General features: G+C 44.6%; 8 protein-coding genes across 12 annotated transcripts; 5 read left to right on the top strand and 3 right to left on the bottom strand.

Annotated features, from left to right (window-relative positions):
- Positions 1-12,840: 12,840 nt before the first annotated feature.
- MRPS33 (mitochondrial ribosomal protein S33) lies at positions 12,841-17,526 on the top strand. 2 transcript variants are annotated; one of them, XM_032204278.1, is made up of 3 exons: positions 12,841-13,167; positions 14,601-14,856; positions 16,597-17,526. In XM_032204278.1, the coding sequence occupies exons 2-3, from the start codon at positions 14,642-14,644 to the stop codon at positions 16,700-16,702; spliced, it is 321 nt and encodes a 106-aa protein (XP_032060169.1). In that variant the 5' UTR covers positions 12,841-13,167; positions 14,601-14,641; the 3' UTR covers positions 16,703-17,526. The 2 variants fall into 2 exon arrangements, with proteins under 2 accessions (XP_032060169.1, XP_032060176.1); XM_032204285.1 differs by lacking the exon at positions 12,841-13,167 and adding an exon at positions 13,187-13,349.
- Positions 17,527-30,638: 13,112 nt separating this feature from the next.
- BRAF (B-Raf proto-oncogene, serine/threonine kinase) lies at positions 30,639-105,638 on the top strand. Of its 2 annotated transcripts, XM_032193268.1 has the most exons (20): positions 30,639-30,791; positions 44,463-44,564; positions 53,989-54,252; positions 69,346-69,449; positions 70,187-70,289; positions 71,528-71,676; positions 72,779-72,898; positions 81,124-81,283; positions 82,965-83,001; positions 84,410-84,529; positions 87,228-87,364; positions 88,126-88,243; positions 89,250-89,334; positions 91,608-91,784; positions 93,303-93,349; positions 93,934-94,052; positions 94,796-94,927; positions 97,705-97,839; positions 98,687-98,840; positions 104,770-105,638. In XM_032193268.1, the coding sequence occupies exons 1-20, from the start codon at positions 30,639-30,641 to the stop codon at positions 104,790-104,792; spliced, it is 2,439 nt and encodes an 812-aa protein (XP_032049159.1). In that variant the 3' UTR covers positions 104,793-105,638. The 2 variants fall into 2 exon arrangements, with proteins under 2 accessions (XP_032049159.1, XP_032049151.1); XM_032193260.1 differs by lacking the exon at positions 84,410-84,529.
- A 7,683-nt stretch (positions 105,639-113,321) lies between these two features.
- Positions 113,322-114,113, bottom strand: NDUFB2 (NADH:ubiquinone oxidoreductase subunit B2). Its single transcript, XM_032201209.1, has 4 exons — positions 114,011-114,113; positions 113,785-113,929; positions 113,565-113,656; positions 113,322-113,410 (listed from the first exon to the last, which is right to left on the bottom strand). The coding sequence occupies exons 1-3, from the start codon at positions 114,097-114,099 to the stop codon at positions 113,582-113,584; spliced, it is 309 nt and encodes a 102-aa protein (XP_032057100.1). The 5' UTR covers positions 114,100-114,113; the 3' UTR covers positions 113,322-113,410; positions 113,565-113,581.
- A 677-nt stretch (positions 114,114-114,790) lies between these two features.
- Positions 114,791-124,506, top strand: LOC116486768 (trichohyalin-like). Its single transcript, XM_032183264.1, has 9 exons — positions 114,791-114,873; positions 115,058-115,235; positions 116,163-116,391; positions 116,953-117,521; positions 118,404-118,548; positions 119,192-119,436; positions 120,472-120,635; positions 121,360-121,609; positions 122,411-124,506. Exons 1-9 carry the CDS (start codon positions 114,791-114,793, stop codon positions 122,633-122,635), a joined length of 2,088 nt encoding a protein of 695 aa, XP_032039155.1. The 3' UTR covers positions 122,636-124,506.
- Positions 124,507-125,307: 801 nt separating this feature from the next.
- On the bottom strand, positions 125,308-135,321 carry ADCK2 (aarF domain containing kinase 2). The gene is made up of 8 exons (XM_032201196.1): positions 134,398-135,321; positions 133,462-133,608; positions 131,708-131,836; positions 131,327-131,422; positions 129,277-129,528; positions 128,083-128,211; positions 127,729-127,782; positions 125,308-126,474 (listed from the first exon to the last, which is right to left on the bottom strand). The coding sequence occupies exons 1-8, from the start codon at positions 135,319-135,321 to the stop codon at positions 126,331-126,333; spliced, it is 1,875 nt and encodes a 624-aa protein (XP_032057087.1). The 3' UTR covers positions 125,308-126,330.
- A 1,863-nt stretch (positions 135,322-137,184) lies between these two features.
- Positions 137,185-189,069, top strand: DENND2A (DENN domain containing 2A). 2 transcript variants are annotated; one of them, XM_032189319.1, is made up of 20 exons: positions 137,185-137,282; positions 155,378-155,476; positions 157,176-158,381; positions 159,270-159,397; positions 162,731-162,852; positions 165,777-165,974; positions 167,436-167,529; positions 168,806-168,856; positions 171,828-172,015; positions 172,714-172,823; positions 173,041-173,110; positions 173,668-173,745; positions 174,235-174,375; positions 177,790-177,938; positions 184,267-184,444; positions 185,103-185,144; positions 186,151-186,268; positions 186,880-187,119; positions 187,929-188,015; positions 188,356-189,069. In XM_032189319.1, exons 2-20 carry the CDS (start codon positions 155,406-155,408, stop codon positions 188,385-188,387), a joined length of 3,303 nt encoding a protein of 1,100 aa, XP_032045210.1. In that variant the 5' UTR covers positions 137,185-137,282; positions 155,378-155,405; the 3' UTR covers positions 188,388-189,069. The 2 variants fall into 2 exon arrangements, with proteins under 2 accessions (XP_032045210.1, XP_032045220.1); XM_032189329.1 differs by lacking the exon at positions 137,185-137,282 and adding an exon at positions 140,201-140,263.
- A 2,933-nt stretch (positions 189,070-192,002) lies between these two features.
- Positions 192,003-214,323, bottom strand: LOC116500621 (pseudouridine-metabolizing bifunctional protein C1861.05-like). Its single transcript, XM_032205763.1, has 18 exons — positions 214,228-214,323; positions 213,488-213,602; positions 212,092-212,266; positions 211,420-211,531; positions 210,306-210,412; positions 209,348-209,474; positions 208,940-209,060; positions 208,571-208,656; positions 207,400-207,524; positions 206,053-206,112; positions 202,089-202,155; positions 200,902-200,996; positions 199,148-199,276; positions 197,330-197,444; positions 196,414-196,551; positions 195,548-195,714; positions 194,986-195,074; positions 192,003-192,441 (listed from the first exon to the last, which is right to left on the bottom strand). The coding sequence occupies exons 1-18, from the start codon at positions 214,319-214,321 to the stop codon at positions 192,246-192,248; spliced, it is 2,118 nt and encodes a 705-aa protein (XP_032061654.1). The 5' UTR covers positions 214,322-214,323; the 3' UTR covers positions 192,003-192,245.
- A 6,513-nt stretch (positions 214,324-220,836) lies between these two features.
- Positions 220,837-241,874, top strand: MKRN1 (makorin ring finger protein 1). Of its 2 annotated transcripts, XM_032185162.1 has the most exons (9): positions 220,844-221,065; positions 226,216-226,344; positions 230,580-230,824; positions 236,801-236,824; positions 236,933-237,135; positions 237,621-237,835; positions 238,509-238,619; positions 239,081-239,195; positions 239,657-241,874. In XM_032185162.1, exons 1-9 carry the CDS (start codon positions 220,878-220,880, stop codon positions 239,867-239,869), a joined length of 1,443 nt encoding a protein of 480 aa, XP_032041053.1. In that variant the 5' UTR covers positions 220,844-220,877; the 3' UTR covers positions 239,870-241,874. The 2 variants fall into 2 exon arrangements, with proteins under 2 accessions (XP_032041061.1, XP_032041053.1); XM_032185170.1 differs by lacking the exons at positions 238,509-238,619; positions 239,081-239,195; positions 239,657-241,874 and having other exon boundaries at positions 220,837-221,065; positions 236,801-236,837; positions 236,946-237,135; positions 237,621-237,839.
- The last annotated feature ends 982 nt before the right edge of the window (positions 241,875-242,856 follow it).

The raw sequence follows: 242,856 nt of genomic DNA, 5'->3' as shown, positions 1-242,856 counted from the left end.
CCCATGCACCACAGGCTCCACAGCCACACAGCAAGCACCGCGGTCACTCCCGCTGCACCACAAGGTCCACAGCCCCATGCCTCCCCGGGAATGGGTGCTGCAAAAACCTACACCTGTGCAGGATCCTACTGACTTTTGGCCCCTGCAGCCCAAACTGTGCCATCCGAAAGATGAAATCTAGCCCTGACAGGAGTCCCTGGGCTGGTGGTTCCTCTTGGGCAGTGCTGGAGTTGTGCTGGCTCTTAGCCCTAGCCACACAAATCGTGTTCGCCACAGAAGGGAGGACAGAATGGGGACAGAGAAGCTCTTTGTGTACTGGAACCCAGTACTCAAGGTCCCAAGTAATTTGGGATTTCTGACTATGTAAGGGCACCTCTCCCACTAAACCATTTTTCTTTTTAAGTGTACCATAACGTCCAAGCCCCTAGCACGATCAAGAGGCTCACAAGGGGCAGTCATCCATCCCAACCACAGACACTGTGATCAGACACATCTGCTGAAACAGCCCAATTGCAAAATTTCAGTGTTAGGTTATGAATATTAACTGTAGCTGGAAAGCTCCAGATAATTGTTTTATGGAAACAGGGCACCACTGCACATTTTTAGCAGTAGCCTCCCTTTGCTGTTCATAACAAAGGTAAATTTTTAAGGATCCAAGGCTTTAAAAAAAAAAAAATGCATACAACAGCTGACACAGGTAGATTAACTTCTGTAACAGGATTTTTCAAGCAACTACATACCAGTGCATAAAAAATAAATAAATATTGTAATGGGCTTGGAGCAGCCATAGTTGTCTTCTGTTCAGGGATAAAATTTAAAGCTTCGTGGTCAAAAAGCTCCAGGATCCTATAAGAAGAAGATGGCAAACAGGTTTCTTGCATTGTGCCCATACAGAGACAAGAGTGCACCTGGAATTCTTTGTTAATTTTTAGCATCAAGTCCCAAGCTGGGGAACAAGAACAGGGCACAAGCCTACGTTTGCCAAACATATTTCTGGTTGATAGAATTGTTGAATTTTAAACTTAAGAACCCATCAGCCAATAAAAAGCAGGAACCAGGTGCTGAAAGGGTTGAATGGTTCTCTTACTCTGTCATGAGGCAGGCTTTAAAGTAAGTGTGGGTTTGCTGCGTTTATTCTCTGTTTGGACTACAGAACTGGAGGATGGGGGTAAGGGCAAATGGAGGACCCAGCCTCTAAATCTGTTTTTTTCATGATGTTGGCCTAAGATACATTAGGGGGAAGGTAAATCATGTAAGTTTATAAAGCCAAAATTTGCTTTCCAGTTAAATATAAGGATTTACCATCCAAAGAACCAAAATTTAATTGGACCCAGTTCGATTCAGATGCCAGGTGTTTCTGTCCCACTCCAAGGAACGAAGAGAGTTTGGGACAGGGGTATTGTTGCAGGGGGAGAAACCAGACTTGTTCCTTCTTCTTGTTCTTACACACGGGGTTGAGAGCCAAAAATTGCCATGTGGTTCCAGGTTTTATCTTTTTCTCTGAAAAGGCATTTCAGTGGCAGTCTCCATGCATTTTTTTTATTTTTTTTTTTTGCTCTTATTTGTAGCTACATCAGATGGCAATCTATATCCTCATGCAAGTCACCTTAAATATATAAATGTAGGAGAAAGTGTTGGGTTTCAGATGAGCTCCACATTAACTCTTAGAAGTAAGCATTTTTCTCTCTGTTCATCATTATCTCATTCTCTCCGAGAGGGGCAGAGCGCTGCGTGCTGCAGGCATTACCAACCTTTCCTCTGTCTCTTCTCGGGATTATTACAGACAGCCCCTTCTCAGCACAAACAGATCATTATTAAATTCTCTGCCTCCCACCCCACCCCCGCCTCGCCACGGGGGGAAAAAAAACAATCCTTGTCGATCTTCAGATGAGCGTAAGCTGGGGGAAAGGCATTTTAAGAAGAAGTCCACATGCACTTGGGCGTGCTATGCCAAAACCTCACCCTGCAGTGAATGAAGGATGTCTTGGCAACAGGAGTTAATTCATCGGTGCTACGCGACTCGGGGTGTGAATATGCAGTTTTAGTAAATGGTTAACATGGAAGCTCTCTGCAGGTTGCGATTTCAGTGGTACGGAGGGGAAGGTAACGCACATGGGTGCGCAGATAAAATGTCTGGAGGCACGGGACAGAGAAGCGGAGCCTGGAGAGGCTGCTCAGAGCAAATTCCTTGTGACGAGCCCTGTGCGCTGCCTCCTAGACCTCGCCGCTGACGGCATCTTACAGCTAAGGCCAGCCTCTTGCCCACTGCCCCCCAGATTGCTACAGCTCTGCTTAGCATCCTCCAGCTGCCCTCGCCCACCTCCCTCCAAGAGACAAAAGCCCAGACACAAAAGCCAGGGGTGCCCGCACCAAGGGGCACGCGGGCAGGGTGCCGGCTGGAAGGGGGAGGGCAGCCAGTGGAGAACCAATTGCAATTTGCTTTTCTTCTTCGTGTTTTGTTGTTTGGTTTTTTTTTTCATCAAGATGACCTCCACCATATTTTTCTTCTCCCTCCTCTTTTATTTTTTTTTTTTCTTTTAAAGAAAAAGAGTTCAGTGCCATCTAGTGGGGGAGGGGACGGAGCAAGCCGACGCGCTTCCCATTTCTCGGGCTCTGTGCCGCTAAGTCCATTTATTCAACAGGGAGAGATGATCGTCAGTATTTCCCTTCTCTCTTTGTGCTGTGCATTTCCCAAGAGGTGATGTTTAATTTCCATGGGCTCCATCCTTCATTCTTTGTAATGAACCTCTTACTGAAGGCAAAGGAACTCACACCAGCGTTGTGTTACTTAGAGCAGCGCTGACCCTGGAGGCACTTCGCCTCTCTAATTACAGGATCTCAAATACAAGACAGTAATCAAACCAAACACAGATATAACAAATTATAGCTACTAATGTTTTTTATCATACACACGCACCTTGGATACCAGTGTGGGTGAATCCCCATTATGCCAGCTGTTCTAGTAACACAGACGTGAAAGATGCTGCCTCTGCCCTACAAACAGCTTAGGGTTGTTCCCCCAAACAGTTGACCCATCAGTCCAGCTAATTTGGGGGTGTTTCAGAACCAAGTAGAGGCAATAGAAAGGAAGTTAGGGACCTCAAAACTTCATATAAAAGTTGTCACCTAAAACTCAGGCATCTAAAACAGTTGTTGATGCTCCTTCTACTTTTAGTAGAGCAAGGCATTTTCCAAAGAAAATACCAGCCAGCCACATAAGCCCAAGCTGGCCATACACACACACACACGTACACCCAAATTAAGCAGACAGCTATGTACACGCTAGTGTACAGACCTCACGTTGAATGCAAAATGATTAATGTCCTCATGGGTTTTCTGTATTCTCATTGTAATGTTTGAGGGTGGGTTTTTTTTGTTGGGTTTTGTTGTTTTTTTTTTCAACAAACATCAATGAACTTATCTTCCCAGCTCCCTGCTGAGGAACTGAGATAAAAGCCAATATTTTCAAACATGTCAGTGCATTTTGGGTGCTCAATTAAAGAAGCATAGAACCAAAACTTTCAAAGTACTTGGTATTTTCCTTCTTCAGTGAACAGCTCCCAGTCACCTTGACTCTGCACGCAGTGGTCAGTATCTACAAATCAGTTCATGGCTAACTGAAAGAGGATACCCAGAAAATAGGGACCATATGGACAATTATTTGGCTCACCCAGCTTCCTACCAGCAACCCTAGCAAAGGAAAAAATAAAACCCGATTTTGTTGATCTGTGACCATGATTTTTCCTATCTGTGTTTCTCTGCAAGGATAACTACACAGCTTCCAAACCCTTCACCAAACAGCCACCATCTCAGGGCTGCAGAGTTGTAGTTCATCACTCTCTACCATGAATGGTAAACATATAAAAAGCAGGATCTGGCCAGGCATCTTACTTCATGAACACAAGACACAAATGAACGGCAATTCATGGGAAATCTTTATTCTGATGTTTTCCTAGGGTCACTTAGTGACCTGAAGTTGTGAAGAAGAGAAGCATGCATGAGCTGAGAGCTCTAATCAGGGGGTCAGGAGCTGAATGGGCTGTAGCAAAGAAAGAACGGATTTCGTTTGGATGGAAGCAAAATGAACTGCTGAGCAGAAAGCAGGAAGACATGCAGGTGAGTCGTTCTGTACCTTGTTCTTCAATAAAACCGAGGAAATGGCCAACACTAAATTGTTTCACATGGAGACAGGTAAAAGACAGTACCCAGGTAAAAAGAACCACAGTATAATGTTATTTTTCCAACGACAAAACCAAAACAAATCAAAACACACACATACAAATAAAAATAAAAAATAATTAAAAAAAAAAAAAAAGGAACACTGGGAGGTTTCTACCAAAATTGCTTCCTCTTGTGAAAACTTACTCTTTATTATTTAGCTGTCAACTGTCAAAGCCACATAACTGTGAATTACCTGGGGCTACCCTGTAGACACAGCTAACCGTGTATGATAACCACTGCTTCTCATCTGAACATCCCAGGAATATTTTTAAACTCAGGCAAGACAAGGATCAACTTTTTAAAGTGAGTAATAATTAAACTTTCCCCAAAACTGCCCAAGGCAGACACTACTACTCGGAAAATGTTAGCCCAAACAGTTGAAGTTTAGCAAAGCTGTAAGTTACTGAAAATAGGGCCTGGCAGTCAGTCTGCTGAAGACATTATCCCTGTACCACCTACACACCAATGGAATGATCATGGTCATTGTGGTAAAATGCAGAATAATTTGGAGCCTTTAAGGGTAAGCCCACATATTTTGTCTTTTTCAGCCAGGTGGTAGTACCTAAATGGGCACCGCGCTCACAGGTGACCACTAAAGCGACTCAAGGAACAGCCTTGTCAACTCTGTTGAGTTCTCAACTCTGTTGAGTTCTTCCACTGTCAGAGGGGCATCAAGACAAGTCTGAAGAAAAAGTGAAGGCCTAAATTGCATGTGTATAAATTTCTGTTGAAACAGTGAGTTCTGCAGGGCTACGGGACAACTCAGCCAAAGCACACAGGCAACCTTTGGCCCTTAGGGCTCTCTGAAATTCATCTCCATACAACAGAAAAAATGTCTTAGATCTTGCCTTCACGAGAAGAGATTCAGCTTCACTCTGGTGTGCTCTGTGATCATAGCACACTACTATAGCACTGTTATGCCTCCTACTTAATGTCTTGCCAACTTTGTAGTCAACATCTTCATGTTCTACAGGTGCTTCTCCTCTGAATTGGAGTAAGTTTCACATGAACTCTCTTTCCCCAAATGCCTTGCTAGCAGGACTACCGTTTCATACAAGCCACACTGTGATTCCCCAAGTTTGCCTCACAGACGCATTGCAAGCCTGGCCTCCTATCCTAAATCCTGCTGCAGGAAAAAGGCATCGTCCACTGCAGTGATGGAGGGGACGTTGCAGGAGTCGAAGAGCATGGTTACTTGCTGCCTAAAGCCAGCTACCAAAGGAAGAGGGCTCTCCGACACCACCATCATTGGGCTCAGCTGAAAACAGGCGATACTATTTTGCATTACAATTCATGAATCTTGTGATTTTTATTGAAACAGAATGAATTCAGGGGGGCAGAGATGAGATATTAGGACCAAAGAATACTGACTCAGAGCAAAAACTCAGACTTCTTTGCTTCTAATAATAAGCTTATTTTGCAAGAAGTGACTTGTATTCTTAAAGCTACATCTAACACATTGATCTCCAATACCTTAAAGCCTGAATAACTCTGATTTTACAGCAGTGCATCAACATTTACTTCATACACCCAGTCTTACGTGAAGGTGCACCTGCAGTACTGTTAGTTTGCTTGAGGTGGCAAGTCACGCTGCACAACATTCCCTATGTTTCTACCAGATTTCACAACTCTTGGTGCCTTCCCAGAGAGCTTTCTGGACATGGGTTATATCAGTAGAGTTTTGTGAACTAATCCACCAGAAGACTGAGATCTGGTCTAACACGGTCTTTGGTAATGAATACCACATCTGTGACTTGCTCCCAGCTGCCAGTTCAATTTGTTGCTACTTTTAGTCACAAAAGAAGAACAAGGATTAGTTAAAATCAGAATTTATAGATCTTAAAAAATCATCACAGTCCAGACTGGAAAGAAAAACAGTAATCAAAACCAAAAATACCACCTAGATAGGAAAAATCCTATTCCTTAAAAGCACTCCTCCATTTTGGAATGTGACTTAGAAGACCTCAATCTTCATGTATTTCATGTGGCTTTGAAAGTCCTAGCTGAGTCGATTCATTTAAATCAAAGAGAAGAATGTACATAACATGTGAATGTATATGCAATATATATACATTGTGTGCCTAAATAAAAACAGCTGACATCTATGATGATAAGCACTCAATTTAGACACAAGTATGATGTTCTTTTAAACAGCTTTGCATTTAGCTCTCCTCATTTATTGTTATTCAAACAATATTTGCATGAAAATAAAGTACTTGGTTCTTCAGACTTCATCTGCTTCTGCAGTTTATTTTCCCACCTAAACCTTTAGCACTGTAATATCACAATTAGTTGTTGAGGAATTGATTAGATCACAAAATGAGGATTATAGCTCCAGGTGGGAAACATGCAGCAGGAAAAGATGAATTCCTAAGCAAGAAGACCTAGTTTCCATGCAAGTACCATTGGTTTGTTAGTCTTTACAAAGAATAAAGGAAAGAAGAGGGAAGAAAATCTATATATTTCAGCAGAATTGCTACCAGTTCTCATTTTCTAAGAGATGGCAGCAGCTCCTTAATGACTATTCTTATTCTGTCAACACTGAATTGAAATCACAAGAGTAGTTAGTTTCACATGCCATTGCTATTTTTCATCAAATATTGCAATCCAATAGATTATGCCACTACATCTGATATACAAAATGAAGCATTTATAGAAACCTACAGCTTGATGCCTCTCTTCTAAAGCATCTTTCAGAAGCTGGACATCTTAAAGTGCTTTACAGCAACAATGTACTTCTTAAAGTGCAGTGAATGGATGTAAACTGTAGGTACAAATTGTTTCAGGGAAATGCCTGTTTGGAGTGTCCGGCCAGGATAGTGAAGTCGATTTCCTCCAGACATACCTGGCTTAGGGCCAGGGTGATCTTTGCAGTCCTGTATTCAAGAGGATGAATGGTTGGAGACCCCACACAGCAGCTGACCATCTGCCAGCAACTGGCATCCCAGCAGCAGCTACAATCGTGAAGAACCCATGGAAAGCTCCGATCTGCAGGCATCTGGTTGGCATTTTCAGAAATCCTGTGCACAGCAGAACTGACCTATTACTAGGGCAGACTGGGACCGCTGCAGCCAGGCAGGATACACTTGAATTTGAGGCTAATTAGTAAGATGGAAGATCTCTCCAAAGCAGCTCGCGCACTTCCAGGAAGCTCCATGTAATGATGGCACAGCAGGACAGCATCTCTAAGACCAAGGCAAAAAACTTTTCCTTGCTTTGAATACTGTGCTGAAGGGCAATTCATAGAGCAGGACTGAGCCTCAACCACTTAGGGCTAGCAAAATGACAATAAAAGATCTTAACACCTCCAGAGAGTAGTTTGTGCAGACTACCTAACACAGAAGGGGAAAATGCGGAGTTTAAAATACTTCAGACAATTATTTCGGGGTGCTCAGTCATGTGCAACATAGTCATTATGGCTCACAATCTGAGGTTGTTCCAGTGAGAACTGCTGTGCCGTGACAGCAGTTTATTTATTCACCTGTGCTGTAAAGGCAGCTAGAAAATACCCACCAGACAAGAAACAGTGGAGAGTACTAGGCCCTACCGACTGTACTCTGACTGCCCAACAGGTATGTTAAAGAGGCTGGCCTGCAAAAAGCTAATTCTCTTGTTTCCAGAGAAGCAGACTGAGGAACTGCATTTCCCAAGGACAAAAAGGAAATAAAGAAACCTTGGGTTTCACAGCCATAAAATCTGAAGACGGAGTTCTTTGCAGGAAAAAGGGGAACACATAATGTCCACACAAAATAAAGGGCAGCTTCATGTCTGGAGTGAAGGAACTCCAAAATAAAACCAAAGGTCTTTAAAGGAAGTGTCTGTTTCCATGGCTTTGCTTCTAAAGGACTGTAGAAGAAGGAAAGGCTGCTCGATGGCATTTAGGACTACAAAGAGTGCTACTGAGATGACTGCACACCTGTGGGTCCAACCAGATCTTGACAAAATCTGCTGACTTGCAGGTAGAGGCAGTCAGACAGTGGGTATCTAGAGTGCTCCCAAAGGGTTAGTGATGGGAACATCAGCTGGGATACCCTAATACAGGAAGAGACCTAAACAAAGAGAAATCTCCACTAGAATGCACCATAGAGGTCAACGGGGATATAAAATACAAAGTCTGTCAAAACTCAAGGGAATCCCCAGCCCACAAACCCAAGAGGTCTAGACCCAAGACAGCATCTTGACAAGAGCAGGTCATCTCAGCATGTAGAAACAGAAATATGAACTCAAGCAGACCCAAGCAATCTCTCTGGATTTTCTGTTTAAGAGATGGATGCCTTCCTGAGAATTTTATTGCTGGAACATTTTTATTTGGTCTTCTTTTTTACACTTGGTCAAACAGAGTTAAGAGATGGACAGCTGGTTTTCTCTTGTTTGAAAACCTTGATGGATGTCCTTTCAGATGAGTTCTGCAAGGGGTGGTAAGAGAGAAACTACAAGAGCTTTTATCAGCAGTGAGCCAGATGTCTGCATTATTTCTTCTCTTTTCAGCTGACTCCATCATTTTATTTTTTTCCTTCTTTTCCTCCCCCCTTGAATACTTTGTTCCAGCCAAGAAGATGTGCCTTTGTTACTGTTGCCTTTAATATTTTTCTTGCATATGATGCCTGTTGTTAGTAAAGTAACTATAATACTTTACTTGTGTAGTATGTTTTCCACTAGGGGAAGGTGAAGCATTTTCTAAGAATCAATTATTCTTCACAAGCCATTTCTGAAGCAGACATTATTATCCCCAGTTTACAGAGGAATAAAATGGCAGATAGGTTAATTAACTTGCTTAAGGTCATCCAGTGAGTTAGTAATGGAGTTACGACTAAAGCAAGATTGAGCAATTCTCATTCCCAGTCCCTTGATACAACTGCAAAGAAAAACTTCTCTTCAGTCTTAAACACTCCATTTAAATCTATCACCGAGCATTTATTCTGACGTACTGTTGAACTACAAATTAGTCAGTCTAAATGACAAATATGTAGACGTGTGGCGATCTGCAGCATCCACCCCTCGCTTGCCTGTTCAGCTTCCTGCACCCCCTGCTATGCTGAGAGCTCATCTTCCATTAAAATGGACGTGCTGCGGCTCCTCTGGAGAACTGTTAATGCCACTTCAGGCATCAGTCCGAAGGCGTCGCAAAAGGCAGAGAAGAAGAACACTTGCTGTCTTTCCCCAGGAGGAAAGAAGACTGCTACAACAGCCCGGCTGCCTTAAGAAGCAACGAGCTCGAGATGCAAACTGGCTTTGAAAAATATTTTCTGTTTTTCTTTTACACTGCGTCTCCTTCCCAAGTGTTTCCAGTGTTAGATAGATGGAGTGGCAGCATTTAAGAGCTGCATCTTTGCAGATTTTGCTCTGAAGCACTAGTTTGATGAGTTCTTTTAAAGTCAAAATACCCTTCAAATGCCCACCCAAAGTCTGTCAGCCTCTTCATACAACACATTCTCTCCAGAGGGATTTGCACTGTTAGACATCTCTGTGGCTCAGCGTGAATCGCTGTGCAACAAAATACAATTGAAGTTCACAAATTAATCATGAACACATAAAAAATGAATAAACACATATGTAGTCGATGCAGTTTTACCAAATGCTCAAAGGGTCCTTCTGCTTGACTCAGATGAAGACTGCTTTGCTCCCTCATATCAATATTTATTACAAGATAATGTCAGAGATTGTTTTACAGCATGAGATGTTAGTTTCAAGTATAAGATTTTCGAAAGAAGTTCATTACTGTGCCATATAGGAACCACTCAAATGTCTCATTTCCAAGATCAAATGAAGCAAGTTCAGACTCTCCTTGAAAGTGTCAATAAACAAGTGCCAATGGGCAAACTGCTATCCGTGTCTTTTCTTCCTTCCGGATATACCTTTGCTTTCTCAGGACAAACTCACACTGGCTCATGTTGCATTTTGTCAAAATCCTACCTTAAGGCTCCTTAATGTTCAATTACAATTAAAATATATACCCAGGAGGAATTAACCGGATAAGTAGTTCCAGATAATTATTGATCAACTAAAATAATTCCAGACCAAACTATTCTCAGCTGTTTGTGAAGAGGTCTCCTCTGTGCTTATCATGAAGCCTCTTCCTTTTTTTAACAGCTCTGCTGTGCTCCATGCATCTCTTCCCTCCCTTGATTTCTTTCCTTCACAACAGTCCCCATGCACACAGTGCCCATTTTGTCTCTGAGTCCCACGTCAACTCACTCTCTTTTAACTCCTTTCTAGGGTTTCAACTTTTTTGCTCACCTCTCTGCCACTGATTTGCTTCTAAATAATCACTGACAAGTCCAAACACTGCTCTATTTACAATAAAATCCTCAGGAGGCTCTAACAATACGTCTATAAGGTTCAGTTTATCACAAAGCCTTTCCCGTTGGCAGCCACTGCTGCTTCCTTCCATTCCCTGTTACTACCATCCCTTAGCGTGTCAAGTCTAATTTGGACTGTGAAAACCTCAGAGTGACTATGTTCATTTTATGTGTCCAAAAGGCTCCAGACACGTTTCCAGCGCTACATGGGTAGCCTTACCCTGTTGTGATAAGCCAGGTGGCTCTGCGCAGCAGCCTATACAACACCAGCATCAGGAAATGGGTGTCTGGCTCTCGAGCACCCTATTTCCATGACCACCCCATTGGTCTGCTCTAGCATGATGCTGGATCAACTGCACAGGGATGAAGGAGTGCAACACAAATGTCTCAGATCAGGCACCCAAGAACATTTTTGGCTATGTAGGTTGCAAACCAGACCATGTAAATTTGCAGACGTGTTGAGTTGTGACTTTGCTGACTACTGTGAGCTTGATATGCCTTCCCAAGTGTACGTATTCTGCCCTCCTGGCTGATATGCTAATCCTGGCTGGGTGCTCTGCATGCAGTTCTCCTCATAACCCTGGTATTAACACTGATGTCATAAAGAACATACATCCCTGTGAGTGCACATTTGTATATAAACATCAGATTTAATGATATTTGCATGTTTTTGCATTGTTGACAAGAGGAACTACCGATTTTATAAGAAAAAAGGCAGAATAAATGAACTAATGCAGACCTGTACATATAGATGTGCTTCTATGGCACCAAAAAAGCCATGCTGGAGCACCTCACATACACAGTGGTGCAACAACACTGGATCTCTATGGAGATAATCTTCGTAACTCCTTCCTAGCAATCCAGGGCTGTGATGGGCAGCTAGGAATAGAAAGCCAGTTTGCTTACTGCCCTATTGTGGACAGCCTTAATTCCCACATTAAATGTATCCATTAAATCTCTCTGAATTGAAGCTCAGCAGAGGAACTTTAGACAATCATACACCAGGGTGATAATGGTGCAGGAAAACAGAAAGGGAATAAGAACCATGTTATTGGATCTGTGTTTATGCAAATCAATACTTTGAAGGAAACAGGAAGATGTTTTTTCAATTGTCTATATGCCTGATCCCTGAGTTTGGGTAGAATGCAAGAGGAACTGGATATTTTCATTGACAAGGAGAAACAAGATCAAACTAGACATTACTGAGAAAGGATAATTCACTAAATTGTAATATTAAAATATTTTGCCACAATTCTTTTAAGAAAAATAAAGCAATTTGAAGATGTGAGGAGGTAACATTTCACATGAAACCACCATCATTGTTTTAGAGCTGCAGAGACAGTAACTTGTCCCAATCCACCCTACAAAAGAGGGGTGGAGTGGGGTGGGGGTGACTACAGAGAATCAGACTTCTTATTCTGCTTACATACAAAATGTGCTCACTTTGGACCTGTCTGAGAAAAACCCCAAATAGGCAGCAGCGCTGTCTCATTCGAGTTTCTAGAGTTATTTTCTATGACAGAAGTTATTGCAGTGTATACAGAATAAATATTTTGGGATTCATAACATTTAAACGGTTTAATCATGGGACAAGAAAATGGTACTTGCTTAGGAGCCAATAATCATGATGTGATCGTAGAAAAGGGATAGTGTTTACCAATAAAATGTTCTCAAGCACATCTACAGATGCTTTAGAAAGACTATCTCCACCAAGGTGCTTGAAGGGATGAGAAAAACGGCTCAGAAATGCAGATAGAAATTTAAATGAGAATTCTTGTGATTTTAGTAACCGGTGAGGATGGTAAACATGTACTGGAATAAGCACTTGTCCCTGGGGGTGTTCAAGGGAAGGCTGGACGTGGTGCTTGGGGACACGTTTGGGGGTGACACTGGTGGCAGGGACGGCTGGACGAGGCGCTCCCGGAGGTTTTCATGTCCCTCACCCTGCCGCCACACAGCGCAGCCGCCATGGCAGCCGCCACCCCTCACGCAGGCGCCGCGCCGAGGCAGGCGCCGCGCATGCGCCGTGCGGAGCGCCCTGCCGGTCAGCTCGGGGCCGGGGGCCCTGAGGGGTGGCGGGGGAGGGGGGGGGCTGCGGGGATTTGGGGTGGGAGGGGGAGAGGGGCGCGGATATGGGGTGTGCTGAGCCACGGGGAGACCGCATGGGGCGGGTGGGGGGCTGGGGAGGGCGAACGGAGCGGGGGGGGGAACACACGAGGTTGTGGGGAGGGAGATTGGTGAGCGGGTGATGGGGGTAGGGGTGTGCAGGGGGGCTGCAGGTGGCGAGCACTGAGCCTCATGGACGGGGACAAATGGGATCGGCTGCGGGTCCTGAGGGGGAAACGGGTCCCACAAAGCAGGGTCTGTGTCGTTTAGGAGCTACGGGTAGTTGCAGCTTCAGGCTGCAGCCCTTGGAGGAGATAAATCAGTTGTGGTGCTTGGGTTGGGCGTGGTGTACCCTCAGGGTGCTGCTGTGTGAGGGGGTTTGGGGACAGTTCGTTGCCTTATCTGCCGGTAGGAGTTAGGGCTGGCAGCGCTGAAATGGGCAACTCAGCAAGCCCCAGGGATCATTACTTTATGTAATAGACGCTGAGGCTGGAGTGCCAGCCTGCCATCACCTGAGAGCTGCCACCTTCTCTCCCAGCAGGCGTGTTGCCTTCGCATGCAGCCTCTGACGCTTTGCCTTCCCTCTTGTTGCCCTTCCCATTGCTCTCCTTGACTCAGAACACCTGTGTTATTCTCATGCTTGATTCTCCTCTTGCTTCTTCTGCGGTGCTGTGCTAACAGGAGTAAATCAAAGCAGACAGCTGTACATCAGTCCTCTAGAGGGTAGGAGCGAGGTTACGAATGCTTCAGATCCGTGTTATTAAACAACAGATCCCTGTTAGCCTACTAAAAGGGACTAGGCCCCGGCCTGCTGATGGCTCTTGTCTCTGCTCCGCGCTCTTTCATTTTTTATGCTCATCTTCTGGAATCAGCTGTGCAATACTTCTTAAAACAAGAATTTTAAACTTTAAAGGAAGCGTAGTGCAGATGAATGAACGCTGCTTAATTTCTCCAGAGACTTAAGTCATCATTTATTCACAGACACAGTACAGACAACGTACAGCTTCAAATGCAGGATCATGGGAGTCTTATTCCCGTCCATTACATCCATAAGATGGATGTTTCTGAAACTCCATGCAAGTATCTCTTGCAGAAGGAGATTACGCTTGTGCCTTACGTCACCTCTCACAGGGGAGCTACCTAGCTGAGAAAATCCTTCTTCACAGCCCTTTAAGTGACTGGATGTTGTCTCTCGTGGCCTAGTAACAGTGGCTGTTGTGCCCTCAGAGCATTTCTGTTGCAGAGGGTTCTTTAGGTGGGAGACAGCTGAACAAGAACGGGAGGCTGCTGGTGTGGGGCCTCCTTGGAAAATCTGGTGTGGGGAAGTGATCCTTTTCCTTTATAAAGAGAACGGAGAAAAAGCTGGTGGAGGTAATTTAGAGCAGGGAATTGAGATGAGACAGATGTGTGTAATTCATATAGGGAAACGTGACTTATTTCTCCGTACAGTTAATAGGCCATTTTGGTTAGTTGGTTCTAACAAAGCTCATGCAGTGCTTTAAAGAGGGTGAGAAATATTTAAGAGCAAAATTTCCAGGTTGCTTCCTCAGTATATTTTTCTGGTGTCTTATCTTGTGCTTGTGTAGAAGTCAGAGGTATCATGGTGGGGCAGCATTTTGGCAGAGGTCTCTCTGTAATTGTTCCTGTGACTGGAGTTTAAAGGGAGACTTAAGCAAGCCAAGTGAAAATTGCTAATAAACTAGCCATGGTAAAACGTGTTTCAGTGTAGGTATTTCTGCAGTCTGTACTGATTTCTGTAGTGTTCTAGTTAGGCTGCTAATTGTACCTGAATTAGTGTAGGCATATACTTTATATGCAGGATTGCGTGTTAAATATTAGATCAGTTTCATGGAAGGAATGAAATTACTTCAAATGTGATCAGTGTATGATGAGTTGTTTTGATTGCCTTAATTAAGGGATAGCTTGCAGTACTCAGTCATCTTAGAGATGTGGGTCTTTCGTTTCCTTTTGCAGGAAGGTCCACCTGCCTATGTGTGCCCCCTCGTTCTCAGGAAATGTCCAGCGTTTCCAATTACGCCCTTCGAATGGCCCGTCTGAGTGCTCAGATCTTTGGAGAAGTTGTCAAGCCAACTGACACAAAATCTATGAAAGTAGTGAAGTTATTCAGTGAGCAGCCTTTAGCCAAAAAGAAGGAGGTCTACAGCTGGTATCCTCCTCACAACACCTACTATGCCCTCATGAAGAAACTCCGCTACTTTGGTCTCTACAGGTAATCTCTCTGCTCATGGGATAGGAGCAGGACTGGAGATGGGAAAGGGGTGGCTGTGAGCTTTGTTACACTTTTTTTGTTATGGAAAAGAGAAGGAGAAAAAGGTTCAGTTTAGAAAATGGTGCGTATGGAAGTAGGTGCTTGATTGTTGCACTGAAGACAAGAAGAGTAAAATAAATGTCTGCTGTCTAAGTAACTTTACCTGTCTGATCACAGCTTTCTGTGAGAAATAGTTCAGATGTAGTTCTCAGCAACTGGTTATTTAGAAATAGTTCTTACTCTGACCTTGTGCGAAAGGGAAGGCAGCTTTTTCACAGAGATAGGTCTGTAGTTCAGAGTACAGCAAACCAGCGTGCTGCAAAAAGGTGACATTGTCTTAACGCTGTCTCAGTGCAATTTGTGTGTCACACTGTGTTAATGACTCATTTAAAACGTGAAATTCAGAAGAGAAGTGTGTTAGGCCAGAGGGGCTTTTTATCCTTAAAAATAAATTAAAGAAAATTAAATTCAAATATGGCTTAAGTAGCCTTACTAATTTCAGCTTCAACCAGTGTGTAATTTCTAAATGAAAAAAAATGCACTTCTGAAGAACATGAGCAGGTGTCGGATGCAGTCCTTTGGCTTCAGTCAAGTAGCGCTGTAGAAATCCCATAAAAGCAAAGTTGCTAACCCCGTGAAGTCAAGACAGATTAATTTCTATTGCTAGCATTGCAATTCTGGTCATCAAGGACTGCATCCACGATACTCTTGGTTTAGGTGGAAACGTGAAGTCTTTCCAAAATAGCTGTGTTTTGACACAGAAAGCTTCAGTGACGTGATAATGTTCTTTTGCCTTCTCTTCTTGATCTTAAGGTTCCTTCTCTAGCTGCTGTATGTACAGAGAGCTTGTAGAGAATTAGGTTTGCTGCTTCAAAATATGTAATGAAGGGATGTAGGCTAAAAGGGCCTGATAATAACTTGCAAGCCTTTTGTGTGTTGTGTTTTTTTTTTGCTTGTTTTTGTGTTATTTGTTTTGTTTTATTAAATTTGCATTTAATTTTTGTGGTACATTTTGTGGTGCATTTGTGGTACAGCAACCTTAAGCCACTTGGGATGCAGTTGTGGCTTTTGAAAATACCTTTGCACTGAAAAATAGGGGGATAGATAAAATAGAATTTATTAGAGCGTAATTGAGGATTAATTATCTGTCAGCCCCTTCCTCCTCTTCCCTGTTTTATTCCTGTGTTAAGACTCTACAGTAGCTTTCCTCATAACTCATCGCCGAAGCCACCTGAGAGCAGTGTCATGTACTAATTAGTGCTCAGCATGCCCCTCTCTCCTTAGAAGCTAATGACCTGAGCTTTCTGTGCAGCATAGGAAAGCAATGTGCTATCACTAGACTGCTGAGTTAGGTGCCAAGGGAGAAATTCTTATTCTCCATGATTTTTTTGTTTGTTTTCCATTGTGTTTAGTTGAGCAATATCAATAAATACGATGCAAGAATTACACACACGCACACAGACTTCTTGCTGAAAAGGGCAACCTTGTTAGTTCTGAAAGTACCAGAGCAAATCACATGAATTCATCCAAAAATTATTGCTAGCAGTAGCACTCAATATATTGCAGTGAGTTTCAGCATGGGCTTTGCTGTTTAAGGAAGTTGATTTCTTTTGTTACCGTACAGTGCTCAGGGCCTTTCCCATCTAGATATTCCCAGCAATAGAGCAAACTTCTTTCTCGTTTTTTTTCTCCCCTGTTTAGGGATGAGCATCAAGACTTTAAAGAGGAGATGAGGCGGTTGAAAAAGCTCCGTGGGAAGGAAAAACCAAAGAAGGGAGAAGGAAAGAGAGCTCTCAAGAAGAAATAGTGCCACTTCGATAATACAATGGACTACTCTGGAAGTGCCGGGGAACAGCTGTAATGCTTTCTGTTCCCAGGATGAAGAGGGCTTGGCATGCGAGCTGTGTTTGGGGCACAAGAAACACATTGTGAAATACTGGAATCTACCTTGAAGTGCACTTTGGTCTTTGTGGTTTTATTTCTTAATTTCTGTAGTTGAAATATTCTGTATATGTTAGCACATGAGTTTGTCATGAGAGTCCTCTCCAACCAAGCAGTAACAACAGTAGTTTAAAACAAAAAAAGGCACTCAGTTCTTGCATACATCTGCAGCCCTGTTCCAGCTTTTCTGGATCTGGAAAATCGTTTATTTTCTTTTATTGTCCATTTTACTTTCTTGCATTAATATCGATGCAGTTTTGCATGTGGCCACAAAAAATATTTCCTATAACACTGCTGCGTGTTACCTTGCCTATAATGATGAGTTTTGCTCCAGGTAAATTCTGTTGATAATTTTTTTCTGAAATTGCTGTTAAATCTATGGTTTTGTGGTTTACACTGAATAATTATTGATATTCCATTGCCTGACCACTGCACTCTCATGAATACCCTGGATATTTAGGTACTGCTACAGAAGAGGCTGAGAAACGAGAGTTCAAACCACTTTCAAGACCCCCTGCTAATTAAAATACAATATTTAAGCATACTGTAATAAGAGGATTTTGAATGTAGTTTGCCTGGAGGACTGGGGTGAAGTACTTCATAAAGTACAAAACAATTTTATGGATATGCAGTAAGTGTTTTTTTATAGCTAGGCTCCTTTGTCACTAATATTAATGCTTACATAAATTACCATTTTTAGCTGTCAGTGCCTGTCAGGGAACAGAAAGTACAGAAGGTAAGCGAGCTGCTCTGCCTGGCCGTGTGTGCATCTTGCCTGGGTGTGCCTTGAAACTGTGTCTTTAATTTCCAGGCCACATAAACCTCGAGAAACAGCCCTGAGGTATTAAAGGAGAGCGATTCAAAGCGTTGAGTGATTGGAGCAGAAAGTGTTTGCACAATTAGCTTGGGGTGTGCTTGATTTTGCATACAGAGGCATTCTAAAGTAGGTAGCAACTGACCTGGGGACATTTTTAAAGCAAGCTTGTTGAAATTTAAGTGTATTTTAGAGGGATCTGCCTGATCATTGAAACCGGTGAAGCTACATAAATTTGTACCAGCTCAACACTTTTACTTCACCAAGGTTATTAATGCAAGTAGTGCCAGTTGTGCTGGAGGTGGTTTTGGTGAGCTGTGTAGCACTTGTTTAGTACCCGTACTGAAGTGCTAACTGGTTTTCTAAGCTCTTGAAGGCTGTGTTGGGGGTGAAGTGCTTGGCTTCTTACCACAATCAACAAAACACTACAGAAATGAGTAAGATACAATATATATGTAGCGTGGTGGCAAATTTCGGTCTTACTCTAAATTAGTAATTTACTCCTTTTGCTCAACTCCGATGTGCCTGTGGCATTGTGATGTTGTACATGTGATGCCTTGTGATTTAGCTGGCCCTGAAGTCTGCAGAACCTGCGACGGGCCCTTGGAGAAGCGGCCTGGTTGCTGGCAATTCCTGTTCAGGACAGAGAGCACATCATGGAGGGAGGTGTTAGCTGGGAGAGGGAATCGCCTGAGGAGAAAGTATGGCTGCTTCATGATGCTTTGTTTCTTGCTGTGGATGTGTGTGGGTGAAGCTGCTCTGTTGGTTTGTTTGGTTAGAGGGACTAGTTCTCAGGCTCCACAGCTGAATTATTGCGGCAGCCGTGGACTGCTGGTACCCGTGGTGAAGTGTTCATGTGCAGCACTTAGAGCTTTAATAATATCAGTGTGCAAGAGGAAGAGTGAATGCAATAAAAAATGCTTTGTAGTCTTGCTACAGTGAGTATATACAACCTAAAACTCTGGGGGTGCAGGGAGACTGTTCATGTGTCTATGCATAATGGTTTACAGAGTACTGACACAGCCCGATAGGCGAGCCACGCTTACGAATCCACATTTAGCCTGCTTAAGGGCTGAGCATCTACAGGGAGAGCAGTGAATGCTGCAGGCTTTCTGTCTTCATGTGCCACCTTGCTAGATGCAGGTGTGGGCTCAGCAGTGTAACGTTAATTAAGCACGGGGATCAGATCTCTTCCTTGTCCACTCACGCCACCTGGCTCTTTATGGACTGGGAGAAGGTCCAGTCATACACGTGAAAGTGAAAGGCTTCTGTGGCTGGTCATCTAGATTATAGATTATAGGTCCCTTTTGCAACCCCACAGAGCAAACATGCTCTTAGAATCAAAGCATCACACTGGGAACATTTTGGGAAGCCACTGACAGCAGCGTATCCAAGAAGGGAGAGAAACTCACAGTAGCAGCTGTGAAACAAATGCGGACAATGACTTACTGGCTTTCACAATGACTTTGCAGTGTTAACAAGAGCGAAGTGGGTGGAATGAAGTCATTTTAAAGAAATCACAACTTAAAAAAAAAAAAAGTATGAGTACAAAAATATCTCCCCTGCCTAATTGTTCATGTTTTTTCTTCTGTGGTATTAATTCCCTAGATCTACGTTTTCAAAAATGGTTGTTTCCCTTCCTCTGAGACCTTGCCTTAAAATAATGATGTTTCAGCATTTTTTGGAGTTCATCACAATATTAAGCTAATCCATTGCTTGCTGGGAGCGTAACTGTTCTGTTCCAGAAAATACAGCTTTCTCCACTCCAGGAGGGACAGAAACAGGCACTTTGCTGCCTAGCTTCTAACAGATGCTCTATCATTTAGTGATTGATGGTGCCCTGAAGAAGAGTTAATTTTGTGAGTATCAGGACCTTCACAAATAGGAATTCAGTCTTCAAACATCATGCCAAGTCGTAACACAGTGTGTGTATTTAGAAAGAGAAGTAGAGTTTCAACTGTATTTGGAGGAGTAAGGAAGAAAATGCAGCTTTTTACAGCTACCAGTATAGTGACGTATCCATTTTACGCACAAATAATAAAGCTCAATTTTATTTTTTCCTTTCCCTTTACAATGATTCTTTTCACCATTCAAACTCTGCTGTGTTTTGCTAGAAAATTCACTTTTTTTCCTGCGGTTATGAGCTGGCTGGCATATGTTTAGGTGGATGTTTTAATTCTTGATCGGAATAAATCCAGTTAAGTGATCTCTGAGGGAGTAACCGAGAGCCAGCCCCCTAACCTCTTCTGCATCCTGAACAGGTTAATTAAGTGCCGCTGCTGCCCTCTATTAAAGGTGAGCAAACGCAGACAGAGGAAATGTAATGCGAAGTCAGCTGCAGTGTGAGTGCAGCCTGTGTTGCGTGCTGTATGCCGCAGACCAGCCTAGGTGCCCTGCCTGCATTTGGATTGTGACAGGAATAGCAGCCCTGAGTTTAAGCAGGTATTGGCATTAGAAAACAAGGTCCCAAACTCTTCTAACAAGTACTCCACTTTGTGTCATGCAAGGAAACGCTGAAGGAATTACTGACCACAACAGTTGGTTTTGTACTTCCTTACTTTATAGTGCTAATATGTCTGTATTTAATTATATTCTGGTATGATATAGCCGTAGCTGCAGAGAACTACCCTGATAATCACAAGTTAGTTTGTGAACAGGCTGACCCACTTGCCACGTATCCTATAGGGAGTGCAGCCATTGCTAGACTTTATTACTGGAAGTCTTGCAGACAGACAGAAGCCAACTTGCATAAGGCCGTGTTTTGTAATGGTGGAAGGAAGAAAAGCAGAGTAATTTGCTGCTTAATTTTCTAGTGTGCTACAATACAGATATATGTGCTCTGCTCAGGGAAGTATTTACCTAGAAAAAGTTTCTCCTAATGCAAAGTTTATTCTACTTACTAAACCAATGCACTGAGTTCTCAGCAGTGTGTGAAACGCACCTGTTACTGAGTCGTGCAATGGTTTTAGACAAATATTTTATCTTCTCTGTATTTCCTTGAGTAAAATTAGAATAACAATCACTTAGTCAACGTGTCATGAGAGTAAGCTACTTTTAGGATGGTGGTTTACCCCAGGAGAACCTCGTGTGAAGAGCAGCTGAGTTTGGCTGTAGGAGGACTCGTACCTCTGTGCATTTCAGAGCTTTATTTCAGAGAGCTGCTTTCCTGCGACAGTTGATGACATTAACACTAGAAATAAGCTGTGGCAAGTTACTGTGTTCACACAGTAAAAATATGTATGTAATAAGAAATCTGTTTTTATTATTAAATTGTATTTTTAATTTTTTTTTTAAAGCATGTGTGTACATAATCGTCTACCACTTCGAGTTCAAAGGCCATTTTAGCATGAGTTTTAAAACAAAATGAAAAAACAACAATCATCAGTCTATATGTTTTAGAAAAGCTTCATGAATCTTAAAGCCTGCTTTGATGGGGAAAGGCTGTCTTATAGTGTTTTTTTTTTTCTCTCTTTTAAAACACTAAGGATAATATGCAAGGAAAACAAACAACGGGGATGCCAGATTAGTTCCTTTAAACTCAGTTCTCCTGCATAGCTGTTCGATAGTGACTCTTGTGCAGTCCCTTGGGAGTAGATCCTGGAAACAAAGCCCTTCAAGGATGCTTTCTGTCCTCTCGACACTGAGACATGTGAGTGCAGGATCTCTTCTATCTAACCTCTTCCAGAGGCAGCTTCATTATTCTGAACTGTCCAACCAACAATTGGAAAAAAACAAGTGTAATAATGTGTCTTGAGTACATAGAAGAAGGAATAGACAGGAAAACATCTGAAAGAATTTGCTTGTGAAGGCTCAGTAAGAGCAAAGCACAGCTACAGTGTGCTTAAATGAGGGCCATAACCACCGTACTGGTTGAGAAATTATTTAGGGTTGTCTAAGGCAATAGATAGGAAATAACAGGATCATGATCATTACACTGAAGTATCTTTGTAAGTACCACATTACATTGTTCTGGGTGGAATACTGGGGAAAACTCCACAAGGTAAAATATTTAGAAACATTGCAAATGCTCCCAGGAGGTGGGTTGTGGCTCTCTTAGTCAGAGCTAGCCTGAGTGAAGAGTTATAAAACAGCACAGGGACCACTTCTCTCTGGGAAGAGGAGGCAGCAGACTGGATGACCTCATATCATAGCTAGGTCTACAAAAACAAATCTCACCAAGGGCTAAGAAAGGGTTTTTTATATCCATTATGTTTTCTGCCTACACTTGAAAGTACTTTACTTCATCCCAGTGCTCCTAAAGCAGTTTGTAAATATTTCATAGAGTTCAGGGGGGTCTCTTCCCCTTCAGTTGTTTCTGCAGGGATGATGTTTGCCTTATAGGCTTTTTCAGCAAATAGCTGTTCTATTTGTATTGGGGGCAAAAAAAAAAAAGGCCACCTGAGCTTCAGAAAGTCTAAAAAAACATGGTACTGCCACATGCAATGGTGTGTCACTGCAAATACATCATTATAAATGTAACTCATTACTAAATTTTAATTACAGTTTTGCCTGGATGAAAGTAAATGAGGTTACTTGGGCCCAAACTCAGCGGTGGATGTCTGAAATTTTATTCCAGACTCCAGACCAAAAGATGTGGTCGAACGTTAGAAGTTGTGTGAACATTCAGCATCTCTCACTGCATCAGAGACGCTTGGTTCTGAATAACTGCTAGGTAAATCCCATTACAGTCATAGTCCCCTTTGCCTTTGACTGCTAGTGGTCTCTTCAGAACAGGACTGATGAAACGACGTCTCTTTAAAGCGCCTGTCATGCCTACTGGTGCAGTAGCTGCTTCCCAGTGATGCTCAGCATTGATCAGAAGCACATCAGGCTGCCTGGGTACCAAGTGCTGGATTCCACAGAGAGGAGAACCACAGGTGGCTTAAAGAAAATCTTATCTGCTCCAAGTCTGGGCGAGTACAGTTCAAGTCCTGTACTGATATCTGGGTGATGCTGTCTAATTTGCAACCAGCAACCATTATAGATAATGTCTAACATTTCTAATTTTTGTAACCACGTGGGAAGGCAGCCATGTGTGACAAGCAGCATCAACCTGCTGCTCAGAATATTTTGGGGGGAGCAGTAAACAACGACCGATCCAGGCAGCGTGAGGGCATGCATTCAGTATGGGACTGGGTGGCTTACATACACAGATACATATTTCTGAGATGTCAGAGTTTATGCTGGCTTTCTGTTTCAGGGAGATAAGGCTGCTGTTTCAGCAGATGTTACTCAGCACTGCCTTTAGTTTGTAGGCACAGGAGCATCTGTATGAAGACTCGAACCTGAAGCAGCATTCGGCTGGCTTGTCAGAACTGGTACGTTTGTACTGAAGAGCAGGCAGCGACTGAGGTGGTGCTGACTCTTTTTTTATGGTGCCTCTTTATTTTTCTGCTTCTGCACTTAGTCATTCTGCTTATACGCTGTGATGTTTGCCAAAATACTGCTTCGTTTGCCTGACACCAACACAGCCAACAACGTCTCTGTATTCACAAACTCAAATTGTTTGATAGTATCACTGAGTTTATTAATAAACATTAATGCCCTCTGAGGACGGAGAGTAGGGTATTGATTAGGCATGCAAACCACTTAAAAATAAAAAGAAGCTCTAAGCTGGAGTCTTGCAGAATTCCCCCAGAGGGGGGTAACATAAATTGTGTTCATACAGCAAAACAAATGTGTCTTCTGGAGACAGAAGTCGTATCATATTAAAAAGTAATAACCGAGTCCATCGGCCTTTAGCATAACCGCAGGCTTTAAGCAATCCATAGCATCAAAAACTTAGAGGGGTCACTGAATGCTGCACCAGAAATTTTGCCTTTGGTCAAGTGCGTACTGACAGGAGCTATCAGAATACAGCACTGTGGTTCAGGCTGTCCTAATTCCCACATGCTTGGCAGGCAGCTTGTCCTCTTTAGGAGGGCCTAAATGTCTGTGAGGCTTGTAGTGTTTTGGTGGTAGTGAGAATTAGAAGACAAGGATGGATTGTGAACTGTGATATCGATTCTGCCATAAAAGAAACTTATGTTTAAATATCTAAATAAGCTGTATACATGTATACTGCAATATAAGCATTCGTTTATTTGTCCTGTCACTGATGAACAATAATTAGAACTCCAGCAATGTGGGGTATTGCCCTGAAAAAACATGAAACCGTGAGGCCAGGACAGGGAACAGCAATGGTAGAACATTGTTAATTTTCACTGGCTGTGCCTTTCTAGTAAAGGGCTTGCCATGTTTCGAGGAAATCTCATCTTGCGGTAGCATGTTCTGGCACAAAGCGTGTCCTGTACCCCTGGGTTTCTGCGGGGATGAGAGAGGGATTCTGCAGCACAAGAAACAATCTATGTATGTTACATGTTTCTCCCCCCCCCACTGCACTTAATGTTCAGCCTCTGAAATTTAGGGCTTGTCACAGAAAGTGAGCATTTCCCTGGAAGTCTCCCTTTGAGGGTGCCTGTACTGCTTTTTAAAATCTGTAGCTCAAAATTGGGCAGGCAAGGACAGAGAACATGGAAAAAAAGTTCAGCAACGCACTATTAAAAAAAAAAAAAAAAAGAGACAAAAAATAACAAACTTCATGTTAGCATTGTTTTTTCTAGTAAAACACTATATTTGCTCTGTGACAGACGGAAGAGTCTGCTTGATTTGGTAAGTTTTTATGTAATAGCTTGTTACTCCAGAAAAGTCTGATGATAAAATGAGATGTGGAGAGAGGGTCAGTGAGCCATCAAGAAGAGATGGTGAAGTGGAAGAGAAATGCCACTTCACCTCCCACAGAAATAGTAAGGGCAGTATCTGAGCTGTTGCTTTAACAATCACAGTGGCCACAGAAAAATCTCCCCTTTCAAACTGAGCTAGCAAAGCTCATTATAAAAGCCACGTTCCCACTGTCTTCTACGGCACTCTCACAGAAATTCCCATTGATTGATGGAGGACTGTGAGAATGTGTTGAGCAAAACTGTGGTTTCTATGTTTGATTCAAATAATTGATTCGGCCTTTTCAGACTCTCAGGGTTCCCTTACTCCAGACCAATACCAACCCTAATGGACATTTTTCTGCTCAGCGAAGAGGCTAGACACCACCAGAATAAACTATGTGAGCAGGTGGGTGTGCTAACTAAGCTGAAAAGGGATGTAGAGTTACCAACTTGCCTGTAAAATGCTGGAGAAACAAATTATAGCAGGTATTCGGGCTGGGGATGCTCAGCTAGCTTGGGCTTTGTGAAGGAAAATCCAAAGACTGGGCCATGATTGAACAGCCATTTTCTGAACAGCAAAATAACTTGCTTGGTATGGATCCTTTTCTTTCTTCTCTTTCTTGGAACTCACTCAATCACATTAGCTTCTTTTGTGCCTAAATGGGATGGTTTTAAGTTATGAAATGTGATTGTTCACACTGGAATAATAATGCTAGGCATCTAAAACTATTTAGTACTTAAAGCTGATCAGCTTATCACTGTCCAACACAAAGGACTCACAAATTAGATATCTGAATGAGCTGAATACATTAAAGTAATGATGAGGTATTCCAAGTTGATGGGAGGGTCTTGACTAATTCTCTCGAACATAAGATTTGGTCCTGCGTTCAGTAACGTATGTCAGACAGGAAAATCAGTGCTCCCTATTCCTTTGTTTCCCTCTTTTCATCTGCTTCTCGTTTCCTAGGAGAGTAGCATCTTCTCTCCAGTGTCTATTTCAACTACATTCTCTCTCCCTCTAATCATTTGTCCCATCCTTCCCTCTCCATTTTCACTGTCTGCTACTTCTGTTCTCCTAATAGCGACTTCAGGGCTCATGTTCTCTCTTGAGCCACACCTGCCAGCATCAATGCTGCTGTTGAGCAAAATGTGCAGTTTTCTCAGCTTCTCGTGCACGCATGCAAGTGAGGGCAGGAAGCCAGCAGAGAGAGAAGCAGAGCACTGAGATACAGCACACATGTTTCTGGACCCTGAAGTCAGTACAAAGATAAGGAAACGGGATACTTGTCCTTGTGATGCTGAACACCATGCAGGGTATGAGAAGAACCTATGTGCAAAGTCACTCCCTTGTCCCAGTTCCCACACCTGTCCCGTTCCCTGGACCCTCCCATACATCGGCTCCAAAGGAAGATGTTTTCCTTTTTACCTCCTGAAGGTCTAGGCTATGATTTAAGGAACCAGAAAAGCAACAGTTCTATAAATAATGACTCTAAAATAAGTTATGCTAGAGTCAAATGAAAACTATGTAAAAATGTCCAATATCATTGCAAGAAAAGAAAATCTGAAATATTTTTATCTGTTTGTTATAAGCATTGTGTTTAATGGTAGAACGATTCATATTTTCTTCTTCCCCCCTCCTTTTTTTCTCCTAGTTTCCAGTCATCCTCACCACTTCTGCTCTTTTATTTAGTTCAGAGGCAAAGAACTATGAAGTCTCCATGAACCAAAAAAAAAAAAAAAAATACAGATGAGATTGTTCAGCTGCCAAACTTAAATCACCACCTGAATATAGCCTGATTTCTCACTGAAAGTATGAATGTCTGAGGTTCAGCAGTGTCACACAGAGGTAAACCTGGAATTTTCTAAGAAGCTACCAAAAGAAGAAAAAAAAAAACATGATCTGTACAGGGATAGTAACAAAAAAAAAAACAGCCTTGTTTTCTCTATTGTCTATCCTTGGAGCAATCAGACAGTGATTTCTAGAAATATCAAAAGATGTACGGTATATCTTAAAATGTAACAGTGGGACAATATGTCTACATAGGTGCTAAAGGGAAGTGGGAAAAAAAAAAAAAAGGGTTCTTTCCCTTCTTTCCCCAAAACATGTTTTCAACATGCTGTTCCTGGAGAGCAAAGTAACTTTCTAATGTATGTATTATTCTCACTAGTAATCAGAAAACAATTGAACTGTGGACAACAGCATAATTTTTGACCTGCTTAATATTTTCTGGCCCAGATTACAAGAAGGATGACTGTTGCCGTTAGCGTCTGTGTTCCATCAACATCTGTATTTCTGTCGCTAAGACTGAGACTTAATCTGATCTATAAACAGTACTCTCACCTGAAATGCATGAAATTGTGCACTTTCACTTCATACTGCGGCATTTCAAAGTGGTATATTTTAATATGCTCTAGAATATCTGCTATTATTTTCTCATGGTGCAGAATTTAACAGCATTTTCAAACATGTGGGAGAAGCGCAAATGCTACCATGTGTGGGAAAAACACTTTTTTTTTTTTGGGGGGGGAGGAGTAAAAAGGATAAGTGTTTTTTGAAAATCAGTACAAATTTTAAGGGCACTGTTGACATCCAGAGTTTATGTAGAATTTTCACACCACTTTAAGAAATCAATTTCTATTATCATAACATGCAAATTATCTGATTTCTTTTTTGGTTAAGAAACTGGAAGTTTTTGTTACACCAGTAAATTATGAATGCTTTTTTTTTTTTTTTTCCTTTCTTTTGTTTTGTTTTTGAGATAATGTTCTCTATGGAAAGCAAACAAAAAATGAGACCAATCCTAGGTTTCATCTAATAGTCCTTTTGGATACTCTCTTTTCGGAGCATCTCATTAAGACTAATGCTTTTTTGAGGGAAAGGATAAAGATGTATTCAAACGCTCTCAATGAGATGGTTGCTGTCAGATAACCATCTGATTTTTTACTGACTCACTGAAACATTGTTCTCTTGAGGTTCAGGTGTTGATTAGATCAGAAAAATGTTCTGGTGGGCAAGCCAGCTGAAATGTCTGTGTCTTTTAACAAGCAAACTTTTTCTCTCATCTGAATCAAATAATTCTGAAGATGATTAAATGTCAATGCATAACTACGAGATTGATGGGAGGTGGCAGGTTTTGCATTTGCAAGTATAAATTACTTGCTGCAATACCAGACAAACAGGCTGTGCTGCATTGCAGGAATCAACTAGACAGTGCCCCGAGTTGCCCGCGCATTTGATAGAAGAAAACAATCTTTCAGATCTATATTAAGTTTGATTTTGACCTGCGCAGATAATAAAAACTAGTCTATGTAAAAGACTTTGATGGTATCAATTCTCACCAGATAGGATTGCTTACCGCCAGGAAAGTCACAGTTCAAAATTAATTTATCTTTCATCATGATGGAATAAGCATAGACACCAAAGGTTCTACCACGTAGAAGTGTAAGAAATCCCATTTACCATCAGATGTGCGTTCTCCCAAACAAAGGAGAGTATAGCATAAGCGACAGATTTCTGCCTCCTTCCTACACACCCAAATTTTAAAACAGTATTCTGTTCTTTATTAAAAATTTAAAACATGAAAAATGTTCTGCTTACCTCGTGTATCTTGATGGTAACTTGTTGCTGTGTTCCTAGTTTTGATCGCCAGTTGTCATTAGGGTTCAGAATTGCAGCTCTTCATGTGGAACATCGAATGTAACAACAGAATTTAGCAAATGTGGTTTATGTGAATACAAATCCGGAAAAAAAAAAAAAAAAAAGAAAGAAAACAACAACAACAAAACAGAAGCTCAGGAATGAAGGGATGCAATATTATTAAAAGCACTAGGAAAGACATTGTAAGTTACAGATTGATAATAGCCTACTAACTCTACTGTTAGCTATGTCCTGGAGATAAATTGCTTGAGGAATAAAACAAGGGCTATGTGTATGTTCTGTACATTGTGACTAAATTACCCCTTGGTGTAAATTTCTTTGAAATGACGGTACTTAATCTGCTGGCTGACACATATTACTCTGTTAGCTTTGCCATTAACATCAATGAGATGTGTACTGGGAGAGCCACTTCACATTACCTTTACCTTCTTTCCCTGAGAAGTTCAGGGAAATTTGTCCCAGGGAGATTTGACCTCAGCACACGTGTTATTTTTCAGAGTCTGTGCACACTTTCCACTACCATTACGAATTCTCATCTCATAGCAGGATTTGCTGATAATTATCCTCTTCAGCAAAGTGGCTATTAGAGAGAAATCTCTCAACTTGGCGAGCTGATAATATTGTACATTTGATTCTTACATTTGTGCAACCGTTTTGGTGACTGCACTGCAGGTCACCTGTCATAAAAAAATCCTAGACTTCTATATAAGGAGGGTGTAACGTGTCAGATAAAATCCCTTTAGATGTTAATGAGATTATTTTGGTTATTTCTCATTTGTGTTCCCGTGTTTAATACTGTGTAGCTTTGTGTAGAAAAGACCCACTGCTAAATTCATGTCCAAAGTTTCTTCTCTCATATTATGGGATCTCATATTGTAGACTCCACGGTATTTTTGCTGAGTTCATACTGTAAATAAATGTTGCATTTATTTACCAGTTTGCACCACTACTGTTACCGAACTGAATTCTAAATGCTTTGACACGCTGGTGGCCCCTGAGTGAAAGGTGAAATATAAATCCCAAGTCTGTCATCAGGATTATTACCCTAAGCAGTTGTATGGTTCAGTGTTCACAACCGAAGCAAAACAAAGATAAGAATGTTTGCACTTGCATGTTTCAAGTTAGTGTTTTAATTGACTACCGTAAAATAGATCAAGTTGTGATGTAACAGCCTTTACGTGCTCTGAGATCGTTGTTCTGATGTGCTAGCTCTTCTTTGCAACCTATTAAAATATAGTTACCAATTTCATGTTTCTCATAAAAGCGTTTTCGTCAAGAAAGCAACTTAAAACACCTGAGTGAGCGAATGCACCGTGTGTGTGTTAGCAGCATTGCAGTGGGTGTGGCATGCAGTGACTGGACACGGGTCAGGTTTTTTTGCTTTAAACAGCCGTGCGCTGCCCCTGGGGGGGATCAGGGCCGTGCTGGCCATGTCTGCAAGAACACAGCAGGGCAGCTGCTCCCCCAGCACGAGCAGGCATTGGGGAGCAGCGGTGGCTTCCAGCTCCTGAGCCTGTAGGGGCATTTCGTGTGCCAGCCCCGCTCCTCTGCCATTCCCAGCAGAGGATGGAGGCACCTTGCAGCTCCCACCCTGCGAGCTGACGTTTTTCTCCAGAAAACCTGGCGATCTGTGAAGGAACTACACGTCCTCTCGTGTGTGCAGGGTGGACGCACATTTGGGAAGTGGGGTCTGCTTCAAGCCCCCAGATTAGGCAGAGCTGGCTGGATGACGGGAGAGATGTGTGGAAGCGTTTGCACTGTGTGCTTCGTCACATGGTGAATTTTTGGGTTGGGGTGTGTGGTGCCAGGAGGTGGACTGGATGTTCCCTGTGGGTCCCTCCCAGCTCGGGCTGTTCTGTGACTCTCTGAGACTGCCTGGGGGAGCTGAGGGGCCTGAAGGCGCTGGATGTCACCACGGCACCAGGCTGCGGCAGGGCAAGGCCTAAGCGTCAGTGGGAAAACGCAAGATGCTGTTAGCAACTATTTTAACGGGAGTGGGTGAAGCTCCTTCAGAGGGCATCGCCACATTGATCCCTGTCGGCAGCACCTGAGCCTTCAACCCAGCAGCGGGGCCCTGCACCCCGCCCGCCTCAGCCCCCGCCCCCGCCGCCATTGTTGGGGGGGGGGGCGGCCGCCAGGGGGCGCTGCGGCGCGCGGAGGCGGGAGGGGGGGGGCTGAGGGGGCGTGGCTTAGCGTGGGGGGGCGAGTGGGCGTGGCCTCGGCCGGCGGCCGCGCGGGTTCCCAGGGCGACGGGTGGTCGCGCCGTGACGTCAGGGTGTTTCCCGGTGACGCCGGGGCGGGCGCAGGCGCCGGGGCGGGCGCGCGCGCGCGCTCGGCGGCGGCGGCGGCAGCAGCGGCGGCAGCGACAGCTGCGGCGGCGACTGCGGGTGACGTCACGGGCCCGGGCGCGCCGCCGGGAGCTGCCCGGGATCCCCGCGCTGCGCTGCGCTGCGCTCCCCTCCCCCTCCCCTTTTCCCCCCTCCCCTCCCGTCCCGTCCCGTCCCGTCCCGTCCCGCTACGGGTCGCGGCTGGGCCCGTCCCGGCGGCGCGGCCGCGGCTCCCCCCGCCCGCCCCGCCCCCGCCCCCGCCCCCTCCCCCTCCCCCGCCCCCCCCGGCGCGGGCAGCCAAGATGGCGGCGCTGAGCGGCGGCGGCGGCGGCGGGGCCGAGGGGGCCTCGCTCTTCAACGGCGACGCCGGCCCCGAGCCCCCCGCGGCCGCGGCCGCTGCCCTCGCCGCCTGCTACGGCGCGGGGGGAGGCGGGGACCCGGCCATCCCCGAGGAGGTGAGGACGGAAAGGGGGGAAATGAACGGGGAACGGGGAACGGGGAACGGGGGGGGGCGGCACGCAGCGCCTCGCCTCGCCTCGCCTCGCCTCGCATCGCCCTCACGGTGCTGGGGCGGCTGTGCCCGGAGGTGCGCTGCCCTGCTCGCTCTGCCGTAAAAATCCCCCAAATCGTGCAGATCCCCGTGGGATGGTTTCGCTAACCGGCTTGTGTTGTGGCCCCGTGATACCAGCGCGGCTGAGGGGGTCGAGAGACGGCGGTGAGAGGGAGGGGAGAGCAGAAAGAGAGCCGTGGCAGGAGACGGGGGTTATTCGGAGCAGCCCTCGTGCCAAAGGAGGTGGCACTTCCAAAATGTTTCGGCTCGCGTGGGTTGGCAGGTTTGACTCCCAACGCTCAATTACATGCTGCAGGGTTTTGTCCTCCTGTTCTTCTTTTTTCCCTTGAATATCTTGCGGCCCTGCATGAGAGAGGAAGAGCAGCAGCCCGGTACCTGGCACGCCTGCTGGCCGAGAGGCTGCCCCGTCCCAGCCATGGGTCCGTGTGCAGGTGGTTAAGGAGCGTGTGGCCTTGCTGTGTTATGTACAAGTTGGGAATAACGAAACACGCGGGTCTAAGGCAGAGCCGGCACTAAAATTTCTGCTTCTTGAAGCAGTTTTGTTCTCCAGTTAACTCGCTCTTCCTTAAGTCGTAGGTAATTAACTTTTGTTTACAGCTGAAGCGCACGTATTACGTCAGCTAAAAGTAGTTTTAATAAAACTCAAGACCAAAAAATCGCTGATAAGGTTAAAATAGAAACCATCCTTAATACAAAAACAAGCCAGCATAAACTCTAATGCAAATTTGAGGTAACTTAAGTCAGAAAAATACTGAGGTGCTCATAACTGACTCATGGCTCTAATAGAAGTGCCGGTCTTAGTGTTTTGTTTTGTTTCTTCAAGAGAACGTAAGCCTAGGCTTTAGAAGTAACCTTGCTGTGGGAGTGCATCAGGGAGCGTAACTTGGCTTATTTGGAGGGGATGCCTGGAAAGGTTTTAGTTCCACGGCCGTTCAGGAAATGCCCTCCTGGCCTCTGGGAGGAAAGCCTTGTGTTCTGCACTGAGCGTCTCGTTTTAAGAGGCGGGTAACCAAGAAGAGTCTTTGACGGCTCTTGAAGTAAGCGGACACAAACTCGTCAGCTGAAGTCCTCTGGTAAAGGGGGTGTTATGTATCAAGATCATAATCAAGTGTTGGTTGAAACTGCAGCAGCATTATTTACCGACTCAAGGCTCGGGGCTTTGCAAAACAAGTTTACGCCGTATCGTTCAAATCATGGCCAACTTTTAGTCGAACAATGAATGTAGTGCTTCAGAAGTTGCCTTTTCCATCCTGAGAGCTGGTACTAAAAATCCTCAAATAACAAAGTCCTTACATAAGAGAATAATAATTGCTGAAGCAATTTTTTTCTATGTTACAGTTGAAGATTAGGAAGAACGCTTGCATGTGTGCTTATAAGAACAGAACACTTAGGAGATAAATCCTTTTGCCACCAAGAAGTACCTGAAAAGTGTAGGGGCAAGTGAATCCAGGAGGAAATTTTTTCTTCCCCTCATCATCCTGCTTCTGGTATTAGGAGGCCTGCGATGAGTGCTGGCATCCAGAGGCTTGGAGGCTGGCCTTTGGCAACCCCACGATGAGTTGTGAGGACTAGAGACTGTCTGGATAGGAGGTTTTCAGTGTGTTGTGGGGTTGCTGATGTAGTAAAGTGCATGAAACAGCTGGGAGGAGAGGCTCTGATCTTGTTGCTAGAGATTATTTACACCAATATTAAATAATTCAAATGGGATTTTCTGTACTCGGAGCTTTGTGCCCTCGAGTGCTCTTTGGAAGGCAAAAATGACTGGAAGCTGTGAACTGAGGCCCTGAGCTGATCTCTTCCTAGGTGGCAATGCTGGAGTTGATCCTGCATAAATACTAGTTATATATTTAGAAACTTTAATCTTGCAAAACATTTTCAAGAAGAAGAAAAAAAAATAGAATGAAAAGATGCCTCTGAACTTAAATAACTGGTGGGATCTCATAAAGTAGCATTGGTATGATAAGAAAAGTCGGCGTTATTTTTGTTGCAGTAGCACTTGGGGAACCTATCAGGCAGGGAATTAGAATAACTTTTAATATGTTTCACTGAAGAGTTGACAATTAAATGTGCTGCTTCTTTGGAAAGTTGGAAAGAGAAGCATTTTTTACTTCGTTGCTTTTGAAATTCAACATGAAACATATTCCCAAAATTGCAATTAAGTTTCATTGCACTTGTGTTCAGTGACTGAGCTAAGTTTGCAGTCAGGATTGCCATCCCATTTAACTGTGAGGACGAGTTACACTTTGGCTGGAGATGAAGCATCTCACGGCCAGTGTTCTGCAGGAGCGTATCTCAAAAGATAGCACAAGAGTTGTGTTTTGCACAGCAGCAGAAAGGCCTTTGCTGAGTACTTGGTCGGACTTTGGGCTGCGGCTTCAAGCAGTATGTGGTCCAGCTGGGGAGGGTCTAGAGAAAAGGAAGGAGAGGCTAGATCAGACCTTTGAGGAAAGACTGAAAAAATTAAGGTCATTTAAAAAAAGAAATGGAAATTGTCGAAGATGCCAAGAAGAGCACAAATAACTTGTTCTCTGGGTTGATGGTCATGACTGCTGGGAGTAGTGATTTTAAATGGTAGCAGGAGATTGTTTCAGGTTACTAGCAGGCCTTTTCCTTTATGACTAGGGATCATGAAGCAGGAAAGTAGACCTAAATTATCTGAAAAATGCCTATTAACAGATTGTGTCACCTCCACAGACGAGTGTATGTCAGGAATGATGGGGGAGAGTTGAGCTGGGTGTAGAAAAGACAGTGATTTTGATAACCTCTTGTCTTTCTCTCCTTAGGCTTAAAGGACTTGAGTTTAGTGGGGGTGTTTTTTTTTTTTAAAAAAAAAAAAAAAAATCTGCTTATGCTGTTTTACCCAAAAGGCAATGGGATTAACAGCTGTGTTCTGTAGTAGCTCTTCTGATTACACAAAACTTGCTTAATAGACCGCTAGGGTCTGAAAAGTTCGGCTGTCTCAGGGGATTTGCCTTCAGCCTGTGTGGATACCCACAGCCTGGATACAAGGCGCTTGGTGCCGAGTTCTGTTGTGAATTGATGTTGGTACTTCAGCTGCTAGTGCTATTTCTACTTGTACTTTGTTGTAGTTGTTAAAGATGTCTTATTTTTAAAGCTGTTCTAATAATATCTTTCTTGACACTTGTTTTAGCTGGGAAAGGCAATTCTTTTGTTGCATGCAGTTAAAAGTACCGTAGAGGAGATGTGGTTTTTGGTTTTTGTTTTTTTCCTTTTTTAATGGAGATATCTCTTAATAACAAAAAATCCTTAAAGCTCCAGTATTCTACTTAGCTTTATTTTGTAACAAATCCATAGTTTAGTTTTATTAATTGCTGTACCTGTAGGAAACGTGAAATCCACCCTAAAATCCTTCATGCACAAAAGAGGAAATAGGATCTTATTTGTACTTGGGAAAGAAATAAAAGGAGGCTTCAAATTAGCATGAAGCTGATAACCATCTTCCTGCCGAGCCTGGTGCAGAAGCTGCAGGTTTCACAGTTTTTTGGAGACGCTTCTCTGCCGAGCGCGTTGCCTGCAGTACGTTTCAGTTTGAGCAACCCCCTTTTGAAGGGCAGTGCAGCAGGAATGCCCCGTCATAACCGTAGTGGCAGATGATTAATGCTGCTCCCGTCGCTGCAATCGCGCTGAAGCTGATCAAAGGGTGCCCCGCCACCCGGAGGGGCCACTTCTGCCATTTCGGGTACCTGCGCCCGGGTACGCAGCCAGATCCACGCCAGCTGAGTGCCGCTGAGATCCTCTCCCAGGTTGATTCAGCTCGCTGAAGAAAATTGTGTCACTTTTGGTAGGTTTTCTGCAAGGGTAGCAGACTGAATCTCCTCAGCAAGGCGGCTGGCGAGCTCCAAAGCTCGTGTGCAGTAGGTGGCAAGAAGAATGTGGTTAGGGAGAGCAGTGCTAGCGTTTGACACGCACATACACACCCTTCGTTTTTTTAAGGTCACCACTGTCCTGTTAGAGTACACTGGTGTTCGTTTTTCTGGTGTATGTTTGACTGAGAGCTCTTGTGTGGCTGAAGCTTTCTTTGCTGGACTTGTCAGGCTCAGATCCTGACACGTTAGGTCTTTGTGGTCTTGAGTTTCCTGTGCTAGGCTGTAGCAATCGTGCTTGGTTTCTCTGGACAGCTTCTGAGTGCACCTTTCATGTCCTGAGCATGTCAGTGTTTCACCGGCATGCCAGGGACGCCAAGGCCCTCTCTGGGCTGCTGGTACAGCAGGCGTTTCACCACGTGAGACTGCGGGGTACAATATCCAGTTTTCTGAGGTGTGAGATGGCTTTCACCATGTTCAGCTGTTCACACGTGTGTGTGTGTGCACGGCTCTGTCCTCAGGGCTGGTACAGCACACTGCAGCGTACAACACATGTCTTGCTCTGCCGCAGTTTCCCTCTACCAGTTGCTCTGGAGCTTTTGGGGCGTGCGATGCAATCCTCTTAATCTGTTCTCCTGCACAACGCTTCTTTCTAAAATGATGAAATACGTATTTATGCAACTGATTTCCTCTCTGTGACCAGTTCTAAAGTTATACAAGGCTGCTTGAAGCAGAATTACGGGCCTTTTTCCTGTTCAAACACTTGCAGCAAGGAGCTGAACTTGTTACTCCACTTTTTTAACTTTATTTTGGAAGGAGCAGCAACAGTGCCTTTCCTTATTCTGTTTGATGACAGTTTATGCTTGTGGCCCCTTGCAGAAAGAGGTGGAGGGGCTGAAGGTGTAGTTTTTAACCATCCCCGTTGTCTGTTCAGGCGGGAGCTCTCAGGGAGCAGTGCTGTGGCTATCATCCCACATGGAGAATTCAGACCCATATAAACAGTAAGGATCCCAAACCAGAGCCCATGCTCTTTCCAAAATGGGGTTTGTTGTGTAGTGCTTGGTACCAAGTGAGCTCTCCACCCTATCAGCACCACAGTCAGGAGGTGATAGGGGTGTCTGTGTGCATTCGTCCCTCTGAGCTTCTGACCAAGTGAAATATTTTTGTGATTCTCCCAGTATACCTGCACAAAATGTAGTATGAAAGGGAGATGAAATCTCTGCTTGCAGGGTACCAGTTTCCTTTCCAAATCTCATGTCTGGGAGGCAATCGAGTTTGTTAGTGAACAAAATGTACTTACTGATTAAAACTGTGCTGCATTATGAGGTTGCTAGGATTTTTTTTCCCCTGCAAGAAGGGGAATACCGGCGGTAATATCTCACTGCTGTGCAGTGAGGCCTCTTAAGCAGTACGGTTATTAGTAAAGATGTTGTTAAATGTACTGCTAAGTGGTAAATACATCTCAAATGCAGTCACACTGTGTTTAGTCAACGTTTTCTGACCCTTTGGAGCTTGGATTTGGTAACCCCTAACTTTTATTGTTCCTCTCAGATGAAGGGAATACATCTTCAATGTAGATGTGTCTGAAGTGTGGGTAGCACACCTAGTTTCCTCCCTCTCTATTGCAAGTTACTTATTAATAATGCCTCAGAAGCACTAAAATCAACTTGAAATAAAACATTATCATGACTTTAAGGAGTTGGTAGCAGCTAGGCCTTTGGAAAATCTGGGTGGTTGTATATTAACACCGCAGCCTTTGAAATGGTTTTGCAAATTTATTCATTAAATCTTAATAAGTCAAACGTTCTCTCTACTTTTAAGTAATGCAGATTTAAATGTACGTCTTAAGCATCATCTGAGGTAGCTTTCAGAAAGGACTTCTTTCAATCTTTTCATATTTTTTCTAGAACGCTGTTTGTTAGTGAGAATAAATTCTTGTGACTTTTCTGAAGCTTGTGCTGGTAGTTGAAAATTTTCCCAGTCTCCAGACTCAGTCATCACAGCTTATGGGCCTTGCAGCAGCCTTTCTGTGACAAATTGTTCTCCAGTTTGATCGGTTCAGGTCTGACTGAACCAACCCACAAGGTCTATCAGCGTTTTTTCCATTTGTCTCTGGAATAGATGGTTCTTTTCACCATCCTGCCGTGATGTGTGCCGTGTCTTGTTTTGATTAATTTATTTTTTAAAAAGACCCTCCTAGCTCTTTGTACAATGAGTGGCAAGGAGCCAGTTCTGCCTTTTAAATTATTTCGTTTTCCACGGTGCTGTTAGAGGTAGTAGGCAGGCTGGTCTGCTGAGCTGAACAGAAATGCCATCTAGGAAAATGTGGTTTCTATGGCAGTTTCTATTTGTGACTGTTTGCCGAGATTGTGGGCAAATTACTTGTACCTGGCTTATTATGATTTTTTTTTATTTTTTTTTGCTTTATAAAACACACTTGCCCTTTTGAGGGTTTGAAGATCTGTTTGTGATAAAAAATGAGATGCCTTAGTCGCTTTGTTGGATGACAGCTCCACTTAAACTAATAGGGTAGATTTGTGTTTGATGCTTATTATCGAAATACGTTCGGATTCTATAAGAATATATTTGTATTTCTAACCAGTTAGGAGAAAACACATGCACCATGTAGCAAAAGACTAGTGGTTGGATATTGTAAAGTGCACAGAAAATTATTTTCTGGATGGATGAGATGAACTTGTAAATAGGCGCTGTTTGTCTTCTCTGGGTAGTCTAATTAGTTGGGTGCTCTGGCAAGGAGCGATCAGGAAGGTTGTGCAGTTCAGGGGAGACTGTTTTGTCACTTTAATTAATGTGACCCAGCCTGTGTCAGAGCTCTGCTCGACTCGCATTTGCTTCTTACATGCAATTATTGTAATTAGCTGGTTGGCTGCTTGCTTTCCATCGCTGATATGACTTGTCCTCAGTGTAACGTGCATGGAGAAACAGCCCGATGTGTACACAGCACTGGCTCCTTCTTAAGCTCACCACTGGATGGGATTAACACTCGCTGACAGTCAACGGTAGTTACCTCTCAGGAGCAAAACTGTGTCCCTAGGTTAGGAAATCAGGATAAGGCTTTCCTCCTACCTCCCGTTTTTTTAACCTTTGATAATCTAGGGAGGATTTTTTTTTAATTGGTAAGTGTAAATGCAATGAATTGTACCAAAACGTGATCTGTGTGTGATGCTCTTGGCTACCGAACCACTTCCAGAGTGAATAAACGGGGCTAACAGTAATGCAAGACAGAAGCCTTGAGGAATGTGGAAGAGGAGATCTCGCTGGATCGCAGAAAGCCGTGCAACTGGTGCTTAGTGACTTCAGGACGGGTACAGACACCTCTTGTTTTTCACACTCTTGTGCTCTGCTGCGGTAGAAAGCTTTTGTTAACTTTCCTTTTCGTGCTGCTTGGAGGCGAATTCTACTTAGCAGCAAGCAGCAAAGATGGCAGGTGTTGGAAAAGTGGGGGCCTGCGAGCGAAGTGAAGCTGCACAGGAAGGCTGCTGCTTCCTGGGGGCCCAAAGCGCCGACCTGTGGGCTGCAGAGAGGAAAGGTGGCTTTTTGCACCAGCTCCGGTGGTCACCGGGTCCTTGCCAAGCTCTTCTAGCACACTAGGCTGGCAGAAAACTAACCTCAACAGAGAGAAGAAATATTTTGAGTAGGGAAGGGGCGTGAGCAGTGCCCCTGTGCTTAGAGAGAAACTTCTTGGTTATCTTTCAAGACTCTGTCGAACTTTATCCTTTACAATTTGTCACTGTATCTCAAAAATATTTTTAAATGCTCCCAATAAATAAGGAACACTTGAAATCCAGTTTTGTTTTGTTTAAGAGGAGGCAACCTGAACGGCAAAGGCTGGCAGGTTGGAAAGCTGTTTATTCTGCTTTAAAAAGGGAGCTCAGCGATGAGCAATCCAATTTGCCTTGAGAATTAAACGAAGGAAAAGACAGATCGCTATCAGCTGCAACTGATGGATTGCAAGTAAATGAGAGATGCAAGGCTGTTAAGTACAAACAAAGTGGTTGTAGCACTAAGATGGTTGTGGGGTAAAAGTCTCCTGGTAAAAAAGCAAGTCTTTATCGAATATGCCTGTCTATTGCAGAAGAGTTACCCTGCAGTTCTCATTCGGACAGAATTTCTGCTGATAATTCTTCAGAGATGATAATCCACATACTTGAGCATGAATGTGGTCAGATGTTTCCCAGTTTTGTGGGGTAGGGAGGGAATTGTTGGCTGTTTGGTTTTAGTCTTTTTTTTGCTCAACATAAAAAGTTTCACAACAAACACAGCTGAAAACCTGCATTATTACAGGTTACAGGGGGATAAGAATAAGCCTTCTCCTTCCTAAAAATGTTACCTGTTAAATGAAAAGAAAGTTTTAATCTTGAAACCTTCTTAATATTTTACTAATTGCCATTCTTGCCGCAGGTGCCAGCTGACCCTATTTACTGTATTAGCTTACCCAGGTGTAATCAGACAGGGTGGTACAGAAAAATGCTGCAACTCTTCCTGAGACCTTCACTTCTTGAACATGCTGTCGTACATCTTCACCAAGGCCATTCTTCACCAGTGTGGAAAGATATGTTCAGAGACCTTAGACTTTTGTGGAAGAAGAGACTTCTTTCCCGCAGTTACAGCAATGCCTGTAGATAGTAATGTCTGTGACTTGTGTACTGCACCATGAGGGTGAATTTTAACAGACTCGTTCTGAACTGTCTAGCTAGCCAAAAAGGAAGACACAGTGTCAGAGTTGGTATCTCAGACAGGAGCTGCAATAAAATGATTTGCCACCACGAATAAAAAGTTGGGGAAGATAAAGTAGCAAGGGCAGTCTCAATGTTGGCATTTATGTCACTTCTGTAAACTCTTAGGTGAAACTCACTGCAAGCTGGTTTTCAATTCAGTAGTTTTTCAGCTCTTAGTATTTTTCATAATACCTATTCTATTCTTAAAAAAAAAAAAAAAAAAACTTACGCTGCTGAAAATATAATAAGCATAATGAGTTAACAGAGTAGGAGAAATGCAAAAATGAGCACGGTGGATGTGCAAATGGAGAGAAGCTTCTGTTGAGAGATGGAGCAAAGCTGAAGCCTGAAGAAAAGGAGGAAGGAAAAGACTGTCCTTCCCACTCCATGTACCTGTCATATTCCAGTGTACGACACCGTAAAATGGGGAGAAAGCTTTGTAAGAGGCAGGAAGAGTGCTAACACCACTCTGGGTTGATGAGGGGAGAAAGTATCTCAGGTAAGATATCAAAATGTGAGAAAGCTTTAACGGTGATTTTTGGCAAAGACATGGGGAAGATGCAAGTTTTGCATCTTGATGTGCAAGCCCTGAGGTGGGGTGCTGAGTTACTAACCCCAACCATGTGTCCTCTCACCTCTTACGCTCTGACACTTTGCTTTCAGGTTTGTGGAGGTGTTAGTTCAGCTAAGAATGAGCTCATACATGACAGCTTTCTAAAGTCATGGACCAAACCATCAAATTCATTCTCGAAGAAGCAAGCCTGAAGGGGCTGGTGAGAGTAGTGTTGGATATGTATCAATGATTTCATCTTCATTGTGAAAGAGTTTTCAAATCGATTCTTCAGTGACTTCACCTCGTTTGTTCAATTGAAGTATTCTCCATCATCACTACGTGTGATAATCCAAATGCAGGACACACAATGTCTGTGCAAAGAATGACTTCCTTTTCTTTATGGAACAGATTCAGACGTTCAGGTGTCTCCTACAAAGTGTGAATCACAGAGCTCACAGCTGGCATGTGCTGCAAGGCTTGGGTACTGGTGCCAGGTGCAAGAAGCATAAAAGACAGCGTGCTTTGTGCTGTCTCAGGCAGTGCATTTCTTGACAAGCAGCATGGGATGCAAAAACAACTTCATGGCTTATAGCCTCGCATGCTGCAGAGCCAGTCTTCACTGAATACAATGGATTTGGCCTCCTACTCCATCTGACTTGCCTCTGGCTTGAAATAGGTCATCATCTTTTCATTACGTTGCAAGGGAGTGCTTATTTGCAAAATTAATGCATGGTTATCCACAATGGGCAGATAGGAGTTGATATATTCCAGAATATCTGGAATATCTCCGGTCTTCTGTCTGTCTGTATCCATTTTAGCCTGTGTCAGCTTCTTTCCGTCAGCAGCACTAAAAGGAGAATCAAATCTAATCTCTTGTGATAAAGAATAACCTTAACCTAATGCTACCAGATAAGGCGGAAAAATTTATTTGAGGCTTTTTAGGAAAAAAATAAGGTTATCCCAGATATAAAGGAGTCATTACTTTTTTTTTTTTTTTTTTTTGGTGGAACTACAATGAAACGCTGCCTCAAATGACCATGCTGCTTCCCGTGGAAAGTGGCTGGACTTGCTTGTGGGCAATGCTGCAATCGTTGCAGATGGACTTGAGAACGCATCAATATTTCTAGCAACTGGCTCTTAGGCTGGCACTGGTTTTTGCACTTCTGTGAGATATTTGGCAGTAACTTTATCGCATAAATCCCTTTATCCACATGTTATTTATGCTTTCACTAGAATGAGAAGAAAACTGGAGAAGCCTGCTGGTCACTAAGGAAGACCAGCACTATTTTTTTTGTTGTTATGAGCGTGTTTATGAGCACTCCACTGCCATGAAATTCCACACCTGTATGATGGGGATGTGGTGTTGAGAGACTGTCCTGGCCCAAAGTCTTTAAAGCTGGCCTGGTGCACAGGATGCACACGTGGGTGAGGTGAGTTACCAGAACGTGCAGGTTTGAGAGGAGAAAAGGCAGGCTGGGACTGCTGGCGGTGCACGTGCAGCACGTACAGCGTCGTTCTTGTGAGGAGGAAGCCACGGGCGCTGTGGTGTGCAGAAGCAGGCCTTTTCAGGTCACACGAGGTAACTTGCACAGAGCACCACTTCTGAACTCCAATTAGGAAAAGGCTTACATCCCTTCAATTAAATTGCAGTAGTCGTAGATCCTGCATAATAGGATGCTATATGCTTTCATAGGGGTTGAGTATCAAGGGGAATCAGCTACCTAGATAAGGGATGCTCAGGACCACAAGCGACCCTATTTAACTCTTTTCGCTGATAGGAAACAGCAGAAGGTAGCTTCATGGAAGTAGTAAGAGCTGCTACTTAAAGAGGAACTGTGAGGCTTGGACGCTTGCCATGTCGTGTTCTGGTGCATACTAGATTAAGGAGAGAGTATGCTAGTCAATACTGGATTTGTGAGAGTTTTTTTCAGCTTGTCAGAAGACTTTTGATGAATATGGCACACGAAATAGGTTTTCCATTTCTGTGAGCAACAAGTAATGACTCAGTGCTGTGGTTGACGTTGATAAATTTCCTTCTGCCTTCAGTGTACTTTTAGCTGTGTGAGTAGCCTTTCTAAGGTAATAGAAATCTATGCAAAGTTTCCCTGCAAGATGCTCTTACTTTAGTGCTCAGGTGTACAGAAAGTAATTCAGGGCATCATTTCCAGCCGCTCTGGGCCATGCTGTCTTCCACTAGATTTAACTGTGGCTTCTTCAGGTAGAGAAATGTTTGCCGTAATCCAGCAGCTGGCAGTAAGTCTCAAATTTGTTTTTTTTTTTTTCATTAGTCATTGAGTTTTTGCTCTTGTCATGGTATTAACATAACCAGAAGATTTCTGTCCTCTGAACTGTTCAAGGCTGTTTTTAGATTTTGTTGCTGCCACCTTCTAATTAACGTGCTTCTGCTGTGTGTGTTGCTGCTTTACTTCTTTAAAAGAAAGCAAGGTTGCTGTCATGGACACAAAATGGGAAATAATCTCTGAGCAATGAAGTTGCTTATTATCAATCTTCAAAAAAGTATTCAAAAAACCTCATCCAACAGGTTACTTTGTCGGGGAAGCACCTTCCCTCCCCACGGTTGGCAGGCATTTGAGTGTAGTAAGTTTTTGGTGCTGGTTAAAGTATAGTAAGTGGTGAGGATGACTTCTGTAGGTAGAATTGCCAGAATGAATAATAAAAGTTGCATTAAATAGTAATGAAACTTGTTTTCTGAAAGTAATCTTGAGGCATGCTTCCTTGGTTTGCCATGAATTTCCTGTGTATGCAGCCAGGTTAATGGCACGTATGGTAATGGTAATTTGTACAGCAACTAAACATCTAAAACTCTTCTATTGAACAGGTTAATTGACATAGGGTATTGGTTCAAGCTTGTTCCCTTCACCAAGGATGTGGCTACCTCTTGCCAACTTGGGAAAAACGTTAGCAAAATGCAGAGATCTTCCTGTTTGCTGGTTAGCATTCCTAACTCCACATGATAAAGTGATTGTAAGTTGAGAAGCAAGTTGACTTCCCCAGTTGCCTTAAGTGAGTTTGCATCCAGAATGTTTGAACGTCTTGCTCTTCATTTGGTGTCCCCTCACCCTTGATGGTTCAGGTTACTTGTCCCTCAGCAAACTGCTTTTGCTTGAATGTAGCTGGGTGATGAAACCTTTGTTCTGTTTGTTCTGAAACTGGAGCTAGATAGGAATCAATCCTTAGTTTCTTTAGGGAATGGCTTACCTTTAATCTTAATGTTTACTGGCGGATAACCAATGTCTTAAGTGAGTGTAAGTAAGGTGATGCACAACATGGGAACTATATTTTGGAGTTTGTTTCTTCGTGAATATCTCAAGACTGGTAAGACTTGTTTTGATCCAGGTTGGGTTGGATCCTGTTCTTGGTATATACTATGGAATACTCTGGTGGTTGCATCTGCTTTTTAAAGAGAGAAGTTGTGATAACTTCCAGGTCCAGGCCCAGGCCCAGTCTTGAGGTTGTATATGTTATAATAATCCATGAAGTAGAGAAGAGTTAAACTGAAAGATGTAACAGAAGTCCTTATAAACCCTTTGGAAGAAGCAGTGTGGTGTTGTTTTGTTTGTTTGTTTTTTCCTATTCTGGGTCTGGTAACCCTGATTATTTTTTTTCAGGTAAATTATCTGAACAACAGTACCTGTGAAGAAGAGATTCTCCTCTTTCTTCCCTCTCCGCCCTATACATTTCTGATTTTTGTTGGGTCTAAGTAGGTTCTTAAATCAGTGTAGCGTTATTGTTTGAAATGATTTGAGTTAGTGGTTCGGTGCCTTCTTAGGTGATAGCACTAGGATTCGTAATGCCATTTCCCTACAGTAATCTCAAAGTCGTGAAATGGGCTCTTTCAGGATGTTGTGACGAATAACTACCAACCTGAGTTGTTTCACAGTACAGTGCCATAAATCTTCTCTGTGCACTAGAGGTAAATGTTTCTTTCAGATCACATCCAAGGCCTGTAAGAAAACTTGTAAGGCACGGGAACGTGGAATTCACGGTATAGGAAGTACTTAAGATCGAGACGTTGTATTACCATGCAAATAGAACTGAGTCTGGATTACGTGAATGTGTTGACGCAGATTACTTATGGCTTGATACAACTCCACTAAACTTGGTAGGGCTGTTGCAAGAAAAATGCTAAATATGGTTTTGATAAACATAAGAACCAAAACATTCCAAAAAGTTGCTTATACAGTCATTCCTGAATTTTGAAACCAAATTTACTTTTTCTCTGTTTACGAGGGAAGTAAAATGTGTCTTACTGACCATGAATGAGCAGGATAGCTTTGTGCACTTACTGATACTAAAATATTTTTATTATGGACTTTTGTTATTAAATATCTAGAAAATGTAATTTGTTTTGGTTTAGGGCTGATTCTATAGGCTCCCTAGGATTTAATTAAGTTAAAATATTTCATTTTCTATTTTAGGTGTGGAATATCAAACAGATGATTAAATTAACACAAGAACATATAGAAGCATTGCTAGACAAGTTTGGAGGAGAGCATAACCCACCATCAATATATTTAGAGGTAAGTTTGTGGACAAATGTGGCTAGGTCACTGGTATGTTATCTATCTTATATGAAGCATCTTGTGTTAAAAGTAAGAATACCTGTAGTAAGAGTATATCTCCCTTGTGGACTAGAAACCTAACTTTTTCTATTTGGAGACGGAAGGGGGCTGTGTGGAATTCCTCATACGCATCAGTAAGGGAGGATCAGTGGCATTTTTTAACAGTTAATGCTGGTGCAATTGAAATGTAAGGTGTCCTTTTTGGTGCAGGGGGAAAAATTGTGTATGTAGTTTTAAAAAAATAATAGTAATAATAATAATGAAAATAAAAAATATAACAAAGAATGCATTTTTAAGAGAATATATGCACATGGAACATAAGACTAACTTTGCCTTTAAAGCAGTTGAATCCCCCTTCTTTTATCCTTTGAAATACAGTCATGTGGAATACAAAAACTGTTATTAGTAGAAGGGATCTTTCTTACAGAAATGCAAAGAATTGTAGGGTGGAGTAATATTTTAAAGCTGCGTTTAATTTGTAAGCTAATTAAAAATTAAATCTTTTTATTCTTTCATTACTCCTGATTCATGAAGTTGCGTAGATGCAGGACCATTAAGAAACTATAAAAGGACCACATGCATCAGTTGCATCTATTAGGAATTGAATAGGTATCGCTTGCTCCAAACCCTGCCCTTTTCTTGGGTCTTTCAAGTACTGAAATAACTGGAGGTCAACCAGTTTTCTTTTGTAGTCATTTTAATTGTGCTTGCTGCCTAATGGCACTGGGTAATTAAAAATAAAGATCTCATTATTTCAGGTATTTCTAGCTTTTATCTTACCATGTCAGAGCAGGGCGGTAACCTGATTGTACGAGTGTTGACATAATGTCCTTAACTGTTAAGGTCAAATGAGGCCCTCTGTAGTTCCTTTCTTGCTAATATGAAATGTAAGGATTGAATCAGTGTTAATCACTATTTTAACCACTCAGTGGCATATAAACACGCCAGTGTTTATATAAACTTGAACCGGTTCGTTCCAGATCTCTGTATTTAATATTGCTGAATCTATGTTGGTTTTATTAAATGATGAATCAAATTGCAATAATAATAAGCCTAACGCTTGCTAAGTCTGGATTTCAGGTCGTGAACTGTTTGGTTTGGTACAGCCATTTGTCACTTGCTTGTATGTAGATTAAAAGTGAGGTTCCTACGTTGGAAGCTTTTAAATTATTCCATAGTTCATCGATAGGAAAGAGGCCATTTACAGGAGCAAATGTTTACCTAGAAATTATTGCAATAGTGTAAAAACTATGGTAAGTCTGGGATGCCTAGTGACTACAAAATATCAAGCTTAAAGTAGGTTTGTGAGTTTGCTGGTTCCACGTGCAGCTGAGACGTAACAGTAACTTGGACTCATCTGTGTGCTATGCAAGCCCTGCTGGACAGGGCAGGGTGTTCTTCTGCCACACCAAGTTGTCCTGGGTCATGAAGAGAGTCTTATGACAAGTAATGCTGGTACTCTTTCAGATAAATTATCCCATAAGGGAGTGGGTCCTGTGAAAAAGAGCCCACCATCATTGAAATGAAGATCCTGAGGTTTTTTTCCCAGCTCTTTGCTAAGTGGTTCCTCTGCTTCCTTGGCTCAGGTACTTGCAGTACCAGTAGTGGCTAAGCCACTTGGAGTCCTTAACCCAATAGGAAAATATTCTGGTTTTGCTGGATTCGTTTGCCATCCAGCTAGTAGACTGACTGTGGTTATGATGGAGTCCCATGAGTCCCAGAGCTGTGGTTAGTGTTTGGGAAGGGGAAGAGGTTGCAGCTGTGAGTCAAGAACCTAGAAAATGGGGTGAGAGAGAGGGAAACTTCCTCTTTGCGTGGTCATCAACCTGGATTAGATCACACTTGGATGGATTAATGGAACTGAATAGGATTATATGCTGCAAGCCAGTCACTTGTTTAGTTTTTAGATTTCCTTCAGTAGAACTGAAGTGTGAGGGAAAGAGAAGAAAGAAATTTATTACAACATACCTGATACGGTGAGAAGCCAGATTACTGGCAGCCCTTGATGATTCATTTCAATGCAGCAACAGTTATCTGGTGCGACCTTTCTGCACCTTTCTGGCTGTTTTTTTGGCTTGGTCCAGAACAAAAGCTGCTTTCCATTGTCCAAATTTACTTTGCAGGCATCTATCTGGATGTAGCTCGTCACTGCTGGAGCTAATGTTTTAACTTGCTGTATTCCTCTGCTTATCAGAAAAAGTGCTAGGACAGCCCTGGCCGCAACATGAAAGGACAAAGCTACATGCAACAAGCTGTGGATGTAGCGTGATAAAGTGGGGAAGGACATGTTTGCTTCTAGAAAATGCAGAACTAAGAAAATGCAGTAGTTTTGATATGCATAAAAAGAACAGGAAATTATGCAGAGTACGTGTGGGTAGCTTTAGCAGTTCAGTAGATAACTCATCCTTCTGACATCCGTTAGAAATAGCAAGCTACCTGTGTTCGGAGCCACTCTTGGGCCTCTTGCTCACTTTCCATACCTGGGCATTGTCACGTCTTCTGCATGTGATTTCTGCCTTTTCCCAGGGCTTCAATGTAGGCCTTGACACCATGGTCTCCAGTATATGCTTGAATGGGAAGGCTATGCAATTTCAAGCTCTGTCCAGCCTCCTCTGACTTCTCATATTTTAATTGCTTTGCTGAAGTCTCATTTCTGGATGTAAAATGTGATATTGCCCTGTTTTTGCCAGAGTCTTTGTGGGTAAATTTGTTAGCCTGTTCCGGTGATGGTGTCAGCCTTCGCTTTCCTTCCTTCCACTGCTCTGATATGTCTTGCCTCTTCCATAAAAACTGAGCAACACTTAAGGACTTCTGTGGACTCTGCCTGTTGATCACCTCTTGAGGGCTATCAGCAAGCATGTTGTCTGCTTTCCTTTGCAAAAGATGGAATTATCCAAAGCTAATTGCTAGGTAAGTACCTGCAGATGAACGCTTCTGCTTTCACTCCTGTTGCAAACATCTAGTTTATTGCTGTATTGCTTTCTACAAAACCGTGGCTTTTTGATATCTCCTGAAAGCTTGACGGCTATCCATCGTCTGGTCTGAAGAGTTCAGTACCATAGCATTCGTTCAGTTCTTTTGTACTCTCATATGGCTTTATATCTTGCTTCTTGTGCCTCTTACCAAGTGCTGAAGTTCACAGGAAGGACTTGGAGCACCTGGTATACTGGCTGGTATTCTGTGTTACAGCTGCCTCTATGGATTTGTCAAGTAAAGTTGTGGTTGGGCCTGGCAACAAAATAGCATTTCAATTAAAAGCAATAAAAGAGATGGGAAGCATCCATAGGAAAGCTGAAGAAATAGACAAAAAAATAAAATAAATCTGGAAATCGGCCATTCAGAGGATTTAGGAGAATTATTTTTGCATTGAATATAAAACCTACAGCTCATTTAAAAATAAAAATGAATTTATGCCTTAGTTACAGTTGCTTAAGAAGATATGAGCTAACAAGCTTTTGCTTCTGTGCTCATCTCAAAGAGCGAAGACAAATTTTGTGTGGCAGTTTTTTTTTAATTCTGAGGGTGGGGTTCAACACGTCTTACACGAGAAGAATTTTAAAACTGACAGCTATTGTTGCAGCCATCACTTCAGGATTCATCAATTGACTGTGAAAGAAGAGCAGGTGACTTGAAATATTGCAGGTAATTGACGTATGCTATGTTGAGTTCAGCGTGTATTTGTGCTTGCAAGAGGGGGTACTCAGATTCAGGGGCACCTCCCTGCCTTGATCCATCACTCCTCAGCAATGGCCTTAAAGAATTGACTCTTAGGCAAGTGGTGTAGGGCCTTCAAGCCTGTATGTGTTACCACTTCCAGCTGCCTGGAGTGGAAAAAGTAGTGTGAAACTCTAGGATATCACGTAACCTGTCTCCCTCCTGTCAGGACAGGAAAGGAAGGCTGAGGAAGGAGAGTGAAGCTGCAGAGATGCTCCTGAGCATGCGTGTGAGATGCAGGGGTAGGAAACGAAGTGAACAGAAGAAAGAAAAGAACACTCGTCATTAACCATACAATTTTCTTCTAATTGCTGTAATTAGTAATAGCTTTGGGACTCTTATCAAGGCTCTCTAAAATGATTACAAGAAAAACCTCTGTTGGTTCTGGATGGAAGAAATAATCAATGTAGTAAGCATTGGCTGTGTTCAGATCTAAGTGTGGCTTCTGTATTGTAGCTAAAATCCTTTCTTAGGTCATCCCAGAACTTCTTCCTACCTCTGTGTGTGAGCATGCATCTCGGATCTAAGAGACCCCTGGAAACCACTGTTAAATATTTGAAATAACTGTTTGACTCAGTCGATGTAGAAATAGTATTAATAGCACTTCTCTTTTATTCTGGAGAAGAGGCTGCAGGGGCTCCTTGGTAGGTTTTACTACATTTTTGGAAGCACTCTGTATCACAGCAGCTGAAAACATCAATGATTTTTGTCTTCCCACATAATTTCTCACTGTGTTATATCTGTACTTGAAGTGCTGTTTCCCAAAATACACAGTTTGTGATTCACTGTGGAAAAACCCTTTTTCTGAAGATTTGTTAGAGCATTGTAAATAGTGGAAAACTTTACTGCAAGAAAAGTCAAGTACTATGATACTGGGAAATCCTGTTCGCAAAAACTTAAAATAAAAACTGTTAGAACAATACGCAAGGATTTATTTTATAATGGCCATCAAAATGAAACCTTTTTGTCTCTACCAACAAAGTACTGATGACAAGGATAACACAAGTTAGGGGCAGAAGGATAAAGGTCTGTGTATTTCTGTGCAACACTGGCAATAAATGCTGTCTGTGAACTCAAAATGGGTTGTACAGGTGAAAACTGGCCAAAAGCGGTCAGCTTAAATTTATAAAGGAGAGATCATACTTAAGTAACCTAATCAGATTTGTTAGCCATTATAGACTCTTAATGACCGTTCAAGAAGCCTTATTTAAAATTCCAGAACGTGTTGTGTCCTTCTTGCCTAGCAGTCACGTGTACAATATAATCTGATGAATTCAGCTGAGAATTTCACTTCGCACTATTAGCCCTTTAGTTCTGTTACTTAGCCCAGAGTTCTTCGCGTAGTGTGAGGCTGCCTCTTGCACCTGCTCTTTCCTTCATTTAACAGTACAAGAGCAAGCTGCCTGCTTTTAAATTTAGGCTCCATGCAAAATAAAGCAGTACAAATGCATGGCTGGAATGACAGTATCAAATCAAGTTTCAAAACTCAGTCAGCTTTTTGGTGTGCAGGAATCTTCCTTTTTCATAGTCTCACTGTTGGATGCTAATTAAAATGAGAATGATGTGGGTAGAGATGTTTGTCCCTAACTGCTGTGATTTTCTACTTTACACCTAATAGTCCAGGAAAACAGAATTTTATTCAGAGGCCTTGCTCTTGCCATTTTTTGAGACTTCAGCTATTGAATTTCTGGAGAGTGTTTCGTTCCTTATTCCTGCATAACGAGAATCCATGCAGGAAGTCTAATTAATTAAAGAAGATTACCTCTTTGCTGACCTACAGCATGTTTTTGCAACAGCAGGCGCATACGGACTGAAATGGATCAGAATGATGAATCTCAGCTTGGTTCAGACTGTTTGTGGTATTTCAAGAAATACTGATGCTGGGTACAGTCACTGGGAAACCTGGCGGTCCCTGGAGAGATTCAGGTTAACTTTCACCAGGCTCCTAACTGGTGTGGATCAAATGCGTTGGACCAAAACAGGGGTGTCTAAAGTTAGACTGAGTACAGATTTAGGAGCCTTACTAAATGAAGAAATCCTGGTTTACGTTACTGTCTATCTTCAGCTCCCATTTAACTTAGTGGGATTTGCATTTGATCAACAGTCTAAAAGGTCAGACATCTTTTAAATAGCAACACAATCTGGGTTTCAGAGATGTGGAAGCTGTAATTTGGGCTTTTAAGAGCCTTGCAAAATATGGGTGGTACCTAAAATTTGATTGAGGAAGGGAGAGAGAATGATAAAAACCATTTGGTCCACTTGAGTTTAGGCTGGGTTCCCACCAGATGCAGTGGGGGACAGGGAGAAGGGGAAACCATAATTCGGTATTATCCCAGGTTAATTCTGAAAAAAAAAAAAACATTCCACTTGTTATTTCTACTTCAGATGTTCTTAACAGAATGTATAGTCTGGTTATGGCCCAAGAAAGCAAATTTCAAATATAATATGAGTGATACGTAATAGAAAAACATGCGTGCCTTTGAGGAAATCCCTTGCTGGCAAGATGATGCTGACAGGACTGAGGTGGGACAGCTGTGTGCCTATTGCGGTTCTGTTGATTTTGGAGGTCACCACTAATTTTGTCAATGGGCTGCAATGCTTAAGGAGTAACTTCTTTTACTCTGCTGCCTGTGAGTGAGCAGCAACGTAGTATAGCCTGTCTGTACGTTGCATATAAGCACGCCAACTTGTAATGCTTTAAATGGACTTGGCAGCTTACCAGGCCTTTGTACGTTTTACTCGCAGTTAAAGCTTCAGGAGTGGTCTCATATGTATGAGTGCACGATATGCGTATGTACTGATATGCAATATGGTTAATTTTAACTTTTCCTTCTAGTTTAGATAGCCATAGAGTTATTTGCAGATTAGAAAGATGTGCCAGTTTGAATCTAGCATTCAGCTCCTTGAATAAATTTTTCCTTAACTTTGGGGAATGCTGCAAATTCACCCAAAATTGGGAGCCTTCTAGTGATAGGGCGGACAAACAAAGTTGTTGTGGATAATATATGTTATTAAAGACACTTTGGTTTTGGCAATTGATAGACCCCCTGGAGGAGTGGACCACGGAAGCCCAGTGGTAGCAACAAGCACAGCAGGAAAGCTAAGTGCAGAGTTTTGTGCCTGGAACGGGATGGCTGGAGAGCAACTTCACTTTAAAATCCTTCATTTCATGAATTACTACAATGTTCAGCATATATATATATATATTTTTTTTTGTGGTAGATATGATATGCTTTTTTTTCTAAGTTTATATTTCAAATGCTAATGATGATAGAAATCAACCTTAGGGTTGACCAATAGGTCCTTGTCTGATTTTTGTAGCTGTTGATGTCTGCCAGCTAATGTGGCCATGGTCTATGGCATAGCCTTCTCCTAGATGGGAATACCTTACCAAAGGCCACTTCTGCTGTCGTAACACTCCTTAAATTTAACTCTATGAGATAATTCTCGGCTTTGACTTGGTGCTGTCGTCTGTGTAAGGTCCGTGGGTGTTAGTCATCAGCTGAGACTGATGTACTTAATCTTTGTGAAAATGAGATTTCATTGGAGCTGTTCTGTTTCTGCTGCACCTACTATTGCAGCTTCTATATAGAAATATTTTTTTAAGAGGAAAAACATATCTAAAGTCTAATGGTAAATTTTTACTTCCATAGTGTTCTGTAATGGGATCTTCTGCTCTGACATTGAGAGTTTTTGCCTCCATAAAAAAAAAATAGGTCTTTTCATGCAGAGTTTAATAGTATAGAATCTAAAGCCTGCAAGAGCTCCCAGTTTTTCGTGCTCAATGTTTATGCTTGTAAGATAAATCATTTGACTTTTGAGTTTGCATTAGTGACAGATTAAGCTGCCAGTGTAAACATTGTAGGATTGAGTATTTTGAAAGATGTGTAGTTTTGTGCAGGAACTAAGCCCACAAGTATCCGGAAGCAATGTAACGTTGCATATGTTAGTGCAAATAATATTTTGCAATGTTCATGAGAAAAGGAAGTAAGTATTTAGAAAAGTATTGGTGAAATGGTAACAGTTTATGATTCTTAATTTTTGTTTACTGAAAATAATTCTTGACACATGGAACTTTTACTGGAATTTACATGAAAAGTTGTTCCTGGAAGTAAGAGTGAGATGCTTATGGTACTGTACAGCCAAAAATGCCATTATTTATAATTGTGTAACTTTCAATTTACTTTTGACAGCAGAGTGAAAATGTTCTGGCCTAAAGTCATCAAGTTTGTGGTCTAATCATGAAACACTAGATACTTTCAGTTCTCAAAAGAAATAGCAAGCAGTTGTCAGTTTCTTGCAGCTTATGGCCATTTATTAAAAGATGGAACCTGTATGATTTAAATGGAATTGTAAAATGTAGTGTGTGTTTGCATCACTTGCATCTATGAGCAAGGTTATTTTTTCTCTTAAAATCAATATTTTTTTCCAAATATGCACCCTGCAGCTTTTTGGTTAGTTCAGTTCTATAAATTTAAAGTGAAGCAAGTTATGCACAGAGAACTAGAGAAATACAAGTAAGGATGGATCTTTCCCTGAAGTAAATATCTTCTTTCACGTTGAAAACATATGCAGCCTGGCACAGTTCTCAGTCTTGCTGGAGAGCTAAGAAGAAAATTCTCTTCATTACTGTTTAGATGTTAAGTTTGAAAGATCTTATTCTCTGCAAAGGTCTAACACAGCTTTGTTTAACGCCAAAATGTTTATGTAGCATGAAGCACAAGTTTCTTAACTGGTTCAAGCTTTTTGATTCAGAATTTTGAAGGCACCTACTAACTTGTATGCTGAAGAAGTAACACTGGTATTTGGATATAGATTGCGATGTTCTTGTTACAAATAAAGTTGATGGAAACAGATTTTAAAATATATACAGTTGCATATTTGTGTTCTATAACTTACCAGTAATGTTTATTGGCTATATTTATTTTAAAACTTCATGGACAAATTCAGTGTTGCTGACTTTTTTTTTTTTTTTAAAGGAATTTGGCCAGTGTGTAATTAGGATTTGTATAACCTTTACTTGGCAGAAAATCAAATTAATCCCATACAGTTTAAATAAATACAGATATATTTCAAATGATTGCTTCTATGTGTTTTTTGGGTGACTTTGTAACAGGGCAAAGTTGGTTGTGTTCTAACTGTAACAAATGTTTTTACCATCTGGAATGAAAGGTTAGTACCAGAGGTGAAGAATGGTGAACAGTGAGCTGAGTACGTGGTCAGATTCAGGAAGCCAGAAGCAGGTTTCTGCTTTCTCTTAATTATTGCAGTAGACGTATTTTTCTGTTATTCCAAGAGAGTGCTGCATTTAGCTGTAGCACAATAATTTGGAAAGGCACCTGACAACACTCGTTGAAGATTGCTGTCCTTTAACGTAGTTCTGAATTATAGCAGATAGTGGAGGTGCTTTGAAAATAGGAGCTATGATTTCTTTTATCCACTTACCCATTTTATCGATTTAAAAATCAGTTATTTCAGAAAGTTTAACGTGAGTTTAAAGCCACTACTTCTTTTTCCTATTAAAAACTTTGACCAGATCATTTTGTACATTTTTTGGGGAAATTTGAACTAGTTCAGAATGCTCTTTGTTTCATGTTCATTCTGAATTTAGACTTCTGTTTTTGTCTGAGGCTACTACATCATTAAAATAGCTGTTCTTCCTTCACAGGCCTATGAAGAGTACACCAGCAAACTAGATGCCCTACAGCAGAGAGAACAGCAGTTATTGGAATCCATGGGGAATGGAACTGATTTCTCTGTCTCCAGTTCAGCTTCAACAGACACAGTTGCATCATCTTCCTCCTCTAGCCTCTCAGTAGCAACTTCATCCCTTTCAGTTTATCAAAACCCTACTGATATGTCACGGAATAACCCTAAGTCTCCACAGAAGCCTATCGTTAGAGTCTTCCTGCCCAACAAGCAAAGGACTGTGGTAAGTCAATTTCTTTGTACATACTTAGAACCTCAGTAGTTCCTGTATTTTTGTTTGTCTTCGTTCAAAAGTTAATTTAGGAGCTGAAAAACTAACTCATGTGGAAGTCAAAGAGGTGGCAAATCTGTTTGCAGTCTGCAGAACTCCGTCACAGCATTAACACCAATATGCATTCTGCATTACTGCTATAGAAGACAACACTTTCAGGAGTTCCTTAAGAATAGAAATAACTCAAATATTTTCCTAAAATCAGCTCTTTTGGTTACATAGTGTACTGCTTTACAACAGGTAAGAGGGGGCAGACAAATCTATTTCTTGTACTATGTAAAATTATTGATTAGTTTAACAGGGCAAGATTAGGGAAAATAAATGTTTTCCGTCTTGTTGAAGTTACTAGCAGCAGTGAATGCTCTACAGCAAGCACCAAGCTAAGCACAGCTAAGTAGAGCTGTGCAGAATTGCTTGTTTTTCTGTTGTTTACCTCCCCGCTCTCTGTGGTGAGTGCTTTGTGTTGGGACCCTGATGCTATCAGGTGCTGTATATAGAATTGACATGGGGAGGGACATTGCTTCTGTTAACAGGAGCCTGCAAGTATTTCTGTCGTAGCATTGACTGCAAACTGCTCAAAACCTCTTGTTTATCAGTTTTGACAATGTTACTGTGATTCCTGGGATCATGGAAGAAGAGTTAACTTTTTGCAGGCTATCTAGCTGTCCTTTAGAGGCATGTGTTGTGTTGTTTTTTTGTTACAAGCTGTCTACTGAAGAGCCTCAATATGTGCTTTTGAATAATACACTGACCAGTAAACTGATACATGACTGTATCTTGTCAGCAGTTGCTAGTATTTTTTTGGTTTGTTTTTTTTTTTTTTTTTTGGAAGTCTTCTCACTTAAAGGGGAGCCATGTTCCCAGTGGAAGTGGGAATTGAATGGATTGCACAGCCAGTGTCTGTGTGAAACTAGTGCTTTTTGTAGCAGTCAGTCAGGTATTGACTCTGACTGAACTGTGACAACCTATGGGATTTCTCTTACTAGCAAAGAGGAGAAAACACAAACTGAGTAGTACTGGACATGAGAAGCATGTCTTCTCCCTTCTCCTGCCACTTTACTTCCCTCCATCCCACGAAATGTAATTTAATGTAAATTACAACCTCTTTGTAGCACTGTGCAGATGCATAGTGTTAAGCAAGGTGATTTTGTTGCCTGCCTGTGAGGTATGGCTTGGCAGCTAGTGCTGCCTATATTTGAAATTTGGAGAGAGGGGTAATGGATTTCAGTCATCCTGCTCTTTTCAGGTGTTTTGTCCCCATCTGTATAGCTGTTGTAGCCTCAGCTCCTGTGATCAAGCTGCCACAAGTTTTCTCCTTCTTTCCTGCAGTAGGTCACAGTATATCACTGCCTGCATTGTTCTGTGTGTTTCTTGTTACTCCATCTTATCTCTTCCTCTTCTCTAAGCCATATAGCATGTTTCCACTCTTACTTTTTCTCCTCACCGCAATATGCTTCTGCTGCTCCTTTCCCTCCCCTTTTAACTTCCTCTTCAATCCTTTTATTAGAGATGTTTTTAAGGCTTTTAGCAAGCCTGACCTCTGTTTTGCATTTAAAGGAATCATTTTGTATAAAGAAGAGCTTATGATTATGATTATGCAATACACTACAGCAAACGTGAAGGCAAGCATAATTGTTTTGATGTTTATAAACATGTGCTTCACCAGGTTTAAGTTAGGCTACAGGTAGGATCACCAGAGAAAATATGTTTGACTTTACTTGGTTGTGCAACCAGGGCACCTAAAAGAAAAATTATTTCTGCATATGTAAATCTGATTACAGTTTAGGAAGAAGAGGTGACTGCATTTCTGTGTGAACGTGATACAGGAGGTAATTTGGGGCCAGTACAGAGCTATCTTGCCTCTGAGATAAGGTTGTGTGTGTGTTGCTGCCCCAGTCTAATCGAAGTAAAACGGGCTGCCTAAAGAACTTGAGGTTTAAGTAACAGTGGTGGATTAGCTTGGTATGCTCTAAGACACATGAAGCTGTGCTTCCCTAGACTATAATGTCTTCTCATTTTTATCTCTAAGCTTTGAGTTTTCGGTGGATGCTGTGATTCTGCAGTATTAGTCATGCTCATTAGGAGCTTGCAGACTTAATCACTCTGTCACAGACAAGCTGGTGTTCTTGACCTCGATCACTTGTCCAGCCTCTTGACTAAGAGGAAACTTTCTAGCTTGAGGATGTGCTGTCATTTGAAGGAGTTTGGACCAGAACTTAGTAATGGTCTGTGCTTGACAGCAGGGGAAAAGGAGTTCTTCTGACACTGAACCCAGATGCTTTTCCTGGTTATGGGATGCAAATGAGGTTCAAGTTGGGTGTATACTCAGGGAGAGGCTCTTGCTCTTATCTCCTGCTCTCTCCTGGAGTTTAATTACCATTTGCCTTCCCAGGGTAGGCCTGCAGCTTGGTTTCAGCTTGCTAAATGTGAGACGCTAAGCGCAGAACTTCAGGAAAATCTGTGGTCTTGTGCTGTGGTAGGATTAAAGAAAAGGAAAAAAAGGCTGTACTGACAAAAGAGGAAGAGGCACGTAAGTGGTGGAGGGAAAGTGCAAGTCCTCCTTAGGCTCAGATCTGGTGTAAGTGTGTCTGCAGGTGTGCGTGCACAAACAGATGTGTGCAGAAGCAGGGAGGGATGACCAGACAGAATTCTGCAGGTCCTTGTAGGGCACTGCTAGCAGATGGTGGCTAGACCTGAGGCGCGTAACCAGGCTTTGTCTGCTCAGAGCAGCCTCAGCAAGTCCTCCTTGAGTGGTGGAACAGATTTTAGACTGCGTTGTTTCCTGCCGGGTGTTTGCAGTGGAGAGGCTTAATCCTGCCTCATATGCTGTATAGCCAGGGGGAGGACAGCTCCCGTTCTGCTTGGAGCAACCCGTTTTTGCTTGAAACTGTTATTCTAAATACACAATTGGAAATACATGCTCAGGTCTGATCAGCAAATACTGCAAATTAATGATTCAGCTTTGTTTCAGGTAGAGAAATGACTATCATTCAGTTTTACACACTGCTTGGATCTAGTTAAGTTACTAAGTTAAGCTTTTATTAAATAGACATAGTCAACTGTCTCTTTCAGAGCTGGGAATTGGTGCTTATAGGAACTCTGAGTGTTGGGGGTTATTGGCCTTGGAGTTGAAGTTCATGTATCAAATTTGAAATGGTGCTTACGTCACTGAGAAAGTTAGGAATATCTTGTACGACAACTCTTAGTAAATACTGGAAACGGAGCAACTACGCTGATCCTACACTTAGTCTGCTGGAAACTCAGGAAATTTCCTAAGCAAACCCACTTCAGAAGGAATTGCAGTTTGCAGTGCAGTTTGTACTGCAGGTAGCTGGGTGATAGGCTACCAGCCTAAAAACCATCCGGCCATTCTCTGTGAGTGCTGGGATTCCTTGCTGTAGTACTTCCTTCATTCTCCGAATGGTTGAAGAAGCATCGCACACATTTTAATCTTCCAAACTAACACAACCTTAACTAGGACCTCTGGCTTTAAGAACAGACCTCTCATGTCTTTCTCGTGCCTATTAACAGAGGCATTTGCTCGGGGTTTTCAGATGTACAGAACAGCTTCAGGTGTGCTGGATTGAAGTAGGAAGGTGATTCCTTGTGAAAATATATGGTACCTACTGTTAGTGTGCCTCCACCCCAATCCCAATTCCATACATTCAGGCTCTGCCACCAATTACGTACCTAATTGTAGGACTGGGGACCCGCTTCAGGAGTTGAGAGCTTTTGTCAGATACAAGACGGGCTTGTTGTTTTTTTTTCAGCAGGGAGTACAACGATGCTGCTTAAACTGACTTTATAAAACCTGCCTGGTTGGTAATGGAGAGCCAACTTTGTTATTCGTCTTTGATCATGTTCTGAAACAGTCCCAACTACTGCAGCAGCCTTCTGCTGTTCCTTTGGAGCTGCTAGACGTGCAGGAAATAGTGGGGTGAGCTGCTTACGTTCCTGCCCAGCAACTGCCTCGATACTTAAAATGTTTCTGTGTTTTTTGTTTATTAGTAGTACTGTTTATGTGGAAGATCAAGTAAATATATCTGTTTCACTTGGCTCCAGCTAGGAGTATAATGAGAGGTGGTGTGGTTTTAACCCTGGCAGGCAGCTGAGCACCATGCAGCTGCTCGCTCTCCCCAGGTGGGATGGGGAGAGAACTGGGAAGGTAAAAGTGCAAGAACTCATGGGCTGAAATAAGGACAGTTTATTAGATAAAGCAAAAGGCATGTGCACAAGCAAAGCAAACCAAGGAGTTCAGTCGCTGCCTCCCATCGGCAGGCAGGAGTTCAGCCACTGCCAGGGAAGCAGGGCTCAGCACGCGGGATGATTTCTTGGGAAGACAAATGCCATCGCCCCAAACGTCCCCCCTTCCTCCTCCTTTACCCCAGCTTTGTTGCTGAGCATGACACCACACGGTGTGGGACTTCCCTCTGGCCAGCTGGGGCCAACTGTCCTGGCTGTGTCCCCTCCCAGCTCCTGGTGCACCCCCAGCCCCTCGCTGCTGGGGCAGCACGAGGAGCTGGCGAGTCCTTGGCCCTGTGTGAGCACTGCTCTACAACTGCTGAAACATAGGTATGTTATCAACACTATCTCCATCAAAATCCAAAATGCAGCATCTTATGAGCCTCTATGAGGAAAACTAACTCTATTTCAGCCAAAACTTTAACAAGAGAAAAACGATGGCATACAGAGAAACAAGACCATGTTGACCAGTGTAAGTATGTTGTGTATCTGATGTAAAGTTTCTTGGTGTCAGGATAAATCATGGCGTTTGACAGAAAGGTTTTGGTAATGTGAGAAAGCCTTGAAGGTGCTTCATTGAAAGCCTAGCCAGTAAGTGGTGGAGCCTACTGCTGCTGATTAATTAGCAGATCAAGTTAGCATCTTGATTCAGCTGGAAACACGGCAGAATTAGGACTTCTTTGAAAGTAAAAACAAGTAGCTGGGTTGGTTAGTTGGAGGGGAATCAATGCATACGTGAGTGTCAGAAATAAGATTGTTTTCCTGTGTAGTCATCTTGGGAGGAGATGAAGTTTTCTTCTCTGAACAACCTCCCAGAAAAGTCAACAGATTGCTCTTCTCTGGGGAAAAGGAATGTCCATCCCCTATAATGCAGAGAGATAAATGTCTGAATTCAAGTCCTGCAAAGAAATACGCATACTTCCTCTGTTCTCAGTGGCGTGGCTCAACTTGCGTGTTAAATGTTTTCTGGAGAAGTGTTCTGCATGGGTGTGACCAGGATAGGTCTCTGTGGGTTTCTTGCTTGTTTTCTAGGCCAGAGAGAAGGATTTTGAAATAATACAAGTGCAAGATGGTACGAGCATTACCTGACATCGTCAGTTATTTTGTAGAACAAATCTCATGCTCTACCCAGACTATGGATGGGAGAATTTAGGGAAAATGAGTTCATTTGGGTCAGGAACCTAAAATGGATATTAGGTGCATAGTAACAAACCCCCAAGGGAGAGAGCTGTTGTGGGGGAGGAGGTAAGAATGCTGACCTTGACCTCAGGGGCTTTTTTTTTTTGTTGTTGTTTGGTGTTTTTTGAGCACCTGGGAAATGTAATCTTTTGCATGTCTTTGGGACTGCCAATTTTAAGCTGATAAGCCTGGGATAAGGATGAAATCCCAGTTCCCAGTTGCTAGGGCTGTTGCATGTTTTGCCGCCTTCTGTAAAATCTGACAATATAAAGCTAAAATTACTTAGGAATTTCACTTAATGGATTGCTTGGTTACTGTAGACTTTTAAGGTATTAGTAAGACTCTGGATAGGTTTTCTGTGGCCCATCAGTTCTGGCTTGCAGCAACGTGTTCTGAGACCTTGAATGGACTAAACACCTTCTGGATGCATCTGGAGTGCTTGGCAGCCCTGAAGGGATGACCCAAGTGTGCTTCTGTGAAGGGCCATAGAGGACCTAATGCAATATTCAGGACAGTAGCAAGTCTGGAAGAAGGATCTGTGGTTCTCAAGTTTGGCTTAGCTTGTGTGTCAGGCTTATGGCATGTAGTCAGTACTGCGGCTGTGCAGACGTGAGCTTGGCGGGTATGTTATGTCACTGGCTGGGGCAGAAAGTATGCTGTAAAGGGCTCTGGAGGAAGAAAATCCAGCTTGGGCTAGGACCTAGCTGTGTGCTTAGTTCTGCATTGTCCTACAAGGAAGGATGGACACGTGGACAACTCTTGTTTTCTCTGGCCTACACATTGCTCTTTGTTCCTTCCTGGTGGCTCCTTCAGTCCAACAGAACGCGTCACTACAGAGTGTCTTCTGGAACATGTAGGAACCATGGGGCAGGCCCGAGCTCTGTCCAGCACAGTTTCCTCTTTTGGTGGTCACAGGTGGATGCCTATGGAAGAATGCAAGCACAGAGCAGGCACGTTTAATATTCTTCCAGCATCCTTTTGAATTTGAACTATTTGTCACTCAGGGATTTTGAGTTTGTGTTTTCTACTTGCTAACCTTCAGTCCAGTGTCCATTTGCTGTGGGTACTAGAAGTTTGTCTTATGCCCACAGAATTCCTTACCATGATCGTATGCTGTGTGAACAGCCATCTTTAGGCTTGGTCTTTGAACATGCTGAACGCTAGCTCTCTAGCTTTTGTAATTCATACTGGAGGAGAGAAAAGCTTTTGAGAAGAGCTGGTTAATACCAGGCCTTGGTACAACAACAAAGGGCTAAAACTAGTCCTAACTGCAGTTAGGAACAATATTAGGAGGTATCTGGCAGTGTAGTGAAGTCCAGTAGGGAAGAAGGGAACGTGGTTGGAGGGACTTTGAATGCAAGTACATTATGAAAAAATTTGTGTGTTTAATCAAACGCTTGTTTGCTTATATGTTCAGTTAAAGGATGGAACTTGCTCGTATCTTAGCACTCCTGGCAGATCCTGATTGCCCAAGAGATCTCTTCCAGCTAAGTACTTCTGGTTTGCTAAGACAGTCTGAAGGTAAAGGAGCAGTCCTGAATGCTGGTATGCTAGACAACACCAAGTCAGAAAAATTGGTATTTGGGTGTGAGAAATGAAAGGCATCAGGTGGTGATGGTTCTTGCCCTTAACCTGTACATGGCCTGTTGCTGCCTGCTGCACCCTACTAGCTCCCAGAGGAGATGTCTGCTTCGTGCCCTCCAGCCTTCTTGGTGGAGTAGTCTGAAGTGTGGTGAGCAGCTCCGAGTTTAGAGCTAGCCTTTTCTTCAGTGCCTGCTCTTTTTCCATGAGCGTGAGCAAGGAGTGGGTTTGGTTGTTCTGAATTTCAGTTCTGCCTCTAGTGGTCTGAGTAGGGATAGTGAAACTATGCAAAGAAGAGTAGCAGGGGCTGCTCCTGCTGCCAGAAGGAAGCCTCCCTCAGCTGCCTGCCCATTCGGGATGGAATCAAGTCAGTGTGTGGTGGTTTATTTATTATTATTTTTTTTTAAACTGTGAGGTCTAAAAACGTGCCATGGCAGTTTCTAAACCTTATTACTTCAGTCCAAAGAAATTTCCTTTTCTGCTATGTTCAACTACAGAAGAATTTTTTGTTGTTGTTTAACAGTAATTAGAGATGGTGTAAAAACTCAGCATAAATTTGGGCCAGTACAGTTGATTCCACTTTATTATGTGCTGGCGTGCTGTATATAAGGCTCACAAGTATATATGTATTTAAAAGTTGATGGAAGTTCTTAAAATGCAAATGTGAGATTGAGTATTTTTAAAAGGGGAAATTTGTATTTTTAAGACTTTCAAGGTCCTGTTTAGCTTCTGTATGCTGTGCATGGGGACAATTCAGGTTTCTTACTCCTGTCACGCCTTTGTTAATTAGTACATCTTCCTTTTAATTAGAAAAGCAATCATGTGGTCTTCTCTGCAGTCATGAAGACTGGAAGAATCAGATATTTTTACCCTACCTAAATTCTTAGCATAAATTAATTCATCATGCATGCACAACTGGATTCCTTCAAATGTTAGTTTGTAAATCTGCTGTTCAGTGTGTTTCTTTTTGACTTAAGATTTTCATCTTACTTTCTGCAGTTCATGGTACGAGCTTGTGCCTCGAGCTTATAGAGTTGTAAGCACTGGATTTCTAGAGGCATTCAAGCTGTCCTACCAGTTTCACCTGTCAAGTTTAGGGAGAATTCAGAGAGGGGATGTTCAGGCAGCTGAATAACTAGTTTCTTCCTTTTAATTACACACCTGGTTTCATGTGATTAGGTTCTTCTAATCTAAAACAATTACAAATTCCCATGCCATATCAAATGCTCCAAAAATGGGGTTTATGTAGCCTGTGCCAATGAGTGCTTTCTGAATGTATCTGTATGCTTTGGGATTTTATGCATTATATGAAGAAACTGGGAGAATGGATCACTGACTTTCAAGTAAACTTTACTGTGTTGTTTTTTGTCTCTTTAATTGTTGTGTCGTCAGGGAGTACTATTGTCCTACCTATCCCATTGCTGAAAGGCAAAATCAAATGAGAGACTAAATTGCCAATTTTCATTGGGAAGAAATTTAACTATGGAAGACTTCTCCTTTAGAATGTTAATAAGCAAACAATTTCACTGCAGAAAAGGAGTTGTACAATGAAATGGACTTCACAGCCAGCATGAGTAAGTCCTTCATATCTAAGAAAGCCTGGAGAATGCACCTTCAGAGGTGTGCAAGGAACCAAGGTGCAATACCAGATGTCACTTGGTCTAGCTGGGATGGAGTTCATTTTCTTGATAGCAGCCTATATGGTGCTGTGCTTGATGCTGGTGGCCAAAACAACATTGGGAACACGTGGATGCTTCAGCTGTTGCTGAGCAGTGCTTGCACAGTGCTCAAGCCACCTTCCCTGTTTCCTGCTCTGCCCCCATAGCAAGTAGGCTGGGGGTGGGCAAGGGCCTGGAAGAGGCCACGGCTGGGACAGCTGACTCAAATTGACTGAGGAGATGCTCCAAGCCATATAATATGCTCTGTAAGGGAACTGAGAGGAGTTTGTCCCAAGTGGCTGTTGCTCAGGGACTGACTGGGTATTGATCTGCTTGTGGTGGGTGATTGCTTCTGTATCACCTGGGGAAAAAGTTTGTTTTTTTTTCCTTCACTTTATTTAAACCATCTTTATCTTGACGGTCATGGCCTTGACGAAGACCATGAGTTTTCTTGCTTTTACCCTTCTAGTTCTGTTCCCCAGTTCTGTCTGGGATGGGTGAGCAAGCGGCTGTGTTGCTTGGCTGCCTGCTGGGGTTAACCCACCAAATAAAATAAACTGTTGGATAAATTCAAAGTAGTATGTGTTAGGAGGCGAGTAATTTAATCCTCTTCAATTTTATTGACAAGCAGCCTTAGATCGCAAAGACAAGCGATATGGAAAGCTTGCCATTATAAAATCGATGGCCTGTCATCTGAAGTGCCTTACGCAACATTGATCGCTGCTTTTTAAGGGTGTTCCTCAAGCACGGGTCGCTCAGCGAGTGCAGTGACTGTTGAATGAAAGGCCAGTTATGGAATTAAGATTTCGTACTTTAAGAGATGGGAAGTCTGTCTGCACAAAGTAAATCAATGATACAGAAAACGCTGTTTGGAGTGTGTATCTCAGCTTATAATGCGGTAGACAGGGACTTAGTGAAACGGAATGAAGATCACAAATCTGAAAATAATCACAAATATTTCAGTTCTGTGTCTGGTAAATCGTGCTTCGACACATGGCCTCTTGTGTCATCTAAGCAAACTAATCAACCAAAGCTTTAATATTTCTAGGGAAAGCGTATACTACCTGGATTTGAATGTACTTGTTTTTAGGATCATTTACAATCCTTTTAGAAAAGGGTGTGAATCGTAAGCCTTTCATGGTACAATTTCTTGCCATTATCTTTAAAGTATTTAGAGTGTGATTGTCTGAGACAGGGTATTACTCCCAAGCTCAGGACTTGACCTGTTACACTTAATTAAACTATTTTGTAACTTAAAAAGAGATGCATTAGAAGTTTGGGGTTTGAGCTGATTTTTCATCACTTCAACAGAAACCTCAAGTTTTTTGAGTTTGATGCTCATAGTGCAGCTATGGATATTTTCCTAGATGAGCAGTTCTCTTCTCTGAAGTCTAACCCCTCTTTTCCAAACTTTTTTTTATTAGTGGGTCACTGTCAGCCTTCACAACGTCTGGCATTGGCATCCAGCCCTAGCTTTTAAGACAGTGATCCAGCAGTCTGCTATGAATCTGCCACGATCTTATAGCAAGTGTTCCTCTGAACGCGGTTTGGGATCTATTTTTCAAAAGCTTGAACAATTGATTGTTGAAGGCTGCTGTTGTGTAAACATGCTAGGTTTGCTCCAGTGTGGTTTAGGGACGGTGTATTCCTGTTCAAATGTTTCGGTGATATGTATCAGTCCCCTGTGTTCTACAAACGAGTACTTTTTAATGGCATTAGCGATGCGGGTGCTGGTAACAGATGTCTCCAAGTTAAATGGGATGCATTTGATGGAACGGTAACAGCTTTGTAAAACGGGTAAGTTCTGTTCAATTTGCCTTGGAAACAATGTTCTGTGCAATGCAGTTGTCTCCCATTTGTCTTATCTACTTAATGCGTTTAAGAATATAAACTCTTTTTCTACAGAAGTTGGTCAGAGCACCATGCCCTGAAATCCAGAACAGCTGCCTGAAAACTGTATTTTTCATTTCATAGATGTTGTCATGTTCAGTGTCATCATATGTAAGATAGGAAAATAAATGAGGATCTCAAGCTTGGATTTTTATTTATTTGACACAAAAATAGTTTGGTTTATTTCTCCCCTAACACAGTTGAATTCTGTGAGCACATGGTTGGCATTTTTAGTCATATAGATGGGCACCAGGGAAAATAAAGCGTGATCCTTCAAGGTGAAGTAAGTAAACAAGCACTTTGAAGTGATATTTCAAAGCCAAGCATGAAGTATTCTAGCTGTTGTGCCCAGTGCTCCGATTGTTGAGAATTCTTCTGAAGCTCTAACATATATTAATACACAACACTTGACAAGAGTGAACTGAACTACAGTGCTAGGCTGAGGAAGAAAAATGAATTGGCTAACTAGTTATGAGAATTGTAATGCTAGATATTCAGAGCTGTCCAGCTTCCCCACTTCAGAGAACACATTTACATTGATTTCAAAGTGCTCGTCAGCCTCATCGGTCTCTTTATTGCTGTAAAACATTGGAAACTGCACTAGTGTAAGGAAGCATATTTAACTTACTGCGATGTTGCCATGAGTTTGTGCTCTGATGTTAGAAAAGTGATGTAAGAGTTATTTAAGGATGCAGGCCTGACTTACTGAATCGGGAATGACCCGATTTACAGAAATAAATTAGGCATTGCTTAAATGCTTGTGGCTGCAGTATTAAACATGTATCAGCTCTGGGGCCCCCAGCACAAGAAGGACATGGAAGAACAAGTCCAGAGGAGAGCCACAAAGATGATCAGGGGGCTGGAGCACCTCTCCTACAAAGACAGGCTGAGGAGCTGGGGTTGTTCAGCCTGGAGAAGAGAAGGCTCCAGGGGGACCTTATAGCAGCCTTCCAGTACCTAAAGGGGGCTACAGGAAAACTGGGGAGGGACTCCCTTGTCAGGGAGTGTAGCAGTGGGATGGGGGAAATGTTCTGGAAGTGCTCAAGGCCAGGCTGGATGGGGCTTTGGGCAGCCTGGTCTGGTGGGAGGTGTCCCTGCTCATGGCAGGGGGTGGAATAGGATGGGCTTTAAGGTCCTTCCCAACCCAAACTGTTCTATGATTCTATAAATAATTTTCTGTCCATAAAAATAGTTTACATGAGTAAAAGAAGCAAGGAAATGGTGCTGAAGTTCTCTTTAGACTGTTTAGGTGGTAAGACTGGCTTGAGAATTTTTGGAGGCACCGGAATAATTTTCATTCGTTTCCTTGGGATTTCACGTTTGCAAAGTCGAATGTGTATTTTGGTGTCTTCCTGAATCACTACTCGCCTGATGCAAGATGCACAAGTAGGTTACTCTGCTATATTATTAAGCTTTCTACTTAATACATCATGCAGTCTACACAGGCAGCTGCTGTGCCATTTCTTAGCTTTGTAGAGCCCATGCTCTTCGTTTTTTTTAAAGTTGTTTGCTGGATCAACTATTCAAATTTTTCTAAAAAAAAAAATAATAATAATAATAATAAAGCGAGATTTTTCTTCCCCTTTGCCACAATTTGGGTGTGAGAAGAGGATGGGGGAGAAAGAGAGGTTTAGATGTGATTTCTTTGCAGGGAGAGATTTCTCCTTTCCAGCAAGCTCTGGTATGGACTGGAGGAGGGAGCTGAAGGGCTCCATGCACAGATGGTGATGGACCGCGCTGTACCAATCTGGGAACGTGATTAATCAATACCAGAGGAATTTATTCTAGTTCTTCAGCCTTCTGTTTCTTTGCTCGTGAGTTCTGTTAGAGAATGTTCTAAATGTTATGCTGATTCAGGATCCTGATGGGTTTTAGAGGCATCAAAACACTTCACTGTTTGTTAGCTGGAGCTTGTTGCAAATGGCAGTGAAGAGAACAAATGTTCTGGCCGTGTTTCTGACTGCAAGTTGCATAAATACGGTTCAGAAGTTAATGAAAGGAACTTGGGGCAGTAACACTGAGGAACAGTGAAAGGTGGGTGAGAGAGACACTTAAGGCACGTTTTTTTGATAATCCTATGGCGCTTATTTGGCTGTAGGCAACCTTCGTTCTGATAGCTCCGACATTTTGAGAGCTTGCCTTTCTGACTTCAGTGATCTCTTAAAAGTAGGTCTGTAACTTCATAGATCTTGTTTTCAACTGAATATTAAAAAAAAAAAAAATCACATGAAGTGGCATTGGTGTAGTTTATTGATAGCAGTGGAACCTTTAGTTTCCCAGTGCAGTCCTTTGCTTCCTAAAGTGCTGAGGCATGCTGTCGTCCTTGGTGTAAGATCAGTGCCAGAGGAAGAAAATGTCTTCCAAAGAGCAGGAGACTCCTTCCTATTTTGCTCTTCATCTTCCATTTCTCTTTCATGACCGGCCACTTCCCTGCGTATATTCAGTCCCCCTTTTCCCCTAGTTGGTCTGTCACCCTCCCAGTATTTCATCTTCCACCACTTACGGGTGTTGGTGGTGAAGTGTGTGTTGTTGCTGAGAAGTTAGACCTGGAGTTTCTGTGGGGCTTCTACCCCGATCCAGCACGTCATGTACTTACAGGGAAAACAGCCGTGAGCTGCAGAACGCTCATTTATTTGTTTTTTAGAGATGCTTCACGGCTGGACCTGTCATGTGGGAGGCTGGAGTACACATCTGAAATCCCTAGAGATTTCAGTGAAAAATATTTATTTTGTATTTGTAAATATGTACGTTGGAGGCAGGGAGAAATATGTTACAAACAATTTCAGCATGAACGGTTAGGTTGGTAGAGACGTCAAACCCAGTGCTCTGTTGCTTAAAATGGAAAATTTGTTGACAATATTGACAGTAATAGGTGCTCCCAGGCTCCCTGTTACACCAGGGCTTGCTAACAGCTACGGGTGTTTTATGCTGGAGGAGTGACCTACTTCCACAGGTGACTGAAAGCCACAGCGTTGACTTTGAGGAGGGGAAGAAGTTACTTTGGTTACTTCGCAATACATCTTTTTATTAATCCCTCACATAAAGCACAGCCAGTTTGGGTTGAATAAGATCTTAAAGCGGTATGTTAAAGGATGTTTTTTCCAAGGAAATAATAGAAGTTCTCTTTTAAAAGTTTACGTGTTGATCAGCTGGGAAGCCCAAATGCCCTGTAAGGAATGTTTTCGTATTAATGGGAGGAAGCTTGTGAAGCAAAACATTCCTTTAATGTGCCTGTTCTGAGAAAGCATATGCCTGAATTCTAGAAATGCAATATATATAGCATAACCTCAAATGGTATTCACAAAGCTACTCGAAATAGGCTGCTACTTTTCACTGTCAACCTTAAGTAGGACGTAGGGCACCTAAATACCCATGGAAATTTAAGTGCGAGGAGCAAAAACTAGGCTCTGATCCAAAGCCAGCTGAAGCTGATTAAGAACCTTCTTTTGGCTACTGAGGGCTCTGGCTTAGGCTTCTCATAAGCTATAATTGAGTCTCAGGTGTTCAGACAGGCTTTTTTGGTTAGTCAGGTCTGTGGGTTTTCCTTTGATTCAGGTTTGTTGTGCTTAGGATGAGGTGCTCTGCATGAGTATAGGAAACATCCTAGTGCATATACCAATTGAGGTGTTACATATCTTTGGTATGTAGCTCTAGAAATAGTGGGTAATACTCAACTATATCACCAAGTTATGTATTGTTCTGTTTTTTTTCTGGTTTGATTCAATATTGCTAAATCACAGGCATGCTTAGAGATGATGTACCTATTCCTATAAGAGAGAACTGCAGCTAGAAATAGAATAGAGGCAAGAAAAATATCTTTACTTTGCACCGTTTACAGTTCTTTGTTTGGGTAGCTTTAGTGTGCACCTCCAGCCAGGCCTGCCAGATATTTTGAACTAATGAAACGGAAGAGAGGAATGCATTTTTTAAATAGGAAACGTCTGTAGACTTGCAAATATAGCTTAGTCAGAAATGGTCTACCTGACCCAGGTGATTGCTTGATCTTGTTTTCATACTTATCTTCTATTTAAAAAATAAAATGTAAACATCTTATCATGATTTTTTTTTTGAGGGCGGTTCAAGCTGTTAGTTTTTCTGCTTTAATTTCAGTTGGCATGTTGCCCTACTTAATCTTACAGCCTGGCCTGAATTTTTTTATAGATATACATAGTTATTAGCTATCTGTGTGCTATGTCTCTACTTTCTTCAAGGTGAGGAGAGTTGGAAGGTCACCTCACAGAGTTGTGTCAAGATTTCTGTCAAAATATTACTAGAAATTAGAGCTCGTTCTCATTTCTAGCTGGGCTAGATCTCTTATATACTACTCACTAATTTAATTTTTTTACAGAACAAAAAAGAATTGAGAAATTCTTACTGAGCATCCTGTAAAGAGTCACAGAAGTAGGTTTTAGCACCTAAGGGTCAAAATGTTTACATCAGTTTGAGATGAATTTGAACTTTGTTTTAATCCCTTTCTTTTATATTTGCCATCTAGGTTCCAGCAAGATGCGGGGTGACGGTCCGAGACAGCCTAAAGAAAGCTCTGATGATGCGAGGTCTCATTCCAGAATGCTGTGCTGTTTACAGAATACAAGATGGGTATGGTTTGCATGGTGGTTTTTACTCCTAGGATTTCTTCTTGGGGTTACCCGGCATGGCCAATTTTATCCAACATTATAGAAGTTTTTTTCAGAGTTTAGAGTTATCTGATACTTCATGCTAAGACAACTTGTGCCTTGTGGACATGTCTGAAAAGAATGGCAAACTCCTGTATTACGCCTGTTCTTTTAGTGATTAAATCATTTTCCAGAGTAGTATGTCCTTAAAAGCTGTCAAAACTGTTCAAATTTGTGCTAACTGAACAAGTATCAAATAGGTTTCTTTAACTTTTTGATTTTATTTTACCCGATTATATGCAATATTAATTGCATGTAGAGTTCCTGCGAAAAAATTTACATTGAGTTTCTGACCCCAAAAAGTTGTTAAATTATCATACTGCACAAAATTAGCTTTCTCTTTGGAACTTTTGTGGAACAGGTAGTTTCACATACACTTTATTTGATCAGAAAAGTGTATTTGTCTCCCCGGAATCAAGGAGTCAGCCACTATTGAAGGTGGTTGGGAAAGAAGTGCAATTCTTTCATGTCCTTTGTCCAGGGAAGAAGTGCTGTCCTTGGTGTGTGCTGAGCTTAGTGTCTTGCCTTTGAAGTTTCCTGTAGCAAGAGGCTGGGTAGCAAGCCTCCACAGTGCAGAGATCTACCTGATCTCACATCTTCAGCAGGAGACGTGCAAGGGCTTGTGTGCTGGTGCTAATGAGAGGCTTATTTGCACTTCAGAGAGAAGAAGCCAATTGGCTGGGACACTGACATTTCCTGGCTCACTGGAGAGGAGTTGCACGTGGAAGTCTTGGAGAATGTGCCACTCACGACACACAATTTTGTATGTACCACTTTTTATGAAATGCTGAGTTAGGGTTAAGTCGGCATCGTGCTTTCAAATTCAAATTAATGACTTTGAATAATATTTTGTATCTGTGGGATGTGGTGGGGGTTGCAAAAGCCTTTTTTAATCACAATAGCTTAGATTAATTATGTGTAATTGTAGTTTAAATAAATGATGTTAAAGGATACTTGATCCCCCTTTAAAACTTTCACATTTGGATGGAATATACCCTCTGAAATCTATAAATGTTGTGGTTTTAAATCAGCACTGCATTGCAGAGCTGTAATAATAATCTACTATTTTTGTATTGCTGTATCTATAAAATGTATTCTGGGCCTCCCTGCTGGCTCTGCAGCAGCAATTAACTAATGAACTAACTATTCCCAGAGCGGCGCTGACATCATCAGTGATGCTAGTGCACAAATATGTTTTGACCTGATAAGGCACAAAGTACATGGAAGCTGCTAAACAGAATCCATCTACCCTGTTCCAGCTCCACGCAAAATCCTGGAAATAATGTTTGTCATACTGAGAAGAAACACCTTTTATTTAAATAAATCAATGAATAAGCAAAACTCTATTTGCAAGCTTTTAATGCTTTTACTCAAACAAGTTACTTTGGCTGTGGCTAGTTAGATGAAAGTATAATAGGATTAACATTTTTGTGTATCCTTCTAAAATGCTGATTATTACATGTAGTAATGCAACTAGAATATGTGTTCTTATGCCAAGTATTGCTAAGTTTGAAAATGAAACTAAACATTTATACCCTATAATATGGGGATACTGTATGTTCACCCTCTTCGGATTTTAAATTATTTTCAATAAGGAGCCATAGATACATGCCAGTTGTGTATTTCCAGTCCTGTGGGTGTTGGATAGAAATGTCATTTGGTTCCTGGAAAGATGAGATGAGATAATCTTTCAGCAGTTTTTGTTGTCACAGGTTGCATCCAAACTATGTTCTGAATATTTGTCTCTAGCATAATGTACTGTTTTGCTTCAGATTCGCTGCTGGTTTTTTGCTGCTAATGAAGTAAATAAGTAGTTGAAAGATAATTGTAATGCATGAAGGCTATTTCAAAAGATGACATTTTTTAATGAATCTGTTCAATATCTAAAACTGTAGCTCCAGCATCAAAAAATGTCTTAAGTGTATTTGTGGGAGGCGAAAGCAAATAGCCTATCTTAGGCTTACAAGAGGACTTTAACTATGATTATTTTTTACAATTTAGGTACGAAAAACATTCTTCACGTTAGCATTCTGCGACTTCTGTCGAAAGCTGCTTTTCCAGGGATTCCGATGTCAGACATGTGGCTATAAATTTCACCAGCGCTGTAGTACAGAAGTGCCACTGATGTGTGTTAACTATGATCAACTTGAGTAAGTAATCACAGTTTGTTTTAAAGTTGAGCCTTTTATTAAGCTTACAGCTGTCAGTGATTTTCTTATGTTAAATCTTCAGTTCAGGTAGTCAGAGAAGGTGCCTGAAAAAAATATAGGAGCTCAGCTGTTCTTCTGAGACTGCTTAATTCATATTCTGTCTGTGCGGGTTCAGACAACCAGTTCATATTTTTTTATTTTTTGCTGGACTATGAAATGCTTTCTTTGAAGCATGAATAGGGTGGCTGAGCACTTGACTGCATGAGACAGACTCCTCATTGTTCACAGATGTAATTCTTAATCAAAACTGGTTCTTCATTATGTGATGGCTAGGGCCTTGTTTAAATGTTTAGATGTAGATCTCTCTTCAACCTGAAAAAATGTTAAGAGACACTAGTTTAATATGGTCAAACTGCAGTTGGTTTTGAAAACAAATCTACCAACGAATAAGAAACATAAAAACATGCCTCAAATATTCATGTGTTCTTGAATTTAACTGTTGATTTGTGTAAGCCTCTGTAGGTTAAGAATCTGTAGTGAATTTAATCAAACACACTACGGAGCAGTTTCAGCAGAGGCTATTAAGTCTCTTAAGTAGGCTTTTATATAGGGAATCACTTAAAATGCTAGTTTTTCCCTCAAGAATAAATTTAACTCTTGCTTACGTTGGTATTTGTAGCAGTTGCCTTGGGCACCTTTAGAGGATGTGCTCAAGGCTTATGGATAACGTACTTTTATCCATTTGTTATTTGATTTTTGGCCTTACATCAGTACAAATGTTCAAATAAGTTCCTGTACTCAATGCATAGGTATCAGTTGCGTATTCTTGAGGAACCAGATGCTTAAAATTTCAAGTAAAAGTTTAAAGGGTTATTTTCTGCAAAGGTATGTTTAAGGCATGATCTTTTGATCCCTTCTCGAGTAAATAATACTTCTAACAAATCTTACAGTTCAATGTGTTAATATAGGCTTTATTTTAAAACTTATAATTTAGTCAGTGCTGGGTTTGTGTGTGTTTGTGTTTTTTTTCTTAATCTGAGTGTTGTGAAGCTTCTGGGTTTTGCACGAGTTAGGTTGTTCTTGTTTTGTTCTTGCCTCACAGTTTGCTGTTTGTCTCCAAGTTCTTTGAACATCACCCCATACCGCAGGAGGAGGCCTCCTTAGGAGAGACCACCCCAGCATCTGGATCGTACCCTTCAGTGCCCCCCTCAGATTCTGTTGGGTATGACCTTATTCCTGCTGTTTAATAACATAATATTTCAGTACTGTATGCTTAGAAACACTCAAAGTACTGCTTTGCAACCCTCTCTACATTTTTGTAATCTGGCTTGTCATGCAGATATATCTACATGTGCTTAACTTCAAAGAAGTGAATGTTTCCATTCTCATGAATGGCATACATCAATAATCGATCTAAGTTAAGCATGTGCGTAAGTGTCTCCAGAAATGGGGCTTTACCTGTTAAACTGATTTCTTCTTTATGGTAGTTCAGACCTGGTCTAAACTGGAAAGATTTTATACTTAAAGTCAAAGCAAACCACAGTTATCTCATCACAAATTCTTTTAGTTTGTGTTATGAAGATACAATGTATTTGCGTTGAAGTGACATACTTCTGTTTCAGAGTAAGCCACACAGAATAAGTTTATTCACACTATAAGATTGGTGTGAATAGATGGCAATTCCAGGTTCATAATACTGCTTGAGGAGCTTTTTCATTTACACACAGCTTTAGTGTCCTCCGGATGAGCTCTCTTCCTCCTATTTAGATGTTGGGATATACCAAGAACAGCTGTTGCCAATCCAGCTTTTGTAAAATTAGACTTAAAAACTGAGCATGGCCTTCATCCCCTGTATTTCCAACAAAGATTCTGGATCTTTCTCTGCGAAGAGGTAATGGATCATGTTTAGTTTATGTTCCTACTACGAGATCAGACAACCAACACTAGATAGCAGAATAAATCTCCAGGAAAGAATACCTCAAGGATGTGCATCAAAACCAAGTATCCTGATGCAAATTTGTTAAAAGACCAATGATAAAAGCCTTCAGGAAAATGCTCCTAGGACATGTGCATACTGTGTGGAGATGAACTAAATTGGGCAGAGGCTATCTCAGAATCCTGAGTGTTGTGCCCAGACTAAAGAGCACAGCAGGAAGCTACACTGGCACCTCTGGACTTCGATTGGAAGAAAAATTCCATGAACAACCAAGACTATTTATGAAAGATCAAATATGTTTCCTCCCAGGAAACAGATTGACAGTGCTGCAGGGAGAACCTCGTTTGGTAAGTACAAAGACAATATTCTTACTGGTTTTAATTTGTGCAGTTTGAGCCAAGTTTTGGAAGTGCCTCTCCCAGGTAAGGGAAATTGCCTTTATGTGCTGTAGATGTTAGAGCAGCAGATTGTGGACAAGCCTGCTGCTGTGGTCTTGTAAGCTAAGCAGGCTCTGGTGTCATCATGATAGAGCTGAAATTAAAACCAAGCCAGAATTACTAGTCTGTAAGGAAGCTTGTTCATAACAAATGTGTTAAACACCTGTGAAGGCCAAAAGGCACTATATCCCTGATCCTAATACATTTTATATATTAAATTTTCCTACTTCTCAGTTGCCTCTGCCTTCACAATCATGACTTGTTACCAGTTCATGAGGACACAACAGGATGAATTACATTAATTGATACACACAGTAGTGCTTTAGGCAATCTTAGTTTTGTGAAATGAATACTGAAAGGAAAAACTGTGAGACAAAAGCTACTTGATGCCTTAAGGTTTGTAATGTTATTTTTATACACGTGAAGTTAAATATACTTGCCAGCTGGGGTTAAAGAGCGTTTTCTAAATGTTGCATCCATAAATAGTTGTGGTTGCAGGAGCTGTAAGAGGTTTCTAGCTTTCTACCTTTTTGCTTTTTTACCTTGCTGTATGCTTTATTTGCTAAATAAGTGAACAAAAAGGCATGCAGCATGCCTTCAGAGGTCTGTTTATTTTGAAAATGTTTTATGATTATGAGCTGGCGTTAATAAGTAGTATGCATGTTACAAAGTTATGCAGTTTTTCCCGAACGTCTGTGCTGGTACTGTTTCCTTTCCAGAAGCAGCTCAGACACTCTTGTATGAGCATACAGCACTGTCTATATATTTCTGCAGTTATTCTTTTGCTTTTCTTTAATAATACTTCTCTGCTTTTTTGAGACATAATTGTGAAAATACTAATTTATCTGATTATTTGTTCTTTAAGAGTTGAAAAAAAATGCCGGCCTTCTCTATGAAGTCATGTATTTTGTTAAAGGGTATTGCTACAATATGGGGCAGCAGCCCAACTGGAATCAAAAAGGCTGACATTTCAGGTTATTTTGACTGAGAAGAGAGTAAAGGAATAAAGTTATTTAGAGTTGGGCAGTGGGGGGTGAAAATATGAAAAACTAGTGCTTTATTAATGCTGTTATTAGTTTAATAACTACTGCTTTAATTTCTCTGTTCTCCTAGCATCTTGCATGGCACAGCCCACACAGGAAGGAATATTACTAATTCTTTGGTAAACCTGAGGAAAGAGGAGGCAAACATCCTTCTTCATCTTTAGCCTTGTGAAGGGATGCCGGCTGCAGGCAAAGTGTCCAAAGAAAGGAAGAGTTCGTGTTGCAAGACAAGCTCAAGAGCAAAGGCGTGTATGACATGCTGAGAAATGGGCAAGGGATCAAATGAAGTTGCAAAGAGAAAGGGATGTAAAGGAAGAGAACATTGGACATGGTGCAAAAGCTGATAAACGTGCTGGAAAATTTTGTTGCACTTTGCTCACCTGTAACATCCTAAAGCAATCCAGTCTGGTAGCCTTTCATTCTGTCAACTGTAAGCAGCAGGCACTTCGTCCAGGTGTTCCACCCCAAGTGAAGCACACGTGGTCTTGGTTTGCACATTTCTGAACCCCTTACTAAAATGTGTCCAGCTTTCACATTAGCTCTCAGTCCCAGTTCTCTCAGTTTGCACCATCATGTTGTGCAAAAGTAGTCAGTTGTAGTCTGGACTTCACTGGAAAGAATTATTTAAGTGTAGGTCTCCCTACTAGTAGCCATTTGTAATAAAATTGAAGTACACAAACTGTATGTAATATACTGTATTTGTTGCACTACTATAAAATTTCTTCTGCATCTGTGCTGGTAAAACATAAGTACCACACTTCTCTGAATGCAGGTCACCGGATCTTACAGATACATGAAAGATTGAGAGATCACATGAGAGATTAGCTGTTCAGAATATTACAAAGTTTTATTTTTCTGCTTCCATCTATTCTCTCAGATATTGGGCAAAACTCAGCAAACTCATGAGGTAGTATCATGCCAGCGTGAGCACCCTCTGGAATGGGGAGGGTGGTGGAATAGGGTCAGACTTGAGTAGCACGGAGGCAGATTGGACTTGATAAAAGCTGGAAGCCTCTGCTTTGCTTGAGGTAGGATACTGCTAGCAAGCAATTAGCAACATCTTGGCTTATTAAAAAACAACGTTTCATGCTTGATCATTTGAGGAAGGAAGAGGGACTGTCTGGTGCACCATTCTTGGAAGCTTGCCAGCCCATGCCTTAGAGCAGGCTCTAACCTATGATTAAACACCTCTGCTTTTCCTTTCTGTCTTCCAAATGTTCACTGATCATTCTGCCTCAGCTGAAGACATTTAAATGTCTAGGAAAGGTTCTAAATAGCTGATGAAACAAAGACGCATTCTTAGAAGGATGCATTTAGTGCTACAACACCATTTTAAATCTACTTGTTTTATTGCATAAAACAACGCTGAACTTTTTTCCTAAAATTTCTGGCACCAGACCTTTTCCAAGCCATTGCATACAGATGTTAGCAGACTTCTTATGATATCCACTTTGGTATGCCATCTTGATGAGCAGAAAAGGCTTGGTATCAGCATCCTAAGACAATTAATTCCTTTTTATTTTGTACAAAAAGTGGGGAAAACATATTGCCCCAAAACTTTATTTGCAAAAACATGGCAGTAAACTGAGACCTGATTTGGAGGAGTAATGACAGCTACAGGGGTCCTCTCGATAGCCCCTTGCATACAAAGCTGTCAAAAGTTTTACAAAAACATTGCAAAGCTCTCATCCGTGCCAAAAAGACAAGTATGAATGCGTACTGTTATGATAATCCTATTTTACACCTACAAACTGATGTGCAGGAAAACATTTACCATGGTATAAAAAAAATGCACTAATCCATATGAAGTTGTGAGCGCTGAAGATCCATCCTGTGGTGCTTTTCGGCTGACTAGTTTCTAGTGCAGATCTCAGATCCTTCACAGTTCTTAGAAACTGAAACTGGAAGTGCACTGTGCTTCTCAGTAACAGTAGTAAAAAACAAAGCCAATTGTACTGTGGTGTAAATGCAGAGGTGAAAAAAAAAAAAAAGCTGTGGTAGTCTGATATGGCTTGTGATAGATTCTGATGAGTATGCAGTCTACTAGGTGAACAGGGTGCTGAGCTAACTGAGATACACTTTTAAGTGGCATATACACTATAACTTCTAACTGTATGAATGTGAACTTTCTGTTTAGGTCTTTGCCTAACTGCAGCAAGACAAAAATTCAAAGAAAAATCTTGCAGCCAAGCAAACCTCTTGAGAAAAATCTTTCCTGAGTAGACCAGCTCTTAACTCACCAATATGACTTTTCATATATTTGAAGGAAATTGATCATTTATATCATTTATATTATTTTTCTCATATTTGTAAAGCACACTATAGCCTGTATCACTATGAGTTATAAGATGGGTTATAACGCACAATGTCACTATCATAAGATATAGTGAGGATACTATACGTGATTACTATAAAATTGTAATATATGAAGTAGTGTGTGGGCATTTTTGAGTTACTATTCATTTTCCGGTGGACCTAGTTTTGTAGAATAGTAGGTCTGTGGACACACTGGCATTTGCTATGGTTGACGAAGTGTAAAACAACTATACCTATCCATGGTTCATTTTGTTAACTTAGTTATTGCCTAAGTTAGGTAATTTAGGCTTGCTTCTGTCTCCTGACAAAACCTCCTTCTCTTTTCATAAAAACGGAGGGAACAATGTGCTTATCCCAAATCCACAGTCTAAGCAAATAGCATGTTCTGTTATACCACCAAGAAAGGTTATAATTTATTTTAAAAAAATGTAGATTTGACAACTCTATCAGCTTGTTGCCTGGGAAGCTGAGAATCTTTTGGTAAAGGGATGCCCACACTTAGGAGGCTGGAAGAAAGTGTGGTACAACCTCTAGTATGTCAGAACACTGGCTTTATCATTTCTAGAAGCTCTCTTCTAGCATGGAGGTTGTCTGCCAACCGCTTACAAAGTCCACAGGAGCAACAGATACTGAGAGCCTTGAATTTAAACTTCTTCTCTAAGCTGCAGCCTGCCTACATGTATGCCACAGTAAACAGTTCTTGGCAGCCGCTGTGCTCTGGTCCTTTTTTTTTTTTTTTTTTTTTTCTCTTCTTTGTTTTGGCAATTTCTTTGCTGGCACTTACTCCTCCAGCATAGCCTGCAGATCTAGTTTGGGAACTTGCCCAGAACAGACAGCGTCGCCCTCTTCCAAATGATGAGAGCTGGTCCTTCTTGCTCCACTGTCCCTTCTGTCTTCCTGGAGCAAATGAAACTTCATAATACTCTGTGAATGGGCCGCTGGTATCTAAGGATTGCTCCATGCTTTCTGATGATGTGGCTTCTGTAGAGCAGATGCAGATTGAGATGCAGGCTTTGCTGCACACAAGCAGAGTCTGCTGGTAATCTCTCCTGAGCTTGTGATCCCAGTAGGCCACCCTGGCTAGTAAACCCCTTGTTTCTTTCTCTCTGCTTTTCAAGCAAAGTTCACATTTACCAAAAATAGCCCACCTTTTGGTGAGTGTCCCGAGAATACCAACAACCAAAATCCTGAGTGTAAAGATAGAAAACATGAATAACTGCTTGTGAGATCTCTATCTCTAGACTCTTTGGTGTCTAAAACCCAGAGATCCTCCCAATAAGATTAGCAAAAAAAGAGTTCTTTGTCAAGCTGTAGGTCTTTTTTTTTTTCATAAAGATCTGAACTGTCCCCACAATTCCATGAGCAGAAAGATCTATTCATGTTGTTTTTAAAACATGATATGGCATAGCACAGGATCTGTGCTAGCTACATGAAAGGCGTGATGACCCATGACCAGGAATACAGAAGTATTTGCAGATTCCCTTAGTAGATGACTCAAAAGAGGATATAATCAAAACAATATTTCTGCAGTTGGGTTTTCTCTCCCTCAGCTTACTCACAATCACAGAAACTAATTGCTTCTGTTAAGCTGTGTGGCAGAGCTTAAATGCTGTCTCCTGGTCATCCCTAACGCAATGAACTGCTGTTTGTTGTTATGCATTTCCCTTGATTTCATTATTTTGAGGAACCCACAGGAAGTTTGAGCAGGAGTTAGCTGTCCCAACAATGGCAGTACTAGCCTGATATTTTTTTTTTTTTTTTTTTACTTTTCTGAAGTCTTTCTATGCACCATCAGACTCACTTGCCTTGACATTAAAATGCAGTATCTTGGAATGTCAGCCACATCCTGTGCATGCATCTGCAGTGTCCCCTCTCCTGATGTGGGTTCTAGCTGCATAATTTTCTTACAAAATACTCAAGAGTTCCAAACTTCCTCATCTGCAATAGAAATGATTTTACTTAGCTGTGCTTCTGAGCTTCTTCAGAAATGCTGGGCTGTTGAAGACACTTTGTTGCTTCCCATTGTCTTCCCAATATTCATATTCTGTCATATGACAATAGGTAATCACATTTTTTTTAATGATTAAAAAAAAAAAAAACACTACATATTCTTCTTCCTCACCTCTATTTCCTGTTCCCCAGACATAATTTAGGTATTTTATTGTAAGACTTACTACGCCATTATTGGAATTCATTGGCAAGTGCCGTGTGTGCCCATTCTTGATCGTGAGACTTGGCCAGGAAGGAAAAGACAGCAGATACTTAGGGTACTGGTAGGACAGTGCTGGGATGCATGCCAAGCTGTGTTAAGAACTGTAACAGCAGGTAGGGCAACAGTCTCCTTTAAAGCAGACCTATTTCCAAATAAACATCAGAGATGCTATTGAACGCTAACATTTACCCAAAAGGTCTTTGGAGAGACCAAGGAGTATTTACTTTCGGGAGACAGCACCAGGACCTCTTGCTGCTGTGGGCTGTTGTATGGTTTATTTCTGAAGCTTCTCCCAGTGGGCATTGCCTTTGTGGGCATGGTAACTCATGAGTAATTTAATAGCTGGAGGACTGTCATCTTCTGCTAGGAGCTGTGTTTTCTGTAGGTTCTAAAACCTTGTTGTCAGCTAGCAAGTGTATTTTAAACATAAAATTTTCTTACACTTTTAAACATTTTTAAATATAAGCTTGTTGTTGTTTGTTTTGTTTTGTTTTGTTTTGTTTTTTTAACTCAGAATGCAACAAGTATTTCTCATTGAACTTCTTATATCCATTAAATTGAATCATTATACCTAACAGCGACTGACCTTGACTTAAGTGAGAGAGAAATGCCTGTTCATTGTACTTTACCAAAATAGCAGGATAACCAAATGAGTGACATCCTGCCTTCTAACAAACAAAAACCCAAGTGTGTAATGCTTTGTTTTTTAAAAATTTGATTCATGACACTGTAAATTAAAGATTTTTATCTACGTTGACTGGCAGCAATTGTATTTCTTCAGAAAACTTGTCTGTATATTCTGAACGCTTACCTTTAAAGTCGGATCTGTTGCATTGTGTTACTGTAGCAGAGTAAATAATGTTTGAAATGTTGCACTATTCAAAGGTATTTCCTAAAAGGTGGGGTAAAAAGCTGATATATTTATTTTTAATATCAATAATTCGTATTACTTTGGCCATAGTATTACTCATGGTGGGTGACCACTATTTAATTTTCAGTCTTTCTTCATTGCACAATAATCCTTTCCATACAACTTTTTGTGACATTTTTGACCATTATGTTGATGTGAGGTGTTAAGCACTTTTTAGTTCTTAATAGGTGGCCATTAAAAAGAGCATATTGCATTAACTCTGAAGTGCAGAAACTGCACAACACGTCAATATCTTCAGTGCATGTTGAACTACCTGAACTGTTTCAGATCAGAATTTATTATTACTAGTTAAATATGGCATGTTAGGGTTTGTTTTGTGTATGTGATTTTTTTTTTTAACTCAGAAAACTTCATGGCCACGTAATTAGGTAGTTTCTGCAGCAGAGAGTTGTTGCAATTGATCCTAGGGGAGTAGAGATCATTCATTATAAATTGTTTTTATGCAGGCCTTTAGACCAGCTGTTTTTTATGTATGTATTATTATAGTTGAAAAGGATTTACCACACCCACTATGCAGTATTTGAAGCCATTTGTAGACCTAAATCCTCTTTTTCCTTGACTTTGTTTCTCAGACCATCAATTCTCCCTAGTCCTTCTCCTTCAAAATCCATTCCAATCCCACAGCCCTTCCGACCAGCAGATGAAGACCATCGGAATCAGTTTGGGCAACGCGACCGATCCTCTTCAGCTCCCAATGTTCACATCAATACAATCGAGCCAGTCAATATCGATGTAAGTATTAATAACATTTCAATCAGAAACAGATTTGATGTTTCCCTTATGAATATCAGGGTGTTAAATTTATCATCTGTGTATACGAGGACTATAGCTCTAGTCTAATCCTTGATCATCTGTCAGAATCTTCATAATTCCCAGGAAAGAAGTGGTTGCTATTGTGAGCTGTATAAATACAGATAACCCATTCTTGACAAGCAGAAGCTGCCTTTTGACAGTTCAAAGAAGTATTTTACCACAAACCACTACTCTTTTTTTTTTTATTATTAGTCGTAAGGCTTATACTGCTAGCTGTACCATGCCATTAAGCGTATAAAAGTCAGCAACCACTCTTGCAAACTATTATATGAAATAAGCATATTTATTTATGTGCAGGATAGGTTTTGGTTGGTTGGTTGGTTTTTCTTTGTTTTTTTTTTGTGTGTGTGTGTTTTTGTTTTGTTTTTTTTTTAGCGTTTGCAATTGAAGTGATGTTCTTGGCATTGAATGAAATCAAATTATTGCAGTTATCTGAGTTCAGATTTACTGAGTGTTGCTTAGGATTTCATGAGCCCAGTATATAGCCCTATATTCTGGGCTCCTGTGTTCTAAGTATTCTCTTGGAGTGTTCAGAAACTGCTACACTTAACTTGTTTTTAATTTTTTTTGAAAATGTTGGATGCTGAATTGTAATAATAATAATAGTTGATATTAAGAGTAAGACTAACTAGGATCTTTCAAAATGTTGGTCACAACATCCTCTTTCTAATTTTGCTAATGTATACAGCTCGTATTTTACCTTTGAGTCCAGTCTTTAGAAATTCATTATTTGCCAGGTGATCAGTCTTGAGTCTGCATGGGCGTCAAGGCACAAAATCTGTTTTGCATGTGAGCTGAGCAGAAGATGGAATGTTAACTGAGTTTTAAGAAAGTGGCTTAAAATTGCTACATGATACATGGCAGTGGTGCAGCTGAGAGGCAGGACCAGTATCTTCAGCAGCAGTGCAAATGTATAAAAGAATAAACTAATTGTGTAACCATTAAAAAATGGTTTGATGGTGCAAATGAACTTATGGAGGGAAGCTACTAAAATTTTCTTGTGTTAAGAACATCATTAGTGTAGGTTCCATATGGTTTGGATATGCCATAAGAGGTACTCTCAGTTAACAGTGGATTACAAGTGAAGGAAATCTTTCACAGTCAAGTCATTTCTGAAAAGAGCAGAGTGCATCTGGGTATGCAAACCAGGTGCCTCGTTATGGGACAAGAACTAAGCAGAACTCATTTGACTGACTTACCTCAGTACAGGAAATTGATGTCCCAGCTTCTGATAAGACAGTTCAGACAATTTTGTCGCAAACACTGTAACCAGAATGCTTGGTTCAATATTTCTTTGTGCATTTTGGATAACTGCATGTTTAAATCAATATTTTCATGTCAGCATCTATTTTCGGGGCTGAGCATTTCAGTTTACTACTGGGAGATGCTTTTTTAAAGTAAATCATTTTTAAAAGTTTAATGGTTGTTATAAATAGTTCTTCAGAGTCACTGCTGTTAGTAAGCCAGGATAGGAAACAAAATCTACTTCATGGCCAGCATATAAAGTCAAGGATTCTCAGTTTGATCACTCTCAATTGATTCTGGAATATAAATGTGATAATACTTAAATACAATTATTATTATTTTTTTTAATTTATAGGACTTGATTAGAGACCAGGGTGTACGAGGAGAGGGAGGTAAGTAGTGTTTAAACTAGCTAGAGTGCTATATTACACAGTTGCTGTCCTTTCCCTTTGTTCTACTTCCTTCTATAAAACACAGGCACAAATGAGAATATGGCTAGAATAAAAAATGAATTTGCATTTGCTTGTCCATGACCTTAGTATTTGTCTGACAAAGGTTCGAGTCATTTGCCAGTCATTCTGGGAGTGGGGGAGACGGAAGGAGAAAAAGTTTTGAAGTCTTACCAAGTTTTTTAGTTTTAAAATTATCTTGCACTCTCATTTTCACAGACACACACAGACACACACGCACACATACCCACACACTAATTCACTCACATGGTTGCACACAGATATGCTACAACTTCCAAACCCTCTCTCAAAGATTTTTATACCTGTTGTTAACCTTTCCACCCATGGAAACAACAGTCTTTGAAGACCATCAGCACGGTAGATGGACTTTCCATACAAACTGCTGCATCCTAAAGCAGCATGAAGTGCTCCAGTTCTTCTCCCCCTCTACCCCTGCTGAAGATGCTGCTTTGCTGTACTGCATGCCTGTGCTAATCTCAGAACCAAGTTGTTAGGACCTTAAGTTAAAGCCAGGTCTCTGTTTCCTTTAGTAACACCCAGCCACAATTGACAATTAGGCCAGAAAACAGATTTATTTTTCTTGAAATGTTACACATGGGCCTGTTAAGTCACTTTTCTCACTGGCTGTCAAGGTCCTGAAAGGGCTTCTTACATGCCATATTTATTCCTATGAATATAATCGTAATATAGAAATCATAAAGAAATAATAAGTAGGGTAGGCATATGACAGTTTTTTCTAACTCTGGATTATTAACACAGCCAGCTACTATTAACTGTAACTTGTTCCAGCCATAAGAAAATTCTGAATTATCTCAGTGCACTCTATCCCGATCCCCAAGGTTTTGTACCGTGGACTATCACTAATTTTGTTTCTCCCGTCCAAACATGTTTGTTTGTAGGATGGTACCTGCCTCCTGCTTTGGATTTGAGGGAGCTGTTTTTTCTTATGCCAGCAATAGAACACTTTTTTTAAAGAAATTTCCTTTAGTCTGCAAGCATACTGATTTAAAGTTTCCAGTTTTGGCTATTTTTGTATGTCTCGATAGGTGTGGCTTTCCACAGTTTTGCCCATTTTGTCCGGCATTTAAATGTTGTGCTATCATGTTGGTTTTAACTTTTGATCATAAACTGTCTGCTTGGCATCTGAAAACAATTGGCTATTCCCATTCCTGAAACAGTGTTTTTAGCAATTGACCTTTTTGTCCTTCAAAGTACAGAAGCGATCTATGAATAGGAGTCAAAGCATCCTAGTTATTTCCCATGACTTCTTTCATTTCTTCTATGTGTCTGTCTTTCTGTCTCTGCCTGCCCGTCTCTTTCTCTCTAACAGCCCCTTTGAACCAGCTGATGCGCTGTCTTCGGAAATACCAATCCCGGACTCCCAGTCCCCTCCTTCATTCTGTCCCCAGTGAAATAGTGTTTGATTTTGAGCCTGGCCCAGTGTTCAGAGGTAGTTGGGCTCTTCTTTCTTGTTTTCACCCAAACAAAATAAGTAAAACCACAGATGCTGTTTGTGCCTCACCCTCACACCGTGTGTATGTAAGTGTGTGAGTTTATCAAAACACCTCTGTTTTTTGCTTGGCCTGGCTGGAATGCTTTGAATGTGCTTTCCACACATACCCACTTTCACCTTTACACGCTTGGAAATGACTATAAATAAAGCCTGACTTAAATCTTCTAAAGCAAGGAATTTCATAGTTGAGGTTTTTATATGGACCTTGACATAGTTTTTTGAAACAGAGTTCTTTGGACTGCATTAAAGTGATTTCAAAGATAACATGATGTCCTTAACTTAGAATTTCCTTGACTGTTCAGTTTAAGTCAGTTCAGTGCTTTATCAGTTTCTATGTTTAATAATCTTTATTTTGAAACATAATCTAGGAAATCAAATGTGAATTACAAACATTTCCATTGATATCTTGTCAGGTCTCAAGGTTTGCAAGCATGGCAAGTTGCCATGGCAACTTTCAACAAATACTGCATTTTGAGAATGTTTTATTGATACCGCTTTGGGGCCCTGGATCGTTTAGGCTATGTAATTTTTATTTGGTAAATTTCCAGTGAAACAGTGTTTGTTTGTGCCCTGAACTGCATAAAGTAATAGTCTTCCATTCTCACATCATTGACTCTGGGGTAATTCAGGCCTAAAGCTGTCAATGGATCTGTTGTATTGCACAAAATCCCCCCAAAAACATGGGATTTCATATGCTGGAGAAACCAAGTACTAAGTAATAGCATGAAATATAAATATTTTGTCTATATGTATAAATGTAGATATGGGTAGTTAAGTGCATGTAGTGTGGTTTTCAAATGCTACCATCTTGGCTGTTTCAAAGACTTTTGTTGCAGAATATATCAGGAGGAGTTCACCATATGAACTGACTTGTAAAATGGTTCCAGAAATCTTTGTAAGAAGACAGATGTAAGAAGACAAGCAAACTGACTGCAGAATGGAATATGTTAAATATAGCTTCAGAGCCCAAGCTAATAGCTTAAGTCCAACGTTATCTGAAGTATTTCACAGTACTTCCAGTAACTTAGAAAATAAGCCCTCTGGAATTATTACGAACAGATTAACTATCATGTTGCACCATGTGCTGAAACTATTTCCACAGAAGGGTGGATATTGTGTTAGCGTTTCTATATCTTGGTATTAAAATTTAAGTAGGAGACTTCAGTTACTTCTAAAGAAAACAGAATGTGTTTTCTTTAACGTCTTAAAGTACAGCTTTGATTTTAAAGAGAAAATCTCTAAGCCAGTAAAATTTTGGAAAATAGCTCATGTTCTGGAAGCATCATAAATTTAATTTGGCATATGTTTGATTTCAGACAAGTAATGTACTAAAGTTTAACAGTATAGGAACCATAAAGTAAATATGAACAAAAATGCATCCTTTAGGTCACTGTTTTCCAACTGCTTGTAAGTGTAGTTAGGATGCCCAATTATGCATTATTGTTGCTTTACCACATGGGACAGAGTTCATGGACGCTGTATCCCATTTTTGATGTGTTGGTATGCCATTATCGTGCTCTTCCACTTTTAAATGTATGGATTTGAGCTCAGTGAGGAAAAGGAGTGATGGATACAGATAGTGAGATAAATTAGCACACACAGTGGCTGAACTCAAGCACCAGTTACGAAAGTTACAAAGTGGATTTTGAATTCAAGTTGGCATTAGGAGACTTTCTTGGTAAGAAAGGGGCTTCTGAAGGAACATGAGGAGGAGTATTGTCCTCCACCACTGATGTAAGAGAAAGCCCTGGAACGGTGGAGGTCTGGTACAATGACGGGCATTGTTTAGCAGAGCAGCATGAACTTAATTAACAGTTGACCCTATTTTATGTCCTTTGCATCGGGAGGGTCAGCATAACCTTGTTACTAATAACTATGGTGTATTTTAAAAAGCAGCGTCTAGTTAAAGTGTTCTATTTGTAAAGAGCCACTGGGGCTCTGAAAGACAGCTCTGTTAGTGACATTTTCCTACATAGCTTTGTTTAGACAGCATATGTGCTGGAGATGTACAGTTCCAGTTTGTACTTAATAGAATATGTTTCAAATAGCTAAGTAAAGTATTTGTTCCTTTGAAATCCTTTCTACAGTCTTATATTTACTTTTAAATAAGAGCTCCCTACTAAAGAGATAGCTTTAAAACAGCCAAATGGTTTTGAGGTGGCACTTGGAGACTCAGCTAGAAACCATTTCAATTTTTTGCATTTAGTCAATTTTGATTCCAAAGTACAGCATCTCAGTTGTTTATTGGGTCCCAAAAAGCTTAGCTACAAGAAATCTGAGAGGCAGCTACTGCTAACTAAAATGCTACTACTTCTCTTGTCAAAGAAACTGGTGGAATTCAAAGCAAACATACATATTTTTTCTAGTTAAAGAGACTTTGTCCCTCTAATTCAGGACCAAGAGACTGAGGACTATCAGGGATACAGGGATGTTTGACTTGTCTCTTCCTGTTACCTAAGACTTGAGCACTAATCTAGTATTAGTACAATATTTCCAAAGAACGTGTTTGTTCCCTCTTAACATTTACATTGATGTTTGGAGATACTGCATCTTAAAAAACATCCTCGCACCTAGTATCTACATTCTTGTAAGTTGGCTTCTTAGAGATAAAAATGATTCTGTTTCTGAAATTTAGGTTCAACTGCAGGTTTGTCTGCAACACCTCCTGCCTCTTTGCCTGGGTCACTCACTAATGTGAAAGCGTTACAGAAATCACCAGGACCCCAACGAGAAAGGAAATCATCCTCATCCTCAGAAGACAGAAATAGAATGGTAAGAGAAAAATCAGCTATTTTCACTCATAGTATGGTATATTCGTAGTATAGGAGTATTACATATCCATGTTCTTCTCACTTTTCTTTCATCATAGTCATCTGAATTATTTTGAAGGTATTATAATTATTGAGGACTTTAAGCCAATAGATAATGGAATATTGAAATCATGGGACTGATATATAAATCATCTGAATCATCGACTGTATTCACTTTTCCTCCATTGCACCCAGAAGTCTTGGCGTGCTTTATGTTATGAAGCCAGTTTCCATTCAAAGAACAGCTTAATTTTCCCCATCATGTTTCATGAACAGTGAAAGTTCTCTAATGAATCTCAAATATAACAGTACATAACAATTTATTTAATTTACAATTTAACCATGCGACTGAATAAGAATTGAAAACTAAATGAGACTTTCCTTTTAGTAAAAATAAAAATCTCAATTTTTACTGATTTTAACATTGCCCAAAATCTGTGGCAAGTATTTCATGTCAAGAAATTATTTAGTATACTCGTATGCTGAGAGTATATGCCTAGCTTGAAAACTCAAATGCAGCATTTGAGAAAAAAATATTTTAGGATTTTAATTATATGAAATTCTGATATCAAATCAGAAATTTATTAATTTATATAATATCTTTTCATTTATAATGTATATAATTTATTAGTTTATATAATTTATTTATTAAAGTAAAGGACCTATTTTCACAGGCATTAATGCACTTACTTTCTTTCTTATTATTTGTGCATTTATGTAAAGAAAACCCTTGGTCGACGGGATTCAAGTGATGATTGGGAGATACCAGATGGACAGATCACAGTTGGACAAAGGATAGGATCTGGATCATTTGGAACAGTCTACAAAGGAAAGTGGCATGGTATGTGGCCATCACAGCAAACAGTTATTCTTAAGCAAATGACATTGCCTGCTGGGGGCCTCCCAGCTGGAAAGCAGCTTTACAGGAAAAGGTCTGGGGGTCCTGCTGGACACCAAGTTAAACATAAGCCACCAATTTGGCCTTGTCACAAAGAAGGCTAATGGTATCCTGGGCTGCTTTAGGTGAAGCATTGCTAGGAGGTTGAGGGAGGTGATCCTTCCCCTCTACCTCATCACTGGTGAGACTACACCTGGAGTGCTGGGTCAGAGTCTGAACTCTCCAGTACAAGAGAGACATGAAGATACTGGAGAGACCCCAGCAAAGCACCATGAAGTTGATTAGACAACTGGAGCATCTCTGCTATAAGGAAGGGCTGAGAGAGCTGGGGCGATGCAGCCTGGAGAAGAGAAGGCTCAGAGGGAGATCTTGTCTCTCTATATAGAAATACTTGAAGGGAGAGTAGAAAGAGGATGGAGCATGGTAATGGCCACAAAGTAAAACACAGGAGACCCTGTCTGATAATCAGGAATCACTTCTTTACAGTGAAGGTGACCAAGCACTGAAGCAGGTTGCCCAGAGAGGTTGTGGAGTCTTCCTCCTTGGAGATGCTCAAAAGCTGTCTGGACATGGCCTTGGGTGAAAGGTTCCAGGTGGCCCTGCTTAAGCAACAGGGTTCAACAACATTGCCTCCAGAGGTCCCTTCCAACCTCAACTATTCTGTAACCTGTGAATACTTTTTGAATTTCAAAAGTCCTGTGTTAAGTAATATTAGAACTTCAAACAGTTTAGAAACTTGACTCTTGTGTGTTCTTCTCAATGAAATGTAGTTACTAGAAAGACTGAAATATCCATGTCTTTTTACAGAATATTTGCTATTAATATTTTAGTGGTTTATTTCACTAAAGCTAGAAAACAGATAATCTCAATATTTCCGATTTTCTGTACATTATTTTCTTAATTGTGGAATCTATGTCAATGGTACTTATTTAAAATATTTGTTTTAAAGGTGATGTGGCAGTGAAAATGTTGAATGTTACAGCACCCACACCTCAACAGTTACAGGCTTTCAAAAATGAAGTAGGAGTGCTCAGGTAAGAATATTTTTAATGGCGTAAAATCATTTGTGTAAATTTATGCTTCTGTAATCATTGAGTTTCATATTTCTATTAGACTGCATTGGTCATATTCCTTCATGATGATAATTGGGATAGAAAGTATAACTTCCCATTTAAAACATTTATTTTGTATCCACTGCTAATTTGTCCTTCTCTCATATATCCATACCTTCTGTCTGGGTACAGATATACTGAATAACATATGTAGACTGATGTTGAGTATATCTATATCCAAACACTCAAAACAGACTGTTTTTTGCTGTTGTAGCACCCATAGGACAGTCAAGCTTATAGGTGAACTTGTGGGACCTTTGCTCTCATCCACATTCTGAGATTGAAGGAGAGTGTACCTAATTGCTGTTTTCCAGCTACACTACTGACCAAGTTTTCAATTGTTCAGTAGTTTCTATCCAGTAGCATTGACTCCTCAAAAAAAAAAAAAGGTTTTTGTTTTTTGTTTTTTTTTTCGTAGTCATTTCTTGATTTTCTTTTCTCCTGTCTGCTGCTTGTATATTCTCAAATAAAGTATTTGTCTTGGGTTCAGTTCTCACTAGAGAATCTATCAACGTGACATCATACAGTATTTCTGGTGGAATACCACTAGCATCCAATTACAATCTTAACCATAATTCTGTTTTATGAAACAAAATAGACGCTTCTTGGCTCTGGAAAATTGATGTGTTGAGCTGGGTGCCTGTGCTGGAGGATGGTCCCCCATAAAGTGCATGGTGAAACTCCTAAGTCCATAGCTGTGGAAGTAGAGGCCTTGTGGCATATCTGTTCAGAACATAGTGGAACCCAAAGCATAGCATCAAAAATCTTGTAGTTCATACCTAGTCCGGATTTCTCCTGGCAGTCCTGTGGCTGAAGTCTAGCCCTTCTCTGTTGATCCTTTTGGCACGTACAGTAAGCGGTCAATTGTCCTATCCTTTGACCCAGACAGGCCAGATATACCCATCATCATGCCTTTCCCATTATGCTTCATCAGTACTTCCTTGAGATAGGATTTGCAAGAAATTGATGATTTTTGTTTACTCAGCAGTTTACTTGCAGTATCACTTGACAGATCCTCACACCTGAAAAGGGCACAGTTTTATAGTCTAGAACTGTCCTAGCCTGCACTGCTGAGAGGACAAACAGGGTCACGGTCAAGGCTCTCATGGTAGTTTTTTAATATAAAAAAATATAAAGAGCTGCAACAAACAGCACAGCATACAGATTTAAGAAGTTACCACAGGTTTTAAGCTTGGTCTGTTAGGTTTCTTCAAGCAGTGAGAAGGCTGCCTTCAATACTGAGCTGTGTAGAAGGAAGATTGCTTTTTCCTCAGCCTCTGGGAAACCTAGGAAAGACTCCAGAATGCTTAGGTGCCTCATCTTTGTGATCTCTAGTTGGTACGTTTGGTGGAATCTAGTTCTTCTTTGTGTCCATTTGATGACACTAAGAATGTGATTGACTTCCTGGGGAATTAGGAGAATCTTTCAGATTTTACAATGTATCAGTAGACTCTTCGAGGCCTCGATTCTACTGGGATATCTGCTGAGATAACCTTGGGATTATGCTTTGAGAAGTTTTTATGTCTAGAGTTTCTTCTTCTTTGAAAGAGGTTTGATTTAGTGTGACCAAATCTCTGTGGTGAACCCCAGTCTATCCCAGTACTGTTTGGAAACAAGTTCATAGAGAGTATCGTAACTTTACAGAGGTACAGTTTTCATACCTGTTCCCATCATTTTTCATGTGCTAGCTCCAGAGAGTAAATGATTTTTATCAAAGTACTAAAAAAAATGAAGCCTTGTCAAGGAAGCATGTTGATAGTTTCTGAAGGAAAAGGTTGCATTTCCTGGAAGTCACCAAGACTGGAATTTCATTTGGGATGTCCTTCTACTTGATGGGCAGCAACATGTATAGCTGGACTAGGGTTACACAAGACCAGGCCTGCCTTCAAACAATCAATGTCCCTCGTAGACTTAGTGATAACATCTTCTGAGCATTCCTGTGCTGTTTTGTTTTTTCGCAAAATCAAGAGAAAGCAATGCTTGCTCCAGAATACCTGTTCCATGTTAATACAACAATAAAGGTTATAGGCTGTAATAATTAATTAGTTGAATCTAGAAATGGATTATCGTAGGGGAAGCTGAGATTGACCCAAGACCTTCTGTTTGGAAAGATGCATTTGGTTCTGCCTGTTTATTTATTTATTTATTTTCCCTCGTCAATTTTCTCCTGATATACTTTTTTTTTCCCCCAACAGGAAAACACGGCATGTGAATATCCTTCTTTTTATGGGTTATTCAACAAAGCCTCAGTTGGCTATTGTTACCCAATGGTGTGAGGGGTCAAGTTTATATCACCATCTACACATCATTGAGACCAAATTTGAAATGATTAAACTAATTGATATTGCACGACAGACTGCACAAGGCATGGAGTAAGTCTCTTATTATCTCTTTGCAAATGAGCGTTGTGACAGTGTTTGTGTATCTCTTTCACACTGTGACTGACATTGGCAAACTAGATTAGCTGTCTGTCAGTTTGCCAAGTCCAGAGTCCTGCCTTAATTAAAGTATTTGAAGAGTTTGTTATTTTGATCAGTAAAATAGACTTCAGGGTCTTTTTCTGGAACATAGGGAAGTACACGTAATCAAGGAATATGGTCTCTGAAAGCAGAACGCAAGTTTAACCACACTGTAATTATCTTTAATCTTGTGAGAAAAGATTTCTGTTCAAGGCTTTATGGTCTTCACAGTGCAGATAGACTTAGGGTAAGAGTTTAAAAAGAAACACCCTGCAAATGAAAGTACAGAACTGTGTAAGATAACCCAGAATGCAGACAGCCCTGTTAGTGAAAAGAATGCAGTTTCTTTTATATTTCTCGTAAGTGTTGTAGCTCTCTAAATAAAGTAATAGATTTCAGTATTTGAAGAAAACATAACTATTTTGTTCTAAGGACTATGTGTTAAGTAATCCTTACTCCCGTTGACAGCAATGGAGGGAACTGGAATTTACAAAACTAGCCCAATATTGTATGTCAAAATCAGAACACTGATGTAAGATAGAAAAATCACCCTTCAGCTGGAAAACCACTACGATGATTGCAGTTAATCGTGCACTTTTTCCACTGAGTATTCGATTATATTTTCAGTCAAGAGGTGGGGAGATGTTTGCAGCAACTGGCCTCAGCCTTCTGTTTGCCTGCTGATATCCCCAGGCTCCCTCTGTAGGTAGTGGAGATACAGAAACTGTTCTTTGAGCATGATTCAAGGCAGGAACATAAAATGGGGCTTTTCCACAGATTTGTGCCACTCTAAGTGATTAAACAAAGAGCCGTCTTGCCCAATAGATTAAACAAACAGCTTTGTTGCCTAATTTAGGCTATATCTATGCTGTGGGGCAAGTACTCTCCTCTGACCTCCCTGCAGTCTATTTATCCATTCTGCAATCTGGGGATCTCTTTTCCAGTACCACACTAAAAAACAGTCAGCTTGTGACATGGGATACACATAGAGACTTGGAAACACTTTTAGGTCCCACGATTTGGAAACACCTAGCCTAAAGCTGTGACTTACCCACAAAGTGTCCTGATAGTCACCGTCAAGGCTGGGAGGCAGAGCCTTCAGCACTGAATGGTATGTCAAAAACTACTGACATTCTTTAGTTCTGATTCTGAATATTGACTTAGGCAACTGAAAAGCAGAAGTTGACATGTAATTGCTCTTTTATTCTTCAGTAACAACAGGTTGGAGGTGGAAATCTAAGCTTTATTTTGTTTTTCTTTTCTCCTGTGACTGTTGCAAGATCTTTCATGGATTGCTGATGTTTTAGTGCTTTAACAAAAGTGTGCAGTTTGGATATCTACAGAGTTTGTGTTTTGGTAATACAATGAACTTTGAGCTGTTCATTAGTGGAATAACATCTAACCCATCTAATCTATGATGTTCCTTTTCAGTTATTTGCATGCCAAGTCAATCATCCACAGAGACCTCAAGAGTAATAGTATCCTTTCCTAGAGATGTGATTCTGGAATATGACAGCATTCTTTTTTCTTTTTTCTTTTTTCTTTTTTTTATTATTACTAGTTTTGTTTTGTTTTTCCTGCCAGAAATGACCTTATTGAAGTGAAAACCTCTTCATGGGTGATTATTTGTTGAATTGAAATTTGGTTGAGAAGGCGTTATATAATCAGTAGAAAAGTAATGAATACTTACTATGTCTATTGCTGTGATTCCAATAACATAGTGCATTTTGTTGCAGTTTAACAAAGAATTTCACATCATTGTAATGAAAGATTTTTCCATTTCACTCAGGGAGTGTATTCAGCTTCTAGTGGTTGAGGACTTGGCATCTCAAGAAAGTCACCTGGGCTGTAGGCTGTTCAGCACTGGCCTGGTCATTAAATATGTAACCCTACAGTACCATAATTCATCATGCTGGCTGCTAAGAACCTGTATTATATACATTTCTTTAACGGTAGTGAATGGTTAAAACTGTTATGTTTAAAGTTGCAAGTTTTTAGCTGTTTATTGTTCTTGGAGGACAGAACCAGTACTGTTTGTTTTCCCTTAACATTTCCCACTTAGATATTTTTCTTCATGAAGACCTCACAGTAAAAATAGGTGACTTTGGTCTAGCTACAGTGAAATCACGATGGAGTGGATCTCATCAATTTGAACAGTTGTCTGGATCTATTCTATGGATGGTAAGTAAAGGGGAAGTGGTGTGTCTGTTTTAACTGATTTAAGGGTATCTGACCAAGCTTTCTCAGACTATCCTTCCAGTGCATGGACACGTGCAAACTATCTGAAGCTGGAAAGACCAAGCAGTACTTAGAAGTTCTAAGTGAATTTCAGTTTTTCTTTAAGCACATTTTCCAATAGTCACAAGAAACAAACAAACCTCAGTGTCTTCTTCCCCTGTACTGAGGGTTAAACTAACAGGAAAAAAAATTGCCTAAGGAACAAGAATGTGATCAATTCAGGGTTGAGTTTTAAGGATTCACACATGGTTACTCTGAAGATGTCGTGCAAACTGCTTAAATCTTCTAAGAAGTATAGTTATGACCTCTGTTGCAACTCATCTTTCTTCTTTTCCACTTGAAGAAACTGAAGGTTCTGTTAGTTGACATTATTTTCAGTGCTGTTATAATTCTAGTTTCAAAATATCTTCTTAGCCTGAACAGGGTCACTTTGTTTTGTCATAGATCAATAAAGGGATAACCAAGCTAAATAGAACCAATGAGAGATTGGTTATTGATACAGATTTTGAGATTTGTGTTATTATCCCCTCTATATTAGAACTCAGTAACACCTGAAGCCAGGAGTGGGCCTTGCACCTGTTATACTCTGGACGAGTCCATATTTTGTTTCTGGTATGCAAGGTGCAGCCTGGCATGGTGAAGTATTTCCTTTTGTTCCTTCCTAATTGTTTCCTTTTGTGGTACAGGCACCAGAAGTTATAAGGATGCAAGACAAAAACCCGTACAGTTTTCAGTCGGATGTGTATGCGTTTGGGATTGTTCTTTATGAATTGATGACTGGACAGTTACCATACTCAAACATCAACAACAGGGACCAGGTAAAAAGAGCATGGGCTTCAGAAGGGGTTGACTTCAGTCAGCTGTGGCCTGAAGAAGAGCGATGTAGTCCTGTGAAGTGCCTATTCTGTTGTTTTGTGCGTTCCATTTGTGTTTCTGATGTTCTGAGATGACGTTTCTACATTTAGATCTGCCTCAGCCACATAACACCAATTTACTCACTTCTCTCAAGGTTTTTTTCTTCTTCTTCTTTTGTTCCTTTTTTTACTTGAAGTACAGATTTTCAGATTCTGAGCTCGTTGCCAGGATACTTATTAAGGAGAGAGCAGGTTACTTAATAGTAATCTAGTTTAGAATAGTTCTGCAAAGCAGAAACGATTCTCTGTATGTTCAGTTACTCCTCTTTCTTTTCCACCTCCTGAACCGCCTTGAATAACAGCTCAGGAACAGGACTGACAAAATGGAATGGCAATCATCTCAGTGAGTGTTCCATATTCATTCCAGTCTTGAGAAATGCATGCACCATCTAATGGAGTTTCAGGATATCAGCATTTCTCAAATTCTGCTTGATGGAGCATATGACTTTCCAGAGTGTTTGAATCCTGTAAGATTACTTAATTGTGAACAAATATTCCATAAGTCTAATGATACCCCACGCCTGTAATATGTCTCCACAGGATAGGGATGTTCGGGAAGGCTTGTCTGATTTATCATTTCTCTGTCAAATCTGGAAATAGGATCTATGCATCAAGACCTTTGGTGTAAACTATTCCTTATCTGGCTGGTGATATATTTATGTTGTATCTGTGTCCGCATCCCTTGGTTTTTTTCACTGTCAGTACTTGAGAATTGCAACCATAGCAACGTTCATCTGTGAATGCCATTTTATAAGGCTGCTTCCATATTTGTTGGAACACTTCATTCCAATTCATCAGATTTGGAGTGACTCCTCTTTTTGTATTTTTTTTCTGTTCTTTAAACAAAGGGAAGTGTCTAGATTCCTGACCAGATGGTTTTAGCCTTCTAAAAGTAGTATTCAGACATTGTTTTCTTTTCACCTTTTAAGTTTTGAATCAGGAACCCTGTGAAATGGGTGCTCACATTTGAGTGCCGAAACAAATTTTAAATTGCAAGTTAACCCAGCATAAAAAATGTGATCTGAACTCTTGGTTTTTTTTTCATCCTCCATTTGAAAGAGATGGAAATATTGCCCACTCTGTATTGATGCTTCTACATCAGATAATATGTCACAACTGACATTTTTAGTGAGCAAAGCATCATTCTTGTTACACCTCTAAGAGTTTTTCTGACTTTAACAGATTTTTATAGACAGACTAGGACTCTTCTTATAGTGATAATCTTTTTCTAACATCTAATCAATATATTAATCCCTGTGTTATATACAAACAGTGTATCAGAAACAAAAATACTGATGATTTTTGAATAATTTTAAATTAAGTAGTGTAATTATTTAGGAAAGAATAACTGCTAGAAGGTGATAACTCTCTTTGCTGCAGAGGTTATGGATGGTGTAGACAAGCCTTTACTATGAAATGCTGTTCTGGCACTTGGAAATTTCTGAAGAAACCATTTGGGTGATCTGCTGTACCGTGTAATGCAAATGCAGATGCATGCTGAAAGTTGAAAAAGGACTGTGGTAGTGTTAGTGCAAATAGCATAGGTAGTTTGCTTGAGTTGTGTGTTTTGTTTTGTTTTGTTTTGTTTTTTGTTTTTGATTTTCTGGCAAGTTGTGGCTTTATTTTTTTTGCCAGTGTTAAGATATTGAAATAGTTATACTACATAAAATATAAGGCATGATACACCTGCTGGGTCTGTCTGACTGTTCAGAAAAGATAGTGATTATCTGCTGCAGCATGAATGGATCTTTGATTAGCTAGTTTGAAAGGGCTTTTTAGTGGCAGCACAACTGCAGTACTCAAACTGCATTACATTTGACCTTGGCTTGATGTGATGCTGTTTGATGTTTTTTTTAATATATCCAGGAGCACATGAACCAGATTCATACCAGGAGCACATGAACCAGATTCATACTCTGCTTTCCTGCTTTCTATTAATTTACTTTGTTTTATACTTAAGTTTTATCCTTAGGTGAAATGTAAACCTTCCATGCAAAACAAATTACTGTAAAAATTCAAAGCCTGTCTGCCTCTAGGTGAATATCAAAATAGGCCTGTAATACTCAGTTTCTACAGACGAAAGGCAGTTTCATTTTTGTATGTGGTTTTCTTGGGGGTAGGGAGGTGTGGAGGTGGAAGGATGGTCACATGTCAATAATAAGTTTTAGTGGTAAAAAAGCAAACGAAAGAATTTATTCTCAAAAAGTAAGGTTTCTTTTAATATCTGAAGTCCGCGTGTTTCCTAAAATGCCTTTTAGTGTGAACTTTCTGTTGACTTTCGTATTATGAAACAGAATATTTATTCTTAGGAACCGTATTCCTACCACAGTTGCTTATTCTTGTTTTTGTAACAGTTTTTGACACCAAAGAACTCTTCCTTAGATGTTCATTGCTATAAATGGTAACCATTTACTAGCATTCATGTTTCTCCTAAATCTCTCTTAGTAGAGAAGGAGGAAGAAAAGTCTAATTTCTTGTCTTTACTGAACAAGCAAGCAAACATTACTCTTAACAAACCTGGCGATTTCACTTTCAGATGCTGTTCTTTGGGAGCAGAAAATTTGCTGCTGGAGCTAAAATAGTTTATAGCAAAATGTCCATCTTTGTTGTTGTTGTTGTTTTACTGTTTATTTTATGAACTCATCTTCTTCCTCTTCATCTGTTTTTTTCCTAAAATAAAGATAATTTTTATGGTGGGACGAGGATATCTATCGCCAGACCTCAGCAAAGTACGGAGCAACTGTCCAAAAGCTATGAAGAGATTAATGGCAGAATGCTTAAAAAAGAAAAGAGACGAGAGACCCCTTTTTCCACAGGTGAGGAGTGTTTTTTCTTTAGTTCTCAGTAGACATGACAATTTAAAAACAAAAAAACAAAGATCACTTATGAATTCACTGGCTAGTTTAAGATTTTTTTGGTTAGTCCTACAGCAGGACTTCATAAGAGTTCTGGATTAGATCATTAGAAATGTTAATTTTCAATTCAAAAAGCAGATATTAAAATAGCTTGTATAGTCAGAAAATCATTTATTTGTTGGAGAAAGTTTCCTGGGCAATAGCGAAATTAATGATTGCAGTTAAACACGTGAATTAGAACTTGTTTTCTACGTTCTCAGAAATCTGTATGCTCTGCTCCTTCCTCTCCCCCAGGCTTTATGAGGGGAGTCTGATAGTTTGGAGACAAAACTTTATCATGCCTGCAGGGGGAGGTTTGGGTTCTAAAAGCTTGAAGGGGGAAATCTTAGTTTGTTTCGAGTGTACCAAAGCATTTTCAAAAATAAATTGAGCTCCCCCTGCTGGCTTTTTGGTAGATGGTGTTAGGGAGACAGCTTCCAGAGAAATGGTGTTTGTTTACGGCGATAATAGCTATAGGTAACAATGCATAAACAAGGAAGCAAATAAAAAGCAACTGTTTGCCATATGCTTACACAGGGAAATCAGCATGGCCTTTTAAAGGGGAAAATGAGACAGTTTCTTCACGAAATGTCCTTCTTGGCTTGTGAAGATGTAAGCACAAGAGTGCAGTGCAGTAATTTTTTTTTAAGTTTCTGTTTCAATGTGTGTATAAATATCTTTTTTTGTAGTTAATTGATGTTCTGCCTTTGGTTGTAAGAGATTGTTACAACTTTAGAATAACTGATCGGTTATTTTCTGCTTGTTTTAGATTCTTGCCTCCATTGAGCTTCTGGCCCGGTCATTGCCAAAAATTCACCGCAGTGCATCTGAGCCGTCGTTAAACCGGGCTGGCTTCCAAACAGAGGATTTTAGTCTGTATGCTTGTGCTTCTCCAAAAACACCCATCCAAGCAGGGGGATACGGTGGGTTTCCAGTACACTGAAAAGACATGTGAAAGCATGTGCCTGTGTGTCTGTGTGCTGGTGTGTTCCGATGTGTGCAACACATTTGTACGTTCTCAGTTCCTACCAGCTACTTTTTTAAGGTTTATTGGGGGAATGAAGACTCACTTCCTAACACTGGGCATTGAATGTCCTGGTACAAGTCTGTGTTGGTATGGAGTGCCTTGGGAACAGCTGGCACAAGAAGATTTATAAGGTCACTTAAGAGAAATGGGAAAAGTCACTGCAAAATGAGTAAAACTCCTCTAAAGGTCATTGGGTGTCATTTTTGCCTAGTTTATTGATTGGAATTAGTTACTCAGGAGTGTATTTATTTTTAATTAACTCAAAGTTTTGTTTTGTTTTTCTTTCAGTTGAGCTCATTATTAAGGAGCATAAGGCTTTAGATCCTTCAGTTAGTAATGCTACTCATATGTGGGAAACAATTGGAAACATGAACTTAGCTGCAAGGCTGAGTGCAATCAAAACTGCTTGTAGTCAGCAGAAGTAAGCAGCAGCAACACATAATCCAAAGAAAGACCTTGGTGATGTGTGACACTTTTTTTAAAAGTTAAGGTTTTAAAATAGCGCTGTTTAGAGAACATCTCTTCCTGCAGAGAAACGGTGGCTTATTTTTGTTTGTTCATTTGGTTTTGTTTGTTTCATTTCTGTTAGTTTTCATTTTTGCCTAAATGCTCTGGTAGTTACTCTATAGTTTAGACCATCTCAAAATGTTCTATTACAGTGCAACAAAAGAAATTCTCTATGTCTGCTTTTGCTGACTGGTATTGGTCTCTGTATCCTTCAGTTAGCAAGAACTTTCTAATTTAAAAAAAAGAAAAAAAAAAAAGCTTGGAACATAACTAAATAAGAGAAAAAAGCTGCTGCTAACGGATTTGAAAAAGCAGTTGTTTGCATGGAAATCAGTATTATACCATGAATTTTATTAAGGTGAAATACTTTAATTACTTTAATATTGTTAATAATACTACAGAACACGCTTCTGCTCAGTGAGGGATTGTTTTTTTCACTTCTGTATGAAGCTGCTAGTTTGACTACAATTGAATCAAACTAGATATCTCACTAAGAAAGTGAGAAGCCTTAGCACAATCCTCTCAGCTCACTTGAAAGATTTTATTTTTCTCTGGACCATTCCTGTGGAACAGGTGAATCAGAGTACTGGTTCAGGTTACATCAGTCTTTGATGTCAGATATGAAAACAAACAGTAATATTATTAACAACTGTGTTCTTGCATATTTTGAAATTAATTACGCAGTTTTGTTTGTTCGAAGCAGTTAAGCTGTTCATTTTCACAGATATTTCTGCATTGGAAACAAGCTATTGCTACTCTTGTTAGGACTTAAAGGGCCAGAAAGGTACTTATAGAGAGGTGCACATACTGTTAGCAATATGTTTTTGAAATAGATGAAGAAATTCCACAGAGGTTTTCCTTTCTGCTGTCTTGCTGGCAACTGAGCCTTTTTCAAAACAGGAAAGTTAGAGAGTTTAAAGAGATGCAATTTTTACATTTGCTGGCCAGATTCTAATGGTCTTTTTGGCTTCTACTGTTGGAACAGTTTTGGAACTAACTTTTCTCTTTATGTTAGTCAAGAAAACTCAGCTGTTGAAATCTAGCTCTTATGGAAATAGTTATTGATGAAAGTTATTGTTTCACAAAACCTGTTTCCCATCTTTCTGGTAGTTTTGCCTCATTTTGGCAGGCCTATCTTAAAATGAAAACAGGATTTAAATGTTTTTTTCCTCATAATCGTTTTTTTTTTTAATTATTTTAGAAAGTCAGGAGGAATGCTTCTTAACCTTTGCGGTATGGTATTCAGTGCAGGCTGCAATGCCTATGTCAGTAAATAGCAAGAGGAGGGCTGTTGGGCATTCCGCAGAGTCTAGAATTGCATCATCCCACACAGAAAAGGCTTCACCACACTGAGAGTAATGGAGAGTGCAGAGCCTCCATCACTGCCTTACCTGGTCTTACTCTTTTTTTGGGTCTGCCAGATAGTTCAAGCAAGTTGTTCGTTGTAGTAGCCTTGGTTGTGGTTGTTAAGATTGTCCTTCATTGCTATAGGAACTATAATTTATGGGGAAAAATGCTGCTGTCCTTAGATGTGTTGGCCCCATTGCCTGCTGTATGGTCAGTGTATGTGCTGTATGGTCTTTAACAACCCAGGCTTTCTTGGGTAGGTAATTTATATTGTGTGTGATTCCTTTTTTCTTTACTTCTCTACATCTGAGTATAGAAACAAAATCTCTCCTTCCTTCTAGAAGGACCAGATCCTCTTAAGTGCTGCTGCATATTCTTCTGAGGATATTAATTATCAACATCAGGCCCTGTTCCAAATATTTTATTTAGCCAGTGGATGGTATCCAGATCAGAAGATCAGCACAAGATCTGACAGAAAACTGCTTCTTTCTCACATATTTTTTTTCTGTGTCTGTGAATGTAATCCAGGCAAGTAGGTGTATTTGGTGTAGAAATACTTTCCCTCTGATAAGCCAGTTATTCTCATTTTCATTTGACAAGGCTTGCATGGGCCTGGAAGGGAACCATTCTTCTCTCTCCTATTCTTCTAAGAAAAGTGGCATCTACCCTGGGATAAGTAGAATAGTTAGGATGCCAGCTACATACCTTAGTGACCTCAGAAATTCAGCTCACCTTTAAATTTGTGAGCATAAAGGTTGGTAACTACATGCTAAATCCTTCCAGAAATAAGGGGCAGTTGGTTTGCTTAGAAAATGCCCTTATAATATATCATTTGGACGCAATAAGAAATAACATGGTGATCTTTTCTGTACAGATATTTTGGAGGTGCATTTAAAATAGTGCATATAAAACATGAAAAGTATGAAAAGACCAGTAGCAACTAACTCAAAAGGGCTCTGTAGGTAGTGCAGCCTTTCAAATGCTATGCACCCTTTAGAAAAAAAGGACTTTCTCTGTTACCCATCAAAGCAAGTATCCAAAGCTCTTCTTGGTAAAAAGCACACATCAGATGTCTGTCTCACAACAAATAAAAATGTAAAAATGTTGTTTTTATCGCATCCCAAATCACAAATTACGTGGTTTCATAGCTTCCGAGTAAACTGACCTCATTTGGAGCACCCACAGCTCAGCTTCTTACCCTTGCACTGGGAAATGCTCCGTGTATTCCACAAGGGGGATCCTGTTCCTGCAGGACAGAGCATATCAGGACACATTCCTAAAGCTGTCTTCACTTCACCCATTCATTGCTCTCAAGCCAGACCTTCCAGTCCTGTGAACAGGACAATGGATTCATAGTCCGGGTTATTTCATTTACCTGCACGCATCCCAAGTCTCAGGAAGAGGTTGTCTGTGCTCTCTCCCCCTCCTACAGGTGGGATTTATTTGGGAGGATAAAAGAACCAGCTACAGATATTTTAGATCGTCAGAGTAGAAAGGGTGACATAAAACATTTTAGCTACTCCTCAGAAAGTTCTGTTTTCACCTAACGTGATGAGAATTCCTGCAATGTAGATAGATAATGCCATCTACACTCTTCATCTAGGGAAAGCTTGTACTTGTAAACACATTTTATACATGTTCATTCGACATAATCCCACTATTAGATGAACATGTTACCCATTTGGGCACTTACTGATCTGAGAGCAGATTAGCAGTTTTGAAAGGGGAGATTTACCATTAGCTTGTCACAAAATAAAATAACATTAAAATTAAAAAATATATATATATATTTGCTAAAGTTTTACTTAAAATGGAGAAAAAGTCTGAAAATCAATTTTTAAAGCTACTATCCTATCTGAAATACTTCCTGACTTCTGCTCCTGTTTTTCCATTGCCTTTTCCTAATTAATGGTTCGTCTTTTATCATCTGAAATCCCCGTACGACTATTAAAAGCTGAATTATTAGCAGAAATGGGCAGAAGGACAAGATGAGTAATGAGAGAGCAATCTCTTGTTTATAAATTGATCTTTAATCAGCAGTTTAGGAAAGCAGACAGAAAAAATAAATTAAGTATAGCACGTTTTGAAAGTGTAGCTAAGCATGAATGTCATTTTTAAAAATTAGCTTCACAGGCAATACTTGATGACTTTCCTTGTCCTTCTCTTAAAAGGGAAAAAGGAGGGGAAGAGAATTACAAAAACTGAGGTGCTGTTAGAAGTTACTGTGAAGAGAGTTGGGCGCTGGTGAAATGTGCCAGAGAGAAGCAAGAAGAATTCTCAAATACTAAGCGTATTGTAGAGCAAGGGTTTTATCTGTTGGTAGAACTAGTAAAAAAGGCAATTAGTCTTATCATGAAGGTTTTTGTTTTATTTTCTCTGTTTTATTTTGTTTGTTTTTAATGTTGTTATAGCTACCACCATAGACTATCAGGACAGACAGAGCTCAAGGTGTTTCACAGCCCCCCATACCTACCACTCTTACTTTAGACTTTGGGTGCCCTCCCTTCTCATCTCCCATGTGATACAGGGACCTCTCCTCTTTCCCTGAATTCTTTCTGTTACGTAGATCACCTGTATCAGCTGTTCCTACCAGGCCCATGGATGCCCTTTCTTTTGCCTCCCCCATGCAGGCTGCTGATCGTTTTCTTGGTTCCCTTCTTTATAAAGCAAGACATTCAACTGAATTTATGCTATCAGTCTAAAATTCTGTTTGTAGGGATATTTCCAGATTGTTTCCAATATTCAGAATAGAAATCTTAAGAAAAATGGAAGCCAACAAAACTCTTGCTTTTGAAAAGATGGAAGGACACTAAGATAGGGAGCAGTTGTTCAGATGTGATAGCATTCACAGCCTTCTGTTGGAGCAGAGGGTCTCTTCTGTGCATTTAATTCCTTCATTACCAGGAAAGCATAAACTAACTAGAAATTACTAGAAATAGCATAAACTAACCCAAAATTTATGTGAAACACAATGGGAAGTTATACGTACATTTATTTTTCTTCCACTCCAGAGTCCTTTGGGTTAAACATATTTGCACACCCCTACTTCAAAATCTTAGAGAATACAAGTTCTGTGGGTGGCAGGATTTTATTTTTTTTGGCTAAAGCATAGGATTACGAGGATGAGGATGAGTATCTTAGTTTCAGCTTCTATTCAAGGTGCTGGCAAACTTCTTAAGACCTTGGGCATCAGTTTTACTCCATGGTGCCATGGTTTCTTCATCTCTGAACTGCTACTATCAGACTGTCCTGTGGTGCAATGAGGCTAAATAAACTGTGTAGAGTTTCATGAGGTGGTTGCATGTGAAAGCACTGTGTAGGATTTCTGTTTGTTCAATAATTCTTCAGGGAACATGGGGTGCTTTATTTTACGTGTTCCCTGTTAGTGAGGCCTAATTTCTGGTCTGGGCCTCAGCAGACGATCTCATCAGTCTTTGTTTTCTCACAGTAGGTTTCTGTGTTGGTCTCTAAACCAGATTCTGGCATTCCTTAATACTAGTTTAATACTCAGGCACTTTACTGTATATAGTATTTAAAGGTTAACGGGTGTGTCAAATTTGCTATTAAACCAGTTTTATACCAGGATAGAAATTAGTTTGCAGTCTGACACGTTTATTGCAATTACTGTTTTTGAGGAGGATATGCATGCAATAAATAGGGAGTTTGAAGTGAAATTTACCTGACAGATTTTATTTTAAATGCATGATGATTAGACTTTGCTTGAACCTGCAGACCTCTGTCTTGGGAAAAATGGGTGTAACTTGCTTTCGAGAAATTCTTTTTCAGTAAAATACGCTGGGTCTGTATTCGATGTTCTTTCACTGTGTTTCTTTTGTGCTTTAATTTTAACAGTTTGCATTTTTTAACATCTTTGGTATCCAACCTAATGTTCAGCTAGTCTGGAGAAAATCTCTGACCACCTCGTAACTGAAATCACCTTTTTAAACCAAGCTCTTGTCCTCCCTCTACAGGAGAATTTGCAGCGTTCAAGTAGCCACAGCACCATGGCAGCACCCACTCTGTTATTTAAGTCTTGTGTTCCTACAGTTTCTTAACATCAAAACTCTATTCTGCTCCGCCGAGCCTAAAGTAATTTAGAAAAGATATCCATAAGCTTAAAAGTGGAGCAGAATGGAACTGCCAGTCCAACACAATGGGAAAAAGTACCTTTTTAGGAACCAGAATACTCTGCTGCCAGTGTTTCTCCTTCAACACAAAACACCACGTGCATTCGGAGACCCGCAGTGGCTGCCTGTGCCGTTGGCATCATTCCCAGGAGAGAGGAGAGGGCGCTCGTGGTTTGACTTTGGTGCTCGGGCATGAGGGGATGGAACTGCTGCTGCAACTTAGGAGACTTGCTTTGGATGGTCTGCCGGTCGGCTTTCTCCCTCTAACAACGTATCATCAGAGGCTGAATATCTGATGAGTGCTAATTAAAAGAATCATCCTCCGTTCTGATCTCTCTTCCTGGTGTACTCACTGGTTTGTGGACAATGCAGTATCCCCTTTTCACTGTGTTACAATGTCAAACACCTAATTCTGTCTAAATTGGGGGGGGATTATTCCAGTAAAGTTAAACAGCGTGGGGTGGTGGAAGCTGGAGAAGATGTTACTCTAAAGGTGAAGATGTTAATCTGAAGGAAAAGGGGATGCTGCTGCACTTTTTTTCAGATTTACTTTATCACTTCCTCAAAAAACAAATGACAACCACCAACCTTAACCTTTTCCTTTTCCAGTATTTTCTTGGTGTGTGCATATACAACATCTTTTAGAAGGGTTCAGTAGATCCTTCTTTTGTTGGTCCAGCAACAAACAAGTTTTTAAAAAAAATGTAGCGAGATTGTCCTTTTTTTTTTCTTTTTTTCTTTTTTTTTTTGGTATCATATGATACAGTGTATTTATCAAAGATGCTACCGCAGCATCTGAAGTCTGTAGAATTCTTGATACAGACTGTGAACGGTGTATGTACCTACTTTAAAAGTTTTATTTTAAATGAGGGTGCAGGTTAATGCCAGGTACCTTACCAATATGTAATGTTTTCATAAATGGGAAAAAAAGTTCTCAGGTTGAATTGAATACAAATACAAAACCCCCTAGAATTAGACATTCCGAAAATTGTTTTGGTACTTTCAACAGCTTTCTTTTTTTTTTTTTTTTTTTTTTTAATAATTTTTATCCTGTTAACTAAATGTCCTCTGATACGTGTGTGTGTAAATGTGGAGCATCTTGTCCTAATGGCAAGCTGTTAGATCAAAGCAAAACGGTACTTGCTGGATCCACGCTGACTACTTCTCTCATCGCTTTCTTCCCTGTGATCTCCCTCCCTTCCATTTGTCTTTCCCTTTTGTACACTTTGCAAACTGGGATGAAGGTGGCGGTATCTATTTCAGAGTGCTTTGTTTTCCTGTCCTCCAGTCCTGGTTTTCAAATGGTTGGTAGCTTTTTGACAAGTTACCCAGTCAGGGGAAAAAAAAAAAAAAAAAAAAAAAAGAAAAAAAAAAAAGCTCATCAAGTTCTGCACATTGTTTACCTCTAGTAGAATATCTTGTGATGTGATCTGTTTGCAGAGTTCTCTGGTATGTGGTATTAAATGTAAATTATTTGTACAGAGGCAAGTCAGACCACATTAGGAAGAAATTCAAGCTCAGACAGAAGCTTTCAGAATTTGATCCGTATCTGCCCTGTACCACTCCACGTGAGGCAGGAGAGCTGACCCACCTCTGGCTGGGGGGCCTGGGGGGGAGGGAGATGTTGGACAAAACCGTGACAAATAAATGAAGGAGTCAAGCGCGTGTACATGCGGTGTCCCTACGAAACGTGTGTGTTGGGCGAGGGGACCGTCCGTGTTTCTGGCTGCAGAAGGCTGCTCCCGGGCTAAGGGAGAAACACGTCAGTAGCGGGACGCGGTGTTAAAACCCCGGAGTTGTGCGGTGTTGCTGGTAGTCTGTGATGGTCGACAGTAAATATTTACTGGGCTTATAGGGACCGGACTAATCTGAAGTGGGAATTATAACTGAAATACTGTGTATTCATATTAATTCCACAAACATTAGCAAGACAGCAATAGTGAATGACTTAATAGTCACTACAAGAATGAAGTGATTCATGTTGGTACATGAATAGAATTGACTTTGTGTACAGGATGCATTTAAAAAAAAAAAAAAAAAAAGCACAATTTTTTCTCGTCTGCTGTGGGTCTTCAGATGCTGTAAGGCTCTTTCTCCTCATTGAGGTTGGCAGGAATTTCCCTAGTAGCAATAGCCACTTCCCAGTGTGGAGAAGCTGCTGAAGCGAGCGGTGGTCGGAGGCGCGGACATGGCCCGGGCGGCAGGCAGGGGGCCGCTGCGGTCGGCAGGCCGGTGAGATATTGACAGAGATCAGCTCCAGGAGAGCCCCTCGCTGCTCATTCCCCTTCACCCCACGCGTCGTTTCAGCCCTTGGACGGGCTGTGGCCCAATCTGTCAGTGTAGGGCGTACTGGAAATTAAGATGCTCTTGAAAGAAACTGTTACCAGAGCCAGTACCTACAGGTGGTTCAAGAGGCGTTGGTTTCGCAGAGCTTGATAAAAGCCCTAGTTTCCTTCCACAAGGTCATGCTAGCAGAAAACTGTCTGCTAAAATATAACTGTTAGGAATTCCTTTGCTTAAAACGAACTTATTTTTGTGAAGATTCATTACCCGTTAGTCTACAGTATGCTTCTTGAGCCCATAGGAAAAGCACAAGGAAAATTGCTATCCTTGTCCATGCAAAGCACTTTATAAGTAACACATGATCTTTATGTTGTGTTTTCTTTTTTTTTTTTTTTTTTTAATTGGGGTTTGTTTGTTTTGTTTCATTTTTCTGTTTTGTGTCTTTTTTTTTTTTTTTTTTTCCCTGAGGAATGTGCAAGTTGTTTGGCTGCTGTTTAGAGAAATCCTTTCAGGATGCATTTCTACTGGTTTCCATGTTTGTTCTTTTCCCTTTGGATAGCTGTAGTACCATGTTTGTCTTTCAGAGGTCCCACGTAATGCTCATGGAAAACTTTGGAAGAAATTTGGTTTGTAAATAATTGGGATTTTTTTTAATATATCTTTTCCTTCAAGAATGTTTCTGGATGTCTTGCATGCCATCAGAATCAGTCTTAAAGGTGCCCTGTTGATGTTTAGTGAGTGGGGAGATGAGTGGACAAGAACTGAATGCTCCGTTACAGCAGAGCAGTGAAGGAAGTGAAGTGAAATGGAGTAACAAATACATTCATGTTCATTGCACCAAACTTCTTAAGCTTCTCTGTGATGTCCCAACCACAAGCACATGCCATCGGATGGAAATGCTAGTACATGTTCTGTGTGTGTGTGTCGGGACAAACATCTAGGCAGTCATGTCGCTTATCTGGTATCTAAGAACTATTTGCAAAACAGCCTGTAGCCAGTCCCAGCCCCTCATGATGTCCTTGCTAACCACGCACGTACCTTCCCCTCTGCCTTTCCTTTTCCGTGCAGTTGGAAGAGGGCTGTGACCTTTACATCTTCCCTGTTCAGTGTGTGATCGTTTCCTACGGCATATCTGCTGGAACTGGAACGCTGTAGTGGAGCTTAAACCAAGTGGTGTGAGCACAGAGGCCTGCTTATTTTGAGAGTAATTTCTGCATGAATTAAGTCCTATATGGCCCCAGATACAATTAGCTCAGTAGGGTTGGGTTTTTGTTGGTGTTGTTTTCCCTGAACTCATGCAAGTCATTAAATGCATCCACTTCTGCCTTTTATGCTTACCTAAAATCATCTTTTCTTGTACTGGAATGCTTCAGCAGCCGATGATGATGCAGAATAAATGAGGCTGGGCACTGCCATCTTACTGTGGCCTCTCAGCATCACTTGGACTAGTGCGTGCCCATCAGAGGCAGAATTTGGCCTTGATGATCTACAGTGAATGCAATGCTGGCTGTTGATAAGTACCATGTCCTTCCACAAATGCTCCAACAGGGTGGAAAAGACACTGAAGGTCATGCATAAATAGGTTTGCTTCTGTGTTTGCCTGGTGATGTGAACGCATCCAGAATTTTGCAGAATATCTGGGGAAGCCAGGTCCTCAGGAACCTTACAGTCACGTGTAAGTCAAGCTGAGGATTTGAAAACAGAAGGGGTTAAATTTAGGGAAGAGGCATGTAGACATTTCACACCTTTACAGGCTATAAATTGAACTCCCTTCTTAACTGTGAGTACAGCATGTGTAGCACAAATTATTCATAGTACTGTAGGCAATGTCTTCTGTCTGTTGAAAAAACCTTTCACCAGTAGCACAATATGACAGGCAAAGCTTCTAGGTACAGTCAAGCTCGGTTAAAAACCAGTTGCATGAATGGACTCTTATGGCATCGCTTCGAAGGTGCTGGGTGTTTCTGTTACTCCTTTTACAGAGAAGCTTATGAAACAAACTGTTTACTGCAGCCTTGTTAATATGCATTTGCACTTCGTGTCTGTTTCGGCATGCATTTTTAAGTATCTTTCGTCATTGCTTCATTACCTCCTACCGAGTAAAAATCATCAAAAGAGCAGAGAATTTAAGTTTTGAGGATGCTAATGTAGAAGCTAATAATTCAGCAGTAATAATGACAAAATCGTGGAGGGAGGAAACGGTTTTAAAACTGCAGAATAGAGAGGATACCAAGAATGAATTCAAGTGAAAACTAGCACGTATCTTTTCTTCAGAAAAGAGAGCTACCGAGACCCTCTGAGAAATGGTTTACATAGGAATCCCCCCAAAAGTCTTGCAGTTTGCCAAATGATCATGTGCCTTCGCAACCTACCAAGTACAACAGAATGTAAACCAGGTGCTTTCGAACTAGAGCCGTGGCTTTGGTTTACTTCTGATGCAGTAGTCTTGTATATAGCTGTTAATATAGGTAGGCACTGGGGAGCTGGTGAACTTCTGTAAAGGAGCGAGGAGAGCAGAGAGCATTCCCCAAAACACCTGCAGTCATCTCAGAGCTAGGGACTGAAGGATGCTGATTCAGGTACAGTAAACCTGCTACTTGAAACCTGCTCTGCTGAAAATTGAGTGAGGTTCATTTAATCTAAATACATAAACCCTCCTCCCCCTCCAAAGACACCAAGATAGTGTCAAAAAAAGGTAATGTAAAGCTTTGGGTTACACTATCATGACATCTTGGAATGAGACGGTGGATGAAAAGTGAGAACTAGATTAGGAGAAATCGATGGCTAGTACTCCTGTAATCAAAGGCCACGTGTATCAGGTTGTACAGTGAACTCCCTGGCCTGGAAAGCGCGATTAATTTTGCTGTATGGAATATCATCAGGTTTCCTTAGCTCTTCCTCAGGCCTCTCGCAGTTCCCCAGCAATGCACAGTTCCTGCACGTTAGCCCTGGGCGATGGTGGGTGTCGTGTCGGCGCAGGGACAGCCAGCGTGTGCCGGTTTGCTCAAGTTTCAGTCTGGTTACAGAGGCTTCTGGCAGTACCTACGCACGAGTGTCCAGAAGGACAAAAGAATGGCTTTTGGTGTTAGTGCTTTTTCTTTCGCAGATCTTTCCCTTTTCTTTTTTGGTGCGCGATTTTGGACATAACTGTAAATCTCAGTTATGTCTAAATGCACAGTTCGTGCAAATATTTGGCTGATTTTAACTTGGTTTTGTCCCTCTTAGAAATCAAAGTATATTTAAAAAAAAAAAAAAAAGTTTTACTAACATTGCAGGAACTATCTGGAATCCTTTTACCAACTGCAAATTCTGCACTAAAAGTAACAAGAGTTGGGAGGGTTGTCTTTTTTTGAGTACAAAATCACAAAAGTCATTTCCCTGCTTTGCCAAGAGAAGGGAGCTGATGGGAGCGCTCAGGAGCTGCTGAACTACCTGGGCGTGAGCTTTATGGCGTGGCAGCAGCGGTGTGCTCAGCTCATCCCGTCTCCTTCAGAGGAGCCGTGGCCTGTGCAGACATTTAGCCCAGCGTACCGCGTTGGCAGCAGCTGTACTTGAGAATAAGCCCTGGGTGACAGTGTTTTACTTCTCAGTGAAACAGAAAAGCAAAGGATGACGTGTTCTTTTTTTCAGTTGGGTTTGAAAAATGGCTCATTTTGGGTTTGCTAAATGTCATTCCGTGTTGCATTTGTGTGATCACCCTACTTGAAAAGAAAATCTGTGTGTGTGTTTGGGAGTGTCATGGAACGTTTTAGAAGAGATGAGGCCCACCACCTGGGCACAGACGTTGGGTCTGGGGGGCGAAATGGACCAAACTCGGGTGTCGGGTTATTTTGGGACGGTGGGAGATTGTGAGGGCATAACTTAAATTAACTCTGTCTAAAATAAAACGTAAGTGCAATAAATGTGCTTTTTTATTCAAAGCTGTGAACCTTTAGGGGGGGGGGAAAAAAAGGAAAGAAAAAAAAATGCACATCATTCCTCCGTGAGCCTCGTGTCCTACCTGCCTCCCCTTCCTCCCCCCTCTCCGCACTCCTCAACTGACAGAAACCTGCCAGTGGCCGACCTGCATGTGTTGGCGACCCAGATCACACCACGGCTTTTTCCCCACTCTCACCTGTTGGGACCGGGGAGAAGTCCTGCCCCTAAAACTCCCCTGGGAGCCGGCCCATCAGGGCTCCACGCTATCCCCACTTCACCCCCCAGCCGCAACTCCCCACCCCGTGTCCCATCTCCCGAGGGTCTCCCAGGGCTTGGCAGATGGCACATTTTTCTTCAGCAGTTGCAAAAAGTAATCAGTCATCGGCTGCCCCACTGGGTCCCTTTTTCCCCCCGTGTCAGCACACACATGCAGACTGGCCACTGTTGCCTTGTGTGACGCTGCCTTGTTCGGAAGGAGCAGGTGCACCCGTTTGCAATCAGCCCTGCACAAGTTGCACTCTCTCTTTCTTCCTCGAGTGCGCGCAGCTTTTCCTGGGTGAGGAAAGGTGCACCAGGCTGGGGGGCTTCCCCGGGAGGCTTAACGCATGGGCGAGTGATGGAAAGTGGAGCACTCGGTCATCAGACCCCACGGGGGCGTAAGAAAGGACTGGCTCGTTTAAAGTTTATAGACAAAGAGATCTATATCCTTTAAACTTGATTATTTTTATATATAGTCAAGACAATGGCATTACCTCATAATACAGAGGCTCGTTTATGAGAGGCAAAGTCGTAAGGAGAGGATAAGGGAAATTTATATACAGATTTGATTTCTTTTTTTGTTTGTTTCTTAGTGCAATGACGTGTATGTCCCAACAACTTAAACTCTGTGCTAACACAACATTCCTTTCAGCTGTATTCTCTTTGACCACCGGAGGTTTGCAAGGGGCTTATGACTGCAAAGTAGAAGGTCCAGTCTGATTACTTAAAAAAAAAAAAAAAAAAAACACAAAAAAAAATTGTGTTAGTAGATTTCCATAGCTGCTTTTTAAAATCTTACAATGGAGTAATTGTTTTGAAACTTGTATTTATTTTTTAATTCATAACAAAATGTTTATTTTCAGTTTTCTGTTACGTATAGGTCATGGCAACTCCCCTTCTTTCCCTCTCATGTTTCCCCTGTAATTGCCAATACAACTTACTTTTCTTGTTTGTTCCTTCCCCCCTTTACTTTTGTTGTCCCTTCATTTGTATTTTGGAGTTTTTCTCATGTAAATTTGTACAATGGGAAATATTGTCCAGTTTGGTTAGAGAGCATGGAGACTTAAAACATAATAAAATTTGATAGCTGAATTCAGATTGAAGAAAACTATTTCTGTGTAAAGTTATTTAAAGAACTCTGTATTATATAAAAGGCAAAAAGTTCTATGTACTTGATGTGAATATGAGAATACTGCTATAATAAAGATTGACTGCATGGAAAAGTCTGAAGGAGGTGGTTTGTCATGGAATTCGCAACTTGGCCTCTCAACAGAGTTCCAGAGGTGCAGCCAGGGTCACTCAGCGCGAGTGAAAAGGTAACTTCAGAATTAGCTTTTAGACAAACAAAACTTTTAAACAGTTACTTTAGAATATAACTCTGTGCCCAGAGAGAAACCCGCCTCCCTTTGCCTTTCTTATGCTGGCCTGTTTCTTCCTCGAAAGCTGTGCTCAGCACTTTTACCTTCAGAGAGGGTTTCACTTCACAATGCTTATCCTGAACTCTGGTCGTAGGTTCTGGTTCAGAATTTCCCCCTCACTCCGGGGAAAGCTTGGCACAAGTTGGCCTCTCTTTAAGAGAGCTGCTTCTGCTCCTACAGAAACTGTTACTCCAAGATGGGAGGAGCCTCAGGGCAGGTTTTGTTGGAAGAAATTTCAGCAAAAGGTCTTTCCAATTAGTTCCTCTGCTGTTCTAACAGAGGAATTTTACTCCCCATCACCCCTTTTAGCGTCTGGCAGACGTTTAGTGAGAGGGTTTGTACCTGCTGTGCATTCGTGCAAGTTCTACCTCACCCTCCAGCTGTGGCCCTGCCACCTCAGTGCCCAGGGGGGTGTGTTATTCATTAAGCAAAGATCACAGGGGCTCGTCAGGCCCACGTGCCCCACCTCTAGAGCTGCAGGGCAGCTCTCCAGAAGCTCCACAGCACCCACAAACAAAGCATGGTTTAACTTAGACTCTCTTTTATTGAAACCTGGACAGAAGAGACAGAGGAGACTTCATTCCAGGGATTGCTTCGGTTCCGCAGACCTGCAAACGAGAGAAGAGGCTCCAGAGAAACTCTCTGACAGTTGTCTCACGGCGGAGGCAGGAGGAGAGCCCTCAGCGGATCCCCTGCTGCCTCCAGGGGCCGGTTTCCCCGATCCCTGCGGAGAAACCCCCCGAGGGCCGTGCCGGGCCGTACCGCGGTGCTGCCGGCTCCTACTCCGCGTCGTCCGGGGGGATGCCGAGCTCCTCGTCCGTCCAGGCCGCGGGGTCGGGATATGGGAAGTGGCCCTGCAGCCATGTCGCGAGGCGCTGTCACGACACGGCGGGCCCCCCACCCCCCCCCCCCCCCCTTTTTTTTTTTTTTTTTTTTTTTTTTTATCCCCTCGTTATTCCCGCCGCGGCCGCGGCGCACCCACCAGCACCATGTCGGAGCTGTGCCACATGTGCCACAGGATCCAGAACCACATCAGCCCGCTCAGCATCTCGCTGCGCACCGCCTGCGCCCGCGTCAGCTCCGGGAACTGCCGGTACCGCGGCTCGATGTGCACCCCGCCGCCCGCACTGCAACGAGCGCCTCGCTCACGGACCCGGACCGACCCGGCCGGCTCACCCCAGCCCGTCCCAGCCCCGTTCCCCACTCACTGCCGCCGCCCGATCCCGGTCCTGATGCCGGTCCCGGTGCCCCCGGCCCGCAGCAGCCGCCCCGCGCAGCGCCCCAGCGACGCCAACATGGCGGCGGCACGGCCCGGCCCCGCTCCCCACAAGGTCACCGCACCGCGCCTCAGCGCCGGCCGGCACCAACGCACCACCGGGGGGGGGGACGGGGGGAATTTCCTGCTCCTCGGGGCTGGCTCCGGGCACGGAGGGCAAAAAGAAAGCAGCGAAGCCGCCTCCGCAATTCAAGTACTCTCTATAAGAGTACAGAGAGAGGAACGGGTGTTGGATGTTAGGGAAGGGCTGAGGGAACAGCCGCTGCTCCCCCCCGGAGTGCCCAGTTGGTTCAGCCCGAGGTGCCCGGTCGCGTAGCAACGGTGCGCGCTGAGGGGAGCTGAGGGGAGCTGAGGGGAACCGGGGGGCGCTGAGGGGAGCCGGGGCCGGGGGAGCTCCGGGGCCGCGGCGAACGGCGGGCAGGGAGCCCCGAGGAGGAGCCCGGATAAGGCGGGGAGGTCCCCGCAGCGCTCAGGCTGCCCCTGGGTGCTGCTGAGGGGCGCAGCCCGGCAGGGAGCGGCGCTCGGTGCCGGCTGAGCCCACCCCTGCCCGGCTCCTGCGCCCGTCGCTCACCGCCCGGCTCGCGCTTGCTGGGAGAATCACGCTGGAAAGTGAACTTCAGTTTCAAAAACACTGCTCCTGCTTAGGGATCCGAGTGTTCAGAAGCCCTGCTCGTGTTCTTCTTCCGCCTCCTTCCCCCTCCAGACAGGCTCCATGCCCATCCCGTATGCGCAGTGCTGTCACTCGGCTAATAAAGATCATTTTGGCTCTGAGCTGCCAGGATGGCCCCTGACACAGTAAGTTCAAGAGCTGTAGGTGGGTCACTGGTAATGCAGGGAACTAAAAAAGCTTGGAAACAAAGACAGCTGGGCAGGGCAGGGGCGGGCTGGTGGGATCCCACATCAGTTTAGTTTGTTTCCAAGTTTAGTTTGTTGCAGAAGTTCCACCACCACAGTCTTTAACTGGATTTGTTTCCTACAGCTTTCCTGTTTGCGCCTGGAACCCAGATTCCCTTTGCATGCCCTCGGTATCCTCAGAAAAAAGGAATTTCGTTCATCCATCCTCAGAGGCTTCCAGTTTCCTGAGGGGGGCTCGTGTGCTGGCAAGGAGAGAGGCCGATGGCTACTATTACCTGGGCCACGTTGCACAAGAGGTGAAGGTAGCTATTCGCTGGGAAACGTGCCTGTAAAGCGCTCTGCCTGGGCTCCCTGTGGCTTTTCTCCTGTCCTTCCCGTGCCTCACCATGGCTCTGCTGTGGGGCGGCTCTCCTGTGAGCCTGCACACTTTGTGACCGCAGCTCTCTCCCCACACCCTGCTTTCATCTTCTCTTTGTGATCATGACTGGCTGCTTACTGGGAAGAGTCCTGCACGCAGAAGCAGCCTGGAAATCAATCAGTTTCAGGGGTTCTGAGACAAACTAAGCAGGCCCTTCATATCCCTCTTGTCTGCTTTCACTGTGCAGCCTAGCTTTCTTTAAAAATCCAGTCCATTTCCCAGCTCAGGGGCTAGTTAAATAAATGGTGATGCCAGTATAGCTGCGTGGGGTGGAACAGGTGTTGGCCAACAGCATCATTTGTGTAAGGGCTCTCACGGACCTGCAGAGAAGGCTGAGATTTTCACAGTAGAATCTGCCCCAAACCCATTGCTGGAGGCTTAAAGTACTCGAATTTGTGGCAGCTATGGCTTTTTACTGACTTTTTACTGGTTTCCTGTCCTTTTGATGACGATGTAACTAGCTGCATCACATGTAGCAGCTTCATTTGGCTATTTGGGTGGATGGTTTTCCTGGCAAGGCTCTTTCTTAGGATGCTGACCGTGCCCATCTGAGCCAGGTAAGCCTACTAAATTCCAAGTCCAAAAGGAAAGGAAGAGAGTGGCTGTCAAGCCCCTTCAGCCCCAGCTTTTTAATTACTTTAAAGTCCGACATGGACACGGTACAGTGAAAAACCTGGTGGAGGAGGACAACAGCCTTCACAGGTCACGTTCTGCTTCCTGGAATTTCTGCCATTTCCCTCTCAGCACTTGTGTTTGGCTGTTAATTGGCCCCAGATGTCTGTCTTGCAGACTGCATGCTTTACTCCTGTAGGGCTCAAGGGAACGCTTTGTAATCGAGTTTGACAGAAGTCGTGCTCTGAAAGGCAAGGTGGAGCTTCGCCTGCAGGAAACGCCTCTCTACGACATCCTCCACTACGAAGATGCCAGGCGACAGCCACTCGCTCCAGGAGACAGGGTCCTGGCACCATGGGAGCCTAAAGCTGAGCGGTTTGGCCCAGGCACTGTGCTAAAGGTTATGGAGAACAAGGAGGCACACTCAGGTACGAGGTATTGGCTTCCCAATCAGTGCTAAACTCACCACAGCTGCTGGCTGTGATACAGAGAGGAGAGAACAGCCTCAGCCATGGAGAATTCACCACCTGCTGCTTGGTTTCTCTTCCTTGTCTTGTTGTTGGCCCAGGCATCCTGTTCCTTTTCAGTGCTAGAATTAACACCGCCCCAGAATTAGCCTTTGTTTTGTTCTGTGAGTGGGAACGTCCTAAAAAAACAAGGTGGGCTTGTTGGGAGGGGTGGGGTCATCTCATCAACACAAGGAGAAAAATGCTCCTGGCCCTCATGAGTTTCACCTGATAATCTCTTAGTCTAGTGTCCAGCTTTGGCAGGATGAAATCCTGGCTCGCTCTGGCTAGCAAGAGCTTTGTCATCTTTTGCCTCTTCAGAGGAAACTCAAAAGGACAAATTCTAAACCTTTACAGAAAAAGTCACGTAAGGTGCTACAAAATTGTAACTGGTGCTGCTCCTTTATTTGCTGGTTTCTAAGAGATGCATCACACGGGTTGCCGTGTTTCTAATGCCTTTTCCCTTTTTTCGAATGTGCTCAGCACAAAATCGGCAGGGAGTGCTTGTCAGTTTCTGGAACGGGCAGACCAAGGAGGTGCCTCCTGCCCAAGCCCTGCGCATCCCCCTGCCCCTCAGCGAGCGCATCATCCTGGAACTGCAGATGCCTCTGGCGGCCAGGCAGATGGTGGTGGAGTCCAGCTGGGATTACCCCTACGTCGTGACACCGGGTTACAGACCTTCAGGGTGTCGCAGACAGGGTCACTCCGCTCTGCAGTGCTGCCCAAGGGGCCTGTGTTCAGCTCAGCCCTGTGCTACGTGCAGCTGTAGGTGCGCCTCGCTTCCCCGCTGCTGCCTGGCAGCCTGCGAACACCCTCAGCCCCCAGAGCACAAAGTGCAGCGAGAAGATGCCTTCGTGCCAGGAGCAAGCTTCGCTAAAGAAGAGCTCAGCAGGAAAATAGAAGAGCAGCTGTCTGAAGTGAGGATTTCCTCTTCGGGAAGCGTTTCCAGAGAGGAAGAGAAAAAGGAAGAGAAGAGATTGAAGGCAGAAAATGCTCCAAAAGATGCTGAGTCTTGTTTGGAGGAGGACAAGGAGGTTTTAGATCCTAAGAAGGTAAAAAGTGCTTCATGCTGTCTCTTAACATGGAGTTTGCTATTGTATAATTTCTAGTTTGTTACCTTACCTTTTCTGCTCTTGGTACCAAAAAATTACAATAGGTCTTGGGTGTGCCCCTTGTGTATGCCTGCTAAAGAATGGAGACTCTCTGACTTTACTCCCCCTTGTCCTCCTAATCCTTTGATCTGGGGAAGAGCTAGAAGCTGTCATTCTTTATCACTGGCTGGAGCGGACTCCTAAAACCTCTTCCACAGATGCAGGACCTGAGAAGTGTTGCGTAGCCCAGCTCCTCTCTGTAAAAGCAAGAAAAAGTGTCAGAAAAAAGGCTTCATGCTGAATAAGGATTCCAGTAAGGATTCCTCAACACCAGGGCAGTCCCTGGCATAATTCTGTTACAATATTTCTCAACCATGGCAGAGGCATCACCCCTGTGAATCAAAGGCCTTTTGTGATCCTTCGTAGTTGTTGTTGTGCGTGTGAGCAGGGTGCTGGGCGAGGGTCAGCAAGGAGGAAGTTCACCTGTACCAGTTACTGCCAAGTTTTCTTCTACTGCTCTGCAAGGGTTTCGATGTGTATTTTTGGCATGTGCCTGGAAAGCTGTCTTCCTGCCAGAGCTCCTCTGGCCTGATCTCTCTGTACCACTTTAGACCCTCCAAGGCAGTAGTACTGCCATTTTTTAGGTCATTTTAAGATGTGGAGAAAATCAAAAAGTTATCAGAAACTACTTAAGAGTTTTTTATTTCTTCAGTAAAGAACTCCCATGTGCTTTTTTTCTTTCTCAAACTTGAGTTGCAGCATAACATCTCACACTGCAAGTTCACAAAACCAACTTTTTCCTTATCAGGCCTGGATTACGATTGCATTTCTCCTTGTTTCTAGAGTCCCCAGAGGGAGCCAGCTCACGTTACTATGGTTGATGCTGCTGTCAGCATGGACAGCTGGCTATCAGAGGCAGTCCGCGAGGAGGAAGCAGGCAGCAGACAGCAGGACGCTGAAACTGACGCTCATTTTAAACACAAACACGGTACTGAAATCGTAGCTGTTTTATCCAAATATAAAAATGGCTAAAAAAAAAAAAAAAAATGCAGCGGGCCAGCATGTTCTATGGCCATAGTTCTTGATGCATCAAAAGAGAATGTCGTAATGCCGTGCTGCGTACAGCCAGCCTAATGCAGTACGTAGCTGTTAGTGGCAGCTTGGGTTGAGAAGCTGTTCGTCTTTCTCTCAAGATGGAAGTCTTACATATTTTTATAATATGTAAGACATATTTTTCCTGTCTCTCAGTAGGAATTAGAGCTCAGGCTTTGCAGTGTCAAGAAATGTATTAGTGTTGGGTGTCTCACAGCACTGGCAGAAGATGCTTGTGTCTGTTTGCAAAATGCCACAAAAACAAACCTTAAACTGAGTAGCTGTGAGTGTCGTCAATGGTCTTGTGTTAAAGTGATCCTGTAAAAAATCTGGGTTGATGGCAAAGGTAAGCTTGTTTTTTGAATGCTGGGACCTGATCTGGGGAGACTAAGAAACGTCTCTATCAGAGGAAAATGTTGATACTTAGTTATAAAAGTCTTGCTTGAACGTATTTTATGTGAAAAGACTTTTTCTCTATTACCTGCTTTCTTTTAAGTTACCTATAATTTCATATATCCCTGCTCTAATTTATCTAACAGGCCTTTTTGAGTCCAGAGAGGCAGAAGCTCCAATCCAGCCTTCCCGAAGGAGCCATTCCCTGGGAAGCAGTGCTTTGGGTCCTTTCAGGCGACAGAGTTTCTTTGACCGAGTGAATCAATCACTGGAGAGAGACAGGCTGGCCATTGAGTCAGCTCTGCGTGTACAGAGGCCACACAGCACCTCCAGTGCGCGGGCTAGGGGATCCACAAACCTCCTGCATCTTCTAAAAGACAAAAGCATTACGGTAAGTACTTGTCCACACAAGTTTTTGGCTATTAGGATTGGGTGATTTGTTTATGTAAAGTGAGAGTATACTCTCATTTGATCTTTCTCAAAGGATTTTACTGGGGAAAAAAAAAAAAAGTATATATATATATATATATGCACATGTAAAATAATGGCTATAATGCATAACTAGAAACATAAAGTTTCCACTTGGGGGTCAGTGATGGACAGGGCACTTCTGGTATTTGTGCTCTGCTCTTCTGATTTTTTTTTATTATTATTTTATTTTAGAGGTAATCTTTCCTAAATTATCCTTCCAACCAACTCTGTTGGATAGGAAATAATTCTTAATCTCTTACAGATCCTGAGAGGAAAAAAGAGAAAGTCTAGCTAACCAGTTGAATTTCGTGTCAGGGAATGCACGTCAGGGCTGGGGTGGAACCTCAAGTCTCCTGATCCTTAGGCCAGTCCTTACCTGTAGATAACACTATTTGTTCATCTCCCACCTATGAAACACCTTGGATTTTTTTTCTTTGATCTTTCCCACCTCAAGCCATTAATTACAAACCACTCACAGGGTGCAATTTTGCAAAGAACAGTAACACGCTGAAGAACAAAGGTTCTTCTTATGCCTAGGAAGTCGCTGATTTCTCTTAAGCTGATCTTTGTCAAAATGCTATGTGAGTCTGCCAGGAACAGTGATAATAAGGCAGTGGACATTGTTTGAAGGTCCTGTAGGGTTTCCCAGCTCATGATATTGGAGATGTCCTCCAGAAAGACCTGGAAGGAGAGGTTATGTTTTCAGAAGAGTGGCTAATGGCAAGAGCATGCTAATTGTTGCTGGGAGTAGAAGGGAGAATGCATGTGAGAGAGCAAAACACTGTGTGGAAGCTCTGTTTTTGCTCTAAACATCTCTAGCAACATAACTAGAATGCATGTCTAAGTACTGGTGATGTTTCCTGCTCCTTCCCTTATGTAGAGGGAGGCAGATATTTCTTCCTCTAATAAGGTCTGATAAGGAATCCGTAGTACCTACAGGATTTTTTTTTCTTAGAAATCAGTCCTTAACAGTGCATCTCAAGAGAGAAGGAAAGAGATGGACCTCAACAGAGCCAAGATTGAGCACAAAAGGGGGCAACAGGAACAGAGGCAGCAGAAGAGGCAACAGCAGCAAGAAGAAGAAGCTCTCCGACGCCAGCTGCACCGGAACAACCAGAGGTAATACCTAGGAGCTGTTTTATTTTGTTTGCTTTTGCCAACCATCTGACATTTATCCCCACTCTCTATTGATCTCCACTCCTCGGTGCTCTCATTCAGTCTCTGAACATCACGCGTTGGCACGTTATGCTAGAGCCTGCAGAGTGGTCATGATGGTTCGCTAATGGGAATAAAATTAATGTGACTGAGGAGGTACCAATGGACCCATAGCCTTCAGCATTAGCTCGAGGGCAAATTCCCTTCAATCTCATCCTCAGAGCCAGAGACCTTTTGCCTCCCGCACCCCTGCCTCTGGCCCCACAGTCCACTTGCTCTTAGCAGGTCCTTGCCCCCACGACCTTCCTCTTTCCATCTCTTCTCTTGCCCCTGTGGCACCACCACCACCACACAGAGCCACCCAGTTGCCTGGATGTGTCCTACAGCCTTTTGTCCTGCAATCCATTTCCTTGGCTCCTGGTCTTCAGGCCCAAGAACGCAGAACCACACCAGGTTATGTAGTCAAGTGAGCACATGGCTGTAATTAGCTCACATCAGGCACCAGCCCATTTTGGGGTTTTGCCACTTCTGTTTCGGATACAGCCTTAATCTTCATAATGTAATAGAGTCCTGTAATATTAACTGAACACAGATTGCCAGAATATCTGCTTTTCATTTTACGCACTTTTTTTTTTTTTTGATTGCTTTTATTTTCTGAGAAATCTGAGAAAATTTCTTTTGGAAACAGGCAGCGATTGCATCAGAGAATGTTGCAAGGGTTGGAGAAACAGCTGGAGCACGAAGAAAGAGCTTTGCAGCGCACGGCATTGCTTCAAGCAGCGTGGTCGGAGAGGAGCAGGAAGGAATCCTTCTTGTCAGAGGAGGAGAACAGAAAGGCAAGTGAGAGGCTGCAGTCCTTACAGACACGACGATTGCAGAGAGAGAAATTGCTTGCAGAACGCAATGAGAGGAGCTCTGAACAGGAGAAAGAAAGGCTGGTAAGGGCAATTTCAGAGAAGTTTTACCTGTACTACTACCGTGTTTCCAACTGTGGCGCCATCTGGAGTATTTGTCGTTTTGTATCCAATATAATTACATCACCTGGAGATACATCAATGGAACTTTTGAATGTTAACTTTTTCTTTAACATACATACAGATCAAAGATGGGAAGCGAACATTTCTATATCTGTCATAGAAGCAGTCTTTCTGCATGCAAGGAATGCATTTTCACAGGTTATTATATAGAGTCATAGAATGGTTTGGGGTGGAAGGGATCTTAAAGATCATCTAGATCAAATCCTCTGCAGAGGAGAGGTGCTCCAGCCCTCTGGTCAGTGTTGTGCTCCTCCTCTGGGCTCACTCCAACAGCTCCATGTCCTCCTTCTGCTGGGGCCCCAGAGCTGAGCGCAGGGCTCTGGGAGGGGTCTCGGGTAGCGGAGCAGAGGGACAGAATTTCTTCCCTCACCCTGCTGGCCTCGCTGATTTTGGTGCAGCCCAGGGTACAGTTAGTTTTTTGGGCTGCAAGTGCACATTGGTGGATGAAAAATTGGATGTGAACTGGCAATGTCAACAGGTCCTTCTCTGCAGAGCTGCTCTCAATCCGTTTAGCCCCCAGTCCGTGCTGATGTTTGGGACAGCACCTCGCACTGGGCCTTGTTGAACTGCAGGAGTTTCATGTAGGCCCATTTCTCCAGCCTGTCCAGGTGCCTCTTTTCTGAGCTATGCCAGTGATAACTGTAGATGATATTCTGACTAAAAGCTGGCTTTGCAATTGTACGTGTCATTATTTCTACATAGGATCTTCTGAAGAGCAGAATGCAGTCACAGCAGCAAATGCAGAAGCAAGACTCCCAGGAGCAAGACAGGCAACAAAAGCAGCACCAGGCTGCCAAAAGGAAAGTGTTCCAGAACAGACACCATTCACAGGAGAAGGCGCAAAAAGAAGACCAAAAACACTGTGACCTTCAGCAGTACCTCAGGGAACAAAATCTTTTGATGCTCCGGGCATCACTGCTTGCATAAGGAAACAGCAGAGTGGGTAAGCAGGTGCTGATCGGATCACAAACCCCTTCTGCACCTCGATGTACAGCACTGTGCTGCACTCCGGGCGCCTGAGTGCAGCTGTGACAAGTGGAATTAGGACTCATGGAGAAATCTTCTATCTCCCTTTCATTGCAGCCAGCACCCATTTTCAGTGCTCTGTCCCTTACCAATCGTTTTTCCTGGGGTTACTGTTCTGGCCGTTGTGTAGACCCCTGCCTCTGTCAAACTCTTCTTTGGATTTAGGCATATGCAGCAACCCCGCTGAGAGACCCAAATCTGCAACCCAGAGCCACGCTGGCACTGAACATGAAGGTAGCATGGCCATCAGCACAGATTATGTCCCACTGTACAAGCTGGCAGGGGAATTAGATACAGGCCTGAAAAAACTTCCCCTGCTGAATTCCAGGGGCTTTCTGCCCTGCTGTTTCTTCCAGAACAGGGCCAGAAGAGCACATTTGTTAAAGGTCAAGGACAACACAAAATAGAACGCAAAGCTATGTGATGCTGGCATATGACTTACCTTGCTATGTTAACATCACGTGAAATATGGGGAAGGAGAGCTGGAGACCAGCTGGATGAAAAAACAATGTATGTATTAAAACACAACAGAAATATCAACTGACTCTTGCAAGTGTCCCACCGCACGTGAGTTGCAGAGATCCATGGAAAGAAGTCAAGTTGTGCTACTCCTGCCAGAAGTGCTGTGGGTCCAGAGCTGCTGCAGGTGGCAGGGCAGGAGCCCAGTAAGAGGCGAGGTCCTTCAGAAAAGCTGGTAGGACAGCTTGGAACCATCACGCTTGGGCTGCAGGTGAGTGTAGATCCCTCCACTGTCAGTATTCTTCAAAATGTGCAGGCCATTTCCCTAGAGGAAGAATGACTTATAGAAAACCGAGAGGCATAAAGGAAACTTTTTTTGGGGGGAGAGGGAAAACTAGGTGAAAACCTAGTTACCAACAGAGTTGAGGATGCAACTGGCTCCTCACTCCCCTGTTTGAAGTGCACGACTCCCTTTCCTTAGTGAAGTGTGGCGTCAGCCACTCCCAGGGACATGCTGCCACCTTTTCCCCTCCACAGAAAAGAAACATTAAGACGCACCAAGAGATGCTTTTACACAACAGGAAAGGGGAGAAGAGATGTGTTTCTAATACATTGTACGCTGATTAGTGGCAGTGCCTTTGTTCGCAAAGGGGAGGAGGAGGTTATTGTCACATCCTGAAATGCTTTCCCTCTTCCTCATATCATCAGAGATATAAAATACAGCAGCAGTGTCACAGAGAATGTTTTTATCAACTTTGGGTAGCAAACAATGTAATTCACACGGGTATTTAGGAAATGAGAATGGACATGGCACAATTTGCTGAAGCACTCGAAGCTGTATTGAAGGGAGTTTTTATTTTTTAAGGAAGTGTGCTAAGATAAAAAATAATATAAACTTGAAGTACTACCCAGAACCATACTGGATATGAAATTTAAATGCTGTTGCCTGACATTCTGTGTACATACAGAAACGTGTAAAATATCTTCTGGACTATCAGTCAGCAAAGAGTGCAGGTATTATTGCAAAAGGGAGCTCTTTTGAAATTCTGCTTCTTTTGAATGGCCAGCAGTTTCTTAGCACTAAATCTCAGACTGTGTTCCTCCAGCAATAACTGAGAGGTTATGCCTTTAGATTTCCCCCAAAAAATTAAGATTAAGACTAGATCTCTCATCCCAAAGTTTACTGACTGTTCTAAGGTCTTTATGGCTAAAAGGAGTATCTTTAAATTTAGGATCCATAATACACATGAACCATTCTGAGGTTTTTATTAAAAAAAAAAGAAAAGAAAGAGGAACGTAAGTATAAAGTAAAGGTTTTGAGGATTGTTTTTCTGTTGTTTTTTTTTTCACTGAGGTCTGAAAAAATTGCATTTTGCTGCGTATTTGCAAATGCCATGTGAAGCACAGCTCTGCCTCTTAGCCACTGAAGCCTACCATTTGGTTAAGCTCTGTTTAGCCTCTGGATGAAGTTGGATGACGTGCTGTTGGGGAACATGGTGATGGCTGTGCCTAAGACCTGCATAACTGCTGAGAACACAGCACTGCAGAGCGCTGTGCCCAGCCCTTGTGCCAGCTGGGGGGATGCACACTGCTGGGTGAGAGGGGGTCCTGGCCGCACATGGAGCTTGTCTTTAATGTAAACTATAAGGGTTCCTTGACTCTTTTTTTAATGAAGACAGTTGTCCTACTCAAAATCACGTACTGGTTAGGACAATAACGTACCCAGCTATGAGTTTAAGTCTGCCTAGACTTACAAAAACAAGACTAAATCTTAAATGTTACTATTAAACCCTGCTGCTGCTGCTTTTTATCCTCAGTCATTTGGAAATGAAGCATTTAATAATTAAAGTAAATGAAATACACTGAACAGAACTCAACTTATTTTTCAGATTTCAATTATAAATCATTATTTCATAATCACCATTAAACAGCTGATCATCCATGTACGTATTTTCTCTTCTTTGCTTAGCCCTCTGAAACCAGACTACTGCAGCTACCCTGTGTGGCTGCAATTTCATATAAAGCGTATCTGGAAAAATATTTAGTATTATGCTATTTCCAATCATTCATAGACTGTTTCTTACCATAAAAATAAGGCCATAAAATAATTTTAAGAGTACTATTAAAATAATTGACTTGAAAAGCTGTGTATGACTTAACTCATTTGTTGATGACTTTAATTATCCAATTTAAACATTCACAATGTTTTCAGTCCATTAGGAAAATCCTTGGACTCCTTGTTTTGCAAACTACCTGAGGGTGAAAAAAACAAGCACTTGGATATTAGTTCAGGTTTTGAGTTGACTGTGGTGAGAGTTGGGGGGGAGAGGACGGTGTCAGGGGTAGGGAAGTGACAGCAGCAGAGGGAGAGGACAGACTTTTTTTTAAACTTCAACAAAAACCAAGACCAGTACAAATATTCCAAAAAAATATTTTTATTACGGAATTAGTTTTTCTGTTAAGTCAACTATTTTCTTTTGCTGTTCATAATCCAAACTCCTGCAGTATTGTGCTAGAGTATGGGAGTTTGAAAAAAATAATCGGCTGGTCTGTTTTTGTCATCCAAAATGACCAAGAACAGCCCACTCCATGCAGGATCTCAGGACACTTCTACAATAAAAGTAGAAGTTGAAGTACAAAAGACAAAGAGACTTTCTGGCTTTTTTCATCCTGAATTGCTTGCTTAGGTGTCAGAACATCATTTCTCATATCATAGTGACAGATGAGTCAGTAAATTAACTTAAAATATTTCACCTGATTTATTTCAAAAACAAGCCAGCTTGATCACTGAACATCTTTTTAAAGACTTTTAGACCAGTAAAACTATTTTCATCAGGCTGCAGTGGTCTTGCATGCCTGAACTGCATGATATGTCAGTTAAAAACTAGCAGAGCATACTAGCTCGTAGCACCAGGTAATCGTAAGAGTCAGAACTCTCCGTCTGTGAGAAATCTTCCTGGAAGATGAAGGCCTTACAACCATCCCTTGACTGGTGCTTGGAGGCAGCATTAATGGAGAGTAATCACCACATGGCATTTCCCCGAGATGTGTGAGTGTCCTCACCTTCAGCTTCTTTCTGTCAGCTCGCAGGCACCACCGGTAACCCTGCACAGCGAGGGGGCAGCAGCTGCTGGAGTCTACTTGAGGACAGAAGCTGCATTTTTGATGAGCAGTGGTTTAGCTGCCTCTAGGATGTCCAGTTCAGGGTCCAGTGAACGACCAAGACCTTCCAGAACCATAATGGCAAAGATGATGGAAGCAAAATTGCTCTCGAGCTTCACCTAGAACCACAAGAAACTGAATGAACTCAGTGGACCTTTCTTCTGAGCCCATTTCACAGAGGTACCAACTCTGGCTACGCAGAGAGGGAAGGAGAGAAACAGGAGAGAGCTTGTAAGTACATCTGAAACCATGCTGCAACTTCATCATTTGGAGTTTCAGAACACTCTGAAATCCAGCAGCAGGTCCAAAAAGTAACAGTTTCAGGGGAAGTGCCCTAAGGGAACCCAAGAGTTTACTTCTCAGTTCCAAGTAGGGTGATTGTTGTTTTTTTTCCCCACACTGGAGTAGCAGAAGTTTAGGATTCCTCACCACCGCTAACACGGTTATAAACTGCAGCAGGATCCAACCTACCTGAACACACACGGTTGTGTAAGGGGCAGCTCACCTTCTGAAGGGCCACAGAAGAGCTCCCCGTATCATGGACAAAAAGAGCCCTCTGCTCTGCATGGAAACAAACTGGCCCCCAGTTCCCAGTTCTATGATTGTTTTAAGGCATACCAGGGCACCAAGAAGTCATGGAGACGTGAGCAGGAATTGCTTTGTAAGGGCCTCAACTACGTTTCATGTTACTGGAGACCAGCTTAATGAGTCTTAACGACTAAGAGCTCTAACTGAGGAATGTTTACAGGGACCCTTTGCAGGCTGGGTACACCTATGGCTGACAAACAACCTTCTCTCCAGTTCAGGCCACCATAGCTTTGTTGGTTTCCAAGGCTGTTTCCAGCCTTTGGAGCTTGTTCCCAGAAAGTTAGAAGAAAGAATCTCCTTTTTGGGAGCAAATCCTCACCGAGGGCTCTAGCTTACCACTAAAACGGCCTAGTGCTGTTACATAAAGATACATGGAGAAAAGTTCAGGGAAGAAAGTATGCAGTGATATATAAATGGAACCTACATTAGATTTCCTTTTCTACTTCTAAGAGGATTTTAAAAAGATAAAAACTCCATCTTATAGCAACACTTTACTAAACATTTCCCTAATATGTAATATAAAATTCCTTTTAGCTAATAATATCAACCATTAAACATAGTATTATGACAAAATCCAACAAAATAGAAGGCATTTTTTGTAGGATGTGTATCAGGACTTGAGAAATTGCATGCCTAAAACCCTTCAATGCCTTCTGTCAGTCCCTCTCCTTGACATTCATTTCAGAAGTCACAGCCCCCCACTTTGACTGCCCTTCATGATCCCAATACTTCTGCCTCCCCAAATAACTCCCAGCTGCTGAAGGCAGACAGCGAGAGGACCTCACCTTATGGGTCATCAATAATTTAAAGACATTCGAGAGGAGATTTGCCACCTGAAGCTGGAATAGAAAAGGAGAAGTTAACAACTGATCAAAAAAAACTGTGGTCAAGACAGTCAGATGCATGACAGGCAGGATTCTAAGTGTTTGTTAGCATTTAGTGACAACAGCCAACATCAAAGTATGATCCTTTCCACCCTGCCCAAGATGAAGAGTTCAGCATGTGAGGGACTAAAAGCTCCCAGTACTGGTTGGTGGTGCTGAGGGGATCACAGCTGGCCTTTCCACCCAGCCCATTCTGAAAGCAAAGTTGTGCTGAACGACAGGTGCGTGAGGGTGGGAAGCTGTACATGGACTTGCCTTTCCCAGGGCGATGGTGTTCCCCCGGACTTTGGTCACTAGTTCTGCCATTTCGGATTTGAATCGCTCGATATCCTGGCACTGGTTAGCACGGGCATGATGAAGGATCAGTTCTGCCACTCTCTCCCCCTGTGAAACAAGTTAAAAAGAAAAATCAGCAAAACTGCAGCACTGGTGCCAAGCCTGCGGGGAGCTGCACGCTGTTAACCTCTGCTGCGGATTCCTGGAGGAGGCACACTGCAGGGAGAGCTCCCAGGGCCACGCTTCCCATTTCCAGCAACAGGGACACAAACAACAGAAGCAGGTGCAGGAAATGTGGAACTGGTCTAAAAATCTTAGCTGGTATCTGCCAAAGGCCTGCTCTGTTGTTCTTGCAGATCTTGTAAGGGAGGACATAACAAAGATGGTCTCAGATAAAAGTTTAGGGGCAAGGGGGAATAAAGCCACAGGATTAACATTTTCTTCTCAACAGATGAGGTGGTGCAAAGAAGGGCATCTATTAACCCTTCCCTACAGGCTAAGTCCAACCTTCTGTTTGCAAACCATGGAGGAAAGAGCGAGATGATTCTGTACCAGGGCATTTGGCAAAAAAAAGGACAAGGCAGGAGAGGAAGAACCATATCCAAGCTACACTTGTGAGTGGCACTGCAGCTCCTCTTGGATGATGTGGCCCAGGTATGGCAAGGAGATTTGGTGTCAAATTTTTCAGCTGTAGATCACAAATTAACCCAACTTCAGCCATGAAGGCCTTGCAAGAAAACATTGAGAGTTTTTCCTTATCGGCTTAGACGTCTGGCAGTACAGAATGGGCCTGGACACACTGATTTTAGCACTGACTTCTGAGTGTGCTTCAGCAGATTGGACCAAGGTAAAACGTGTCCCTCCTACATGCTGATGGGCCATCCAACCCACAGCTGAGGAACAGCAACACGCCAGTATGAGTACAGATGCTTTTTCTCAAAATGAACAGGACACATTGGCACTGGATTCTCTAGCCTATCTGAGAATATATTTTAAAGTGTGAAGGAGGAGAAAGAGGAGCCCGGCTTCAGCTGAGCATCTCATCCCCGTGCCTGGCATAGCTTCCCAGCTGGCAAGCCTCCTCTCCCCTCCTGAGGAGGATTGTAAGGGGAAACAGAGAGCACTGTGCTTTACCCACTGGGCTGCGTGGCTCTCTCCCTTCCCCAGCCTCACCTGGCCCTGGACCACAGCGGTGAAAACAGCGCGGAAGTTCTGCATGTCGGCGCTCTGCAGCTCCGCCACGATCCCCGCGTCCAGCAGCACCAGGCAGAGCCGCCGCAGGGGCGGCTGCACCTCCACCACCAGCGTGTCGCACAGGTCCACCACGGCCGTCCGCTCCCTGCCACCAGGGCTGGCCTGGGCCGTGCCTTGCACCAGGATGTTCCCGGGGTGCAGGTCGGCGTGCACAAAGTTGTCGACGAAGATCTGGAAGACAGGCAGGTCTCACAGCAGCTGAGCCAACCAAGCCTGCCCGCACCAAACCCCAGGCTAACAGCGTGGGTTTGTTTGTTGCCCTTATTGACACACATCGCCTCAGGCAGCAGCACAGTCAGTGGCTTCTGCTGCAGATCAACCCTGCTCAAATGGGGCGGGTACTACTCGCTCCCCGTGAGTCAGCAGAGCTGGGTGAGGCAACCCTGCACAGCTGCTAGAGGCCAGGTAGAACAGCAACAAGTCCCAGCAGGGAACTCCAGTTCTCTCTGACTATTAACTCTGTGCCCAACGCAGCCTGGTGGGCCTTGCCAAAGAGGACTGGTAAGAACAGACTGTTTGCCACTCACTGGTGCGGGGTTTAGTGCGTGGCTAAGTTTGTCCAGTGCATGTAGTACTTCTCCACCTCTGCTAGCAGTTAGCAGCAGAAAGGGCTAACAAGAGGGCAAGCACAAGGTAATGCTTCTCCACCAACGTTCTTGGCAACCCGAGGCTGCAGGGCTTCATACCCACAGGAGGTTCTCTCTGTATATCTGACAGATTTCTCCCCCTGTGAATTTGTCTAGTTGTCACGTAAATAATTATGGCAATGTGAAAACAGCAGGGTTTTGGGGCACTGCCTGAAAAAGTGACCTCTGTTAATTTTTATGTCCTTATTGTTCTAAGAAACCATAAGCAATAAATCCGTATTTATTCTCTAACACCCATGACTCTATATATCTGCATCATAAACTACTCCGATTTGTCTACTTTTCAGAGCTGAGTCCCAGTTATTTCATCATTCCTGCACAGAAGCCATTCCACACTGGTAGTTGTCCTGGCTGCCTTCCCCTGCACCTTTCTTAGTTCCATTACAGCCCTTGAAATGGAAGATCACGGACAGCGAGGGACTAGAACTGCAGAATATTCTAGACAGGTACTTGTTTTATATACAGCCTTAATGTTTCTTTTCTACTCTTTAATTCTTTTCTACTCCTAAAATCTGGATGGTTTCGCTGCCTTAGCACAGGGTTGCAGTTATCACTGATCCCACCTGACCCTCGCTGCCCGCCTGCTCAGCACTGTGAGGTTCTTTTGCAGCTCCTCCCTGCTAGTTCTCATGGCTTCTCAAAGCCGATTGTGTCACCTCTCAGCACTCCTTTCCAAATCACTTTTGATTATTTGGCAATAGAACAACTAGACAGCCAGAAGTTAAGATGTAAGCTAAACCTGGCTGGGTTTTCTTTGCTCCATATTTAGTTCTGCCTTACAGAAGGTAGTTTTGGAGGAGTGGGCGATAAATAAACAATAACTAGCTGTTTTCCCAGGGAGTCACATCCATAGGATCTGCACAGAGCATGGTATTTGCTAACTACATTGCACTTGGCAGTACACGAATATTCATTAAATGGATCAGTGGGGTTTGTAAGCAGTGCCCTGATCAAATTGCACGGCAGGACCCTGCTGTGTGCAAGCAGCTAAAGAAGCTCTGCACCAAAACCTACAGTGGCGATGCGTCTAGTCCAGGCTTGACTCAGCCCTTTTGTTACACCGCACATGAGGTAGGCGCTCCCTCTGTCATTTCAGCAGCTGCAGTGCCCCAGCAGCCCACGTCCTGGGTTACCGCAATACCTGGCGTCCACGGGCTGGCTCCAAAAGGCACAGCTGTGTCTTTGAGTCCATGGGGAGAAGGGCAGAAGGCGTGGGAAGCAAATAGGTTCTGTTCTCTCTTTAGCCATAGTGCCTTATTACCCCAACTGAATAGCTTCTGCAGGAAAACCACCTTCACTTCCAGCCTCAGCCAAGTGCGTACCATCTTTAGCAGCATGTCCATGCCCATCTTTGCAAGGCTCTGCCGCAGTTCTGTGGCAACCTCTGCATGCAGGTAGCGTGAAATGGGCTCGCTCTCCTGAAATAAAGACAGGGCTGGAGTCAAACACACCCCGCGTCCCGCTTTCACCCGTACCTTCACGTAGGTGAAGAGTTGAGGAAATGCAGTAAGAATGTCTTCTGGGACACACTGTTTACAAACAAAGAGTGGAAGAGACCCTGAAGGAACAACACCAATCTCTTCAAGCAAGTAAGAAAAAACATCCTTCTGCCTGTGAGTGCTTGTTCTCAAAAGACACCTCTTTAGAGTGCTCTCCTAAGCCTTCTCTCTGCTCTCACTCTTCCCGGGCTGTGCAATTCTTACCTCAAACGTTTCCACTAGAACTTCGCTCGTTACCAAAGGGCGAACGGGAGTTGGGAACTTCACAAAATCAACATCTAGGAAATTTTGCCGGAAGCGCTCCAGATTTCTGGCTTCGTAGCGTAAGTCGATCTCAAGGGAAAAAAGAAAAAGCAGGTTGGGAAAGAGGTGCAATTAGATCTTTGGGATCCTCAGTGAGGGTGTTGCTGTGCGGTGCAATGCACAGTACCAGCAAACCTGTTCAGAAAGCCAGAATCAGAACAGAACAAAGAGTGGTGCTTCTAACATGCTTACACCTTTCCTGATGGAAGAGCAGAGCAAGGCTCAGTAATGAACGACCCAGGACCCAGCACCTCAGAAACAGAACCTACTCTTACTATATAGGCAGGGTGTCCCAAAAAAGACCAGGACTACATTATTTTCCAGGTTGAGATGGATCCTGAACCAAAGCTTACTGTCCAAATAGCAAGGCAGGCAGGCAAGGTGGGAGAACTGCAGCCCTAGCCTCACTTTACAGACAGACACGCAAACATAGCGCTAAGAAATTTATTGTAAGACACGCAAAATAATCCACTATGGGAAGCCAGAGCCCCAGCTTCTCAGTGATCCAGTGCCTTGACGCAAGGCCACCTCTCCCTCCAACAACATTCTTGTACCTTCTGCAGTCCACTGCTGCTGCACAAGAACATGGGAGGGAAGATAACCCTGCCTCACCTCAATGGGAAATATCGTAGCAATGCAATGGGAAATATCGTAGGAATATTTCTTGTTCTTTCAAAAAGAATTAAAAACGACAACAGGCCTGAGATGCTCTCCTGGGCACCTCCTAATCCTGAGTCTTCAGAGCATCCAGGAAAAGCTCTGCACCACTTGACTGGTCCCAATGACCCTGAGTCACATCTGAATACAGTGAAAAGCTTACAGCATGAGTTTGCTTGAGTGTATGTCTTGCAATAGAAAAAAGAGTTAAGGTTTTCAAAGGTTTAAAAGAAACTTCAGACTCTACAATCTAGACACAAAAATGAAATTAGCAGATAATGGTTAATTTTAATAGAAATATAGCATTTATTTAGGAAATAAATTTCCCTATATAAATATTTCCCTATTTATATAGGGAAATCTTTGTAAATTTGGTACTAAGGATGTTTCAGTACTGTGTCTTTGTAAGACGTTAGTGAATCAGGACACGTTTTCAGAGCTACTTGTAAAGTTTAACTTTACCAGCACTATGAGTCTGATGATGATACAATATAGACTGTTATTAACTCGTTTAAAACTGTATTAATTATGCTAATATGTACATACCTCTAGGCTAAGAAACACAACCAGTGAGTACAGATTGTAAACATGTACATTAGGACTAAAGAGAAGAAAAAAAAGTCTGAGCACTTGTTCAGAGAGATCCTTTTCCTACAGAGAGGCCTTTCACCACTGTTCACTTGTCCTTCATGGTCCTGCAAAAAGGACTGCAGCAACGTTCATCAGCTGTTCAGGTTTCTTTCTAGAAAACATACTCAGTCTTGAAACAGATTTTTAAATCTAATAAAGATTGTTAAACTTATCTGTTGCTTTGCTTCTTTCATACTGTGAGCACGTCAGGTTTCCTACAGCAACTTTATGTGAGTGATTAATTAAAAAATAAGCAAACTTCACCTAACCCTTTAAAAAGGAGCTGTACAGATGGAGTTAGAGCCAGTCAGAAGCAAGGAAAAGGTCGGGTTTACTTCATTACATAAAGACCATGGCACTGTACATACCTGCTGAAGCATAAGCTTCTCAAATTCCTCCACAATCTCTGTCAAACTGAGCCACTTGAATCCAGGGAGAAGTCCAAGGATGTGGCTACCCATCTTCATGAGAAATAGATCCATCTGCACTTGGTGGACTAGCCCAGGATGCAGGACCTGCACAAGAAAAAATGGTGGCTAGATCAAAACACTGGAAAAACTATAGTCTATTTCGATCAGCTAAAATGATATATTCCAAAAAGACAGCAGCCAGTCTTTAAAACTAGGTGCTAACAAGGCTTCACCAGCTAGTCCTCAGGAGAATTCGTACTTTGCCATGGCTTAAGTCGTAAAGAAACACTTTATGATTTTTCAGATGGAATATTTCTCAGCTGAAGCCCACAGTTTCACCCCATACCATTTTCCATCGCTTTCATTTTCCTGCCCTCTTCCTGCCATGTACTACATGTATTGTTACATCTATTAACATGTAACATTACAGCACCAGGTATTACAGACTAGCATTTGGAACAGCTCAAATGTAAAATTTCTTCAGACAAATGTTGCTGGAAAGAACCGAGCTGTTCCAGATTTCTTCATGTAAAAAGGCTCATTTTCTGAAAAGTGACACCAATATTAATACTCATTCTTTTTATGTGAATTGGGCCTTTGCAGGCATTTCTGGTGCCCAGGCGCCATGCCAAATGGTGCCATGGGCAGGATGTGTACTTGGGTTGTCCAGGCTGGCAAGAATTGGGGCCACTGCTGCCTAGATTACAGCTGGCTGGCACCGGAGCACTGAGAAAAGCCAGGCAGGGAGATGAGCGTCACTTCTGTTGCTCCACCTAGCCCTAGCCAGCCTACTCATCCCCATGGGGGATGAAGTCTTCTTAACATCATTCAGGGTACTCCACTTTGAGATGTCTGCCAGTACAATGTGTGCTACCAGTCCGGTGTACGACTTACTTTAATGGCTACAGGCGTGAGATGTCTGGCTGGTGAAGGGTTTGCGTTGGGGGGCGGTTTGGCCGTCTGCTCCACACACCGTGCTCCGCTCAGGGGGCTCTCAGGGGAGCAGCCCACGGGGCCCAGCTCCTCCTCGCCCCTCTCTTCCCACCTCCCCTCGCTCTTCCTCTTCCTCAGCCACCTGAGGAGGCCCCTGAAGCCCGACACCTGCCAGGCTTCCGAAGCAGACCTCAACTCGGATCGCCAGGCCGGCTCCTGGGTCTGTGCCCCGGCGACAGCCGCCAGGTCAGCGTAGGCTTTATACACCTGCGCCACGCAGCCCGAGCCCACCGGCTCCTGGCTCTGGAACCGGAGGACTCGCCTCCACTCCTCGCCGAACGCCTTCCTCAGCAGCTCGGCCGTGTGGCCCCAGGGGTGCGGGCTGACCTGGACGTGCAGCCTGGCGAACTCCTCGCAGAAAGCCTGCGAGAAGAGGTCCCTGCGGGTGCTGGCCCACTGGCCCAGCTTGACGCACGCCGGCCCCGCCGCCTCGGCCGCCCTGCGCAGCAGCCGCAGCCACAGCGCGCCCAGCGCGGGCCGCAGGCGGCTCAGCGGGTAGAGCAGCAGCAGCGGCCCGAAGCGCAGCAGCAGCCCGCAGCCCCGCAGGCACAGCCGCAGCCACAGCCGCAGCCGCGCCGACACCCCCAGCGCCGCCCGCTCCCGCTCCCCTGCCCACAGCGGCGGCCGCCGCCCGCCCGCGGACACCGGCACCGACACCGGCACCGGCACCGCCAAGGCCACGGCTGCCCAGCGGCCGCCCCGCAGCCCGCCGCGCCCCGCCGCCGCCGCCGCCGCCGCCCCCCAGCCGGGCAGCGCCCCCCGCGCCCCCGCGGCGCGGCCCAGGCGGGGCAGCGGCAGCAGCCGCGCGGCGCCGCCCGCCACCATCGCCCCCCTCCCGCCGCTGCCGGGCCCCGAGCAGGGCGGCGGGGATGGAGGCGGCGCCGCCCCGCCCGTTAAAGGCGCACGGCGGGGCCCCGAGGCTGCGGCTCCGCGCCCGGCCGCCAGGCGGCGCCGCCACACACGGCCGTGCCCACACCCCCAAAATGGCGGCGCCCCCAAATGGCGGCGTTCCCCTCACCCCCCCTCCACAAGTAGCACAAGCATGGCGTGCCCGCGCTGTGAGGTGGCTTGAATCTGCCTCAGGGTTCCTGTTCCAGGGGTTTGGCCACCAAAACGCTTCATGCGACCTCCGCTTCACCGTGGGGTGAAGCTGCTTCCTTCGCCATACTCATGAGGTGTTGGGTCGTTGTATCCATCCAGACCAATAGGATTTTTGTCGTGCCACTAGTTTCTGAGGTGTATTTTTAAAATATCAGCTAATGGGAAGTGGGAGCATGCAAAGGAGCCGTGGCCTGGCTAACGCAACACAGCCACGCTCATGCTGTGTGCAATGGGATGGGGAAGGCAGCTGGTAATCCCGCTGCTGTCGTCCCTGCTGAATGTGGTCTGAGGGGAACTGAAAGAAAGCAGGACGGCTGCTCATGGCTCGTGGATGAAAGCCGAGCCACAGAAGCTTAAAAACTGTCCCACACTGATTCTAGTAGCATCTTACGTAGAAATAAGTCCTGGGCCTTGGTGGGGCACAGACCTTCTTCCTCACACATTCCCTGCTAGTCTGGCCGTGCTGGGAACCCTGGTGGTCCCTGGATGCTCCAGTGTCCTTGTCTCACGGGGTCGGTGCACGTTGGATCTGGGGTGCCAACAAGGGTGAGCTGAGCTCCCCACGGTCTGCTTGGAGGGCCCAAGGGCCAGCAGGCAGGCAGATGCGCAGCCCGGGTAGGCTTCCACTGGCGTGGTTTTGATGGTCAGGAGATGAAAATCTTTCACCCAAGGCAAAAGCAGCCTTCGGACCAGCGTGTTGCTGTGGATGTCCGAGTCTCGGGCAGCTGTGGATCAGGTGATGGGTGATGGGTTGCATTACACAGCTCACACACACAGGGGTGCTTCAGCTGCTGCGAGTGGTACCTGGCGTTTCTAGAGCAAGGGGCACGTGCATGGGACTAAGTCTGTGCCGGCTTGCACTGAGTACCTGGGTACAGTTCAAGTCTTTCACGTGATTTCATATATGGCTTTATGAAGTATCTTATAAACTATTTGTCCCGTCATTCTTTTCCCCTTTTCAACATTTCCACCTTCACATATGGAAAAAAAATTGAGCTTGCTTTTAAAAACCTTGAGATTTTACATTAAAGTAACCAGAGATTTAAAAATGCTAGTAATGGTTGGGCTGCTTTTATTGCCTTCTGCATAAGGACATTTTAAAGCTTTTTTTTTTTTTTTTTTTTTTTTTCAGGACGAGTAACACTGGTAATGCCCTTTTTTATTTTGAACTAAAAGCTGAGACTTTCTAACCACTGAAACGGGTTGTGCAGGGAGGTGGTGGCGGTGTTTAGGAGCAGGTTGGATGTGGCACTTTGGGACACGGTTTAGCGGGCGATGGTGGTGGTGGGGGGATGGCTGGCCCAGATGACCTGGGAGGTCTTCTCCAGCCTCAACCATTCTGTGATCCTATGACTCTAATGACAGCCTGACGCACCTAGCCGGAGCGTCACGACCATCAGCGAGTCCCTTAATGAGATATTAACGAAATATATCTCATTAACAGGGCGGCGGGGCGGGCCGGGGGCGGGCTGGGGCGGCGCTGCCGGCGGAGGGCGGGCGGCCGCGGGGCCGGGACCGGGGCCGGGGCCGAGACCGGGGCTGGGGCTGGGGCTGGGGCCGTGGGGGGGCAGCGGCAGCGGCTGTCGCTGCATGGCGGGGAGCCCCCAGCCCCTCCGCAGGCCGCCAGCAGGGCGCTGGGCGCCGCCGCCATGCCGGGGCGCGGCCCCCCGCCGCCAACGAGGAAGGTGAGGGGCCGGGGGCGGCCGGGCTGCGGGGGGCTGCGGGGGAGCACGGGGGGGGGAGCGAGGGCTGAGCGCCCCGTAACTTGGGAAAGTCCCCGTCCCCTGCATCCTCTGGGTGCTGTGCGTGTGAACTGGGGGCTGAGCCGTGCGGAGTGTGCTGGGGATGCTTTCAGGGGGCTCAGCAGGCTGCGGGGAGCCTGGTGCTTGGTGCTGGAGAAGAAGGGAGCGAGGCCTCGGGGCTGCCAGTGCTGAATCCTGTGCTGGTGTTTTAGTAGGGTACGGTTTGTTTCCTGGACGGGACAGCAAGTTGTGTGGTCAGGGAGAAGTGCCTCTTGTTGGGAGCTCAGCTGGGGTGGTGGAGGGGAGCAGAGGGGTTGCCTCGGAGCTTTAGCTAGGGTTGTGCGGGTGTTGCTGCGAGATGAGCTGCTGGTGGATTAAAAAGGTTAAAAAGCTGCTTTCTGCGCTGGCTGCTAATTATTGAAGGGTTACTTCTTGATGTGTGGTAGTGAGGTCCTACAAAGCGTGCTGGCCCCGTTTCTGAACCCCCAGAAAGGGAGTCATTACGCGTCCTGCTGGAGAGGAGGAACGCGCTCCCGCGCCCTCACGCCGTGTCCCGGCTTCTTGTCATCGCGGTGGTGTTTGCGGGTTGGGGTTGTTGTTGTTTGTAAGTCATCCAAACAGTGCTTCAGCCTGTGGGACCGGATATTTACCACCTTGGGATAGACTTGGACAGAGCTGAAGGCGGTACGGATGGAAATGAGAGGAAAGCCACAAGATTTCCCAGGATAATACAGTGCCTCGTTGAGGAACTGAAGAGAATGCACTGAAAACAAAGGGTGAAAACATTCGGGATGTGAAAAGCAGGCTAAAGATTTATAGCTCAGCTGGGACCGTTCCTTGCCTCTGGGTTAGAAGGTTGTGTGCTGGAGCTTGGGTAGCCCTTTGGCACGTCCCCTGTGCACGATCCCCCTTGTAGATGAGCGCAAGTTGCGTGTCCCAAAGTGCTGCTTTCGGTGGTGTCTCTAGCTCGCTGCCTTGGGAAATCTTTTAGGACATTTTGTCTATAGAGGGAACCACGTGATGCTTGCTGTCCTCCAAAAACAGGAAGGGCATTTAGATCCTTTGTCAAGTGCTTCTGGTGTGGTTGTCTTTCTCCCGTGTCTGGCATATTGACGTGTTAGAAGTTCTCATTTTGGCAAGGAGGCGATAAAGAAGACCTTGTCAACTGCAAGACTGGTTTTTAGAGGTGCTCTAAATTCAGTAGAAGCTTTATCACTGAATTTCAGCCATAATAACCAATTTATACAGGCTGTAATTAAACATCAGTTGTGCTGGGTGCTCTGGGAACGCAGAGGCAAATGCAATCCTCACCCCAAGTTTAACAAATCAGATTTTCACGCAACAGAGCCAGGCTATTCAACAGGAGTTGATGCTGGGCGTTTCAGAAGTGCCAGGTGAGGGTCGTGTTCTTCTGGACCGCTGTGAATGCATCGTCCAACGCAGTTCATGCTCTCTTCCCTTTGTAGCACCTGACGTTATTTCCTGCCCCTTTCTAAGTGGGGGCCAGACCAACGGGAGCGAAGGCCCTTTAGCGCACTTAAGGCTGTGAGAACGGAGAAGAGCTGCTCTTAAGCTCTTGTTGGAGCTGTTTGGTTTGATGCTTGGCCCTCTTAGGCGTCCAGAGCTGGGGTATAAGCTCTTCAGGGAAGCATTTTTTAGCGGAAGGATTTAAGTACTAGTGGCTGATAGGTCTGTTGGCAGGGTCCCAAGAGCTGGCTGGAAGAGGCCTCTACTGTGAAGGAAATGCTGAAATAAGACTTTTAATTAACTTGCATAGCAGTTCCTTAAGGGCTGAGAAGACTCCACAGGGAAGAAGGGAGTGGGACGTAGCTAGGAGGAAATTCCTTGTTGCACTTGAGCTCTAAAAGTAGATGAGTGAGTCTGGTCTTACCTCGATATGGCTGAAATAACGTTGCATCTGAGGGTACCAATCTGTGGGCATTGCTTTACCCACGTGAGGCTGGCGAAGGGGCAGTGCTTCCGTGGTTGGATCTGTGAGGTACAATGGAAAAGACAATAGCATGCTTATCTTGTTTATGTTTTTTTTCTGTTTTTCACCTTCAAACAGCTTTACAAACTACTGCAAATAAAAGCAAAGGTTAAAGTGTGTGAATGTAATTTCTCCGTGGTTTCAGCCCAGGCTTTAGTGAAGAGCAAATGGGACTGTTTTCGTTCCCGGAGTCTACGGTCAGCCTAGCAAACCACACAACCAAAGTCCGGGCTCCTGGCTTCAGGACGTGCTTTTGAAGAGTTGACTTCAGCAGGGGCCGTGGGTGATCTTGAATTTGGGCCAGTTCAAGGTCTGTGTTGATGGGATGGCACTGAAAGGCGCCATCACTGTGTTAAATAAGTAAATACTTGAGATCCCATAGTACCAGCGATGATTGAAGGTTTTCCCTAATTAAACCTGTTAAGAGCTAGTGCATCGCTGAGGCCTTTTACCCGTAGCATGAGGTCTCTGCCCCGCCGCTGGGTGCTGCCAGCTTTTCCTGGGGGCTCTTTACACTCATATGTGCCAGTGCTGAGCCCAGCCAGGCCCCTGGCCCTCTGTGCTGCAGGAGAAGCTCTCGTCAGTCCTCCCGGGCTGGGAACCGTGGTGTTTGTGCGGAGAAAAGGAGCAGAAGATGGCTTTTCCCGAGCGCTGCCTTTGCCCCTGCATGTGCTGGCTGGGAGCCAGGATGGAAACTCTGTCCTCACGAGCAGAGAGGCAGCGGGGAGGGGCGAGAGGCAGAGGGGCCCCGAAGCAGAGGGAGCAGGAATAAAACCACCGACCCGCGCGGAGAAAAGCCTCCAGCAGATGGGCCCGCGCCTCCCCACGGGCTCTCCATGCGGCCGGCTTTGCGTGCTCCAGGACTGGCCGAGTGCTGTGGGGGGCTGCGTGATGGCAGAGCAGGGTGAGAGGCAGCAGGAAGGACGCTAGAGCAGTAAGTTGGGCTCTGCCGTTCCTAAAGCGGGGTCTGTGCGTTGCTGCTGGGCTGTGATAAGGCTGGGGATGCTGCGTGAGCAGCTGGAGGGGCATCGCCGTGTCTTTATCTGTGTCTTTTAACTGGGGCAGGTCTGGGCTCTGCAAACCCATATCGCTGGTGCTGGTGGAGGTTTGCTGTGAGGTCTTGTGCCTTGCAGGAGGCGGCAGGTCTGGTGTGGGAGGTGTATCTCTGGTGGTGAGCGAGGCTCTGCACGTGGACGCTGGCAGCCGTGTTTCCCCATGCCCAGGTCCTCATTAGGCATCGCGGTAACTAATCAGCTCAGTTCGAGTACTGCTGTTTGTAGCTGGAATCGCTGTAAGTGGCTAGATACTGTGTGTTTTAATTAAATTTCCCTTGGGGAATAAATGTGGTGAAGTGTTGCTGTGATCCGTCCACGTTTAAGCATCCTGTGCAGTGCCCCCAGCTTGGCAAAGCGTTTCGGCAGGCGTACAGGTCTCGGCGCACGCTTCAATCCGCCCAGCAGAGCGCTGTGCTCCCGGTGCAGCGCATCATTTCCACCCCAGGGAAATTTGGGCTGGACTTGGTGTGCCACAAGCTTAAACCTAATTGCTGACAGTGGGCTTTGAGCAGATGCTTAAAATTAAACACCTGCTGAGGTGTTTTCCTAGTCACGAGCGGTCTCGCACGCTCAGGTGAGTTCTGTGGAATCGTTTTACGTGAGCGGTGGGTGTCCTCGAGCAGTGCTTTCCTCTTCGTGCCCTGTGAGACTTCTTCCCCAGCTCTGGCTGCCAAGCCGCGTTACTCAGGTGAGCTGCAGTCACAGCCCTGGTATTCTGCTGGCGCTGTGGACAGGCACGCATCTGCGAGCGATTAAATCAACCCATCAGGGTGTCATCTGGAGAGGAACAAATGCTGAGCTTGCTTTGCAGGCGAGGGGGGAGGATAAGATCCCCCCTCCGTATTTTCTGCTGAAAGCTTTTCCCCGCTGCAGATGTGCAGCTGCTGAGGTTCCTTGCCAAGAGGCAGCCGTGACTTAGAGAGCGGGGGAACATGCACACATCTGCGTGCAGAGCAGAGCGGGGAAGCGGCTCGGTCCTCCTGTCCCGGGGGATTATGTTCTCATGATGGATAGTGCCAATTTTCATGGAGGGGAAGGGCGAATTTCACAGGGCACTGTAAGGGCACCTCGTAAATAGCAGTTCACTTGCCAGTGTCAGCCAAGCAACACCTGACTGAATTAAACAGAAGGGAATTCCCGAAGACTTTTCCGACTGTTGGAGCTTTTTCTTTGCGAACGTTAAGCCCCAGAAGATAAAAACAAAAATACGTGCTTCAGCTGCAAAGCATGCTGTGAATATAGGCTTTGTGTTTCCTTCTAGGTGAGAGTTGAGTCTTGGATTATCCCGAGCTCATGGCGGTATGTGGCCATGGGAAATAAATACCTCTTTCTAAAATCGAGTAGGGTGCCTTCTCCAGCACATGCAGCATTTCAGAAATCAGCATCTGGTCAGAACCGGACCTGAGGCATCGCCCACAGCCTATGAAGTCAATGGGATCTTTTCCATGATTGCAGTGAGCTTGGGATCAGGCCATGACTGGGAATCTGCTTTTCCCTGCCTTGACTTGTTAGGCCGTGTGCGCAGCAATTTGTGGCCCAATTCTGCAGGCGCACCGAAAAGAGATGTGTGAGGCGCTGAGCTTTTTCCAGATGATGTAAGAAACCCTGATCGCGCTGGCTGCCATTTTTCAGCTATGTCAAACTCGGGGAAAGCTTTCCTCCCGGGAAATCAACACACGCCGACTGTTTTTTGCATCAGATTTCTCTTTCCCCCAAGGTTACTCGGAGTGACTCCAAGCTGAAGTTTTGCCATGGTGTCACCTCTCGCGTGAAACAGTCCTGCCCCTGTGTTGGTGAAGGATACGGCCACGGAGTCTGTGCTCAGGTTTGCCCCGTTGGCATCCTTTTGTTCACATAGTAGGAGACTTCCCTTGTAGGATGACTTAGTGTACACAAATTTAGTGGGAAATTAAGGTTTCATCTGTTAAATTCCTAAATTTCCCCATTAGTCAGAGAAAGACACTTTTGGGTGTGTTTCAGGGAAAAACAGGATTGTCTCTAATAGCCACAAATAGCCATGTAATGTATTATTTAATGTCCCACTTGCTTCATATTTGCTTGCACGGGGCAAAATTATTTTCCTCATCCAAGGAATCTGGAAGCATTATCAGAAACAGGACTCGCCCTACAGGAGTGGTGAAGCACTTCAGCTCCAACTGACATTCACTGCAGGAATACAAATTCCAGCTTTTCTGGTCTTCAGACCAAACTATTCACATATGTTGATAATCCCAGCCCTTCTGCTAATTCGCGCTCAAGGCAGCCTTCCGCGCATTTAAAGGAAAAAAAAACTTTAGGCTCCTAAAAATCTGTGAAGTTTTTATTTTTTTAAATCAAACCTGATCTTGGACTACATTGACTTTTTTTTCTTACTATTTTTAAGTTAAAAGAAATTTTCAGAAAAGCCTGGAAACAGATCATCACCGACCCGTTCTGTTTTCCCAGAGGAGTTAAGTAGTTCGGCTGCCTTGCTGTTTCTGTTGCAAATAAAACTTACTCTCTTGTAACTTGGGAACCGTATTTTGCAATCGAGGAGATTTTGGTATGATTTACCATGAAATACTTGACGGCAGAATTAAGCAGGAGATTGTATAATGCAACTTTTCTTTAGCAGTTGCCTCAGTGTGTCAGCAAAACTTGGCGATCCGCTGATGAAGCACAGCAAGATGGATCTGGATGAGGTCACCAGGCGAACAAGGCCAGCTCTTCCGCTGGTGTCAACAGGCAGTGCTCCATTAACTCAGCTGAGCGGTGATCTGGCTGTGAGGTTCAGGGGCTTTTGTGCCCTTTTGTGGTGTGTTTTTTTCAGTTTTGTGGTTGAATTTAAAAAATACCTAAATTTGGACATGTGTGGCAGGGTAGCCCCATCTCTTCCCTTCCCTCCTTTTTCCCTTCCAAAAAAAAATTAGTAATAATCAGAGGGAAGGAAGGGAAGCCTAAACAAAATGTTTCAGCTGCTTTTGAAGGGAAGGCTTAAGCCCTTCAAAATTTAGCTAAATTTTGCTAGGAAATGTCATTTCAAAATAAAGAGCCTAACTTTTGTATGATTTCTCCAGGTTACATCAAAAAAATTCTTGAATCTTTCTTTGTCTGGGCATACTGTGTGTAATTATATTGAACTTGGCAAAAAGGGTTTCAGCTGATCAGAAACCATAAATAATTTGTTCATCCAGCAACACTCAAACCTATCTGTGATTTATGCTCAAGGAGTTGCTGAGGCTGCAGAGCTGTATTTCAGATACGTGATGAGTGGGATCCGTCTTGCCCAGATGAGTTAGTGTCCGGACCCTTTCTGCTCAGGTGAGAGGAATGGGCAGTTCTACAGCGTAGTTCTGACTTTGTGAGGTGCCCACCTTGGGAAAAGGAGTACTTCTGGAGCATGACTTACCTCTCAGGAGTATTAAAGAGCCTAAAGGATTAGTTCACACATGGGCATCAAGATTTAGTTGAGACAGATGTGCCCATTGGTTCATTTTAACTCCTGCATGGAATATTATGTGGGATATCCAGGACCATATTTGCCATATAAACGGCTTACTTGTATTTCAGTGTACCTTATTTTGAAAAGTCATTCTTGACAAACTTATGACCAGAGGTAGCACTGATTTCTTATCCGTCATCATTTTTACCTGTCATCAAAAGTCACGTTTCTGTGAATTCTTAGTTTTATGCGATAATTGTATTTACAAGTACCACGCATCTCTCATATACATTTTGCTTGGGAAGGCATATAAACAAAATTAGCTCCTTGCTAGTCTATTTTCAGTGCTGAAATTTCTCTTCTGTCATACTTTTCTTTTTAATACAAATGGAGTGAACCCACTAGGAGAAGCAGATGGCAGGTTTTTGTTAAGTAAATGCTATCCAGTGTGAATGTTTGAATTATTACATGTGGAAGGGATGGGAAGAAGATTCCCTACTCGAATGCTGAACATTTTTCTTACCAGCCAAGAAGTAAATCAAGTATAGCATTACGTAAGTTCTTCTCGCACATCTTCTAGTTGAAGAAGACGTTTGGGGAATTTCCCCTAAAAGAAGCAGTTTAGGTTTAGTTTGCCAGTAATGCCTGTAGCCCTGCTATTGTCAATAAGGAAAATCTGGTTGCTATCAAGAGATCAGCTGCGTTAAGCCACAGAAAATTTAAGCAACACAGTCCATATTCTACCTTTGTACAGAGAAAGTGGCTCTGGCGAGCAGGGTTGGGTGAAGTGGAAGCCGCGCCACGCTGGGTTCGCAGCGATACCTTCAGCAGGGCTAGGATTTCACCTCACGTTGGACTGGAGCAGCAGATGTTTCGGAGTCTGAAGATGAAAGACAATGCTGTTTATTGAATCGGGCAGGGGATAGGGGCTTCCGCAAAGGGTTGGACTCCGGAAGACTCCCACTTTGAGATTTTGTTTTGGGTCCTGTAAAATGCACCCTTGTGCAACGCATTCAGTACTGGCTGCTTTGTAGTAATGAGCTTTTCCTGTGCACAATAAACAGTATTGGGGCCCCGGCCAGGACAACGTTCAAACATCTTGGGTGGAGTATGCCCTTGTGGTTACCCTGGAATACAAAACTTGGATGCACTTTCTCTGGGTTGGAAGCTTCTGTAAGAATAGCTCTGCTTCGGTCGTGAGATAAGGGCTTGGTGGAGGAAATTATACACGGATTCCCTGCTTCTGCTCCCTTATCAAACAGTGCGATGTATGTGGAAGAAAGTAAACAATGGAAATTAAAGTCCTCTAGAGTGTGTATTGCCTTTAGCACATCCCTTCGAGGAGAGCAGTAACAAAATGTGCCTCTGGTAAATCTCCAGTTTCTGGGTTTCCTGCCATGAGAAACCCAAGTAAATGCTTCAGGAAAGGAGGAAAAAAAAAAAAAAAGAGAGAGAAAGATTTCCCAAGTAAATGTTTTCAGTATTTTTCAGTTTCTGTTGTTGATTGATTGATTTACTTAATTTAGTCATGCTTAAAAAAAAAAAAAAAAAAAAAAAAAGAAAGGAACCCTGATCTATCTGAAACTGGAATGGAATGAATTTGGGAAGAAAATATTTTCTTTCTAATACAGTAGTGAAAATTTACACCGCTCATCAGTATTTGCCAAGGCAGTTTTACTGGTGGTTACATGGCCTCCCTAATACCTCTCACTGCACTGCTGAAGTTTATTAGGCACTACTGAATCACTGGGGACTAAAGATTGTACAAATATGGTAGGAACAGCATCATTTTGCCTCCTTCATTTTTGCTCCTTCAGCCTGAGAGAGAAGCATCCAAAGAAGTGGCCTCAGGTCATGCCTTGTGCTACACCGATGGTTTTGTTTTACGGGAATTAACGTGTTCAGAAAGTCCTAACAGACAGAAAATGGAGCCTGGGGGAACCCAAGCCTTATTTTTGAAAGGGACGGGGACACATGGGTGGCAGTCCAGATCTCCCTTGGACACGCTCAGATGCAGAGAGTCACTGCCAGAGCCCAAGGAAGCTCTTCAGACCATGTCTGACCTAGTGGTTCTTCTGGGAGAGCCTTTTTCAGGACCTGGACCTGGTATCTCAGGCACCTCCCATGTTGGCAAGTTCTGCCAGCCACATCTGGCACCTGGCTGCGTAAATGTGCCTGGTAAGTGCCAGAGCTTTCCAGGTATATAAGTGCAAGTAACTGGCTTTGAAGAAGGGTCTTAATATTATTTAGTCACTTCTGAAAATTTTGCTTTTCTTGTTTTTTATGCTTTTTTCTGGCACTAAGGTGACAGCAGATTGTGCCACTGAGCCATTGTGGTGCCAAAGAGCTCAGGTCCGTCCCTATGCCATTCTGTGCTCAACTTGCTAAAAGCCTGGCTCCTGAGGGCTCTGCTCTGGGAGCAGCATAGTATCTGAACAACACAGCGAGTTCATTTTCTCTGTGTTTTGCTTTCTCACCCGGTGGTGCTAGCATCAGCGTGGGGGAAACCCTTACGCTCCCTGTGCCGCTGCCCTCATGGCGCACCCCTCTGCCGAAGCCCTTCAGCGGCTCCTTCGCTCGGCATCGCCTCCGCAGCCAGTGAGGGAGCGAGTAGCGAGCCACACGTGCGAGTGACAGGGCTGAGGAGGGACAGCAGCTTTCCCCAGGATTTGGGGTTTTGTATTAGGCTTTTCCCCGCTCTGTTGGCCGGCAGCGCAGTGACCCACGCCACCGCACGGACCGGGCCGGCGCCCTCCCCCCCGCTTCCTCTCCCTGTCAGGGCCCAGGCGCTCAGATTTCCTCCCCTGCACAGGGCGGATGGGGATGGCGGCTCTCGGCTACATTCCTTTCAGTACAAAAGAAGAGGAAAAACTGCTCTCCGCACGGGCAGATGGCCGACTGTTTCCTGGCAGCTCCGCCACAGCGTCGTTTTTCCTATTGTCCTGACAGAGACACGCACACCCCGGGCAGCTTCTCTCCTGGAAAAATAAATAAATGCAGGCCCTCTCTGCAGAGCTGGGGTGGTTCGCTGGGGTTTTTCGGGGCTGTGCAGGTTTCCTCCTCGTGACGGGTCGGTCTTTGGCGGGTCGCGTGCTGCCTGGCCCTGAGGAAGGCTGAGGGATGGGGTGACGTGTGCTGCCCTGCGCATGGGACATTGCAGTGTAGGAAATGGGATCTGCACTGAGCAGGGCCTGCATCTGCAGTGCCTGAGGTACGTAGGACAGTGAGGAGCGAGAAGCAGTCCGCAGGCAGCTCTTTGCTGCCTCAGCACTGCTGCAGGAAGGTCTCGAGGCACGCAGCTACCGGGGCGCTGCAGATGGTGCCCCAAGGATGAGGTGAGGGCCGCCTCAGGAAGCCCTCTGCTGAGTCCTCTGCGGGGACGGAGTCAGCATCCTGCAGGGTGAAGGCCACCGCGGGAGGGATTTGCTGAGGCTCAGTTTATCTTCCCCAGTGATAACTTATTTTGGAAGTTTAGGCTCTTCATTGTAATGCTCTCATTTCCTTTCTCGATGTGAGAGGATTTGTCTTCCTGCCAGGAAACTCTTTGCAGAGTTGCTCCTCTTTGGGACCTCTTCGGGTCTCCTTTGTGCTAGAACAGCACAGGTTATCTCACCACATTGAAAATTAATTCCAGTGTGGCTCGTGGTCTGAACGCTGTATTTTAGTGGCAGGTTGTTTCCTATGCTGTCAAATGTTTGGGTTTCTTAGAAGCGTAGTAGTAACTCTGAATTCTTTCCAATTCTTTTTAACACTAGAAGTGATTGACTGTCATAGTAGGACTGGTGGTTCTGTACCATTTGTAGCATTCCTATCAAAGGAATTAAAGTAGCTACACCAATTGGCAACACTGTTAGAAATGCTTATTTGCCAATAAAGTTTCATCTCTGCTGGAGATTTAAGCCAGTTCCACTGCATCTGTTAGGAATTCTGCCTCTCCGTGTGGCTGATGGCACATGTCTGCTGGTGCAAATCTGGTCCCTATTTCTGTTGGTTTATTCCCTACTGACTGCAGTCGTCTTGTATGTGGGGAATTCCAAAGCCAAAGAAAACAGGTATGAAATGCTGGCTCCACTGATGTCACCAGCAAGCTCGTGTTTGCTTCAGGAACACCAGATTCACCACTATTCAGCCTGTCTTATTCAGCCTTGATTTAGAGTAATTGAATTGTCATGTATTAGGTTGTAAAGCAAAAGTAAGTATTATCCCACCTTGAGGGGCTGAGCAGTCCCACCATGTGCGCACATGCGTTCATGCAAGACCTGAAACACGCAGAGATGACCTGGTATTGTCAAGAACTGGCACAGGCGTGCTGTTTAGTGTAATTCCACTAAACATTGTAATTAGAACTCATTTTAGCAGCCAGATTGGGAAATAGTGAATCTTTCCCTTCCTTCCTATGTGAAGGAGACCTACCTGTAAGAGTGGAGATGCATGGTGTCTCCAAGCAGTAACACAAACCATACTTGCCACCAGGAGGAATAACAGCATTTACCTTCTATACATGCAAGGCTTGATTAAATGTGAGCTTGTGAACAATGAATTAGAAGGAGAGTTGCTGTTTTGCTTGACACGGTCATGTCGCATCCTAGCACGAACCCTGGAAATGCTGTGTTTGGAGCTGAGGGTGTGGTTGTCTGAAGGAAGCTGGAGGGATGTTGAATCCCTTTGAGCTGCTGAGCTTTTCTTCTGTTTGTTTTGTGTTTAGGGGGAGGAACAAAGGCAAAATAAGACAATGGGAAATGTGGAACGAGCTTAATAATAGTGGGTGCAACTAGCCCCACCTTTAACACAACACAATTTGTATTGTAAGACTGTTTTCAATTTCTGTCTTCAGATCAATTTTTTTTTGTTTCAGTCTGCAGTTTTCCCTGCTGAGTCTTTGCCTCTGGCTGAATTACTTTTGAAAGCCTTCAGCCAAAATGTTTCAGCTGTTGCAGGGAGTGAAGCTAGGGAAGAAAAATGTGCTGTTTCCCTACATTAAAAAGTACACCGGGCTTTTCTTTTGCTATGACTAATCTTACGCTTTGGAACAGAAATGTTATCTGTTGGTGAGGGACACTGCTTGGATCAAGAGCGCATCCTTTGCCATTCCTGTGTCATCTCCAACTTAACTTTTCCAAGGCTCTGTGGGAAGAAGATTTTAACTTGTACTCATGGCACTGAGAGGCATGGTTTAGTGATAGGACTCTACAGGTCAGGCTGATGCACTGGTCCTGTCATAAAGCCCCAGCCTGGGAGTTGTATGGGAATGCATACATGGTATCTGCAGTACAGAGGCAAAGGTTGGCCTCCTAAACAGGTACAAAATACATTTCTGGGGTTTAGTTTTATTTAGGTGAGCTGAGGCCTGGGGATGGGTAAAAATAAATCTGGAGGCTATAAGGGAAGCAGCTTGTAAGGTCTACTGAATGGTAGAGGCCTCCTGGGACTGGGAGTGGGCGAGGGAAACTGGGGCAGGGCTGCAGCTGGGATCCATTGCAGAAAGTCCTCGAGATGGAGGGAAGGTTTGAACAAACTGTGGGTACAGAAGGGCTGGGTAGGTATTTAAGCAGACAGGACTGGGAAGAGAGGAGTAAAGGGAACTAGTCATGGGGAAAGGGGGAATGGGGAGGAGCAGATAGGGCCTGGATGAGACAACTGATAGCAAGTGGGGTGAACAGGAGATTAGCAGGACCTGGGGCTTGGGTAGCGACCTCAGGGAGTTAAACCAGGGCTGTGTGAGCAAGGGGACAGCCGGGGAGCAGAGACTGGTGTTGAGTAGGTGAGGAAAATGGTGTGGAACAGGGGCCTAGCAGGGCGAGGTGAGAAGACTGAAGTGGGGGCAGACCAGAGAAGATCTTTTGAAGATGGAGTGATGCTTAATGGAAGAATCATGGAATCATGGAACGGTTTGGCTTGGAAGGGACCTTAAAGGTCACCTACTTCCAGCCCCCCTGCCATGGGCAGGGATGCTTCCCACCAGCTCAGGGTGCCCATGGTAATGGAGTGTGCCCCAAAGCTACTTCCAACCAAAGCCTGGAATGGCACTGGGATTCCCGAAGCTCCCTGTACGTCCGTACAAAACCCCTGGCAGAATGTCTGTCCCCCATCTTCCTGGAGCTGCCCTTGCCACCAGCTCTTCCACTGCCTCAAGTGGCAGAGGGCTGCATGGGTCAGAGCATCCAGCCCTTCTGGTAACTCCATGCCAATGCCTCTCTGATGCCATACTGTGGGCCTTCAGTGTTTTTCTTGTGTTTTATTTATTTGTTTATTTATTTCCTCAGCCTTTAAAACAGAGAAACCCAAAACTGAAAGCTCGTTTGCAGTCTCTGAAGGCAGTTTCTGTGCGTGTGAAGCCGAGCACTCAGGGAGTAAGAAGTGCCACATTTGCAGTTACCTGAGCAGTTGCAGTTGGGCCCTCCGAGGCGTCAGCGCTCAGGCTTTCACAGCACTTGTTGGCTTTCACAGCAGTCCTTGGACACATCTGCAGTCTCATTCAGCACAGCAGGAGGGGCTGGCTCCGAAGGTGAACCAGGGTAATGTAGTGAGTGAAACTGGTGCCTGTAGGGACTCCCTGCTAAATTCAGTGTGCAATGAGGAGAAGTGGCTGAGAAACCTCCTCACCTGACCTTCCCAGGCTCACCAGTGTCAGACAAACCCTTAGCGAGGAGTTTTTGCCAGGCAGCTGTGTGCTCCCTGTCCTGGGGGTTGTAATGCAGTCTGAAGTCTGTAGCAGTCTGAAACACCAAGTCTTGCTTCTCTCTGTGCTAACAGCAAACTGTAGTTTTGACTATGATCTGTGCAACAGTTTGCCATTTATACCCTTACATATTAAACAATAAGTATCCTTGAACAGAAAAAGTGAGGAGAAAGCAAATATTCAGTGTATCCTAGCAAGGTGGTTTCATCCCTTCCATTCCAGGTGCTTCAGTGCTCATCAGGTTTTCCATGACAGGCGGCTGATGTCACTACCTGAGCAGAAAACTTTTTGTTTTCTTCCCACTTGAATTTCTTTGCATTACTGAGTTGATCTAGCTCAGCAAGGGCTTTACAAGCATTGTGACTAATAGAAAAGAGGCAGGAGGAGTGAGAGGGAGGGAATATGGAATCACAGAATCATTTGGGTTGGAAAGGCCATCAGGTCCAGTCATCAACCTAACGCTACCCATACCAACACCAAGCCATGTCCCTAAGCTCCACATCCATGTCTCTTAAATATCTCCAGGGATGGGTACTCCACCACTTCCCCGAGCAGCCTGTTCCAATGTCTAACCACCCTTTCCATGAAGAAATTCTTCCTGATACCCAGTCTAAGCCTCCCTTGGTACATTTTGAGGCCGTTTCTTTGCGTCCTGTCACTGGTCACCTCAGAAAAGAGACTGACACCTCCCTGTTGCAGCCTCCTTTCAGGTAGTTGTAGTGGGTGGTGGGATCTCTCCTCTGCCTCCTTTCCTCAATGCATCCTTAGTCAGTAGCAACTATTGATCCGATCAGGCATGTCCTTTGCCAAAGACAGGGAGGAGACCACGTTTCTGGCCACCAAGGGAGGAGCAGGACAGTCCCTTTAAGTGTAGCAATCCGCTGAATCAGGTTAGTGACATACAAGCAGGCAATTTGCGCTGTGGACTTAGAGAGCGAGATCAGTGGAATGAATTGTATGATAAAATTAAGGACATATCATAACACAACAGCTTTCCTGCAGGCAGCCCAAATGCTGACGCTGTCAGCTTCTGCATTCCTTGAATTGCAGTGTTGTTCCTACGACAGGGGGATGCAGGCACAAGAGAGAGGTTGTGGTGCTTTGATGCCATTCGGGTATTTCGAAAATACAGTTTGTTTTGACACATGGGATTCTCCTGAGCCCCTTGTAAGCACTGTGGTAAGATACCACAGATCAAAGGGAACAGAGTGGGGCAAGAGGGGAAGGAGACTGTGTGGGATCCAGCTCTAAAACGTACTCCAAAACGTACTATAGGAACATATCACTTTCCAGTCATTGGCCCTTCATGTTTATGTTTATGTAAGTTTATCCAACTTTCCCTTTTTTTTTTTTTTTTTTCCTTCAATAAATGGCTTGGGCTTTGCAGCCCACAGTTAGGATCCCATCATGTTCTTCTAGGGGCTTCGCAGGGGCCCGTGCACAGCCCAGAGATGCTGCCTGGTGCTGGGACTGTGTGCGGGTCCTCACCATGGCCCTACGTGCCTGTGTTCGTGCACGAGCACTCGCCTCCATGCTTTCTCCTTCCCCCAAAGGGAAATGGGCTCCAAACAAAGTAAGGGCTGGGGGAGGGGGCGCGTGACGCTTTGACTCTCGGCGTGGCCTTGCTCACGATTTTCCTGTTAGTGTTTTGTCTTCTTGGCATCCTTCCTGTCCTTTATGTATATACGTCCTATAGTGTTGGTGCATTGTTTCCCCGTGTATGTTGCGTCCTTTGTTCTGTAAAGCACCGGCACTGAGGAGTGTTGCTTGCAGGCTTTGCCTGGCAGCCACGATTTGCTGGCCCGAACGCAAAATTTGTGAGAGTAACCGGAGAGAATATTTCTGTGAGCACCGAGGAGAAGAAAGTGTGCGTGGGCTTTCAGCGCAGCGTGGCTTTATTCCTCTTGGACGAGAGTCTGACCAGCTGCGGGTCGCTCCTGCTGATGTGGAGCCTCATTGTTTGTGTGCACCACCGTGGTGGCTGGGGTCCCACTTACAGGCTCGGATCCCGTTTCTGAGCGTAATCGGAGCAAAGAAGATCTTGAGACGTGGCCTCCAGTGCACAGCAAGGGCAATACCCACCCCCAAACCACAACCCCATTTAGGTACACTTGTTTCATTCCCCACAAACGAAATAGCAAAGCAGGCTGGCCTGGAAGGCTCATCATGACCATCTCCTGACCTTACTGGAGACAGGTCTGCCTGGGTGACCTGGCCGTATGCATTTTTGGTGCTATAAGCTGCAGGATATTCGGTGCTCCCCTGGCTTTTCTCATCGCTGGTGGCTGTACCGAGCACATTCAGGTAGTGGACAAAGCTGGTTTCTCTCCCTCCCTGAAGAAGTTTAGCTCGTAGCCCTCCAGCAGCCCCCTCAGCCCTCTGGATCTAGGAGCGTGCCTGCTGTTGGCACCTCTGTTTTACCCACCAGTAGCTCTGGGAACACCACACGGTGCCCAGTGCCCTGAGGCAGATGTGAGCACTGCCGGCGGCCTTTCGATCATCGGAAGTGGGGAAGAGGGCATCTGGGAGGCTGGGGGGGTGGGAGGAAAACTTAAATTAGCAGAGAGTCAAACAGCTCTTGCTGGGGACAGATGATTACAGCTCATTTCAAGGCTGCTTCCTGCATGCCAATGATAGAGCAGTAAACAAACGCCTCTCCGCAAGCACAAAGCAGGCAGGAACTCTGTTTGGGAGAGAGGGGTCGGGGTAGGTCTCGCTCTGCTCGGTGGCAGGAAGCCCCTATCACATGGCCCTGGGAACCGTGAGGCCGGGCGCGAGGAGAGGCTTCTGCTGGGAGGCTTCACATCCTTCCCAGAGCCCCACCGGCAGGTTCGAGGGCTCCCTGCCCTCCCGCTTCCCTCCCGCCTCCTCCCCTGGCCTTCCTTTCCCAGTTTAATTTTGAAACAGTATCAGATGGCGGCTTTGTTCCCCCAGACAATGGCAGGGATTACTGAATAAATCCTGGTGGTGGGGCTCCTCAAACCATCTTCTCTCCCCTTTTACGGCCCTGCTGCCCCGCGGTGTACGTGCCAGGAGCCGCGGCTCTGGGCTCGGCTCTGCCTCACCTCGCGTAGCAGAGTTCGTGTGTGGCTCATGCAGAAAGCTGCAGTAGGCCAAAAAGGACCTTCTTGGTGTACGTCTGTCCTTCTAGGGTTGTTTGCAGGCTGGACTCGGCCCTGCCGGCGTTCCTCTAGGAGGTTTCGGTGCCCTGGTCACACTGCACGTGAGGCAGGAAAGCAGACAGCACTTCTGAGGCTGGTCTTTCTTCCCTGGTGTCCTCCCGCTTTGTCCACACGCCCCCATCTCCTGCCTTGTACCAGGTCAGGTGTGTTGGACCCTGTCCGTGAGCTGCTCCAACTAAACTGATCATCGATTTAAAGCAGGTCACCACGGGGCTCCAAAGAGGCAGCGCATGGTCAGGGTAGGATTTCTTACCCCTGAGGGCAGTGCCGAGGCGCAGCACTCGCTGCCCCTGCTGTGCAGCACAGATCAGTCTCTGCTTATCCGAGTAAAGCCCATCCCTGCTCCAGGGAAGGTGCAAGCCAAGTGCAGAACAACCTCTGTTGGCGTTTTTTGGAGGAATGTGCTCGGGCTGCCTGGGTGAGTCATCCTTTGGACGGGGACGCGAGCGGTCAGTAGTTTTTCATTATCCTCAATCCATAACAGTTAAGGGATGGATGAATAGATTCTGTTCCTCGGGCTGGTCAATTTTGCAAGGCTGCTCTGTGTCTAGAAGTGAAGCGGGTGTTTGTTCCACTTACTAATGAGGAAGAGAAGCCAAGGGGGCTTATTGTCTGGGGAGAGGGAGCCTGCTGAATGGTTAGCCATGGCCTGCCCTGCGTGTGTACACACTGAGTTGACCCAGAGTTCACTCCTCATCTCAGGAACGTTGCCAGTGGGGGATAAAAGGAGGGAGAGAAAACTGGAAACAAACAAGACAGATTTTTTTTTTTCTATTTTTTTTTCTTTCTCTCTGCCCAGAGTACTTGAACAGTGGAAAAGAGAGATTCTTTTGTTCTTCAGTGTTTTGGTTTGATTTCTTTTTTTTTTTTTTTTTTTTTTTTTAAACTACAAGAGCTTACTAAACTTCCCAAGGCACTCAGTCTTGTTGCCAAACACTGGGCATGGCAGAGTAGCATCTGGCGGAGCAGCTGGGAGGATAGATTTGAGAGGCTTCAGATTTTCCGAGTGTTGCGTGTTATGTGGTGAGCCCCTTCTTGTCCTGGAAATGCTGCAGAGCAGGCAGATTGCCTAGAGAAGTAAGAAGGTGGTGCTGCAAAGTACCAGTCCTCTTTTCTATGGAGTAAGAGTGTTGTGGGGCAATAAAAAGAAGTTTGTTGTACTGACCATGTAGCAGCAGTATGCGGAGGACAGAGAGGGACAGACTTGCTCCACGAATGCTAGAAATCATGAGGCAAACAGAATGACTCGTTTTTGTGACCGATTTGTCTTGCCTCACAAGCTGCTGTCCTCTGAAAGCAGGTCATTAGCAGCCTGACGTGACCCACAAAGAGAATAGTGTAAGGTAACCAGTTGCTTCAGTGCAATGTCTGGTGAGCAGAAAATGTTTCCTCTGCCGGTCTGAAGACGTTGTGACAACTGCAGGAGCACTAACTGTGTGGCCTTAACACTGTGCTTATTAAAATCATTTTTGTTTTAGTCTTCTGTGAGGAAAGAAAATCTAAATCCTTTGACAATTTGAATGTAATAAAAGTGTTCATAAAATATGCTCCCATTTTGCAGGTGATGAGATGGAGGCTGTCCCCTGGGAGCTGCCTTATTTTGCTTCTCTTCTTCTCCTGGATTTCAGGAAGAAACATGCATGTGTGTGTTTGCAAAAACAAGGAGGATGCTGAGCACAGAGCAATGCCTCTTCTTTGTGTCTGCCTGCAGGTGACCTGCTGCCCGGCTGTGTGCTGACATGATGACAGCTAGCAAGGCGGCCGATGTGAGCAGCAAGACTGAAAGCAGTGTCTGCAAGTCCACTGAGAGGTGAGAGCTTTCCATGTCTCGGTGCCAAGGTACCTCGCTTTCATTTGTTATCCCCAAGAGAAAGAAAACCAGAAGAAGAAAGCATTCTTTCTGCTCTGCCCTGTCCCTCTCTCCTCACAGGTTAAGTCACGCCGCTGTGTGTCTCAGCTGGTTTCATTGCCATTTCAGAGCTGTCATGCTGTGGTTTTTAGCATCCTGTCAGAGCAATAATGTCCTCAACTCTTAGCGTTAAAAGAGATCTGCCCCAAGACAAGACCATTTGTGCTGATGACACCCCTGTCAACACGTGCCCCACCTGCACTTGAAATCTTCAGCAGTGGAGATTCCATGGCTTCCCCACACAAGCCTTACTGTCACCACAGGCCTCTCCCAGTGTACAACCTGGGTTTCCACTGCACAGTCCAGCATTGTCAAGCCCACTTCCCTTCACTTAAAAATCCATGGTGTTCATAGTGCCGGTTCTTGACCAAATCATGATGTTGTCACTGAGACAGCCAGGAGTTAAATTTCTGTGAGGCTAAGGAGGAACAGTATCTGGCTCAGGTCCTCTTTCTGCTCAGAAACCCATCCCAGACTCAATTTGTGCTACAACAGTCTGCAATGGCTGCCAGCGGTGCTTGACTCCAGGACAAAGCTTGAGGCCTGCCAGCATGCAGGGTATCCAAGTGAATGCTCTTAAAAAAGTGCTAAGTTCTGGAAGAGGCACGCTTGATACGTTTAGGTTAACAGCAATTCACTGGGTTGAACCCCAGTGCTGGAATTGTGGTTAAATGGGACTGATGACAAGGGCTGGCATCTGAGTAAGTGCCTCGTGTTGTGCTGGTGCTCCTTTCCAAGCCCAGGCATCGCTAAGCACTGAAAATTACTTTCTTCAAAAACATTTGGTGTCGGAGTAACTATTTGTCCAGCTGGAACTTCACAGTGTTGATACAACAGCACTTGGAGAAAAACTTGAAGAAAGCACTTGGAGATCCCCAGATTAAAGATAATAGGGATTTTTGATGCAGTTTGGACTCAGACAATGACAATGTTTAATCCCTTGCTGTGAAAACATTGAGTCTAGTCCCCAGGTGCTACGTCACGTGCTCTGGGCCAAGGGAGTGTGCCTGGATGTGTGGGAGTCCGAGCCCACATGCAGCCTGGGATGGTGAGGACATAGAAACGTAGTAATAAAAGAGCGGGGTTTGTGCATTAATGTGCATGTGGGAACATTTGGGTGAGTCCAGACAGATCCTCTGAGCAGGCTCTAAAGGAAGGCCAGCTGCATCACATGCTTTCTCCTCTTAGCAGCTACAGTTTTGCTGTTGGTTGCAAAGGGTCAGTTTTGTGTGTGTTTGTAATCTGCTTAACGCCCCAACGATGTACAGAACTGCCGCACATCTAAGCACACATACAAAAATGCTGTCGAACCTCTCATTAGCATCAGCACATCTGATGTACAGAAATCATTACCTGCCACCTACTTCTGCCACAGACAAAGATTTCGTTTCACACTGTTAGTCATAACAAGAGGAGAACGTTGTGTTCCACTTACAAAGACCATTCCCGTAGCGTTCTCCCCCATAAGCCTGTCTCTCAAGCTCTTGGTTTGAGCATCCTCTGCTGTTATCAGCTTTATGAGGTAGAGCTTGTTGAGCTGATGGGCTGAGGCAAGGGTGAGCAATGGCAGTGAATGTTTCTTTTTCTCTTTGGTGTGTAGGATCAAGCTTGCGGATAAAAACAATACGGCAGCTGTGAAGAAATTAGAAAGACTTCTGTGTGGATTTTCAAGTGAGAGATGTTCTGAAGGTGCCTCTGTCAGCCTGAGTTTAACGCCTGAAGCTGAACCAGTTTCTTGTGTGGTGAAGAACCCACTCGGAGCCTTGGAGAACTTGATGCTGGATCCCAAACTAGACTGCTTTCAGCAGAACATGCTTAGTCCCAAAATGATCATCAGCGACCCATCTGTGGATCTGAACGTTAAAGAAAACAGTAAAATCATCAGGAGGCAGATAGGAGGTACTCAGAATATACGGTCACCTGGAAAAATTGGCTTGAGGAATAAGTCCTTTAGCATTAAGGACAAAATTTCAGAGTGGGAAGGGAAAAAGGAAACACAGTCTGCTCCTCGCCGAGAGGAGGAGCAAGGAGCTAAAGAGGAGCACAAAATACCCTGTGTAGTTGAGAAGACGAGTGGAGAAGCACTGGTGACTCGGAAAGTGGAAGCCAAGAGGCTTACGAGCTGGGAACTGGAGTGCAAAGGGGCAGGCAAAGAGAATGAGCGGAAAGCAGGAACTCCAAAAGGGCAGGGAGCAGAGCGAAAGGGGGAAACAGAGAAGGATGGGGAAGTGGAATCCGGTGTTGGAAAATGCAGGGAAGTGAAAGGTGGGAAGTGGGAGGTGCAGAAGGAGAACGTTTCAGTGCTTAGTCAGGTCAAGAAGCTAGAGCAGGCTTTGAAAGATGGCTCAGCAGAGCTGCAGCCGCAGTTGCCTGGTACTTACTACTCCCCACAGTGCCTGCAGGAGAAGGCGGCACAAGGACATGCTGTTCCAGAGGGCCATGAGAGCGTATGTGGGGCTGAGCTCAACAAAAGACTTCTTGGCTTGGACTCTGAAATCAATGAGCCAATTTTTGGGACTCTGGAAGAGGTAAGAACTCCTCACACGAAATCCAAGGACTGCAACGTGGAAAATGTCTACACAGAGCCAGGGGTGCCGGAGAAGAAACCCTTTATCAACCCGCTGCCAAAGCCCCGTCGGACTTTCAAACACGAGGGGGAAGAGGACTGGGTGCCAGCAGCTAGGAATAAAAGGAACTTGCCCCCTCTGCCATCTATTCCTCCTCCTCCTCTCCCCTCCTCTCCGCCCCCGTCAGCCGTCAGCAGGAGGCTCTGGAGCGGGAAGCACAAGAACAACGCTGACCACAGGTACTGGGGCTGCGTATCGCGCAGGTGCTGCTCTTGGTGGTGGAGTTCCTCCTTCCCACATCTCACTGGGAGAGCTGGACCTTCCTGAGTCACACACAATCCCCAGTCCCCCATTTGTTCGTTTGCTTTGTTGTTAGCAGAAAATGTAATTACGAAATGGATATCGCTGATCTGGAGCCGAGTCTAGAATGAGAATCTCTGGGCTCTACCGCAGCATTTTGGCTGTTCATAGCATACCTGTGCTCCTAACTGAATCTGATGTGTATATATGTTCCTGGGGTGCCTTCTTGTGTTTTTTTTTTCCTCCACTCCCATGATTGTAGCACATTTTTGAGGTGGTAGGCATAGAATACACAACTGTGCAAACAGTCGCCTAAAAATTCCTGGTTTGGTTGCAGGAGGGAAACAGAAACTCACCAGGTTTGTCGGTGGAGGACACTTAGTAGCGTTTTAACTCTTTTTGCCATCCAGAACATGACTTTCACTCTCCTTGTACTGCTCGGAGGGTTGATTTTGGGGCCCCCTTACTCCTGCCAAGGGTAGGGTCTGTGTTGTAAATGGAGCCTGTCGTGGCCTCAGGTTCCACGCAGTCTTGCAGGATGCGCCACCTCACACACATCTTCACAGCGTGCTATTGCCATGACAACCCCAATAATCTCTGGCATCCCTGAAATGTCTTCAGTTGTGTGGCTGGTAGACATAACAGATCTCAGTGTTTCATTCTCTGCATGGAATGGGACTGTGCACTGTTCCCTCCTCAGTAACCCACTTTGGCAGGTACCTTGTGTGTCGGAGAAATGAACTATGAAGCGCTGCAATGTGTTTGTAAAAGCTGTTTGGCTGTATCACTCTCCTCATGCGTTCCTTTCCTCCCCATCAATGGTGCAGGAAGTCCTATGAGTTTGAAGACTTGCTGCAGTCCTCATCTGAGAACGGCAGGGTGGACTGGTACGCGCAGACCAAGCTGGCCCTCACACGCACTTTATCTGAGGAGAACGTCTACGAAGACATACTGGGTAGGAGCTCCGGGCGAGGGAGGGGTTTGACTGCAAGCACTGAATAACTCAGAAGACTCGTGGTCAACAGAGATGCTGAGTGAAGGATGTTTATTATCCAAATGTAAGCCAGGGCATGGTTTACACAGATTATTGGCAAGTAATAAAAAAAATAATGGACAAAACGTTTCAAAATTTATCAGCTTTAAAGATGAACCTGAAGCGTGTGGGAACCAGCTTTTATTTTTTGCTGGCATCTGTCCTCTGTCCTCCTTTTGTCCTGTGGACTAACTCGCACAGCTCTGGTACCTCCATTGTTGTGAGCTTGTCACCACTGAGATAAAGGGAACGTACTGAAACCAGCCTTGAAATGAATTCCATGGTTCAGAAATAAGCTCTCAGTATGGCACCAGGTGCTAATCAATTAAATAAAAAAACCCTGAGGTCCCACAATCCTTGAAAAGGAGTTGTATTTCATTCTATAACTTTGATGGCAGATCAGAGCCATTTTTAAGACTATTTCCTGCAACATTCTCAATTTCTATGGTGTTTTTTTAATGCTGTAAGTTAGATGGGCTTTTGTGGAGCATAGAATAGAAGCATCCCTCTTGAACAAGCCTTAATAAGTTTTAGTAGCTGTAGGCTGGCGTTGGCTAAGGCTGAGTTTAGTGGAATAGGAAAAGAGAGGCTGCAGCAGCTCTTAACACAGCTGCTACCTACAAAGGTGGCCTGCATTATTCAGTGTGGGAGGCAGCTGCGCTTTCCTAGGAGCAGTGAGGGCATTATTGATTTTATATGAATAAAATCTCATCATATTTGATTAGAAAGAAACCAAATCTTTTTTTTTTTTTTCCTTCTCTGAAAAGAATGGTATTCTTTTGGGGCTGGTTGCAGAAAAGGCGATGATGCCAACCTGTCCTTTTTGACGTTTTTGAAGCTGTCAAATTCTCACGTGGAGCTGAGGACTCGTGTCTGCCTTTTCCTTCTCGGGGTGGTGAAAGAGATGGGAAATGCCTGAACAGCTGGTGGGGTTTTTGTGTTTGTGTGTTTTGGGGCGTGGTGGGAGGTCTCAGAAATCACTGTGGAAATGTCACTTTGTCAACTGGAATAACAGAGATAGTGTTACAGGTTGGCTTTATGAGCAAATCCATCCGTCCTTCCAAACACAAGCACACCCGTGTGTCCCACGCTTGCACAGAACTCAACGACCAGCCTGAAATTTCTCTCCCCTCCAGCTTTTGTTGCAAAGATTAGAAGCAAACAAAGTAGTGGCTAATCGTCAGCTAATGGAGCGTGCTTGTTTGTTTGTTTTTCTTGCTGCATGTTCAGGCTTTGCCTGGAGTCAGTGATCTTTAATTGGTTCCTGCAGTCCTGGTGGTGTTTCCATGGGAGCTTGGGAAAAGGGGTAGACAGGGGATAACTCCAAAAAAGCCACAGTTTTATTTTTCACAAGACCGCAGGCAATTATAGTCCACACAATAAAAAGAAACAACATGTGAAAACCACAGCAGTGGAGGGGTAACGGGGACCTCAGTCGTAGGACACTAGTGCTGACCCACAGATAGTCGTGTGTCCATTAGGGCACGCAAGCACACACGTACACCCCACACACATGATTTGGGAAGGGTTCAACTGCTGGTGGGAGAACTGCTGCTTTTCCCAGCGAGTCATACAGATTCCCTTCATCTACCACCATCATTTTACCTGTTTGCCATTGCTTACCTGGAATATTGGAAATTGTAATGGGCAGATAGATGTTTTTTGTGTGTCAAAAAGAGGGAAAACGTGTTTTTTTCTTTCTTTTCAACTATTTGGACGTGCTGCTGAGCAGTTTGAGTACGGCGTGTGCAACAGAACCTAACCTCATTCCTCCTTCTTCAGTCTACCCGGTATATGACAGCTGAAATTTGATTCTGAAATATATCATTGGCGTTAGAAGGTGGAGCCCCTTTCAGGGACTGGAGCATGGTTCCTGACAAAATGTTTGTGCAGACTTGCTTTGCCAGTGTGACACGGGCTCACCTTGTCCTTCCTGGTGAATTCAGGTCCACCACTGCAGTGCTGAGTATCTCTAAGCAATGGATCGAAGTCAGTGCTGGAAAAGAATTGGGATTCTGTCTTTGAGGACTTGGTCTGCGCTCCCGTCCCCAGCAGGGCGGTCAGGTCGGAGCACGATGGATCCTATAACCATCCTCACTCCTCGCTCCTCGAGGCCTGCATCACTGGCCTCCAGTCCTAGCTCTCAGCCAGGTGTTGCATGAAAATAAGAGCAAGGCAGTTGTTCTGAGTCCCAGCTGTCCATTGGGATGGCACGAAAGGATGGTGGTGAAGAGAGAAGTCTTGCAACAAATTGCATGCCCGTGAAGGTGCTTGGGCTGAGATTTTGTCACTGTTTTTTAAGATGCTTGGTTGAAGTTACTGCAACCTGCTTTTACAAAGTTGTGTGCTTTTCACTGAAAACACTTAAGTTAGCATTTTCCAGCACTGCTGAAGAATGGGATGTAAGAAGTTCATTAGACATAATTCTGTCTGTTTAAAACTCAGCCTAGTCATGGACCTAATCTCCAGAGTCAGTGGGATAAAAGGGACACCTCTGGGTCCTTCAAGCCTCATGTTTTTGAGAGGATCTCATGTAAAAATGGGCTGAATCTTTTTTCAGAGATCTTCCTTTTTTTCCTTCCCTCACACTTTCTGTTCAGGGAGGGAGCACCCTGACTTTGCATGGCCTAGGTTAAGTAAAGTGTGTCCTTCCCTCTTTCTGAAGTGGGACACGGGGGAACTGAGGCATCCATGAGTGGTAGGTGTGTTTGAAAGCCTCTGCTGCCTGACAGAGATCCGTGCTCAGAGAATGGGTTAAATCTCTGCAGAGTCAGCCCAAGAGCAGTGTTGTCTCCACTTAAACGATGACCAGACGTTGCCCTGAACGTGGGGTTAAATAGAGGATAGAGGACACTTACGCTAGCCTTTAGCTCACAGTTTCATTCGGAAATAATTCTAAGCAGAAGACTGCAAAGAAGGAAATGCAATTATGGACCACTGTGCATGAGAACCTCACAGCTCCTCTGAAGACAAGGAAATGAGCTGGAGGACTTGCAGTGTCTTTTCCATCTGTAGTTTCTGTGATATGTTTCTATGGCTGCATACATCAGTGTCAAGGTTTGGATGCTGTCCAGTGAGCAGCTGGACTTCAAGGGCTATGGAGAGGATGAAGCAATTGCAGGAATGCTTGAGAACAGGTCTTTATGTCTGATGTGGGAGGTGGGAGAAGGCCAGCAGATCCCCAAACAGATTTTTATGGCAAACCTCAAGGATTTTCTGCACTTACAGTCTCTTGTTTGTGGCTTTTTGCTGCAGATCCACCATCGAAGGAAAACCCTTACGAAGACATTGAGACCAACAGCCGCTGCTTGGGGAAGAAATGCGTCCTGACCTTCCCAGCATCCCCCACCTCTTCAGTGCCTGGGACTCCCACTAAGGTACTTCGATTCAAGTGGCCACCTCTCCTGCTCCAGAGGGCTTTGGGTCCTCTGTGGAGCTGTAGAGTTTTGCCACCGACTTTGATATTGTTAGGATTTTTTTTTCCTTTCTGTCTTTACCACTGGTCAGAGTGTGGTGTGATAGAAGAGAATGTATTGCCCTGTAGCAAGGTAAAAACAATATTCCCTTGTACAAATGGTTTCTTGGCTTGCATTTTTCTTCACACGAGGGCTGCATTCCCCTGGTACTTTGCAGCTGCCGTGCAGCAAGGAGCAACTGGATTGAAAGGGGCTAAATTATTTGATGTTACACTGGGGTTTTATGCAGCTGCAATACAAGACTGGAGTGATAAACGAATGGGAAGAGGTCCTCTTCTCAATCCATTTTTTATGCAGATGTATCCTCAGCAAAACTGAACCATGGCCCTGTCTTCTGAGCAATTTCTGCAACAAATGTATAGCAAGAAAAGAGCAGCTCTGGGATTTTATCATGTTCATGTACGTGAGGAGTAAAGTGGTGACAGCTTGAGACTTCAGCCCCTTACCTCTGGAAACCTGCCTTCAGGATCTTAATAAAATCTGAGTGATGGTTAGCTTAGTACTTCTACTCTCTCCAGAACAGATGAGTTGAAAGGTAACGGATACAAAATAGGAATCCAGAAATGGGTGTGTTCGTGACATGAGGTGGTTTGGATTTAGGAATTAGCTCTGAATGCATAGAAAAATGCATCATTCCCAGTGCATTTCTTGTGAACGGCCTAGAGCACTGGCAGAGGGGCTCCACTGGCAGAGCTGAGAGTGAAAACCAGCTGCTGTGTCTTTGCCCCATACCTGTACTGGGACAAAAGCAGGGTGCTAAATTTCTTCCAGATACTGAACAAAGAGGGCAGGAAAGCTCCTCCTCCCCTTCTTCAAAGAGGGCATTTAAGTGCTTGGGTAATCGAGCCCTGCAGTTGTCTTGGCTCAGTGTCTGTGGGCTGTAGGCAGTCTGTCTGTGCTGATGCCAAGATGCCTCTGCAGACCACTCCCTTAGGATGCCTCTTTTGCTAACTAATGTAATGCCACTCCCCTGTGTAGGGAGCCTGTCCAAAAAGGATGTCCCCACCAGCAGGACAGCTTACAGAGTTGTTCCATTTTCCTCCTTGGCAGTGAAACCAAAAGAAGAAGTGAAGCACATCTTGCTCCAAGCTCACTGAGGCCAGCCCTGCTCTCAGTTTCCCGAGCTGTTTCGGCTGGTTCCCTCTCTCTATTTTAGATAGTCCAAGCCTGGAACCGCAGGGGCAATGTTAGAGCACAAATCATCTTGGCAGAGCAGGTAGTAGGGATCTAAACATGGTTTTCCTGACCGAAGGGCTTTCCCATGCTCTCCAAGCTGCAGCTATTATTAGAGTTGTTAGCCAACATTTCCAGAGGTTTGACATGCATTTCTTGATGTGTTGCTCTTTTCCAACCAGCTTAATCAGCAACTGAGGTTTTTCCAAATAATTCAGTGCTTCAAAGAGAAAATTGCCCTGCAGTTCTGAATCCATTCTTGTTACTAGTGAGCTCTAGAGCAGTGTAAGCCTGTATGGAAGTGTTGGGATAAAGCTGATTTTGCTCAGACAGCTTTTCAATCACCTGTGCACCCTGATGTCCCTCCCATACAGTGTTACACAGAAACATCTTTCACCCTAGATACGGTTCCCAGCGGGACAGTTAGTGAAGAGTTGAAGGGGAGCAATTACGGTACGTTATGGTGCTTTGACATCCCAGAGCTGTGATCTGTATCGGTCAGAGAAGTGCTGCAGCTCTCTCCACAGCTGACTGGTGTGCAACAGCAGTGTGGATCACGCTGGAGAGCCTGCCCAGGCTGGATGGACTTCCAGCAGTGGCTTATATCGTTAGTGCAGGATGAGGTTCTTCAATGTGAAGACCCTTCTAAGATTCGTGTGACTTCTCTGTGGGTGGGAAGCATTTTTGTGAGCTGAGTGTCTTTTGCCAAGCCATCCAGCAACACCTGAGCTGGCCTGAGTGGGTGCAGCAGTCTGGTTAATGCCTCTTCTGGGTATGTCTGATGCAGGCAGACCATTGTGCTACCTCAGCTACTGCGCTGGTGTGACTTGTTCACAATTAGCTTGGAGACCTCCCACCTACAGTTCCTGGTGCCACATAGAGATGGCTTTGAGAGGGCATGGTCAGTGCCCAGAAAAGGGGCAGCTTAACCTTATCGTAACTGCTGGGAAATTCTGTTGGAGAAGACAAAAAAAAGTTCTTACTGAGCACCTTTGTGGTGAGAAGTGGTTTGCCCTCCTTTATCTAGAGCTGAGCTTTCTGATTCTCTGCTGCTGTCTTTGGTCAGAGATTTTAAGACCTTTACTTTGGTACTTACATGTTTCCTGTTGTGCTCCCTCTCAACTTACTTAAGAGGAAACCAGTCTCCGTAACTGCCTGCCGTGACAGTTTTCTTGTACCCTCCTCTGAAATATTTAATTCTTCCCCTGTCAGAGACAGAATACCGACCGTGCTTTTCATCGGGTCTCACTGCTTCTCTGTTCCTCCTGGCCATCTGCTCCTTATCCCAAATGCTTGTGGCTGGCTGGTTGGTTAGTCTTGTCCTGTTTACAGTCCCAGCCTCTGGATTGCACAAGTCCTGGGAGTCTTTTCACACTGGAGTGAGGCTTCTTGACCAAACCCTGGGTTTGTGTTATGTTTCGAAATGCGTGTGGGGTTGTTAAATTGCTGGTCAAAATAGTTCTGGCCTAGCCTGGCAGCTGGACGTGTTCCTTGTGTGTGCAGGAATATGGGAGCACTCTCAGAAGTCAGCCAGTTTTGGCAGCTGAGTGGTGTGGATTCCCCGCTGGCTCTACTGCCATGACAGTGTTAGCAGTGAAGCAAAGGTACATTGGAGGTGCTGTCTTTACTCACTCCTTCTCCTCCATTTCCAGTTGCTTTCCAAGCCCATTTTTTTCCGACAAAACTCAGAGCGGCGGAGTTTCAAACTGCCAGACATACGGAAACTGAGCCGCGATGGAACTGGGTCGCCATCCAAAATCAGCCCTCCCTCAACCCCCAGCAGTCCAGACGACACCTTCTTCTCCTTGGGAGACCCTCAGAACGGCAAGAGGAGAAGGAAGATTCCCAAGGTAAATCTTGGCTTTTCTCTCTTTTGCTTAGCTTCTTCCAGGCAGCAATGGAAGTACGTTTCCAGTATGAGAGAATATTTTCTGCAGTTTCAACATGGCATCCCTGCAGTGTAGCCCTTGTTCTGGCAGTTGACCTGACTTATGTTTAACTCCCTTTCTGCCTGAGGGGAAGGTGCACAAACCTCTCTGCAAGTTTTTCCATCTAAGATACCATGATTGTCAGGAGAGATTAAAAAAGAGGAGAAAAAAAACACAACTTAGTTCCTCCTTTGCTTGAAAGGTGGGACGGTCAGAATTGTGTCATTTTGGTGCACCCTCCTGGCAACCTGTTTTTCTTTGTTAGGTCTCATGCATGCATGGGCTGTTTTTAATCCAACGTAAGGTGTGATCGTGAGTGAATAATGAAAAAACTGACATTTGAGTGACAAGAAGTGTTCCCATTAGTGAAGGGCATTTTCTAGAGCGACATCTCCTACTTTGTGTTTTGATATAGTATGACTCTGTTTTAATCCTATTTTCTTTCAGATCTAGCAGGAAGTGTATTCAGTCCAAATGAGGTTTGGCAGCAGGCTATCGATTGAACATTTCAAAAACACAGTTATAAAAACAAAGTTGCTTGTCCCAGTCTTTGCAGGACAAGCAGAGACTACCAGGGCCCGTCTGTGGTGTTTTTTTCTGAACCCGCAGTTTTCATTTGGGGAAAGGGGATGTGTTTGTTTATCCTCTTCATTTCTTGGTTGCCAGATCCATGTTCATATTTGTATATATGGTTTTTGAGTGCCCTGTCTGTATACCTCGGCTCTCCAGGAATGAGCCAAAGACTACAAATGTTTAGGGTTTTCTTTCCCATTATTCCTACACCTCTGTGCATGTGCTTGAGCTCTGTCAGTGTTTTCACACAAACATTTGTGTCAGCTGAAGGGAAGGTTATGAGTACATGTTTACTGGGCAGTGCCCCTGAGCAGTCTTGCAGGGCAAGCTCAGAGCAGAAATTCACTGCATCAGTGGCAAAGTTGACCTGAGATTTCGACTGGGGAGCTGGATGGAAGCTACACTTCCATATCAGAGCATCTCACCTCTTGATGCTAAGGTTGCTCTCATCCTCCAGCCAGTTTTCTGCTTTCAAACCTGCAGAACAAGGCAGGTTCCCAAGGGTTACCCTCCGGTGCTCCCTGGAGAGTTGACCATGGCGAGGAGAGGCCCAGGTGGGTGCCAGCAAGCTCATACAGCCACAGGGTGTGGAGGCACATCGAGGCCTGGCCTTGGGCTCCTGCCACGCCAGCACGACTGTGCTGCATCTGTACCAGAGCCAGCACGGCCACCGGTAACACAAGTATCTAGACCATCAGGTGTTCCAGTATAGCCAGGATTGGGAAACGGAGCTCTTTTCATGAAATTCTAACCTTCTTTCTTGCCTGGCAAGGAAAATAACCTTTTTTTGTTTGTGTGTTTGCTGAGCAGCTTGTGTTGAAAATCAATGCCATTTATGAGGCACGGAGGGGAAAGAAACGTGTCAAGAGACTATCGCAGTCTACAGAGAGCAATTCAGGGAAAGGTAAAGGAACTTTGAATCATCGTACATCTAAGACTTTTGGAGGACTTAGACTTTAGGCTGACTCGGTCGTTCATGTGATGTTTTTCAGTGCTTCTTCCAGTCCAGTGTGAGACTGAGTTGGGCTTTCCACCTCTTCTTTTGGAAAGATAAAGGTTGTTCCACTGCCCAAGGGCCTTTCATGACAAGGCACTTTTTTTTTTTTTTCTCGCTTCATTTTCATTTCATGGCTTTCCATGATAACCTCATAGGTCGCACCAAAAATGCCTCCACTTTTTGATGTTTATTTCTGGAACTGGCTAGACACTTTTGAGAAGAATGTTCTGTCCAAAGAATCTGATTTGTTGAGATCAAAATATTCTGTGGGAATGTGTTACTTTAATGAACTGTCCAATAGAAGATAGGAGAGTTTTGAAACAGCCCTGTTTTCTTCAACGTCCCAATAAATAAATAGCCTCAGTTGGGAATCAGGGTTTCTAGACTATTGACTATAGGACCATCTCCATCATCTCAAAATTAAGACTTTCAGCTTCTCACTGCCAATCAACAGCTTACCAAAAGCGTTTAGGTACTTCAAAGCAATTGTTTATAAACATCTAATCTATGCAAAGCTTTAAATGACATCTTTCCAACGCAGTATTTTTTTCTAAAACACCCCAGTTCCCAGTGAAAGGTGACCTCCAGGTCTGTTTGTTTCCCACAACTACTTGTTACTGCTTGTCCTGTTTTATACATAAAACAGGTGTTTATACATAAAACAGGGGGGTGGGTGTGTTTATATGAACCCTCTCCATATTTTATACTCTTCTCTGAAGCATCTGAGGCATCGACAAAAACAGGTTATGGGATGATATAGGGCCTGAGTCTGATTCATTCCAGCAGTTGTAGGGATTTTTGTTTTTGTTTTTGCCCCTTGTCCTGTTTTTTGTTTGTTTTTACCCCTTGACTGCTACATGTGAATCAGTATTTTGCTTTTCTGTTGTGCTTATACAGATGTGGATGAAATACTGCTCTGTCATTTTATTCTTTATGCAACTCTTAGGGCTGTGCAAAGTAGATTTTGATGCATTTTTTTGTGTTCCCGGAATGAGTGGGAAAATACTGAGGTTGGTAAGTTAAATCTCTGTGGGTGTATGCATCCTTGAAACAGATGAGGCCCTTGAGATCTGTATTGTCTTCCCCCGAAATTGTTAGGCCTGGCTTTCTCATGTCAGCGACGAGAAATGCACTCTTACAAAAAGGCTTTACTTACTTCATCTTCCCCTTTCTTATTTTCTAGTTACAGATGAAAACAGTGAATCAGACAGTGATACTGAAGAGAAACTGAAAGGTAAGGCAAATGCATGAAGAGAGCAAATAGCTCCTGATAAACTCTTCTTTGAGTTCCTGGGTCAAGTTCTCTCCATTGTGTTCTGCCTTCAGAGAAAGAGCTTGTTTCCACTCAAAACACAGTGAGAAGACAAAGATCTGGAAACTGCAGAAGAAAATCCAGGAGCAGAGGACTTTAGGAATCCAAAACAAACATCAGCTCGAATTCCCATCAAAGCTCTTTGCACTAGCTTTCATAGGAGCTTTCCACGGCTTGTATGGTGTGGAAATAAAAGGAGTTTTTTCTGAGTGCACAGTCATAAATGTGTGCACAGGCTGACAGAGGCAGTATTGCAGTGGGACAGGATGTTCACAGTAGGACAGGGTGTTCACTAACCCCACTACTCATTTATTAAGAGAGAAAACCCACCAGCCAGAATGCCTAGCTAGGGAAATGGGATTGCAGTATATGATTTATTGCTAATTAAACTCTTCTGCGTTGGCTGAGTTGAGATAAAGTGCTGCATTCTTTGGTTTGCTCCAGTAGAGCCGATAGAGGGTATGCTGGTCTCCATAATTCTCTTCTCAAAACTTCTCGTATTGGTAATTACCCTTGTGACATGCTGGTGGCATTACAGTCTCTTGAGAATTTATATGGTGAATTAAAAATCCTGATAACGTTGGAATACAAAATTGAAATTCCTTCACAGTCCAAAGTTTCCTCATGCACGTGCACACCTGATCAGGGTAGCAGGTCAGTTCTCAAGCTGAAAAGAGTTAAAAGCAGCAGTTTTCACTCTGTATCAGCCACAGCACGTTGTGCGTAGGAAGGCTCACCCCTACCCTCTTCAAGTTTTTTAGAACAGAAACCTCAGTCTGAGTTCCCTTTCATGTTTGGTTGTACTTCCCGCATAAGAACTACTGGAAAATCTGGAAATCTTTGGTCTGTACTACTGTAAGAGCAAGATCAAGCTGAAAATTGCTGCCCCTGCCTGCCTTCTGACAGGCTCTCAGGCTATCCTAAAGATAGAGAGAAAGGGTTTGTGCCCTGATTGCATAGGAATTGCATTCACAATTGCTTTGAAACATGATGTTATGAAATATAGTTGCACGTTTGGTTATAGCTGAGAAAGACAGTGTAGATGGTGTAGATGTGGCCAAGAAGACTCAAACTCTTGTCTGTTCCCACTTGCCGAGGTGAATCATGTGCAGCACCATCACCTTGTTTCTGTGTAGGATGTCTAACTGCAGCTGGGAACTTAGAGTGGAGGAGATGATTCAGATGGTCAGAGATCACTTCAGATCAAACAGCACTGGACTCTGGACCATATCCAGATCCATACCTGGATCTGAGCGTGCAAAAGGCCTGCATGTCTAGATAAGTGTGAATGGGGGCTCTGGCACTTGCTGCTTGCTCTTGCTAAACATGTATTTTGCTTTCTGCCTTGCTGGACTGTGGACTTTGCTATTTTTGAATAGAAAAAGGAGATGATTTATCAAGTAACTTTTATTTGGGACTTTTCATTTCTGTATGTTGTACTTAACAGAGCAAACACAGCCAGTTACCACTGCTGAGCAAGTCACTGTACCTCAGCTGAGACACACTAAATCATCAGGCACCAGTCATCAGACTGCGTGTGAGAGCCAGAAGTACTGGCCCTTAGGACGGAAAAATGTTTAAAGACAAACTCTGCCATGATGACAGCAGTACAATCCTGGTGTCAAACAGTGCAGAGCTCAAGTGAGATTTTCAGAAGCACTCAGCATTAGTGTGACACAGCTCCTTTTGAAGTGCCTGGTAAAACAGGCCACTTCTGAAAGCTTTTGAAGAATTGCAGCCTTAAAGCAAATGGTGTAATAGCTGATGAGAGAAAGGAGTCTAAGCCATTTTTTCCAGGGCTTTCACTGTCCTGGAATTGTGTCACTCTGATTTAAGAAGCACCTTTAGGTTGCTTCAAGTTATATTGTCTGGAATAGTCCGTGACTACTTGACCAGACAAAAGGTCAACAAGTTTGTACCATCCCCCAGAAAGCTCTGTCTCCAAGCAGATGTGTAGCTGGAGTTTCTGCAGTATCCCTGTGGTTGTTGTTTCTGTCAAAAATGTTGCATTACCACCCGCATTAGCGAAAAGCACTTTGTGAGAATGAGCTGTAGCCTCTGCTTGTAGTTAATTCTTTCTTTCTTTTGTAGTAGGGCTAAGGGAGACTCATGGAGATTTAATTTGAGATGCAACTGTAAAACAAAGCAGGGGGAAGGTCTTAGGGAATCTCATCTGGGCTCTTCCCAGCAGGCAGCTTTTCATTACTTTCCATGCTGGAATGTTTATTGTCCCACAGCTCAGATGTGTTGCAGTTACGGCTTGCTTGGCAGTTTTTCTTGTTTTCCCGTTGTCTTGGGAGAACTTGTAGAAACACAGTCCTGAGAGATTCGCTTTAGGCAGAGGAAGGTCTGTCATGAGCCAGCCTTTTTCATTTGCACCTCTTCTCTTGTTTTTTGCTGTTGGCCTGCAGCCCAGCACGTGTTCCCAAAGCGGGGGGTCCCCGGCATTACTCAGCCAGGGGAGCCCCAGCCTGACCCACGTGCTGGTCTTGTAAAACTGTGGAGATCTCTACCCCCAGCCTCCTCTGAACAAAGGTGATCGATCACCTAACTGTGCTGGCTTCAAAAGATGCATAAATGAGTGCTAGGATGAATGCCCAGATATTATCTCTTCTGCTGTGTCCCGCATGGATCTCAGTTTGGCTTGTCCTCAGCTGCAAAAGCCATCTATGAAATACTTGTGCTGCCAGAGCTCTTCAGGGTGGTGATATCAACAAGATTATGTCCCATCTCTGTCAATATTTATAGTGCAGCTTACAAATGGGGCCTGCCTCTTGCTCAGCCACTGACAGAACAAACACAGTGAGGTTATCTGTAAGTCTCTGCAAAGCCCTGTTGGTGCTCTTTACAAAGAGCTAGACGAAGTGACAAACTCTAATCTTTTTCTTTGTAGCTCACAGCCAGCGCCTGGTCCACGTGAAATCTCGCCTGAAGCAGACCCCGCGGTACCAAACCTTGGAACGGGACCTGATCGAGTATCAGGAGAGGCAGCTGTTCGAGTACTTTGTTGTGGTGTCGTTGCACAAGAAGCAGGCCGGAGCCACCTACGTCCCTGAGGTTACCCAGCAGTTCCCACTGAAGGTGTGGTGCCTGTCGGGAAGCTCTGGCTGCTGTGTCTCAGAGTGCGTGGTGCATTGCCCTGCTGGAGAAGCCACAGCTTCCCTGTATCAGAAACCCCACTGCTGTGGCATTGTTCAGGGAGACTGAAGACAGAGGGGCTGCAGCAACCCCCTGAGCATTGTTATGACATTCCTCACTGTTGAAAGAGCAGCTGATTCAGATCTTTTGCTGCTCTTGGCTATGACTTTTATGTAGCTATTCCTTTCTCCACCATTTATTTTTTCTTTAAGGAAAACTGACGCTTGGGAGAAGATGTGTTCTTAAAGGGAAGGCACAGCTTTCACCAACAGTTTAGCTGAAACACAGGGAATGAGAGAAACAGAGAGCCAGTGTGACAGCACATTTGTAAATGCAATGTAACCAGAGTTCCCCCAGACTTCAGTACTCTTGTCCCTTGCTGGAAGGTGTGTCCCAGCCTGGAGGCACAACTGAGCACAGGGGCAGGTGTTGCAGACACAGGGCTTGGTGGAATTGAGGGTACAGAGTTACTTTAAGATATCTAAAGATTAGGTGAGCCAGAATCACAGAAATTTTAATATCTTCCAGGCAGAAGCTTAGCCTCTGTCATCACCTCTTCATTTGTCACAGGAAAAATATTTGAAGTCATTCCATCCCCACATGACTAATTGGAAACATTCCTTCTCTCTGTTCTCCCTTAGCTTGAACGCTCGTTCAAATTCATGCGTGAGGCAGAAGATCAGTTGAAAGCTATTCCCCAGTTTTGCTTTCCTGATGCAAAGGACTGGGCCCCCATCCATCAGTTTGCCAGGTAAGTACTGTACTTTGCATTGTGGCTCGTGAGAGATGGATTTATGTATCGAGCTAATTAAATATGAGGGCTCTTATGGTAGAAGGTTGGGCAGAGCCCTGAGAGGGCTGTATTGGAAATGCAAAAAGTTTGTGGGCTTAATGGGTTCATCTGTATGTCAGAGTTTGTATGTGGGTGATGTTCTGCTTTCTTTTCATTCTGGTTTTTCTTTCTGCAGTGAGACGTTCTCATTTGTCCTGACGGGGGAAGATGGAAGCAGGCGTTTTGGATACTGTAGGAGGCTGCTGGTAATTATCCCTTCTTCTTCTTCTAGCAGAAGAGGTGCAACCTTCTGGGGGGTTGCTGTCACTGCTACCTATTGTGGAAAGTAGAAAGCTGCTGCTCTTCTCGTTAAGTGTGGAAAGGGTGGTAGCAGAACAGCCTTGTTCTCTTCTGCTCTGCTCAGTGAGTGCTAAGGTCCCTCTCTGAATGCCATCCGCCAGTCCAGACATGGTTCTTTTGCCTTTTCCTTACACCAGTGCTTAACGCTACGATCACAGGCTGTTGCTCCACCATTAAGCTGGATTTAGGGTTCCTCTCCCTTCGTTTTACATAGCTAATAAACAGTTGGCTAAACCACTGCTGGTCCTGTAGGCTCAGAGTTGTCTCTGTAGAGCAGTTTACCCCATCTTGGTCATTTGACTTAGGAAGGTTTGGATCATATCATGGATGTACCCACTTTCTGTCCTGTTTTAGTGAGCTGTAGAACTCAGAGACCAGTCACTCTATCCCTGCAGAAGTTACAACTCTGATATTTTCTTGGTGTTTTGTGTGTGTGTGTGTATATTTGTGTTTGTCTCAAAAGCCCAGTGGGAAAGGGAAGCGCCTCCCAGAAGTTTACTGCATCGTGAGTCGCCTCGGATGCTTCAATCTCTTCTCTAAGGTGAGGGGGGAGAGAGAAGGAATTTGTGCAGTAGGCCAAAAGGGACCCAAAAATAAAGTCGACGGAAGAATGGGAATCGGGGAAGGTGATGGCAGAAGAAAGGGTCTGAAATGGTGTTGGCAAGGCAACTGCATGCTAATTCCAGAACCTAGCAAAAATACAGTTAAAAGGAAAAAATAGATTGGCAGCTGTTGCCTTGCTCCTTCAGCAGAACTACCAGCACACAGGCGCTCAGAGATTAAAAGGTGGAGTCTTGATTCTGAGGAACAGGCAGCTTGCAAATTGTAAGCCTTCTGTTGACCCCATGGGAGCCGGGTTTCTCTTGCTGAGCAAAATGCAAGCCTTTCAGTTCCAGGGTACTTTCTTCCTTGTGATTCAAGGCTCCACATCAGCGTTGTGCTAAGGAGCGAATGCCAGTACACTTTATTGCTGGTGTTGCCTCCCTCCTCCTGCTTCACACGTTTTTGTGGTTTCATGGTTTTCTTTCAGATCCTGGATGAGGTTGAGAAGAGACGGGGCATTTCCCCAGCCTTGGTGCAGCCTCTCATGAGGAGTGTCATGGAGGCGCCTTTCCCAGCCTTGGGCCGGACAATTACAGTCAAGAACTTCTTGCCGGGCTCAGGAACAGAGGTAAAAACCCTAGCCTGGAGGGAGGGAGGGAGAGTTAGGGCAGCAGCTGGTGCAGTGCTGGCAACTGGAAGCTGGGACTGTGCCATAGCACTGGAGGTGTCCAAGAAGGACGGCAGTTTTGAGGGAGGTGTCCAAGAAGTCTGGCAGTTTCGAGGGAGGGAGCTAAGGAGTAAGATAGGGGAGCAGAGGGGATGGCATGGAGAGTTCTCCAGTGACCTCAGAATCAAAAAGGAAGTCACGGTAAAAGTAAAGGTGGAGACACAATCGCCACGTGGCAGGATGAAGCAGGACATTGGTGCTGAGGCCAGGTGCCACAGACTGGCAGGCTCCATGCTACCCAGCATGTGACCTTGGATCTGCTCAAGGACCTCCCCTCTTAATTCCCTGAACTCAGGATTAATAGCATGTGCTCTGGCATCTGTAATGCAGCATCACCGTTTGTGTGGGACAAAAGAGGGATTTCTGGTTAAAAAATACCTGAAATGACACAAGGGCAAAGCTACAGCCTTTCAAAACCGCATTTTCACAGCACGGAGATGAGGGCATGTTTTTCATCTCCCCCAGCATGATGTGAGGACAGAGGGAGCTTTTAAGAGAGCAGAGCTTTGGGGGATCGCATTGAAGGGCTGTTGGCAGAAGCAGGGAGCCAAATTGAATGTGGTCTCAGCCATGCTTCCTGTTGGGCATGACATGCGCTGAATGAGAGCAAGGGGAAAGAGACAGAGTTGATGGCAGTTTTGTCTAATGGGGAGCATGCCAAGTACAGACAGTCAGCAGGCAAAAACAACTGGCCTTATTTTATCTAGCAACACCACTATATATTTTGCTGAAGTCAAATGTAAAGAAAAGTAACCCACACAAGGACCAAACCGAAAAAAAAAGGCGGCCAAAATGAGTTACAGCCAGCAGAGGACAAAGTCCCTGTGTCTGTAAACACTGGAATTAGTGAAACCTGCTTCCTCACTCTCCCTCTTCTCTGAGCACGAAGCAGTTTCCGTGCCCCTGCCTGCTGTCCTGCCAGTGCCCTTGTGCCAGTGCACGGGGGAGCTGTTGCAAAGCAGGATGTGTGCTGGCTGTGCAGCGCTCTGCCTGGCTCAGCAGGGTGCAGCGCACCTCTCCTCCTCGGGCGGCTGCTTTCTGCAGAGTGTAATCGTCCTTGGGACCCCTGCTCATTGGAATGGGAACCTGGCCAGCTGGGGAACCAAAAGTGAAGGCAGGAGGAGGGCACCAAGGGGGAGCATGAATGCTGCGAATCCAATTTCCTTGGAAACCCAGGCTGGTAAGGGAGGATCTGTGAATACGTTAGAAGGATGAAGCAGACACAGAGAAGTGCTGAATGCTGCCACTGGATTGGTTTCCTCTTCTAGCATTAGGAAACCTTTAATATATGGAGAGTGAAGAACGACCTTCATATTCTTTGTGTTTTTGGCCTTCAGAAGGAAGACTGTTTACAATCAGATGCTCAATACTATTAATAGCAACAATGAGAGGGTGAGGGTGCAGGGCAGAGCAGGAAAAGCTTGCTCAAGACAGTATTGGGGTAATTGGGAGCTGAGGAGATTTGGGATACAGTTCTGTGAAAAACAACTGCAGCGATGCCTTTTTGCTGTTTCGCAAAAGCAGCTGTTTTGCAAGCAGCTCTGAGAACAGCAAGTCCCAGCGGAGCAGGAAAGAGAAGGCCTCGTGTCTGCGCTCAAGGAGAGGGAGAGGGAGGAGGATACCAGGGAATGTAACAGGACCAACCTAACTGATTGCTGAAAATACGTAGGAACGAACTACATAATCAGCTGATGTGAATCTAGAGGGTCATAAAGTAGTGAGAAATAGCTTGGATTTGTGAAGAGCCATGTTAAACTCATGTAGTTTTCTTCTCTGAAGTACCAACTCTAGAGAGGAAAATGCGGAAGGCTTTTTAGGAAAATGTGGGGAGGCTTTCAGTAAAGCACTACGTGCTGACGTTCTCATTAACCGAACTGAACAGGCCAGGCTAAATTAAATTTCTGCAAAGCACATGCATAGCTGGTTAAAAATCCGCACTCGAGGAGTAGATTCCCTGTGGTGTGCTTGGCAGGCGGTGAGAATGCTTCGGCTGCCTGCTTCTAGGATCCGTGATGCTCGTTAGTTAGCTCCTTGATGGCATAAACCCACGTTTGTACAATTGGTGGATGACAGCGCTGAGATGGGATGCAGGCACTTCGGAGAGTTAGGGATTGAAATTCAAAGTGACCTTAGTAAATTCAGGATTTGGTTTGAAATTCAGCGTGGATAAGAGCAAAATGCTGTGAAGGAGAAATCAGCAGTCTAATACGACATGGAAGTATCTGACTGAGCAGCAATACTTCAGAAAATGATCTGGTGGCGTAGAGGCTCATAAAATGGGCGGAAATAACAATATGGTGTTATCAAGACGATCTCTGGCATTGTGAAAGAAAGTGAAAGGCTGAATAATGAAGGAAAGCAATTTTCCTGCTCTCCAGCATTGGTGGAGACTCATTTGGAGTATCACTTTCAAAACAAACGTAAACAAACTCTAGGAGAAAGCCCCAGAGAAGTAGTTCCACTTACTAAGTGGTTTAGAAAAGACAGGCAAAGCTTGAGAGAATGGTTTGCTTAATACGGAGAACAAAGGACAGAGAGGGACAGGTGGTGATGACCTCCGACAGACAAGAGGTTTCCTGCAGAGCAGAAAGTGTCCACTTGTTCTGATTGTATACCCAGAGTAAAACAACAAGTCGGAGAGGTAACTTGCCACTGAGAGAGCTGAGCTGTGGGCTTGGTGTTGGTAAGTAAGGGTGGTTCAGAACTAGGGTAGATCTTACTGTGGGGTTTATGAAATATCTGGCTTTGGAAGGTCTCAAGAAGAATTCAGTAAGATCTGTCTAAGATAAGGAGTGTGAAGTGCCACGATGCTGTGATGGCAATTATTTAAATAGATATGAACAAGGGAAAATGCCCACAGGCTACAAGGTACTCTTTCCTGTAACTGGTATCAAAATTTATGGTCAGTAGAATAGACATCCAGATGCTTGCAGTAAAAAAGTAAGTAAATCAAATCTGTAAAAATAAGAAGGAAAATCAGCAAGTTTCTGTGCCACTCTGTTGCTCAAATGTCAGAAAGCCTGGAAGCCACTTAGCTGGACACAAACTAGTTTTCCTCCTTCTGAAGAGCTCCCTGTCCTCGGTCCAGTGGGGTGGACTTGTGAGCGGTCTCATGCTCTGCATATTGGGGTGGACTCTGGATGAAAGAAGGGTTGGTGGGAGGTCTTTGGAAGATCGTGTTGGAGGGCTGAGCGCCGTGTGGTGCCTGGCAGCAGTCAGTGCCGCGTGGTAGCTTGTAAAATACCCGGCGGGTCCTCGCTTCCTCGGTGTCGGCGGGCGGGGAGAGCTGACCTGTGGTCTTTTCCTCTCCAACAGGTAATTGAGCTGCGGCGGCCTCTTGACTCCAGGCTTGAGCATGTTGATTTTGAGTCCTTGTTCACATCCCTCAGCGTGCGGCACCTGAGCAGGGTCTTCGCCTCCCTGCTTCTTGAAAGGAGGGTGATCTTTATCGCAGACAAGCTCAGGTACCCTCTTGCATTTCCTTAAACAAAACGCTGTTATGGAGGGGAAGCTGAGGAGACTGCAGTGACTGAGCTCTTTGCCCTCTTCTTTTTTTCTTTTCTGCTTTTTCCCAACTCATATCTGATGTAAGTAGGGCTGTTGTAATTCCCAGGAGTGGGGAACTCAAGCCGTGCACCGTATTTTAACTTGGCAGCTTGCAAAAAGTGAGCTGCTTCCCATCCCCATAGAGAACCAAATTCCCTTTCCTCTAAAAGGTTTCAGAGTAGAGCCCTGGTACTGAGGAACCTCCTCTTGGTCTATGGTGTGCTGCACAGAGCCGTGCTGATGTTCTAAAGACCTCAGGCAGAGGTATCTGTCCCTTCGGGATTGTTCCCTGATGTCACAGCATTTGTTTCTTAAATCTTTAAAACTTGAGCTTGAATTTTAATATCGGTTCTTTCCTAAAGACTTGTGGAGGAGGAAAGTAAAGGATGCAGTGAGGGGGACGGGGACAGAGGACTTCCCCCTTCTATTTTTAAATTTGCTCAATTTGCTTTTTTCTTTTTTCTTTTTCTTTTTTTTTTTTTTTTTTAAATTTGCTCTCCAAAGTTAGAAAAACGGGCCCAGGTTTCTTTAAGATCTCCTGCAGCTGGTGGCTGGCCGCTCTCCAGCCCTTGAAGCACTTGAGGATTTAAGGAGGAGAGCTCGCCAGGGCTGGGGAAGGAAAAGCTGCCTGGATGAGTAATGACACCGAGGAGCACGCTCAGGTTTCAGGAGCGTACGGTGCCCCTGAGCTGTCTGTTTTCACAACTCCCAGCCAGCGGGCTGCAGTCCTGGGGCTGAGTGCAGGGGCAAAAGATGGGGAGGCCCCTTCCACGGGAAAGCTAAGGGAAAAACTCATCCTGCAGGGCTCCCGGGCTCTTGAGGGCAGAGCTGAGGCAGTCTTATCATAGGAATAGGAAAGCTGGGGAGAGGGAAGCTGTAGGATCCAGGCAGCGCTGGCTGCTTGCAATTTTTGGCATCTGCCTTGGGTCAGGGAGGGGAGATTTGCTTCTTTGTAGTCAGTGATACATTATACACATAGATGTGTAGTGTTCTGGATGTTTAAGCCACACTTGAAATGCAAAGCAGTCAGACTTGCAGAGAATGCATCCCAAACTCTGTATTTCTACATACATGATTTATGTGATAATTTATGATGACAAGCTTTGTTTTCAAAGGTTTTCCTTCCCTGCTATAGAACAAATTTTACATTTTGGGAAAATCTGTTAAGGACACAGTTGACATATTAATCTCTACGTGAGGCTGGGTGGTGAGAATGGGTGGTAGGGTTTGGGGCTGTTTTTGTATTTTCAAGGCATCTCTTCAGAACGAACCTTTACTTACCAGATCTTTTCCTATCAAATCTTTTTATGTCAGCACACCACTGTGTATTCCGAGCATGCTGTGTTACAGAATATCTCTAATTCAGAGCACTTCCATGGGCTGATACTTGTTTTTTCCCCCGTATCTTCTGTCAATATATCCAGAATCTTTAGGAATGAATCAAACTGCCCAGGCCTGTCAAAGAGAAAAGAGAGCTGTAGGATCATACTTCTTAGAATTTGCTATATATAACATAAACTACTTTCTTCTGTGAAAAAAAAAAAAAAAAAAAAAACTCATGTTTTAAAGATCCAGGGTCTGTTAGACCACGGGACTCAGATTCAAATATTTATTTTAGACTTGCCAGCTGTCTACAAGGCTTTCAGCATTTGATGTATGTGAGAAGACCTTGCTCCTAGTGTCAAGCAGTTTCAGGAGAGTCTTCATTTTATTTTCCTCCAACAATATATGAATTTTCTCTGGTTCTCCTTGTTGTAGAGAAAAAACTTCAAAACGACCCCAAAGGACTGCAAAGGCATGAAAAACAGAAAACGAAGGAAATAACCCTCAAAATGAAGTAAACTTTTATTTTTAATCCAGTCCAATGACTTGAGTGCACTGGATTGGTGAGCCTTTTATAGACGAGAGGTCTACAACCTCTTGTATGTGTTGGTAGAGATTCCATGTTCTGGATGCCGATGGTATTGTAGGTACAAGGCCTTCTGTCCAAACGGTGCTTTTCCTGGGACAGGAACACGCTGAACTCAATGAATACTAAATGGTATTGACTTCGAGGGTGAAAATGCTGGTTTCGGGGGAAAGAAAAGAAACATTTTTTGGCAGTAGCTTAAGAGAAGGAAAAAACGATAAAAGCAGCTGTGCTAAACTACTCAGAGGTTTGGAATGCTAGAAATCATCCAGCCGAGGTGGATTAGTGGGGAGAGGGCAGGTGACACGATGAAAGATGCATGATAAATGTCATTTGCAGTTCTTCGTGCAGGCAGTATCACTAACTATCTGTGCACATGTGTAAGGTACGTATGGGTGCAAGTGATGGAGACAATGATGTATGCCATTTATTTTTGTCTCTTCATTGCTGTAAAGTCAGGCCCTGGGAAAGAAAGATGAAAGTTCTTTTGCCAAGTGCTGTGTGAACTGTGAAATGTTTTCAAGCTGAGCCAAAAAAAAAAATGCATCTAACAAGTGTACAGCAAGTGAAATACTGTCTTTTCCATCTTTAGAATGAACACTGAGTGTTTTTTAAAGACCCGTCAATCCAAAGCTTGGCAGCGGAAAAGGAAAGAATTGGGTTTATTAGCTGTTGGTTTCTCTCTGTCGCTATGGGAACTGGAGTATACGTTCCCTCGCGAGCCAGGAGGATGACTTGGTGAAAACTGTGTAGGTCTCTGCAGTCTTCCCCACCTTAACTCACTCCCAGACTGTGAATTAGTCCTGGGGCAGTGGAGGCAGTGGCACAGGGAAGGCGCTGCAGCTCCGTTCGTTTCTCACTGAAACCACCTGGCACGCAGCTCGAGGCATCCAAGGCCAATGTTTTAGAAGGCATCTTCCAAATAAAACCGTCCCGATTTCCCTGGGTGCCTAGTGCCGGGCAGCTTTTGCTGGCCCAAGTGAGACGTGTCCGATTCAGAGGGCTTTTTAAACTGGGAGATGTACACAGGCTTAAAATCAAGGCACCATTTTTCCAGCTCTCCTCAAAAGCCTGTTGTGGGGCTGACCGACTCGAGCAATTGCGTCTGCCCCGCCAGAAACCACAGCTGTGTCAACAGCACAGAGTGCTCATTGTTATCAAAGGCAGATCTGAAGGAGAGTAGACACTTCCAATGTGGTCATCCCAGGAGAAGATAATTAATCACTAAGAGCAGCCCTTTCTGTGCGCCGCAGAAGCGGCCTGAGCTGTGCCTGTGCATTCAGCCTCACAGGTTTCTTGGTTTCGTGTTGTGGTTGGGGAGAAGAAACCCAAGGAGGAGGTATGTACATCAACTAATAGCACGGTTTCTTCAGATGCCCTTAATGCTTGCTTCTTCACGTGCACCAGCCCGCCTCTCTCCACTGGTGGAGCCTGGCAGCATCCAGGCAGGGGGTGCCATGTCACAGTGCAGAGCCTGGAAGCTCCCCGCGCCTGTTAAATGCTGTAAACCAAATCCGTGATGCAACATAAGTAAATCCAGATGTTAGGCAGTGTCAGAAACCCAAAGGTGTTTGTAAAATAAATCCTGCTGTAGCAGAGCTTATTAAAAAAAAAAAAAAAAGTGGCAATCAAGCCATGCTGGCATTTTGCAATTTAACGTATTTTTAGCATTTTGGTGGGTGCAGGGAACAAAGGGCTTACTGGCAGTAAGCTCCAGAAGGCTGCTTGATTCAATAATATTTTTCAGAAATCTTTCAAGTATCCCAAAGCCAAAGAAAGATTCAGTCTGGTGGGTTTTTTAGCATACGCTCTCGCCTTCGAAGCAGACAGCTGGAGAACCTGCAGTCAGTCTGAAGCCTGGGAAGAAAATAACCAAACTGAGCACCCAGCATCCTTCCTCTGAAGCTGTTGCAAATTGTCAGTGTCTGTTAGAGCAAGTCAAGCTAGTCTTGGAGCAGGTTTTCCCCAAGAAGAAGAGTTTCTACCTAGCTGCAGCTGGTTTGTTCGGATTCTGCGTTGACCACCTCTGTGCAAGGTGCTACCAAAAGCAGCAGCTGCGTTTGCTTTTGCAAACATGCTTTGTGTAGGGTGCTGTGTGGGGGAAAGGCTATTGTTTAAGCAAACAAATAGGTACGCTATCTTCCGTCTGATCAAGGGAGTGCCCAGCCAGGGAGGTCTGTACATCAGCCAATACCCAAATCAGCCCTTTAGGGAGAGAACATGACGTGGTTCTTTGTGTGCTTTGGTGCTTTTTAGCCCCCGTACTATAGGAGTCATTGTCTCGAGCATCAGGTGTACAGCTCAGCCATGATCTCTCTTCAGGAGGCTGAGTGAACCCATGAGGATGTGCTCAGGATCTTGAAAGCGTGCTTTAGAGACTTAAAAGTATTTTAAGGATTTGCTGTTGAAATCAAAAGTCTTAAAAACAGTGTCTGCCTCCCATATGAACAACTCACAGTGAACTTGTGGCCTGATATTAGTGCATGGCACTCCCTGCAACACCCTGCAAGCACATGGGTAGACCTCTTAATTTCTGGTGGCACCTGGAGCACAGCAAGCCAAACACAGCACCCTGGGGCAGTGTTAATTCATATGATAGCAGTCAGCGTGGTGGCTGTAGTGCATATGTCCTGGGATTTCAGGATTTTCAGTAGGGACGCTGGCTGTAGCTGGCCAAAGGCATCACTTGCCCTTTTGGTGTAAGAGCCCTGAAGCTCAGTGTCCGCTGCTGCTGCTGGCTGCAGAGCACACAGTTACACGGGTGGCACGGAAGGAGTTCATCAGACTGGATTCCCTTGCATGGCTCAGTAACCTTGTCTGATTCAGGACAGAGCTCTTACATCACTGCAAGCTGCAACTCCTGAGGCTGTCTGCAGGGGACATCAGGCAGAATCACACGCAGAAGAGATGCTTCAACAATACATCATCTGTGTCCCTCTCTGAAAACTGCTCTGCCTTCAAGGGAGGCTCACAGACCTCAGCCCCAACAGCCTTACTCTCCAGAAATTCCTTCCATGGGGGGAAGTGTTTCAGAGCAGAGATCAGTAGGATTTTTCCTGGAGGTGAGGAGGCATTCACAGATGGAAAGGTAGAAGGGGAAGCTATCTGTTTTTGCTTCCCACGGCATGGAGCATATAATTTGAGACTTAAACAGCTCTCTGACTTCCACTAACTGGACCTCAGCCATCTTTCCTCCCACCTAAGCTCTCACATACCGTGTGTACTCACTGCGACTTGAGAGCAGGGCTGGGGGAGAGCAAGGCACCATAAGTACACTGGGAGACAGCAAGCCCTAACATCTCACCCTGCCATAAATAACCACCTCCTTCAGCAGCTTGCTGCTCTTCCATGGAGCTGTCTGGAGCCACAAAGACCCCTCCGTTGGCTTTTGTGTGCCATCTATTAAGTCGGTTCCTCACCTTTAGGAGGAACCTCCAGTGGTGGCAACAGTGCCACGGTGCTAGGTGGGGAAAGCAGGGGGAGTTCCTGCAGCTTTCAAGACTGACGAGTGGAAAACATGCTCGCCAGTAATGGAGGAGGAAAAAGCCCTGCTTTTGCACCTGCTAGCATGGCCTGAAATTTGTGGGTGTGCGAGTGGAGCCACCTGGAAGAAGGCAGTTTTTAAAGGATGTCATTAGCTTGGGCTGCACTTCCAGGAAGGTACATCTACTAAATGAAAGTTACAAGTGAAGAAATTTGCTCTGATGTTGGTCCCACACTTCTTCTGTGGGAGTTGGGTTCGGGTTTATGGTGTGGTTTTTGTTGGTTTTTTTTTTTGTGTGTGGTTTTTTTTTTTTGTAAAAGTTACCATTTATTACTAGCTCTGTGGTTTCTTATCTCATTACATTCGTTCTGTTTCTCTCTGATTCATCACCTACCTTGCACGTGTGGGGTGTAGGCAGCCGTGCTGGGCAGCTTTCAGCAAGGGCTGGGTGGTGAGGGCAGGCGCAGCTGGGGAGCAGCAGCAGGAGTGAATGCAGGGAAGGGAGAAGGATGCTCTAAGAGCTTTCCGTGGCTCTCCTGCACAGTACAGGCCCTGTTCTTTACCGAAAGGGTTGTTAGACATTGGAACAGGCTGCCCAGGGAAGTGGTGGAGTCACCATCCCTGGAAGTCTTCAAAAGACGTTTAGATGTAGAGCTTAGGGATATGGTTTAGTGGGGACTGCTAGCGTTAGGTCAGAGGTTGGACTCGATGATCTTGAGGTCTCTTCCAACCTAGAAATTCTGTGATTCTGTGAAACCTGGGGCTTTCCCGTGGGAAGAACAGGGGCAGAAATTTAGGAACAGAGCTCGGTGATGGAACAACTGGAAGAGATTTCCCTTGGTTTATCTTCCAGCACGCTCTCCAAGTGCTGCCACGCCACGGTGGCCCTCCTGTACCCCTTCACCTGGCAGCACACCTACATCCCCGTGCTGCCGCCGTCCATGATCGACATCGTGTGCTCGCCCACCCCCTTCCTCATCGGCCTGCTCTCCAGCTCCCTGCCCCGCCTGAAGGAGCTCCCGGTGGAGGAGGTGAGCCATGCCCTTCACAGCGTTTCTTCCAGCAGGCTGAGCTGACTTCTGCCCTAGGAAGGCTGCTACCGAGAGCCACATTTGCCCCTGCTGCTGTAAGGCAAGGCTGGGTGTCACCACAGAAAGCTGCCAGCCGCCGCGTGGTGGCTGGGGGTGTGAAGAGACTGAGAGCTCGTGCTCTGGCTCCTGTAGCCAGAAGAAAGACCCTCAGGGCCCATCGTGGCAGAGTTTTGGGCTCTGCCTTCTCCAGAGCCTGGGAACAGGGAGCTGGGATCCCCCACAGCAGGGCTGCTGCTGCTGGGAGCTGATTTTCCTCAAGTTTCTCTTGGTCCCTGGGTGATGTTGCCTCGGGGCTGAGTGCAGAGTCTGCAGGAGTGACTTTGGGATGCCAGAACTGGCAGAGCTGAGGCAGCAAGGAACGGCAGGCTGGGCCAGGAAAACAGCCTCTGCTTGTCCAGGCTGCTCTGTGGTTTGTGGCGAAGTCGTGAGAAAGCCGCAACAAGGCTCCGCTCTTGGCTCACGCGGGGGCCTTCTCCAGCTGCCGCGGTGGTTGGGAGGAGCAGGGCCAGGCCTCCAGCGCTTCCTCCAGAGCGGCTGTGGACCAGGATAAACCCCGATGGTGGAAATAACCCTTTTCATCTTGCTCTCTCGCTCTCAGGTCCTCGTCGTTGACCTGGTGAATAACCGGTTTCTGAGGCAGGTGAGCAGAACTGTTCCCTACCCTGCGCCTGCTGTCCCCTTTCTCTCTTTTTTTAATGAGGGGGAGACACAGCATTGAGTACTTCAACACTGAGTACCCCTTCGGGGTACCCTGTAAGACTGAGGGCAGAGCTGAAAAGCCTCAGCTGAGCAGTCATGGGGAGCAGCTGTGGCTCTCCTCTCACACACCCTGCCCTGAGCAGGGGTCTCGATGATTTCTTTGCCCTGCTGCCTGGCCTAGGAGGTTGTGATTTCTTGCTTCACTCCAGTCTAGCTGTGCAGACAAGATTGTCTGCTGATTTTTTGCTTCCCTCTGTCACGAAGGGGAGGAGCCAGGTATTTAAGGGGAGAGGCCAGATGAAAGAACATGCTCCTGGCCTAGAAGCTACTTTTGCAGGTGGCTGCGTGGCTCTGTCCTGTGCCTGGGGTGCTGTGGGCGAGGAGCACATTTAACACATTTCTGGCTCGCCAGCGTTTGCATCCTGTTAGCAGGCAGCGGGGCCAAACGCTGCGCCTCACGCCGCTCCTCTGGAGGCCCAAGCTGCGTTGTGTCATCTCAGCCTGGGCTGCTGAGGGCTCCCACACGCTCGCAGGCAGTTCCCGGCTGTGGTGGAGCCTCCAGAACGTGAGCGGTGGCGCCTGCCTGGCTGCGAGCCAGCATTGTTCGCCTCAGCCCTGTTTGTGGCGGTGGGAGCGCTCACACACAGACCGGGTGGCCAAATGCGAGCCCTGCCAGGTAGCCGCTGGGCTCAGACACCTGAAATTCTCCCAGAATAGGGCAGCATTTGGGAAGGGAGACCCCCCCCCCCCGCCTTTCTCTTTCCTCTCATGCTTCTTGACAGCCCTGGCTGGGAGGTGCTGGGAAAGTGCCAAGTGTGTCAGGAGTTTTCTTTCCCTCTCCCTCTCCCCACCGCTCCTTCCTAGTGCTCCCCCTGCCGTGTCAGGGGCTGGATAGGATCTGAACTGCGGTCCTGGGCGCTGAGGAGGTGGCTGGCTGTGTTTTGCAGATGGAAGATGAGGACTCCATCCTGCCCAGGAAGCTGCAGGCCGCCCTAGAGCACATCTTGGAGCAGAGGAACGAGCTGGCGAGTGACAAGGAGGAGGGCGCCGTGAATGGCAAGCAGGGTAAAGCGCAGTGCTGCTCAGCTTAAAACTGTGTCTCCTCCTGCCCCTTTTGCCTCCTGTCCCTTCTTAGAGGAGAACTAGGTTCATATTGAATTAAGCACCACAGAAATTAGAGTTAGGTCAGAATTGTCCTTGAAGCTTTATTAAATATTCCATTGCAGTGACAACCATTTCTCTTTGTGTGAAGAGAAACATTACTTATCCCCTTCACGGCTTTGTCCTTCCTTCCCTTATGGCTCCAGGGAACAACTGTAATCCTTTCTGGTGAGTTTACGCAGGCTCCCTGCTCTTGATGGCGTGAAGGATGCAGGCTCCTCTAATGGACACCCAGCTAGTCCCAGGGGCAGCAGCGGCAAGTGGCTGGGCTCTGACAGCTCCTGGGGGGCAGTGTGGGCATAGCCTGGTTGCAGAGGAGCCAAGACAAAGCTGGGTGACTTTCAAAGTAGCAGCAGCCCAGTCCTTTGCCTTGGAAAAAGAAAAAAAAAAAAAGCATAGTTTGTACCCAGGAGTGGTACGGCCCCATGTGTACAGATGTGTAAAGGAGAACACGTTTTTTCCTAGCACGCCCTTACAGCGCTGTCCTCACTGCTGCCTCTTTGTCTTCTCCTCAGAGACCAGCCCGCTGAACGAGGTGGTGTCCGAGGCCTTTGTCCGTTTCTTCGTGGAGATCGTGGGCCACTACTCCCTCTTCCTGACCCCCGCTGAGCGCGAGGAGCGGACGCTGCAGCGCGAGGCCTTCCGCAAGGCCGTCTCCTCCAAGAGCCTCCGCCGCTTCCTGGAGGTCTTCATGGAGACGCAGATGTTCGGGGGCTTCATCCAGGAGCGGGAGCTGCGGAAGCAGGGGGTCAGAGGTGAGGGGCTCTGCAGTCCTGGAAGCCCTGCTGTTGCTCCCAGGAGACGGGAGATGCCACCAGCTCCTTCTCCAGCAGCGTGGCCTCCAGCAGGAGGCTCAGTGCCTGTGCAGAGACATTGCAAGGGAGGTGGCAGGGAAGCACTGGTGCAGGCCAATGGTTTGAATCTTCTGACAGCCTTGTGCGGCCTTCAGGAAGTTGCTCAGCAATTTTTTGTCTCTGTTTCCTTGTCTTCCCCTCACAGGAGGGTGCTGAGACGTAGTGTTTGCATCATGCAGAGGAACCAGCTGCTGGAGAATAGGGTTTTTTATGTGGCTTACCCCACTGTCCCTAGGACTCTACTGATGGCTAAAGTTTCTCATCCGTGCTGCTGCTCAGTGCTAGCATAGCAGTTTCCTCCAAAGCACTAAAGAGCAACGGGCACTTAAACACGTGGCTGAGTAAAAGAGTTCTTGCGGTGTGGTAAAATGTGGAGCATGACAGCTCCACAGATGATCTCACCTTCTGCACTCTGCCATGTTTGTAGCAGAGTGAGCAGAGGTTTCGTCTCCTTGTGTGAGGCACAAAAGATCAGCCAGCCCTGCAGTGGTGGGGAGGAGGTGGTAGCAGGGCTCATTTGCTGGGAACCCTGCAGACACGGACCAAAGCTCCTGTCCCAGATCTGGGCTCAGCAGGTGGAGGAGGTTGGGTGGTTCCCCTCTCATGTGCAAGTTCATTGGTAGGCTGTAACAGCATGTTGGCAGATGCACATTCTAACTTTTATTTATAGGGAAGCAAAATAAGGGTTGTTGACCTCTTTCTTCCTGCAGGTCTGTTTGAGGTACGGGCTCAGGAGTACCTGGAAACACTTCCCAGTGGGGAGCAGAGTGGAGTCAATAGGTTCCTGAAGGGACTAGGTAAGGGACCGGCAAAACCACCGGCTGGTCAGAAAAAGCTTTCTCGTTGCCTCGAGATTTGGCAGCAGAGAAGCTGCTGAAGGGTGGCAGGACTCAGCTAGTGACTGAGTGGGGCTTCCTGCAGAGCAGCGTGCTAGCCTTGAGTGGTGCCTGGCCACGTAACCCTGCTCTGGCACCGTGTTGGCTCTGCCTCCCCGTCTGCCTCTTATCTGGAGGCTCGCGGGGAAGCAAAGTTTGGGCCACGAGCCGTGCCTCCCAAAGGACACAGATGGGTCTGAGGAGATAACAGAGGGACGCCTGTCAGTGCGGGAAGCCCATTCTCCTTTCTCCTTCTCTGCAGGTAGCAAAATGAAATTCCTCCACAAAAAGTAAGCGCGAAGCACGTCCTCGCTCCGCAGGAGAGAATGGCCTTACCGTTCAGCACCCGATCAGACGTACCAACGCCCCCGTCCCGCCTGTTCCTGGGGGCCAGCAGCCTCGGGCGAGCTGACCGCGGCCGGGATGCGCGCGCAGACGTGCGGTGCCACGGGAGGATCCGATGGCTGCGGGGCTGCTGGGACAGGTCTCTGGATATCCACAGTACCATGCACTGGACCAAGCACTCTCTGAACTCTGCGCTAGCACGTTGCAGACATCCCAGCGGATCGGATCTCTTAGCTAGTCAAATTTTTGGTTCTGTTGTATTTTTTTTCTATTTATATCGGGGTTAGGACGAATATTAACCGATGCCTCTTGCCCTGCCTCCTCTCCGCCTGGTGCTGCAGGAGGCCGCAGTGGGACTCCGCGAGGCTGAGCTGGCAGAGCTCCGGCACCGAGGAGGGGAGGAACAGAGGAGTGTGGCCGTGGGTCTCTGCAAAGCGAGGACTCTGAGGACCGCAGGGCTGATGTGGGCTGACCAGGAGGAGCTTCGGAGCAAGCGGAAGGGCTGAGGGGGAACCACTAAACCTACTGAGGACTCGATCGTCCAGCCAGCCACCGGGCCGGCTGCGCCAGGGGGTCCTGGCGAGGAGAGGCCTTTCCTTACGCAATGTAATTAAAAACCAGTGGTGTAAAAGGCGTGCAGCCCCTGGGGTGTCTTTGGGGGGAGAGCTGCCTCTGCCCAGCTGCCTGCCTGGCACGGAGCGTGGGCTGGAGGAGACATCAGGCGGCTGAGCCCGCACCCCGAGCGGTGGCCTTGTCCCCTGGCCCAGGCTGCTTGCAGAAGGAGCCCAAAGGGGAGCTCACCCTTGGGGTCTCGCTCTGGAGACCCCCTTCAGGTCACACAGGTTCTCCTCTCCCACCTCTGCGTCTTGCTGCCATCAGCTGAGGCGCTGCCTGCTGCTGGTGACATCTCCAGCAGTGTTAGGAAGTGGGGCAGGTGCTCTGCAGCAGGAGGTGGAGGGCAAGCAGCACGTGAGCCTGATGCACAGTGGAGGAGGCCAGAGCACCGAGCAGAGAAAATCAGCAGCGTGTGCAGTGCCAGCAAGGGAACCCGCGGTGTGGTGTGAGGTTGGTCACCTGCTGTGTCCCTGTTCTCTTTTTAAAAGATGTTTTTTTTCTTTTAATGAGAGCAAAATGGGGTTTTGCAAAGCTGAAGAGCACCCATGCCTGCCGGGGTGCCCGTAAAGCTCCACGCAGCAGTAAGATAAGCTGAGCTTTTGGCTCAGTTCAGGCCTCTCGAAGCAGATGTGGTCCCATCACTAGGCCCAGGAGCTCCGCGTGCCCCTTCCCACGCAATGTTTCAGTACCGTGGGACTTTGCCCTGCTCCACGGGCACCACAGCAGGGAGCTGGGAGGCTTCCCATGGTGCCCGATGCAAGCAGGCTGCTTGGACTCAAATTTGTGTGACGAGGCTCAAACACCGGCAGCTTTACCTGCAATATCCTAGCAGCCCAGAATAAATCGAGTCGTAAAACAGCCATGTTTGTGCCTTTTGGGGGCTGCTCTGCAGCTACTCAGTATTTTGTTAGCAGCTCTAAGGAGAGTGGGGCTCACACCTACCCAGCGTACGGCATCCAGGGGTGTTAAAAACCAAACAGCATGAAAAGCACAGCGACAGAAACATTTACAGCTGTATAATTAAGGATTTAAAAGGAAATGCAGGCAGGAAACGTCGGTCTCAGCTGCAGGACGGCCTCTCCAGCTTCACTTCGAGCCGCGTGGCTCGGGGAGCAGGGTGCCGGCGTGCCGCCCGGCGCTCTGGATGCTGCGCAGGAACCCACCTGCGAAGACAAACCCCGGAGAGCAGCGGGGCTGGCTGCAGCCTCAGGGCCCTGCAGAGCCTGTGCAAGGTGCCACGGGCACGCTGCCTCCTACCTCTCTGCCAGGAGACGGCCTTCAGGCCGCAGGTGCCCGCGGGCAGCTTGCAGGTGTACAGCCCCAGGCAGCCGCCGCAGTCCGAGGGCTTCTGGCAGGGCCGGCGCTGGATGCCGTGGCAGGAGTGCTGCAGGGGAGGCAGGGAGGTGGAGGCCGTGCCCGCTTTGGTCTTCATCCCAAAGCCGACAGCCTGGGGAAGGGCTCAACCCCGTTAATGCTCCTCGCGCCGGAGAGGCACTTACCGTGTCGGCGTTGAACTTGCCGTGGCCCTTCAGGTGGAGGCTCAGCCCCAGGCTCCTGCTGCGGGAGGGCTGCGGCGGGCGCCTGCGGAGCTGGCTGGGGGGGCCCTGCTGCCCGCTGCCCCTGGCCTCGCTGGGGGCCCTGGGGGCTTGGGGGGGCTCAGCCAGCACCTCCCCTGCTCCAGCCAGGGGGTGGCTGCCCTCCACGCCCTGTCCGAGCAGGGTGTCCCCACCAGATCCAGCTGGGAGGGGGGCTTCTGGGGGCCCCCAGCCTCTGTGCTGTCTCTCCAGGCTCCCTCCCCATGCCTCAGCCTGTGCTGGGGCCAAGGAGAGCTGTGCCAGCAGCAGGGGCAGAGCTGTCAGCGCCTGGACCTTCATCCTTGGGGCCTGGCAGCTGTGTGAGGCTGCGGGAGGCAGGAGCAGAGGTCGGGGCTGCTGCTCTTCCCCAACACGGTTGCTGGAGTCGCTTTTATAGCGCAGGGACCCAGCCCCGGGGCACGGCCGTGTTCCCCCGCCCCTGCCGTGTCCCACCTCCCCTCCCGTGAGCTGCTGGCGGGGCATCCCCCTCCCCGTGCTCCCGAGCACCCCAGCACCCTCCTGCCACGGCCACCCATTGCCTGCGGGCGCACAGAGAGTGAATGCTACGAGCCTCCTGAAACTGCTCTGGGAGAGGAAAGAAGCCCAGCGAATGCCTCCACCCGCTGCCGTGGGGCTCCGAGCTTTTCTACGAGCAGAGCCCACAGAGGAGAGCGGTGTTACAGCTGCCCTGGCCAAGGTCAGTCAGCTTTGGTGCCACGGTGGCCAGCAGAGACCTGTGCCTCCGTCCTGGTCCTCGCTGGTGGGTGACCTCGGTGTGGCACAAAGGGTGAGTCTGCACTGCAGGCTCGCTACCCACCAGCTCCAAAATCCAGCCAGCACCACTGGAAAGGAGCTGTGATTACCTGCAGCGTTCACCAAAGCCCTGTGTGCCCACCGTGGTTTATAAACTAAAAAAGAAAACCATCCACCGCACCAGGCCCTTCTGTGGAGCCGCCAGCCAGCCCCGAGGTGTGAACATAAGGAAGGCAGGAGCGAGCAGGAGGGCAGGGAGCTGGTTTTGGTACAGACAACAAAGAAACCCGAACAAAGCACAGGTATTTTAACACACAGCTGTTATGACGATGAACACGGACACCAGTCGGTGGCAGCTGGAGTAAGGCTGTACTGGCTGCTTGTCTAAAGGCTGTGGTCCAGACCTGATTCATACAAAATTGATGTAGGTGTAGATGTCCTTGCTAATAAAGAGCAAGAAAGTGCGGCATTTGCTGGCTGGCTTGGGAAAACCGATGAGGATGTCCTACAGCGCTGTGCTCCTGCCAGCTGAGGCTCTACACAGGCTGCGGCCCACCACAGAAACCAGGAGTGAGCAGCAGGAGGGGGTGTTACTGCTGGGCCCACCTGGAGAGACGTGGTCCTGGAGGTCTGGGAGCCAGTGACAGAGCTACCGTGATGATGGCCAACAGAGACATGAGGTAGAGGAAGGGGAAGTTCCCTCAGCAGAAAGTCTTGGAGGAGTGGAGCTTCAGGGAAGCTGGAGGTCCAAAAGGTCAGAAACCAGCTTCTCTTTACCAAGAAGTTTGTTGAGCTAGGGCCTCCTTCCATGAGGGTTTACTCCAAAACAGTTTGAGGAGGTGATGGCTGAGAGGGCCGTGGTGACCTAGTCCATCTTCCATACCTTCGCCTCTGGCCAGGTCTTGCCCTGGACTTGTTGCCAGCTGACAGTGGCAGTGCTGATTGCTGGAGAAATGGGCTCGTAGGAGCGGAGGGACAGGCTCGCAGCCAGCAGGCCCATCCGGACACAGGTGTCTGTGTCGTGCTTAGCGAGCATCCCTGCAAGGAGGCCTGCCAGTAAGCTGCGGAGAGACAGAAAGGCAGCCCTGAGCGCTGGGGAACAGCCCTGGCCCTGGGAACGTGGCCACTGGGGAGAGAACTCACTTGGATCCACATTAACACTTAGAGAAGCAGAATTTGTCTTAGAGGAAGGGTGAGGTGATGATGAGAATTTTGTGCTTCTTATTTTTAGTTTTAAATTTGGAAGGAACAAGTGGTGCTGTTCATTTGCATTTTATTTGCTTCTCATCCGAGAAGTCAAGGGCATTTCCCATTCCAACACATTTTCTTTTTTCCACAGTTTTGCAGGAGAGCCAGGAGAAAAGAAAGTGTGTCTACAAAGGGACGAATCCATTTTTCCCTTGCTCTTTAATTACTTTGTCACTTCTCTGCTGCTTGTTGGTACCTTGTTACACTCCCTCCTTTCCCCCACTGGGATGATACAGATGGGAAGAGAGGTAAATCTCCAAGTATAAAGTGAGAGGGACAGCAGACACAAATAGAAAAAGAAAATCCAAAGCTGAAATGAGATTTCTGATTCAGATTTCTGTCAATGTTAGCAGCGGTTTTCCTTTTGAGATTTCCCAGGAAAAAATGATGGCAGTGCTTGGAGCAGCAGCTGTGACCCACAGGTCCTTACGAGGAGGCCATCAGAAGAAGAGGGAAACTCCTGCACCTGCCTGCAGTGCAGGGCACGGCTCTGTCGAGGCACGGATACGTGCAGGGTGCTGCTGGGGACCAGCTGGGAGCAGCCAGTGTGTGTTCATAGCGAAATGCAACTGTGATGCTAGGGAGCTAGGGAAGGACAAAGGAGAAGGGAAAGTGAAGGGAGAGGATAATAGCATTGAGGATGAAGAAGGAAGGGCAGGAAAATGTGACAACAGAGAGGATTAATGAGCAAATCTGTGTGAAGGGGAAAATGACTCCTTTTTTGCACTCTGGCTAATTACCTCATTTTTTTTCCCCCCTTAACAAAGACACAGAAGATTGTGGTTTCAAGAAACCACTCAATCTCTCAACAGCTCGAGGCTCAGCGTAAATATTTGGGGGAGCATCCCCTAGCAATGCCGAGTGCGGGCACGCTGTTGCCACAGCAGCCGGGTGCGAGGAGAAAACAGCCCCTGCTCCCTGCACACAGACCCCGCGGCTCCTTGGGCAGTGGCTCTGGGTTGTAGGACAGCCTCGGGATCCCCCAGCCTTAGGAGCTGAAGGGTTTGTAGGGCTGAGCTGTGGATGTGCAGTAGCCCTGAGTTATACCCTACTGCGTGGTCCCTTGGAGAAGCCAACAGGCTGGGCTGTGTGTTGTACTCCCGTGTAACTCAGTGGAGGTGTTTGACAGTGGCACACGTTACCTTGCCTTTGCTCTTCCCTTACATTAACCCTTCAGAAAGGGAAAGGAAGCCATAAGGAAGACATTCAGTTTCCATTGGCCCCCAGAACAAGTCGGTTTGGGGCAGTTGTTTGGGAGCAGATGGTGCAGGGAGGAGGCTGTGCCCCTGGCAGGGCTGCCAGAGGCTGCTAGAGGCAGCGAGCAAAGCCGAGATGCTATGGGATGGGTGACCCCACGAGCTTGCCCCTGGGCCCTGTTGCTTTGTTAGACCTGCACTCAACATCACCATGGTCTTCTTCAGGGTGTTGTGCCAGTGGCAGTCACCTCGTCTGAGAGGTGATTTGGGACACTAGGAGTAATCAGAGGCTCTGGCATTAGGTAGACTAATCAGCTTGGCAAGAGTTGTTGCTTGAAACTAGCTAAAATATTGAGGACTCTGTAAGTTATCACAGAAATTACTTTTCTTTCTGCCCACCCATCAAAGAAAAAAGGGGAAGTGTTGCTATGTTGAGTTACTGCTAGGTAAGAGTAGAAAAATAAGAGGAAATATCTCACATACAGCCTTCTGGTCTGGCCCAAGGCAATGAAAGGGAAGAATCAACTATTGCAGAAAATGAATAAATAAATAAAACGACTGCTGCATATAGTTTGACAAGTTAACAAGGAGCATAATAAAACTCTACTCTGGCAGACTGAGAATTGATCACCAGGGGTAGGAATAATACGTGTCACTTCCTACTCCCCTGTACAGCACTGTGTGACCAGCTAGGCGAATTATACAGCAGGCTCTTTTGAAGCACGAGCTATTGCCAGAGGCTAGTGCAGAACCTGATGAGATGCTTTTACAGGGCAATTCTAGCTGCTGAGTGGCAGTCCCTCTTCCACTGGAGAAGTGTGGAAGTAAATTAGTTAGCTAGGAAGTCAGCTTTGATGTAAGGTGGTTTACTTTGCTTTGAGCAGCTCAGCCCAGAGTAATTCAGAACTCCTGGATTGCCATGAAAGACTGGGATCCTAAGGAAAAGCAAAACTAATAATGGCAAGACTGGCTTCAAGATGCTTAGCAGGACATTTTTAGGAAGCATTGCACGGAATCACAGAAACCAGCCCTGTCCTTGTGTCTCTAGTGTCTGTTCCTCAAGCAGCAGAATGGAGTTTGACTTTGCAGTAGAATTTGAAAGAAATCCCATTATGACTGTTCCACATTTAGCTGGAGAAGATGGAGTAGCTAGAAACATACCTGTCACCAGCTCCGGAGACATTGACTATCTCCTCCCTGCTGATGTGGATGGCAGGGTAGTGGGTGGCACAGAGGCTGGCAGCAGCAGGCTGTGTGGGGAAACAAGGGACGTTAGTGGGAATTGCCCAGGCTGGTAGGGTCTGATGTGGCTGCTGCCATCCAGACCCGCACAGCAACCAAAAATATATTAAAAAAAAAAAAAAAAGGAAAAAAAGAATAAATGTAAGCCATAAGCCAATAATCTTAATAATTGTTTTTCATGGTTTGGAGGAGATCAGTGATTTAAGTTGCTGAAAATGAAGCTTGCCGTCATGAATATTCAGGGCAAGCACATTTAAAATGAGCTGGCTGTAAGCACTGCTGCTAGGAGCCAGAAGGACAGACAACATGATTTTCTTTGCTAATCCTCAGAGCCGTGTATTCCGCCCCCAAACATGAACACTTGCCAACTGTGATGCCACGTTTCCCAGCACTGCTGCTTCGCCACCAGAAATAGCAGTGGTGCTGCATGGTCCCAGGCAGAAGCAGCCGAGAGCCCAGGGTTGGTTTTCCGTGCCCTTACCTGCTCGTGAGCTGCTGGACGAAGCAAGATGCTCCCTCCCAGGCTCTTGCCACAGAGAAGGACGCCGTGAGCACCCAGGGTCACCACCACGCAGCACAGGTGGGCCAGCAAAGGGCGGGCCAAGGCCATGGCTGTCTGGATAACATCCTCCAACCGGGACGGCAGCTCTGCAGGCAGCAGGGAGGAAAAAGGGTGGCATAACTTTAAAGGTCCTCAGCAGGCCCTTATGTAGGCTCCTATTCTTACTTCTCCCATTTATGAACACAACTAGTTATAAGAAATGTGGTTTGTTTGTTTGTTTTCTTTGAATTGTAGGAAACACGAAATTATCCAACACCAGATTTCCATACCATTTATCCTAAGCTGAGGAAACCACCATCACGGGACTACAGATGTGTCTGTAGAGACCAAAAAACTGTCCAAAAAAACAACAACAAAAAAAAAAAAAAAAAAAAAAAAAAAAAAAAAAAAAAAAAAACATGACTTTCTTGTTTTGATACTTTTGGACTTCCACCTGCATGTGGTGGGGTATTTCATTTCTCCAGAGGGTGGTGCCTTCGGGGCCCTCAGAGCATCGTGCTTCACTGAGACATTTATAAACTAAAAATTATTCTTCTTTGGATGGTGAAGCGAGGAAAATGGACAAGGAGCCACCCTGGGCCTACTGCGTTCTTAATAGATCATCAGTCTGGCCTGAGCCGTACAACCCCTGCAGAGATGGTGCAAGGTAGAAGATGCCAAGGCTGCTTATGAATTCCCACTGTGTTATAACTCAATTTGATTGAAATGGGAGATGCGGAGGCAAACACTCTCTCCAGGGTCTAGATTATCTGAAAATGTGATTGAATCTTCTGAGTGTTCAATACCTGCTGGCAGAGGGTTCCCAAGGGTCCGATTTATTGCTCTTAGCTCTTGGAGATTGGGGGAAATGTACGTGAGTGCTTTCCAGCTGTCTGAGAGGAATGGCTTAGAGGCCTTGTTCTCATCTGTTGGCTCATAGCACACTTAAAAACAACATTGCAATTGGTTAGTTAATTATTTAATCAGTGGTTCATCTCTACATCAGAGCAGGATGCAGTGCAGAAGGCTAAGTGAGATCAGCACAAGCAGGGTTATATGTGTAATGTATTAGAAGCTAAATGTTATTTCCCCGTGCTGGAGAGCAGGTCTCCCCAGTTTTCCTTCCTGTTGCTCAGCAATGACATGGCTCCTTCTGGCTCTGGAATGATATAATCAGACTTCAGGTCTGTTACTCCTTTTAGCTGGTTTTGGAGCCTCTGCCAGGTTTTAAGAACATTGTCTCCTCCTTCAGAATTTGCTTTTTAAAATGGAGGGGTAACTCCAAAGGTTCAGGAGCCTTGTGAAGGGTCCTCAGTGTACCAGGAGAGGGGCTATGTATTTTTGGGGAAATGTGAGAGAAATCCTCCCAAATGATGCTTTAGCACTTACTCTGAGAAGCAAGCTACAGAAGCACACGCATCTGCTAGCCTGGAGATTAAAGGCAAAGAGAGCAGCTTTTTCTGGCAGTGCTGGAGGGCTGTAGCTCCTACGCTACAGGAAGTGCGCTTTAGCTGCAGGATGAGACAAACTCAGAGAAAGCAGAAAGGCTTCAACCATTTGAAATAAAGCAAGTATAGACAGGAGCCCTGAGCAACACAGCATGTCAGGCAAGAGCTGGGTATCTCCGTCAAGCAGCAGAGGAGGGTGCTTGGGGTGTGCGGAGTGTCCCAGTGCACACAGTGATAGGAGCTGTGGGGCCAGGGCTGGGCGGGCTCTCCTTACCTGCTAGCTGATGCTCCCTAGCTAGTTGGCAGACGTACTGGATAGTGGACAGAGGCACGTTCCCATCGATGCAGATGAGTGGGGCCCGGCACAGCTTCTCCTTGAACTGGGACACCTAGTGCAAATCCAGGACACAGAGCAGAGACAGCCTGAGTCATTGCAGAGGGACCTGTTCACACCGAGGATGTAGGATTCTCACTCGTATCGCAATTCTCGGGTGCAGGCATGAACCTAAAGGAGTGATTCCCTAAGGAAGGCGGATCTCTCCGTTTACCTCTCTTCCTCCCCTTCTTGTTCCCTGCTCCCCATCATTAAGAGGCAGACTCAATGGGCTGGGCCCCTCCAGCAGAGAAAGATGCTGGTCTTCCCCTGGCCACTTTGATGCCCCTGGCTCAGTCAGAGACCTACAGGCAGAGGGAATGCTGCTATTTCAGGTCACTGTAGGACTCCCTGTGCTCTGCCTGGCCTGACTGCTCCTTCGCTTGCTGCCTGTGTCCTTCAGATGTCCCGAGGAGGGCTTTGCAACAGCTCCTGCAATGACCAGGCAGGCTGAGGGAAGAGGGGAAGTACAACGCCAGCAGCAAAACCAGTCTTGGACAAGTGAGAGCACCATCTGAAAGTGAGTTTTCTTTCTGAACTTGGTGCTAACAACCCAGTGAGATGCAGGCTTTTGGCTGGTAGCTCCCTTTCTGGAGGAAGATGACTTAAATCACCCTTTGAAGAGGCACCTAGACTGGTTCTTTGTTGTCTGGGGGTTTTGTTTTATCACATTTAATTTCCTTTTGTCTGTTCATGCCCTGTCCACCTCTTATGTTTAGCCCTGTGGCTACAGCGCTGCTCAACACAGTGCTCTGTTGCTGCTGTCTGTGAAGCAGGTATTAGGGACCTGCTGCCCCTTGGCTCTCTGAGGCTGCATGACCACTGCCCAAACCCCAAGCCAGTGCCATAGGCACTTGTGCAGCCTCCCTCCCGTGTCTCCACTAATCCTGGCTGAAAGAAGGACTGCCAAAATGCACTTTGCAGCAGAGGATTGGTTCAGATTTTCCACTGGCCACAGCTGTTTCATAAAGCTCAACAGAATTAATCTGTCTTGTAATGGTTCTCTGTGCCAAGGCCTGGGAGAGGCAGGGTGGGGATGGAAGTGGAAGCAATGACCATATTTTTTCCTACGAAGCCTCCACCTCATGGGGAGCCCACCGGTAAGTAAATTGCACTTAACTTTCATGTTGCTGTCAGTCATGAGGTACGGGCTTTTGTTCTGCTGACAGCAGAATGAGTAGGGAAGGAGGGTGCAGTGACGGGGCTTTCACTGAATCAATCTGTAATTAATGCTTCCATTAGCCCTGATGTTCTGAAGGCTTGGATGTGCTGAGAAGCAGTACCTGGTTATACGACTCAGCATGTAGAAACAAAAGGGATGGCGGGGAGGGGGTGGAATAGGGAAACTTTCTTTAACCAGTGTTCTGTCCAAGGTTGGTTTTTGGCTTTCCCCTAAAGGGGGAAATGTCATTTCTGCAGGTAGACTGGAATTACCGATGGTTTTATGGTACAACAAGTGATAGGTTAACTGGAACTTGTCCCTGAAGAGGCTTCTGGCTCACAGGTCAAACTCCATCTGGGTAAGCAGCAACAGGTAGCTCTGGTAGCTTGCCATGCTGCAATCCCAGTGGCCAATGTCTGGGGTTAACTTTAGCATTTCCCACGTTCCCTCCACACACCCACTCACTCCTGGTACAGCTTCCCTAGCTGTTTTTTGTCACACCTCCACACTCCTTCTCTTAAGCAGCAGGTTACATACAAATCAGCTGGCATGCATACGTATTGCTCTGTTATCTGGTGGTGGATGTCCATATCTCCCAAGCCAACGCTCAGCTCCCCAGCACTGGTGATCACTGCACAGTAAGTGGCTGTGCTCTTCCTCTCCAGCTGCAGGATGGCACTCATGTCCTAAAACAAGAACAGTTACCTGTGGAGCACGTTTCTCTTCCCTGTCACTCAGCTCAATGTCCATACTATTTCCCTGTGCCCACCTGATTTGTAGCTGCAGCCCAGCTCGTTGTTCTCCCTTCAACCTCCCTTCTCCCTTAAGACAAACAACATTTCAGGGAAATCTTGGTCTCGGCAGTGCTGGCAGATGGCTGGTTATTAATATTTGCAACGCAAGAGAAGCCACAGCAAAGATTAAAGAACTGATTCAGTAAATGAACGCGACAGGCCTCTGCCACGCGGTTCCATGGGTGGTGTCCCTGCTGTAAGGGAAGGGCGTCCTGCAGAGGGCTGAAGCACTGCCTGCCCCAGCCATCCTTTCCAGTGGCTTATGTGACAGATCTGATGGCGTGCCAGGCACACCTTGGTGGCACGCTCCAGCTAGTGATGATGTTAGTGACCTCTCTGACTGCACAGGCAGGGAGGCTGATTTTGATGGCAGCCTCGGAGCCCTTTTTACAGCAGTCATGGACATGACTGTGAGGTGTCCTTCCTCTGTGGGCAGCCTGAATGATCTGCGGAGAGAATGTGGGGCATTTCTGGGAATGTGCATGGGGATGGAGAAGTGCTTTCTGCTGAGTAGTTCACAGGGAAGTTGGCATCACAAGGGCAAGGTCATCCCCTGTACTGCTGGTAATGTTTCTTGCAGGCCAGGATTGCTTGGCAGCTAGTCCTGCCGCATCTTCCCTTGGGAGACCGCTCACTGTGATAGCTCAAACTGTGCCATGCTTGGGTAGAGGAGAGATTACAGGTCTGCAGCTATCAAGCCTTTATATACTAAATGCGAGTTCTTGTTCCTATCACTGCTGTTATTGAGCTGCTCAGGTAGCCAGAACTAAGGCCTCAGGTGGTCTTTCTGTCTGCACATCAAGGTCCTGAAAGCACTAACAGACTTTAATGGCCCTGACCAGCCTCACCTGGGGTCTCCACCCACACCCCTGGCTTGCCTTCAGCTCTGTCTTTTCTCCACAGGGGTGCCTGAGGGCTGGGGTTGCTTTCAAGGCCTGCTCTGCTCCCTGCCTGGCCAGGCTGTGCCCTGACAGCCCTGGGGAGCTCCTGGCTCCCTGACCTGTGAGGACAAGTGGCTGTGAGTGCCAGGTACTCCTCTGGTGCACGGTGAGGGGTGTGGGCAGCTCTGTGGAGGATGCTGCTCTGAACCAGGGAGGTGCCTGGCTTTGGGTCCCAGTTCTGGGCTTTCTCTGTCTTATGCTTTACCCAAATCAGGCTGTTTTGGCATTGCTTTGTTTATCCTGAGGGTCAGGTTTTGCATATTTCTGGCTGTGCTTAGGTCTTCTTAGGCATTTTTGTTGTTTCTCCTGATTTACCTCTCTTGGTCCTTCAAATACCAGTCCCTGGAGCTGAACTCAGGCCACATGGTTCAGACTGCAAGCTGTCCATACATGTAGCCTGTGTGCTGGGGGTGGCTCCTTGCTTTTTAATTGTCTGTAACTAAAGGAGCATTGAACTGGTCTCACTCTTAGCCTGATGAAAGGTGACTCTTATGACTGCCAGGGTTAAAAGGATTTTTCCCTTTAAGTAATGTCATCACCTCCATGCTTCTCAAGTGCCACTACGGTGCAACGTACCATGTGCTGACAGTAGTGCAGGATGGACTCCGAGTGTTCATCCTTCCCCACGGCAGACAGAAAGAGAGGAGTCAACCCGAGGCGGCTTAAGCAGTCTAAAAGCAAACAGAAACAAAAGACATTAATAGATCTGTCGGAGTGCTGTGAAAGCAATGACAGCCTGTGCAGGCTGAGTGTCTGTAGGAAAGCCCTCTCCTGGAAAACTGAATGCCCATCTATCCTCATCTAGCAGGATGTTCAAGGCTGCAGCTGCTGCCAGGCTGGCTGGGCTGGGCTGATCTGTGGCTGCCTGCCATGCTGCGGCTCTGAATCTTCTGGAACCACTGAGAGAGGAGGAAAGAGAAGAAGGAGGAAGAAACTTATGCATTTCCCTGGCATCATTTCCTTCACCTATCACAAGCATGCAGGCTAGCCCACATCGCTTCAGTGCGCAGCCTTGCGGCCCTGCTTTTCTCACCATACTGTCTTACTGGAACCTGAACGGCCTCACAGGAAACCCTTCCTCTTCTCCCTTCAGGTTACCGAAATTATACCTCAGCAGATGGGTGGCATTTCTTCTTTCCTCAATCTTCCCCACTTGTGATCTGAAGTGACAGTAGATTTATGTTAAGAAGAGTTGGGAAAGGCCAACAAGCCAGAGTAATCCAAAGACCTGTTTGTAATGTGCCCCTGCTAATTTCAGTGGGCAAACACAGGTCTGCTACTGCTTGTGGAGGAGCAGCAGGCACGCTGTGGTCCTTTGCTACTGCCTGTGGCCCTTTCTCTCCTACAGTAATTCCTGTGTCCTAGCTCCTCTTGTCCCTGGTGCATGGATGATCATCTTTGTGTAGGCCTAGTCATTTCTCAGGACATACTTTATTGTGCCTACAACCTGACATTAACTCAGAAACTGAGGACCAGGCCGTTCAGCTGTCACTGAGGATCACTGATGTTGACTTAACCTTGATTTGGGGTCCCTGTGCTATATACTAGTCAATTCCATATTTGAGGACCTTTCTTTTCATGGTCGCTGCCCAACTCCCTCCTCCCCTCTTATTTTTTGGAGTGCCTCTGCCTTTTCCAGGCAGTCTGTCCCCTGGTATATTGCCTAAAGCGTTCCAGATCTCAACAGTTCCTGCTGTTGAAGGAACATGAAAGGACAAATCACAGCTGACACGCACCCACAGGCAAACCCAAGCACTAGGCACCTGCCAAGTTTCTTCCAACGCCGCCGAAAGTTCGTCTCACTCTTCCAGCATTCGTTTGCCCACCACCCTGGAGGAATAAATTATTAATCAGCAAAGCTGGGAGAACCACTTGGCATAGATGCCATCTCTCCATTAATATTTGAAGTGAAGTTAATGCTGCTGAAAGGGCAGCAATTAAGGGGGCAGAAGCCATCTAGGTATGGGTTTGTGTGCAGTACAAACTCCCACAGCCCATCTGCAGACTTCAGCCCTGGCGACAAAGACCCACTTCCTAGGAGGGGAGATCAGTTTGGGCTCCCCATGTATTGCTGTCTTGGTCTTGTTGGCTAGAACCTTTCTGAATAATGTCAATATGAGCAGCCCTCTGAATTTACTTGCTCGTGTCAGCACTGTGACTCCAGAGTCCCATTTTTTTTTCCCCATTTTGAAGATAGAATGAGCTTTGTCATCTTTGCCTGTACTGTCCTCTGTGGGCAATACTTTACTCATGGAAGGATCTATTTCAGTGTCTGAATGCTTTTCTTCCACTTACCCTTCTCTTCCCAAACATCTCCCTCCTCAGAAACACCCCTTTCCACCTGTGTGATTACCAGCTTCTCTTTTCCCTTGCCTCTGCCTTCTCTGTCCATCTGTCAGTCTGTGACAAATGACCAAATTGTCAGAAGGTAGGCAGTCCCTCATCCATCTCCTCCTGGTTTTCTTGCCAGAAGAACGACCTCAGTAAATGCTCCGATCTCTTTGGGCTTCATCACTGACTATCAAATGGTTTTAAAGCTCCTTTTTCATAAAAACCTGAAACGTATTTTCCATTTCAGAAGAGAGCTTGTCACTGGCATTTGTAACAATTTTAACAGCTCTGGATAATCCATAGCTTTCAAGAGTATGTTGAGTGTTTGGGTGGCAAGTGCAGAAGCGTGTGCATGCCCGTGCAGAGCAGCTCCTGGCACAGACTCTCATGTCAGCTCAGGTGCACCAGAATACCCCTGCACATGCACATTTTTATTGCTTGTAAACACTTCTACCCATCCTAAACAAGGATTTTACCTTGGGGTAAAAAAATGCTCTTCCTCCAACCCCTCACAGTTCTTGGGGGTTCTTAAAAGTCATACCAAAGCTTTCTAGGGACCCTTCTTCCACTGTGCCAAGCTTTGCTCTCATGGACCTGTACATATCTGTCCCTTATAGGCAATACTTTCTTCATCCCGTCCTGTAACTGAGAGGCTCCTCTGCCGTGCAAACATGCTCTTTTATTACCCCCAGGCTGCTTTTGTTTCCCGTGAGTCTCCCCAGTTGTGCAGTCTGTAAGACTTGATGCTAATTCTTGACCCCTTTGTTCCTCTGCCTGGCAGTTCTCCAGGCCCAGCACTGCTCAGACACCCTGAGCAGCGCTGCAGATAAACAACCTATCACTTCTGTCCACCTTTCTACTCCTCACCACTCCCCATTCACCCAAACTCCACTCCATCACATTTGCTTATGCTCCCTGCGAATTACCACTGGTGCTGGCCCCTATTTCAATATTAAAAGAGGGTGCTGACTGCCCTTGGTAATGAGCACAGACTCCACTCGGTGCAGTGCAAGTATCTGGTTTTCAAAGCTGATACCAGCAGGAGTGTTGAAAATACTCATGAGCTCCCTTCTTTGCCTGGCATGCTGATCTTCTCTTTCAGTTTGCCCCCACATTCCAAAGACAGAGCTTCGGGTTTTTTAAGCCAAGCTTTGCCCTAACAGTGGGCGTACCAGCCTCCCACTCAGGGACCCAGCCTGGGTGTGTTCTGGTGTTGTACAGCCCCACAAGACATAAAGAAATGAAGATTAAATCACCTTAAAGTAGCAAGTGGGTGCAGTGAGAGGTGAACTGGCAACCTGCTTGTAAAGACAAAGCAATGACTGGCCCTTATCACACCTTGCCAGCTCAGCTGGTAACTCAATCTGAGCAGCACTTGGGTATCTCTTCTACATTGCGTCCAAGTGGGTTTGGCTAAGATGAAAACAGGCTTGCTGAGATGGTTTGCAATATGACTGAGTTGATGCTTTCTGGCAAGGTTTCAGGGAATTGACAGAGTGTCTAGGACCTTCTTCTGTGTCCTGAAAGACTTGAATTGCTAATGTAAAAGTGAGACTCTGCTCTACTTCTGGATATCCTGAGAACATTATAACCAGAATGCTTCATCCAACACCTTTCCCTCTGCAAGAGACCATGTGTCTTTCTCTGCAAGATGACTTACATCCAAATAGTTATTTATAGGGCACTTTGCTTCTGGATAGCCTTGAAAGCTATGTGGAAGCTAAAAACAGTATAGAATACAGCTGCTTTCTTGCTAACTGGGACAGCACGAGGTGCGAGTGGTACCCTAACGCTCTGCAGTGAATACAGCATGTATAAGGGTGGGACCTGCTGGGTGCTGATCTCTTTGGAAAAATCTGTCTTTGAGAGCCAAAGCAGACCAATACTGCTGAGACTGCTTTTTCCTCTGTGCATAACCGCAGAAGCTGTCAGCAGAAACGTTTTGTCTGTCAGTTCCCAAATCCTCCTGCAGCTTGGTATTTGGGTAGCTGCCCTGATGGGCCTTCAGCTCTAGGGCTCACCGCTATGCATACAGACAGGTATTACCTCACCTTTGAATGCAACATTAACAAATTTTTCCTTTTCCCTTGCCAGCTACTCCCACTGGGATGTGTGGCTGTCCTTGCCCCTCACCATGCCATGGGTGGTCCAGGGGTCTGCACTCACTGCTGACACGACAGGAGGTGGCTTGCCTACTCGTGGTCACGGTTTGGGGCATGCATGCTATCGGTTAGATCACTGCAGAAGCAGTTGGGCTTTCAGTTTTACAAGTCTGCATAGCTAATGCTCTGGCATGTGTCACCTTTGACCCCTACAATACTGTTTGACCTTTGCCTCCTTATCCTTGAATAGCCAGCTTCCTTAATGAGAGCTTCCCCAGCAGGTCTTTCCCTATCTGACTGAGAGGTCTTCACAGAGCGCCCCATTTGAAGGAAGAAGATGGCCACGAGTTTCTGCTCCAGCAATCAGCATAGAGCAACTTGAGGTGCTAAACAAATTGTGAGCAAGCTCCACCAACTCAGCCTGTGGTACTTTGTGTTATATCTCAACAAAAATTCTGTAGGCTGTGTAATGGCTGTCATTTGCAATGGGGAAGCCCCATGCCTGCAAGTTTGTCCCACTTTAGCCTCTTGGTTGTTTTGTGGTCAAACCACAGTGAGAAAGAGAAGGTCTGGTGACATTTAAAATGCTCAATATTTTTAGAGCAATCTGTGTGTGTGTGACTCAAACCCTGTATGACTGAAGAAGCTGGCTCTCTTGTTTAGCTGTAACTGTGTCAGCACTACTTTTCTCAAAGGCTTCCACTACCACTGTGGGTACTCCACATGGGGTCTTTGGCTCCTGTTCATGCCACTGTCCATTGCTAAGAGAGCCCCAGGCAGCCAGAACTGTCTCTTACCTGGGGATTTCCTCGCTATAGGGTCTGCCCTTGATTATGGGTTAGCACAGTGAGGGTCTTCACCCGTGGCTTCTGGCTCTTTGCATATGTGTTTAGTGAGTGACCTGGGCAGCTCTTCTGCTAAAACAGCTCTTTGGGCATGCAGCATCAGGGAAGAGCCCAGAGGTACCTTAACGCTGATTATCAAGGCTGGAGTGATATGTGGAGTTCATAAGGATGATATATGGCTCTGATCTTGTCTGAAGTAGTAGGGATAGTGACTTTCAGCATGTGAACCGAGTAGGTCAACGTGTATCACCCCAGGTCTGACCCAGACAACACACCGAACGTGCAGCACTACACCTTCCGTGTTTGTGTGTGTGTGTGCTCATACAGACACAAAGATAACGTGCACTGACACCATCTCTTCCCATCCCCAGCCCCTCGTTCGGCTTGGTACTCCTGTAAAAGTAGCTGGAAATGGCAGTGGTGCTAAGATACTACTATAGATACAGTACCAGAATGACAGGGTTCTGCGCCTTGGCTATAAAGTCAACGTTGATACCTCCGATCACCACCTTTAAAAGGAAGAAAGAGGTTTAAAAAAAAGTGATTGGAAGGACTCAAGGGAAAAGCTCCAATTTTCCTCTGCCTTTTTTTTCCCTACTTTTACCACCATCTTGAAAGCTATCTCATTTACAGTGTGAAGGCCTGTGCGTGTTTTGGCTGGCTATACACAGGTCTGCACAATTCTAATCATAAAGAATGGAAATCTCTTCTAAATGTTGCTTTCTGAATTATCCTACTGATAACCAGCCCCAGCATGGCAGGACATTATTGTGCACATACAGGGGTGCTGGCAGTTTCACTGGGTGGTCATGGAGTAATGTAAGAAGCTGCATGATCTGGTTATGTCAATGCCCTTGAGGCCTTCTCTCTTAGGACAATTTTTGACGTACCAAACCTCAGAAGGATTCAGACATTGCCGTGTAAAGGGGAGGAGAAGGGGTAAGAATGGAGAAAAGAAAATGGGAAAAAGTGGGCAGAGAAATGCAGTCATTTCTTGCAAGCTCCTGGAAGACATTGTCCTGCCCAGTGAAACTTTATTGATCGTTGTCTTATTGTCCAATAAAAACAGAAAAAGCAGCATAGCTCCACAAATGGGAAGTTCCCAGATTCTTTGGGGGCATAGAGCTCTTTTTTTCCTCATTCTGTCAAATGCTGGGTTATTGCCTTTGGAGTCACTGCGTTCTTCTGTGTTAAAAAATCCTACTGCAAATGGGTTTTAGAAACTTCTTCAGCTCTCTAAAGACTACCTAAAATAGATTTGCTGTAAATCATGTAGCACACACAAAATCAAGATAGTGAATGGAGTATGAGTTATAATGGATCTTGTTTGGGATATGCTGCACCTCTTGTAATTTTGGCAGTCATGAGCAGGAGGCCAACAAAAAAGAGATATTTATAAAAAAGTGTGTGACTCAGCAGCTTAAAATATCCACCTACCACCACCCTCTTCCAGGTCTACTGCTGTAGTCACAAGGGCTCCCTGGCACTGAGAGGAATACAATTGAAGTTGTATGTGAGGTCACAGTAAAAGGTGAAAAGGTGATTAAAGTTTTAATGGAGTTGATGGTCTAAGACTTAATGGGATTAGGCCATCATCAGTGTTCATTCTCTGTAAGTAGAGTGGGAGAGGAAATTTATCAGAGAACAATAAAGAAAACTAAAGAGAGAATGTCTGCCAGCATAAAGCAGAGAGATTGGTCTCTGGCTGAGTCACCTCTTATTTTAGAAATAGATAAAAATTTATCTTCGGTGCTGTCAGTAGATAGGAATTAAACAGAGGACAGCAGAGGACTCACTGGCTGAGGTGGGGTTGTGTCCTCTTGCCGAGGCAGGTTCCCCTTCCTTGTAGCTTTCTGCAGTTTGCTCAGGGCTACTGCAATGCAGCTGCCCACTCTGGCGTTGTTCTTGATCAGAGCAAGGTCTGTATGGCATTTTTTTGAGAAAAAGGAAAATTACCAGCAAGATTGACATTATAGAATTCTATGTAGGATCTGCCTTGAGGGGGACAACAGGAAATGCATGCTGTGAAACTTGGTAGATTTGATTGCCCTGCACCAAAATCAATTGGGGGCAGATATACTGGGTTACAGTACTGCATGAGCACTCTGACGTTTTAAATGTATTCACCTTCCTCCATCTGTGTCCATGGAAAGTAAATCTAACATCCCCATTTTACAGATAGGGAATAGAAGCAAAGGCCTCCCAGAAGATGAGGTGAAGTGCCTAACCTGAACAGTCTAAAAACCATTAAGTAACTCAGACATCTTTACCAGAACTAGATGCCTACAGAGATTTTTGCCAAATCTCATCTACATGCCCCTTTTTCATCAGTTTCCCTGGGAGCAAAGTGTCAGAGGCTTCGAAAACCCCATTTTGTGGCAGCATACAAGTCTAGTATCCAAACCCCCCTTTACTTATCTGCCCTGACTGACCAGCCATGAGGTTTCCCAGAAGACTGGCAGCAGAGCCTGGAGGTGAACCTGGCTCTCCCAGATGCTACTTCAGCATCCCATCCCTGACTTTCTCTTGCCTGTGCAAGAGGATTCACATTACATAGAAGTATTTTTCTTCCCAGTTTCTCTTACTCTGCACTAGCATGAAGAGTTGCATAAGGCAGCATGTTCACCCAGGCATCTTCAAGTGTACAACCCCACCATGTGCATGGATCCTCAGACTCCATCATAGAGCTGGCAAGCTCAGGGATCAGATGTGAGGGATCCCTTTGGGCTCTGGACCACCTGATCTCTGTGCTGGCCTCCAATTTTTAACACAGAAGTGGATGAGGACTGAAACGGTGCTGCTGAAGAAGCAGGATGCAATTGCTGAGCTTTCAGCTGTTTGCAGATAATGAGGTATTTGCCCCTCGTTAGACTGTCAGTAAAATGGCAGTTATTCAGTAAATGTTATTGGAGGAAATGAGAAGTACACTCCTCCTCCTCCCCTCCCCTCTGTTTAGTAAAAGGATACTTGAGTCCAGTGATTTCCCGTTGGTTAATTCATTGATCTTCTGTAACATAAAAGGGGTCAGTTCTTTGCCTGTAATCCCTTTGGACCTGCAAATACAAAGAAAATGACTGTAGATGAGACAAACCGAGCTGAAACGGCATCAGAGGAGAAGCACTGCTGCTAGCAGACAATTTATCTCCATAACCACACGCCATAAAGAGTCCTGTAAACAAGCTTCAGGTTACATAAAACAACAGTGAGAGCCTTGTTGTGGCTTCATCCACACCCAAGGTTGAGCTGTGCTACAATCCCTGTGGCAGTGTCCCTGAAGTCATTTATTTCCTCAAGCCCACAGGGTGAGCAAAGGATAGTGCTTAGGGTGCCTCTCACCTGGCTTCGCTGAGAGCTTGCTGGATGGCTTCTTCGATAACCTGGCCTGAGGCAGCTTGCTCCTGGGGACAGGGCACTGCTATCAGCACCCCGCTGCTCAGGCCTAGCCCCATGGCACTGGCTGGGAGAGGACAGGCAGATCGTTAGCGGCTCTCCTCGGACACATGAAATGCTGAGGGAAAAGGGCAGAGGAGAGTGGGTGCAGGGTGTGTGAACACGCAGGGCTGGAGCTCCTGTGCTTGGCTGACCCAAGGACAGGTTCTTTTCCAGCTAGCAATTGGCTTATATCCTCCTAATTCTTTTGAGTCTGTATGATAAGAGGCAAAGACTTTTAAGAACAACAAAGATTCCACTTTTGTGACCCTCTGTTCCAGGGCCACACGTGAACCTTTCTCTGCTGGAACACACCGATGAGTTTAGCTGCCTCCTCTTCGTCCTGGACGTGATACGGTGCCTTGAAGCCGCTCTGGCGTGAGAAGAAGGCTGGGAACTCCCTCGACTCCCCAAAGGCAGCCACACAGACTCCCTGAGTCTCCTGCAGCCAGGAGGTGAGAAAAGAAGGTAACCAGTGGAGGGAAAGGGGACCCCCAAAAAGAGATTGACTTTTCCCTTCTAACCAGCTAGAAGCTGCCTTTCTTTAGCACAATGTTTGGTTACTTTTATACATCCCATTCTGTTCTGTTCTGTCAAATCAAACAGCCGGACGCGGTAACTAGTCAGACAGAAGCTGTTATTGAAACATAGGAGACGCATGCGCTTTGCTCAGAGCTGATCAAAAGCAGGGCAGCTGTCACTAGCACAATACTGAGTCCAAGGTAACAAGCTGGGATCCGAAGTTATGTTGTGAGCTGACAGGAATTTAAATGAGTTCTGCTTCTGATTGAGAGGTATTGACACTGGCTGTCACCTGAAGCACTGGCTGTGGTGATTTCCAACATACCAAACCTTAAAAATGGACTCTAATGAAAATCATCTTGTTTCTCCTTTTAATTCTGATTTTGATTTAGAGTCTGATGGATCTAGCTTGTGTGATCCATCAGTGCTGGAGCATTTTCCCAGTAGATAGTAAAGTGACTCTAAAGCCAGAAAAGAGGCCATGGCTTGGGGTATCTTTGGCCTCAGTTGGAACAGTTGCTGGAACAGCATCCTGGACACAGATAGGTTTGTGTTAGGGGTAGCCCAGTGCTTGAATAGCCCCAGAACTAGAAAATGGCAAATATGGGCCTCAAATCCTCTCAATAGTTGTTTGTGAAAATCTTGGGCTTAATAACTGTCTCAACATCGCTGGGCCTTCTTGTCACTGCTGGACTTGGTACACAAAGCATATCATCACCTGCTTTCATTCTGAGCAGCCCATGATACCTACCAGATATTCCAGTGTCCTGCCAATATCAAGGATAGACTTGACTCCTGCAGATACAACAGCAACTGGAGTTCGTCCTAGCTCTGTCAAGTCAGCACTCACATCCAGAGCTGTCGAGAGAAGCAGCTGTTGTTTGTGATAGCGTTGTACACCAAGGTGACCTTAAATGCCCTCTTAAAAAGCCGTATCTGCCTGGGATGCCAGGGCCTGCTTTTGCAACCATTTTGATCCACAGACAAACATTACAGGTTTAGATCATGCTATTAGATGTTGAGATTGTAAGAGAGATTGATATAGGAAGAGAGACTGAAAACTACGAAGTCGCTTGGCCTAGGGCAGAGATGCAGCCCTACACTGACTGTCTCACCTGTTTGTTCACCTCAGAAAGCAGCATGCAAAAATTTGGTTGAAAAGAAAGAAGAAGGTGTCATAAAACAAGGACAGAGTTCAAGAAGATGGAATATAAGAAGACTTTGATTGTGGTGTTGACATAGCTGGCAGAAAAGCACCACAGGAGCTCTGCTGACCTCAGGAAACCCCCTGGTCTGGAATTTATATCACATCTGAAAGAGACAGCATTCATCAGGGCAGTTTGCTTACACTATGCTAGGAATATATGTGGCTAAAAAGAAAGTATGTGCTTAGAGGTCACAAACTACACTGCCAAGGCTGTGCCATGTCCCCATGTTTCCAGAGAGGAACGTGGACCAGGGCCTAAATCTCTTTTGCGGCGAGACCCTCCTCCTCCTTAGCTGTCAGCGAGCCAATAACAGCACCATGCTTCACAGCCACTGTCAGGTTATCCAGCGAGCACAAAGTGGGGAAAGTACAGTCAGCTCCTGCTGCACCATCAAACAATATCCATATAACCCTGTGCAAACAAAGGATAAAGAGAAACTCCCCCACTCTTATCTGGCCGGTGCTCAGGAGGAATATTTTGAAGCTTCTGGAAAGGAGATACTGGAGAGAAAACAACCAGAGTATGGTTGAGAAGAACGATAGCTTTACTCTGCTGAGCAGACAGTTACTGTAGGACAAACCGAGAAAAAGGAAGAAAGATGGGATTAGATAAAACTGCAGCAACAAGAAGAAAAGTAGAATGTATCGACTTTCTTACTGTTCTCTCCTCCCCGATGGACGCCTCCGATGCCTCCTGTCACAAACACACAGATTCCTGCCTTGTGTGCTGCAATCATTGTTCCGGACACGGTAGTGCCACCGGACAAGCCCTGTCAGGGGACAACCGGTCACAGTCAGCACCCAGCACGACCCAGAGAACACTGCATGCAGGCAGCTGTGGTTGTGGTCCAACACTCAGCAACATCACACCAGGCTGCTGACACAGCTGGCAGGTGAAATTCAGATAAAGATATTCCTAGGCAAAAATGCAGAGGAACGATCATCCCTGCTACATAAACTGCTCTTGTAGTAGCAAAGGCCTTCATTCTCCAGGGCTTTCCAACCAGAAGGGTTCATGGGCAGCCAGTGTCACCTCAAGCACTAACTTGGGGTGGCTTGTGTGTCACATAGTTCATATGTAACATGATGATGCCTTATCCTGCTGTTATGAATGTTCTTAGCTTAGCCAGCCAATCCAGAATGGTCTGACTCCACGTCTGCTATTCCCTGACTGATGTATTTTGAGTCTGGCTAGGAATATATTTCAACTTACCACCAAGACACCATGTTATGTGGTGTCTTAAAGAGGTTTAGAGCTACCTGGTTTGAAACTGAAGAACACCCTATTGCTATACAGAAAACATCAGATAGGAAGCCTGCATTACCATACCTGGCTGAGGACATAAGGAAGATCTCTCCGAGACACTTTAACTACATTTTTACTGCTTGCCAAGAACTGAAGCTCCTCATCTGTGAGTCCCACGTGGATTTGACCCCTTAAAATACCTATAGTGGCTGGAACTGCTCCATTTGTCTTTACAATTTTTTCTACCTCTCTGGCCATGCTAGAATGAGATAGACAAGACAACGATCACAGAATTAGTGAGGGAAACAATCAGGTAAGACATCTACCATGTTTGACGGCCAATATTCCCCATTTCCAGTTTTACGCAGTTTTTGGGATTTCAGCAAAGTCCGGTTCCTCTTCTGTCTCTTGCTAATGGCAGAAGTCTTTGCATTTGATTTTACAGCAGTGCAGAGCTATCGAGAGCTCCCGTTTTCAGGACAGCAATGTACAGGCTCTGTGCTTCATTTCTGAGGCAGCATCCATAAAATAGCCTGGTTTACGAGCAAACCTATTATTTGTACTATACGCTACTGAATATTCTCCAAATAGAGCCTTTCAGTATCTATTACTTGTATTTCTGAGAACATAAACCTTCATAGAAACCTGAGATACTTCAAGTCCTGTTTGAAAAACTAGGCTGTATTTTTCACAATCTGAACAGTCAGATATAAGGTAACAACAGTGCAGAAAAGCTGCAGCCTGAGAATATTCTAGAGTTTCAGACTAGTTTTTTTGAAGCTTTCCAGGTTTTATATTTGATCATCTGTAGACTACTGTCTTCTTTTAAGAGCAGCTTGTTCTCCCTTTCTGAGCTATCTGTACATACACTAGATAATCTTTAACTCTGAAACTACCTTCTCCAAAACCTTACTGAGCTTCCTTGTAAGATGAAATGCCGGGCAAAACAATGGCAAGGTCAATACTGAAACCTTCCTGTGCTTTCAGGAAGCTAGGATGGAGAGGAGACTGAACGAAACACAAATCTACAGGACATCAATAAATAACAGGTAGAGTTTTTTTGTGGGCTTATTTTTTTTTTCCCTACGCAGGGCACAGGTTGACCAGCAGCTCTCGCAGCAGCTTCTCTGAGTGGCAACAATGAGTAGATTTCACTATTGTGTTCTAGTCCTTTTTGTATTATAAAAGGTACACCTAAAGAAACCACAAAGTGTTTTCAGTGTCTGTATGAATTACGCAGCCACAAAGTGTGGTTTATCAGTCTTAGAGCAAATGATGATATTTCCTGCTGCCAGATTTTAAAGGAAGCCAGAAATGTGAGGTGTTGTGTAAGGACGTGTGTTGTATGGTTCTGCTCTCCTTAGAAGTCCAAATACAACTGTTTCACACCAGAGCCCATATTCTGTATCCCTAGCAACCTGACATTTCCCTTCGCTTCCTTCTTATAACTTCGTTGAGCGAGGAACATAAAATCCACAACCTTAGATTCTGAGGATAGGCCATGCCATGTGTAATGATGGTGCTTTCCAAGGCTACAACTGGTCTCCCCTCCATCAGGGCTTCCTGTACGGAGGGCTGAATCCTGAAATAAGCACCTGGGGATAAATATAGACAAGTCAGTTATTTGCATGGGTGTTTGCAGTAAACACTGAGCTATTTTATAGAGGCAAATTGTCATCATCATGATACATTTATTCTCCTTTTCAGCTAATCTTTGGGGGAATTCAGAAATGACTCCGTGGAGACTAAAACTGCGTTTTATGGGACTGAAATATTTGCAAAAGCCAACCAAACAAAAAACAACGCTACGATTAATACAAATAATAATCCTCATCACCATCACTCAGTGTTCCTCTCCCACCACTATTGCAGCTGTGTTGTTATTGGCTCCAGTAATATTACTTTAAATGAACATTACTGTGAATGAACTAAGCTCTGCAATCATACCCAAAGAATAACATGTTAATGGAGTGGAAGCACCAAGGGTACCATAATAACCCAATATATTATAACACTATTTTGCATCAAAATTTCTCCTAATTTTAATGTCTTTATCAAACTACAGAAACTCCCTGCACATTTAGGACTTGAAGTATCCTTCCAAAAGCTGAAAATGCTGCTCTTTGCTTTTCTCCCACAATGCTGCCAGCAAGGTTTCTGCTGCATTCGGATGAGGAATTTGCTTTCTGCCCAGGGACTGTTTCAGAATACACTACTCACCATGCAGAAGTCTTCTCACCTGGGTGGTCCTACATGCCAGAGTGGACACACATCTTCCCAATCTACAGGTTATCTTTGTAATCATCTTGTGCATAAGGATGGTCCTGAGAGTACAAAAGTCAGGTAAAAAATAAAAATTAAAGAAGTAATTAAGCAATGATTTGACAGTATACCTAACATTTCTTGCACTGATTTTGGAAAGTGAACAATCCTGGGCTGGCCCAGGAGATTGTGTGGCAGTTCCTGGTGTTTCAAGCATGAGCCCTGGTGTCAAAGCAAAATGTTAAACTGTAGCAGGAGGGTTGTAAGAGTCCATCTAGCCCATTGCCAATGCTGGGCTGAAAACATGGCAGAGCAGAAGAAATGATAAGTAGTAACAAATTGGAGAGACTTTAGAAGTATGCAACATTTTGATTTCCAAAGCTACTTGTTCACCATAAATTGCAGGCTCAGCTGCTGTCACCTTCAGCCTGAAAGATTACAAGGAGAAACCTACAAGGAAGATGCAGGCAGAGGAATACTATAAAGAGGAGAGCCTTTGCGGGTATTTTGAGGGAAACAAGCAGTTCAGTAAAATAAAGAAGCTAAGGACTGGAAAGCCAGATTGTAACCACCAGGAGGAAAGAGCAGCTCTTCCTAGAGCCCAGAGTGCTTCATGCATGCTCAAGTTACATCGTCTTTTTTAGTACAAAGTGTTGGAAGCAGAGACACAATTCAGCCCCGGCAAGAACTCCAGAACTCCTCTTGTCTCTTAGCAACTCCTATTCACTTTAATTAAATTCATTGCAGAACAGAGAAAGAGGGGGAGAGAGTTGCAAAGGTTAAGAGGCTGGTCTGGTCTGGGCCTCAGGGCAGTTTCACTCAGTTCCTGGCTGCTTCACATATTTTTGCTGGGCATTTGGCCATATCCCTCAAGCCTTTCTATTCCTCACCCCTTAACTGGGAGGAAAAGATTTATCTCTTTGGTCTTTTGTGCCTATTGTTAATTCAGATAGGAAATTAGAGTAACAGTACTGCGTTCCTGCTACATTTAGCAGATCTCAGTGCAATTTGTGGCACTACAGCTACACAGACACATTATATCCAGGAAAAGCTTTTTGTTTGTTTGTTTGTTTCCTGGAATCTTAAGAATTTACCTATACAGGACAGCTTAGTCTGTGTAACAGGGAAAGATGGACTGTTTCTGCTAGACATCTCTGAACTCTCCGAGACAGAGATTGCCGTGAAATGCAATACACACCTGAATGAAAAAAGGAGATTTTTTTTTTTCCAGTTTCCAAATCCTTTTTAAGACCAAAATCTCCACGAAGTTTACGAAATCCTATCATGACACAAAGGTGGCAGAAGCTCCTATTCATGCTTACAATCTCTCCTTGTGCAGTGCCAAATTCAGCAGTCAACAGCCTGAAAAGTTCATGCAAATGCGCAGGGTTCCTTGTGTGTGTGCCTACACACCCCTTGCTCTCTGGGGCAAAGTCAGCTTTGGAATAAATTCATTAAGCCAACAAGGTTACTACGGCTCGGATCAGTTGGGCTGCTCGAGCTGTGCTCTGAATTTTAACAACCCCCCGTAATCTGAAGCACAACAGCCCCGAATGCCCAAGCCAAGGCGGCCTGCAGATAAAACACAGCTGGTCACCACCTGACACCGACACGAGTTCGCTGATGTTCGCCGGAAAGTCAGCCAGCACTCGGCCCCAGCAGCCTGAAAGGTTTCTGCAGCTTGGCAAGCATAGCAGCGAGACCTGCCCGGCCTTTTGCCTTGCAACAAAACTTTGCATGTTACTGCTGCAAGTTGTGCACAGCTCTGGCACTCAGCTCGCCTCTGAACATCCCCGCTCGCCTCCCCTCCTCGTCCATCGGGCACGTTTGGCTCGGTGAAGCCGTGGCCTGGCGCGTCTCTTACCTCCGGGCGGCCGTGGCACATGGGAGGCTGGCTGGGTTCTGGAGCTGGGCCGGGGCAGCCCTGGGAGAAGGCGTGCCGAGGGGGCCGGCGGCATGGGGGGGCTGAGAGAGTCCATTTATTATTAACCACAGGCGCAGCTGAGCTCTGCCACTGCTCCCTGCCCGAGTGCGGCGATTTCACAGCAGGGCAAGGAAAGCTTCTGCCATTATTTTTGTTTGCATGGTGCCCGATTTTCCCCCAAGTCTTTAAAATATTATATATTTTTTTCCAGATTCCTTTGCTGCTTTTAATTTTTTTTCTTAGTCAGTGAATTCAGGGTTCACTAAAACAATGCCTCTGAGATCGGGCTCCTTTTGTACCTATTCATAAAAAGCACAGCCATTGCATTCATGCTCCCCCTACAACTTGGCCAAATGCAGTTGTGAAGCTCTTTCTTCTCCGGGTGAGAGCCCTATCCAGCTCTTCCCCGGCGAGGAATGCTGTAGGTCTAATTGTGGTGACTCTCCTTATGATGCAGATGCCTGGCTAAAGAGATACAATGAACACAAACTGAGTTCACAGGGGAAAACTGTGGTAGTCTCATCCTGCAAAGACATCCTATTCTAACAGGTTTAGGGTGGCTTTGAACAGGACTTTGAAATTAGTAAATCTCTGTCCCCTTATAAAAAGCCATACTTAAAAGGACACTTTGAGATCTGGTGCAGTGATATGCGCGTTTAGATTTTGTGTTCTGTAGAAAGTATCACATTTCAGAGTTAAATGGCTATTCAGGAAGGCGTTGGTTTACAGGCTAAAATGTTTACAGACAAGATTCTATGCAACCTCCATGCATAACATAAAACTAGCAAAAGTAATTATCAGTGCACTGCTTTTAAGTTGAAGTAATCAGTGTCAGGGAACTGATTTTACTGCACTATAGTAATTGGGAAATTGTAAAACATCAGTTTTTGAAGTAGTCTTCATATTTTACACTTGTCCCTTCCTAAAGAAGTTTTCTGCAACTTTTGTTTAACTCAGCAGTAAGGAATGTCTTTTTAGTTTCTACAAAAATAAACACATTAAAGGAGACTTGAAGCAAAGATTGCTAAGTTACAAAGACAATCCACCTTTGACTTCTGCTAAAGGGTCTGCAGGGAATTTAATTGCAGGAACGACAGGTTGCATCCTCAGGTACAATAAATGGATGCTGAAGATTTTGTGATCAGTATCTTCTTCCTGAGAAGATGGGAGGATAGGTAGCCAGATGTATTGAAACCCAAATCTGTAGATAATATTAGATTTTTGAAAAATATATTCAAATCATAATGACATTGTTTTAATTTCAATTAGATATATTTGGAAGCACTGCAGTTCTGTAGAAACATATCTGGATTATGACATTTTTGGCATGTTACCAGGCAAGATGACCTCATAATCAAGCTGATCTCTGAGTTTCCATCTCTCTCATAAAGATCAAGTTCATCTTAAGATGATCTTACACCATGGGCACCCAGTTCAGTCTGTGGTATCACAGACAGGGTAACAGTGTGTTGCTTTATTTACCATTTTTCTCTTCAAACCAAGGGGGAAATCAGCCCCTCAGCTTGCTGGATTTCTAGCTTGGCTTTCCCCTTTGAACCTGCCTGCAGGTCTCTGAGACAAAAATGGGCCACTCAAGCAGCTTCTTGCAATCTTGTGTACATCCCAGTTTTTGCATTTGTCTTTTGGATTTACTACTGCAAAAATAAGAGTATATATAGAAAATTATTGAGGGCTAACTTCATCTTTTACTTCATTATAAAAGCAATTGAGTCTTGCTAAACCAGGAAAAGAATGGGCCAGTTTGATACCTGCTGGCCTCCAAGAGGTAGGCTGACCATGCTCTTCCTAGGACATTTCTGAAATGGGTTACATGGCTGATGGTGGTTTAGGGAACAGGGCAGCAGTGAGGACCATAGTGTGCATTTGGTTGGGAGAAGGGAAGAAAGCCCCAGAGAACTGCTGGAGAGAGCTTTTGCAAGAAACTGTGGGGAAAACTTGCCCCTCTGCTTGCTACGTTTGGTGACATTTAGTACTGCCCGCCTGCAGCAACCCGGAGAGTTTCCTGTTAGTACTTCCCCCTCGGAGCCTTGGAAGCAGAAGTTAATATTAAACTGGTTGCTGGGTGAACTGGGAGCGGCTGGGAATAAAGAAACCGCCATGACAAATTCTTACAGCCTGCTGGGAACCGGGCCCTCAGGCCACAGCCGCTCCCAGGCCACCCTTGCATTTTCATCTGTGACTGATCTGTAGCGAGTTACCAGCTCCTCTGAAACCCTTTTTCTCTCAAGGGTTTCACTGCTGAAGAAATTAGGGAAATAACAAGCTTTGCTTTAGTTTTGTCACACTGGCATGTCCGCCTTGGGACACTTCCTTTACCTTGTACCTGATTTATAATAGTCTATTAACCTGCAGAGGTTCTGCAAGCTGGTATTTACATCCTGGTATGTCGCCGTACATGCTTAAGCTTTCTTCTAAATATTAAGTATACAAAAGATGCCCTAGGAACATGCAGAATCATATGGAACATTTTTTAACTGTTTATTTTATCTTTGTGTAAATAACAGCGTCTGGAACTGGACATCATGCCAGGACTGCTCTGTAAGAAACCAATCTAACCAACATGAAGGCCCAAAGAAGTTGCTCGTCTGTGATTTGTCTTTGAAGGCTTACATTCTTGCACTTTTATCAGCAGCTTTTCATGATCATTCTAATGGTTCTGAAATGACTTTCCAGACTATCTTAATGGCTTAGGTGATACAGTATTTGATTAATTTCTAATAGGAAGTTTTTCTTTTCTCCAGATCCTTCTAACATAAGATTGAACATATACAAATACTGTGTGGTTTTTGAAGTTGCGTTGCAGTGTAGCATTGTATGAAAGCTGTACCGTGATGGAATCATGTGCAGAAGATCAGTTTCTCGGTATTAACCAGACTCCTTCAAAAGGTCTTCCTGGCTCTCGCATGGCTCAGTGTTGCACTGAACCTCCTGGCTTTCTTATAACGGGGCTTTGCGGAACAGAGCTCACTGTCTGGCATCGATCACTGTGCCGCTCATCTCAGGAGAGTCAGCTGCTGGTCCCAGCTGTAAATGCGGCATGGACAACCTGGATCAAGGTCTTAATCTGATGTCAGCTGACATCTCTGTTATAACCAGTGAAGTTCTGATTAGCCTTGAGGCAGAGCTTGATAAACATGTAGACAGTGAATGACTACAGACAAAACAGAGAAAGAACATTACAACTCACAGAAGGAGAACTTAGACTATTATTTGATGCAAAGCAATACTTTTTTTGTTCTTTTTTCCCCCACAATTCAACTATTTCCTTCATGTCCGTTCTACTAGTGACATGGATTTCTTACTCTTGGAGGTTTTTTTTCAACTTTGTCTTGGATAAAAAGGGACAATATCCAGGGAGTAATGGAGGATGAGAAAGTTGGAAGGCACGCCACAACGTTCACCATAATAACAATAATTATAAAAGATAGAATGTGAAGTTTGGAGCACTTTATAATTTATAAAATGATTGCATATAAAGATGTGAATTGTATATATAAATCTGGGGCAGGAAAATTGAGTTTACTTGAATGCATTGTCGAAATATATTACTCGGGGGCAACACTGGAAGGTTGAGGGTCTTTTGAGTTGAAAACTTCTGTGAGTTGTAAAAGATATTGGTCAGTTTTTGCCAGCAGGAATGACAATGCAGGAGAAAATACATCAGAGAAAGAAAAAAAAAAGGAATCTTCTAGGGATATGGGAAAGGGCTATAGAACTGGCACGGTTCCTGCCGCCTGCAGCAGGTCACCGACACCCTACCACACATGTACCCGCGATTTCCCAACACCCGGATCTGAAACAGGCAATGACTAAATCTGGATGACTCAGGGGCTGGACAGGATGAAGATTATTCACTGTCAGCCCCTGAAGGATACAATGAGATGCATCCCCAGTGTGCTGACGGGGTTCTCGTCCCTCAAACCCCTGTGAGTGCGGGGAAAAGCGCTCACACCCTGGTGCCCGTGGGCCTCCAGGTCCCTGTGGGTGCCTATGGGCTCATCGGGCTGAGCTGGGGGAAGGAAAGCAGGGCTGTGAGGGGCTGGAATGGGTGCTGTGTGAGGGAAAACCACATTTTTTTCCTCTCTTTGAGGGCTTGCTGCAGTGCCGCAGCACAGCGTACTGCAGGGCTGCTCTCAGCCCAGACCGCTGCACGCGGAGCCCAATCATTTTATTTTTTTCGGTCATTTTTTTTTTTACTCGCGGTGTGTACCACCAGGTTGATCACACCGCTGTGTGTGTGTGTGCTTGGCTTATTTCAGCCACAACTCCCGAGCTCCGTTCTCCCAGGCGGGGCCACCCGAGGGCACGGCTCCCTCCCCCCCTCCCCCCCCCCGCCTGAGGCCGGCCATCTTGTGCCGCCGCCCTCCCAACAAAGGCCGCGGGGCCGCGCGCGCGCCCGCCCGCTTCCCGCCGCGGGGCCGCGCTTAACGGCCCTGCGCGGCCGTTGCTAACGTCCGCGCTGCGCAGCGGGAAGGCGGGCGAGGGAGAGGGGGGGGTGGAGGCGTTCCCGCCCAAACCCAACCAATCAGCGGGCCGGAGGGAGGGCGGAGTGGGCGTGCCCTCCGTTCGCCCCGCCCCTCCCGCCCCGCCGCCGCCGCCGCCGCCGCCCGTCAGGCCGCGCTGCCGGAAGTTCCGGGCTGCGGCCGTGAGGGGATAAACAGTAATGGCCGAGGCGGTGGCGCTGGGCACGGCGGCGGGCGCCGCGGCGGCGGCAGCGGCAGCGTTGGGGCCGAGCGCCGCCGCCGCTGCGGCAGCCGCGGAGGAGGCGGGCACGCTGTTCGGGCCTGCCGCCGTGCCGCCGCCGCTCGCCTTGGGGCCGGGAGGCGGCTGGACCAAGCAGGTCACCTGCAGGTAGGCGCCGCGCGGCCGCCATTACCCCTCCCCTCCCCTCACCGCTCCCTCCCCCGCCGCGCCGCCGCAGCGCCCCCCCCCCCCCCCCCCCCCCCTCCCTTCCTTCCCCCCCCGGTTACCGGTGACCCCGCGGCGTTGGGGGAGGGGGGGGGAGGAGGCGGCCGCCCGCAGTGCGGGGGCACCGGGCCCGCCCCGGCATGGCGCCGCTGCGGCACTGCGGAGAGGGCCGCGAGGGCGCCTTGTGTGCATCCCCGCCGCTTATCCCGACGTAAAACCCCTCCACGTCGAGTTTAACGGGTGAATGTGATCCGAGCTGCTTCCGAAAAAATATATAAAACAATAAAAATCCGCATCCCGTCCGCGCTCCTCGCCCTGCACGCCGCCGGGCCCCGGCTGCTCCCCCAGCCCTTTGTGCCGCAGCCCTTCGGCAGGCCGAGAGGCTCCGCGAGGCCGGGCTGCGCTGTGTGCACGTGTGTTTGCTCGGCTAACAATGAATCAGCTAGAAGGCGGCGACTGCCGTGCTGCAGGAGCAAAGGGGTTGATTTGGGGCCGCCGCGGTGGCCTAATGAATGCGTTTCTTTCGCCCGGGCCTAGTGGGAAGTTAAAGCTGGGCCTTTGTAATGATTTACCTGCTTTAACGCGAGCTTAAACAAGAGTGAGATCTCAGCTTTCGGGCCTAATGAGCCCCTGCATTCTTCTTGGCTAATCCTCTTAGCCCTGCCGTTGCTTGCTTGTTCATTTCTTTGTTTGTTTGTTTTTAGTGGGCCCTTCGAATTGTAGGCCAGAGAGCTTTCCTCAGGCTTTAAAATGAAATTAACAATTCAACTCCATCTTCTGGGGCTGTGTGATAAGCCAACAAGGACTACACCCTATTGAAACCTAACTCAGGGAAATAAAATTCTTACTAAAATAACGTACTTCTCATTATTAAACCTTGTTTTACCTTTATGAATGAACTAGAGGTTTTAACTGCAGGATGAAGGGATTCAAAAGCATTTCAAAATAGTTTTTTCAGTATAGCATCTAGAGCAGCTTCTGGTTTGAGTAACACTGCAGAGTTCCATGTGTTTGTAGGCATTATTTATCTGAATTGCCATAGGAGTGGCAGCAGATGCTGCCTAAAAAAACTTCTGAGAAATGGGGCTCTCTTCAGCACAAATACTCTGCATTTTGCGGCTGATGGAGGAATGCTGTTTTCTCAGAAGTGAGAGTTTCAGAATTGCCAGAGGAAGCTTTTGCTGCTGCTTTGGAGACTTGATGTGTTAAATTAGTTGCTTAATTGCTCTTGTTACGTCAGGGTGGTGTCCTTGGGATGGACGACTGCCATCTTGGAGCGGGAGACACGATGACTAAGAGGAAGGACTTTGATGTCCCCGAGACTTGTAGTTCTGTGGATAGTGCCCTTCTGCAGCTGAGGTTTAGACCTCTGGATGAAAAACGATGGATTCATCCTGTTTCTTAATAGGTCATGAGAAATGATTTTGTTACATCGCTATGGCTCAGCGGTTTTCAAGGCTTTTGTGCTGCAGGGAAAAAATCCTTTAATTTGGACTAAGATGTAGGGGAATGAGTAGTTATGAAATATAACTCAATTTCATATTTGATCCTTTTGTTACTGGTATGTTTGAAATAAGAAAAGGAATGGTAGTCCTTACCAAGTGTCTGTGCCCCTCCAGTTTTAGGTGGATGTGTAACTTTACTGAGCAGGGGTATAGCCAACGTTTAAACCCAGGACTTGATGCTGATAGTTTCAGATATCTGGGTTTTCCAGATTTTGTGCAGCAATACTTAAGAAATAATCAGCTCATGGAGTTGATGTAAATTGATTGTATTTACTTGTGTGTTCAGTAGCTGACCATAAGTAAAACCCCCTAGCAGCCAAATCGCTGTGTTTTGGGAGCTGCCTGCCTGTGTGTAGCTTTGCTGCTCTTCCTTAGAGCCTGGACCAGGTATTTACTTGCCTCTCAGCACGAAGAACCTGACTCACTGACGTGTGCCTCCTTAACGTGGTGCAACACGAGCGATAAGGTGTGGCGCACAGGCCTTTGAAATGCTTGCTCCATCGCCCCTTCTTAGCCGCTCTCTTCCGGACACCCCGCTAGCTGCTTGCTGAAGGTTACAGCGAGGAAGGGACGAGCAGATCAATACCGCCGAGGCCTGCTTTTCCCCTGTTTCGTAAGGCTGCTGGCTCCTGCCGAATTTCATCAGGCACTGGTGGCTGGGTGCCCGCGTGCCACGCTGGAGCCGCGTGCCCGGCCTCTCCCCCAGCACCTCGCTCCCCAGGGGCTCACAACCCTCCCAGGCCTCCCGAGGAAGCCGGAGCAGCCGTGCCCGTGTCCCTCCGAGGCTCCCATCTGCCAGCAAGGGTGGTATCTCTGTGGGGGAGGCTCAGCGTGCTGCCAGGTGTGGCCTTCCCGTTCGGCAAACCCCGTAGCTTAGGAACAAAACGGGGTTACCTGGGAGCAGAACGAGGTGGACCTGAGGCAAAGGACAAGCCACGCCTTGAACAAGCAAAGCCATTGCAAGCCTCAAGCTGTGGAGAGAAAATGTTGCAGAGTGGCTTCGCTAAGAGGATTACACGTGTGAAAACGCCTAATGTATATTAAGCAAGCTGTCGGAAAGAAGCTGGTAGCTCTTAGGATTTTAGGCTGCAGTTACCCGTGTTACAAATAGCGGTGTCTTTTTAATAAAAGCCATTAAGCATGTTTTTGCTCCAGCAAATGGCAAGTGATGGAAGCAATCACATCCTAACAGCAGGGGAAAGAATCTGTAGTGGATTATTATATTTTTAGGCATCGCTGAAATCCAGGTCATTAAAATGTGGGCATCCCGAACTTCCCAACACCAGCTGGGAAGGGAGGCAGGGCACTGGGCCTGTGTCTGCTCTGTGACAGTGGGAGAGCCTGGCTCAGCGCCTGTAGGGCAGCGCTCTGATCAAGTGCTCCTGGGGAGTTCTCCCTTCAGCCGTGGCCTTTCTCCTAGTTGCCTCTCTCAGCCCTAGCAGTTGGCTGCGGTGGGTCTGAGCGGCGACCTGATCCGGGCTAAGAATAACCGCGGGAGCTGCCGAGGGATGTCGGGTGAGAGCTGAGGCAGCTCCGTGCTGAGTCAGCAGGCGGCCGGGGAGCTGCCTGCCCCGGCACACGGGGGAAGCAGCGCTGTGTTGAAATGAGCCACGGGTGGAGACAGCACCCTTAAAGAGCTAGTGACTGACGTCTGGCAACCCCCCGAATTGCTCCTGCCCCTGCTGGTGTGGGTCCCGCTCCTTAAAGCAGCCGTGGGTTCCGGTTGTGCTCTGGTTCCATGAGCTTGGCGTGCTGGGTTCTTGGCCCTGAGGTGGGTTTGTCTGCAGGCAGGTGAGCGGGTTGTGTCGGCGTGTTTGTGTGTGTTTTTTGGGTGGAGGGTTCTTACTTGTCTTTGTGGGGCGTGTGGTTTGTGCTGTTTCAGTGCCCTGTTCCTGGTGTGTGCTGGCAGAGCTGTTGGTGCAGCCACCTGGCAAACCTGATGAACCTACTCCCTGCTCTGGGGAGAATATCCTGCAGTGTCATCTGGCCTTTTTATTATTTATTTCTCCCTAGGATTGTGTTCTCTGGTTGGCTGTGTAGCTGCAGCACACAGCCAGGTGGCATTTCTGAGGTGTGAATTTCAGCCTGATGGCTAGCGTCAGCTGGTGGCTTATAAAACCACATTAGCTTTTCTCTTCTGAGTACCTTGAGTAAACCACTGGTTTTGCATACCCTCTGTCAGCCCTCGTAAGACTTGCTTCAAGTTCAAATATTTCCCTGGTATTGGGCTACAGATAGAGCTTGGCTTGTGTCGTTTGGCCAAGTATTGCCTTTGATTTATCTGGCATCCTAACAACGCAGCAGTCTGAGTACCCATGCAGAAGCTCATGCGGTTCAATAATCCTGTACATGTACAGGTATCGACTTGAACGTGCTTTTTTTTTTTTTTTGTGAAGAGCCCTCCTGGTCTTAGCATGTGCTGTGAAAGGTGATCCTGTCATCTCCTCCCCTGCCTCACAGGACCTGGTGCTGCTGCTGAGCAGGGGTAGTGCCAATGTGCAGAGAGGTGCCAGTGTGTAGCAGGAGGGCAGGCCTGCAGCATTCAGCAGCAAGATGGAAGCAGATTGTACCCTTCCAAGTCTGAATCCTCACTCGAGTGGTTTGTAGACAAGCGAAGGATTTGTATGAGACCTAAACCTGAACAATTTTCCGTGTTTACTAAATCTGTTTGCGACAAGTTTGCAGCTTGCTTCATATCTGAGGGCCAGTGCCTTTTGTAAGCTGAACTATTAGTAAGCAGTTCTTACGTAGGTTTTTTGGGGGTGGTGGTGGTGATTAATACTTCTGTGTTGTTTGGGTAAGATGTACTTTAAGTTGCATTTTTGTTTGTCGCTCTCTTGAGCGTACATAGCCTCAGTAGTTACAAGGCCTTAAATGTAAAGAAGCCTGTGTCTTCTGGGTTAAAACTTAAACCAAATGGAAAAACACTGTTCAGTTTGCTTGAGCAGCTGAATTTGAGGGTATTTAACTGAACTTGCCTTATTTGAAATGCTAAAATCGAGTGAAGTGTCCAGTTTGGGACAGGCAGCACAGTATTGAAGCAGGGTGCTCCTACTGATTATCTGGCTCCTATGGCAAAAACTAATGTGCATGTTTAGTCAAATATAACTATCCATTAACAACATGTATTGCATTCTTGGGAAATTACTCCTGGCTCAAATATTTACAAATTAACAATAGACTTTCCTTTTAAAGGAAACTTTTAGGATATGGCTGGTTTTGATGTCGGATTCAGTGGTAGGCTTGTCTAAGGTTTTTGCTTGTGTCAAAACACAGGAGCTACTGCTAAAATTTTGTCCCCAGCCCAGGATAAGGTTTACTTTACCTTTTTTTCTTTTTTTTTTTTTTTTTTTTAGGCTTCTTTAAGCATAAGCCCCTATAAATGCAGTGCAGTTCATTGGAATTGCTAAGGCTTCATCTTTTTTCAGACTTCCTTATTTGTGTGTTTATACTGGGACATAGTCCCATGAGTCATTAGTGATGTTCTTAATTCAGCACACCTTGATTTATAAAATAACTCATCATCCTAGTGCTGTGTTTACAGATTCAATGTTTGTTCTTAATTCACAGTAATCTTCTGTCTTACAGGTATTTCATGCATGGAGTTTGCAAGGAAGGAGACAACTGTCGCTACTCCCATGACCTGTCCACTAGTCAGTCTGCCATGGTGTGCAGGTATTATCAGCGAGGATGCTGTGCTTACGGAGATCACTGCAGGTAAAGAAATGCCATGGACCGTGCTGTAGGGGAATAATTTCATTCCAAGTCCCTGAGTAGAGAGCTCATGGGAAGAAAAAATACATGTATTTAAAATACTTTAAAATATTATAGTGTTTGCTTTGGTTTTGAAAATAAGTAAAAGTGAGACAAGGAGAGAAGAGAACTGGTTTCAATAAAAGCAGCAGTTGTCAGGATGTGATTTTGTTTCGTAATGATCTGAGGGGATGAGTTGAAATCTGAGACTACATTCAAACTGGCTGAACTGATGAATGAGTAACATTTGGTAGATGATGAAGCCTGAACAGGTATGAATGTTTTTTTCTTATTCTCTCTTCAGGAATTGCTGTTCAGACAAACTGTCACATCTGAAAAAGTAACTGGAGTATAGTTGTCTAGGTTTTTAAACTGCTACCTATGCAAATTGACCCTGTGGTATGAAAACATATAACTTAGCCTATGCTCTTGAAAAAGAGAAACAAAAATGTGTGAACAAAGGAAACTAATGCTTTCCTAGTGTAGCAAAGCTTCATAAAGGCTTGGGGATTTTTTTTTTACATCATCTTAAATTCACTTTATTAAAACTTACCAGGAGTTGTAACATTATCTTGTTGCAGCTCTTACGCATGATTACATTCGTATCATGACCTGGTAGCTCACAGTTAGTAGCAGTGTGTTAAACATGAAAGTAAAACTATATATAAGGAAGATAAACTTCTAGCCTTCTGTGTATCTGCCAATGCTGCTTTCATAGTCATGTAGATTGGTGGTCTCAACTTCTTTGATCATGTATGCCACCAGTGAAAGACTCTGGAGCACATAACTAATGAATGTAGATTATGTACACTATGTACATAATTATGTGCACTATTATGTACACATAATAGATTATGTACACTAAAAATTGCACGGATTTTCAATTATTATATGCAAAACCTTGCTTTCACTAAGAATATTGTATTTTTTTACTGAGAGCAGTGTGGTTCAATATGCTTCATTATTTTTTAAAATCAGTTTAACATTTTTATGCAGTGTTTTGAAGGTCTGGTTGTAAGCTCAGTTTATGTCAGTATTTGGCCTTAATGGCTGTTAAAACTGAAAAAGATCGCTTGCAAAGATATGCAGATCCAAAAAGAATTTAGTTGTTGGCTGTATTTACTAAATCGTGATGCTCATTTTTCATTCCTGTCCACCAAGTATGTAAAGGTTTTGTTGAAATTTGGCTAGTAAATTTCTGATTTGATATCAATTTCTCTTGCAAACTAATCAAATGAGTGTAAGGCACACTGAAACTATTTAGAAGATTTATAAACAATCTTCTAACATGCTTAGAAGTTTTTAAAATGTACAAATATGAGTGTTTCCATGGGTAACATGCTTTCATTGTTTTTGGCAACAAAATCATACAATAATGGAAATGTTTCCAAACAGCCGTTTTCAATATGTCATCTCCATAGCACTAGCTTCTTTCAAAAAGCAGTTAATTTCTCATTCTGAAAATGGCACTCCTACCTTGAAGGGACAGATTAAGTATTTGTGTTTTGAAAATATCTGTTAGGTAGCATACTAGTCACAGCCACTTCTCATCACCGAAGAGTTCAGTAGATCTGCAGCATTTCTGGTCTTATGAAAGAAAAATGTGTGACTCATATGTGACAGCTCCTTTAAGCACTTTGCTGTGAGATAACCAATAAACCTCAGTGTGGTACAAAAGGTTTTCATTGTAACTTCCCTTTTCATTACAAAATATTGGAAAGATTTGGCTGTTTTCAAGGCTTCATTTTTGTAAAGTTAACCGTATCGACAACATCTTGTAGCATTTTGTGTGCTTCTGGCTCCAACTCTTTTGCTACAATATCTTGCCTGGGAGTGATGCAATGAATGAATTTTGCGTGTGGAGCTTTTTGTAATCTTACCCTGGAACGCTTTATTTATTCTAGTCAATTCAGCTGTTCCTTCAATGGTTACACTTGTGCAGTTTTTCCCCATAAAACATAGTTTTTATTAAAGAAGTCATTTACTGTTGAGAATACATCTTCTCCAGTACATCTCTCCTTTAGTGGCTCACAAAAAAGCAGTTCACGTATTTCCTTGTTGAAACAGAATCTGTTGAATACCATAAGCTGAGATGTGTTACTAACAAGTACTTTCATCTGCCTCTATTGTAAACCTCCCACACTGCGTAATTTGTTCTAGGACTTGTTTCTTTGAATCTTCAGCAGAGTTCTGTGTCTCCCAACAGTATTTACTGACAGGAAGGCTTTCATTTGTTGCTGTTTTGTTTTCCATGCATTATTTCAGCCGTTTTTACCATATCAGGAAGAACAAGTGTTCTGATCTGTATGTGGCTTTTTGTCTTTCTGTTACTATTTAAGAAACCTCAAAGACACTTCTCGACATTTGTCGCTTTTTTTGTAAAACATTTGATTATCACATGATTTGAAACATCTCTGGAAAAAGTTATAAAAGTTGGTCTTAATGTTCAGAATGCTTTGCTCTTAAATGTCTTGTTAACAGTGATGGCTTCATACTATTGTTAGCTAGTACCTGAAGGCCTAATGTGCAGTTGGTGCAAGGCTTGTTATGAACAATAGTGGATCTGTATTACAAATGTGTATTTCAAACAGTCCTCTTGGTAATTTTTGATTTTTTTTTCCCAAGTCTTTGTCAGATCTGATTAGGTCATCACTGTTTTTAATCTTGTACCGTGGTTGAGGAAGAGCTCATAGTAAGTGGAAGTGTCAGCTCTGACATCTTGTTTTGTGTTCACATTCTGTGTTATCTTCAATCCACAGTTACTTCGCAGGAATCTTTTTAAACTTCTTGTTTGTTTTGTGAGGGTGAGTTAAAAGTTGATAATATAATCTGTGATGCTATTTAATGGGGCAGGTATAAACTGCAGTGTTACAATACATTAAATGTAACCAAGCGAGGGTGCTGCTGTCAGTCCCTCTGCATTATGGATCACCTGCCCTTCCTTAAGTACACCTTGCATACCATGTGTGACGGGACCCTTTGACATATGGACTGAGTAAGGATGCTGGCCTCAATCCATATATTAAATATTGCTAAAGCTTAATTCCCTTGTGTTTTTTTTTCAATAGAGAAATTCTGATACTTTGTTCTTGAATTCCAGTGGATTGTTTTTGCATAACACCTGGAGTGCATGTACCCTGCTTTGGAAACCACTGACACAGAGGTCTGGAGGCTTGTGTTTTAAACTCATTTCATAGCTTCCTTGAGATTTCAGAGCTGACATTCAGCTGGGAGCACTTCTTTAATATGCAAGAACTGTGATGCATTGTTGTTTTCAATCTGACACAAGGGAAATGAATCACAGTTGCTTAAAGGTTTTGTGTGATCTCCAAGAATTCTCTACCTTCATCCTTGAAATTAGTCAGCAGATATCTAAGACTTCATGGGAGAATTAATTATTATCTTTGTAGTCTACTAGCTGCTGGAAGATACTTTTGAGGGAAATAATGCTTCCCTGTTGTTCAGGGGTGGTAAGAATCAAAGTGTTCTTAGCATCGTTTTCCACATTAAGATGGAGATGTTTCAAGGGATTACTGAAATTCAATGTAAAATCTGAATGAGGCAAGATGCCAAGGTAAGTCAGTGCAGGTCATGTAGCCCATGGCGTTGTCCAGTCAAGTTTTTGATTATCTTCAAGGACAAAGATTGTGTAGCCTCTCTAGGCACCTGTTTCAGTGTTTGACTACTCTCATGGTAATTTTTTTCTTTTTCTTCTAATAACTTATTGTCATTTCCCACTTTGAACTTGTCTGCTGGCTCTCATTTTGTCACTGCGCCTCTAAGAAGATTTTTCTGTTCCGTCCCACCGAGTAGATGAAGACAGCAGTATCTGCTGTTAGTGAGTTCATTCAGCTTTGAAAAGACTAAATTTGATAATACTGCATGTGTATGACAGGTACATCACCAATTTTGGAAATAATTGAAGTTCATTCTATGTAAGTTAAGTAAAACTTGTGTGTGCTACTCTGTTTCTTACAAAATGCCAGAGTACCTTTGATTTCTGTAGGCAGTGCTGACACATTACAGAAATTCATCCACTTGTGTAAAGGGTCATCGGTGGCATTCTCTTCCAAGCCACTTCTAGATCTTTCTTCATTATAGGGTGTTTACATCGCAATCGGTTGACGTCCATAAAGCAACCAGAGGGATTGGAAGTACTTTTTTGTGATGAGTTGACATGATGTGTTTTAACTTTTTAGATATGAACACACCAAGCCACTGATACAGGAAGAAGAAGAAGAAGAAGATGTGACTACTGTGAATCCAGATGAAAAAATTTATCCCTCAGTCTCTTCAGACCTTGCATCATTCCCTGATGAAACCATTGAAGAAGAACTTGTTGAGTTAGAAGCTGAAGATTTAGATATGGCAGCTGCAGGAGTAGGTGTTGAAGACTGGGTGAATGCTGTAGAATTTGTCCCTGGGCAGCCATACTGTGGACGTGGTAAGCTGATCATGGGATAACAGTAAATTTCTGCCAAGGGTCAACAGTTTCTACATAGTGCATTTATTTTAATGCTTCTGGTTTTGTTGAGTGTAGCTATTCAGCTTTATGAATCACTTCAACTGTTCTGTCATGAAGTTCTACCTGAGTTTTCTGGCATGAATAATAGGATCATTCCACATCAGTTACTACTGCTGTCATGATGTTCTAAAACCAGGTATGCTTAAAGACAGTCTCTGCATACTCGTAAAGGTTTTTCCAGTGGAGGTGCAGATTCCCGCAGAATGATCTGAAACCATATGCTTGCTTTCATGAACCCCATGGCAGTTCAGACCAGAGGCTGAAAATTGTGTATTCTAGTTACCTGAGACTTAACTTGATGAGACTAAGATGGCTCATCTAGAGAGTGAGATTGGGACTCGCTCTCAGTGAGTCCCAATATGGCCCATCATATGGGACCGGACTGTTTGTAGTGTACCTGTCATCTGCTTTCCTTGCAAACAGGTAGCACAAAGACTTTAAATTTAGAGGGGACGTAGGTTGCTTGTGTTTAGCATAATCTCTAATACCTGGCTGTCTAAACTAAAGACTTTTGGCCTTGAATAATCAAATTAGGATTGAATCCTAAACATATCCTTTATGACATAACTTCAAATTATTCTGGGCATAAAGTGCTCAGATAATGCTTCTTAGCAGTGGCTCATCTTTTACCATTAAGACAAGGCATTCTGCTAATGCAGATGAATCTCTGATTTGTGACTAAATGCACTATCTTGAAGATGACCTCATGGCCTAGCAAAGAAAATAGTGACAATTCTTTGGATACTCAGTTTTTGAGGTACAGGTGCACCACGCTTCCATATTTATTCTGCTGCTGTAACGTCTGCTAGATGTTCTGGAATAACTGAGGGAGAGCAGAAAGGTGGCAATATAAGAAACGCTGAATTGGGTTGCATCAAGTCCAACTGCCTGACCACTTCAGGGCTAACCATAGGTTAAAGTATTTCTTTTAAAGGCATTTTCCAAATGCCTCTTGACTGCTGACAGGCATGGGAACATGAACCACCTGTCTAGGAAGCCTGTTCTGGTGTTCAACCACCCTCACAGTACAGAGCTGTTTTCTAGCATCCAGTCTGAGTCTTCCCTAGCACAGCTTTGCACCAGTGCCGTGTGTTTCTCATCAGTTACCAGCACGAAGAGTCCGGCACCTCCCTCTCCACTTCCCCTCGTCAGGGAGTTGCAGAGAGCAATGAGGGTGCCTCTGAGTCACTTTCTCCAGACCGGACAACCCACGTGTACTCAGCTTCTCCTCACAGGACATGCCTTTCAGACCTTTTACCAGCATTGTCGCACTCCTCTGGATGCATTCAAGTATCTTAACATCCTGTTTATATTTTGAAGCCCAGAACTGTACACAGTATTCGAGGTGAGGCCACACCAATGCTAAAGACAGTGGAAGAATCCCTTCTTTTGACCAGCTGACTGTGCTGTGTTTAATGCACCCCAAAATGTGGTTTGCCCTCTCGGCTGCCAGATGTATATGTACTGGATGGCAATAATTGTCCCAGTGTGAAAGCAGGTGTGTGAATTGATGATAATAAGCTAGTTTATATAGGATGACTTTCTTCCAGTATTTCTAGAAGTTGAGGCATCTATCTTAACATGTCTTATACTGTCTTGTTTCCTAACTGAAGATTTATTAAAGCACAGGCCTCTTCCCTGGGCTTCTAGGGATCTTACGTGTGTTGCATCAAGCTGAATTGAAGAATATCCTTTATGTGAAAAGATTTTCAGGAAAGTGGTCCTGGAGTCGAGAGAGAAGTTGAGGTCAAGATCATTCAGGAATGTTCATTAGGTATCTTTCATGAAGATTTCAGTCAGAAAGGGTCAAAAAAGGTTGAAGACACCTTTGTTCAGTTTCACATTGGTTTGCTATAATATGCTTGTGCTTTGAGAGGTACATGCTTATTCCCACAGAGAGGGGTGATTAGGAGATGAGCTCATCCTGCAATACCACAGTTTAGTGGTTTTGGGTGGTCTCACTAGAAGAATGGAAGCTTCTGTTCCATAGATGGCCTGAGGTTTAATACACTTTTTTAAAAAAATCAACATAGTAGAGTTTCAGGAGTTGTCTAGAAGTACTTATATGCAGAAGACTTAGTGTTTGAAGCTTAATACTCCTGATTGTCTAATACTATTTTCCTTTATTTTCTGAGGCAAGCAATATGCACTTAGCCCAACTCTTCCCATTCAGATTCTATGTATAGAATTCCTGCAGCATGGAGAGAGACTTGCTGTCTTCCATTGTAGAGGACTATATTTTTTTTTTCCCCTTTTAAGTGGTGGACGTGAGGAGAAGATTAACTTCACTGAAAAGATCTACTAACAGAATATGCTAACCAAGTATATGTCTTACTTCATAAATGGAAGACTGGAAGATTTTCATGGAAGGAACTGTTAAACTTCTTGGAGTGGGTTTAAGTGGACTGGAATGCTCTTGTTCTGTGTACCCTATTAAGGGAAACAAGTAATCTGAATAATCCTTTTAAGAGATCAACATTTGAATATAGCGTGGGCTGAAGCTGGAGAAAGAAAGGTCTTGAAAGCAAATACTTATTTTATAGGCACAGCTTCACACTGACAGATGAGATAATATCTAATGCCTTCAGAGTTCTCCTAATGAGTTCGTCAGAATGGGAGAGATTTTTTTCCTCTTTGCCTAGATGTGTTGTCATCCATTATAATAGGAGCTAGTAACCATATTCTTTTCACGTTCAGGCTCTAACAACATGGAGCAAAACTGTAGCAGATAAAAGAGATGTTCATGCAGGGCTTCAAATTATGGAAGGTATTAGGTATTATTACTAAGTAATTATTACTAAGTAAATTAGTATTGTTACTAAGCATGCCTCTTATTACTAAGTAAAAAGAGTAATTTCATTTTTATGTCATTGAAATAGAGCTGTAGCTGAGGGGAAGTGCTGGGACTGCACAGAAGACTGAGACTGGAAACAAATGTCACTTTCAGCATGTTCTCCTACCTCCTACCCTGTCATATCCCATAGGGGTACCTAAAGCCATTATTGAAGATTGATGTTCACAGAGCTGTGTCTTAGTGGCTAGACATCTAGACAACAAGAACTGGTTGTATTTTGTACAAGGGTGGTATTGTGGACTTGGCTTACTAGCTATATTGTATATTTTGCTTGATGATTTCAGTCTTCAGTATTGTAGTTTTTTGTTGCTTAAGCAAAAGTTTTGTATACTTTGCCGAAATTTGAAGTTCTGCTCTCTCCTGTTGTGGCCTAGCATAAAATAAATAAATAAATAAATGGGTTTGTAAATCAGGCTTTGGGGTAAGACTTCAAAGCTTTTATTTTCAAAGAACTTGAAGTAAGAAGTGTGTTTTCTTTTAAACGAATAAAACCCTTCCTGCATAAAGATTTGGCCAAGGATATTCCTCAGAGGAGTGCGGGTGACTCTGGAAACTTTCTCCATTAAGAAAAATCTCAAATGTGCCTCTGATTTCAAAGTACACATTTCCCAGGGATGTATAACTGCAAAAAATAAAAATCTTGCCAGCCCCATTCAAAGAAATATCCACTAAACTCTCCTTCCTTGCTAGTTTAAAAAAAAATAAAATCTGATAGCATTAACTAGAATAAAACACTGGCAAAAATGATAGCTGAGGGTATAGAAACTGACTGGTAGTTGAGATTTTTGTTACTACCTTTGGAGAAGGTGATACACCTGAAACACCAGTAGAGGGGAATGGAATTTCAATTAATGGGTACAAATTTTCATATTGCGTTTAGCTGGGCAGAAGGTTAAAACCCTAGTAAATGGTTACTTGTGAATTAACATCAAGGAAGAGTAACTAGAACTCATAGAGAAGAGGAGGTAATGAAGACTTTCTTTTTTCTGTTTCTGAACATTTTGCTGAAAATGAGCAGGTAAACAGTTGACTTATACTTCTGAAAAGCAGTTGTGACTGTTACTAGCAAACAGATTTGTCTAAGATCAGCATGAATGACGTCGGAAGTCAGAAATGGTTCTACTATGCAAAGTCAGCAGGAAGTGAACTTCAACTTTTTTTGAGAGCTAGTATTTTTCCTGCACTAATCTTTGATATTTGCTTCTCCCCTTAAACTGTGAGCTCTCCAGGACCTGCTTGTTCTTTCCCCTATATCTAAAGGCTACCAAGCTGATAGACGTTTATTAGTTTCAATAAAAGCATTAGAGTGCCAAAAGAAGGCAATGGACATGGTGAAGGGTCCAGAAGGCAAGATGACTGAGGAGCAGCTGAGGCCCCTTGGTTTGCTCAGCCCAGAGCACAGCAGGCTGAGGGGAGGCCTCATGGCGGCCTGCAGCTCCCTCACGAGGGGAGCAGAGGGGCAGGCGCTGAGCTCTGCTCTCTGGGGACAGCGACAGGACCCGAGGGAACGGCATGGAGCTGGGACAGGGGAGGGTCAGGCTGGGGGTTAGGGAAAGGGTCTGCACCCAGAGGGTGGCCGGGCACTGGGACAGCCTCCCCAGGGCAGTGGTCACAGCACCCAGCCTGCTGGAGTTCAAGAAGTGTTTGGACAATGCTCTCAGATGCATGGTCTGATATTTTTTTTTTTTTTTTTTGGGTGGTCCTATGTGGAGCCAGGAGTTGAACTCAATGATCCTTGTGGGTCTCTTCCAAGTCAGGGTGTTCTGTAATTTTATTTTGCATCTTTATTTCATGGGGTAAAATCTGTGTGAGCGTGCAGCCTCTGATTCCTTTTGAGAAAGTGTCCTTTACTCTTAGTAATCCAAGTACACCTCTGCTTGTGTGCTTCCTTCTCCAAATCTTGAGCTTTTAAAGCTCCACTTTCAAAAGCACATAAGACTTTTTCATTCTTATTAATATAACCAGTGATTGTTATAAAATCCACTTGCTGTTCTTCCTTGTATTTTTGTATTTGTTCTGGATATAATAATTCTGTTATCTTCCTGCATGCTTGAACTGCTTTTGTCTTGTAACTTAGTTTATCATCCTACTTTATCATGATCGCAAAAGGCTATTTGGCTTGTGGTGACACAGAAGCGTGTTTTCAAGAGGAACAGGGAGAAGTCTGAAGCAGAACCTATCTAAATAGCAAAGAGAGGCCATACTGATTTCAGTTATGTTTAGAGTAAGGTAGGGAATTTATTTTGTGTTTCAGCTTTTTTTTTTCAAAATTGATGGCTAGCTTAGAATGTAATGAGAGTACCTTGAAAATCACTGCGTTTCTTTAAGTTAGGTTTGTATGTCTGGTACTGATGTTTTGATAAATCCAGACTAGATATCTGTCTTGGGTGGTGTCTTTTTGCAAATACCTAAAATTAAGGTTAGAGGGATCTGGACAGGGCTCTTCTGTTCTTCATGCAGGTGTTTGGGAGTCTAGAAATGGAAGTTACTTCATGCTGATCAGCAACATGGCTTATTAACCTGCACATGAGGAACTACTTGTGTGGTGGTTCCATTTTTGGCATTTCTTTTGCTGGATACAACTCTGTTGCTTCAGCTGTGTAATTGTTGGGGAGGAAAAATGATGTTAGCTGATGTGGAACTGATTCTCAAAGCAGTGAGATTTTTCATGTTACTTAATTGCTGCTGACCCGTGGTTTGCATAATGCTCTCGAAAATCTCACTAGTTCTCAGTAGCTGTGGTGTAGACCTAGCCTGTAAATGGATTTGAATCTGACCACTGAAACCTTTACGGCTTTAATCTTGTCTGAATTGAAAGAAGAACAAATTGCACCAGAAATTAGTCTTGCTTTCTTGAGTGAGAAAATAACGGTTGGTTCGTACTGAGGGTTTGAAACTAGGACTGAAGTAAGCCTTTCTTTTTTTTGTTAACCCATTTGCATAACTTGAGCAGGGTTGTTCGAAGACTTTTTTGCATTAAAACACACTCCTAACGCTATAAATCTGAATGTGTTGCTTACCATCCTTAATTTTGTTCCCAGCTGCTACTTCCTGCACTGAGTTACCCTTGGATGGAACCTTGGATGGAACCTTGGATGGAACCTTGGATGGAACCTTGGATGGAACCTTGGATGGAACCTTGGATGGAACCTTGGATGGAACCTTGGATGGAACCTTGGATGGAATGGTGATTGAGGAAGAATACGAGAAGCAGGAAGAAAACGAGGAGATGAAGAAGCAACTGTGCCCCTACGCCGCAGTAGGAGAATGTCGTTATGGAGAAAACTGCGTATATATCCATGGGGATGTTTGTGATATGTGTGGGCTGCAGGTCTTGCATCCCATTGATGCTGCCCAGAGATCCCAGCACATAAAGGTAAGCAGACAGCTGTCTGGTGTTAAACAGCCTTCAGTTGTTGCTTCCTAGCTCCTTGTAATCACTTGCTACTAATACCCTTTGATTTGAAGGTGCATGCAGGTCAGACAGAGAAAGAAATTCCTGTTGTAAACTGGACTGTTTCCTGTCAGAGCCATATTCAAAAGCATCTGGGTTTCCTTATCTGTGCTGGGAGAGCAGTCTGGGTGAAGATACTAAAGCTTTGTTCTTTGCCTAATAAAACTGGATGGTCTTTCAGATTGCTTTTCTGATGTTTAAAAGCAGTGTCTGAAGAAGTGAATTTGAACTCTAAATTGTTTCCCACTGTCTAAGCAATGTTTATTTTTTTGAGGATAAAGACTTTGCAGCTTAATCATTTTCCATTCTTTATGCAAAGTAAGAGTGAAACTGAGCTTAAAACCTGTTTGAAGTTCACCAGGTGACCAGCTGTCTCTGTAGTTGTTTTCTCTGTCTCTCCTTTTCAGTCTTGCATTGAAGCTCACGAGAAGGACATGGAGCTTTCATTTGCCGTCCAGCGTAGTAAAGACATGGTGTGCGGGATATGCATGGAGGTGGTGTATGAGAAAGCTAATCCTAGTGAGCGCCGCTTTGGGATCCTCTCCAACTGCAACCACACTTACTGTCTGAAGTGCATCCGCAAGTGGAGGAGTGCTAAACAATTTGAGAGCAAGATTATAAAGTGAGGCACTTTCCCATTTCGATTGTGCTATTTGTTGCTATGGAAGAACTTGGTAACTTGTGACAACTTGCACCAGGCCTCCCCCCCTGCACAGAGACTGCATTTAATACATGCTAACTTCAGTTTGGAAGTGAAGTAATTGTTAAGGGGTAACATTTACACTCTGATTTGGTTAATGTGGATTAAGTTTGCAAAAGTCACTTAATGGTAGAAAATGGCTTTCATTTATTTAGTAGCGTGTTGTCCGCTGGTTACTGTTTGTCTTGGACACCCAGCCAGGAATCTGAAAACAGATTAACCAGTTCAGAATGTATGCTGCTTAATTCATTACCGCCCTAGGGCATTAATCAGTTGACAAACAATTTCTCCATTTAAAGGCTGTTCTAAAGAAAAGAATCCAGTAAAATAAATACAGAAATTGAAACAAAATAAATTTATTTAATGCTAAAGAAAAAGGAGTCTGTGTGAAGTGTTTTTTTGAGACCAGCTGCCATTGCTATTGAGTTCTCAAAGAGAGCTTAGGTTATCTTCATGTGCGAGAGAATATGGACCAAAAAGCCCATGTAGTAAGTGCACTTGTACAATAGATTGTAAAGATTGATATATGCTGTGACTTGTGTAGGAGAGCACCCTGTAATGTGGAGTTCTGCAGCACAGTCTGTTCATTCCCCAGGTCCTGCCCAGAATGTCGGATCACATCTAACTTTGTCATTCCAAGTGAGTACTGGGTGGAGGAGAAGGAAGAGAAGCAGAAACTCATTCAGAAATACAAGGAGGCAATGAGGTACGAGCACTGCAGCCTTTTGTCAAGTTCAGACCGCAGAGATAAGGGCCCACATGGAGAAGGATGCTGATCTAAAGCCTTCTCATATCTCCTTTCCACTCCCACTTGTGAAGTCCATCCTTACCTACCCACCTGCAAATGCATGCAACCACACAGTCACTGAGCTGTTCCTAAGTACTTTGACCTCAGTCTTTCCCTTGTACACATAAAGCACCGGTGGTGTAGCCGTAAGGTGGTACAGCTTGTGCTGTGCAAGCCCTCTGTGCCCCTGTGCATGCGTTGACCCACACCTGCTGGGTACAAGCATTGTGTAATACACCCTTTTTTTGTGTAGGTGTTGTACTGACAAAGTATCTTCAGCTTCAAATGATACCTGAGATCCCCTTGGACTGTAGGTAAATGCAGTTCTTAAGTCTGGTTGGGTCTGCTGTGAGTAAGGGTTGCGATATTTTCCTTTCCAGCAACAAGCCATGCAGGTATTTTGACGAAGGCCGTGGGAGCTGTCCGTTTGGAGGGAACTGTTTTTACAAACATGCATATCCTGATGGCCGTCAAGAGGAGCCGCAAAGACCCAAAGTAGGAACGGCAAGTAGCTTTTGGGTTAGTGGTGGTGATTTGTGTTCTGTATATATCTGAATATACAGAGACAGATCAAGAGGGGCGTGCATTAAATCTGTCTTGAAGAGGATAGGGAAACTGTTTTTTCTGACAGACCTGTGTAGTGGTGAATTTGAAGGAGGGGGTGGCCTAAAGTTTGGGAGTGGTGGAGGCCAACGTGTAAAAGAGTGAACTTAAAAAAAATAAATAAATAAAATAATAATAATAAAAAAATGTTACTGTTACACCAACATCCTGAGGTAAAATGTTGGGCAGCATTAATAGGGATGTGCAAGGGTAGATTCTACCAGAGGTGAGTATATCCCTGAAGGAGAACCATGTCAGAAAGTACACCAGAGGCTGATGGTGTTCAGCCCCTGGGAAGACTCTTGTCTTGTACCACCTGGTCACCTGGGGAAATGCGTGTGTTCCACTTGCAGGCCCAGCGAAGGAATCGGTTCTGGGAGTTCATCGAGGAGCGGGAGAATGGTGATCCATTTGAGACCGATGAAGACGAGGTGGTGACCTTTGAGCTTGGTGAGATGTTGCTCATGCTGTTGGCAGCAGGAGGTGATGATGAGCTAACAGATTCCGAGGATGAGTGGGACTTGTTTCATGATGAGCTGGAAGATTATTATGACTTGGATCTATAGCACCTGTCAGTGGAGTGTGGACTGTTGTCTTGGCTTCAGGCAGTAGCTATTACCTGTGGTGTTGTGGCAGTGCCTGTGTTTCTCCTAGGCAGGCCTATCAATTCCAGGTGCTGTTGTAATAACTTTTACCCAGGGTCTGTCTCTTCCCACCCCCTCCCATCCCAGGAGTGTTGTTTTTCCTCTGTTTAAACAAATAACAAGAAATCTTCAAAATGTTAGTTTTTGTAAAAATGAATTTAACTGTCAAACAGTTAGCTTAGGTTTGTTGCTTCATCTATGTACCCAACAGAGCTCACCCAGTTCCAGGGTTAAAGTGTTTACAGGACTTCCACACTCATTTTGAAGAGCCCAGATACAAAAATGAGCAGTGGCCATGCAGTGGGGATGTAAATTGGCTGATGGCCGTTCTTCTGTCCTTATATCAATATTTCTGACTGCAGACCAGATACAAATAAACCTGTTCTGGCATCAGCTCGTTCCAGCCCCCTCATGTACACATCTTCATTTGTGATTTTGGTCTCTTGTTTACTTGCACATTACTATTACTACTGTGTAACCAGAACCAGGTGTGAATGTTCCGGGTTTTTACTGTGTCTAGCATGAAAGGATAATGTCTTAGTGAAAGGAGAACTTCTATGTGTATATACAGATAAATGTAGAGTTGGACCTCAAGGATGGGGAGACTCTGTATAAGTTAAAAAATAATAAGACCACCTTTCATCCCCTCTTGGTGCATGAAGTCTAGCCTCCAATTGGACATGAAACTGATTTAGTGGTCTCAGCTCAGTCTATTGCAATGATCTTAACTATCATGTGTAACTCCTTAATACACCAGCTCTCTTTCATGTGTATTAGTAGGGTTGTCCAGGAGCAGAAATCTGGTTAGCCAAGGTGGGGTCGGAGGAACACCAGAGAGGCCCCTTTAGCTGTATTGCTCTTTAAACTTTAGAACTTGGTGCAACCACGTAAGCCGTGAGCTTTCCTAGGAAATCAGCGTGCCTCTCAGCTGGGCCGAGGTATGCGTGCCCTTCAGCGTCTGAGCTGGGCGGGTTGCCTGGTAAAGCTGCTCGGCTTATGTGAGCTACTGCTTATGAAGTCAGTCATGCAGTTTTGGGCTGTAATTTGCATTGAGAAATTACTCTGCCACCAAAGCTCCAGTACAGGAATTTTAACCTTGCATTACGTTATTGCTGTCTTTTATTGACTCGTGGATGCCCCGTGATCTGTTCTCCTGCTGCTCTTGTCCCCTAGACTGCCTCTCCTTTCACTTTTAATTGGAATGAGAAATTGTTCTGAGGTCTATAATGTAATGTTTTGCAGCTGCCTTTTGTAAGAAGCACTTTTCCCAAATAAAAAAACAAACAAAAACACACAAAAAAAAGCAAACAACCCCCCCAAAATTAAATGAGGTCTGTCTGTTCTTTTAAGTTCGAAGCTTCTGTATTTTAGCTTGATGATTTGTGGGGAGGGGTGGCGGTGGCATGTGTGTTTGTGTAATACAAAGGCATTTGTCACTTACTCTTAAGTAATGAAGAATCCTGTCACGCTAACATGAAGTTTTAACTTTGTTACCTTTCCAAAAAAGAGCCTGTAATGTAAAGAACGTGTTCTGAACGGATAGCTGAGTCCATTGAACAGCCGGAGGAACAGATCAGCCCTTAGCGAGAACAGAGGTGGCTACTGTCTGCACTATGGTATAACTCCTATTGTCCTGAGCCAAGTCAGCTGCAGTACATACTCTATTGATAGTTTCCTGTCATAATGCTATTTGTACAGTAAGCCTGAGCACTGCCTGGGAATCCACATGCTTCCTTAAGCCTGTGTGTGTTCAGAAAGAAGTGTTCTGTTGAACTGCATACAGTAGTTACCTACTAGAAATGTACTCAGACGTGTTGAGGAATGTGACTATGAAAAGATGAGCCGAACAGTCTACACCCATTGTCAGCTTTTCTTTTAAAGGAAACATAGTATATATTGAATAAATACCTAAGATACAGAAACTGAAGAGGCCTATGAAATTATTTATAGCAGTGTTAAGATGAAAAAGGTATAAAGACTCCATGAATTTTCACCAAAAAATCCTGACTTCAAAACAACAAAACAAAACAAAAAAATGCATGCTGTCATTTGAAGTGCCTTGGCTTCACTCCCTGTGCAAGAATACATCCTTCTGGTTTGACTTGAAATTGTTTACCTCATAGTGGGTGTACTGAGGGTGCTGCAGGTAAGCAAAATGAGCCAGATGGGGCAGTGATAACTGTAATAGGCCAAGCTGTTTATACACACAGCTGTAGCAAGGAAACAGGAGAAGAGTTGTAAATACGTGAAGTTTCTGCCCCTACTTGTTGCTGTTATCTAGGAGTATGCAATTCATAGGGGTATCCAGTTTATCACTGGTGGTCAAGTCAGTGTCCGTAGCTGCTTGGCAGCAGCTTGATGTGATTGCACTGACACTGCTTGTGCAGGCAGTTGACTTGAGGTTGATTTTTTGAACAGTATCACTAAAGTGTACTCAATAACTTTAGAAGGTCCTACCTGGCCTGAGCTAACAAGGTGTAAAAATCTGAAGCGTGCAAGTTCTTCTTAAAAGCTGATGTACTTTAAAGTAAAAGGGGCTCTTGCCCTGAATGAAGCAGCTCCACAAGGACTTGCATATCTCAGCATCACCTGTCATAGTTTTAGTCCTTATACACTCCAGAGAGGTGTCTGAAAATGGCTTCAGGAGTCAGTACGGAAAGCAGTGAGTTCTAAATCCCACCACACCTTGAGCTGAACCTGTCTTTCTGGGGATTGGCATACGTAGAAGCCCATGCCCACCCATAGCAGCAGCCCTCTTTGAACTACAGCTGTGGAGGAGCTGCTCTCACAAAACAGGGCTGTGGTTGGAGCGTTTGACTGGTGGAGAGGAAGGGTTGGCTTTGCTTCAGGTGTGTGCGTCTGCTTCCTGAAAGGAGAGTCCAAGATAGAGCTGTTCTGCTCCAGGCATG

Source organism: Aythya fuligula, chromosome 1 (assembly GCF_009819795.1).
Source record: "Aythya fuligula isolate bAytFul2 chromosome 1, bAytFul2.pri, whole genome shotgun sequence".
Taxonomy (NCBI): domain Eukaryota; kingdom Metazoa; phylum Chordata; class Aves; order Anseriformes; family Anatidae; genus Aythya; species Aythya fuligula.
This window is presented reverse-complemented; position numbering and strand designations above follow the sequence as displayed.

Bases quoted from the DNA above. Each gene is read 5' to 3' on its own strand.
- NDUFB2 (XM_032201209.1), bottom strand. From the start codon at position 114,099: ATGTTGGCGTCGCTGGGGCGCTGCGCGGGGCGGCTGCTGCGGGCCGGG. The intron at 113,930-114,010 runs GTGAGTGGGGAA...CGCTCGTTGCAG, and splicing joins ACCGGGATCGGGCGGCGGCA to TGCGGGCGGCGGGGTGCACA. The intron at 113,657-113,784 runs GTGGGTGCGCCG...ACATGGCTGCAG, and splicing joins ACAGCTCCGACATGGTGCTG to GGCCACTTCCCATATCCCGA.
- MRPS33 (XM_032204278.1), top strand. From the start codon at position 14,642: ATGTCCAGCGTTTCCAATTACGCCCTTCGAATGGCCCGTCTGAGTGCT. The intron at 14,857-16,596 runs GTAATCTCTCTG...TCCCCTGTTTAG, and splicing joins CGCTACTTTGGTCTCTACAG to GGATGAGCATCAAGACTTTA.
- BRAF (XM_032193268.1), top strand. From the start codon at position 30,639: ATGGCGGCGCTGAGCGGCGGCGGCGGCGGCGGGGCCGAGGGGGCCTCG. The intron at 83,002-84,409 runs GTAAGTAGTGTT...TCTCTCTAACAG, and splicing joins GGGTGTACGAGGAGAGGGAG to CCCCTTTGAACCAGCTGATG. The intron at 89,335-91,607 runs GTAAGAATATTT...TTCCCCCAACAG, and splicing joins AATGAAGTAGGAGTGCTCAG to GAAAACACGGCATGTGAATA.
- LOC116486768 (XM_032183264.1), top strand. From the start codon at position 114,791: ATGCCCATCCCGTATGCGCAGTGCTGTCACTCGGCTAATAAAGATCAT. The intron at 117,522-118,403 runs GTAAAAAGTGCT...CCTTGTTTCTAG, and splicing joins AGGTTTTAGATCCTAAGAAG to AGTCCCCAGAGGGAGCCAGC. The intron at 119,437-120,471 runs GTAAGTACTTGT...TTTTTTTCTTAG, and splicing joins TAAAAGACAAAAGCATTACG to AAATCAGTCCTTAACAGTGC.
- LOC116500621 (XM_032205763.1), bottom strand. From the start codon at position 214,321: ATGCACAAGATGATTACAAAGATAACCTGTAGATTGGGAAGATGTGTG. The intron at 195,715-196,413 runs GTATTGAACACT...TGCTGCCTGCAG, and splicing joins TGGGAACCCTCTGCCAGCAG to AGCTGCCGTCCCGGTTGGAG. The intron at 192,442-194,985 runs GTATGTTTCTAG...GTCTCTCCGCAG, and splicing joins GTCTCCGGAGCTGGTGACAG to CTTACTGGCAGGCCTCCTTG.
- DENND2A (XM_032189319.1), top strand. From the start codon at position 155,406: ATGATGACAGCTAGCAAGGCGGCCGATGTGAGCAGCAAGACTGAAAGC. The intron at 172,824-173,040 runs GTAAGTACTGTA...TTCTTTCTGCAG, and splicing joins CCCATCCATCAGTTTGCCAG to TGAGACGTTCTCATTTGTCC. The intron at 188,016-188,355 runs GTAAGGGACCGG...CCTTCTCTGCAG, and splicing joins TAGGTTCCTGAAGGGACTAG to GTAGCAAAATGAAATTCCTC.
- ADCK2 (XM_032201196.1), bottom strand. From the start codon at position 135,321: ATGGTGGCGGGCGGCGCCGCGCGGCTGCTGCCGCTGCCCCGCCTGGGC. The intron at 131,423-131,707 runs GTAAGAATTGCA...TCTTTATTTCAG, and splicing joins TTCTAGTGGAAACGTTTGAG to GAGAGCGAGCCCATTTCACG. The intron at 127,783-128,082 runs GCAAGTCCATGT...TTTCTATTCCAG, and splicing joins ACACCATCGCCCTGGGAAAG to CTTCAGGTGGCAAATCTCCT.
- MKRN1 (XM_032185162.1), top strand. From the start codon at position 220,878: ATGGCCGAGGCGGTGGCGCTGGGCACGGCGGCGGGCGCCGCGGCGGCG. The intron at 226,345-230,579 runs GTAAAGAAATGC...TTAACTTTTTAG, and splicing joins GCTTACGGAGATCACTGCAG to ATATGAACACACCAAGCCAC. The intron at 236,825-236,932 runs CCTTGGATGGAA...CCTTGGATGGAA, and splicing joins TACTTCCTGCACTGAGTTAC to CCTTGGATGGAATGGTGATT.